Source organism: Heloderma suspectum, chromosome 3, assembly GCF_057233095.1.
Source record: "Heloderma suspectum isolate Gila_16-S chromosome 3, 16-S_ref, whole genome shotgun sequence".
Lineage (NCBI taxonomy): Eukaryota > Metazoa > Chordata > Lepidosauria > Squamata > Helodermatidae > Heloderma > Heloderma suspectum.
In genome coordinates, this window is record NC_139460.1 from 325,292,106 (window position 1) to 325,553,368 (window position 261,263).

The window sequence follows — 261,263 nt, forward strand, 5'->3', positions numbered from 1 at the left end:
TCAGAACTGGACACAGTACTCCAGATGAGGCCTAACCAGTGCTGAGTAGAGGGGAACTAGTACTTCCCGGGATTTGGAAGCTATGCTTCTGTTAATGCAGCCCAAAATAGCATTTACCTTCTTTGCAGCCACATCACATTGTTGGCTCATATTCAGCTTGTGATCGACAACAATTCCAAGATCCTTCTCGCTTGTCGCGTTGTTGAGCCACATATCCCCCATCTTGGAACTGTGCATTTGGTGTCCTTTTCCTAGGTGCAGAACTTGGCATTTATCCCTGTTAAATGTCATTCTGTTGTTTTCTGCCCAGCGCTCCAGTCTATCCAGATCACTTTGAATTTTGTTTCTGTCTTCCAAAGTACTAGCTATCCCACCCAATTTTGTGTCATCTGAAAATGACACATACCTCTTTAGCTCATTTTTGACTGGCCAGGCCCTCATGGCGGCCATTATGTGACTACCCACATTCTTCAAGGGGGGCGTTTTGTGGTGGTGCCCACAGCAGTTTCTCAAATTCCCAAATGTGCCCACAGGTCCAAAAAGGTTGGGGACCCCTGTTCTAGAACACTCCCCAGTTCCCTGCAGAAACAGAGTGCTATGGTGCACCGATGTGCAGAAGTCCCTTGCTAGACAAGAGAACATGAAATGGGTTCCCTGAATGTAGGAAGCTTGAAAACTACTGTATTTTCTGACTATATTTAAATCAGGTAAGAAAACCTACCTGCTTTTATCCAACGTGTAAGGCTATTTCCTCCCACACAGAAAGCAAACGAAAATGCTGCAAGACTCAGCCAAGGTCACACGGTGAATCTGCGGTAAAGCTCATGTGTCAGGGAGAAAACTGGAGGCCTTTCCCATGGATGCTGTGACATATTGCAAGGCATAATTTGTTCACCAGGAAGCTGTGTTATAATCTGTTATGTAAGGTACATGACATATGATTCCTTGGGAGTTTGCTGTTGGCAGTCAGTAAGTGATATATGGCTGTCAGCTGAGCTTCCTTCCAACTGTGCATTTGCTCTCCACCTTAAATTCTGACAGTGTGCGTTGTTATATTCTCTTGCTTGGCTAAGGCCAGCTGAATTCCGTGGCAAACCATCCCAGTGGTTTCATGTAGATGTTGAAAAGCATAGGTGACATGATGGAAACTTGTGGCATGAGGTGGATCAGACATCCCCAAGCACCACCTTCTGAGACCATTCACTAGGGCCCCATCTACCCTGGGATTTTAATCCGGGGTGGGTGGGAGTTGAGGTCCCTCATGATAGATGATGCAGTCGCGACTTCACAGCCATCCGTGGTTTTCGCCCAGAAAAAGCGGAACTCTGAGAAGTCATTTTACTGCGATTTTTGGGTTTTGCTGGGTTGCGGGCCATCTGTTCCTTCTCCGAACCGACTTCGCTTCTTACAGTGGGCGTATTGTAGGCGTGTATAGTGCCTACATCACTCTGTGATGCCTCTTTGCTCCCCCGTCCCTTTGCAGCTGCGCAGTTACAGAGGCACAGAGGGACGTTATCATTTATTTAATCACACTTTTGCACATTTTTGCAGCTTCGTATCTTCACAACGGTTGTGGACTCAGTACCCAAGGGCTGGGGGCGGGGATCTTGGGGGAGGAACAACATCGCTTCAGCCACCATTTCAGAGCGATGGCTAGGCACGTAGCGCTCATGCTTGTGAGTGCGAACCATCGTGAGAGTCTCGGGCTGGGGAACTGACAAACTGATGCTGCGGAAATGAAGGAGCACAAAATACCCAATTTTTACTGAAAACAGGGCCAGAAAGACAGCAGAGTCCCTCAAATATAAAACAGTCACTGAAGTTTCACAGCCCCACACTCATGGGACTGCACAGCTGTGCATTTCAGTATGGTGGCAAAAAAAGGAGGACATGGTGAGTCTCTTAGGGAAGTGCGCAGTACATCGCGAGCGTATCGAAGGGCATGGTGATCCGAAGCCACATTGCTGCGCAGTTGCAATGGGATGCGGGGCCAAAGCGGGGCCATGTAGATGGGGCCTAGGATGAACTGGAACTATTGTAACACCCTTATCCCAACCTGGATAAAAGATCCAGAATAGCCTTCCCCAACTTGGTGACCTCCAGACATTTTGGACTACTACTCCAAGTATTCCTGACCATTGGCCATGCTGGTTGGGGGTGATGAGAGTTGAAGTCCAAACATCTGGATGGCGCCAGATTGGAGAAAGTTGATCCAGAAAGATACCATGGTGAAAGGTATGGATACTTTTATCAGTAAGATGTTCAGTAAATTGGTCACAGGGGGCTTTTGAAAGTTCAGGTTGTTGCTTTTCAGGGCTTACTCCAAGAAGGCCCTTCGTCACCTGTAATAACTCTGGTGGACGACACTGAGCAGGCACAATGGTGGCGGTGAAGTAGGATTTCTTCGGCGCCATCACCACTGCAGAATAAGGTCAAAGATGACTTATGATGGTTGTATTGTATTGTATTGTATTATATTCTTTTAAACATTTGCATTTTATGTTAGATTTTTTAACTATTTGTATTGCATTTTAGTTTTTTTAACTGTTTGTAATCCACCCAGAGAACATTTGTTATTGGGCAGATTACAAATTAAATAAATAAATAAATAAATAAATCTGTGTTTGATCATACTCATTACGAGTCTTTCACCATTTGCACTTTAGTCATCGATCTTGTCATTTCATTGCCCTGACCTCCCAGAATACCAAGGAGTTGATGTAGTTCTACAACTGGGTTGAGGACATTTTGGAATGATTGTACTGAAAGCCCAGATCATCCCGCATTCCAAGTAGATACCAGGGCTTTGGCCAGATGTCAGTGAAATCTGTAGGAAAATCACCAAGTGTCCAGTACAGAAAACCAAATCTAAGAAGTCCTACCACATGTGTTTGGTTAGATATTAAAAAATGAGGTTCTTTGCTAGGAAAAGGCCACTGGTTACCTTGTTAAGGGGATTTGTAGGTTAGGAAGGTTCTTGTTTTTAACACTGCTAACAATACTCTAAAGAAGAAAGGCAAAGAGAAAACCAAGTAATGCGCACTTAGGCAAAAATGAATGGTTTTCATAGGCAAGACATAAAGAAGAGTAATTTTAGGAGTGCTAGAACTAATGACTTGACCGGGATTTTTGATGGAGTTGTATCTCAAGGTTGTTTCTCTCATATTGTGTTTACTGAGCACTCACAGTTCAATATGTGGCACCTCCTTAGACAGCATATGTATAATCGCTGTGATCATGCGTGTAATGTGTTTTCGCAAGGGCACAGCTACCCTTCAAAACTTTAAACTGGTTTGGAACCAGTTTCCCTGCTGCAACTTTCAAAGATTCCTGGAAAGTACAGTTTTGTGATGCTGTGAATTTTGGCTAGAGAATTATAGTTTAGAATCTACCTTTTTGATATTATGGTTTTTGTTGTTGTTGGAGATACTTAATGCTTTCACATAACTACAAGTCCCAGGTCTTGGTTGGGGACCTTGACATGAAACTGGTTTAAAACAGTAGTTTATACATAGGTCTCTCTGCAGCGTGTGTGTGTGTGTGTGTGCATATGTGTGTGTGTCTGAAGTGTGAACCTTTGTGTTCACACTGTGCCTACAGTATCATGTATGACATAGCTGTACACATAGCAGATTTATGCAATCTGTTCCAGAGCATATTTGACAGTAACAGTACTACAACTATTGCATTCTCCTGGTTTTCTGCTGGTTTTCTGCTGTGCTGTAGTGGAATTTTTGTTTAAGATTGCAATTCTAAATCCACTTACTAGGGAAGTCTCACCGAACCTAGTGGGACTGACTTCTGAGTAAACATACAAAAGATTGTGTTGCGCATGAGTTTTAATGTATATGACTGATTTTAAGTAGAATGTTGGCCACCTCGTGGAGTCTACCAAAGGCAAAAAGATAGGGTGTAAATATTTTAATAAAATAAGTAAATGACTTCTTGAAAGGTGCAGCACATTTTTCACCGTGTGGTGGGATCCTGCAAACATTCATGCTCTAGCACCACACCTGCAGAGGAGCTACGTGTGCACTGGGCCTTACCGTTGCATTTTGCCTTAAGCATACCTTGTGATGAGCAACCCATTCCCCCTTCATGTTTGCACCATTTTCTGGATTGGTTTTCGAGGTTGCTTTTTAAAAAACAACAACCTAAAAACCATGGAGGTGGTGTGCTTCTCACAAAATGACAGATTCTGAAATGATTATATTTGTGCCAACTTTATAATGATCCCCCCACCCCTCACCCTACTTACCTGGCTTCCAGGTTTTTCCCTCTATATAATGCCTTTTGAGAGAAAGTGATGGCATTAATCCATACAGTTCTCACTGATGCTGGTCTGGAAATACCCCCAAATCCATATTGATTAAAGGTGTGCAGGAGCTCTCTCAAGAGTCTACTTGAACACACCATTTAGGAATGCCACCCCTCTTCCCCGTGCAATTAAATGGAGTGGTGAGTCCAGCCTAGAGGTCTTCCTCTCACACTTTCTCAGAGCTGTGCAGTTCAGAGGTGCGGTGTTTCAGCTTCCTGACTTCATATGATTTATTCTGTCTCCTATGGGCACCTTTAGCAAGGTGTACCTGGTTTGCTCCAGCTCTTTGTTCGTGACACACTGTAATTTTGTTGGCGTGGGTTGTACATTAATGGGAAGTGAGCATCTTGGAGCGGGGGAGACTCAGATGAAATTCAGTCCCTTCCGGTCCTCTAGTTCTAGCAAGAGGGTGGGAGAAGGGGAGTGGTCATGGTCACGACCCACTTACTTCCCCACATCTCCTATAAATAACTGGAAGCTTGTGAGAGGCCGTCCACGAAGTCCTGCCAAAGGACTGAGCCCACTTTAGCATCCATTTAAGCAAATTCAATTCACTGGCCAATGAGGACACAGAAAGAGATGTTTTGGACCCTCGTAGGTTTCTGGGTATGGCTTCGGTACGGTAAGTTTCCTCTTTGCTTGTTATCCTCTATCATTCTATCCCAATTAGGATCCAAATGTGGACAGGCTCAGCCAGCCTAAGATATTAAGCTGAAGATGCACACAGACACAGACACACACAAAGAGAGCGAGAGAGCGAGAGTGCAGTAATATGCTACAGGTTCTACTTGGATCCCCTTTTCCCTTCCCACCTTCATTTATCAAGCAATAATGTAATGATCTAATTTTAAGCGTATTTACACAGAAGCAAAGACAGTTCTGCACATCAAGACTGCTGGGCAAAACAGCAGTGCCACACCATTCTTTCCCACAACAAAGGCAGAATTTGCGAATGCGACAGATGAGTGTACACATGTTTAAATACCAGTGCACATGCATCTGGGGGAAATCCAATTGGGCTAGCATTCCCAGATAAGTGTAGATGTTTCAAGATGCTTGTACATTTGTATGAGACGTCCAGACATTACATGTTTGCTCCAGGAAACACGAGTGTTTCCCCCCGGACTTGTAATGTGTGGAGCTGCTGAGCGAGTGTGTGTAGGATTGCAGCCATAACTGTAGCATTAATGTACTTTAATTCTATTTTATTGCAATATTTGTATGGAAATGAATACAAGTGCAAGGTGCAATGTGTGTCTGTGGGGGTGTATGGATGTATAATTAATTATTACTGTATCTTTCTGCCATATAGAAATATAGGTTTGAATAAGTAACCTGGAGCTCCTCTTTTGAGCAGCCTATGTATTGCTGGTAGCATCCTGAGAACACCACCTTTCAAAGAGGTGTGTGTGTGTGTGTGTGTGTGTGTGAAGGTGGGAGGAAATGTTGCAAAAGAAGTTCTACTGCTTTAAATCCATTCCCACTTGTAAAGTTATAATACAGCTAGATTGGAACACACATGACTTGGTAGGGTACCAAAAACCCATAATAAAAGTAGTTTGGGGGGAAATGGAATATTGAAGGAGAAACAACATCAGGGCAAAGGGTTGAGGAGTGTGTCATGTGCCTTGTAAGTGAGCTGGATATTGCAGTATCAAGATAAAATGCTAGCATACGTTGGCCCCCTGTTCAGAGACCCTCTTGCTCTGTAAATGTAAGAACATTATCAGTGGACCATAGAGATTCAGAGTCGACTATGCAAGAGTGAAGCCAGCCCACCCTGTTCTACAGTCTGGGTGGAACTCTGAGAAATGCCTTGATTGAATGTTAGCCAAGCTGCCAGAGGTCATACAGAATATAAGTGATCACAGGCTACCAGCTGGCTGTCCCTGGTCTCAGCTCCAGTTTATGCGAAGCCGTTTCTGGTAGTGACATTTATTGCAGCTGCAAGCTATAATTACTTTAATTGGTAGATTAATCAACTAACACTTTAATTGCTTAATTTGTGGGGGAACAGTTTTTATCAGTGGGGACAAACCTTCATCAGTGGAGCTATGGATTAAGACACATGTTGGGAGTCTATTTAGGTCCCTGGATGTTGCTATAGCAGGGGACAAAAAATTAAATATTTTTTCATTTCATTTCATTTAAATATTAAATGAAAATATTAAAGTTGCATCTTCTGCTACCAATGAGCAGTAGCTTTTGTTCATTAAATTATAAGACATTTCACCTTTCCTCCCAAATCTAAAAGAACACATATTGAGGTTTGGGAAGTTTGTCCATCCTGGCTTGTGAAATCTGCCAGAGCTGGGCTGGGACCTCTGAGGTGGTTAACACCTCCTTGAGGCACAGTGACCTTTTGCAGCTTTGAAAGAAGCAGTGATGAGGCCATTGTTGAAGAACCCAAATCCAGATCCTGATTTTGGCTATAAAAATTTGCCATTCTTGGCCAAGGTGCTGGAGTGTGTGGAGGCCTCACAACTCCAAGCAGTGTTGGGTGATATTGATTATTTAGAATCATAGAATAGTAGGGTTGGAAGGGGCCTACAAGACCATCGAGTCCAACCCCCTGCTTGATGCAGGAAGAGCATCCCTGTCAGGTGGCTGTCCAGCCTTGTCTTGAACGCCTCCAGTGTGGGAGAGCCCACCACCTCCCTAGGTAATTGGTTCCCTTGTTGTATTGCTCTAACAGTCAGGAAGTTTTTCCCGATGTTCAGCCGGAATCTGGCTTCCTGTAATTTGAGCCCATGATTCTGTGTCCTGCACTCTGGGATGATCAAGAAGAGATCCTGGCCTTCCTCTCTGTGACAACCTTTCAAGTACTTGAAGAGCGCTATCATAGCTCCCCTCAATCTTCTCTTCTCCAGGATAAACATGCCCATTTATTTCAGTCTCTCCTCATAGGGCTTTGTTTCCAGTCCCCTGATCATCTTTGTTGCCTTCCTCTGAACCCTCTCCAGCTTGTCTGCATCCTTCTTAAAGTGTGGCGCCCACAGTACTCCAGATGAGGCCTAACCAGTGCTGAGTAGAGGGGAACTAGTACTTCTCGGGATTTGGAAGCTATGCTTGTATTAATGCAGCCCAAAATAGCATCTGCCTTTTTTGCAGCCACATCACATTGTTGGTTCATATTCAGTTTGTGATCGACAGCAATTCCAAGATCCTTCTCTCTTGTAGTACTGTTGAGCCAAGTATCCCCCATCTTGTAACTGTGCATTTGGTTTCTTTTTCCTAGGTGCTGAACTTGGCATTTATCCCTATTAAATTTCATTCTGTTGTTTTCTGCCCAGCGCTCCAGTCTATCCAGATCACTTTGAATTTTGTTTCTGTCTTCCAGGGTATTAGCTATCCCGCCCAATTTTGTGTCATCTGCACATTTGATCAGCATGCCCTGCACCTCCTCCTCCAAGTCATTAATAAAAATGTTGAAAAGCACTGGGCCCAGGACTGAGCCCTGCGGTACCCCACTCGTTACCGCTCCCCAGTTGGAGAAGGTCCCATTGATAAGCACTCTGAGCCGAATTCTGTAGCCAACTGTGGATCCACCTGATCATTGTTTCATCTAGCCCGCTTTGAGCTAGTATGCTCATCAGGATATCATGGGGCACTTTGTCAAAAGCTTTGCTGAAGTCGAGGTATATGATGTCCACAGCATTCCCACAGTCCACAAGGGAGGTTACCTGATCAAAAAATGAGATCAGATTAGTCTGCAGAATTTGTTCTTGACAAATCCATGTTGTCTTCGAGTAATCACTGCATTGTTTTCAAGGCGCTTCCAGATGGATTGCTTTATCATCTGCTCCACACTTTTCCCAGGGATTGATGTCAGACTGACTGGTCTGTAGTTCCCAGGTTCCTCCTTCTTACCCTTTTTGAAGATAGGGACAACATTAGCCCTCCTCCAGTCATCTGGCACTTCACCCGTCCTCCATGATTTCTCAAAGATAATAGACAATGGTTCTGAGAGTTCTTCTGCCAGTTCCTTTATTACTCTAGGGTGGAGTTCATCTGGCCCTGGAGATTTGAACTAATTCAAAGTAATTCGGTGTTCCCTCACCATATGCCTATCAATCTTGAGCTGCAATCCTGCCCCTTCAGCCTGTACTTGGCCTTTGCCAATGGGGTCATAGACCCTCTTTCAGGCGAAGACTGAGCCAAAGTAGGAACTGAGCACTTCTACCTTTTCTTTGTCATCTGTTATCATTTTGCCATCCTTATTTAATAGTTGAACCATCATTTCTTCCTCTGTCTTTTACTATGCACATAGCTCAAGAAAGCTTTTTTGTTGCTTTTAGCATCCCTCATTCTCAGCTTTAGCCTCCCTGCAATTCTGTGCTACCTGCCCATACTCTTCCTTTGCAGCTTGGCCTTCCTTCCAGTTCCTATATGTTTCTTTTTTTGTTCTCAGGTAATCTCTAAGCTTTTTGTGAAGCCACATTGGCTTCTTCTGTTGTCTTCTGCCTTTTCTTCTTGTTGGAACTGTTTGTAATGGGGCCTTGAGTATTTCCCGTTTTAAAAACTCCCACCCATCTTGGACTCCTTTTCTCATTAGAGTCACTTGCCATAGGACCTTACTTATAATTGTTCTGAGTTTATTAAAATTTGCTTTCCTAAAATCCAGGGTACGCGTTTGGCTACACTCAGCTTTTGCTTCCCTTAGAACCAAGAATTCAAGTATAACATGATCACTTTCCCCCAGAGTTCCTGTAACTGCTACTTTATCCACTAAGTCATCTCTGTTGGTTAGGATCAAGTCAAGGTTAGCCGATGCTCTAGTTCCTTCCTCTACTTTCTGTAGGAGGAAATCATCCACAAGACAAGTCAGAAATCTGTTGGACGTGCCATGTTTTGCAGAATTTGTCTCCCAACAAATATTGGGGAAATTGAAGTCCTCCATTACTACTACATCATGCTTCCTTGAAACATTGGCTATTTGCTTTTCTAAAGTTCCATCCTCATCTTCTCCTTGATTGGGTGGCCGGTAGTAGACTCCGACCACCAGGTTCCTTTTATTCTTTGCTCCATTTATTTTGATCCAGATGCTCTCGATGGGGCTACCAAGCTCATCTTCCTGTATTTCTGTGCAGAGATATGTGTTTTTAACATATAGTGCAACCCCACCTGCCTTTCTGTTCCTCTTGTTCTTTTTGAACAAGTTATATCCTTCAATTGCTGTATTCCAGTCATGGGAGTCATCCCACCAAGTTTCAGTTACACCTATCAAGTCATAATTTCCATCCTGTATCAAGAGTTCAAGTTTGTTCTGTTTGTTTCCCATACTCTGGGCATTAGTATATAGACATCGAAGACCATGTGCTTTATAGTCTGGCTTTCTTCCTACATGTGTCTGAAGACAATTATTGGGTGCTATTAGAGCTGTTCTCTCCGTTGTGGTGCATCAGCCTTCATCCATTGTTACCCCCACCTTTACATCTCCGTCCCCCGTAGGATTCAGTTTAAAGCCCTCCTGATGAAGTTCTTCATCTGTGTCCAAACACATTCTTCCCAACCTTTGTGAGGTGCAACCCATCCCTTGGCAACAGTCCATCTTCCAGGAAGTATAGCCCGTGGTCCCAGAATCCAAATCTCTTGTGTGGGCACCACCTTCGTAGCCAGTCATTCACCCGGAGTATTTTTCTTTCCCTTTCTATTGCTCTTCTAATTACTGAAAGGATGGATGAGAAAACTATCTGGGCCTCAAAGTTCTTGAGTTTCCTTCTCAAAGCTTCAAAGTCTGATGTGATTTCTTCATAGCTCTGCTTGGCTATGCAGACTTGGGAGTATCATTTGCTCCCGCGTGGATGAGAAGAAAGGGATACCTGTCAGGGGGCTTTATGAGTGTAGGCAACCCTTCAGTCACATCTCCAATCCATCCTCCTGGAAGACAGCATACCTGGCTAGTCCATGGGTCTTCACGACATACTTGGGCTTCGATCCCACGCAGCAAGGAGTCTCCCACTCCTCCTCCTCTTCCCTTCTTATTCTTGTAAGCCTTGGTTTCATCGCCTCTGCTTGACTGACCTTCAGCCACCTGCTCGCTCTCATGCAGGTTTCCCTGTACTTCTTCCACTGCAGACTGTCCTCCAGTCTCATCCTCAAGTACCTGGAAATGGTTCCACAGCTCCACTGCCTCCACTGGTGCCGAGTGGCTTCTAGTTCTTCTGCTCCTGTCACCCTTTTCCAAGGGGTATCCTCTACTTCATTTTCCCTCACCTCAGCAGTTTCCTCTTCTGCCTCAGCTTGCTGTTGCTCTTCTAGCTTCTGTTCTTCACTTTGCTGCTGTAGTTCCCCCATTCTGTCCAAGTACTCTTCATGTCCTCTTATTCCCTGGAGGGTCAACACTCGCCGCTCCAGTCCTCTTACTTTTTCTTCCAACAGCGCGATCAACTTGTACTTGTTGCAGGTGTAGGCCATGTTGTTCTCAGGCAAGAAAACAAACATGGCACACACCTTGCAGGTCACCACCACTGGAGAGTCTTTCCCTTCTATAGTTTCTCTTCCCTTTATGTTTCTAGCTGTCTGATTGTACTGGAATAGTCTGTGCTTTGTCCTCTATTCACTGGAGGTTAACAACAGAGTCCCACGGGTATGGAAGTGTGTGTTACTAGAAAAAGATTTTTTTTTAATGAAAAAAAATGTTAAGGGCCTCCCCCTTGACCTCCCCTGGCCAACTCCTATTTGCCCCCCCCTGTTCGCTCACTCTCTGGGAGCTTGCTTGCTTGTATAGCCCCTAGACCAATTGGAGCAGCTTCCTCTGCTCTGCTCAGCTAGGAGAAAGGAAACCTGGTTATGGGACGGAAGCAGTCTTGGTCGCCCTGGTTGATGACTTACCCTGGGGAATGGATGGGGGGAGTGTAACCCTGTTGGTTCTTCTGAACCTCTCAGCAGCTTTTGATACCATCAATCATGGTATCCTTCTGGATAGTTTATCTGGATTAGGTTTGGGAGGCATGGTTTTAAAGTGGTTCTGGTTCTTCCTGGAGGAGCAGTCTCAGAAGGTGGACTTTGTTCCACCCTTTGGCCATTAGCCTGGGTGGTGCTGGAAGGTCCCATTCTGTCCCCCATGCTTTTTAACATCTACATGAAACTGCTGGGGGAAGTCATCAGGAGGTTTGGAATGAAATGTCATCAGTATGCAGATGATACTCAGCTCTACCTCTCATTTCCATCTACACATCCCAGGGAGGTTGTTGAACTCGTGAATCTGTGTCTGGAGGCTGTTTTGGATGGATGAGGGTGAACAAGCTGAAACTTAGGGCTTCTCCACATGGGGCTTTTATCCTGTGATTGAGTTTGGTTACCCACGGAAGTTTGCAGAATCTTTACACGATGCTGTCAACCTCCAGTGCCTCTCCCATGGTTTCCAACCATTTCTGTGGCTTAATTTGAAATAGAAATAATGAGCTAATAAAAAGAAGTGGTTTGAATTGGTTTGAATTTGTTCATGTAAAGAGGCAGTGGTGCCATAACAACAGCACCATCTAGCAGCTGTATAATGAAACATATAGAACTCACAAATAAAGGGGAAGGGTGGGGAGGGAAACACATGTAAAGGGCTGATCTTAACAATCTGGAAGCAGAAGCCCCAGTAAAATTTCAAAATAAAGAGCCTCTGTGTGGAGAAGCCCAACATCCAGACAAGACAGAGGTACTGTCAGTTGGGAAACCAACTACTCTGGATGGAGGCTTACTACTGGTCTTAGATGGGGTTGCACTCCCCCTGAAAGATGAAGAGTGTGGTCTGGGAGCTCTCCCAGACTCTGTGCTAACTGGGGAAGCCCAGGTGGCTGCGGTATCCAGGAGTGCTTTTTACCTGCTTAGGTTGGCACACCAGTTGCAGCCCTATCTGGAGAGGACGGACCTTGCCTCAGTTACGCATGTGTCAGGGTGGAAACTGAGCCCAGAGAGCCTCAGAGCAGTTTGGATTCTGAGGAGGATCAGCAATCCGTGTGAGAGGAGCCAGCTCATCCCTCACAGGCTCAGCACCTGGCAGAGATTCCTCCTGCCAGCATTCCTAACATAGATAGTGACGCTGGCAGTGAGGGAATGCGGGAGGGGGGCTTCTTAGATGCTTGACGCAGACGCAAAGAGTGACGAGCGATGGAGGGCGCAGAAAGGAGGCATAGCACCTGTTTGGCGCGCAAGCAACGGCCGCCTCCCATGGACCCAAGGGAAAGAGGGAGGATCTCTCTCTAGCCCATAAGTTCTGGGTCTTCAAGTGACTCTCTTTCAAACGGGGATCAACTGCCTACTTGAAGCTTAGGCCACTCTGCTGTTCCTTGCTTTAGTCGCTGGTGATTAGCATCGGAAAGAGTCATTAAGTTGTAAAAGGATTGAAGCTTTGAAAAGAAATCCTTTCGTCTGTGTCTTGAGTTGGCTATTGGAATCTACTGAGAGAGGCCGCCAAGGCGCTCCTGACAGCATGAACTAATGACATCCGGGCTAGACTACTGTAACACACTGTATGTGGGGCTGCCTTTGAAGACGGTTCAGAAACTTCAGCTGGTGCAGAATGTGTCCACTCCAGTATTGGTGGGGATGAGGCAATTCGATCATTTGACACCTACACTGCACAGCTGCGCTGGTTACCAGTGTGTTTCCAAGCGCAATGTAAAGTGCTGATTTTGACCTTTGAAGCCTTGAATGATATGGGGCCAAATTACTTGGAGGATCGCGTACACGCATACCAGCCTGCCTGCACTTTAGGATTGACAAGAGAGGCCCACCTCATTTGCCCACCTGTGAGAGCAGTTAGGTGGGTGACCACACGTAGTGGCCCCACACCTCCAGAATAAGTTGCCATTGGGGGTCGGCCAGGCCCCATCATTGATGGCTTTTAAGAAGGCCCTGAAAACTAATTACTTTATTCTGGCCTTCCTCGCATTATGTTTTATCGGACTGGGTTACAGCTGCAGCTGTCTGTTGTAAGTTTTGTTTTATGTTCATGTTTGTTGTTTTTTAGAATGTTTGCTGCTGTTGCTGCTTCTATTGTGTTTTTAGTGTTTTGTTGTGTTTTTATCGCTCTTAATGTTGGATTGGTTTTATGTGTTTTATGGTTGTACACCGCCTTGGGAGGGCTCCTGCCCTGAAAGGCGGCCAAGAAACATTTAAATAAAGAAAATGAATATGTAATCTTAATCAATTACTTAAAAGACAGATAATTACTCAAGCACAAATACTTTAATTGGTTGATGGCCCCATGTTAGGACCAGTCTATGTGTGAAGCAAAAGGATGTGGTAGGATGGGTTGTACCACTTCAGACTGTTGGTGGAGGATGCCGTTTTTTAATGCTCCCACATGGGGAGGAAAAAACCTCCCTGCAAAAAAACAACAAAGTGTTTTCTGCTTGGAGGGAACTTTTCACAAAATGGAACTTTAAAAAATATGATCACCCTTCTGAAGTCAGATAAATGGTTCAGTCCATTGTACCATCTCATTCTCATCTCAAGCTTCTACATGAATTAACCAGGCATTAGTTTATATTTTATTAGCAAATGGACCCTGCTCCGCATGGGTTGGAACAGCTCTTTGTTACAGTGAAGGCTTCAAGCAAAGTTATGCAGGTGTCAGAGCTGGATACATGGAGTCCAACCACATTTGAGTGAAGCCATACCAGTGGGTGCCCCCAGGCAAAACTCTATGCTCTGCCCCATAGCCCCTAAAAGGAAGGGTCTGTCCACTCCATTTCTCGGAGGGGGCCTGACCCAAAGCAGGGGGGAGGTGACAGCCATATAACTCTGTCCCTCAGATTACACCTCCTGGCTTCAAACTGTTGACAGCAAAACTATATGCTGGTTAGGGAAGTCTGTCCCTCATGGGAAGGGCTGTGGCTCAGAGGTCGAGCCCCTGCTTTGCACACAGAAGGTCCCAGGTTCAATCCCCAGCATCTCCAGGTAGGGCTGGAAAAATTCCTGCCTGAAACCCTGGAGAGCTGCTGCTGCCAGTCATTGTTGACAATATTGGGCTAGATGGACCCATGGTTTGACTCAGTATTCAGCAGCTTCCCTTGTTCCTGAGTTCTTAAGATGCTACTGCAGGTTTCAACCACATGGACACATGGGCCCCTCCTAATTTTTACTCTATTTTTAAAGATCTTTTAAAATCATCATTATTATTTTTAACTGGCCCGGCGTGCTGCCAAGCAAAGCACCAGCCTCCAGTGCCATCTTTATTTCCAAAAATATTTATTTATTTATTTATTTCATTTCTATACCACCCAATAGCCGAAGCTCTCTGGGCGGTTCACAAAAATTAAAACCAAACAACACACAATAAAACAATTTAAAATATATAGAACATTAAAACCACAATAAAATACCTCTGAGCCTAGTGACATTATTGGAATATAAAAATCATGGGTGCCTGTTTTGGTGTGGGGTATGTGTGTCTCTCCAAGTAAGAAAACTGCCAAGTTTCAGAAGGATAGGTGCACCAGTTCATGTGGAAGGGGAGTGCTCCTATTTGGGGGGGGGGATTGATTTGCTTCTCCCCCCCCCATTTGTTTGTTTTTAGGATTTTTAAAATGAAAATAGCACACATCCTAGCGGTGTCCCCAGGCAAGAAACCTGCAAAGTTTCAGAAGGATGGCTACAGACACTGGAGAATTATGATGTCTGAAAATCAGCTTAAGGCTTTTTTTCATAGTGAGGTCTAACAGCATTGGAACAGTGGCCATCTCATGGTCCCATCCTTGCCCTTCCCAAAACCACAGCGATTGGAGCCCCTGGTAAAGGGTGCCCTAAGATTAGAAGGTGGATCTGTCAGTCACAACTGCATGCCCTCCCTCCCCCTCCCCCTGTGGTGTTTAAAGAAATGAAAGTAAAAGACATAAAGTCTGGCTTGCCTCCAAAACACAAGGCACCGATGAAGCTTCTTTCTGGGGCAGCTTCAGTTCTGTTGGTTTCAGAAGGAAGCCTGCTTCACCTCTGAACTGTTCTGGTGCTGTTGGTTCCCGAGATAAAGCGAGCTTCAGACTTTATCTGAATCCAATGCACATCCTTGGTAAAATAGCTTGCTTGCTACTAGCCCAGATAGCCCGTTGATGTTTCAGCAACAGAAACTAATGACAAGACTGAGGAGATAGGAATCTGTCAGCTTTTGAAAGAAGATACCCATCAAACTTGGAGGAGATGAGAGCAAAAAAGCAGCTTGCAATTTGAATAGACTGGAGTGCTGAGAGTTTGGGCCTGGTTCACCCACTGTGACTTATCATAACGTTGGCAGCCATTGGGTAGGTTTGCACGATCACGGAGGGAAAATAAGCCACAGTGGCTTATTTTCTAGGCTGGTGAACTACTCCAGTCCAAACCCCAAATAACAACATGAAGCGGGCTACTTTTAGGTGCCTCGGTGTGATCTGAAGTGGATCCGAACAGCACTGAGGCACCCCAAAGTGAAGCGGCTCACTGCCGAAGCACTTTGGTCCGCCTCGGAGATTTGTAGCTCTTCTGATGCCTTCTGAGCAGCCCAAACAGGCTGGCTCCAAATGTATCAACTTGAGAGACATCTGGGAGGGGGAGAAGAGGAGGAGGAGGGAGGAAGCTTTGGCGAATAGCAACTTGAGTTGCCAAATTAGGGCTGAACGGAACCCAGCAGACTCCAATCAGTGACGGTGGTGGTGGTGGTGGTGGTGAATACTGGAATGGAGAGATCAGCCTGCGTTCGTTCATTGCAAGAGGGAGAGCGGGCTGATTAGGTGGTGGCTGGTTTTGTTAGAGACAGGTCTGCTGTGTGCGTGCAGCTTTGTGTTTCTTCTTTATTAATTCAACTATTCTCTTTCTTTTGTAGATTCTTCATGTTAAAAATCAAACATTTAGTACTTAGGTTTGAGTTTCCTCCCTGGTTCTTAGTCTCCCTCCATCTCACCCTTCTGTAATAGGTTTTACCTTTCATTCTTCTTGTTTATTTATTTTAAAACCAGAAAATTTCACTTTAGTTGCTTTACCTCATTCTTTAGCTTCCACCCTTCTCAGTTCTCTCTCAACCACTAGCCTTCACTTTCATTCTGTCTAATATATATATATATATATATATATATGGAGAGAGAGAGAGAGAGAAAACGTTCTTGTACTTTTTCTTGGCTCCCTTCCACCTCACTTCTCAATTTCTTTATTCCTTCCTGTCCCATTTTTTATCTCTTTTCCCTTAAAAATAAAAATAAAAACCCTTTTCTCATCTGCTAGGATTATCGTTAGACCCCCTTTGCTTGTAGTTCAGTGTTTGCTTTTCTTTTGCTCATGCGTGTGTGTGTGTGTGTGTGCTTGTGCTGTGTGGACAAGCAAACAGTGTGTGGCAAAGCAGTCCACAGTTCACATTCACAAAGCAGTCACAGTCCACAGCAGTCCCAGTGCAGGGTGGGTCGTTGCTGTGGTTAACAAACCTCCCCGAACCCCAAAACAGCTCATGGGTTGTGGGTGGTTTGTTAACCACAGCAACAACCCACTCTTTCCAGGCTTAGATGCCATAATAAGCCGCAGTGAGAGCCCGCAGCACCTTGAATATTCACAATGGCTGCCGGCATGCGCCGCAACCCACTGTGGCAATCGTGCAAACCAGCCCAATAGGTGGTGTTAGCTGGAAGCTGGGGGTGTTGTCTGAGGATCTGCTGCCTGCTGAAGGGGTGTTTCTTTGCTTCCATTATGCACTGCTTGTATATTTGCAAATGAAGCAAATATTAAAAATTTATTATAAATTTCTAGTGCTCTCTCATCCCAAAGCAGCCATACCCAGTAGCGTTGTGCCTGGAACTTGCCATTGTTCCGAGCATATACCAGATGTCGATCCTAGTTCTTACAGAAATAATTCAGTTCAGTATTGTTCTGCATTTCTTGTAAATTTGGGGCATTTGGGGTGGGTTAGGGTATTTTAGAAAATGTTTTTATTGTAGAATTTTATTGTTTTAAACTGTTTTTATTGTATGTTGTACATCGCCCAGAGTGGCTGGGTGACCAGCCAGATGGGTGATTAACAAATTTAATAATAATAATAATAATAATAATAATAATAATAATAATAATAAATTAAACCATTGACTTCTTTCCAAATCAAAGTAAAATGCTAAGCCATTTCTTGATGCAAATGTGTAAACCGCACCTTATTTTATCAACTCCTTGCAGACCCTGGGATGACAGCAGCAATTCCTGCTGCCACCACGTGGCAGGCCATGGATGTAGATGACTTCACCAGCACAGTCCTTCCCTGGGGGACCAGCAGTGACTATTTTGATCCCACAATGCTAATGACTACAGAGGGGGCAATGGAAAGCACAATCGCTCCAGGGACTGAAGAATCATCTCAAGAAAACCCAGGTTCTGATAGTGAGGTGAACCCCGTGGAGAAAGGAACTCTGAATTCTTTGTTGGCCTCCAGTGAAGGCAACGTGGATTCTGTCACTGATGCCCCCAACAAATTAGAAGTCACACCCCCAGGAGAACATAAAGAAGAAACAACAGAGATCCATGTTAAAGAAAAGGAGGTCTTGGCCAAGGCAAATTTTTCAAAGCCTTTTTGGGAAAAAGGGACAACTAAAACAACGGCAGTTCTATCAGAGGAAACTGTCACAACCATCACCTTGCTTTCTAAGGGAGTGCCCTCCACTTTTTCAGATGAACAGCCAGGAGCAGCAGCACTCCTAACAGACATGGATGCCATTGCAACTGATTCACCCTTTCCTGCCGCAGCTACTCATGACATGATATTAGCATCTACCTCTGGGGAAAAGGCACATAATGCCGTTCCCAGCAAATCAACTTTTTTGCCGTCAGGTTTAGAAGGAGAGAAGTCATCGAATGCAGCCACTGGTGAAACAAATGAAAGCAATGAACTGAGCCCCACATCACTGGAAAAAACTGCAGATGCCAGCTCAGGACCAAATGAGGAAACTCCGGAACCTTCTGCAGATGCTGGCAGTGAGGCAGCCGCCCCGTCCTTAGGTCCAGCAGTTCGTAGCAACACAGAAGAGCTGCCTACAGAAGAAATGAAAGCTATTCCTGACAATGGAAGTTCCTCTCCATCACCTCCAGGGGATGGTGCTGTGACAGGAAAACAGGCGCCATCGTCACAATTGCCCCCTTCTGATTTGTTGTCACCCAGCGACACAAACTTCGGGTCCACAGAGTTAAGTGAACTTGCCACAGTTTCTGTTCAACCACCTCCCAATGGCAAAGCTGATCTAGGTGCAGAACTGGCTCCTGTTGGGGGAAGAGGTGATGCAGATAGCTCCGTGCCAGCGATAGAGTCTGACAATGATACAGAGGTGACAGCAATTCCTTCCTCCATAGGCCCAGAGCTCAGCCCAGAAAGCTCAGCCGAGGTCCCCACTGGAGAATCAGAAGCCTTAGCTGATGCAAAAGCATCTAACTCTTCTCCAGTGGATGACAAACCAGATGCCCCATCTGGGTTGGCCTCTGCCAGCGACACTCCTTCTGGGCTTTCGGAGTTGGGCTTTGATCCAACAGCACCTTCTCCAGTTGGGCTTTCCCTCGCTCCAGGTACTTCTTCCCTGTTGCCTGAAGACAGTGAGACAGCAACAGTTTCTGTAACAAAAGAAGAAGCAGAGGAAGGTTCCGGGGGCACAATCAGCAACAAGGAAACACCTTTTGCTTCATCATCTCCAGAGCAAGAACCAGCCATTTCAGGAACAGATACATCTGATGGAGAAAATGTTTTGGCAGACCTCAACAATGGAACAGCGCCCCCCTTGAATCCTGGGGTGGGGGCAGCTAGCTCAGAGTTGGCAGATAACGAGCAACCCACTGTATCTAGCAGTGAAGTTTCCCAGAGCAAAACCCTTCCCTCCTCTTCAGAGTTGCCTAAAGAAATTTTTGGTGGGGTGGCAGAAAAAGAACCAGAGGCTTTGCCTGATACCGAGATGACTTTTCCTTCTACTCTGAAGGATAAGGCAGCAGCTAAGGCTAAAGGAGCTTTTCCTGTGTCTCTCATTGGCACACCTTCTGAGAGAGAGGGAGGAGCGGTCTCTCCCAGCGGAGTCCCTGGAGCTGTTGGATCTTCCCCTGAAGGCAACGAGGCAGTTACAGGACCAGATGTTGCCTCACGACCAGCCACAAATGAGGTAGCTACAGAAATTAGCAGTGAAGGCCAGAGTGGGACTGATGTCCCACCTTCTGATAACAACTTTGTCCCAGCTTATGGAACACAGTTGCCTGGTGGAAGATTAGGGACCTTAGATGATGGAGAATCTTCAAGTCAGTCACCTGTAGAGAATGCAGTGGAATCTGTGACATCTGCTTCTGCAGAAGGAGAATCTGCCTTTTCTTCAGCATCTCCTGGAGAAACACTCCCTGGCCCTTCAGATTCAGAGACTGATGCAACAGGACCTCCACCAAATGGATCACCTGCATCTCCATTTCTCTCAGGAGGAGAACCTGCCTTTCCCTCAGCATCTCCTGAAGAAACACTTCCTGGCTCTTTAGATTCAGAGACGAATGCGATAGGGCTTCCACCAAATGGATCACCTGGCTCTCCAGTTCTCTCAGGAGGAGAACCTGCCTTTCCCTCAGCATCTCCTGAGGAAACACTTCCTGGCCCTTCAGATTCAGAGACGGATGCAACGGGGCTTCCAACAAATGGATCACCTGGGTCTCCAGTTCTCTCAGGAGGAGAACCTGCCTTTCCCTCAACATCTCCTGAAGAAACACTTCCTGGCCCTTCAGATTCAGAGGCTGATGCAACAGGGCTTCCACCAAATGGATCACCTGGCTCTCCAGTTCTCTCAGGAGGAGAACCTGCCTTTCCCTCAGCATCTCCTGAAGAAACACTTCCTGGCTCTTTAGATTCAGAGGCAGATGTGACAGGGCTTCCACCAAATGGATCACCCGGGTCTCCAGTTCTCTCAGGAGGAGAACCTGCCTTTCCCTCAGCATCTCCTGAAGAAACATTTCCTGGCTCCTTAGATTCAGAGATGAATGAGACAGGGCTTCCACCAAATGGATCACCTGTGTCTCACGTTCTCTCAGGAGGAGAACCTGCCTTTCCCTCAGCATCTCCTGAAGAAACACTTCCTGGCTCCTTAGATTCAGAGACGGATGCGACAGGGCTTCCACCAAATGGATCACCTGTGTCTCCAGTTCTCTCAGGAGGAGAACCTGCCTTTCCCTCAGCATTTCCTGAAGACACACTTCCTGGCTCCTTAGATTCAGAGACGGATGCAGCAGGGCTTCCACCAAATGGATCACCTGTGTCTCCAGTTCTCTCAGGAGGAGAACCTGCCTTTCCCTCAACATCTCCTGAAGAAACACTTCCTGGCCCTTCAGATTCAGAGGCTGATGCAACAGGGCTTCCACCAAATGGATCACCTGCATCTCCAGTTCTCTCAGGAGGAGAACCTGCCTTTCCCTCAGCATCTCCTGAAGATACACTTCCTGGCTCTTTAGATTCAGAGGCAGATGTGACAGGGCTTCCACCAAATGTATCACCTGGCTCTCCAGTTCTCTCAGAAGGAGAACCTGCCTTTCCCTCAGCATCTCCTGAGGAAACACTCCCTGGCCCTTCAGATTCAGAGACTGATGCAACAGGACCTCCACCAAATGGATCACCTGACTCTCCAGTACTCTCAGGAGGAGAACCTGCCTTTCCCTCAGCATCTCCTGAAGATACACTTCCTGGCTCCTTAGATTCAGAGACGGATGCAGCAGGGCTTCCACCAAATGGATCACCTGTGTCTCCAGTTCTCTCAGGAGGAGAACCTGCCTTTCCCTCAGCAACTCCTGAAGAAACACTTCCTGGCTCCTTAGATTCAGAGAATGATGTAACAGGACCTCCACCAAATGGATCACCTGACTCTCCAGTTCTCTCAGGAGGAGAACCTGCCTTTCCCTCAGCATCTCCTGAAGATACACTTCCTGGCTCCTTAGATTCAGAGAATGATGTAACAGGACCTCCACCAAATGGATCACCTGGGTCTCCAATTCTCTCAGGACGAGAACCTGCCTTTCCCTCAACATCTCCTGAAGAAACACTTCCTGGCCCTTCAGATTCAGAGGCTGATGCAACAGGGCTTCCACCAAATGGATCACCTGCATCTCCAGTTCTCTCAGGAGGAGAACCTGCCTTTCCCTCAGCATCTCCTGAAGATACACTTCCTGGCTCTTTAGATTCAGAGGCAGATGTGACAGGGCTTCCACCAAATGGATCACCTGGCTCTCCAGTTCTCTCAGAAGGAGAATCTGCCTTTCCCTCAGCATCTCCTGAGGAAACACGTCCTGGCCCTTCAGATTCAGAGACTGATGCAACAGGACCTCCACCAAATGGATCACCTGACTCTCCAGTTCTCTCAGAAGGAGAACCTGCCTTTCTCTCAGCATCTCCTGAGGAAACACTCCCTGGTCCTTCAGATTCAGAGACTGATGCAACAGGTCCTCCACCAAATGGATCACCTGCGTCTCCAGTTCTCTCAGGAGGAGAACCTGCCTTTCCCTCAGCAACTCCTGAAGAAACACTTCCTGGCTCCTTAGATTCAGAGAATGATGTAACAGGACCTCCACCAAATGGATCACCTGGGTCTCCAGTTCTCTCAGGAGGAGAACCTGCCTTTCCCTCAACATCTCCTGAAGAAACACTTCCTGGTCCTTCAGATTCAGAGGCTGATGCAACAGGGCTTCCACCAAATGGATCACCTGGCTCTCCAGTTCTCTCAGGAGGAGAACCTGCCTTTCCCTCAGCATCTCCTGAAGAAACACTTCCTGGCTCTTTAGATTCAGAGGCAGATGTGACAGGGCTTCCACCAAATGGATCACCTGGCTCTCCAGTTCTCTCAGAAGGAGAATCTGCCTTTCCCTCAGCATCTCCTGAGGAAACACTTCCTGGCCCTTCAGATTCAGAGACTGATGCAACGGGACCTCCACCAAATGGATCACCTGACTCTCCAGTTCTCTCAGGAGGAGAACCTGCCTTTCCCTCAGCATCTCCTGAGGAAACACTCCCTGGCCCTTCAGATTCAGAGACTGATGCAATAGGACCTCCACCAAATGGATCACCTGGGTCTCCAGTTCTCTCAGGAGGAGAACCTGCCTTTCCCTCAGCATCTCCTGAGGAAACACTTCCTGGCTCTTTAGATTCAGAGGCCGATTCGGCAGGGCTTCCACCAAATGGATCACCTGCGTCTCCAGTTCTCTCAGGAGGAGAACCTGCCTTTCCCTCAGCATCTCCTGAGGAAACACTTCCTGGCTCTTTAGATTCAGAGGCCGATTCGACAGGGCTTCCACCAAATGGATCACCTGTGTCTCCAGTTCTCTCAGGAGGAGAACCTGCCTTTCCCTCAGCATCTCCTGAGGAAACACTTCCTGGCTCTTTAGATTCAGAGGCCGATTCGACAGGGCTTCCACCAAATGGATCACCTGCGTCTCCAGTTCTCTCAGGAGGAGAACCTGCCTTTCCCTCAGCATCTCCTGAGGAAACACTTCCTGGCTCTTTAGATTCAGAGGCCGATTCGACAGGGCTTCCACCAAATGGATCACCTGCGTCTCCAGTTCTCTCAGGAGGAGAACCTGCCTTTCCCTCAGCATCTCCTGAAGAAACACTTCCTGGCCCTTCAGATTCAGAGACGGATGCAACGGGGCTTCCAACAAATGGATCACCTGACTCTCCAGTACTCTCAGAAGGAGAATCTGCCTTTCCCTCAATGTCTCCTGTGGAAACACTTCCTGGCTCTTTAGATTCAGAGACGGATGCGACAGGGCTTCCACCAAATGGATCACCTGGCTCTCCAGTTCTCTCAGAAGGAGAATCTGCCTTTCCCTCAACGTCTCCTGAAGAAACACTTCCTGGCCCTTCAGATTCAGAGACGGACGCAACAGAAGCTCCACCAAATGGATCACCTGGGTCACCAGGTTCCTCCCAACCACTTCTAAAGAGCAACCTGGTGGCAGGCTCAGACACTTCCATAGGATCAGATATACTAGGGGACTCTGCTACTCTGAATGGAGAGGAAGCCTCTTCTGCCCCATCCACTATAGAGGAAGCATTTTCTGTCGCATCCACCAGAGAGCCTAAATTACCTCTTGGAGGAATCAGCTCTTCACCTCCTCTTGATGGTGAAGTAGCAGAAGGTAGCAGGGATGGAGAACTCAGCACAAGATTGGCTTCAAATAAAATAGCTGTGAAAATGAGCAGTGAGAGCCAGACTGGAGCTGATCTCCCGTCTTCAATAGAACCTGAACCCGGTGAAAGAGCAGATTTGCCTGTGAAACCATCTGGAGCTTTGGCTAGTGGAGAAATTTCAAGTCAGTCACCTGTAGAGGATGGAGAGAAACCCATAACAAACATGGCTCCAGGAGAAGAATCCTCATCTGCTTTCACCTCCCTAGATGAAAAATCTCTCTCCTTTGTTTCAGAGTCATCAAAAACTCAACCTACTGTGTCCTCTAATTCTTCAGGTAACGATCAACCATCTCCAGATGGTGTGTCAAAAACAGCACCTGCAGATTCGGAGGAGGCCCAAGAACTCAAAGACACTTTCAGTGTAACTGAGAAGGAAACATCTTTAACTCCATCACTCACACAGCCACAATCAGCCTCTCTTAAAGGGGTGGAAACTGCCAGCTCAGAGTCAGCAAATAACACAGGATCTCAACCATCTCGAGATGGTGCAGCAACTGCAGGGGCAGAACAACGGGAAGGCTCTTCCAGTGTGAGTGGGACAGAAGGACCTTTGGCTCCATCAGCTGGAGAGTCACAAACAGTCTCTTCTTCCACTGAAGGGGTAGGAATGACCAGCTCAGGGTCAGCAAATAATGCAGGATCTCAACCATCTGCAGGTGGTGCAGCGACTGCAGGGGCTGTGGGTTCTGAGGGGGGTGAAGAATCAGAAGATATTTCCACTATGAGTGGGAAGAAATCATCTTTGGCTCCGTCAGCCACAGGATCACAATTACCTGGAACATCTGCTGGCTCAGAGGTTTCTGGTGGACTTGGGGATGGAGAATTCTCCGTCCCTACTGAAGGAGTGGGAACTGCCAACTTGGGATCAGCGGCTGCCAAAGGCTCCACCTCTTCCACAGAGACCAGCCTGAGTCAAGAAAATGTAGCCAAGCAGCTTGGAGAGAAATCTGGGTCAATAACCGGTGGACAAACTTTCCCTCAACCCTCTTCTGCTGCTGATGGGTCAGTGGCATTGATCCACAAAATGTCAGGAGGCACCTTGCTCCCTGGTTCCAGATCACCTGATGGGAGCTTGGCAACTGAAGGAACATCAAACCAGGCTTCTGGCATTACAGATTCTTCTCAGCCACCTTTAGGGACTGGGAATATGGGTGACAACAACCTGGCAAGTCCTGGCAACACAGGAAGCACAGACAATTCTCTGTTGGCTGGGAACGGACAGGCTGTCCTTTCTAAGAGTGGTTCCATGGGTGGGTTAGATCCTTCCTCTCCAGTGGCAAAAGCAGGGACAGAGATTCTCACAGGAGTCTTGGGAAGCCCTACTGCAGCCTTGGCTAGTGTGGGAGTCTCTCCTCAGTCATATGGGGCTGAAGGCACAAAGATAGCAATAGATCAAGAACCAGGAAAGGCATCGTCTTCTACCATACTGTCCCCCAGTGACCCACTCTCTTTGAGACCCTCTGATTCAGGTCTTGCAAGTACAGGGAATGTAGCCGGTAAGCCATCCAGTGGTCCATCCTTTCAGAAGGTATCAGCTGGCAAAGAAACTGGCAAAATAGACTTGTTCCCCTCTGATTCAGAGACCAAAGTAGCTGTACCTCCACCAAACGCTGGGCTCTCAAGCTCTTCTAAAGAACTGGTCATGGGGAGTGGAAAGGGTTCGTCCCCTGCACTCTCTGAAGGAAGAGGTGATTCTGGCAGCTCCGTTTCAATAGCTACTAAGGGGACATCCACAGCATCTACTGCTGGTGAAACACATTCCTCTCTCTCTGGCACACAGCTAAGTTCAGCAAAGAAACTGCCTGCCGGGAAGTCGGGACCTGAGGTCAAAGTGGAAACACCTCCTCAGTCCTCCAAGGTTCAAGTGACAGGAAGTGCTGAACACATCCTTTCAGGAAAACTGTCCCCTTCTGTCCATGCATCTCCCAGCACCTCTTCAGGTTCAAAGGCTGCAAAGTCAGGACCTTCAAGCAGTTCTAGCAGCTCATCACTGCCCCATTCCTCTGCTGAAAGTAAGCCGGCTGTTGAGGTGAACAAAGGACCATCTGCCAGTGCCAAAGCATCTCTCCCAGGTAAATCGGATGCCCACCTTGCAGACTCAGGAGTTGGCCCCCTGGCTACAAAATCCTTACAAGCCTCCAGCAAGAAATCAGACAAGAAACCTGATTCAAGTTCCCAGAATCCCAAGAATGGGAAAACAGCAACCAGAAATGACAAGTCAGCAAAGTTGGGCCATGGGCCTGCAGTTTCAATTCCTGCACCATCAGGTGGGTTGGCTGGGAACCTAGAAGTGCATTTAATATACTTATAGACATGATAAGAACAAGAACATAAGAGCCGTGGTGGATCAGACCAAGGGTCCATCTAGTCCAGTGTTCGGTTCGCACAGTGGCCAACCAGCTGTCGACCAGGAACCCACAAGCAGGACATGAGTGCAACAGCACCCTCCCACCCATGTTCCCCAGCAACTGGTGTACACAGGCTCACTGCCTCTGGGACTGGAGGTAGGACATAGCCATCAGGACTAGTAGCCATCGACACCCTTCTCCTCCAGGAATTTGTCCAACCCCCTTTTAAAGCCATCCAAATTGGTGGCCATCACTACACCCTGTGTAGTGGTAGCAAATTCCAAAGGTCTTCCTAGTGATAAAATGTTTGGTTCTCTGCCCCCTCCTGGCTATTGTAGCTATGTGTGTACATCCAGTTGTATCATAGTAGCAATATAATTGAAAGGATGGTCAGCAGGGATGCTATGATTTAGAAGACACTTAAGACAAAACACTGAAATTCTACAGATATATAAGTAGCTAAGTAGTGATATTATTGCTATTATTACTTCAACTACCTCCAGACATGGTGCTAGCCACTAGCTTGGATAGCTTTTAAAACTGGTTAGAAAGTTTTAGAAAGTGCATTTCCGTTAGGGCAGCGAGGTGTCCCAGGTTACAGAGCACAGTCCTCTATTTGAAGGTCTGCCAAAGGACAGCTCGCTATTTGAAGATAACCTCTGTTTGAAGGGCTGTCCAGTCCAAGCCCAGTTTAAAGATCAAAAACCATAAGAAGAGAGAGCAGAGCAGGGCCTTGAAGTTGCCCATCTGGGCAGCAGACTGAGCAGCAGACAAACAGGTCACCTGGTCGAAGTCTCCCCCACGATGGTGACAGGGACTGCATTTCTATTTACATTATAGTAATTCCTTCTAAATGTTCATCTACAAATATAAATTAGCATTTGCAGTTTTTGTGCCCTCTTATGTCCCCCTTTCTGGCAACGCATGTTCTCTTGTTCAGTGATGTGTAACTGGCCATCCTAACAGCTATTGAGCATGACAGCTAAATGTTACCTGAGCTTATTCACAGGCAGTGTTCCGCCAAATACCATTTGCTGGGGACCAACAGTGGGGGATCGGTCACTGCCTTCATGGACTGCTTGGGGGTCACCCAGGTGCATCTTGCTGGACACTGTTGGAAACAGGACTCTGGACTAGATGGACCTTTGATCCGATCCAGCAGGACAATTCTTGTGATCCCTACAGTTATCCCATCATGTGCTAGGGGAGTAGGGTACAGAGATGTTTGGTGAGATGCAAAAACTGAGGGCCAGACTAGATGTTCTAAGTCACTGCCTTCAACCTTTTCAGACCCAAGACCCACCATTAGCCCAAACATGCATTTGGAGACCAGCAACTTCATTATTTACTATAGGTTTTAGGGCTGTGCACCACTTCGGTCCAAAGCCCGAATAGCAAGTTGAAGTGGGCTGCTTCAGAGGTGCCTCCACGTGATACAAGGCAGAGTAGAACGGCAATGAGGCACCCCAAAGTGAAGAGGCTTGTATATGAAGCGCCTTATCTGACTCGGTGATTCAGAGCTCTTATGATGCGTTCTGAGCAGCCCAGACAGCCTGGCCCCAAGAGTATCAACCTGAGAAAGTTCAACGAGGGGTTGAGGAGGAGGGAGGGAGGAGGAGGAGGAGGGAGGGAGCTTTGGCAAATGGAAACTCTAGTTGCCAAATCAAGGCTGAACGTAACCCAGCAATCTCCAATCAGTGACAGTGGTGGAGGGAGGGGCGGAAGACTGAATAATTGGAGAAAAACAGCTGCATTTCAGAGACAGAAATTATTCCGGAGGTGTTACTTAAAGATGTGAGAACCCACCCCCGTCTGGACGCCTCCCCAGCCCCTGCTCTGCTCGCTGGTCCCTCCGCCACTGCTGCCATCGCCATGTTTTTAAAAAACATGGTGATTGGAAGTCTATGTGCACATAGACTTATATGCAAAAAGCGCCGGGAATCTTGACTATATGAGTGATTCACAGTACTTTTTGCACATAAGTCTATGTGTGCACATAGATTTGTATAGAAAAAGCGTTGTGAATCACCCAGGTAGGAGGAGGAGAAGGAGACATGGTGCATGCCCCAGGCGCTAGCCATCTCCTCCTCGTAAGCAGGAGACAGCTAGCAGCGGGGGGCATGTGCTGTGCCTCCTCCTCCTCCTCCCTGGTCGGCTTTCAAGGACAGCTGACCAGCAGCATGGCACATGCCCCAGCTGCTAGCTAGCCATCTCCTCCTCGCAAACAGGAGACAGCGACCAGACTTTGACAGCCAAGCAGGCAGGAGGCGGTGGCGGCGCAGGGCTGAGAGGTAGAGCTCTTTGCTTTGAGAGTTTTGTGGAAAAAAATCACATTTCAGCTGCACCTAGCACAAAAAATACTGGGCCAAACAGTCTGAAATTTGGCAGGTGGGATCCCCTCCATGGGGGCAAAGGGGCCCCAGGTTTCATGTATTTATCATGAAAACTGAAAAAGTTATGGCCATTTGTGTTTTCGCATGCAACTTAATGGCAAAACACCCAAACCAAGTGATCCGGATATCTGCATCTTGCTTCGGATTTGGATTCAAGTTGAAGCGGATGGGGTCCAAATTGGTTTGAGTTGATTTGGAGTGGCATCCGAAGCAAAGCAGGGGTGTCCATGCACAGCACTAATAGGTTTATATTGCTTTTGCAACCCATCTCGGGTCAAGCAGCAACCTGGTGTTGGGTCCTCCTGACTTACCAGTTGAAGACCAACAATCTAGGTCAGCCTTGCCCAACCTGGTGCCAATGGCCATGCTGGCCGGGAATGATGGGAGTTGCAGTCCAACACAACTGGAGAACATCAAGTTGAGGAAGCCTGTCCTACAACACAGGGAGCTTCCATTGTTCCATGTGTCTTTGCTCCGTTTTCATTTCCACACCTCTTTCAGCCAGTGATAAGAGGAAAGGGTGGGGAGATACCCAGTGCAATAAAATCATGACATGTATGAGGTTATGAGGAAGAGAGAACAAAGAGACAGACTCTCAGCCCAACCCACCTCACAGGGTTGTTGTCGTGAGGGTAAAATGATCAAGGAGGATTATGTATGCCGCCTTGAGTTCCTTGGAGGAAAAAAGGTGGAAAATAAATGTAATAAATAAAATAAAATTCTATCTTGAAGTCACAGACATGGTTGTAGCAACAGAAAAGGGACAAAATATAGGATGCACGTAGACTATGAAGGGATGGGAAGATAATGGACCACAATATCCATCTCGGCTAATTAATATTCTTGTGTTTTATGTGCAGGGGTGTCACTGTTTCCGTATGGACCAAGTGCAAATGATAAAGAATATGTTGAAAGGAAAGTGGATTTTAACTCACCTCTGTTCAAGCCTGAGATTGGAGTCCCATTGGGAAAAACACTGCGCGACTCCCTCTATGTGAGTCAATGGTTTTAGATTAAATTGAGTTCCCCGCTTACTGGGGAGCCACCATTGTGGGTGCACATGAGCCTGGTGATGGGAAAGGAAGGGAGCCAGCAGGAGCCCAATAGTGCTGAGCCAATCAAAAGGCTGACTGGTTCTGCTGGGGTGGGGCCATGAAGAGGCAAACTGAATGGGAGCAGCTGTGGGCAGTTCCCTCTCTGGTCCGCCTGGTGCACAGAACAGCAGGGCCTCTTGGGTCGGCTGGCACCATTGCTGTTGCTGACTTCCCCACTCACCCACACCTGGTAATAGTTGCAGCTGGTAAACTGCAGATCTTGCAGCTGACAGAAGTTAGTTGCCAGTTAACAGGGCTGGGAAGGATTTTTACCTAGCTTCTAATGGGCAAGAAAGAGGGGCAGGGTTTTCGCCTTCCTCATTGCAAGCTTAGTCCATGTGTAAATAAGCTGAACTATTTATTTGTGGGCCATCGTGGTGGAATTGTATTGTTTATGTCACAACTTTGTGGGGCGTGATAGGCATTGAGCTGGCTCAGTTTGGGAGGGAGAGTGGGATGGGGCTCCCTACTTCCCTGTGGTGGGATCCCCTTAAGGGATCTGGGTGGGTGTGGCACCAAGACCAGGCCAGCACGGTGGCTGCAAGCAGGCCACATCCAAAGTGGAGGCAAAGGGGTTCACATTAGCAGTCTGTGCTATGGTGGGTCTCTGACCCTTCCACCTGCCACCTACACTCCTGGCAGGTGGGCCAGGAAGGAAAATCAGACAGCAGTCAGGCTGCCTGATGGCAGGATCTATGCCCTATGCCTCTGCCAATCCTATTGAAAAGTTGTGGCCAATTGAATAACCCATTTAAGTTGGTGTCTCTGGTTTGTTCCTTTCATCCACAGCATGGACACAATTAGACACTGCGCCACACAATTTCATGATCAGATGCACAAAGCTGGGAAAGGAAAATCCCATCCTGCTGAGAGTTGAGCAGGATAGGAGTTCAGCTTCCCCTGCCCTTTGTTTCTCCTCTGGCCTCCAAAGAGGAAGAGTGCATAGACAGGAGCAGAATGATCCCACATTCATGGGAGGTTCTGGCCGGGGTTTGTTTTCCTCAAGCCCTACCCACGAGTGGGTGGAGCGTGGAATGTATGAGCCGCTGCCAGCATGTTGTCAGTGGGAGCAATGGTAGAGATTCCTTAAATTTCTCACATATTTTACCTGTTTAAACTTTGTACCATGCAGCTTGCTGCACTCAAAGTTTGGATAGACCTGGTCAGTTCTTTGGTAAACCAGATACACAAACAAAACAAAAAATAAAAGGGTGAGGTGCTTCTTGGTATTGCAACTCCCTCTGTATGTGTGTCTCCTGTAGCTCCATACCAGTGTAAGGGTGCAATCCTATGGGGAGAGTCGGCCACACCAGTTGAGGCGTGTTGGAGTGGGGGGGGCAGATGGTGCATCAGAAGTGTCGTAATGGCGTTTCTGCAGTCTCCTCCCACCCCCACCCCCAGGAACACCCCCCTTTTCGCCCGCTTCGCACTGCTCTTACGAGTGCAGAGGTGGGGACAAACTGTGTTGCCTACAAAGAAGCAGGGGAGGGGGCAGGGAGTCGGGTTTCTGGAAACCGAGCTTGGAGTCCTGGCTCCAAGCTCGGTTCCCAGAAACTGAAAAATCCTATGGCGGTCTAGACACTGTCTAGCATCCATAGGATTGTGCCCTAAACCTATGGAAGAAGGACTCCCTTTGTTCCAAGCTCTGGTTGTTGAAATGCTTTGGCTGCATCCACAATATTTGGCTCAAGGAAGCTGTAACCATAGATTCACATTCTAAAAAGTGGAAATCATTAGAAGCTGAAACCAAACTCTAAGTGTGCTTCCAGACAGAGGTCTCCTGCACTCCCAATCAGAAGGCATCATGCAGCTATTCCGTCTTTTCTTTCGTTATGGATTGTCCTGCAGTAAGAGAAAAGATGGAAGAATCAGTGGGAAAACATAGGAGGGCTATGAGCTGAAGATGACGTTGTCTTGAACCTCCATAAAATTATGTGAATGAGGCAGGGCGATGGTGCTATGCCTCACCTGGAAGTACCTGAAATTGTTGCAGAATGTTGCAGTTCTTTTTATTGTTGTTGTTGTTGTTATTGATGATGATGATGATAAATGAAACATCTGGATTGTAAATAAAAGACTTCAGTCTGGATGCCCAAAAGCATTGCTGCTATTATTATTATTATTATTATTATTATTGTCATCATCACCATTGTCCTTAATACAGTGTTGCCAATGTGCATGATGTTTTACAGAGCTTATCATAACATCCCCCCACCCCATGCTGTTTACACTTTCCACAGATTTACAACTACAGTTTGCCAGAAATACATAATTTAGAAAGAAAAAAAACTAAGTCTAGTTTACGCCATCTTCTTATTTACCCCTATCCTTTCACTTACTTAGTTCACAGACAATGGACAAATAGTTTTCGCAGCATCTGGTAAAGATATTGCCAGCTACCCTAACCCACCTCCCAAAGGGTTTAACGGTCGTGAGAAAGTACCAATGATAGCTGTGTTTTGGGACAATGCTGACTTCTCCAGAGGCAGTGGCACCACCTTCTACCAGGTGAGCCTTGATTGGTTTATTATATGTGATGAACAAACAGGTGTTGCACCAGTCAGCTTTGGACTGATCATGGAGTCCTTTCAAAATGGTTAAAATTCGACCTCTCAGCTATTCAGGTGGGGGAGCAGAAGGAGGTTGGATCCAGTCCCCGCACTTACCAGTTTCAAACAACAGATTTTAAAGCTTCTTCAAAGGGCTCTGTGTGTCTTCTTTTGGATCAGGATCACTTTTTAAACATTATTTAATCTTGAATATATTCAAGAGCAAGCTTTGCTGAGAATATTGCCCTCCACTCTGAAATCTGAAGTGGCACCTCTGTTCAAATGTGGCTGTGCATGCTTACTTGGAAGTAAGCCTCGCTGAAGACAACAGGATCCACTCATTTGTAAATGCATTTGGGATTGCAGTCTTAATCTTAGAGGCTTCCAATGATGACATTTTCATTTTGAGTTGTCGAGACAATGTTTTTCAGAGCAAAGTGCTTTGAATACATAAAATGCACACTAGAATGTCGTATTATTGCGTGCTAGAATCAAGCATTCATAGATGGAAAGGTTCTAGACTGAACTTCTGAAATGGTTCTAGAGCTTCCTGTCTTCTCTCCTTTTCCACCGTTTCTCTAATTCTGAGGCTACCATCTGTAATATTATACACTCCTCCATTGTGCACAGGAATATGTTACCCAGAACTCTGCCAAACACCCCCTTGTCCAGGATGTGGAAGCGAAGATTCGCCCATATGTGAAGTCTTCCTATTCAGCCAGATGGACACTCAAGATCACCTGGGTGAAGGCCCAGGCCTACCCGGCACAGAGACGGGACAGCAGAGTGAGTTGTCCTCAAAAAATATAATATTATTAGTTCAGTACATTAAGTAATAGCCAATTATTTTTAATGAAAGGTTTTATTGTAAAGATCCTTGCAAATAAGCTGGTGATACCTTGTTTCATTGTTATATTTTATACTACTAAAATACCCACTTCCTGGTCACATTAGACAGTCATTCTAGTGTGAGAAAGGACATTTGACATTTTCAAGTGTTTTGACAATTTATTTTATTTTATGTATGCTTCCCCATTCCATTTTCAATGGTTTTGATTTTTTGTTTAAATGTAAGGTTTTAATGGAATTGCTCTTTATTGTTTTTAGGATTTATTTAACTTCCATCCTGCCTTTCTGCCAGAAATGGGGCCCCTGACTTGGTTTACATCATAATATTGTAAAAATATAATAACCAACCAATCCAGGAAAAGTTAGATACTCTAAAACAGCCTTCTTCAACCTGGTGCCTTCCTGACATATTAGATTACAATGCTCAAGTTCAAGTATACTTATCTCCAGAGCAGTTTTGCAACTGATTTTGTTTAAAAACAAGGGGAAGGATGTATGTATATACATATCAACGTGTACGACATTAAAAAATAACTAAGCAGCCAACCTGCATAGAGCATGAAGGAGAGGCAAGATTGACAGATCATAGAATCATAGAATATTAGAGTTCAAAGGGGCCTACAAGGCCATCGAGTCCAACCCACTGATCAATGCAGGAATCCAAGTCAAACCATCCCTGACAGATGGCTGTCCAGCCTTGTCTTGAATGCCTGCAGTGTGGGAGAGCCCACCCTAGGTAATTGGTGCCATTGTCATATTGCTCTAACAGTCAGGATGTTTTTCCTTACGTTCAGCCGGAATCTGGCTTCCTGGAACTTGAGCCCATTATTCCATGTCCTGCATTCTGGGATGATTAAGAAGAGATGCTGGCCTTCCTCTCTGTGACAGCCTTTCAAGGACTTGAAGAGTGCTATCCTATCTCCCCTCAGTCTTCTCTTCTCAAGGCTAAACATGCCCGGTTCTTTCAGTCTCTCCTCATAGGGCTTTGTTTCCAGTCCCCTGATCATCTTTGTTGCCCTCCTCTGAACCCTCTCCAGTTTGTCTGCATCCTTCTTAAAGTGTGGTGCCCAGAACTGGACACAGTACTCCAGATGAGGCCTAACCAGTGCTGAGTAGAGGGGAACTAGTACTTCCCGGGATTTGGAAGCTATGCTTGTAATAATGCAGCCCAAAATAGCATTTGCCTTTTTTGCAGCCACATCACATTGTTGGCTCATATTCAGCTTGTGATCGACAACAATTCCAAGATCCTTCTCGCTTGTAGTGTTGTTGAGCCACGTATCCCGCATCTTGTAACTCTGCATTTGGTTTCTTTTTCCTAGGTGCAGAACTTGGCATTTATCCCTGTTAAATGTCATTCTGTTGTTTTCTGCCCAGCACTCCAGTCTATCCAGATCAATTTGAATGTTGTTTCTGTCTTTCAAAGTATTAGCTATCCCGCCCAATTTTGTGTCATCTGCAAATCTGATCAGCATTCCCTGCACCTCCTCCTCCAAGTCATTCATAAAATGTTGAAGAGCACTGGGCCCAGGACTGAGCCCTGCGGTACCCCGCTTGTTACCTCTCCCCAGTTTGAAAAGGTCCCATTGATAAGCACTCTTTGAGTCCGATTCTGTAGCCAACTGTGGATCCACCGGATCGTTGTTTCATCTAGCCCACTTTGAGCTAGTCTGCTCATCAGGATATCATGGGGCACTTCATCGAAAGCTTTGCTGAAGTCAAGGTATATTATGTCTACAGCATTCCCACGGTCTACAAGGGAGGTGACTTGATCAAAAAATGAGATCAGATTAGTCTGCAGAATTTGTTCTTGACAAATCCATGTTGGCTTCGAGTTATCACGGCATTGTTTTCAAGGTGCTTACAGATGGATTGCTTTATCATCTGCTCCAGAATTTTCCCAGGGATTGATGTCGGACTGACTAGTCTGTAGTTCCCAGGTTCCTCCTTTTTGCCCTTTTTGAAGATAGGGACAACATTAGCCCTCTTCCAGTCATCTGGCACTTCCCCCGTCCTCCATGATTGCTCAAAGAGAATAGACAATGGTTCTGAGAGTTCTTTTGCCAGTTCCTTTATTACTCTAGGATGCAGTTCATCTGGCCCTGGAGATTTGAACTCATTCAAAGTAATTCGGTGTTCCTTGACCTTATGTCTATCAATCTCAAGCTGCAATCCTGCCCCTTCAGCCTGTACCTCGCCTTTGCCAGGGGGATCATAGACCCTCTTTTGGGAGAGGACTGAGCCAAAGTAGAAATTGAGCAATTCTGCCTTTTCTTTGTCATCTGTTATCATTTTTCCATCCTTATTTAATAGCTGAGCCACCATTTCTTTCCTCTGCCTTTTACTATGCACGTATCTGAAGAAAGCCTTTTTGATTCTTTTAGCCTGCCCCGCTAACCTCAGCTTGTTCTCAGCTTTAGCTTTCCTGATGCCATCCCTGCAATTCTGTGCTACCTGTCTGTGCTCTTTCTTTGTTGCTTGTCCTTCCTTCCACTTCCTGTTTGTGTCCATTTTTGTTTTCAGGTCATATCTAGGCTTTTTGTGAAGCCACATTGGCTTCTTCTGTTGTCTTAGTTTTATATCCTATAACAGCGGTGCAAACTTCTTTCAGCCCAAGGGGAATTCTGGGGAAACTGTCGGAGGCCGCATTCCAGTGGTGGCTGAGGCCAAAGACAAAAATACCCAAACTACTGGACAGGCCTGGACTGGCCCATCTCCCACCCTGCCACCCTTAAGGGCACCCCAAGCCTGCGGTCTGAGGCATCAGCCTCACCTCGCCTCCTTGCAGGTTATCTCTAAGCTTTTTGTGAAGCCACATTGGCTTCTTCTGTTGTCTTCCACCTTTTCTTCTTGTTGGAATTGTTTGTAATTGTGCCTTGAGAATTTCCTTTCTTAAAAGCTCCCACCCATCTTGGACTCCTTTTCTCGTTAGAGCCGCTTGCCATGGGACCTTACTTATCATTGTTCTGATTTTATTAAAATCAGCTTTCCTAAAATCCAGGGTACGTGTTTGACTACACTCAGCTTTTGCTTCCCTTAGAACCAAGAACTCAAGTGCAACATGGTCGCTTTCCCCCAGAGTTCCTGTAACAGCTACTTTATCCACTAAGTCATCTCTGTCGGTTAGGATCAAGTCAAGGATAGCCGATCCTCTAGTTCCTTCCTCTACTTTCTGTAGGAGGAAGTTATCCGCCACACAAGTCAGGAATTTCCTGGAGGGGCCATGTTTTGCAGAATTTGTCTCCCAACAAATATTGGGGAAATTGAAGTCCTCCATTACTACTACATCATGCTTGCTTGAAACATTGGCTGTTTGCTTTTCAAAAGTTTCATGCTCGTCTTCTCCTTGATTGGGTGGCCGGTAGTAGACTCCGACCACCAGGTTCCTTTTATTCTTTGCTCCATTTATTTTTATCCAGTTGGGGCTACCAAGCTCATCCTCCTGTATTTCTGTGCAGAGATATGTTTTTTTCATATATAGTGCAACCCCACCTCCCTTTCTGTGCCTCCTTTTCTTTTTGAACAAGTTATATCCTTCAATTGTTATATTCCAGTCATGAGAGTCATCCCACCAAGTCTCAGTTACACCTATCAATTTCCCTCTTGTATGAAGAGTTCAAGTTCATTCTGTTTGTCTCCCATACTCTGGGCATGAATCAGTGTTTGACTTATGGCTGCTTAATTTGCACAATCTTTCCCATGCCTTTTTTGTAAAGGAAGACTTTAGTATTGTAACTTCATAAATGATGAAATTTGAGCCTATATATACAGTATATAATTTATTTACAATACTTACATACCACTCTACATCAAAAGATTTCAGAGTGGTGAACAGTAAGGATAAAAGAATAAAACATATATTATTCTTCCAGACTAACACTTACCAAGCCATTCTTACTACTGATGGTTACAGAACATATACCCTTTTCCTTTATCAAGATGGCGGGATGCAATGGGACTACACAAAAATCTCTCCCTCGAATGTGCTGATAGGATACACCAGGTATGTTCATCTTTCTAACCAGAGTGGATCTAAGAACTGGAGGACTTGTGCCTGATTATCCCTGGATAAGGCCCAGCACTGGCTTCCCATCAAAATTTTTGCTATACAGTTCTCCATTAAACACACACACACATATGCACACGTTAGGGAAAAGTACACACAGAAATGCATTATAATAGGTAAAATAGCTTAGGAAAATGCATCCATTGGAGAAAAAAAAGTGCAAACAAAAATGCATATATTAGGAAAAATGTGACTGAAAATGTGCATATATATATATATATATATAATAGAATTGGGCCTAAACAAACATAAGGTTGGAAAAGTGAGAAATGGAGCACAACCAAAATTGACAGATTCGGCCCATCCCTAATACTGAGCTACTTGAGCGGAGATCTGAAAGATTACCTGCCCAGAGTGGCACGCCTGTTGTATATCCTTGGGAAGATGAGGATCAATAACTTTCTTCTTTTTCTTCAGTGGCGACGGATATTTCAGAAATGATGATCTGATGTCTAAAACGCCAGCTGAGAAATACCGACCAGATCAATCCCAGGGCTACAACACAGGTACTGTTGATGCACTGCAAGATAGCAAGGGCACAAAATGTCCTCAGTTGTCTGCTTGGGCAAGCAGGACTCTTGTTTTGCCCCAGGGCAAGCAAGGTGGGGAGGGGTACAAGAACCGGGGGTGGTACTGGGTGGGAGAAGATGATGCAGCTCCTTCCCCACCTTGAGGCAGCAAAATAGTTCAAGAGACAAGCAAGATCTCTGCATTGTGGTTTGGCAGCCATCTCTAAGGCAGGCCCGAGCAACTTGCAACCCACCAAAGCAAACACACCCCACCCCACCAGCTGGATATTATGGCCTGCCAGGTGCTTGACAACCCCTGTGTTTTTGTAGTCACAGCCAGCCAGCCAAATGAGGAGGTATATTCAGCCTCAGCAGGCCATAACGCACGGCAGCTTGTTATTTGTTATTGTTGTTTGGTTTGGTGGGTCACAAAGATGTGGAGGCCTGGCCGAAGGCATTGTAGGGAGGCTTGCTTTCGGTCAGGCTCCAGAAGGAGCAGCAGACATTAGGCTGGGCCTCAGCCTGGACTCTTCCACTCCTATTATGAAATATTGAGTGGGTGGTCTCTCCCTTCAGTAGTTATGGGGGAAGGAGAGGGCAGCAAGGGGTTGGCAACAGAACCAGCAAGAGCAGAGTGGGAGAAGCTGTGGCTTCTGCTTTGCTGGCAACTGTATAAAGGAGCCTCCCCCATCCAGGTGCGCGCCAGCTGTGTTGGACTGCAATTCCCATAATCCCACAGCCAGCTTCCCTAAACTATGCTGGCTGTGGGATTATGGGACTTGTAGTCCAACACATCTGGAGGGGCACCATTGGGGAAGGCAGCTATAAAGGTGCAGGAGCTCTGCCCTCCTTCACCTTTGGTCACCCTAATTCCATTCATTGGGGCTGCAGGCCTCCACTCCCGCAGCCTGCCTGTGCTTCTGCTAGGTCCCAACTCTGGTTGCCTGGCAACAGTTTGCAATTCAGTTGTATCCCCTTTCAGCCCTGGCTGGTTCTTTTGGTGGTATGGGTGGCAAAGTTGAGCAGCTGGCAAGAGTTTGATCTTTGCCAAGGCTCAGCATCTCAGGCACTTGTTTTATGTATGTATCCTCTGTTTATTATATTTACACCCCACCTTGCAGCCAAGATTGGCTTCCCAAAATGGCTTACAGTTCAAATCTATCGAAAGTTACATTATTATTCAGGATATGTTGTCAGGGGTGCGAGGAGAGGAAGCCTCCTCCGGCCCCTTGAGTTCAGAGCTGTGAGGTAAAATTTGAACCAGGAACTTCCTAGTCCGCACTTTGAACAAAGATGTTATACCAGAATAATAGCAAGTGGAGAGGAGTGGGAGACACCGCGGTAACTAGGGCTGAATGTGAACCAATTAAACTCAATCCCTCTGTTGTTTATTTGCATTCCTTTCCAGATGTGCGCGGTCTCTGGATATATAAACTGGACAGCCGCATCCAGGTGAACTACAGGCAAAGGTGCCTTGACTGGATTAGCCATGAGGGACAGCCATCAGCCTGGAACAAGAACCTGCCCCCTTGCCCTTGTTCACTGCAGCAGGGACTGTTGGATGGTCGCTACACACATAGCAAAAAAGGTGCATTACACGGGCGGTACTCTGTCTTGTGGTTTCCACTCAGGTAGATGCATAAAGCAAGTGCTCCAAGGCTAAAATATGTAGTGTGCAGATGATCCTAACTTCCCTGCAGCGCTCCAATCTGGATTGAAACCAGCACACACGTGTAGGGGAGGCTTAAATCTTTCCACCCAGCCACTCCCACCCACCACTAAATTCACCCATCCCCCCTTTACAGGTGCTAAAAAGGGCGGGGGGACCTCCATTGGTGCCAAATGCATTACTTGGCCAAGATATCCGACACCATACATAGTAATTAAAGACCTGCAGACAAAGATTTAGTGGCTACTTCAAATCAAATCCTATCTCCTAAACCCTGTTTACAGTCCTCCTAAACTTTAACAGCACACAATTCACCATGTTGCTACATAAGAAGTTTTTCAACCATCCTTTTGATTCCTTCACAGGAGCAGCAAGGTTTGTCAGCATTCAGTTGCTAACATGTCCATCCTTAGTAGTTAGAATGTTTCTGAACATTCATTTAGGTCATAGCAGCTGATCCAATGTCTGGGATAGTGACTAGAGAGGGGGAAAACTTACACAAACAGGCAGGTGACCGGGGAACAGCCACTTTTCTCACCAGAACTCTGATCTTAACAGGTGACAATTCAGTTCAGGATGTATTTATAAAATACAAATTGTTGCAGAAAATGCTGACATTCCTCTTTCTAGTATCATTTCCCATCGGAGTGAAACTCCCAAGGAGGGATGAAACCACCTAAAACAGAATGTTTACTCAGACAGAATGCTCCAGCAGCCAGTGTAAGAGTAAATGAATCCAGCATATGGCGGTGTATGGCCTTCAGCAATGTGCAATAATGAAGATGGGGGAAGTTTGAAGCAGCGATCCTGGATTTGAGGATAAGAGGGTTATAAGTAGACAAGAGTGTCCCTATTTTTCAATATGTAGGAAGTTGGGGGTGTAAAATGGGCTTTTTGACCCTACACATCCACACCCTGCCCTCAAGGGCCCACCACATGGTACTAACATATTTAATTCTTGCAGGTGTAATGGACTCCCGCTTAACTCTGCTGTATTCCTCTACCCCAAACAAGTATGGCGCTGGGGTCCGGTGTCTATATAACAAAAATAAGCAGCTCGTGGAAGGTCATCAGGAGAAAGTCTGGAAGGGTTCCAGGAGAAGCTCCCTCAACAATGGTACGTAGCACACTTAATGATGCATGAGAGTTCTCTGCAGCCTTTTCCCACTTTTTCTCTTGCTCCTGCAAGGCTGTTAGCTGTTAAGCAAAAGCAAGAAGGTTGCCCAAAGTCAGGCAGCCATGAAGCAGTGCCTTAATAAGAGAAACTGTAAGGAACAAAGGTAGTTTTAGCCCTAGTTCTAGCAAAGTGCAGAGACATCCAACACCCCAGTCCTCTGTCCAACGCAGGCTCTTTGTTGGAAATGTTTCCAAATCATCATCTCATGGTTTCCTTTCCTTCCTTCTCATCATTCCTGTTTGTAGATGAAGAGTTGAAATTCTATGACTGGTGCTGTAATCAAGCTAGAAATCCACAGTTCTGTGATAAGTACAGCCAAAAGAGACCCCAAATTGGCTGTGATGGATACAGACCTCCAGGCCAGGGTGAGTATCCAACCCTTGCGAGAAAGGAGGCCTCTTCTGGGAGCAACCACTGATAGTATTCATTAATTCATTAATTCATTCATTCATCGCTCTATCCACAGGATACAAATTGGGTTACACAGATTAGACATGTTCAATTAAAAAAACAATAATAAAGGGGGGGGGGAGATTGAGAGAGAGAGAGAGAGAGAGAGAGATTGAGAGAGAGAGAATGACTGTTTTAAAGGGGAAGCTGTAAGCACTGAACAATCCTCTGGGTCTTTGGGCAGCTCCCTGTATGTCGGTGGGGCAGGTTGGAGGGGGCAGGTTGGAGATGGCTGGTGTAGGAGATCAAAATTTTGCAGGAAGGTACATCAGCCTTGATGGAGCTTTGGTTCCAACTGCACATCCCGTCTTTCTTCTGGCTAGTGAAGTCTCCCATGTTCCCAATATATGAATCAGGTTGAGGCTAGTGGTATCATGCCATGTTGGCACAAATCACTCTTTGATCTTTCCTTGGAACCAACAGCATCATCATCAGAAGAGACCTTGGACAGCAAAGAAAGAGGTGAGAATATGTGGTGGCAGGAATATGGTTTTGGGATTGCACGTGGATTTTTTCCTACACCATGCTTTAAGTACGATAGGGGCGGGCAACATGTGGCCCTCCAGATGTTGTTGGACTGCAACTCCCATAATCTCTCACTGTTGGCTATGCTGGCTAGGGCTGATGGGCCGTCTATGTTCTGCAAAACACCGCAATTCCTTAGAAGCTTATATGGGGTTCCTCAGTGAAAATGTCGGAAACAGCAGGCAAGCTTCTTTGAAATAGATCTTGCTGATCTCCTCTTGCAAAGTGCAGCCCCTGGAGAGTGTGGCATATTTTCCATGGTCCATTCTTTGTTTGCATGGGCACAATAAAGAAGCCAAGTAGGCCTTTCCAGTATTCTGCATAAACTGACAGTAGAACTCTAGAACATGCACCAGAATCATGACTAACGCACGGCAGCTCAATACCAGCCATGCAGGTCTCCCTTGGCAGACGTCAATATGGAAAGGTTTCTCTAGAGGAATAAAGTTCGAAAACCACAAATATAATCATTCAGTTGAACAACACCCCTTTTATCTGTCACTAGGCAATGACACAAACATTTCTTTGAAGGCGGATACTGACGTTGCTGCTTTCTTCCTTACAGACTGAGACTTCTCCTCCTCCAGACCTTGTTTTGCAACATATCATCCTCAATGATTCTTCTGCTGGAGTTAACAGACTCCTTTAAAACTTTTGCTCCTCTGTTTTATGAAGGAGCTGAACTGGAAAGCTATTACCAACTCCTTAAGGTTGGAATGATTGACTTTGCTGAATAAAAATGTCTTCAACCCCTCATTACGCTCTTTCTGATTTTATTATCCCAGTTGTATTGCTGCAAACAAGCAGGTGTGTCCTTAGGATATATAGAGTCTGGTGTAAGGAGACTGGGTGGGACTCCAATATTGCCAGTTTTCAGGTACCACTGGGTACTCTCAGATGCACCATCTAACTAACAGGGACATGGAGACTTGTGTAGATCCCATAGCAAGCATGATTGCAGAGCTGTGGGCCTCTCTGTCGTCGCTGTCTATCCCCAGGACACCAGAGTTTTTGCTCTCTGGGTGCAAAGGGGTCTGGAGTGGTTTGGAAGTTCCTTAATGGTACAGCCCCGGCTTTGCTTGCAGAAGGTCCCATTTCCAGCCCCGGCATCTCCAGTCAAAAGGATCAGGGAGCAGGTGATGGGAAAAACTGCTGGCTGAGATGCTGGAGAGGCTGCTGTCAGCCACAGGAGAGTAGACAATACATATTGATTGCAAAAAATGCATTTTGGACTGCAAGTCTTTCATAAGTACTGAATGTAGAGAAGCAGAGGAACTCCTTGTTGAACTCATTGGCTGCTTCCTTGCCTGTGCTGGGTCTGCTGCTGCACAACAAACAGCAGGCCCCCTGGCCCCCTTAACCCTCACTTGCATGCAATCAGCTTCCATTGCTCCCAGAGTCCTCACTGTGCAGGCTATACCCAGCAGGAGGAATGGTGCTGTCCTGGGTGCCTGGGGAACAGCATACCACTGGATGCATTAGACTGAAAACTTTCATCCTCTGGTGTTTGCTGAAGGAAGAAGAATGGGCTACTTATGTTGAGTCATACCAGGAATGGGAGGTAGTTTTCTGTAATGCTAATAGATGGATCTGTGTCCCGTATAAACCTGCTAATGATAGCAGCAAGGAACTCTCCCAAAAGATGTGTTGGAGTAATGCACTGGATGCAAGGAAAGGCACAAGTTTTATTACACATGTAATTTATAATAAGACGATGACATCACACAAGTACAGCTTCCTGATTCAAAATGAATGCTTACATTGGGGTTGGGGAGCTTGCAAGCTAAATCTAGCCCGGGGAGACTCCCTCCCAGGCCCTGCCATGATCGGCGATTCCCAGACACCATCTTCCTCTAGAGCCGGGAGAGGGATCCCTGCTGTTATCTCCAATCACTGATTACAAGCGAGGCCCACAAGGTCATGACTCAGTCGGCACTTGGGAGCACCGTGCCTTCAACCGCTGCCTGAGTTCTTTCTCTATAATAAACTAATTGCCTCTTTATTTTTACTCCAGATATAATACAAGGAGACATATTTTAAGACCATGTGATTTTTGAGTTACTAACCCACAAGATCACCAAACATAAGACAGCATGTAGTAATGCATTTAAATACACAGCGGAGCATGGGAATGAGGGGTTGTACCTCTATATGTGAAAGCCTGGGAATAAATGAATGAATAAATGGGAAATGTTTCCCCCCAAATTTTTCAACGCCCCCTGGGGGGAAAACCTGGGAGATTTCTTTTTCCATTCCCCTCCCCTTGGTCCCCCCTTCCCCAATTTTATTCTGTTTTCCCCACAGGACTTCACATCTATAATTGTGCCAAACTCTTCACAAAAAGATGAGTTTTGATGGAAAAGGTGAGATTTGAAGGAAGACAGATGGTGTCACACAGGTGTTCTGGGAGGTGGTTCCAAGCATATGGGACCACAAGGGAGAAAGAGAAGAGTTTTTTTGAGGAGCAGCGAGCAGGAGACCTTCGGACAGTGGGCTGTATCATGAAGGATACAGAAGCAGAGACTGTATTTAGGCTGCATTTCAGTTTTATTCCATCATATCTTCTATGCTGCCTGAAATATGCCCTTGACACAGAAAGGCGGGTACCAATACTGCAATAAATAAAATAACAGAGGGATTCCAAGACAAAACTTCTTCCTTCATTATTACTCCTCATTGGTTGAGAGAGGCCTCCTGAGGACAACGTCCTACACAGGCAATAAAAGAAAATTGGGGAAAGTCCTCAGAAAGGACAACGCCCCACCCTGCCCCTCTGCCTGGGCTAGCTGAACTCAGAAGTGACACCTTGTTGTATAAGTAGAGCAGCCTTTACCCAACCTGGTGCCCTCCAGATAAGTTGGACTACAACTCCAAGCATTCCAGCTGGGGATGCTGGGAGTTGTAGTCCAACACATCTGGCGGGCGCCAGGTTGGGTAAAAGGCTGCAGTAGAGCAAGGTTGGAGAATTTTATGAGGCATCAAGGAGAGGAGCCTGAGGACGATCGAGGGGATTAAAATGTCCGCTAAGGGTTGGAGGAGCAGCAGATCCTTAATCGATATGCAGGCATCCTGAGAACCGTGATTCAGGCCAAACATCCAACCAGGTGATGAGGAACAGTAGGCATGGTCCACGTCCAGGCTAGGGAGATGGAAACAGGGAGGGAGTCAGTCCTGGCAAAGAACAACAACCTTCAGTAGGCCCTTAATCAGCCTTCCCCAACCTAGGCTAGGACCAAAGGCTACTGCAAAAGGGGTAAAAGAGAAAATGGGGGGGGGGGAATAGGTGGCCCCACCCCCTGACCAGGTCACAGAAATAGGCACACCCAGGATTGAATGCGGGAGGATGGGGCACACTGCAGCAGAATCGCACTGGAGCAATTTTTAAGGAAAAAGACGCACTAAAAGGACTTTCCGAAAATGCGCCTTTTCCAGAGGGAAGCTGCAGGGTTGCTGCAGCTTGGTGACAGTGTCATCTGTTGCGAATGACCCTGATGTGCTATCGCTCCACACTAAATCGGCCATGTAGATTGGGCTCTAGTGCCCTCCAACCCATCAGCCCTTGATCCAACTGGTTTCACTCAAGTATCGAGATGAGCAATGCCTGCAAAGAAAACTTCCAAAATGCTTATGTGTGCTAGTCACAAGTGAGGAAAGTCGTCATCATGCTTGACAATCCAAGATGGCGGCCAACTGTTAATCCCGCACTGGGCCTAGGTTTTTTTTTGTCTAAATTTGCTGGGTAAGAGGGTGGGTGGGGGGATAGAAAATAATCCCACTAGGCTTCTCCTTCCCTAATATTTACCTTCCCCCCTCTTCAAAGAAGCAGTTCTCATCTATTGCAGATCATTCTGATTCTGCTGAAGTATCTGTCCAGGAGGTTTTCCGAAGATGGCTCATGCCCCACTGTCTCCATGATCTCAGATGCCACCAGGTAGATGTTGGACGGCTTGGCATTCAGGCTCACAAGATTGAGGACTGAGTAGGGAAGAGAAAGGGAATGCAGAGAACAGCCATGCTGTTGAAGACACCCTACATGAAGTGTGGAAATATGCATAGCCGGCCTGTCCACCCCCCACAGCCAGAAGGAGATAACAGCACCAGGCCCAGGTGGGGAAGGGGTGTCAAGGGGGAGGTAAAATCCAACTTCTACTCACCAGTAGCAATGGCATTGAGTGTTTCTTTGTGCTTTGTCTCCTGAGCAATGGTTTCTGGGGATGGAAACAGCCATAACATTCATGGCCAGAAAGGGCTCCCTCAAATGCCAACAAGGCTTAAGAAATTAATGTTCTAACACACTCGGGGCAAGTCCAGAAAAATGCTTGCTGGGTGCTGTAGGACTTGGACCAGGTGCTGTAGGACTTGGATCAGGAGCCTGCTGCAAGTCTCTCAGACACCAATTCACTGTTCCCTACACTGGCGCCCCTGAGGGAAGGGCCGTGGTTTAATGGCAGAGCACACGCTTGGCACGCAAAAGGTACTGGGTTCAATCCCCAGAATCTCTCTGAGCCCCTGGAGAGCTGCTGCCAGTCGCTGCAGATCAGTCTTCCCCACCCTAGCACCCTCCAAATGTGTTGGACGACAGACAACAATCCTCCAGCCAGCTATGGGAGATGTTGTCCCACACTTCTGCAGGGTGCCAGGTTGGAGAAAGCTGTTATGGGCGGTAGTGAGATAGGTGGCCCAGTGGCCTTGACTTTATCTAAGGCAGCTTCCTACGTTTCTAAGAGGGAACTGAAGGCAGTTCAAGCTGGGGCACTAATGCTATGGCTCAGAATCCCCCTGTTCCTTGGAACCAGGTGATCCCAGCAAGACAATTGGGTGTCACTGGCTGCTATATATTGTTCCAAGATCTGTTGCCCTCCCTCAGTCAGGGCAACAGAACTTGGAGCAGACAGTTCTTGCTGAGAGGAGCCCTATGGCCACAGATAGACAGACTTCAGCCTTGCAGGATCTACTTTGTTTTTTACAAGAACTCTGAGGCCCTCCAACCAGAGCCTGGTGTAATGTTGGTGGGTGGTGGCCAAGGCAGAAACTAGGGATGCTGGAGAAATCTGCTGCGGTCTCAAATGAGGCTGGAGCCCAAAGAATCCAACCTCCAGAGTCCACGGTGGATCGGCTGCACTGACCTCCGGCTCCAGAGGAGTTCCTGCGGGGCGGCTCTCCGGCTTCCTAAAAGACGTGATACACTAACGGCGGCTGCTGTTAGCTTATCGCAGGAAAATTACAGCCGTAAATGGCATATTTTACACCATTTGCGGCTGTAAAGCACCTACCTTTACCTAAATGCAGCCATAAACAGCTGCAATTTAGGTAAAAGTAAGTGCTTTACAGCCACAAATGGCATAAAATACGCCATTTATGGCTGCAATTTTCCCGCGATAGGCTAACGGCAGCTGCCATTAGCGTATCGCATTTTTTAGAAAGCCAGAGAGCCACTCCGCCAACTCTGGCAGAGGCGATGGGCTCCGGAGGATTCCACGGGGCCCCAAGTGGCCCGCACTGCCCCACAGTGGACACATTCTCTTCCCCCCCCCCCCCCCGGACTGGATAGTGGGGGGTTTGTACATCCCTAGCAGAAACTTACTTAGAAGTAATGATCCTGGTTGCTCAGCCCAAGAATTTCTCAGCACCAAGCCATACCACAGTGACCACCAACCCACACACTCCAGTGGTATTAGGAGCAGCCAGAATGATTAGCCTCAACAGAAGCATTCAGAGCTTGGTTCATTTTGCAAACCTCTGGAAAGTGGGCATCTGGCTCGCTTTATTAGCGAGTCAAAATTAAGGGTCTGATCAAGTAGCCCTTGAGGCCTGCCACCAAGAGAGCAAAAGAAAAGTTCTAAATGATTAAGGTGATCTTATTGTTTAACCCTTTAGTCCTCATCCCCGGCTCAACCAAAGTCTAAGTATGTGTCGCTGAATTTGCTCAAATCCGACCCTTGTTCCCTTTTACCTCTCCCTTCTCTCCCTTGTTTCCCCTGTTGAAATGTAGACCTTGTGGAGGCAGAGAACTATCTTTTTTTTTGTTGTTGTTGCTAAAATACTGTGTAAAGTACCAGGTACATTGAGGGGGGCAGATGATGAAGATGATGCTTGCCTAGCAGACTGACTGCTTCATCTCTCAGTGCTTTCTGGGGGTTTTCCAGGTAAGCAAATGCCTGCTCCACAAGGATTCCTTCCCCTTGTCCTCTGTAGCGCTTCACCTAGTGGCAGGAGGACCAAAAGGGGAGAGAGAGGGGGGTGTGAGTCCTTTCCTTTCTTTAAGGCACAATGCAATTTATCCCTCACCAGCGAGCACTGAGCACGGAGGCTTTCTTCACATGGAGCTTTTATCTTGCGATTCAGATGGCTCCTTCACAGAAGTTTACGGGCTCTTTACATGACACCATGATCATTCAAGGCATCTCCTGCACTTAATGCCCTTTGTTCTGTTTTTAAATAGATCACAGCTAAGTGTTCTGCTTGAGTTCCCTCCGTGAAAAGAGGAAAAGCAGCAAGAAGAGGAGTGAGATCAGTGGAAGATAACGGAAGACTCAGCTACGGGAGAGAAGGAGGGGGGAAGGGATGGTGGGGAAGGAAGCACATGAAAATGGGAGTCGTTTTGATCCTGCATTTAAAATGGAAGCAGAAAGCCGCATTTTAAATGAAGGATTTTAGGCTGGTGTAGAGATGCCTGGAGTCTCCCCCTTTCAGCAGTCTCTGCAGAGAAAAGGGCCCCACAGCCCCCTCCCCAGCAAAGGATGCAAACAAGGACCGCTCACAAGGCTTGTGCAGAAGCTCCGGATTTCGCTTTCCTGGATTGAGAATTGGATGCAGGATTTCAGAAACCGGTCGGTTCTTTTCAGAGCAGCCCAGCATGCCTGCAGAAGAGAGGAGAGGGAAATCACGCTTTGTGCAGTTGCTGTTACTAAAAACTCAAATTCCAGATGAGACGACAGACTGAAAGGAAGCAGTTGGGTTCCCACCGGTTACTGGACCGGCCTCCTGTCAGGACAGAGCAAGGCCGGTCCAGTAACTGTGGACTCAGCAAGATCTAGATGCCAATCCTGGACCTGTGAAACCCTTCCTATGTGATCTACCTCAGGGCTGGTCTACTCTCGAAGCTGCCTCATCCACATCCAGCCACTTGCTCACGGTGAATTTCCACCCTCTACGATGCAGAGGCCTGCAGGAGGTCCCCATCCGGCCTGCCAGTTTCCTTGCTGCCTTTATCTCCGATCAGCGATTGGAGAGAAGGGGTTTCCCCTCCTCCCTCCCACACTGCAATGAGGCTTTGAAAGACAGCGTGAGTGCCAGTGGAGACATGTAAAAGCCCAGTTGCAGCGTGTGTGTGTATGGGGCTGTAGGCAATCGCAGTGGAGTCACCCCACAGTGGAGGCTGGTGGCTCCGATGTCAGTGGGGCAGTGAATCTGTCCCAGGTTTCAGTCAGAACCAGTCGGACTTCTAAAGGAGCTGCACACCTGGGATGGCTCCTTTAGAGTATGGACTGGTTCTGACTGAAACCTGGAGCGGATTCATTGCCCCACTGACATTGGAGCCACCAGCATCCACTGCACTCCACCCACGGCTGACACGCACCCACCCCCCAATTGTGCTTACCCAGAACTAATTCAGCTATGGGGCCAAAAATGGATCACCCCTGCATTGCATCAGCCTTCCCCAACCTGCTCAGACTCCCTCACTGCCTTTTACTTGAGTTCTGGGGCAAGTTACTTATTCTTTTAGCCTCCCCAGTTTGCCTTCAGAGAAAGGGGTCTTTTGTGATTGGCCGTGCCCAGCTTGGCAGCCATTTTGTGAGAGTACCCATGACAGTCTCCCCAAGCTCCAAATTTTTTATTATTTATTCAAAACATTTCTTGGCTGCCTTTCAGGGCAGAAGCCCCCCCCCCCCCCTGCAGCTTACAGCAATAAAATACATAAAACCAGTTAAATATTAAAAGCAATAAAAACATAAAAACAATAAAAGCAGCAATAAAATTAATAGAAGTATAGTTTCCAAATCACGTGAAGTACTAGTTCCCCTCTACTCAGCACTGGTTAGGTCTCTTCTTGAGTCCTGAGTATAGTTCTGGGCACCACAATTTAAGAAGGATGCAGACAAGCTGGAGAGGGTTCAGAGGAGGGCAACAGAGATGATCAGGGGACTGGAAACAAAGCCCTGTGAGGACAGAGTGAAAGAAATGGGCATGTTTAGCCTTGAGAAGAGAAGACTGAGGGGAGATAGGATAGCGCTCTTCAAGTACTTGAAAGGTTGTCCCAGAGAGGAAGGCCAGCATCTCTTCTCCATCTTCCCAGAGTGCAAGACAGGGAATAATGGGCTCAAGTTACAGGAAGCCAGATTCCGGCTGAACATCAGGAAAAACTTCCTGACTGTTAGAGCAATACGACAGTGGAACCAATTCCCTAGGGAGGTGGTGGGCACTCCCACCCTGGAGGCATTCAAGAGGAAGCTGGACAGCCACCTGTCGGGGATGCTCTGACTTGGATTCCTGCATTGAGCAGGCGGTTGGACTCGACGGTCTTGTAGGCCCCTCCCAACTCTACTATTCTATGATTCCTTCCTCCTCTACTCTTTCTTCCTTAGATTTTTAAAAACACAGTCCTATCTAGACCGTTAAAAACAAACAAAATAGTTTTTAACAATCAAGGAAAGACAGAATTAGATCGAGACAGTTACAAAACAAACGAGTTGGAATAGAACTCTGCAGAAACTGCCAGAGTCAGAACACAAACACAGGCAGCCCTCTCCCGAGTCCGACCCAACCAACGCAAGCCATGGAACAGTGGAGCGGGGGGAGCGAAGAACAACCGAGCTAACCGATAATCATTGCTACTAACTGTTTGTAACAATGAAGGAAAGACAGAGCTCAATGGAGGAGAAAGAAGAATAAGCTGCAATGAGTGCACACGCACACACCCCAGACTGAAGCAGACAAACCCAGTCCTCTCCCAACCAACCACCTCGCACAATAAACAACCACAGCCAAAGTATATATACCCCCTCCTCCACCACTCTCTCTGATTGGAGACTGCTGGTGTCAGTTCTGGCCGAGAGTTCCTGTGCGCCAAAGCATACTCCCTCCTCCTCCTGCGCTTGCCTTCCCTCCTCCCCCCACCTCCCGCGTCCACTTGCCTTCCCCCTCCCTCCTCCTCCTCCTCCTTATGCCGGTCTGCATGATCTTTGAGAAGTTGATACATTTTAGAGACAGCCTGTCTCCGCTGCTCAGAAGGCATAAAGAGCTACAAATCTCAGAGGCAAACGGAGGTGCCTTGTGGAGGGGGCACTTCGCTTCATGGTGCCTTGGTGCTGGGCTGATCCACTTTGTATCACGCCGAGGAACCTCTAAAACAGCCTGCTTTGCCTCGTTATTCGGGCTTCGTACCGAGGTGGTGCACAGCACTAATGTGAAGCCTGTGTGAGCGTGTAACTTTGGATGCTTTTGAGGAGCAGCTTCCAAAGCACATGGTGACGGTAAGCCCATGGGAACATACACCAGAGTGAATCCTTCCCTTTCTTAAATACAAGCCAGAGGGCTGAGCTGCTTGTATGTACCCTCAAGGCCGATGTCAAGGGCAGGCATGGTTGGGCATCTGCCAAGGGCCCACACCTCAGCAGCGGCCCACCGACAAGAACCCCCTTTGCAACCTACTTATTCACCTGCCTCTCACTCTGGCCCAGGCAACGTTGGTTGTGTTATAGAGGAGCAGGAGATGCCATGGCCTACTTGCTCACTGGCTGCTCACCTGTCAAACAAGCAAGTGGTGGCAATGATGAGAAAGAGGATGAGAAGCAAGAGTAGGGATGTACGAAAGTCACTTACCTTTACGAAATTTGATTCGCGGTGGGGGGGAGGCGCTCCGTCCCTCCCCCCGAAATTCTGCCCGGGGTGGGGAGGCGTTCTGTCCCTCCCCCCCGAAATTCTGGCTGGGGGGGAGGCACCCCGTCCCTCCCCCGCCCCGAAATTCTGGCTGGGGGGGAGGCGCCCCATCCCTCCCGCCGCGAATCCTGGCCGACCGGGTCTGCAAATGGCGGCGGCCGTAGCCGCCGCTGTTTGCGTCCCTGCAGTCAGCCGTGATAGGCTACATAAATGTTTAAGTAGCCTATCACGGCTGAGTTAAAAAACAAACAAATGCGTGTACGCAAATGGCGGCGCCCATGGGCACCGCCATTTGCGTTGCTTATTTTGGCACGTTTAGTCTACGTAAACATTTACGTAGACTATGGCGAAAATAAGGGGAACGCAAATAGCGTAGCATACGCGCGGTTTGTTTTAACTCAGCCATGATAGGCTATGTAAACATTTACGTAGCCTATCATGGTATTTTTTAAAAATCTAGCCATGATAGGCTACGTAAATCTTTATGTAGCCTATCATGTTTTTTTTTTTTTAACTTGGAAATGGCGGCGGCGGCAGCCGGTCAGAAGACCGGCCACTGCAGCTGCCGCCGCCGAACCACCGCCGGAGCCGCCGCCGCCAGGGAGATTCGCCCAAGGTAAGTCCCGTCCCGGGGGGGGGCGGGGGGGCAGACCGTTTCGCCACCGATTTCGGGGGGCCGAATGCGCTGGCATTCGGCCTCCCCGAGATTCGTGGCGAAATTCTCTGACATCCCTAAGCAAGAGCAGCTGGTGACGATGGTAGTGAGAAGGTAGATTTACTGAGGGAGGGGTCCCTTTGCGGATTGCTTGCCCACAGGCCTGCAAAAACCTGCAGCTGGTGTAAACCCAATAGATTGGGTGGTTTAGTCCCTTAGGGGTGGAGTCCTCGCTCAGAGGGAGGACTAAGAGAAAAGTAAACAAAAAGAGTCAGTTTGTTCTGCTAGGAAGCTGAATGCTAAAGAAGTGATGCATGATTTTGTGCTCTTTTCACCTTGTATAAGGTAGACATAGACTCATAGGGTTGGAAGGGGCCTATAAGACCATCGAGTCCAACCCCCTGCTCAGTGCAGGAAGCCTGATTCCCAGGCGGTCTCCCATCCAAGTACTAACCAGGGCCGACCCTAGTTAGCTTCCGAGATCAGACGAAATCGAGTATGATAAACTGAACTGATATTTGTGTACAGCAGAACTGCAAGGGGATGAGGAATAATTTTTGCATTCTTGATATTTGTTATATTTATACTGTTATTGCAGGGCGAATACCTTGAACTACACTATTTAAGCTGCTAATTCTGGATTATCCTGGAGTCTAAAGTTAAGGAATCTACAAAAGGCCCACTGAAGTATCCAGTACCTTGTGAAACTGAAGACACTTTGGGACTGGCCTACTGCAAAGTTGCAAGCAAGAACTCCATATTTTTTTTTGGACTCAGAGAAAGATTAGTTGTTGCGGTTGTACTGGGAAACTGTTGCATGTTTTGTATAATTTTGATTTTTACTAAAGACATGTTTGCTCAGTTATATCTTTGCAAGTTGTATTCTAATTAAGCCCCATAGGACCCACGCTAGTAGAGGTTATACTGGTACTGTGTACCTTGCAGCCTACCTGGGTCACTGGGATGCTGTCATCCTGGAGGTGCACCATCAGGGGCACCAGGCTTTGAAGGGCGAGCTCTTTCATCTGCTCTTTGCCACCCTTTTTGATGATCTCATACAGCTTGTTGAAGGTGCAGATGGCTGCTAGTCTCACTTTGTTGGATGCCTGTGCCGAGAAGAGAGAAGTCCAGTCAAAGTCTGCAAGTGAAGGGCTGGGCCCAAGTTCACATGGATGCAGGATTCCCTGAGATCCAGAAAAATCCTAAAATTCCTCAAATGGGAATGCAATTCTCCCCAGACCCTTGGGATGACAGGATCTGAAGCATGCTGGGCAATTGACTGCTACTCCCTTTTCCCAGTTGCAGTCCCATTTTCCTTGCTCCATCCAAAGGAATGAAACTAAAGTGGCTATAAATCCATGAGGAATAATCGCAATTGTTTCCATCTTGCAGATGACAAGAGGAGGAGGGGAGGACTAATGTTCATCCTGGGCAGCAAAATAGTTTGAGTTGGCGCTGGCCATTCCCATTTTCACCAGATTCAGGACTGAGCCTGTAAATCCCATGTCTGAAAATAACTTGCAGGAATGAATGCAACCAAGGATGGCCTACCGCACGGGCTCCTCCTCTGCAGTGATGGGGATGCTGGAGGAATATTTGGCCACATGACCCAATCTCTTTGTGAGCATTTGCACGCTAGAACCAAGTCAGTGCTAACTAGCCACTTCATAGTTATGTAGTGACATGTGCTTGGGGCTACATACAAATATACACACGCAGTGCTAGATACAAGGTCCAAAGAGAAATGTAACATTACAGTATGGAATCTCTCTACATAAAGCACCCAATCATTGGCAGAGAAGAAGAATAGCTGGAAAAGAGAGTTAGTAAGGAGAATGGACGCTCGATGTGTTTAGAGTGGAGATAATTCAGGGAGTCATGGTACTGTTCAAAATTATAAGTATTGTAAAAAGGATATCTTCCAGTCCTGATTTCAATTTGGTAGGACTGTTGGAGCCAAATAAAGCACTTTTGGGGCTATCTGGCCAAGGGGTTCATAGAATAGTAGGGTTGGAAGGGTTGTCAGTTTCCTGTCTGCACCAGTTTAAACACTAAACCGACCCAAAGGACAACTCAAGTATACAATGCAAGAAGCTACTCTGGGGTTCCATCTACCATTTCCCAAAGTTATTCTTGAACCCTCTGTTTCCTGGCTCCTGCAGCTCTCAGTTTCAGCAACTTTGCAATTGGGGGCAGGATAGAGATGGGTTCAGTTTAGTTTTTTGATAAGAATGTACCAAAATTCACAAACTTCTTTATAAAGGAGATGGAAAGAATTTGAGATTTAAACATCTTAAATGTGGTAGAAACCAACATTCACAGATTTATTGCTCCTTAAAATCTGGCTTTGAATCCCTGTGTATTTAAGCGTGTCTGCGGTGCTGAATTAGGATTGCCACCTCTTTTTTCTGACAGACTCCTCGTCTTTAAGTGCTATAGGGCAGGCACAATATGGCCTCTCCATGCTGGGCCTACTGAATTTGCCATGCAGGTAGGTGAGAATTTTGTCTCGGTTCATTTTTGATAAGTATTTAGCTAAATTCACACATTTCTTCAGATATGGCAGGGATGGGGAACCTTCAGTCCAGGATCCAGATACAGCCCATGGGGATTCCCCAGCCAGCTTCTTCCCCCACCCTTCTTCCAGCGGTGAAAAGCTCTTATCTCTGAGCAGCTGCTGATCAGAGGTAGCCTTTTCCCTGCAGGGGAAAGCAGGTAGAGCCCAGAGAGGAAGCTGCTGATTGATTCATTCCTGCTTACTTCTGCTTTTGAGCCTTTCCTGCTTACTTGCGAGTAGAAATGCTGCTCGTGCTTACTTCTACGTAGACATGCAGAGGCTTGATACTTGGGATGCTATTTGAAACTGCTGCTGAGTGATTCAGTCCTGCTTACACACAATCCTTCATTAACATGCAGAATTTGTGGCCACAAAATGTGGTGATAGCAGCTTAATTGGCTTTAAAAGAGGATTAGACAAATCCATGGATCACAGGCCTATCCCTGGCTATTAACCACAGGAGCTGAATGGAACATCTTTCACTGACAGTATGCCAATGAATAAAGATTGCTGGTGGGCAAGCAATGCTTGTTGGGTTTCCTGGAAGAATCTGGCTAACCTCAGTTGGAGACAGGATTCTGGGCTAGATGACGCATCGGTCTGATCCAGCAGAGCTCTGTCACAGGGTCAGGTCCACTGCTGACTCACAGGCCACTCCAGCTCTTTGGAAGCTTCAGCTTTCCTTTGTAAATCTGTCACCATCTCCTTTTTAGCCTATATCAGTCTTCCCCAATGGCTATGCTGGCTGGGGGTGATGGGATCTGTAGTATGGAGGGCACCAGGTTGGGGAAGGCTGGCCTATGCCCTAAGGCAGAGGGGCACTCCAGACAGCTGATGAGACTACCACGTTCCTCCGTCTCCCCTCCACGGAGCATGTTCATGGCCCATCTCCCGTTTTGCACACCGGTCTTTCCAGTCATGTGAACATACAGCCAGGCTACAGCAGAAAACATGATTCTTGGGCTGTCAAAGTACTCAGGAAATCCCAGTTGGTCCAAGTTTTTTTAAAAAAACTTTATTAAGTTAGGGGAGGGAGAGTAAACATAGGGGGAAGAAGGAAATCAGACAGGCAGCATAAAGGAAATAAAGCAGTTGAAGCCTAAATAACGAAGACTACTGAGCATCCTAGAAGTAATCCATACTTAAATGCATCAGAAGATTACAGTTTTTCATAGCAAAATATGGGATGCTTTGAACCGGGGCAGGGTGGGGCAGGGGAGGTTGGTCCACTGCTCAGGAGTGAAGAGATGTGATGGGGCTTCCAGCTCCTATTTAATGAAAGAGAAACTAGATCAGATTTTTTTTTTTTAATGGAAGAATGGAGAATGTATTCCAGCCCTCCCTAACTGGGAGCCCTCCAGACATGCTAGACTACAAGATCCATCATGGACATGCTGGCTGGGAATAATGGAGGCTGTGTTCCAGCAGATCTGAAGGGCACCACCAGATTGGGGAATGTTGGACTGTGTTGTTTTTTTCGACAAGTTCTTCTTATGTTCTTCTGTCCTTGATGGGGAATGGGTGTGTGTGTGTGCACCGAGGACCAAAGAGGGTTATTGAGTGGGAGTTCCTGACTGTGGGATGCTCGGTATTAAGCTAGAAAAACCCAGGGGAAAAACAGTCATGCACTACCTTAAAAATGGACTGGTAATTCCTGTGCCTTACACAATCCTCCAATTCAAGTGTCAGCAGCGTGGAACAAAGAGGACAACGGGAAGGAAGGAGAGGAAGAGGTTGTACCAGGAAAATCAACAATGAAGTACCATCTGTGGCACTTGAACTTTTAACCACCCCAATCGCCCCCTTTTGCTGCATGTGCCGATGTCCCCCCACCCATGACTGGCCTGACTCACATCATCAAAAAGGGGGATCACCCTGGCAGCCACCTCCACAGTGAGGGAGTTCACTTCCTCGTCCACAAGGCTCTTCAGAAGGCATGGCAGGACTTTGAGTGCCTTGATGTTGATCTCTCTGTTTGACTCCCTCAGCCTGGACAAGATATTCAACAGTGCAGGCTTCAGTTTCGCCATCTGCAGGACACGAAAGGCCCCGTCAGAAATCTCCAGGGCAGAACAGAAGAGGCAGGTAAATCATGGGGCTCGCTTCTTCCTGCTGATCAGCAGGAATAAAAGATGGTGTAGAGCACCTTGGACAGCTCCTTTAGAGTTCTGACTCTTTTAGAGTTCTGACCCGGAGCTGATGCACCGCCCCACTGACATCGGTGCCACCATCCTCCACTGGCATAGAGGGAGGAGGCGTCTGTGAAGCCACAACCTTGCCACTAGCTGCTTCCGTCCTTGCCAGAGCTCAAGGGGACAGGGCTGGCAGTAAAGTCAACTAGGTACTTCTGCTATAGATTGTGCAGCTCTGCAAAGGAGGGGCCTCTTGTCTTGTTTGATACTTTGTAAAGCACCAAGCACCTTGATGGTGCAAAACAGCCAACAAGAAATTGCAACAAAACATCTCATGAACTTTTTATTTATTTATTTATTTATTGCATTTATACCCCTCCTTTCTCCCTCTCGCAAGGAACTCAAGGCGGCTTACATTATCCTCCTCCTCACCGTTGTATCCTCACAACAACAACCCTGTGAGGTAGGTTGGGCTGAGAGTCTGTGACTGGCCCAAAGTCACCCAGTGAGCTTCCATGGCCAAGTGGGGACTAGAACCCGGATCTCCCGGCTCCCAGTCCGTCACTCTCACCACTACACTACACTGGCTCTCACTTGCCCTTAAACTTGCCCTTAAACCCCAGTGACTTAGTTGTCCAGAAGAATGGTAAGGTGTGCCATCTACTGCACATGTTCCATGTTCATAGAAGCATAGAACAGTAGGGTTGGAAGGGGCCAACAAGGCCATCGAGTCCAACCCCCTGCTCAGTGCAGGAATCCAAGTCAGAGCATCCCTGACAGGTGGCTGTCCAGCCTCGTCTTGAACACCTCCAGCGTGGGAGAGCCCACCACCTCCCTAGGGAATTAGCTCCATTGCCGTATTGCTCTAACAGTCAGGAAGTTTCTCCTGATGTTCAGCCGGAATCTGGCTTCCTGCAACTTGAGCCCAGTATTCCGTGTCCTGCGCTCCAGGATGATCGAGGAGAGATCCTGGCCTTCCTCTCTGTGACAACCTTTCAAGGACTTGAAGAGCGCTATCATAGCTCTCCTCAGTCTTCTCATCTCCAGGCTAAACATGCCCAGTTCTTTCAGTCTCTCTTCACAGGGCTTTGTTTCCAGTCCCCTGATCATCTCTGTTGCCCTCCTCTGAACCCTCTCCAGTTTGTCTGCATTCTTCCAAACGTTCTCAGTTTATCACATAACTGCATAAAGTGCACTATAGCTCAGGCATGGGGAATCCCTGGCCTGCAGGGATTCCCCGTCCAGCCCACCAACTTCCTCCCCAGGCCCCGGCTGTCTCCCCATCAAGGAAAAGCTCTTACCTTCAATCAGTAGCTGATCAGAGATCAAAGCTTTTCCCTGCTGATCACTGGAAAAGTCCCCTTTGTCAGTGTTCAGCTCGGGAAAACCCTCATCTCTCCTCAGCTGCAAATCAGAGATGGGATTTTCCTGCTAGGGAAAGGGGACGTGGCCTGGGGAGGAAGTTGCTGAGTGATTCAGTCCTGCTTACTTCCGAGGCTTGTCCTGCTTACTTTTGAGTAGACATGCAGCTGATACTCATGCTTACTTCTGAGTAGACTTTCAGAGGCTTGGTATCTCAGTTGCTATTTGAAACTGCTGCTGAATTATTCATTTCTGCTTACTTCTGAGAAGACATTCAGGGGTTTGTCCTGCTTGCTTCTGCATAGGCTTAAAATTGGGAAGCATCACATTTTGGTGTGGATTGTAGCTCCCAAGACATTTCAGATTGGAACTTGGCACATGGACTGAAAAATATTCCCACTCCTACTACAGCCAATTTTGACAGTTTTAAGAACTCAAGACATGCATTTGATCTACCATCGCATTTCACTCAGTTGTTTTGAAACCTGAAGCTTATGGGTGCTTCCAGATGAGGTTTTTATTCTGCAATCGCCCTGCCTTGTTCATGGAATTTTATGGGGTGGAGGCAGGCAATGTTGTCTTCCACTTATAACCTTCCCATGCTTGCCCATCACTTCTTCCATCTTTTTCTTTCCACAAAACGAACAACAAAAACAACACCAACCTGTTAAGGAAGACAAAATGGAATGGTGGCACAATGCCTTTGGGCTGGTGCACTAGGAGCTGTTCATCTGGAAGCAGCCTAGGATGCTTTCCACTAGATTTTTATTTCATTAGCAGACAAAACATCATTATCATCCAGGGGTAGATCACATGCTTTGCATGCAGGACGTCCCAGGTCCAATCCCTGGCATCTTTAGTTAAAACCAGGGCTGAGAAGACACTGGAGAGCCACTGCCCATCAGAATAAGACGTACTAAAATAGATGGACCAATGGCAAATCGTCATCTTCATTATCCATGCACCTACAAACCCAAGTGCAGCACAGGAGCGGTGAGCAGAAGTTAGATTTACTGGTGGATCTGTCTCACTCACCTTCTCTGGATAAGCGGACAGGTGGAGCATGCCACTGAGCGAAAGGGACCTGAGTTCAGCTCTGCTTGCTTTCAGCTGCCTGCACAGCTGCTGGATGATGAGATCTTCTGCATCATCATCAAAGGTTTTCTGGTGAAGCAGCTGGAATGAGAGAGCAAAAGGCAGAACTGGCAAGTCCCAGAAGCCTCTTTGCTTCCCTGGGTAGCATTTCTTGGAAGAGGAGGGGGCCTGAATGATGTTAAGCCTGCCCCTTCATGTCACTCCCAACTAGGGAATGGGTGATAAATTTGTTCTGTCTGAATTTTTATGCAAGTTTACCACACTTGCACACCAAAATTCACACTTTCCCCCCCAAATTTCGCAATACAGTTCTCCACTAAAAATAATGCCTATAAAAATATGCACAACACTGAATGTTATGCCCAGAAATCCATCATAATAGGAAAAATAACTGCAAAAATGCATACATTAGCAAAATGTATGCCCCAAAATACATATATTGGGGTAAAATATGTGGAAAATACATATTTTAGGAGATCTGTGCATGAAGTGCATATGGCCTTTTATTGTCCTCCAAGCAAGCTAGCTGGACACTAATACAGGCCAAGTGATGGTGTAAAATTGGCTCCCCTTGAGACTGACACTAAGATGGATCAAGTTGGCAGTTATCAGGATCCAGGCCTTTTCAGTGGTGGCCCCACACTTGTAGAATTCCCTCCCCTAAGAATACTCTGCTCACCTCCCTCCTTTGGAGCCTTTATGTGGTTCCTAAAGACTTCTTTTTTTAATTCCACCAAGCTTTTAAACAAAAATCTTATTGTGCTGGGCTCCTATTTATGTTTTTCCTCTGTTGTTTTTATGATATGCTTGTTCATTTGTTTTGTTTTTAACATTTTTATTGGAAGCTGTCTTGTGAAAGCTTGCCCTAAAAGGTGCAAAAGGTGCAGGAAAATAAAATAAAAATAGATAGACAAGATGTCAAAAACTAGAGAGAAGAGCGATCATGGCTAACAGGATTGAACAGGGGCAAGCATGGAGAAGTCCAAACTAGCCCCATACATTGGCCAAAGGAGGAGCTACTGCAGGGAGTTGTATTATGAAATACTGCCCAAGGGAAGAAGGGCCACTGGGAAGTAGAGCCCCTGTCACCCAGGAAAAGCGTTGTGGCAAAAGGAAAACAACCCTGGCCCCATCCATCCTCCAGAGAAGGGAGACACAGAGGAGATATAGGAAACCAGAGGATACAGGAACACACCATGCTCCAGAAAACCTTGGTCCTCAAGCAAGGCTCAACTGGAACAGGAAGCCCTTTTATACTCCTTCCTGTCTGGGAGGATCCAATGGTCAACTTGGGTGGGTAGAGTTAATCCAGGGCCTAAAGGTAGTTCAAGGAGAACTTCCACCTGCAGTTCAGGAGCTCACCCCATGGGGCAGAGAACTACAGATCCCAGCAGTTCTCCATGACAGTTCATCCAACCAAAACATGGCCTCTTCCATTTAACACAATTCTCCTCCTCCTCCTCCTCCTCCTCCTCCTCCTCCTCCTCCTCCTCCTCCTCCTCCTCCAGCAAACACTAAAGAAGGCTCACCTCAACCAAGAAAGTCATCACAGTGATATGTATCAGATCCTCCTTGGTGTCCAAAATGTCCATCAAATAGGGCAACATCTTTTCACACCTCTGGTTTCTGACCAGAGCTCTGTCATTGAAAAATAAAAATATTGCAAGTGAGACCACAACAAGATATCGCAGTATGGAGTGCTCTTGGCCTGCATTTCAGCTAGCCAGCCATGCCTTTTCTCAGATTCTCTATTCCTGCCCCCCACCCCTCCCCTGGCAACACCACTCAACACTGAATGTCTAAATATCTCAGAACCTAAAATGGCATTTTTTTTCTAGGAGAAATCTGGATGTGCTCACTCAACTGGTGGTCAAAGGAAAGCAGATTAGGAGAGAACCTCTGAACATGTATGTAACAGTTCATCCTTTGGTGCCTTGTAAGGATGACCGTACCAAGACTGGAGAGAGATCCAGAAGATGCTTTAATCCCTGAAATACCTTTTGAAAGGGAAGCAGCCCACAGACCTAGTGTGGTGTAGTGGCTAATAGACCGACAACACAATGCTATTCATGTGGGGCTTGCTCCCAGGTAAATGTACATAGGAATGCATCCTGAGTTACCCATCGAGTCCCCAATTGGATTCTCACCTCTGCTGTGGATTCTCTCAACAGCTTTAAGCCAAATTGCTAATCCCCAGCAATTTTTACAAAAGTGACAAGGCCCCAATCATTTTACTAGCTGAAAAAAAAAAGTTGCCTTTCAAAAGTTTTCTTCTGTGGTCGCCAAGAGGGATTTGTGCGTTGCTGCAGGTGACCAGCTGAGTAGCTGCTTATAAACCTGTAAAATGGGTCAGCCTTTTCAAACTCTGGGTCTACAGCTCCTATCAGCCCCAGCCACTCTGATCAATGGTCAGGTATGATGGGGGCTGTAGTCCGAGAACACTTGGGGAAACACGGTTGGGAAAGGCTGCTGTGTATAAACATCATTTATTATTGAGGGTAGAAGACCATGTCCGTTTCTTTGTAGGAAGAAGATCTCCTTGGATGGCTTGCTCCTCCTCTGCCTCACTCTGAGAGGAAGGGCTTTGCTGATTAGGCTGTCGAGTGCCTTCCCGTGTGGAAGAGCATACTCCTTTCCAGTTTTAGAAGATGACATAGCAATCAAAAGCCAAGTAAAAAGTCAATGGCCCCAAACCACCGGGACTAAACATGAGTAATACTGAACTGAGAATGGCAGAGAAAAACGCCAGAAAGCTATAGTAGATACATACCTCATGGCAGCCAACTCCCATCATTCTTGGCCATCATGGCCAATACTGGCTGGGAAAGATGGGAGTTGCAGTCCAACACATCTGGAGGGCACGCGGTTGGGGAACGCTGCCCTAAGGGTAGACCCTGTCCGACAAAATGAGATTCACAATCTCCACCAATCTCTCCAGCAGTGAAAATTGCTCACATCACGGCACGGAAGACATTGAGGAAAGGGACTTACCCCAGTGGTCTGTTTTTTTGCAGTGGAAGAGGATATCCTTGGGTGGGACAGTGAACCGCCACACACTCACCTAGCAAAAAGGGCGAGTCCTTTCTGGTGAGTCACATGATGCAGCAGGAACTCTGAGCCTCTCCTCTGATTCATGATGAGGGCCTCATCGCCTTCACTTGCGCGTTTGACCAGAGCTTTGAAGGTTCTCAGGGCAGACCTGCACACAGAGCCAGGCCTGTGTTAGAGATGAGCCTGGATGCAGCGCCTGCAGATGGCACTGGGACGACGGCTCTGGAATTCTGCCATGGGGTGAACCTCTGAACACTGATTTGAGAGCATCCCCGTCTTCTGGACGTCCCTTGTGCCCGGATTGCTTATGTGGGCAAAGGCTAGCTGGGACTCGCAGAATCCTGGGCCACATCAGATGAGAAGAGGCTGTGGGGAACAGCAGCGACCTGCGCTGAAGGGATTACCTTGCTCTGCATCCCTGGCTACTGGGTGTCTCCTCTGGCCCCAAGCCTCTAAGCATTTCAGGGGAAACGCTCGTGCACTTTTTCAGGCATTCCTTGGCAATCCTAAGCACTAGAAATTTATTTTAAAAATAGCAGAATAGCCTGCCATGATTCTGCGTCAGCTGCTCCTCTGTCTTTGAGGCCCTACCGATGATGGCCTGCACACAGACATTCGCCAAGGGCATATGGACACTTCAAAGCTTAACTGTCATGGATTCCCCCCAAAGACTCCTGGGAACTACAATTCATGGAGGATGCTGATAGTTCTCTCTTAAGGTATCCCTCGCGCCCACCCACAGAATTGCTGAAGGGAAATGTTCATGTGAGAAGATCCATGCAGGATTGGACCTAAGTCCTGTCTAGTCCAGCACTCTGTTTCTGCAGATGCCCCAGTGGGAAGTCCACAAGTAGGACATGAGTGGAATGGCACCCACTAGCTGGGGTTCCCCAGCAACTGGTATCTGATCTGGAAGCGATAACGAGCCATCAGGACTAGTAGCCATGGACAGCCTTCTCCTCCATGCCTTTTCTAATCCCCTTTTAAAGCCTTTCAAACTGGAGGCCATCAGTACATGCTGTGGTAGCAAATTCCACGGTTTAACTATGCCAGCCTTCCCCAGTTCGATGCCCTCCAGATGTGTTGGGGAAGTCATAGTCCAACACTTCTGGAGGGCACCAGTTGAGGAAGGCTGAACTCTGCAAGGTCTGAAGTATGTTGCTTCCAAAAAGGCAGGAGCAACATTTGTGGAGATCCCCCCATGAGAACGGACGAAACCCCTGCTGATTTACATAGCCCTGCCCTCCCAACAGAAACAGGAGAAGCAACCCACTCCTCAATAATCTCCACTGCAATTCCTGGGGTTGCCTGGCAGGGGAAAGAACATTACCATTAAACCAGTTTAAGCCCACAGTGGAGATTTGCCATGGCTGTGATAACAGGAGTCCTTCGACAGGAAAATGGCTGGTGTGAACCAAAAGGAAGGGCACCTCAAAGGAACAGGGGGTGTGGGAACCTTCTGCTGCATGCAGGTCCTCCAATAGATGTCGATATCCTGTGGCGTGAAGTGCACAGTGTGGGAGATCTGGCAGAGCAGAGCGACAGACAGCGTGGGATACATGGCTTTCAGCACCTCTCTGCAAGCTGGGGACGGACATCTCAAGATCTCATAAAGAGCTGCCGTGGCCTGAAAAGAAGGTCGACATCGCTCGTCTTCAGAGGCAGCGCCAGGCAAAATCCCGTCCTCTTTTGCACTCACTCCTGCCTCCTCAGAGGACTACAGTGGTGACTCTGAGGGGGAGGGGGTCAGCAGGAGTCTGCCTCAGGCATCTCCCAGACAGTGGTCGAGTGGTCAGTGTTGGAGTGCAGGCGCTCATCATGAGAGTCCCTGTAGCCACGCCCCCAAGAAGAGCCCCCAGATTCAGGTAGCTGTGTGTGTGTCGATCCATATCAACAAACCCGTTCTAGGAGTTTTCGTCTGCTAGGAGCTGGACCTTTGTCAAGCTAAAGGGTCTTAATTGCCCATTCCAGACCTAGCCGCCACAAAATACTTTGCATCACAACAGGAAACAATATATGATTGCTGGAAAATTCATTTCCCCCAGCTAGAGGGGAAATTGTAGTTAAGCTCAGAGGGAACAGGGAATGCTGATGGAAGTGGCAGATGACATCAGCGTCCCTGCTAATCAAAAGTACCAGTGCTACATCCCTGTGGGCCCATTTGTTTTGGAATCAGTGTAAAATTGAACGGACTTCTCATTTGTTCCAAAATGAATGCCTTGAGGGAGGAATGGGTCCAGTTTTCATTACGCTATTCCTGCCCAGTTGTCACCTCTCTCTGGTGGTGGTAGTAGCAGAGTTGATTTGGGCAGCCGCTCCTGGGGGCCACCATTTATTTTCCCAGAATGCCCTTGGTGTTGTATTGTCCTGGGGCACTGCAGAGAAAGAATGGTGGCCACTATTTTTCTGTGACAGCTACCATGCACCCACACACAGACACAAGCACACACGAATGCCCCTTAATAACAGGAACAGCCAAGAACATCCACTCTGCTGACATTACCAAAGGAGATGATGGTAAGCAAATATTAAAGAATGAAAACAAAGAAAGAAAGAAAGAAAGAAAGAAAGAAAGAAAGAAAGAAAGAAAGAAATGGATGTGAAGTTAACAAAGGAATGACAACAGTAAATGGAGTAACAAAACAAAGATACATTCTTGCACACCCCTAGTTTAGCATCCTCTAGCAAGAACCCAGAATCCACAACTCCACCACCTCACCAACTATACAAGGTGCCTCACTCCCCTGTGAGCTTCTAACAGAGCAGAAAAGAAGGTGCATTTGGAAGCCACGCAGTGCCACTGCAGCACATAGCTCCAAGATAGGGGTCTCCTTACCCCCTTCTTCGCTTAAATTTCGTGAAGAGGTGGAACCACAGCCCTGCTTTGCTATTTAGGAACTCCATATAGCGCAGACCCTCCCCTGCCCCCCATGATACTTACAGCCAAAGGAGTCAAGGTGGCCTTCGTGGCCGGACCATCGACACAGAGCAGTCTCTCCACCAGGGTGGCCTGCAGAATGTTCAGGATCTTTTGCGAATGCTCAGAGAAGCCCATCAAGGCATGCCACATGGCAGCAGCAGTCCTGCAAGTTAGGACAAGCAGGAACCTCACCTGGATGGGACGGCTCTCCCCAGATGGACACATCGCTTCTTGAACTCTGCTTAGCCAGGAGGCTGGTTCACAGCGCCTGCATAAGAATGCACCTCAGGTGTGCCACCGGGGACGCGGGAAACACATGGTGCTTCCAGATGAGGGGCTGCTATCCTGCCATGGTCCCACCTCATTCATGGAATTTTGTGGGGGGTCCAAATGCCATCATCTTCCACTCATGACGCCTCTGCCACTTTTCCCACCATTGCTTTCTTACCACAGATAATGCATTAAGGAAGAAAAGATGGAATACTTCCACAAGGCCTTCTGGTTGGCAGTGCCAGGACCCCTCCATCTCCCATGTGTCACATACAGCATGTCACTTACAGCTGCATCAGAGTAGCTAAGAGGCTGAGCTGTGACCCAGGAAGTCCCGGGTTCAAATCTAGACTGCCATGAACTCACTAGGTGGCTTTAAGGAAGCCTCTCTCTCTCGCTCTGCCTCACACGCCTCCCCCCAGCTGCAACCAAGCTCCCCCAAACTTAGTCTGTGGCCCCCTCCCAAGCCCTGCCCTGGCTTTGCTTCAAGGCTGGAAAAGGAGAATTTTTCTCTGGGGGACATATAAAAATTAAAATAGATTCAAGTCAAGTGCAGATACCAAAACCTCCTGCACTGTGCTGCTCGGATCAAAAGGGAAGTCCCTCAGCAGTCGAAAGAAAAGTGAGATGCTCTGAATACCCCATCTTGGGGCAAGTCATGATGGTGGCAAAGGTGGAGGAGGCATCGGACCCTGGCAGGTGTGAAGGAGGACCCACCCTCCCCACCAGAGGCCCCCCAGCACAGGAAGCCCACCTGCCTCTTCCCTCTTACCAGTCACACTGGAGTGAGCAGCCAAGGAGTGCCTTCACCACCTCTTGTGGGTGGCTGCTTCCCAGCAGGCGGAGGAACCGCAAGGCTTCCTGACGGGCCTGAGCATCGCTGATGTGCTCCAAATAGTAGTACAAGGTGTTGGTGGCCTTTGGTACCTGGAAGGACGATGGAGGGCAAGGTCATCTTGCAAGGGCATGTCCATATTACAAAGGTGACTGGGTTTTACACCAGCTTAAGGCATGCCGGCTTCCAGGTTTTGGAGGGTCCTTGGGCAAAAGACCCTCTGTGGGGCCCCTCCCTCGGTGAGTCTGCCTCCTCACCACCACTGTTACCAGCTGCTCTTGCCCCTCCTCCTCTGTCTCATCATTGCTCCCACTTGCTTGATTGACAGGCAAAGAGCCAGTGAGCATCTCCTGCTCCCCCTTCTCACCACCACCGTTGACTGGGCCGGAGTGAGAGGGAGGTGAACGTGCAGGCTGCAGGGTGAAGAGGAGAAGCAACTCCTGGGGCTCTTGTCAGTGGGCCCCTGCTGGGGTGTGGGCCCTCAGCAGGGGCCCAGCCGTACCTACCCTTGACACGGCCCTGAGTTTAACTGGGAAACTGCTGGAGTGCTGGGAAAAAGACCCCTCCGCTCATGTCAGAGCATGAAGGACTGGTTTGCATTCAGGCACAGCAAATGAACTGTGCACAGTCCCCTTTATAAAAAAAAACCCCAACCTCCCTTCTCTGTCTTCTCTGGCCTAGGTTAAAAACTGCTACAGGCCTGCATTTACAGCCCTGTCAGGAAGCTGTAAATAATAAACCTGTGTGGAGCCTCAATTCAACTGTCACAGTTCAAAAGAAAATGCAAGTGTCAGTTCACCCCCCCCACCCCACCCGCCCCTTGCACAGGGGCAAAGCACAAGAGCTTTTCCTTCTAGTCTTTCAGTAACAGGAGTCTTTTCAGCCAGCCACAGGCAAAAGCCTTGGGTGAATTACAGGAGCTGAGCACCCCCAAGCCTTTTATAGGGATGTCAGAGGAATCCGTCGGGGGGGAGGTCAAGTTTGCCGAACGTTCTGCAGCTTGGTCACCTGGACTCCAGCTCACTGCAGCGAGCTGGGCCAGCTCACAGATTTTGGGGTGTCCCCCCCAATCAGCATTTACACAAATTTCAGCTGTAATTTGCACAAACTGTGGCTGTAATATGCTTAATTTGTGCAAATTGCACCTGCCATTTGCACAAGTTAAGCATATTTATGGTCGCAATTTGTGCAAATGCCAATTTTAGGGGAAGGGGGGAAACCTACGAAAGTTCCCAGATTTCAGGAAAACAGTCCCTGGCTCGGGGCTCTGCGGAAATCCAGCAAGCCCCCAAAGGGCCGGAATTCCCCGTGACCATTTACCTTCACAAAATTGGGCTTGGGATCCCGCAACATGGCTTTCATCATGTGGATGGCAGCTGTTGTACTGTGAATGTTGTCATTCCTCATGCCCTTGACAGCAGTTAAAAGGAAGTCCATCTGGTCATCAGCACGGAGGCATTTTTTGAAGATCTAAAAAACAAGTTAGATGAAAGCCTAACTGTGGCTTGACCAAAGAGGTGGGACTGCCAGTTGCATAATAAGCTCGGTAGCCTAACAGGAGCCTCAATGGACTCGCTATGGGAGCCTCCGCATGTATAAGAGAGGCCATAGTTCAGTGGTAGAGCACATACATGGGACCTGCGACAAAATGTTGCAGCGTGGAGTGCTCTGTTTGGGGGTTCCAGCCAGCCATGCCCTTTTCTAGTGTACTCCATTGCATTTCCTCTCTCCCCAGCTTTCCCTAGGCCAGCCTTTCCCAACCTGGCACCCTCCAGATGTGTCTACGACTCTCATAATCCCCCAGCCGGGGAGTTGTAGTAGACCAACCCCTCTGGAGGGTACCAAGTAGGGAAAGGCTGCACTAGGCATTCTGTGGCCAATGAGCATGTCCAGTTCTCAATGGGTTGTTTTACAGTCCGCACAGCTCAAGGTGTTTCCCCCCCCTAAATATTTTTTGTACTTCTGAAAATCTTTGGGTGCCCTGAAGTCTGCTGATACTTCTTCCCTCTCATGTCTGGATGGTGCCATTTTGACTGCATAAGAAGCAGCGGTTGAAGAACTGAGGTTGCTATTCGCATATAAAAATGGGACCTGAAACAGGTGTGGAGGGCTCCTGCTCAGATTAGCTGGCACTCCATTCCATTCCCCCTCCTGGATTTCCAGGTGACCCCCACCCCTCACCCCCCAACATGCACGTAACAGTTAGTCAACATTTCATGCACACTGGCCCCATTCATCGTTCATCGGTTTGTGCTTGGGTTTCCCCCTTGTGTTCTCCCCTCCCCTACCTAGGGAGGGGAGAACTAGGGAAGTTCGAGCTCGCCAAAATTTTCCAAATGTCTTTCGAAGCTTGGTTCGGCTGGCTCATGTTGTCATTTTGAGAACTGTTTTCGGTTAGTTCAAATGGGGAAAAAGTGCGTATTTTGAACGGGAAAAGTGTGCATTTCTGTGTGCGTTTTTCAAACGTGCCCACTTCCCCCCATTGACTAAAATGTGAAAATGTGTATTTCTTTTATTTAAACATTAGCATTTTAAAGTGCACATTTTTCAAAAATACGATTTTGTTTTTCAATGCAATTGCAAGTTCGGAGATGTGTGGACATTTTCCAAAAACATGCAGTCCCTTTTGCATTTGGGGTTGTGAACAGGGCAAGTTCAGGTGATTTGCAAACTAAAACAAAATTCTGGTGCATCCCTACGGATACCTCCCATGTGTTCATGGATGGTGCTCTGTTGGCTACATACAGAACAGGACACACACTTAGCATGCAGGTTCAGTTCCTGACATTCTGGCTCCAAGAGTGTTCCAGAGGCGCTAGGCCTTTCTATTGCAACTGAAATAGCAGGTTAGCAGGTTTTGCCCCTTCAGCTCCCTGGAGACCACCTGGGAGCAATATGGACATTGTGCAGGAGGAAAAGGGCGGTATAAGTCACAGCTAACCCGAGTTTGCACACCTCCCCTGCTCCTCTGCAAATGTTGCTGACAGATGTTCAGCAACAGCATTGGACATAAGATGATTTTGCGGTGGTGAGATCTGACAAGAAGCAGCCAGGATTTCACAGACAGGTAGTAGTAACCCTTGAAAATGCATTTTTCAAGCTGCGGGTGAGGGAGTGGTTTGGATCAGGGAGCAAAAGGGTTACTCGCTCCTCCTCTTGCTTCTCTGCTCTTGATCACTCTACCAGGAGCAGATTTTCCTGTTCCAAAAGGGCCATCGGGCTACCATGAAGACACCTTGGGCTTCAATGTGTAGTTGGCCAGTAGGGTGCCTCCCACTAAAAAAACCTCCTCCCATATACAAAACAAGCACGTTAGACAGGAAAGTTCTCCTTGTCATTGGACACTATTTCTCAATATGCAGGGAGGTGGGGTTCATTTTCCATCAGGAAACATTCCAAGGTGGAACTTCCTCCCCATGAAATGGTACAGTCCCAAAAGAGCTTTACCACTTGAATTTTCTGATTCCATAAACTAGCTCAAAGCCCAGGTTTGCCATCCCCTGTACGCTCAGACTCAGAACCACAGCCAGTTCTGGCTCTCTGAATGTACCTGCACGCTACAGGCGTTTTCACGTGTAGTCTGTTGGTCACATTCACACTTTGCATCTTTAGATCTAGCCTTGAAACCTCGTAAGCGTCTGCCCAAAGTTGTCACGGGACTGTGCTCAGTGGTGCTACTGATTCAACTTGCTAGTGTCGGCCCCAGGTTTTTGCAGGCCCTTGGGCGAGAGATCCTCCATGGGCCCCTCCCTCCGTGAGTCTACCTTTTCACCGCCAGGCTCTTTCTCATCATTGCCACCATTTGCTTGCTTCTCTGGCGGAGAGTGAGCAAACAGGCCGTGGCATCTGCTTCTCCTCCTTCCCCCCACCATTGACTGGGCCAGAGTGAGAGGCGGGTGAACAAGCAGGTTGCCAGGGTGAAGAGGAGCAGCAGCTCCAGGGGGCTTTTATCAGTGGGCCCCCGCTGGGGTGTGGGCCCTCAGAGGTGCCCCACCATGCTTACCCTTGACCTCTACCAACCTAGGCATTCAAACAGTAGGATAAAGAGTTACCATGGTGGTGGTGCTGACATCAGAGAACCAGGCCAGCCAGAAGATTTTTTCTTCCTCCCACTCCTGCAGAAGCTCCAGATACTCCTGACTGTCCTCCGCCATGGTCATTCCTCAAGAAACATGTGCAAACAGCACTGAGCATCCTCTTGGGGCTGCTGGGGTTATTCTCTCTCTCTTTCAGATGTGCACTGGGACAATCATAGATGGCTGGTGAGACTGCGGTGGTGTATGGGGAGTTTTAAGGAGCAGGCAAAGCAGCCTTCTCCAGTGGGGCTCGGCAATAGAAAACTGAGCAAGCAGAGAGTACTTTGCGTGGCTCAAGGGTTTGGAGTACTGTAAGCAGGGCGAAGCACCAAGTTCCCTTTGTGAACGGAATCCTTACTCTAGAACCCCCTGCAGCGTTGCAGAGGATTCTGGGACAAACCCATACATTGCTTCCAACATGGTGGACATTTGGTTTTTGACATGAGGGGCAGGTTCTTTCCTACTGCCCAGCTAAGGGTTTTTTTTTAAGGGTTACATTGCACATGCTCCCAATCCTAATCCTGGTCCTAATAGTGTACAGTGTACGACAGCTAAGTAGTTCTGTGGCCTGATTCAGCCTTCCATGGCAACACCTGCCCTATTGGGAAAGTACAAGAGTTTCTCTTACTCTTCTGGTGCAGGATCAAGGTGTACAGGTGATGGAGCCCATCGGCGGCCCAGTGACACACTGTCTCACTGGAATCGCTGCAGCAAAGGGTGAGATATCCTGCCACCTGCCCGATCTTGAAGTCTTTCATAACCTAGGGAAGAGAGAGAGAAGAGGTAGCCTTCCCCACTCGGTCCCACTTGCCACTGGCATGCATCCCGCAACAGATGACCCCAAGGGGACACAGCCCTTGGCAAAGAAAAAAAGAACATTCCCCACCTCCGTTACACATAGTCAATTCCCAGTGGTCTGTCACAGCATAATCAAGTGTGAGGCCATGCCAGGGTGAAGCCACGCAGATAAAGTTGGTCCAGCCACAGTATGGCTTTGCCCTGCCCCCTGTAATGGTCTGTGCGCAAGTGTACCCCTTTACTTTCTCCCATAGAGGCGAGACACTTGGTAATCTCCATGATGGCGTACAGAGCTGCACTGGAGGCCACTGACATGGTGGGGCCAGACCTGCAAGGTGGGCCAGTTACACGTCACCAAGAAAAGAGGACGTGCATTGCCCAAAAGGAAGAGGACAGCAGAGGACGCAGGGCTGCACAAAAACAGTATGCACTCATGTGTACGTATAGAATAGATGCCCCTTGAGAAATAATTGTTGTTGTTGTTCAGTCGTTCAGTCGTGTCCATCTCTTCGTGACCCCATGGACCATAGCACGCCAGGCCTTCCTGTCCTGCGCTCTCTCCCGGAGCGTGCTCAAGTTCATATTCATTGCATCCGTGATGCTATCTAGCCATCTCATCCTCTGCCGTCCCCTTCTCCTTTTGCCTTCAGTCTTTCCCAGCATCAGGGTCTTTTCCAGGGAGTTTTCTCTTCGCATTAGGTGGCCAAAATATTGGAGCTTCAGCTTCAGTCTCTGTCCTTCCAATGAGCACTCAGGGTTGATTTCCTTTAGGATGGACTGATTTGACCTCCTTGCAGTCCAGGGCACTCGTAAGAGTCTTCTCCAGCACCACAGTTCGAAAGCATCAATTCTTCGGCGCTCAGCCTTCCTTATAGTCCAGCTCTCACAGCCATACATTACTACTGGGAAAACCATAGCTTTGATTAGACGGACCTTTGTCGGCAAGGTGATGTCTCTGCTTCTTACTATGCTGTCTAGGTTGGCCATAGCTTTCCTCCCCAGGAGCAAGCGTCTTTTAATTTCATGGCTACAGTCACCGTCTGCGGTGATCTTGGAGCCCAAGAAAGTAAAATCTGTCACTGCTTCCATTTCTTCCCCTTCTATATGCCAGGAAGTGATGGGGCCAGATGCCATGATCTTCGTTTTTTTAATGTTGAGTTTCAAACCAGCTTTTGCACTCTCCTCTTTCACCCTCAACAAGAGGCTCTTGAGATCCTCTTCGCTTTCTGCCATTAGGGTGGTATCGTCTGCATATCGGAGGTTGTTGATAATTCTCCCAGCAATCTTAATTCCGACCTCTGATTCATCCAACCCGGTATTTCTCATGATGTACTCTGCATATAAGTTAAATAAGCAGGGTGACAATATGCAGCCTTGTCGTACTCCTTTCCCAATTTTGAACCAATCGGTTGTTCCATGTCTGGTTCTTACTGTTGCTTCTTGACCCTCATACAGGTTTCTCAGGAGACAGGTAAGGTGGTCTGGTACTCCCATCACTTTCAGAATTTGCCACGGTTTGTTGTGATCCACACAATCAAAGGCTTTAGCGTAGTCAATGAAGCAGAAATAGACGTTTTTCTGGAATTCTCTTGCTTTCTCCATGATGCAGCGAATGTTGGCGATTTGATCTCTAGTTCCTCTGCCTCTTCTAAACCCAGCTTGTACTTCCGGTAGTTCTCGGTTCGCATACTGCTGAAGCCTAGCTTGTAGGATTTTGAGCATCACCTTGCTGGCATGTGAAATGAGCGCAATTGTGCGGTAGTTTGAACACTCTTTGGCGCTGCCCTTCTTTGGAATTGGAATGTAAACTGACCTTTTCCAGTCTTGTGGCCACTGTTGAGTGTTCCAGATTTGTTGGCATATTGAATGCAGCACTTTAACAGCATCATCTTTTAGGATTTTAAATAGCTCGACTGGAATACTGTCATCTCTGCTAGCTTTGTTGTTACTAATGCTTCCTAAGGCCCACTTGACTTCACTCTCTACAATGTCCGGCTCAAGTTCAGTGACCGCACTATCATGGCTATCAGGGACATTCAGATCTTTCCTGTATAGTTCTGTGTATTCTTTCCACCTCTTCTTAATCTCATCTGCTTCTGTTAGGTCCCTGCCTTCTTTGTCCTTGATCATGCCCGTCTTTGCACAAAACATTCCCCTGAGATCTCCAATTTTCTTGAAGAGATCTCTAGTCTTTCCCATTCTGTTGTTTTCCTCGATTTCTTTGCATTGTTCATTTAAGAAGGCCTTCTTGTCTCTCCTTGCTATTCTCTGGAACTCTGCATTCAGTTGGGTATATCTTCCCCTTTCTCCCTTGCTTTTCGCTTCCCTTCTTTCCTCAGCTACTTGTAAAGCCTCCTCAGACAGCCACTTTGCTTTCTTGCATTTCTTTTTCTTTGGGATGGATTTCGTTGCTGCCTCCTGAACCATGTTACGGACCTCCGTCCATAGTTCCTCAGGCACTCTGTCTATCAGGTCTAATCCCTTATATCTATTCCTCACCTCCACTGTATATTCATAAGGGATATGATTGAGGTCATACCTGAACGGTTTAGTGGTTTTCCCTACATTCTTCAATTTAAGCCGAAATTTTGCAAGAAGCAGCTCATGATCTGAGCCACAGTCAGCTCCAGGTCTTGTTTTTACTGATTGTATGGAGCTTCTCCATCTTTGGCTGCAAAGGACATAATCAATCTGATTTCGATATTGACCATCTGGTGATGTCCATGTGTAGAGTCGCCTCTTGTGCTGTTGGAAAAGAGTGTTTGCTATGATCAGCATGTTCTCTTGGCAAAACTCTATTAGCTTTTGTCCTGCTTCATTTTGTACACCAAGGCCATGCCTGCCTGTTATCCCGGTGATTTCTTGACTTCCTACTTTAGCATTCCAATCCCCTATGATGAAGAGGACATCTTTTTTTGGTGTTAGTTCTAGAAGGTGTTGTAGGTCTTCATAGAACCCATCAACCTCAGCTTCTTCGGCCTCAGTGGTTGGGGCATAGACTTGAATTACTGTGATGTTGAATGGTTTGCCTTGGATTCGTACTGAGATCATTCTATCATTTTTAAGATTGTACCCCAGTACTGCTTTTCCCACCCTTTTGTTGACTATGAATGCTACTCCATTTCTTCTAAGGGATTCTTGCCCACAATAGTAGATATGATAGTCACCTGAATTAAATTCGCCCATGCCTGTCCATTTTAGTTCGCTGATTCCCAAGATGTCGATGTTCAGTCTTGCCATCTCATGTTTGACCACCTCCAGCTTACCTTGATTCATTGATCTGACATTCCAGGTTCCTAAACAATATTGTTCTTTACAGCATCGGATTTTCTTTTCACCACCAGACACATCCACAGCTGAGTGTCCTTTCGGGTTTGGCCCAGCCACTTCACTCTTTCTGGCGCTACTTGGAAATACCCTCTGCTCTTCCCCAGTAGCATATTGGACACCTTCCGACCTGAGGGGCTCATCTTCCGGCGTCATCTCTTTTAGCCTTGTGATACGTTCCATGGGGTTTTCTTGGCAAGAATACTGGAGTGGGTTGCCATTTCCTTCTCCAGTGGACCACATTTTGTCAGAACTCTCTGCCATGACCTGTCCGTCTTGGGTGGCCCTGCACGGCATAGCTTATGGCTTCATTGAGTTATGCAAGCCCCTTCGCCACAACAAGGCAGTGATCCATGAAGGGTGAGAAATAATTACTGTAAATTAAATGCAAGTGTAATGCATCTCACTCTAGTGGGGTGGAGTGTGGCCAGTCGACCTGTGCGCCTTGTTCAGTCTGCTGTGTGGGGGCAACGCAGGGCCCCTGGGCTCCCTTCTCATGGTTTTGATCTCTGACCTGGACTTGGATTGGGCAGCCCTCCCAAAAGAGGACTGTCCACAGCAGAGGAGGACACCTAGCCACCCTGTGCCCCCCATCAAGACCCCATTGACAGAGATCTCTCGCAGGCGGGATGCAGCCCTGCTCCCCCAGGCGCAGTTCGCACCATGCAAGCCCCACCCACCCACGCCCACACCCACACCCACACCCTGCCAGTCATCACAACTGGCATTCTACTGGTCAGTAGCAACAGCAGGGCGCCATCTGTGCGGAACGGCAACTCACTTTGGCTACACAGTGGCTCGTTATGCAGCAGATCAGCTTGGTGATCCTGGACAATGCCTGTTCTCGGTGCTCGGAGTTTGGGGCAGACATTTCAGGGAGAAGGAACTGGAATGGCAAAGAAAAGTGGGAGCAATGAGGAGAAAGAGGACGAGGCTCAAGAGCAGCTGGTGACCATGGCGGCAGAAGGTAGGCTCACAGCGGGAGGAGGCCCAGTCAGGGAGCCTTGCCCAGGCCCGAAAAACCCGGAGCCAGCCCCCCACGACCTTTGCTCGCTGGACAGGCAGAGAGCCAGCAGGCAGCGGCATCTCCTGCTCCTCCTCCTCCCCACCACGGATCTCTGGACCAGAGTGAGAGGCAGGGGAACAAGCTGGTTGCCATAGTGAAGAAGAGGCGCACGTCCAGGGGGCTCTGGTCAGCGGGCCCCTGCAGGGTGGTGGGTCCTTGGCAGGGGACTGGCCAGGCCTACCCTTGACGCCAGACCTGCACCTCTGGCCCAGCCTTGTGCGCCTTAACAGGCAGCACTTAGCTCTGAAGACCTGGAGAGCCTTTGAACCGGAGACGGCAGGGGTGGAATCTAGGGCTCCCCACATGCAGCACGTGTGCTCTGGCACCGAGCGACTTCCCCCTCCCTGTTTTGGGGAGTTGCTGTAGGTAACGAATGCTGCATCTAGTTTGGCCATAAGTCTACCATGACCAAAGGGAAGAAAACCACCACGTCTCTTGATAGCTCCTTGCTTAGTTGGGCCACGTCGGGCTGTAAACGCAAATGGCTTTGACAGAGAAACTGGTTTCGCTGTAGCGAAACACAGGTACGAATATTACTGAGACAATACAAAGTCCTTCTAAAAGGGCCCAAGGGAGGATCCAAGCACAGCTGTGGGCTTCTGGTGTTGATCTTTCCTTGGCCCACTTCAGAAGGAGCTTCTCAGAGATGTTTGTGTTGTTTACAAGCAGTGGCTGGACCACATGCAGCCGTCCCGGGCTGTCTTTGCAGGGGCCTTCCCCCACTTCTGCCAAATTTGCTGCCCTGGCGGCAAGAAGCTGCCCATTTGGGAAGAAAATAATTAGAAAAATAATTAGAAAATTCGAGAATTATAGAATCATAGAATAGTAGGGCTGGAAGGGGCCTAGAAGACCGTCGAGTCCAACCCCCTGCTCAATGCAGAAATCCCAGTCAGAGCATCCCTGACAGATGGCTCCCTATCCACTCCCTAGGGAATGGGTTCCATTGTCAGAAATAATGTGCACAGAGAGCACATTCCTTTTTTGGAAGCAGAGTCACATTCCTGGAAATTTCCCAGGAGCGCGCAACTCAGCTTGTAAATAGAGAAGATGCTCCCCTCCATGCTGTGTTTCCCTCTAAAATCACTGCTTTTTGGCCACCACGGTGGCAATTTTAGCAGTGGCAGAGAAGGGTGCGCCCCTCGTGGGTTGTGGGGGGGCAATGCAGCCACACACACCCCAGACGTTGCACACACACACATGCATACGCGCACACACTGAGGACCTCGTACTCACCTTGAGGGTTTCTCTCAGCAAGGACGGATTGTAGTGCTGCTCTGTGAATTTCTCTTTCGTCTCACGGTTGAAGCTCGAGCTGATGAGGTCTACACAGTCCAGGAACCTGCCCTTCTCAGGTAAATCCTAATCTCGCCCCCCAGGTTAGATGGATTAGTTCAGTTCAGAAATGAGAAGCATGAACAGTGAGTGATCTTGACTACTGTAACTTATTCTACATGGGGCAGCCTGAGTTTTAACAGGGGTGTGTTGCATGGAACATATTAAAACTTCCATGTTATGTCAACTTTACTGGCTTACTGGTTTTCAGGCCCAGTTCAGTTTTGACCCTTAAAGTCCTAAATGGCCCAAGGTCAGGACCCTTTAAGCCAGACTACCTTCACCCATATAAACAGATCTGCTCTCTTAGGGTCAAACTGGACCGTATGTTCAATGCACGATCACATTTTCATATCTTTAACTGTCTTGTTAAATATAGTAGCTTTTGGACCCAAATCCCGGGCAGGATTAGGGTATAGGAGGAGGAGGTTTCACCATTTCCCCCCATGCCACAGTCCCAACAAAAGTCAACCCCTCCCCCCAAATCCCAAATAAACGTTTTGCACATTTTGTGTAAAATTGCAACTTATCTTAAACCAGGTCTCACATAGTACTTGGTCCTAGGAAATGTGAAGTACCATGCAATGAGAGTGGCTCTGAGTATGTACAAGGTGCATTTTCCTCACAGTCTGTGGCCAGGTGTCCTACTTTACAGAGGGCAGTCCTCTGTGTTGGAGAGCTGGCAGAGGACAGTAGTCTATTGGAAGGTGTCCTTTTTTTGACGAGCTGTCCAGTCCAAGTTTAGTTAAAAGTCAAAAAATCGTAAGAAGGGAGAGCAGAGCAGGGGTCTTGAAGTTGTTCATCAACACTTAGCACCTGGACAGCAGACTGAGCAAGACACAGGGGATACCTGGTCAGTTTTCTCCACTATGGTGAGATGTCTTGTATTTCTATTTAAATAATAGTTATCATTTCTAAATTTTCACCTATTAACATAAATTTGCAGGTGCAAATTGGTGTCCATTGTTGTCCTCTTTTTCGTTGAGTCCTTTCCTCTTTTTTGGCAATATGTAAATGGCCATCCCCAGTCAGACCACGTGACTGAACATGGAGGAGAAGGGGTGTGGGGGTGTAAGGCTTCAAGTTAAAGGGGCTTCCAAGGAGATGCGAGCTCCAGCACCAATTTGTTAAGAAATTAACCCCATCGAAAAAGAACTGAGTTGGTATCCAAGCTTCCTTACAAGACTATGGGGGAATGGGAGGCCTTCTGGGAAGGGAAAGTTGGGGAAATAAATCTCAGAGATGGGTGTGGCACATACCTGGAGAAGGATACCCCTGTTAAAAAGGAAATCACATGGAAACAGAGAGGGGATGTCGATACCTGGGTGTTTTTGTGGAGGAATTTGTGCATGAAGCTCAGAGCCTCTCTCACTTCTGTGTTGGAGCTCCCGGAGCTAAAACTTTCCTGGGAGGACACTGAGGTTGGGGAATCTAGAACAGATATTTGAAGAATTTTTGATCCAGCTTCATTTACACACATTTCTAAGAGGGCTGCAACAAAACCCACATCAAACAAGGCTGAACATCAGGAAAAACTTCTATTAGAGCAATACGACAATGGAACCAATTACCTGGGGAGGTGGTGGGCTCTCCCACACTGGAGGCGTTCAAGACGAGGCTGGACAGCCATCTGTCAGGGATGCTCTGACCTGGATTCCTGCATTGAGCAGGGGGTTGGACTTGATGGCCTTGTAGGCCCCTTCCAACCCTACTATTCTGTGATTCTGTGATTCTATGATTCTATGAGCCCACCCATGAGGCAGAGTGAATCCCCCACTTCAGGTGGTGGATCCAGAAGGGCAGCAGGTCACGTGCACCCACTAGGGATGTCTATCGCCAGGAAATCCAGCCCATTTGGGGCTCACTGGATTTTTGCGGCACCCCCAACTCAACTTGCATTTGCAAACCAAGCTGCAGGTTTCTCCTGAAATCTGGAAACACCAGAGAGGCAGCTGGATCACACCTAGGGATTCTAGTCTCAGGACCTTAGTCAACAACCCTGGAACTGGATGACTGACAAGTTACTCTGCCACTGACTGGAGCCACTGGCTTGGTTTTATAGTCAGACCTGGAGAATCTTTCTGGGAGCTCCACCTCCTCAGGGGATGCATATGGCTGTTAAAGAGCCAGTGGCCTTATCCTGCAGGCTTTGGCTTCTCCTGGGCAGTGAAGGGTGGAGGAGGGAGGAGCCATTTGGGGGCTGCTCCTCAGGACCTCCATGCTTACTAGAGGAGTCCACTCCACAGAGTCAGGGGTCAGCAGCACCTCTTGGGGGGTCATGCGGATAGGATACATGGTCTGAGGCAATGGGCTCCAGTCCAGAAGGACCAGGGACAGGTTCGGGTGCCTCCAAGAGTCACTGTCACTGGAGGCATCAGTCTCTGAGGACTCCTGGCCCTCTGCTGTATGGGCCCCTCTCCGACTGGCCTGCTGAGGTCTGGGCTTTGTGGAGCGACATAGTTTCACCAAGTGGGATGTGTGCAGGTGCCTGGCTGGTTTCCTGGAACATTCCTCAGGTTCATATCCCTTCCATTCCACGTGGTACTGGACCTGGCCCCATCTTAGGCTGTATTCAACAGTGATGAGAGTTGGGATCCTTGGTTACTGGGCTCAAAAGGGATCTATGGAACACCTGGTGGACCTTCATAGTTAGTGGTAGGTGTAGGCAAAAAGCCACCAGATTAATGACCCGGGGAATGATCCTACAAAACAATCTTCTAATTTCTTAGATGGCCAGGTAGCCTTCAACTGTCCAATGGCTAATCAGCCAAGGTCTTCAAATTGCAGGGATGGCCCAGCTTGATGTTTCTGAGGGCCTGGAGGTCTTGCAGGGTATCATTCACTGCTGGCATGTCAGTGTTGGGGACTGGCTTAGGGAAACACCGAGTGTGGTACCCACAGCTGGCGAAAAATGGGGATTGGCCCATGGAGTGTTGAGCATTGTTATAAGCACCCTCCGCTATGGGCAGGAATTCCTCCCAATTGTCTTATTGATAGGACGCATAGCAGCATAAATATTGCTCCAGGGTCTGATTGGTCCTTTCCATTTGCCCATCTGATTGGGTGTGTTATGCTGAAGACAAGTGTACCCTCACCCCTAGGGCTTGGAACAGGGTCTTCCAGAAACAAGCCATAAATTGGGGCCCTTGATCAGAAACCAGTTTTTCTGGGAGGCCATGGAACTGGAATATGTGAAGGAGGAAGAGCTTGGTAGTTTCACGAGCAGATGGGGTCTCCCTGCAAGGAATAAAGCGGGCCAGGTTTGGGAACATATCCATGGGCACCCTAATGGTAGTAGTGTTGTGATGGTGGGAGGCCTGCGATGAAGTCCATGGCAACAGTTTTCCATGGGCTATAGGGAGTAGGCAGTGGGTGCAAGAGGCCTTTGGGCTTGCCACCTCGATTCTCAAAATACCCGCATGTGTTACCGTAAAGCTCTTGCTGCCATTGGTTAGGTGTTAGGAGAGGCATTTCAACCGGGGGGGGGGGGGCCTGCACAAAAGCCAGGAAACCACCAAACAATTGGTGGGGGGGAGGGGCATGGCCATCTGGGGAGCCCCGGAGGGAGGGCCAGATGAGGCCTCGGGCTTGAGGCACTGCACCCCTGTTGCAGAGACTCCTTGGCCTACGTTTCAAGACGGCTGCGGTGAATGGCCAACATCGCTACGGGTCCCAGATGTCTGCTGTGGCATCTTCCCCACTCCTGAGCAAGCGGCCTCCCTTGGGGCCACCGGTCGCAGCAGAGCCTCCAGCAGCACTTCCTGGTGGCAGGGAGGCGTGCCTTGTGCGCTCAGGTGGCCCTAGTCTCAGAGCGCCTCAGCCGCAAGAGGCGTCGGACTTACCTGCATGTCTGGGCAAGGACCCCACGCTGGTCCCCTTTTCGACGTCAGAGCGCCTCAGCTCACTCCAAGAGGGGTCTCCCCAGGACATTCTGTCATCTGCTGTGACGAAGGCACTGCTGAGGGAGTGTTGACATTGGCACAGGAAGGTGAAATATTCCCAAGGCATTTTGTGAAAATGGATTATCTGTCTCCCTCCTTTTTGGACATTCACCTGTGAATGCTGACCATTATCACATTCAGGTGACTCTCAACTTTCTGCACCGAGTCTCTTCAGATTTTGGACTGTCACAAATTTGGCACAAACCCCTTAGTCCTAATGAAACTAAGCTAAAGTAGGTGTAACTGAACTGATCACCTCTTCTGCCCATTTGCCAGCACCTTCCTCTCTTCCTTTTGTAGCTTCCTGTACCAAAGTTTAGATTGTAAGTGCCTCCAGGCAGGGACCTATCTTTTTGTTATTCTGCAAAACACCATGCACATCCAAGGTGCTGAATCAATCAATCAATCAATCAATCAATCAAGTGTGAATGACAATGTAAGCAAGTGTAAAATGATGCACACTGGGGGGAAAAATCCCAACTTCAAGTATAAGCTGATGGGATCTGAGCTAGTGGTGACTGACCAAGAACGAGATCTTGGGGTTGTGGTGGAGAGCGCGAGGAAAATGTTGACCCAGTGTGTGGCTGCTGTGGAAAAGGGCAAATTCCATGTTCAGTATAATTAGAAAGGGAACTGAAAATAAAACTGCCAAGATCATACTCCCCTTAAACAAATCTATGGTGCAACCACACTCGGAATACTGTATACAGTTCTGATCACACCTAAAAAAAGGATATTGTGGAGTTGGAAAAAGTGCAAAAAAGGGCAACTACAGCAGTGTTGTTTTGTTTTGTTATTGTTCAGTTGATTATGTAAATGTGTTCTTAGTATTGTATGCTGCCTAGGGTGGCCAGGTAGCCGGCCAAATGGGTGGCTAATAAATCAAATCAATAAATAAAATGATCAAGGGTCTGGAACATTTCCCCTATGAGGGAAGGTTACAACAGCTGGGATTGTTTAGCTTGGAGAAAATGCGGGTAAGGGGATACATGACAGAGGTGTACAAAATTATGCATGGTGTAGAGAAAGTGGACAGGGACACATTTTTCTCCCTCTCTCATAATACTAGAAGCTGATTGGTGGGAGATTCAGGACAGATAAAAGGACTTCATCACACAGCGCATAGTTAAACTATGGAACTTGCTACCACAGGATGTCGTGATGGCCACCCATTTGGATGGCTTTAAAGGGGGGTTGGACAAATTCCTGGAGGAGAAGGTTATCAGTAGCTTCTAGTCCAGATGTCTAAATGCTCCCTCCAGTCTCAGAGGTGGTATGCCTATGTACATCAGTTGCTGAGCGCAGGAGGATGCTGTTGCACTCATGTCCTGCTTGTGGGTTTCCCAAAGCTGTTCCCACTGCGTGAATAGAACACTGGACTTGATTGACCCTTGGCCTAATCCAGCATCAGGGCTCTTCTTACGTCCTTATGACAATGTTCACAGTGCAAATAGATGAGAATGGAGACTGGTGTCAAGGTCATACACAGTTCATTTAAGTAGGCTGTAACAGGGCTGTTGAATTTCTGGGTGGCCATAGTGTATGGTTGCAGTACACCAAACTGATGCTCTCCATACGTGTTGGACTGCAACCTTCTTGGGCTAGCCCCACAAATCTCCTTGAAACTTGCCTTCATCATCTCTTCCCTTGACCACTGACTTCCTGGATCTCAGATCTTCACCTTAGCAAAAACTGAAGTCACCTTGTCGTAGACACTAAATTAGATCTCCAGCCTGGAGGATCAGGGAGAGACAGAGTCCCAGCCCTTCACTGCTGCTGCCGCAGACCCCCAACTCTCAGCAATAGAGACAAATCCCCACCCTCCATTTTCCATCACTACTTCCCCCACTGAAAAGACCTTGAACTGACAGCACAGTAGCAGGGCCAGTGCCAAGGGTAGGCATAGTTGGGCACCTACCAGGGGCCCACACCCCAGCAGGGGGCGGCGAATAATATTCCCCAGGACTTGCTCCTCCTCTTCCCCATGGCAACCTCCTTGTTCATCTGCCTCTTGCTCTGGCCCAGTCAACAGTGATGGTGAGAGGGAGGAGCAGAAGATGCCACTGCCTATTGGCTCTCAGCCTGTCAAGCAAGGAGGTGGCCGCAATGATGAGAAAGAGGAGGAGGAGCAACAGCAGCTGGTGACAACGGCGGTGAGAAGGCGGGCTCACTGAGGGAAGAGGCCCATTGTGGGTGTCTTGCCCAAGGGCCTGCAAAAACCTGGAGCCGCCACTGTACAATAGCCAAGGAAGCCAGTGTAGTGTAGTGGCGAGAGTGACGGACTGGGAGCCGGGAGATCCGGGTTCTAGTCCCCACTTGGCCATGGAAGCTCACTGGGTGACTTTGGGCCAGTCACAGACTCTCAGCCCAACCTACCTCACAGGGTTGTTGTTGTGAGGATACAACGGTGAGGAGGAGGATAATGTAAGCCGCCTTGAGTTCCTTGCGAGAGGGAGAAAGGCGGGGTATAAATGCAATAAATAAATAAGGAAGGAAGGAAGCAGGACAGCAAATCCATCTTTCCAACAAGGATCACCTTCCATACGATGATTGTCATCTTGACTGTGATTGTCTATTGAAATGCTGTAACTGTTTTGGGTGATGGTAATTTAGCTAGTCCACTTGAGCTGGAAGATGGGAGAGGCAGGGTGGAACCAACCAATAATAGAACTGAAATACTGTCTTGTATCTTTCAAGAAGAAAAGAACACAACGGGAAACATCGTGGTACCTTACCTGCTGCGCAAATTTAGGGAGATATCTCACTCCCAGTATGGCAAGGTAGATCATGAGTGGGTTTTGCCTTTAAGGCTCACTGTTTCAAAGCTAAACTAGTCAACAGGGAAAAGGGAATGAGTCCAGAAGGTTCTTCACCACAATGACTGCCAAGCATTGGTCAAGCCAACTGAAGACGCACCCTGGCCACCCCAGCTTAAGCCAAGGACTAGCGACAAGTGAATCACACAAGGTGGTGGGTGAGATCAAGTCTTCTCGGTGGTTAGTGATGTCATAATGGGAAGGGGATTTACTCAACAAAGCAACCAATGACAAAGGGCTCTCACACTTTCTGCGCCAACCCCCCCCCCCCAGCAACGTGAACTTGCCTCTAGAGAGCTCGATGGACCCATATGAGCCAGACAAATCCAAAATGTTATTGGCACTGATAAAAACCGGTTAAGGAACATCCCACATTGAATGGAATTGTTGCATTTTACAAACACTGCAAGCTGATTTGAGGACTCCAGTCAAAAAGTGGGAGGCAAATCTAATGCATCAATAAATAAAATCTTCCATATGATCTGGTGTACAAAACTGATGCAGAAAATGTAGCTTAGCTTACTGTTTCCATCACTCTAAACCATCTTCACGCATAACTTGGTTGGAGAATTTTAAAAAATTAAAATAAAAGTAATAGTACACTGTTCTTTGTGCCAATGTTTGTAGGGTGAAAATGCAGAGCTCTGGGCTTTTAAAAAACTCATGTTCATAGAATCATAGAACAGTAGGGTTGGAAAGGGGCCTATAAGACCATCGAGTCCAACCCCCTGCTCAATGCAGGAATCCAAGTCACAGCATCCCTGACAGATGGCTGTCCAGCCTCGTCTTGAAGGCCTCCAGTGTGGGAGAGCCCACCACCTCCCTAGGGAATGGGTTCCATTGTCATATTGCTCTAACAGTCAGGATGTTTTTCCTTACGTTCAGCCGGAATCTGGCTTCCTGGAACTTGAGCCCATGATTCCGTGTCCTGCATTCTGGGATGATGGAGAAGAGATCCTGGCCTTCCTCTCTGTGACAGCCTTTCAAGGACTTGAAGAGTGCTATCCTATCTCCCCTCAGTCTTCTCTTCTCAAGGCTAAACATACCCAGTTCTTTCAGTCTCTCCTCATAGGGCTTTGTTTCCAGTCCCCTGATCATCTTTGTTGCCCTCCTCTGAACCCTCTCCAGTTTGTCTGCATCCTTCTTAAAGTGTGGCGCCCCGAACTGGACACGGTACTCCAGATGAGGCCTAACCAGTGCTGAGTAGAGGGGAACTAGTACTTCCCAGGATTTGGAAGCTATGCCTCTATTAATGCAGCCCCAAATAGTATTTGCCTTTTTTGTAGCCACAGCACACTGCTGGCTCATATTCAGCTTGTGATCAACAACAATTCCAAGACCTTCTTGCTTGTCGTGTTGTTGAGCCAAGTATCCCCCATCTTGGAACTGTGCATTTGGTTTCTTTTTCCTAGGTGCAGAACTTGGCATTTATCCCTATTAAATGTCATTCTGTTGTTTTCTGCCCAGCGCTCCAGTCTATCAAGATCACTTTGAAATTTGTTTCTGTCTTCCAGGATATTAGCTATCCTGCCCAATTTTGTGTCATCTGCAAATTTGATCAGCATGCCCTGCACCTCCTCCTCCAAGCCATTAATAAAGATGTTGAAGAGCACTGGGCCCAGGACTGAGCCCTGCGGTACCCCACTCGTTACCTCTCCCCAGTTGGAGAAGATCTAATTGAGAAGCACTCTTTGAGTCCGATTCTGTAGCCAACTGTGGATCCACCGGATCGTTGTTTCATCTAGCCCACTTTGAGCTAGTTTGCTCATCAGGATATCATGGGGCACTTTGTCAAAAGCTTTGCTGAAGTCGAGGTATATTATGTCCACAGCAATCCCACAGTGCACAAGGGAGGTTACCTGATCAAAAACTGAGATCAGATTAGTCTGGCAGGATTTGTTCTTGACAAATCCATGTTGGCTTTGAGTAGTCACTGCATTGTTTTCAAGGTGCTTACAGATGGATTGCTTTTTACCCTTTTTGAAGATAGGGACAACATTAGCTCTCCTCCAGTCATCTGGCTCTTCACCCGTCCTCCATGATTTCTCAAAGAGAATAGACAGTGGTTCTGAGAGTTCTTCTGCCAGTTCCTTTATTACTCTAGGATGCAGTTCATCTGGCCCTGGAGATTTGAACTCATTCAAAGTAATTTGGTGTTCCTTGACCTTATGTCTATCAATCTCAAGCTGCAATCCTGCCCCTTCAGCCTGTACCTCGCCTTTGCCAGGGGGATCATAGACCCTCTTTTGGGAGAGGACTGAGCCAAAGTAGGAATTAAGCACCTCTGCCTTTTCTTTGTCATCTGTTATCACTTTGCCATCCTTATTTAATAGCTGCACCACCATTTATTTCCTGTCTTTTACTATGCACGTAGCTGAAGAAAGCCTTTTGGTTGCTTTTAGCCTCCCTTGCTAACCTCAACTCGTTTTCAGCTTTAGCCTTCCTGACGCCATCCCTGCAATTCTGTGCTACCTGCCTGTACTCTTCCTTTGTTGCTTGGCCTTCTTTCCACTTCCTATATGTATCCTTTTTTGTTTTCAGGTCACCTCTAGGCATTTTGTGAAGCTACACTGGCTTCTTCTGTTGTCTTAGATTTATATCCAGTAACAGCGGTGCAAACTTCTTTCAGCCCAAGGGGAATTCTGGGGAAACTGTCGGAGGCCGCATTCCAGTGGTGGCTGAGGCCAAAGACAAAAATACCCGAACTACTGGACAGGCCTGGACTGGCCCATCTCCCACCCTGCCACCCTTAAGGGCACCCCGAGCCTGCGGTCTGAGGCATCAGCCTCACCTCGCCTCCTTGCAGGGCCATATCCAACGAAGTGATTCCAAACTAGTCTCAGGAACTTTATGGCAGGGGTGTTGAACCTCAGGCCCGCAGGCCAAAACCAGCTTTCCTGGGGTCCCAGTCCAGCCCTCTAGGGGTCCCCAGATAGCCACGCCCCCTGCCCCTGCCCCCACTCCGCCGCAACTGCCAAACATTGGGTGGTTTCCTTGCTTTTGCTCATTTTCTCCCCATTCTAAAAGACTGAATTGTCTCTCCTAAGGCTTAGTTACGGGCAAGTAGAGCTTTAAGCTAAAAGAGGCTGGGAATTGGGGCCTGCCCTGTCTGTCTTTGGTCCCACCCATCGCTAGAATGCAGCCCCCGAAAGCTTCTCCGAAATGGACTTTGGCCCTTGGTCTGAAAGGGGTTCTGCAACCCAGCTCTGGGGGCACCTGATGCAGCCACCTTGCTAAGCTAAGCAAGTCAGCATCCGGCCAGTGCTCGGACGGGAGACTGCCTGGGAAGGAAAGTATCAGGAGCTTCTCAGCCTGTCCCAGCTGCCAAGGCAACCAGTTTCCAGGAAGGTCCCCCGGCGGCCAAAATACCCTCCGCCCAGCACCACCCCTGCACATACTTCCGCGGACTCAGAGGTGCATTTGACAAGGAGTCCGTTCTCTCCAAAATAGAATAGAATATTTATATATTAACGCAACACTTCTCTTTACAAAATAAATCCAACAGCAAGCGATGGGAATAACATTTGGGGGCGGGCACTGGGGGGAGGCACAAGCAGGCTCAGAGCCGCCTGCGTCTGCGTGAGAAGGGGGGGCGCGGTCATCGGCCCGCAAGCCCGCCCCAGCAGTTCACGGCATCCCCGCGACAGTCTTGTTTTCCTCTGCTCCGTCATCCTCCGCCTTGGAACCGACTCCCGGTCCACACGCCTGGAAGAAGAGGGTCCCCAGGGAGCACCGACCACGGGCGCCCACAAGGGGTGGGCTGCTTCCGTTCCAGAGGGCAGCCATCGGTCATCGCCTGTGGGGACAAACAGGACAGGGTGTGACCACGGGGCAAATGTCACGGGCCCATGCGGGGGGCAGGGGGTAGGAAGTCCCCTCTCCCCTTTCCCAGAAACAAAACCACCGGTGTCGGTAGAAGACACCCCAGTTTACCAGTTTAATACGATAAGCATATGATAAGTTTGATCGATTCAGAATGGTCTTATGGTTAGGGTTGTTTGCTTTTGGGATTGTTTGTCTGAAGTTGTTTTAGATATATGCTCTCTTGCGTATATTGCCTGTTCGTGCGTTTTTTATGCAAATGGCTTTTCATCTCTGTATACTGTATCTTTAATGTTTTCAATCTTTGTAAACCACCCAGAGAGCTTTGGCTACTCGGTAGTACAGAAATGTTAATGATGATGAAGATGATGAAGATGCTACGCTTAATGAAAAAGTGCTGCCTTCAGCCGAGAGTCAGCCCGGCCCACTCTTTGCCTGCCTGCCTGCCCGCAGCCCAGCCCTTCCTCTTGCTTCCTGGTGTCGGCCTCACCCTTCCCCAGAAGTTGCCCTCTGTGGAGCCACAGCACGGGTCCAGCTAGCTCAACTCTAACTGGTCTTGGCTCTCAAATTGGGGCGCTGAACATCGTTCAGCCAAATTCCATTTTGGGGAAGCTCTTGGGGGCTGCTTCCCACTGGTGGGCGAGGCCAAGGACAACGAGGGCAGGGCCAACTGTGCCAGCACATTTTAGCTTAAGCGCTTGCGCCAGAAACCAAGCCTTAGGAGAGGCATTCCGACCTTCCAGAACAGGGGCAGAACTGCGCAAAAGCCGGGAATTCAGCAAAGGATCAGTGGTTGGGGGATGTGGCCATCTTGGGGAAACCTGGAGGGCTGGACTGGGACCCCAGCTGGGCTGGATTTGGTCCCCAGGCCTGAGTTTTTACACCCCTCCTCTGAAAGATCTCAGGCACAGTGAGGCTGCTCTGCCCCTTGGAGAGCTCCTTTAGAGTTCTGACTAGTTCGGACTGAAACCCAGAGCGGATTCACCACCCCCCTGACCTCACAGCCACCAGCCTCCAGCACTCAGGTGGGGCGCAACTTTTGCCAGGTCAGCTCCCTGAGTTCCTTTCAGCGGAGATGCCGGGGTGGGCCGTCTGCATGCAGAGCGCGCCCGCCGTCCCTTGAGCTGTGGCCTCTCTTAGCACCAACGTCCCACATGGGCTTGCCTCGCCCTCTCGTTCCCCTGCTCCCTTAACAGCTCCGTCCTTTCTGTGTCCCATATGCATGGAACTGCCTCCCATGGGGTTCCACAGGGCTCTATTTTATCCCCCATGCTGTTTAACATCTGCATGAAACCGCTGGGGGAGGTTATCCGGAGGTGTGGGCTGAGGTGCCATCAATATGCAGATGACACCCAGCTCTACCTCTCTTTCTCATCAAAACCAGGTGAGGCAGTGGCTGTTCTGAATCAGGGCCTGGGCACGGTAATGGACTGGATGAGGGCCAATAAACTGAAACTCAATCCAGACAAGACGGAGGTACTGTTAGTGGGTGGTTCGTCTGCCCGGCTAGGCGATATTCAACCTGTTCTGGAGGGGGTTGCACTCCCCCTAAAGGAGCAGGTTCGTAGTTTGGGGGTGCTCTTGGATCCAGAACTGTCACTTGAGACACAGGTGAACTCAGTGGCACGGAGCACTTTTTATCAGCTTAGGCTGGTATACCAACTACGTCCTTATCTGGACAGAGATAGCCTAGCTACAGTTATCCATGCTCTGATAACGTCTCGTCTGGATTACTGCAATGCGTTATACGTGGGGCTGCCTTGGAAAACGGTCCGGAAACTTCAGCTGGTCCAAAATAGGGCAGCAAGATTGTTAACAGGGACTGGCCTGCGAGCTCATATTACGCCAGTACTTTTCCAGCTGCACTGGCTGCCAGTCCATTTCTGGGCCCGATTCAAACTGCTGGTGTTAACATTCAAAGCCCTTAACGGCTTGGGGCCAGGTTACCTGAAGGATCGCCTCCTCCCGTATGTGCCTTCCCAGACCTTAAGATCATCGTCAGCAGCCCTTCTCCGTGAGCCACTGCCAAAGGAAGTGAGGCGGGTGGCTACTAGGAGGAGGGCTTTTTCTGCTGTGGCACCCCGGCTCTGGAATGAGCTCCCTAGTGAGGTTCGCCTGGCATCTACATTGTATTCCTTTCGGCACCAGGTGAAGACCTTTTTATTTTCCCAGGCATTTTAGCATTTTAGCTTTCTAAATTTTCATCTTTGCTGTTTTAAATCTGTATTTTAAACTCCTGCACTGCTGCTAGGTTTTATTGTGGTTGTATTGTTATATTGCGGTTTTAATGTTCTATGTATTTTAAATTGTTTTATTGTGTGTTGTTTGGTTTTAATTTTTGTGAACTGCCCAGAGAGCTTCGGCTATTGGGCGGTATAGAAATGAAATAAATAAATAAATAAATAAATAAATAAATAAATAAAAAACAAAAAAAACACCGGGGTGAATCTCCGTCTCTCTATCTTCCTTCAAACCTGTATGTTCTGGTGGTTATTGTTACTACCGTTGGTTTGTTTTAAAAATCAGATGCTGCCTTTCCACCTGAGGTGACCCCACAGGGCGACTGATCCTTCCACAGAGATCATAACATATTTGTCTCTCGGCACAAACCCATGCAGGACGGAGGGGCCCGTTTTTGGAGGCCCGCGCTTTGTTGCCCCATCTCGGCTTGCCCAAATTTTGAGTGCTTCTTGAGGAGCCCACAGGGCCTTCTGGTTCCCTGGGCTCCCCAACCCCTCCGGGGCAGGGCGCTAACAGGCCAGGTTGTGCTTGTCACCAAAGCTACGGGCGGCTCTTACTTGAGCCGACAGGCGCTGAATGGATCCAGGAGGTGAGAGCTGGCCTGCTCCAAGTTCCAGTCGAACATCTCCAGAACCTTGTGGCACTCCAGCCGTGTCTTGAGACCCAGGCAGAAGAGCTGCTCCACCTGTGGGAAGAGCGAGGCCAAGGGGTGAGCTGGGCAGGGGACGGGAAGGCGTTAAGCAACAGACACACAACGGATGTGATCCACCATGACGGCGCACTGGCCAGTATACGCATCTAGTGCACAAACAAACACAAAGCCTAGTAAGGGGCTGAGCCAAGAGAAAAGGTGGCAGAGCTCCTCATTTTATTTATTTTTATGCATTTTAACATTTATACCCCGCCTTTTTTCCTCTTGCAAGGAAGCCAAGGTGTCTCTCATGATGCTCCTCCCCCCCATTTTATCCTCACAACATGCCTGTTAGGTTGAGAGTCAGTGGCTGGCCCGAAGTCACCCAGTGAGCTTCGTGGCTGAGTGGGGACGAGAACCCGGCTCTCCCAAGTCCCAGTCCAACACTCTCGCCACTACACCACGCTGGTCTCCATCCTACCCCATTCCCTGGTGTGGAAAGAATGGGAGATTTTCCCTGCTCCCTGAATGGGAAAGCACTGTGCGCATGCACTTGACTATCTACTTTCACAGAAGGGCAGGAGCAGGGAACCTTTTGGGGCCTAGGGGCTGAATTGTCCCCCACTGCAGACTGGACGACATCAGGGGCTGAGACGTCAAGGGCAGGGTCCCACCCCCTTACATTATTAGGTCCCCAGCGGCTAGAGTTATTGGGACTATTTCCCCCACCCATTCCTTAAGTACTTGAAAGACTGGCACAGAGAGGAAGGCCAGGATCTCTTCTCCATCATCCCAGAGTGCAGGAGGCGGAATCATGGGCTCAAGCTACAGGAAGCCAGATTCCAGCTGAACATCAGGAAAAACGTCCTGTTAGAGCAATACGACAATGGAACCACTGACCTGGGGAGGTGGTGGGCTCCCCCACACTGGAGGCGTTCAAGACGAGGCTGGACAGCCATCTGTCAGGGATGCTCTGACTTGGATTCCTGCATTGAGCAGGGGGTTGGACTCGATGGCCTTGTAGGCCCCTTACAACCCTACTATTCTATGATTCTGAGTGCCCTGCCCTACCAGAACAAACGACTGAGTGCACATGAGTAGAAACAGAAGTTCACATTAAGGGCAATCTGTCATCAGGGTCAATATCGGAGAAGCTGTTCAGACAAGGCTGGTGTGAGGGCACAAAGATGGACCGAGCCAGGCAGATGTAACCCAGGCTGAGAGCCCACTGGAAATATGGCAAGCCAGGCTGCGGGAGCGAGGATTCCTGGATGCCCAGGCAAGGGCGAAAGGACTCTTGCCTTCCTTCACTGTCCAGGTGTTGTCTGGATGCAGGAGCCAGGTGCACAATGTCGTAGTGGAGCCGGGCTCGCGGGGTCGACGCCCCACGGGACTTTCCCATGAGCAGAGACGATGACACCGTCTGCCGCACCCCTGAGGTTCGTTTGCCGTAACGCAGAGGCGCCTGGGGTGGTTGGACGTGAATGGGCAATCCAGATCATGAGCTTCAGGAATGACCGGCTCTGGGTGGAGATGGAAACTCCTAGGACTGGTTCCGCATAGCTGCCTGCATGTTTGGACTCACCTGTGGGCAGGCGATGGGGACTGTCTGGACAAGTGCCGGCCCTTCGACATTTGCCCCTAGACCGCTGCACGCCTCTGTGCCGGGGAACGGCATGGTTCCTCCCCATGTCGCCCGGCAAGGGCTGAGTGGTAAGGAATGTTGCCAAGCAGCAGAGGCGGGTGGCTCCGATGTCAGTGGGCCGATGAATCCGCTCTGGGTTTCGGTCAGAACCAGTCAGAACTCTAGAGGAGCTGTCTGAGGTGCGAAGCATAGCTCCTTTAGAGCTCTGCCTGGTTCTGACCGAAACCCAGAGCGGATTCACTGGCCCACTGACATCGGAGCCACCCGCCTCCGCGGGTGCCGAGGACTCTGCCCACACGGTGCCTGGACTCAAGCCCTGCTGAGGCTGCCGAGAACCGATGAATCGACCCTCGAGAGCATTACGACACCTGGCCCAGTCAAACACCAGCCCTGCAACCTCACGATCCCGAGGAACGACAGCCAAGGGCTGACCTTCCGTTGGAGCCAGGCCTGGCAGAAGGGGCCTTCATAGTGCTGGGTGGGGAAAGGATCTGAAGGAGGAAGCCCCCCCGCGCCCCCGGTTGCCATTACCTTCAGATACTGAATGGCCTTTTGCACGTTCCAGCTGTGGTTCTGCAAGGCTGCCTGGCACTCCTCTGTGGTGACCCCATGCACTGTCTCCTGGACCTGCCAGGAAAACGACCAGGGCAAAGAGAAGATTGCTGCATTTATCCACAAGATGAGGCGATGGCCACCCATTTGGGTGGCTTGAAAGGGGACTGGACAAATCCATGGAGGAGAAGGCTATCCGTGGCTACTAGCCCTGATGGCTATGTGCCAGCTCCAACATCAGAGGCAGTGAGCCTATGTACATCAGTTGCTGAGGAACGTGGGTGGGAGGATGGTGTTGCACTCATGTCCTGCTTGTGGGTTTCTTACAGGCATCTGGTTGGCCACTGTGTGAACAGGATGCTGGATGAGATGGACCCTGGGTCTGATCCAGCGGGGCTCTGCTGATGTTCTTATAGAACACCCCTCTGTTGACCATTTGCGCCTTCCAGGGGCTGGGGCGCTGCATTGTCCCCCTGGATCCCACTGGGCGCCATAACCCTGCCTCCACATCAGAGAGCAACCGCCTTTAAAAAGTGAAATCCAGTATTCATTGGAGTGCTGAAATTCAGCAGCACGGCAGGTTATTCGGCTTTAAAATAGCCCTTTTCGTTGCTGCCGTGCCACCAGATTCTGGCAGCACACTGCTGCATTTGGCTTTTAAAAGGAGACAATTTTTCCTCACTGCTGCCACCACGCCACTGGTTTTTGGCTGCAAACTTGGCTGCGTAGGCAGTGTGCACAAAAAAGGCTGGGGGACCGCACGTTTCCCACCCCTGATGTACGCAGTAAAATAAAACCACAGACAAATCCCATTTAAAACCATGCACTTTTAGAAACAGGAAAACGGGAGGGGAAAGAAGACCTTGACGAAAGGGAACCAACAGCTGACCCCCCCTTTCCTACACGTTCCCAAAGAACAGAAAGCCTTCGGGAGCTATTTTAATGCAAGGAAAGAGGAACAGATGGAGACTCGGTGGGGAAGAATTCTGCGCCAAAGGAGGCTGGCCTTAGGAAGGGGCTGAAACCCACAGAATAAAGATGACATGGCAGGACCCCCACACATCAGGTGTCATTTCAGCACTGCTATGCCCCTGGGGATGAAAATCTAGAAGCAAGTCTTGCCTACAGCCATGGCGTGCCATTCAACCCACACTCCCCAAAATGACAAAATCCACACTGGAGTAATATCTTCATTAAGGCCAACCTAAAGCAATAAAAAATGTGCAAACTTTTGAGACATACAGATCTCTTCATTTATTTGTTTGTTTGTTTGTTACATGTAGATCCCACCTTTCTTCCATTGTGGAATTCAAGGTGGCTATATGTGGTTCCTGTGGTTTGCTGGAGGAAAATTCTGAGAGTGCCTTGGACTGCAAGAAGATCAAACCAGTCCATACTCCAGGAAATAAAGCCAGACTGCTCACTTGAGGGAATGATATTAAAGGCAAAACTGAAGTACTTTGGCCACATAATGAGAAGACAGGATACCCTGGAGAAGATGCTGATGCTGGGGAAAGTGGAAGGCAAAAGAAAGAGGGGCCGACCAAGGGCAAGATGGAGGGATGATATTCTGGAGGTGACAGACTTGACCTTGGGGGAGCTGGGGGTGGCAACAGCCGACAGGAAGCTCTGGTGTGGGCTGGTCCATGAAGTCATGAAGAGTCGGAAGCGACTGACCGAATAAACAACAACAACATGTGGTTCCCAGGTGGTCTCCCCTCCAAGCACTGACCAGACCCAGACCTGCTTAGCTTCCGCAAGGGGGCTGCCTCATGTGCCTTCAGACCATGCCCTGGGACCAAGTAGGATGTTACAAAAAGCAGGTGGGTAAATCTGACTTGATTTCACTGTGAAGTCACAGTATCTGCATGTTCAGAAAGCTTGCACATTTTTGTGACATTTTGGTTGGCCTAACAGAAGTCTTACACTTATCTGGATTATGGGATTTCTCTTACAGTCAACACAGCCACATTTGTTTCTCTCCCCCTCCCCCAAAATGAGGGTCAGTGGAGATATTTTTGTCAAGTTTGAACATGTAAAAGGACCGTTGGTCCATCAAGTCTGCTCTGCTTGGTTGAGTGTCTCCAGGGTCTCAGGCAAAGAAGGGTCCCATCACCTTCTACTTGATCCTTCTAACTCAAGAGTGCAGAAGCTCTTTCAGCCCAAGGGCCACATTCCATTTGGGGGAAGCTCTCGGGGGGGCCACATTCCAGGGATGGGTGGGGGGAAAGGGGTGGAGCCAAAACTACAAAAAATCAGTGTATTTTAGCTTTAACCTCTTCCTGCCAGTAGCTGAGCCTTAGGAGAGGCATTTCAACCTTTTAGAAGGAGAAAAAAACCGCATAAAAGCTAGGAAACCACCAAACGATTGGTGGCCAGGGGAAAGGGCCAGGGGATGGGGGAATGACCATTTGGAGGACCCTGGAGGGGGATATGGAAACTCAGAGGGCCAGATTTGTCCACCAAGCCTGAGGTTCTGCACCCCTGTTCTAACTGGAGACACTGGGGATTGCACTTAGAACCTCCTGCGCATAACTCATGCACTCCACCACTGAGCGATGGGCCCTCTCCCAAAAATGCAACTGGCAACTTCTTCCCTTATTACAGGGGTGGGCAACTTGTTGTCCTCCAGCTGTTCTGGCCTACAACTCTCATCATCCCGCACATTAGCTATGCTGGCTAGGGCTGATGGGAGTTGTAGGCCAAACATATGGAGGGGCACCAGTGGCCCACCCCTGCCTGATTAAAACGGAAGGCCGCACCCTGCGATCCGTGCAGTGTGCATCAACCTTCTCTGCCATGTCACAAGGAACTCTGGAGTGCACCCCGACCATGGACACGGCTCTGGGCATGCGGCGTGGCCGCATTCTGCTGGGGGAAATCTGACATGCACCAGGAGTCAGGATCCTGATAATGTCATCTTCATATAAAACATTAATAAATTGCAGAAAGTCAGCAAATATATACACATGGGCTAGCGTAATCTATTCAGTTTGCACAGGGCTGTTTGCCAAGTGGGCCACTGTGGAAACAGGACGCTTGACAAGACAGACAGGCCTTGGCTCTCATCCAACAGAGCTCTTCTTATGCTCTTACATTCTATTGTCCAAGGCAGAGGGAGCCTTGAGTGCCCTGTTCAGTTGCTTAACCCTCCCGTGGCTAAGAGAATCAGAGGAAATGACGCGGAATAAGACATGCATGTTATGCTTAGTCTGTAGAACTCATCCAGGTGGCAGAATTCCGTTGTTCTTGACACATGTAGGGGGTTACGTGGCACAGAATCTGTGTGTGGTGTGTGTGTATGCGGGGGATGTTTCTCTTATCAAAGGTACCCACAGCCATGGGGATAGCCATGCTTTAAACTGGCAAGGTGGGTTTCGACCTGTGCCCACCTCCTCGGGGGGACAGGCCCCCTTCCGCCAGCCCCCGGCACCCCGAGGGAGCCACTCACCAGCCGTATCTTATCCGAGGGCCGGGGGCCGTCTGAGCCCTCATAGATGATCTTCTGGAGGCCGCAGGTGGCCTTGACTGTGACGTTGCTGTTGTTGGACGAGAAGTTGGCTTTGTAGTCCGGCTGCTGCTGGATCATGGGGCGCACGGTGGCCGTGGTGACCACCCTGGGCGGAGGCAGAGCTTCCTCAGGGTTCTTGGCCTCCTTGAAGAACTTCTCATACTTGTCCAGGTAGGGCGGGCGCTCAGGGAGCAGGTAATAGTGAGTGCTGCTAACCTTCCGGCCGTCTTTGACGATGGGCAGGATGCACGGGCCCTTGGCGCTCTCCTTGCCTTGCACCTGGATGACCTTGGGTGTTGCGTACTTGGGGTCCAAAGCAAAGCTCTGGGTGGTGGGCATGGCTGGCTTCCCGGGAGACGTGGACAGAAATGCGCCGAGGGACAGCGGAGAGCAAAGGTTGGCCCTTGGCTGCGGGGAGCTGCCCTGCAGGGCCATTGGGCTGGGAGTCCTGGAGCCGGGCTGGGACAAAGGGTCCCGGGGGGGGATCTGGGGCGGGCGGTCCTCCTCACCCCCGGAGGCTGGCGACAGCTCCCCAGACCAGCGGCCCTGCTCATTGCGCCGGAGCGGTCGGGGCAGAAGGGGCACCCGAGGGGGGATCTGGGGCTTGTCCTCCCCTGGGCTGGGCGTGGAGGCTGCCAAGGGACCCCCCAGGGGCACGTTGAGGTGCTTCATGCACTCCTGCTGCAGCTCTTGGAAGATCTCCGCCGTCTGGGCGGGGCTGGCCTGCTTGGCCCCCTTGGGCGGCAGGAAGAGGTTGTCCTCTAGCGGGAGAGCCATGCAGTCCCCCTCGGCTACGAAGCCACCATTGGTCTCCCCCGTCTCCCAGCTCTTGCGGCCCCCCCGGCGCCCCACCAGGCCTTCCGCGCTGTTGATGGAGCACACCTCGAAGTCGTCCTCGTCCTGGGCGACGTCGTCGTAGGCGGGCGGCGGGGGCAGGGGGCGGGCGTCCCAGTCCACAACGGGAGTCGGGTGGAGGGGCCGGGGCAGGGCTTGGCTGGGGCTCGGAGGCGGGGTCTTGTCCAACAAGGAGAAAGCCTCCATGGCCAGCTCGGCCAGCGACGGGGCACAGGGCTCCCCTACGGGTGACGGGGTGATGGGCACAGGCTCGTCCCCGAAGTCTATTAGCGTCACCTCGTTCCCGGGCAAAACGCCTCCTCTGGTCCGCGGGAGCAGCAGTCGCTCGCCCACCTTGGTGCCTGAGACGAAGGCCGACGGCTTGGCGGGGCGCAGACCCCGGGGCGGCCCCGGCTTCTTCTTCAGGCAGAGGTGCTTGAGGCCTACAGAGAGGGGGTTGTCCTCCTCGCTCACAGGGTCGTAGGAGGGCTCTGTAAGGCAAAGGGAAGCAGGATCAGGACCTGGAGGTGGAGCAGCCTTCCCCAACCTGGTACCCCCCAGATGTGCCAGGACTACAACTCCCAGTCAGAAGATGGAAGAATGGGGATCCCCGGCCCCCATTCATTTGGGTCTTAACTCCTCTCCCCCCACCTCGACTTCTGCAAAGAAGCCAACATATGGGAAAGGTAATAACTGGATGATGGGAGTTATTATTTTTAGAGGTTTTAGTGGGGTGGGAACCACCTTTGGTTATTTAGGCAGACTTGGAAAACTCAGAGAGGGCTTTTTACTGCATTCCACCTTTACCTCCATCCTAAACAAACTTTGTTAGAATCAGAAAGTTGGATGGATCAAGTCTTAAGTCCTGATGGTGAGGCGGGACGCCCCACCTCTGACCCACATGCCAGCCACTGCAATCCAAACCACACTATTCTGCAAGCATACAGAGAGAGACAGAGACAGAGACAGAGAGCGGGCAGACTACACAGAAACCTGCATGGTGCAAAGAGCTCAAGGCAGGGGAACCTGGTGGCTCCAGTGTCAATGGGGGGTGAATCTGCTCCAGGTTTCAGCCAGAACTCTAAAGGAGCTACATATCTACGGAGCTTTGCACCTGGGAGAGCTCCTTGAGAGTTCTGACTGGTTCCGACTGAAGCCTGGAGCGGATTTCTCGCCCCAGACATCGGAGCCACCAGCCTTCACTGGCTCAAGGCAGCTGACGAGGGCAGCCTCCCCCCGATGAGATGTCCTCCAGATGTTCAGTTCAATTCCCATCAGCCCCAGCCGGCATAATAAGGGATGTGTGCTGCAGTCCAAAACATCTGGGGGGCACCAGGGTGGGGAAGGCTGTTCCAGAGACCTGCAAGCCACAAGGACGGGCGCACCGGCAGAGCGGCTTCTCCCCCCACGCCCCCAGCGCAAGGTGCCCCCCGCCTCTCCTGGCTCCCCATGCCGCTACACATCCCGCCCCCGCCAGAGCACACGGCCAGCGCACGTCACGAGGCGCAGCCCAGCTCACTGTGATTAACAATGCTCCCCCTTGCCCAGGAGCGGCGCGTCTCGCCTCGTGAGATACGCATCCAGTGGCGTGGTGGGGCAGGGCTCGCAGGGCCCAGGTGCCAGGGCGTTTTGATGAGCGGGGGCGAGGACATCGTCTCCCCCACACACACTAACCTGTTCCCTCTGAGCTCAGCAGCGATCCTCCGGGGGGGGGGGGGTGTCCCCAGTAACAGTATGTTCTTCCCCACTGTTATGCAAAGCATTTAGGGGCAGCTTGGTCTGGAATTCGGACCCATTCGCTTTACAGAAGACCCGCTCCTAGCGGGCGAGGGCTCCTAGAACAGTTTGCTGGCACAGATCCAGTGGGGCCTGTGGCTCCAAGCCTGGTGGGGCTCCGCATCCATTCTGGGTTTCAGTCACAGCCAGCCAGAACTCTAAGGAAGCTATCCAAGGCACTGCACCTATTTGGGGGATAGGGCTCAGCACCTTGGATAGCTCCTTTAGAGTTCTGGCTGAAACCCAGAATGGAATGGCAGCCCCGCTGAAATCGGAGCCACCAGCCTCTACTGCGTGGCTCAACCGCACTGCCTGAACATTAGGACTCTCCTTGATGCCAGGGGGACCCTCATGTACCTGCACACCGCTGCATATAATGCACGGACCAGAGTGTGGTTGGCGGGGAGCGGGGGGGCTTCGGCACCAGGGACTGGACGTGAACACAAGCAGTGGCCGCACGCCCAGCCAGACTGCTAGCCACCCAGTTTACTGCCGCCTGCTCGGACAGGCTGCTGTTTTCCCAGATCCCTCAGCAGCCTGTCTGCCCCAGGTCTTTGAGCTGGAGGCCTCTGGGATAGAACCTGCGGCCTTCTGTGAGCAAAGCAGGGTGCCACTGCTGAGTTATGGAGCTGAACGTTTGCCAGGGGCCTGGAGAAGCTGACCCGCTGTCAGCATGGGTGCCGCCTTAGGGATATGGCGCCGCTCCTTGCAAAGGCCGGAACGTCTATGCGCAGGTGTGCCTAGAGCCGCTTCCCCTGAGCAGATGTGTTGGCCCGCATCATCCATCCTCAAGGAAATGGTGGCACAGACTGGCAAAGATATTGGCAATATGGGGAGTATCGTGCTGGCCTACCTGGAAGGGCTGTCGTAAGGAGGGTAAAGTGAGGGTCATTAATGCAAGGTGCTTTTAACATCTGAAATGCGCTAGAGAAATGTGAAGTGCAGAAGTGGCCGCTACTGGGGAAAGGGACCATAGACTGGCAGCAGAACAGCTGCCTTGCACACAGAAGGTCCCGGCTTCAACCCCTGCTGGCATCTTCAGTTAGGATCAGGTCGCAGGAGATGGGAAAGACCCTTGCTCTGTCCAAGACCCTGCAGAACCACTGCCAGAGTAGATAATACTGCTCTAGATGAACAAATAGTCTGGCAGCTTTATGTGCTCAACGTGGAGCTGCTACTGAAAACAGCAGCTCTGCGCTGAGGTTTTCACAATCTCCCCATAATGGTTAGGCACATTTATCTTGTTGTCTTGTCCCCACCAGCAGCAGATCATGCTGGGGAAATGCACTCAGGATTATGCCGTGCCAAGGTTGAGGGTGCCATGGGTTGTGAGGAGAAGACCTTGACTCGAGGCTGCTGCTTTTGGTGGCAACCCCGGGTTGACTGTAAGGTCTCGCTCCGCCCCGAGTATAATATGTATCTTGCCTATAATTTGTTGAAAACCAGAGGACTCCGCCAGAGGGCAGCAGAGACGCAGAAATGAGAATACTGGGTGGGTTCCCCATCACAAAGAGGGATCCAGACTCTCAAAGGGATTAGTTCATTGGGAACAGGCAACAAAAACCTGGCTGTACTGTGGAATTTTCTTTAATGGGTGTTACTGCAAAGATGAATGAAAGCCGCCTCCCCCAACCTGGTGCCCTCCAGATGTTTGGACTGCACCTCCCATCAGCCATGCTGGCTGGGGCTGATGGGAGGTGCAGTCCAAACATCTGGAGGGCACCAGGTTGGGAAGGCTGAAATAAAAGATGAAAAGGCACATCACAGATATAGGATGTTAGAAGGGCAACTAAAACTTGGTACAGGGAGGGGGACTGAATGTTAGGCGGCGGGGGGGGGAGACACCCCCCCGCAAGACAAAGACAGCTAGGAGACCGTGGCTTTCTGCCCTCGGAAGAGTGAGGATTTATATTCCTCGGTTTGCACACTCAGCATCACACACCCTCTCTGAGACCCTCATGCAGTCCCGGAATCTCTGTGCGCGAGGCCAGGCAGATTTCGGCAGGTGCAAGGCAGGGCATTCACAGCACACCGGTCCCCACCCCCCACCGGTACCTGTGAAGAGAGGAGCTAAGAGAGAGCAGAGAGGGCAGACGCAGGGGGCACAGCAGCCCAGGAAGCGGCCCCACTTACTCTTTAGAAGGATCGAGGGCTGAGGTGGCCGGGGTGGTGGCTCCCCTGCAGGAAAGACAGAAACAGAGAGACCCCCCACCAATGGAGAGAGACAGAGAGAGGGCTGAGCATTAGTCAGCAGCACCATGCACGGGGCAGAGGCTGTGCGCAAGAGGCAGCAGGCAGCTGGCAAAGAGGCGGGGGGGGGGAGGAATGGCATTCGAGCCAGGGCTGTGTGCCTGCCCGAGCATGTGCATTTGCTGTGCATGTGCAGAGTCAGGAGAGGGATCTAAGTCTAGTGGGGGAATCTAACCCCCTCCCTCCTCAAGGTTCTAATACTCATAGTTGCAGAGCTGGAACCATCCAAAGACCTGGTGAATACTCAACATGTTAGAGCGTGCAAGGCACATTTTCTAGGACCTATCCCTGGGGGGGGGGGGGGGGGGGAGGTCCTCAGGTGCACTCCTTCAGAGTGTCCAGCCCTTGCACTCCACATAGATCCATGTGCAGCTTGCACCAATCTCCTGGCCGTGGGAGAGGCAGATTCAAAAGTCACCAGGTAGAGCAATCGATATGGGAGGCAGGACAGGAGAATTTTTGGGATGCAACCCCTCCACGCGCTGCAGCACTTTTTGCTACTGTTCCTGCCTCCTGCGCTGGAGGCCTAGGAGGCCAGCCTGTCTCTAGGGACTGTGGACTGAATGAGACAAGATCCTGCAGTGGGCTGGGCTGGATCTGACTGGGACTGCACAGCTGGGGAAAGGGGGCATAAATCCTGCCCTTTCAGCTCCACCTTCCAAGCAGCTGTTTGCCCCATGCGACAGAACAGCCAAGAACCATTTGAGTTCCTTGAACAGCAGCAGACTTGGGGACAAATGGCTGCCGAAACTGCTTGGAAGTGTGGAAGCCTGGCTGGTTTTTTTTTCCTCCTGGCAAGTATTTCAGCACCTCCTGAAACAGGAACTTTTGCAGCGAAAGTCAAACTCTTCCAGTATTCAGAGTAGCACTAGTTTACTGCAGCCCAGGCTTTAACAGGCAACTGCCTCGTGCCATCAGATGCCTGGAATGGACTGAGAAGGAGGTAATTATGGATGTTAGGGGGGATTCATTGTGAACTCCAAACCTTGGGTGCACGTGAGCAAACATAGACGAAAACCAAATTCCAATTACTGCCTATTACAAAGAATTGGATATAAATAAATGGACTGCAAAGGTTTGGTGTGATGCTGCTCAAATAACCAAATTGTGTGGAATTGTTACATTTATGGACAGGACAGAAATGTGACCTGTTCTTTCTATCCATTTTTGATATTTGGAAACAAAATTGTCATAAATGAACGGAAGCGATTGTTCAGTATGTTCAACATCAATAGCATTTCTCATTTCATGGAGGGAATGCTTCGTACTTTAGGAATGGAACTTTATTTTGTTTGTTTGTTATATTTCTATCTCGCCTTTCCTCCAAGGAACCCGAGGCGGCTTACATGGCCCTCCTCCTCTCCATTTTATCCTCACAACAACCCTTGACGTAGGAGAGGTTGAGCATCAGTGACTGGACCAAAGTCACCCAAAGAGCATCATGGCTAAGTGGGGACTGGAACCTGGATCTCCTGAGTCCCAGGCCAAAACTCTAACCACTACACCACGCTAGCTCATAATAGATTAATAGATCGGCAGCAGTGCTAGATTTTGGGGGTTGCCTGTGCATTTCTAAAACCGCCCAATCCAAAAGTCGGTTCGCTTCAAGCACCTGAGGATATCGGTTGTTGGCTTGCAAAAGCTCTTGCCACAACCAACTGAATCGTCACTTTGGCATCATGGCGCTTTTTTGTCCTTTGACTACGAACTCACACAACCGCCCTTCTGAAACTGGCTTCTAAAAAGTTGAAGAAACTGGTAACGGAAGCAGGTACTTGGGGTGGGGGAAGAGAAGAAAACGAAAGCTGAAAGCCCAAGAAGCTGCTCCAAAGCCAGCAAAAGCCCCGGAAAAAAAGTGCCGCCTGCTCTCCAGGTGACGCAAGCACCTCCTCCCTCTTCTAGGAACGCGATGCGCCAGAGGAGGAGCCCAAGAGCGGCCCTTTTATGTCCCAGTGGTGTGGTTGCAACACAGGCCCTGGAAATTACAACACCCAACTTACCGCAGCACAGGGAATGATGAAACGGAGGCATGCTGGGGCTTGTAGTTCTCTTGAGTTACAATGCACTCACACACGTCCGTATCTGCAGCTCACCTAGGCTCAGGCTGAGCTGGGTGGCTGGAATAGGGCACTGGCAAGGGGACAGGAGGGGGTGAGGAAGTGGGCTGGGGGAACACCTTACTTTTGTTCCTTCCTGGGAGCTGGGTGGGTCTCGCTGCATTCAAGTCCACTCCTAGGACATCTGGAGGGTCCATGGGATTGCCCAGATACAGTCTGCGGGGAACAACGGGAAGAAGGATAAAATGGGGACCCTTCCAGCATTCTCTCCAAACCATCTACACTTCTGTATTACTGTCGGACAGAAGGAAGGGATTCCCTTGCTAGCCCTGATGTGGGAAACCCCAGGCAGTGCTGCCATGGCACCAGATGCAAGCTGTCCAAATTCCTTGGCTGCATGTGGCCCACGGACTGCACTTTTTGCACCCCTGCTGTAGCTTCTTATGGAACACACATAGCAACATGGACTCTGCCCCCAAAGGATTACAGATGGCCCAGTGATCCCTTGTGACCTCATACGGGTAGCCTCCAGCTCCCTGCAGATGTGTTGGATACAACTCCCATCATCCCCAGCCAGCATGGCCATTGGGGAGGGACTGGCTGGGGTGATAGGAGTTGCAGGGCAACGATTCTGGAGGATGCCAGATTGGGGAAGGCCGGGCTACCCTATGTATCTTGGTGCATGGACCCCAGTTCCTTTTGCATGCTTCTCCCCTGCCCACACAACCCACGGGTCCTTCATCTTTCAGCCAAGCCCAAACAGTGGGGTCTGCATTGCCAGCGTCTCAGTTTCAAGCCTACCAGGACCGTGGGGAGTAGGGCGAACAAGGGAAGGCGTGGCCCCAGCCAACAACAAGGGCGGGATGGGTACACCTCACTGGGCGCATGGGAACAAGCTGGCCTTGCACGGCCTGTGCGCGCCGCCGCCCACGCAGCAGAGAGGAGCTGAGTGACGAAGCCCGTGCTGAACTGAGAAGGTCCCTTGGGAGAGGAGCGCCATGTGTGAACATGAGAAATGCCAAAACGATCGCCTGCGGAACCTGGCTGCGCACATGCCTGTGTGTGCGAGTGAGGCCTGAACTGGCTCAGCCTGTCTCCGAGCTGGGCCTTTGCCTCTGAGCTCTGTGAGGGAACCACCCCTTCCCCACACCCACCCGCAACACATCTCCTAGCTGAAACAGCGAGAGCCACAGCCAAGCGGAGCACAAAATACCAGCCCGCGGGTCAGCTTTGGCAGGGGATGCCAGGTCGAACGCCGGGGAACTTCCCGTGGCTTGCAATGCACAGGCCGCCTAGTGTGACTCCACTGGCCCATGATCTTGGGGAACCACGGGGCAATGGTGCTGGTGGCCCACAACTGCCCTGCACCAAGCAGAGCTGCATCCAGCTTGAGCGACCATACGTCAAAAGGGACTTTGAAAATGCTGAAATGATTCAGTTGCAATGCATCCCCAAATCCAAATTTTGAATGATCAGTGAGGCAACCCAGACACAAATTTTTGACCTTTGCGGGCACGTCCACATAGGAACGTGCACGCCCTCCGCTCTGTGGAGTTGCACTAAACACGGCATGTGGGAACCGGATGATGGAATGAACGATGTGCAACACAGTGGCGGTCTGTGCACTAACACAGCTCCATCCTATATGGACTGTGCCATGTACTACTCATGCGCAGACAAGTGTGCGGCCACCCTGTGGGCACGTGAAATTTGATTTTTGTGCAGAATTCTGCATGGCTTTCGGGAATCTGGCACATTAAATGAGTGCACCTGAGCCCAAAGAAACACACATGCACATGCACACCTTTCTGCCGACATATCCTATGCTTTGACTGTAGAACGCAAGGTGAGAGAAAAGGGCTGTATCACAAAAGGAGAGGCACTCTTAAGAGGGAAACTATACTTACTGGGATGGATGTGGGAAATAATGTACCCTAGCCTTTCCCAACTTGGTGCCCTCCAGATAGGTTGAACTGTAATTCCCATCATTCCGAGCCAGCATGGCTGATGGGGCTTGCAGTCCAACCCATCTGGATGGCACCAGGTTGGAGAAGGCTGGGGTAACCTCTTTGGATGTTGTGGCATACACACCCGTTTTAGGAGCTAAATGACACATCGCTCACAAATGTGGGTGGCAGAACCCCAAAGGTCTTTTTAAAAATGAGAATAAGGAAACAAACAGTCCTTCAGGAGGGAGTGATTTAGGCGCCCTTGCCCCCGCCTCCCACCTCCCTGTTCTAAATAGCCACCCCCAAAAGCAGTTTTAATTCGTACGTTTTTTAATGCACATTTGTGTGTCATGTGCAGTTCGGCCCTTTGCGCGCCACTCTTCCCCGCCTCCGCCCCACCTTGCCCCCAGCGCAGCCAGCTTCTGTGCCCACAATCACAACCTATGGGTGCCCTATGCTCCCATGGAAGCGGGGTGTGCACACAGACCGGCCCATAGCCTACAGGTGCACTAACGCCCTCACGTGACCCTGGCCCTCTCTCGCCCTGAAGCAGCCCTCCCCGTGGGCACAGCCATTTCAGAATGAGAAAGTGGGGAGCTCAGGAGAAAACGGGAGAGACAGAAGCCAAGAGCAGAGCCGGAGGAAGGCCCCGGAGTTCTTACTCGTCAATCTTATCGGGGAAACCCCAGCACTGCTGCGGGTTGGTGTCTCCATGGCCCGTGTGGATGAAGCTGTTCTTGAGTGGCTGGCTGATGTCGTGGGCCGACAGTCCTGCCACCGAGGTCACCGTGTTGCGCGGGAACTGGCCCACTTTCAGGGTCCGTTTGTTCTGGCCCCGCCACCAATAGTTCTCAGCCCTGAGGGGAACAAAGACAGGCCGGGTTAACGCGGGTGGCAGGAGTGGCTTTTGTGCGTCCAGAGAGGGGCTGGGCAAATGAGGGGCTGCTGTCCCCGTGTCTGCAGCCGTCTGTGGGTAGAACCGATGCCAGGCTCTGCCCCGGTTTGCCAGTGGAGCCAGTGAGGCTCTGCTTCTACCAGACATGACAGCTTCTGTGGGCTGTTGGATTAATGCGAACAGCAGGCGAGGGGCTGCACGGATCAGGAGAGCGGTACAGTCCTAGCCCAGAGGGCTTGCAATTCGTGCCGGCTCCAGTTTTGCTTGGGCAAGACACCCTCGATGGCCCCCTTCCTGCAGTGAGCCTGCCCTCTGCGGCCCCAACCTGCTCTTGCCCCTCCTCCTCTCTCGCATCACTGCGACCACTTGTGGCATGACAGGTGGCGGGCGAGTTGGCTGGGGCGTCAGCTGCTGCTCCCCCCCCCGTCGTCTGGGCCGGAGCGAGAGGCGGGTGAGCAAGCAGGTGGCCATGGGGAGAAGGAGGAGCAGGTCCAGGGGGCTCTTGTCCGTCAGCCCTGCTGGGGTGTGGGCCCCTGGCAGGTGCCCGGCCAGGCTGACCCTTGGCACTGGCGCTTCTTGCAGCCCATGTTTTGACAGATGAGGTAGGGCGGGGCGAGATCTTAGCAGTCGACAGAGGAGCTAGCAGGGGATGACAGAGGAAAAGGAGCAAGCATGCGGAGGCTAAGGGGGGATGAGGAGGGGCTTTGGCTGAGGACGGGGCAGGGTGGGGTTGCTCAATGAGCAGAGAGGGAAGGCCGTTCCAGGCCGAAGAGGCAGCCTGGGAGAAGCCACGGAGCCAGGCCTGGTCCAGGAGATGAGAGGGGCTTGAGAGAGCTGGTGGGCATGCAGGAACTTGCTCCAGCGAGTCTGGCAGGAGAAACCGCATCTCTGGAGCAAATGGTCCTATGGGGTTTGGCTAGGGATAAGTGAGAATGTGGTCTCAGTTCGTTCCTTATCAGGATTTACCCCAGTTCGCACCTTCTGAACCGAACATGGACTCAGACGCAATCTGCAGTCGACGTCCGCACATTTCCGTGCTTGCCATGTGATTCGCGAACGAGAAAAAAAGTGTTCTACTGCATGCGTACGTCTGAAAAACGTGCATGGCAAAATGCGTACGTCTGAAAAATGCACACAAGGGAGCAATGGGAGAAGAACGCGTTCATTTCAAAGATGCACACAACTGATGCGTACATTGGGAAAAATATGCATGAAAATGCACATGGATTTTCATGCGAAAAGGAAAAAAGAAAGCGCGCAATCAGACACCGACTAGAGTATCAGAGCTCTGAGAGGGATTTCGGAGACCTTCGGCGGCTCCGGTTCTGCTGATTTGCACATCTCTAGTTTTGGAGGAGGCGGCAGAGTCCAGGCGCCTTCTCTGCTGCCACCCCAACTGCCCAGAGTGGCCTCCAGGAGAGGGGGCTTCCGGGAGCCACATCCCTGCCTCTCCTGCAGACGCCAGCCCAAAGCAGGCACATGTCAGGAGCCCGTTGGGTCATCGTATGAGGAATGTGCCTGGGGGCTCAGGCCTGGGGTGGGCCAGCAGCACTCTCCGCCCTGCCTGGGGCCAGCCTTCCCCACCTGGCGCCCTCCTCCAGATGCGTTGCACTACAACTCCCATCGTCTCCAGCCAGCATGGCCATTGGCCTGAGGTTCTGCGCCCCTGGGTTAGGGAATGCACCCCTGGGTTAGGCACTCACGAGGAGGGGGCAAGAAAACCTCCAGGAGGAAGAAGCCTGTCCTGCACCGCTACATGGTCTGTCGGCGCACAACCCACTGGGAAGTTCTCCCGCACAAGCTCTACTGGAATGGTGGGGTGCTATGCAGGAGCACGACTGTCAGATGCTCCCAGGAAGCCCATAAATAGGGCATGAAGGCAACGGGCCTCCTGGGTTGGTAGCCTCCCGCCCACTGCTGTTCAGTAGATACTCCGCCCCTGAAAGCAGAGATCCCGCTCAGCCACACTAGCCAACCGTCCCTGATGGCTCCCCCCACCCCCCGCAAATGGCCCTACTTCCCCTCCAAAGCCACTTAAGCCCCTGGCCCTCGCCACATCTCCTGCGGCAAATTCCAGACATTCGTTATTGACTGCACAAAGAAGGCCCTTCCTTTGCTCTGCCCCAGTCAATCCACCCGTCCATTTCGTGGGGCAGCCCCACGTATTCCAGTGCAGCCGCCCCAGCCCAGTGCCCTCCAGATGTGTTGGACTGAAGCTCTCATGATTGCCAGCCGGCTGGGAATGACGGGAACTGCAGTCCAACACATCTGGAGGATGCCAGACTGGGGAAGGTGGTTCTAGTGCTCCAAGAGAGGGAGAAAAAAGTCTATCCACATTTGCCAGACCGTGCAGTTTGCCGTGCCTCTGTCATGTCTCTTTATATGCCTCCATCACTTACGTGATCTCTCTATGAGATCACTTATCTAGGTTTAAAAAGGGTCTTGCGCACATACAGATTGTCATGGTTATTTCCAGCAAAACCGTGCTAGGCTGTGTGTGTGTGTGTGTGTGTGTGTGTGCGCGCGCGCGCACATGTTTTCAAGGTTTACAAGTTACAAACGTGTTCAGGGTTTCTACCTCTTCTGGCCCAGTCGATCTGGTGGTGGCCATTCACGACAGAGAGCAACCTCTGGCATCCCCATATGAGAGGTCTAGATCAAGGGTGGGCAAAAAGCAGATCTCCAGGTGTGTTGGACTTCAGCTCCTGGCATGCCTGACCGCTGTCCATGCTGGCAGGGGCTTCTGGGAGCTGAGGTCTATCCATAAGAAACCTACCTTCTGCCCACCCTGGTCTAGATCACCGATCCAACTTGTGGGTTGTGGCCTACAACTGGGCTGCACTCCAACTTAAAGTGGGTCGCAGCAATGCTGCCACCTCCAATTCCCCCTCTCTCTCTCTCGAATGGGAAAAAAATGAGAGAAAAAGAGAGGACAGAAGGAGAAGAGGCAATACATTTTAAAGCAGGTCTGCCGATGCATTTTGAAGTGCTCCTCAGTCCCTGCTACTGCGGGGTGGGCTCACCCATGTCTAGCTCGTGGGGGCTGGTGCCTCGTGAAGCTCCTTTAGAGTTCTGGCTGAAACCCAGAATGCAATCACAGCCCCACTGACATCCCAGCCACCGGCCTCCACTGCGCCTAACCCTTCACCAATCTGAAAATGCGGGAGTACGTTAAGACAGGAGTGAGCAACCTGCAGCCCTTGCACGAGGCCCCAATTTCATGCAGTCCTGGGCCTAATTCCAAAGACCCTCTGCGTGCGACCAGTTTGGACTGATGGCCAGGAGCCACCTGCCACTGCCCTGCCAGACGACGGGGCGGGAAGGAGGAGAGAGAGAAACAGGGGCGGCAGAAGAGAAAAGGAGCAATCTCCCACTGGCCTGCCCACAGCTGGCTTTCGCCCCCCCACCTCCAACCTGTCCGCCCCCCCCCCCCCCCGTGCGGAAGGACCGCGGCCCTGGATACAGGAAAGGTTGCCCAGCCCTGCGCTCAGTGGATGTGCCTCTCGAGATGCATTTTGGACTCTGGACATACACAGGATCAGAGATGTCCCCCCTGCCCATCTCAAAACAGCAGGACTCTCGCTAACACCGCCTCTAGTCCCAGGTCTGAAGAGGCCAAAGATCTCTCGCTGCCGCTCCACCTGCACGGGCCCAGTCCTGGCCACTGCAGATACTGGACGCCCACCTCACCATCTTTGGCCTAGCTGTGAAGAAACTGCCTCGGGAGCCCCGTTCCAGCCCAATCCACTGCCCCCACAACCCACCCCCAACAAAGGCAAGGTTAGCCATCCGCCAGCTGCCCACAAACCAAGCAGGGGTGAGGGGAGCCGTAAAAGGAGCCTAGGGAGTAAAAGCAAAACCAGCCCCCCCCCCCCCGGCCCACCAGCCAAGCCCCGCGCTGCAGTGGGGAGGGGCCGCTCGGCCCTGGCTCTGAGTCACACGCCGGCGTGACCTTGCTGGGGAGGGGGAAATTCCTGCCCGGCTCCAAGCCTGGCAAGCGGCCAACCTGAAGCCATCCCCGAGTCATCATCCTGGCGACATCTGGTTGGCTGCAGCGGCGGGACATCCACACTCCTGCCTCTGAAGGTGGAATTTCCTGATGCCCCAGAGGAAAAACGCAGGGGGCCAGGGGGTGGGGTGGAAGGAGCAAACCCAGATCCTACACAAGGAGGAGGGGAACCCTTTGTGGTCTCTCTGGAAATTCCCCCTGGCTGCCATCCCATGGAAATTCCCCCAACTCACTTTACTGGGGCACATGCCGGACACGTGGCCTTGCAGAGATGCAAAACCCTGGCAGGTTCTGGGGGTGGTAACTGTGACGGCGTGAGGCAGGCCAGCCCTCGGCATGCCTCCCAAGCTTCCAGCCCTTATTTTCTTAATGCTCTCCACCGTTCCGTTCTCAGCACTGCATCGCCCCCATCTCCGCTTGCACCTTTCCTTCTTCGCCTCTTCCACATGAGCTCCTCTCCTGTTGGCTCCCTCAGTCTCCTTCTATCCCCAGTTCTCTGCCTTTGGCTACACCAGCGTTCCCCAGCCTGGTGCCCTCCAGATGGTTTGGACTTCATCTCCCGTCAGCCCCAGCCCCTCCCAGGAATGCTGGGAGGTGTAGTCCAAAACATCCGGAGGAGACCTGGTTGGGACAAGCTGGTCACTATACCTGGCAGAGGCCCTCCCGTGCACTTCCTCAGTCCATTTCCCCCTGCTGTCTAAGCCTGTCCTCAAGACTTTTTCAGCAAACCGCTGTTTCCCCCCAAACCTCCCCCATGAAAGCTCCTCCTCCCTCAACTGTCACCGCCAGCAGACTTTCCAGCAAGCTATACAGAACGAGAGGCGAGCAGGAAACAGGGCCATCCCACCAGCCCTGCGGAAAGACCACTTGTTTTTTTCCTCTTCCCTCCCCATTCCTTCTTCCTTGTGTGTCACGTCTCAAAATTGTAAGCATGCGGGCAGGGACTATCTTGTCTTGATATGCAAGCCTGGAGGCTTTTTGGCTGAGGGGTGGGATGAAAATAAACAAGCAAACCAACCATGCAGGCCACAGCATTATTATTCTTTTGCAAAATCCACAGGCATTCTCAGTTTTGATATCACAACTTCCAAACTGCCTCATGGGGGAGAAACTCTGTTTGGAGAAAATCAAGCCAGGGCAACTTATGACCTACCAGGCCTGTGCGGGGCCCCCTGGGAGCTCCGTGAGCCTCCTGTCTCCTGGGGCCGCCATCCTGGGGCTGCAAAAACAGAGAGGCTCAGCAGTGCCAGGAAGGCCGCAACGGAAGGCTGACAGGCTGTGGCTGGGCTGGTGGGGGGCAAGTCCTGCAGGCCAGCCTCACCCCCTTGAAGCCCGTTCTGTGTGTTCATTTCATCTTGCAATGGAATCTAGCCTCCCAGCCAGCCTTTTAAGGATCTGAAAACCAAATGTGCACAGGCAACGTTTTGAGTGACGGAGGTGAGGGGACTCTTAACCCAGGTCCAATCGCAGGGCACAAAGCTGTTTCCACAAGGGAGGAGGTGCTGGTTCCACCACTCACTGGGGCCCCACGCTCTCTCTCCACACTGAGTAATAAGTTGGCACAGAGAGAAGTCTCATCCAGAAGGTAAACAGGAAAAGGGCAGAGCCAGGCCCGGTGCTGGTGACTCACTGGGGAACTTCAGGGGACGGCCTTCCTCAAGCCGGCACCAGGGCCAGCCAGGACATTTTGCTGCTTGAGGTGGAGCAGTAAACGGCGCCCTCCCCAGCTTCCTCCCACCCGCACAAGTCAAGGTACATAGTAGCCAAGGCTGGCCAAGTTATTTTGCCACCTAAGGCAAAAAAACCCACGCGTGCCTCTCCCCTTGCCTGGCAGCAGAAGTACCATAACCATAAATCGAATGACTAACCATTTAGCCTTTCGCAACCTGGTGCCTTCCAGATGTCTTGGACTTCAATTCCCATCAGCCCCAGCCACTATGGACAATGGTCAGGAACCCTGGGAATTATAGTCCAAAGCATCTGGAGGGCACCAGGTTGGGGAAGGCTGGCCATTTCGTGACAAACCAAATCAGCTGCCCGAGGCAGACATTTTGCTCTGCCTAACAGTAGGGCTGGCCCTGGGCAGGACAGCGCCCAGCCAGAAGGGCCCTGCTTGGAATTCAAATCTCGACAAAGGCACAGTCTGCTGGGGGACTTCTCCTGCAGATGTACTCTTGTGCCATTCCTATGAATTATTTCTACTACAGCCTTTCCAAACCTGGTGCCCTCCAGATGTGTTGGATGACAAACCCCCTCCTGCTGACTGAGGGCAATGGGAGATGTAGTCTAACACATCTGGAGGACACCAGGTTGGGGAAGGCTGCGCTACTGTATCTGTTTAAAAATATTTCTAGGCCACCTTTCAGGACAGAAGCCCTCCCAAGGTGGTGTACATCAGTAAAATGCTTGGAATACAATTCATATAATAAATTGATGGAAGTATTGGGGGGGGGGGTGGATTGGTCATCCCCGCTCCCCATGTACATCAACTCCTATTAATATCTACATCAATACCATGTGAAATTGTAAAGCTGCTACGATGATGATGGTGACGATGATTGTATCCCACTTTTTTTCCTCATGCAAGGAACTCAAGGCGGCTTATGTGGTCCTCCTCTCCACTCCATTTTTTCCCCACAACAACCCTGTGAGGAAGGTTAGGCTGAGAGTCAGTGACTGGCCCAAAGTCACCCAGTGAGCTTCATGGCTGAGCAGGGACGAGAACCCAGGTCTCCCGAGCCCCAGTCCAGTGCCCTACACCACACTGGCTCTCAAACATGGATGATATGCACCAAAAATAAAAGTGGATGCAGCCCCCTTGGAGGAAGTAACTATTAGCCAGTGTAACCCTATTGCCATGCGGCGCCCCACACTGCCGGCAATTCATGCATGTGGGGAGAAGCTGCAAAGTGTGCTGGTGCACATGTGAATTACCGGCAGGAAGAAGGCCCTGTTCACATGGTTGCTCTGGGTCCTCCGTTTCCTGCCCCACACAGCCCCATCGCACGGGTCTGTTCTGCACGGAGGATTCTCGGCATGTGAACCAGCCCACAGTGTAACCTGGAGGAGACCTCAAGGGTCACCAAGTCACATGGCCGGCCAGAGGAGAACTTTGGTAAACTTATTTCACAGACAAGCCTTGATCCATTCTAAGAATCCACAAGTTCCCCAGGGAACTTGATAGGCAACTGAGACATCCTTGGCTTCAGCTCAAGCCCACTGCTCCTCCTCTCAGGATTCCTAAAAATCAGTTGCGCTCCTTCTCATTTGTGGCAGATGGGGGGCTGATTCCAGAAGAACGCTGTGGCAAACGGCATTCTGGCGGGAGTCCTCCTGAACTCTAACTGTGCATCCTCTAGCCCCCAGAAGCAGGGAAGGACAAGACAGATGTGGGATTCCTCATCACAGCAGACATCTCCCACAGCCCCCAATCACCACCTCTGGCACCCGCCTTGCCTATTATGGTCTGCCTGCCTACCTCTCTCTGTGCCACATCTGGCTCACCCTCCACGCCACTTATAGGCGCTTGTTAGTTGGAACAAAGGAAGACAAACAGCACACAGAGATGGCCAGGTGCAATGGAAAATACACCAAGTCCTGAAGAGGGAAGGTTGTTTTTTTGGCTGTTGGTTTTTAAAAGGGGCAGGTATCTGCACCACGTAGTAAATATATAAATATATATTTATTTTATATTTATATTTTATATATATATATATATATAAAAACATGAGCGAAGTTGGGAAGTCCAGTGAAACAGACCAGCCTGGTAGGTTTACCAGGTTGCACAAGTGGGAAAATCCTTGTCAATTTCATCAAAACTTTTTAATACCCCCCACCCCCAGGGTGGCAGCAGGGGACCACCCACCATCACCAGCCGCAGCTGCACCAGGCAGAGACCCTTCCCCAAGCTGGTGCCTGGGGTGGGCATGGTTGGGCACCTGCCGAGGGCCCACACCCCAGCAGGGGCCCACCGACAAAAGCCCCCTGGAGCGGCTCCTTCCCTTCCCCGCAACCTGCTTGTTCACCTGCGTTTCGCTCCGGCCCAGGCAATGGCGGTGATGAGAAAGAAGAGCAATACATGCCATGGCCGCCTTGCTCCCTGGATCTCCGCCTGCAAGTGGGAGCGATGATGAGGAAGAGGAGGAGGCGGAGCAAGAGCAGCTGCTGACCACAGCGGTGAGAAGACAGAGTCACCAAGGGAGGGGCCCATGGAGGGGGTCATAGAATCATAGAACAGTGGGCTGGAAGGGGCCTACAAGGCCATCGAGTCCAACCCCCTGCTCAGTGCAGGGATCCAAGTCAGAGCATCCCTGGCAGATGGCTGTCCAGCCTCGTCTTGAACGCCTCCAGCGTGGGAGAGCCCACCGCCTCCCCAGGCAATTGGTTCCATTGTTGTATCGCTCTAACGGTCAGGACGTTTTTCCTGGTGTCCAGCCAGGGTCTTGCCCAAGGGCCCTCCAAACTCTGGAGCTGGCACTGCTGGCACCCACCAGATGTGTAGAACTACAATGTCCATGCTGGCATGGGATGATGAGTGCTGTAGTCCAACACACCTGCTGTGCATCAGGTGGGTGAAGGCTGCTCTAGCCCTACAGGCTATATAGCCCCATAGGCAGATCAGATTGAGATGGATTCTGCTTTGACTGTGGTGTAAGTTGAAAAGAAATGTGATAAATCAGCAACAACAGAAATGAAAGGCTTGGTGAACGTCATGTGGATTGTCAGTAAAACCAGGTTTGCACATCATGGCAGTAACAGAGAAAGGAAGAAATGCAGATGTGGCTAGAAAGGGCAGCGCGGGCCCTTACCCACCCCTTTAAAATGTAAGAGATTTTGCCTGGGGAAAGAAGAAATCGTCCTATTGCAAATTTCATGTTCCTGGGAAAGAAGGGAGGGAGACAACTTCCCCCCTTCCAAAGAACTCAGAGACGTTCCAAGGGAGAAGAGCAGGAAATAAGGGTGACAAATAATAACTCACAACGATAATAATAGCGCAAAACCAGAGAGAACCAGGCTGATTACTAATACAATTCGGTTTAGTCACCTTGGGTAGACAATGATTTAAATTGCATTATATAATCGAGAACTGATACATGGTGCATTAATCATCTACTCCTGGGCGGCCTTCATTCGTTCCAGAGGCCTGTGCTGTAGCGGTTCCTGGAGGAGATGGCCTTGAGGGTTCCTGTAACACCCTCAGGACTTGCAGTTTAGCCACTGACTGGGCCAAAGGAATGAAAAAAGCGTTTCATTTCCTGAGGCTCCTTTGGTTCAACCCAGGTTCAGCCTCTGGTTAAAGATGCCTTCCCCAACATCCATGTGCTGGACTCCAACTCTCAGCATCTCCCAGCCCCACTTCTGCTTTTCAACAAGCTGGAGTTCCCCCGTTATTTCTGAACTCAAGAGAACTCTGGTTAGTTTAAACAGTGGTTAGTGAACAAGCCAGGATCATAATCTGGCTTGTTTGAACTAAGCACACCTTAAAGCAGGGACATTGAGCCTCAGTCCTGTGGGCCAAATCTGACCTACCTGGGGCCTCAGCCCACCCCTGGGGTCCCCTGGATGGCTCACCCCCTTACCCTTCCCTTGGTCCCACCCCCTTTCCACCAATCACTGATTGTTGGGTTGTTTCCTGACTTTTGCAGTCCTCCTCCCATCCTAAAAAGGCTGAAATGCCCCAAGCTTGACTTACTTGCAACAAAACCTCTGAGCTAAAACATGCAGGTATCTTGGCCCCTTTGGGCTCTGGTTCTGCCCTCCACTGGAATGCAGCCCCCGAGAGCTTCTCCAAAACTGAATTTGGCCCACGGGCTAAAAGAGCTTTGACATCCCTGCTTTCAACTAACCAAAATCTCCTGGACATAATGTGAAACTCTGGTTAGCTTAAAAGAGAAAACAAAAGCTGCCAATCCCCTCCTTGCAGCTGCTCTAGAAGGGTGTGTGGGCGGCGGAGGGGAACACGCAAACCCAAGGTTGCGCAGGACTGCCCATAAAATGTTCAAGCATCGTTTAAAGGAGCCTCATCTATTCCTGTGTGAGGTGGGAATTGGCTGGCCAGGTGCTGGACACACATTTAAGGTTATAGCTGGCCACCAACAAATCAATTGCCCAAATGCTCAACTGCCTGTTTCCAGCCTACAACAAGGTAAAAATTACTGCCCCCCACCTCCACCCCAGCACACTGAAAACCTTGAAGCGCCACAAAGCAACTGGACAGAAAACCACTTGGCTGCATGGCCAAGTATCAGGCACTCCATCACCTGGGTTGATTTTTCGACTGTATGAATCAAACCACATTCCAAATCCTACTTGTGAAAATTCCCTGAACGCCTGCAAGGACTGTTTCTGCTCTTTAGCATACAGTTCAGTATGCAAGAAGCAGAACTCCCAAGGAAAAGGAAAAACATGGCTTAGGATTTTCATTCCTGTCATCATTTCTTTCCAGGGTGAGGGGGGTGCTAGTATGAGGCAATACAAGGACAGACGGGCCAACCGGTCTATTTTGCTTTCTCCTGCATTCAGTTTTTGAAAATCTCAAGTTCTTTCCATCCTGAATAGGATGAACTTTGCAAATTTTGGTAAATGTTTATCAAACTGAACTAAAACAAAATCCTCACCCATCTGCACCAGCCAATGTCAGTAAATACGGCTATTCCCAGCATGGAGAGGGCCATGTTTATCCCTGCCTGCCATTTAGCTGTTGAAGGCGAGGAGCCTGTGGGAGAAAAGAGGGGGCAACTCTTAATTCAGCACCACAGATGTGGCTGAATAGGGAGGGACCCAAACTCAGGCTTTTGAGGGCTAAGCGCTCAAAGCCCCGAGCCTGGGTGACTGTCCTGAGACTGGGTGAATTTGTCAGTTTCTCCCACATTCATTTTTTCCATCCCAGATATGAAGCAACGTGTGGATTCTGGTCAAATCTTATTGAAAACAAGCTGAAATGAAATTCTCACCTAACCCTGAAGATGAATGAGAAAGCTTCTGCCCAGCCATCCAATTTGGGTTGTTTTAAGGACAGTCACGTAGAAGACAGACAGGATCTGACCCACTGGAAACTCGACACAAGGCTCACTGAAATTAACCACTACGCCAGCAAACTTCCCAGTGGATTTTGCCCCGTGTCAATTGGTGGAAGTGAAGCTGCCCTTTATTTTTTCCACCTCACCTTATCAAAACGTCTCACGCCAGCCCATGCGCGGTGCGTTCTTCCCCACATCTGCTGCACAGACCACTGGGGGAAAAGGCCACAACTAAAAAGTCTCAGAGGCTGCCCTGCATAACCCATTTGTTTTCTTCTCTGCCAAAGCAAATCATGTGTGTGATTTTTTTGGTGGGGGGTGATGAACAGATGGCAAAACAGAGGTGCGGCTAAGCTGACACCAACAAAACAGCATGGCAGAATTAGAATCCACAACCCCTGCTTCCAAGAGGGCTATGCACACTGCATAGATCTTCCTTCAGTGACGGAAACAAGGACTGGACAACCAGCAACGGAATGTAGCAAAGGCCTCAGCAGCTTCCCTTGAAATCAGTTCCCTATAAACACCATAAATCAGCCTCCTTCCAACCTGGCGCCCTCCATGTGTCTTGGACTGTGACTCCCATCATCCCCAGCTAGGCCTGGGCAGACTTGTCAGTTTCGGTTTCTGCCTCCATCATTTTTTCCGCCCCAGATACGGAGAAATTTGCGATTTTTGATCCATTCTTATAGAAAACGGGCTGAAACAAAATCCATCCCAACTGGGAATGATGGGAGTTGGAGTTCAACATATCCTGGGAGCAGCAGGTTGGGAGAGGCCGCGCTAAATCAGCCCCTCTCCCCCCCGACCCCCGACCCCCAGGCTGTGCCCATCAGTCACAAGAATCACCTACGTCAGGTCTCCCGGGAAGATCTGCCCTGGGCCCTCCGCTCATCCCACAGCCAGCAGGGGAGACCCAGGCAGGTCCTGCCACCACCTCGGAACGCCTGTGCGAAGGAGGGACGCTCGCAGAGGAGAGCTGTGTATGTGCTCGATCACATCACTCAGCAGGGCGGTGATGTAATGTGGGTGGGGGCGTGCCCACGCGGCTTCGGCATCGAGCTACACCCTCCTCGTTCCGGACTCCGGTTACAAACTGCCTCCCTGCAATTAAGGGTGCCCGGCCCTGAGCAGGAGTCACTGCAGGGCAGGCGGGAGCAAAAGCCGGTCCCTGAAGACACACAATCTCGCCCTGATTCATGGCCTGGCGGTGACTAACAGAGCGTGCCTCACAGAGCAGATGCCATGCTGCTAGAGACGGGAGCAGCCCTTCTTCTCCAACCTGGCGTCCTCCAGATGTGTCAGACTATAACACCTAGCACCCCCAGTCAGCTCAGGTGGCTGGGGGTGCTAGGTGTTGTAGTCTGACACATCTGGAGGGCGCCAGGTTGAGGAGGTGTCCTGGTCCCAGAAGTAGGCCAGGCTTGACCCTCAGCAGGAACCACATCACTCGCTGGTCCGTCTAGTCCAGTTCGTCCTCGTCTGCCCAGCACAGAAGGGCCTTTTCCTTCATCCTCTCTCTGATCCTTCGAAATGGGAGCTGCCAGGGATCGAACATGGGGCCTTCTAGGAACAAAGCACCTGCTCTACCACTGAGCTAGGGTCTCTGCCAACCAGGGGGGGAGGGGGGAGGATGCAATTTGGGACAGGGAAGCCATCGCTTCTCCTTCTCCTGCACTCCTGTCCCTTCGCCAAGCTCCCCAGAGGCTTGCTGGCAGTGCCCGGGGTTGCCCTCGAGACGACCCTGCCCATTCCCCACATTGTCCCCGAGGACTGGCCCTCCCTCCCCGAGCCACCTCTCTCCGGCTTCACGGGGACGGACCCTCCACGCGCACGCAGGACGCTACATGGTCAGTCACAGTGCCAACAAGCCACACGGGCAACTCGCGGAGTAGCCAATGCTCTCCCCTGTGCTTGCCCTCGCAAGGGGGCTGTGATCAGGGCGACAGGACTCAGCAAGGCCCCAAAGCCCAGCTGGCCGCAGAAGAGGCAGCCGTAGGCCACTGCGCCCCTCTTCTCCGGTTCCCGTGTACATGGAACACAGGCGGAAGCTCCCTTATAGCACAGCCAGTGGAGGTTGGTGGCTCCGAGGTCAGTGGGGCAGAGCATCTCCTCCGGCTTCTGGTCGGAAGCAGCCAGAACTCTGAAGGAGCTCTCCGAGGTGCGACGCGTAACCCACCCCCTGCAAAGCACCTTGGAGAGCTCCTTCAGAGTTCTGGCTGCTTCCGACCGAAACCCGGAGCGGACGCTCCGCCCCAACTCACATCGGAGCCACCACCCTTCACTGAGCACAGCTTTCCCCAACTTCGCACCCTCCAGGTGTCTTGGGACTGCGACTCCCATAATTCCCAGCCAGCACGTCCTGGGAATTGTGGGAGTTGCAGTCCCAAGACATCGCGAGGGAGTCAGGTTGGGGAAAGCTGCTGCTGCAGCGGGTCGGACCCTTTGTTCATCTCCGGCCAGCAGCGGCTCCCAGCGTCTCAGGAACAAAAGAGGGCTCCCCCTCGCCTGCTCCCTGACCCTCCTAGCCGGGGACCGAAGCGACGGCCCTCCGCAGGCAAAGCCAGGGATTGTTCCCCCCGTGCTATGGTGGTCCCTCTCCATGACACGAGGGTGTCATCACGCTACACGTTCCTTGGTCCCCAGGGAGGGCGCCGAGGACAGGCCTGGTGGGGCGGCTGCTGTGGGCCCACACCCCAGTGGGAGCCCCCGGGAACTGCTCCTCCCCATCACCCGTGCAGCCTGCCTACCCCTTGTTCTAGCCAAGAGTGCGCAGGAGCAGCAGCAAATGCCCTGGCCTCTGGGCTCCCCACCTGCCTGCCAAGCAAGCGAGCGTCAGAAATGATGAGAATGAGGAGGAGGGGGAGACAGAGCAGCTGCTGCTGACCATGGCGGTGAGGAGGCAGGGCAGACTCACGGAGGGAGGGGCCGTGGAAGGGGCCTGGCCCAAGGGCCCACTGGACCCGGCACTGCTGGTGTCCTCCTCCCAGCTGTGGCCAGTAACCGGGGGGCGGCGGGGAGACGGAAGAGGCACTTTAGCATTGCAGGATCTACTTTGGTGGTTACGTGAACAGCGAGCTCCACTGACCCAGGCTGCCAGGGGGAGAAAATGATGATGTGTGTGTGTGTTGTGTGTGTGTGTGTGTCAGACACACATTCAGAATGCTACTAAGACCGCCTTCCCGAAGCTGGTGCCCTCCAGGTGTATTGGACTACACTTCCCATTGGCCACACTGGCTGGGAATGACGGGGTTGCAGTCCAGCACATCTGGAGGGCCCCAGCTTGGGGAAGGGAGCTCTAAACACATCCTCAGCCCAGGGATTCACACACAGACGCTCACACTGCAGATTTCCCCCTGAGCTTTCTTTGGTTCTGCCACCTAATTTAGAAAAAAAAAGGGGGGGGGATAAAAAGCCTTTTCATTGTTGCTGTTCTTCAACAACTGGGAGTCAGAAATCATTGTGGATCTGCTGCAAATTGCCTGAATTGTACCGCGAGATCAAGATCTACCTTCTGCCAAGCCCCTCACCAAGCCAGTGCAGCCTCTGTGCAGAAAACAAGCGCATCCTAGAGTTGAAAGGGGCCTCAGAGGTCATCTGGTCCAGCCCCCTGCTCAGTGCAGGCTCTGTACTGCAAAATGCAGCCACAGCATCCCTGGCCAAGGGCCATCCAGCCTCTGCTTAAATACCTCCAGCGAAGGAGAACCCACCACCTCCCGAGGCAGCCTGCTCCGCTCCTGCTCCACTGCTGAACAGTTGGCTCCTGCTATCAGGAAGCGCCTCCTAATGTTTAGCCGAAATCTGCTTCCCTGGAATGGCCACCCACTGACTCTAGTCCTGCCCTGAGGAGCAACAGAGGAGAAGTCTGCTCCATCTTCTGCACGGCAGCCTTTCAGATATTTGAAACCGCTATCATGTTTGCGTGCGCTGCTGCCAAGCCAGGTCTTCCCCATCCTATATTCATGCCTTTGGTTGTTTGGTTTTTTGTACCTAAATGCAAGACTTTACATTGACCTGTATGGAATTCCATCTCCTTCGTTTTGGCCCAGTGCTGCAGCCGCCATACAGGGGAGGGGAGGTCAGTGGCAGGCAACCCTCTCGCTTAGAGCGCTACCCCACACACTCACTCGGGTCTATTGCTTATCAATTTCACTGGGCGACCCCCAGTTCCACTATTCTCCCTCTCCTGTAACACCAGAACCTGGGTGGGTGAGGGGGTCACCCAATCAAATTTGGTGGGGGGGGGTGGGGGGGCAGATGCAAGGCAGTAAGAAGAAAGTACTTCTTCACGCAACGTGTAATTAACTTACGGGACTCGCTCCCACACAGACGGCCACTCCCTTACATGCCTTCCAAAGGGGATTAAACAAATCCAGAGGGAAATAGCTCTAGCAGCAGCCATGGGGGAGAAATGGAGCCTCCATATTTCGAGGCATTCCATCCTTCAATACCAGCTCCTCCCTCATGGTCACCAGCAGAAGCTATCCCAGCAGGCTGCAGCGGAGGGAGATGAGAAGGGAGAGCAGGGCTGTTCCACCTGCCCTGCTGAAAGTCTGTTTTCCTCTTCCCTCCCCTCCCCTTTCTCCTTGTGTGTCGGGTCTTTTTAGATCACAAGCCTGCAGGGCAGGGCCTGCCTTGTTTTTACTAATTGTATGTAAGCCGCTCTGGGAGTGTTTTTGGCCGAGGAGTGGGACAAATATGTGTTAAATAAAAAATATAAATAAATACTGAGGAGCAGTGACTTGAGAAGGCCGTTGGCTTGTGCTCGTGGGCTTCCTAGGGGGGGCATCTGGCTGGCTACTGTGGGAAACAGGATGCTAGGCTAGATGGAACTTGGGTCTGATCCAGCAGAGCTCTTTGTATGGCCTTAGCTCAATGAGGCAAATATTCTTCGCATTTTGCAGATGGGGAACTGAGGCAGAGAGACCCTGGCCTGCCTAAAGCCACTGAGTGACTTTGTTGCTAAGGCAAGGTTTGAACCAGGGAGTCCCTTGAACAGCACGCTGCTCTGCTCTGGACATGTAATACAAAACACAAAGCTTGCTGTGCTGGTCCATGAGAAAAGCAATCCAAGATCCACCGTTGGGCCATCCGTTTATTAGCACCAACCAATCATGGCCACATCTAACCAAATGCTGGGACTTTACTGTTTCTTCCCCCATCCCCTCCTTTTTGTGCCACTGATGAAGAGTCCTTGAGAACTTGAAAGCTCACACATGCCTGTGGAATTTAGGCAGGCCCGAATCAAGGTATTGTGCAACGGTGGATCTTGGTCTGAAGATGAACTTTCAGCAATGACAGCAAGCTGCCCGAGCGCTTCAGGAAACAGGCTGGCCAAGTGTACAGCAGGAATGCCCCGTTTCAGGTCTGAGCAGAGGGCAGAGGGCCTGTACCTCCCCCCCACTCCCCGCGATTCTCCTAAGCTTGGCCAGGACAGGGTGATTGCCTTAGCAGGCAGCCTTTCTGCTCTTGCTGGCTTTCCTGGCAAAGCAATCCCAAACCAGCCAGCCCGCTCCCTCGCTGGCAGAGAGGGAGTTCAGCGTGGGTGGCAGGGAGCGGCAGCTGGGGCGGGGGCGTGCAAGTGCGCGGCTGAGAGCACTGGAGGGTACACAAGCCAGGGCAAAAATCACCGCCCAGGGAAGGGACTCAGGGGAGGGAGGGTCGAGGGTCCCCAGAAAGGAAGCCTGGAATGGGCACGGGGAGCACCGATTCTGCATGGCACATGGACAGGCAGGGGACAGGGGCACCTCCTCACTCGCGGCACTCAGGCTCTGAGTTAGGATCCCTAGCCCTGGTTGTTGGGGAGAGCCGAGAGCAGAATATTTCAAAGCAGAACTCAGGGGAGCTGGATGCTCTGCATGGGATATTCGCCTTTGCTGCCCCCTAAAGAACAGTCTCCGTAGATTCCTGGGGCACTCCTTGGTATTTTAGACTCTTATTTCTTTAACATCCTGTGTTTCATCAGAGGAGCGCTGTACGATCTTCACTGCGTTTCTCTTCATGTAAGCCTATTTTGCCCATGGGGCACTAAATCAAAGAAGCAAAGGGACTGGCCATGCCTACACGGCCACCGAAGGAGAATGGAGCTTAGGACCCCCAGATTCTGCCCAAACGCTCTGTGTGGTGGCGTCTTTTGGCAGGTGGAGACACTGCAACTTCTTAGGGTGGGTTTGTAACCTGGCTTGTGTTCCTCTTTTACAGACGGAAAGGAGGGGAAACTGAGGAGAGAGAGGTGTGCAAGGGTAGCCAGTCCTATGCTATGGGCTGAAGTCAGGTAGCCCTTTTTCTTTCTTACGCTCTTCACGTGCCAGGGGGTGGGGGGTGGTATTTATGATTTATTATTACATTTCTTTCCCACCTTTTTTCCTTTCGCAAGGAACCCGAGGCGGCTTATATTATCCTCCTCCTCTCCATCTAACCCCTCACAACAACCCTGTGAGGTAGGTGAGGCAGAGAGTCAGTGGCTGGCCCAAAGTCACCCAGTGAGCTTCCACGGCTGAGTGGGGACGAGAACCCGGAACTCCCAGCTCCCAGTCCAACACTCTCACCACTACATCACACTGGCCCTCCCCACACTGGGATGAATGTAAAGAAAAAGGAGTGGCTGGGGAGGAAGGTTTAACCCCCCACTACCTGCAGCTGGATCCAGATCAGGGCCCTGCATGCTTACACAAAAGTAAAAGAGAGAGTTATGATCACCTAAATGTGATGCATCTACACCCACAGCAGGTTCGCAGGCTGCAACAGGGGGGCCATTTCAAAGTATGCTGTGTGGCAACAGTCCCGATACGATGACCCATTCAGTTACTGCACGGCTCACTGCATGGACTAGATCCCCACCCCTCCACATCGAAAGCCTGCAGTCTACAACGAGCACAACTGAAAGAAGCTGAAACGTACGTACAGTAAATCTCTATGGCAGGCCACCCCAACCTGGCACCCACAAATATTTTGGACTGGAACTCCCATTCCAGTTGTGCAATAAGAGGAGAGGTCCTCTTGCGGATCAGTAACTACTTAAAGAACAAGAAGCAGAGAGTAGGAATAAGTGGACAGTTCTCCCAATGGAGGGACGTAATCAGGGCGGTCCCCCAAAGATCTGTATTGGGGCCAATGCTTTCCAACTTGTTCCGAAATGATCTAGAATTAGAAACGAACAGTGAAGTTGCCAAGTTTGCTGATGATACCAAGTCATTTAGGGTGGTTAAAACTGTGAAGAGCTCCAAAAGAATCTCTCCAAACTGGGAGAATGGGCATCAAAATGGCAAATGCGGTTCAGTGTAAGCAAGTGTAAAACGGTGCATGAGACAGCAAAAGATCTCAGCTTCACATAGATGCTGTCAGGATCTGAGCTAGTGGTGACTGACCAAGAAAGAGATCTTGGGGTTGTGATGGACAACACAATGAAAATGTCAACCCAGTGTGTGGGTTCTGTGAAAGAGGCAAACTCTATGTTGGGGATCATTAGGAAAGAAATAGAAAATTAAACTGCTTTTCAACAAATCTATTGAGCAACAAGAGCTGGAATACTGTGTACAGTTCTGGTCACCATGGCCCCATCCACACAGAGACACTTTCTGAGACGATTCTATGTAAAACTGGATTTTCATCATTTTGGATTTCCTTCTTCCATGGCACATGTTGCCAGCTAATGCGGTTTATACTGGGGGTGGGGGGGAAACACTGTCTCGGGGCAAACATCAGCAGTAGAAAACACACTATTTTGTGCATATGTGGGTGGAGTCCCGCAAGCGAACGACACGTGATCAACAAATTTCCTTCCTTTCATTTTTCAAAACTTTATTCAGCTTGGTGAGGAAGAGTGGCGGGGGGGGGGGGGTTTCAACCCAAAAGCAACCTGCCGACTTTCTCGGGAGTAAGCCTCATTGAAAAAAATGTGATTTACTTCTGAGTAGACATGGTTATCCATGCCAGCTTCTTGTCCTTTGAGGCAAAAAAATTCTAAAGGAGAAAGGAGCGAACCAGCCCCATTCATATTTGAAGGTGTGAGATGCCATTTCCAAATCCGTCCAAACCCCTGATGGTCAGCAGAGGGAGAGGCCAAAGGTTAACTCTTTCCATTCCTTTGCTCTCCCCTAAGAGTGGAGGTTTAAAACACCAGCCTTGCACCTCGCCTCCTTCCCTGCTCCCGTGCTCTGCGAAATGCAATGGAAGACACCCCGCCAAGCACTACAAGGAGGCAACGGTGCAGAAAAGCAACCAGAGCTCCACCAGCAGGGAGGTGGCGGGGAGGGCAGGCAGCAGAACAGTGCCTCCTTACGGCATCCCTTCACCACCCCCTTTGCCTGCTTTCTCGCCTCTGCTCCTTACACCTGAGTATGTTTACAAAGCAGCGATCACAACTTTCCCTTCCTCCTTACAAGGCTCTTCCATCCCTTCTCTCTGCTTGTTGCTGTAATGGAAAAGGGCTCCCACCCCTTGTCTCTGCTCCTTACATCTGAGAAGACATGGTTACAAAGCCCCTAGCCATTCGCTCCTGTGCACGCCTGGAAAAGCGTTTATGAATGCAGCTTCCCTTCCTTCCCTCTGATCTTTTCAGCTGAAAGCCTGGAAGAACAGCTTCCTACCCCTTCTCTCTGCTTCTTACATCCGAGTAGACATGTTTCACCAACACCTCTTTCTCAGCGATTAGCCAGTTAGCAGCTTGCTACCCAACCCAATCTCCCTTGCTGTGGATGGATGCAGCGGGAAAAGAAACAAAAGAAAAGGGGCAGCCCCCCTACAGCGACACAACATCAAAACGCCATCCCTCCAAACACACGTAGTAAGCTGCATTCAATTCGGGGATATGGGACACACTCCACTGGAACCACGTGGGAGCCAGGTTATAGGGAAAATGCGGCACAAAACGCCTTTGCGAAAAATGCGGGGTTTTCAGCTGGGAAGAACGGGTTTGCTGCAGAGTGGCAACAACGACATGTGTCATGGACCACTGTGAGTGACATAAGCACCAGGGTAAATCTCCTGTGTAGAGGGGCCCCATATCTCAACAATGATATTGTAGAACTGGGAAAGGTACAGAAACGTGCAACCAAAATAACCCATGGGCTCGAGCCAATTCCCTATAAGGAAAGGTTACAACGTTTGGGGCTTTTTAGAGGTTTATAAAATTATGCATAGCGTGGAGAAGGTGGCCAGCGGGAGGTTCCTCTCCCATAGTGCCAGAACCCAGGGTCATCCCATGGTGGGGGATTCAGGAAAGACATGAAGCAGTTTTCAGGAAGCAGTTTTCCACAAAGCACAGAGTTAAACTATGAAATTTGCTACCACAAGATGTGGTGATGGCCATGAACTTAGATGGCTTTAAAAGGGGATTGGGATAAAACATGGAAGATAAGGCTATGGGCAGCTGGTTGGCCACTGTGTGAACAGGATCCTGGACTAGAGAAGCCAGAGGTGGGCAACCTGCGGTGCTCACCACCTCCTGGTGTGGCCCCTGACATACACACACATCCCCCCCACTGCAGAAATTCACAGTGGTGGCAGCCGAAACAAACTGCTAAGAAAGGCTAAAAGGGCCAATTCTCACTTGTTTTAAAACTGGCGAATTTTTCCCTAGTGGTCCAAGGGGTGTGGCGAAGGGGGAGGGGGATGAAAATGGCCCTTATGAACATAAGAAGAGCCCTGCTGGATCAGACCAAGGGTCCATCTAGTCCAGCATTCTGTTCACACAGTGGCCAACCAGCTGCCCACGGGAAACCCACCAGCAGGACATGAGCGCAACAGCACCCTCCTGCCCATGTTCCCCAGCAACTGGTCCTCTGATACTGGAGGGAGCCTATGGCCACCAGGACTAGTAGCCATTTATTGCCTTCTCCAGGAATTTGTCCAATCCCCTTTTAAAGCCATCCAAATTGGTCTCCATCACTACTAGTGCTGTGCTGAATCCTGCTCCCTATTTTCGGTATTTTTTTCTCTCCCTGCAAAAAAGGCATTGTTTCTTCTGCCTCTTGTGCAGGGTGGGGGAGAATTTCAAATAATTTTCTCCTTGGGTAGGGGGAAATGGTTTCCACATACCTTTTTAAGTTTGGGAGGTGGTTGAAGGATCTTCTAGTTTTTGATTTAACTTGGAAAATTAAGCCCTTGCATCCCCCTAAGCAGTCTAGCCCTGAGACAGGCCTTTGGTGTGATCCAGATATATTCTTAATGGGGGGGAGCTGCTAAAGAGGAGGTGGAGGAGAAAGAAACAGGAACCTGTCCTGTGTACAGGGCTGTGTGTCCTGCTGCCTGCCCCACAGCAAGCCGCGAGATGTCCACGTCCCAGCCCAGCCCAGCCCAGCCCAGCCCTCCCCACACGATACCTGCCCTCGATGACCGTGATGATGTCATTCATCTGGATAAGAAGTTTGTCTGGCTCTTCAAAGTCCTGCAGGGCCCGCATATCCGTGGGCTGCGCCTGATGGAGGAAAGAGGAGGAAAAGTGACAGGAAAGTTTAACCAAGGTGTGACTCAGCTATTTATTTTATTTATTTATTTATTAAATTTATTAATCGCCCATCTGACTGGTCACCCAGCCACTCTGGGCGATGTACAACCCACCATAAAACAATTTAAAACAATAAAATTTTACCATAATTTTTTTTTTTTAAATACCCTAGCCCACCCCAAATGCCTGCCTGAACAACCACGTTTTTAATGCACGACGGAAGCTCATTAAAGAGGGGGCATAGTGGAGTTCCCTAGGGAGGGAGTTCCACAGAGTGGGGGCCACCACAGAGAAGGCCCTCTCCCTCGTCCCCACCAGTCTAGCTGTCCTGGCTGATGGGACAGAGAGAAGGCCATCCGAGGCTGATCTTGTTAAGCGGCCTGTCTGGTGTTGCTGGAGGCGCTCCTTAAGATAGGCTGGGCCGGAACCATATAGGGTTTTAAAGGTCAAAACCAACACCTTGAATTTGACCCGGAAAACAACTGGTAACCAGTGCAACTCCTTCAGCACTGGAGTGATGTGATCTCGCCGGCGGCTGCCTTTAATCAGGCGAGCCGCCGCGTTCTGTACCAGCTGCAGTTTCCGAACCGTCTTCGAGGGTAACCCCACGTAGAGCGCATTACAGTAGTCCAAACGAGAGGAGACCAGGGCATGTACTACCGATGGGAGCAGATGGTCGGGAAGGAAGGGGCGCAGCCGCCATATCAGAAGGAGTTGATACAGCGCTGTCCGGCTCACAGCTGACACCTGAGCCTCCATGGACAGCTGGGAGTCCAAAATGACCCCCAGGCTGTGGACCTGGTCTTTCAAGGGTAGCCGTACCCCATTCAACACCAGGTCAACATCCCCCAGCCTCCTCTTGTCTCCCACCAAAAGTACCTCGGTCTTGTCAGGGTTGAGCTTCAGCTTATTCCTCCCCATCCAGCCACTCACCGTCTCCAGACATTTGGACAGGGATTCTACGGCCAACCTTGGTGAAGATTTGAATGAGAGGTAGAGCTGCGTGTCATCCGCATACTGATGACACTGCACCCCAAACCTCCTGATGATAGCTCCCAGCAGCTTCACATAGATGTTAAATAGCATCGGGGAGAGGATGGAACCCTGTGGCACCCCACAAGTAAGTGGCCACCGGTCCGAAACCTCCTCTCCCAGTGCTACCCTCTGGTACATGCCGGAGAGGAAGGACCGGAACCACCGCAATACAGTGTCTCCAATGCCCAACCCCTCCAGGCGGTCCAGGAGGATACCGTGGTCAACGGTATCAAAAGCCGCTGAGAGGTCGAGGAGAACAAGGAAGGAGCATTCACCCCTATCCAGAGCCCTCCTCATATCATCCACCAAGGCGACCAAGGCCGTTTCTGTCCCATGCCCAGGCCTGAAGCCCGACTGAAATGGGTCTAGATAATCAGTTTCTTCCAAGTGTGCCTTCAACTGCACCGCCACCACCCGCTCAATCACCTTGCCCAAAAATGGCAGATTTGAGACTGGGCGAAAGTTGTTCAGAACTTGAGGATCCAAGGAGGGCTTCTTTAAGAGCGGTCTTATCACTGCCTCCTTGAGGGCTGATGGCATCACTCCCTCCTCAAGGGAGGCGTTCACCACCGCCTTGATCCCCTCACCCAGTCTCTCTCTGCAGCTCATAATGAGCCAAGATGGGCAAGGATCAAGTAAGCAGGTGGTCAGCCTTACAGATGAAAGCACCTTGTCCACTTCATCAGGAGGAAGAAGCTGGAACCGATCCCACAAAACCGGTTTGCCACAGGCCGCCTCTTGCTCACTAACTGTATCCACAGTGTGCAGAGTAACACACCTAATCTGATCAATTTTATCTGCAAAGTGCCTTGCCAAAGCCTCACAGGAGGCCTTAGAATGCTCCAGTGGTTCCGGAGCCACAGGACCGACCAGGCTCCGGACCACTTGGAACAGCCTCCTGGGGCAGCACTCTGCAGACGCAATGGAGGCAGCATAATATTCCTTTTTTGCTGCCTTCACCGCCACGTGATAGGCTGAAAATATAGCTCTAGCCCGTGTCTGATCGTCTTTGGAGCGAGACTTCCGCCACCGGCGCTCTAGCCGTCTCACCTCCTGTTTCAGAGCTCGTAACCGCGGATTGAACCATGGTGCAGTCCGAGCCCTGTTCAGGGGGAAAGGGCGTTTCGGAGCCACCCGATCTAATGCCCCAGTAATTGCGGCATTCCAGCTACCCACCAGGGTCTCGACCGAGTGGCCGTTGGCATGCCCCAGAGAATCCCCAAGCGCGTTCAGGAATCCATTTGGATCCATAAGACGCCTGGGGCGGACCATTTTAATGGGTCCTCCACCCCTGCGGAGGGGTTGTGGAACCGAGAAGTCCAACATCACCAGATAGTGATCTGACCATGACAAGGGGGTGGTGGATATACCCCCGACTTCCAGATCACTCCCCGCTTCTTCAGAAACAAACACAAGGTCTAGTGCATGACCGGCTACATGAGTGGGCCCAGTTAGAATATGGTGCAGCTCCCAGGAGGCCATGGTCTCCATGAAGTCCCGAGGTGCTCCTGTGAGGATGGCCTCCGAATGTACGTTGAAGTCCCCCAACACCAGTAAGTTAGGGGACTGTACACGCACATCAGAGACCACCTCAAGCACCTCGGCCAGGGAGTCAGCCGTGCAGCGGGGTGGACAGTACACGAGCAGAATCCCCAGACAGCTAAACCTTGCAGAGGCATCAAGATGGAGGCATTTCTCCCTCTCCCATAAAACTAGAACCCAGAGGGGTCTTCTCACGAAGCAGAATGGTGGGAGGTTCAGGACAGACAAAAGGAAGTCCTTCTTCCCACAGTGCCTCGTTAAACTATAGAATTTGCTACTACAAGATGCAGTGATGGCCACCAACGTGGATCGCATTAAAAGGGGATTAGACAAACTGGAAAGGCTACTAATCATGACGGCTATATATTACGTCCAGTATTGGAGGGCCAGTATTTATGTATTACATTTATATCCTGCCTTTTTTCCTCTTACAAGGAACCCAAGGAGGCTTACATGATCCTCTCCATTTTATCCTCACAACAATCTTGTGAGGTAGTTTAGGCAGAGAGTCAGTGACCGGCCCTCAGTCTCCCAGGGAGCTTCATGGCTGAGTGGGGACTAGAACCTGGATCTCCTGAGTCCCAGAGCAATGCTCTAACCAATACACCACACTGGATCTGTGTATGCCAGTTGCTGGGGGAGACAAGCCAGAGGGTGCTGTTGCACTCATGTCCTATTTGTAGGCTTGCCGTTGGGGCAGCTGTCTGGTCGCTGTGGGAACAGATGCTGGACTAGATGGACCTTGGTCTGATCCAGCACTGCTCTTCCTAGTTCCTCTTCCCTTCCTCTCCCCAAGAAAATGACCCTGTGTGCTCTGAAAAAGGTCTGGCCTTACTGGGTCTGGCCTTACTGGGATGGGTGACAACTTGTGGGCCTGATCCAGATCCTGTCCTTTCCAGGCACTCAAATAATGCCAATAGCAGAGTGGGCCGCCCTTGGCCTTGGACTTCATATCCCACCATGCTATGGGGCATGGCTGCCACCATCATCAGGCAGTATGAGTGCCTTATGGGTTCCAGAATTCTAGCTAAGATATAACCCATCATATCCAGGGCTACGTGAATGCCTCAACACCATGACAACCTCCACAGAAAAAGTACTGGATGTGGTCTGGGGCTCTATTTCTTTAGAATCTCAGATAATTATTTTTAATTCAAGTTCCTAGGCCTTATGGTTGCAAAGATATTAGTGAAGGTTGGTCAGCAATGTCTGCTGAAAATATCAAAAGCGGGGGGGAGGGACCAAATAAGGTTTCCAGTGGTTGGGGGCGGAAGGGCGGTTAAGTGTCCTTGCCCCTCCTTACGACAAGCACAATAAATTTGGCAGAATCAGAGGAATTGAAATAATTGTGCATAACTCATACAGGGTCATGGAAATTAAGCTTTTCTTGGCCCAGGTTTTGGAGCAAAGAATTCTGGTTACTGCCTACGTGAAATACATGCAATAGTTATTGATTGACTGATTGATTGATTGATTGATTGATTGTATTTCTAATCCGCCCGATAACTAATGTTCTCTGGGCAGATTACAAACAGTTAGAAAACTAAAATGCCATAGAACAGTCAAACATGCAAATATTTAAAAGAATAAAAGACGATATAATGCAAAACAATAAACAGCACAGGGCTCGATCAAACAGCCACAGTAACCCAGAACTAGGACTCTGAAATACCTGGGAGAAAAGAAAGGTCTTTGCCTGGTGCCCAAAAGAGAACGACGTCAGTGCCAGGAGAACCTCTTGGGAGAGTTTCTTCCATACAACCGCGCCAAGCAACTTCCTGTGGGAGTCCCATCCCTCCCTCACTAGGTGGCAGCATGCCGGACATCCAAATAAGGGGTTACGAGCATGTAAAAACAGCCAACCTTGACGTGAGGTTTTCGAGGCTCAGATCCACAAAGACCAATTGCAGATCTTCAGAAACCCGTTTTTAGGGCTAGGGTTAGGGCCACACGTTGCCCACCTGTGTTTTACGACAACAGAGTAAATGGCTGTGGCCTAGAAAGGGGCATTTATCAGACTGTTCTCCTCAGGTGAACATTGGGGAGTAACGCCGGTTTCACAGTTCTCTGGCTCCCCTCTCTCCAAGGCACCCCGCTCCTCCACACCTGACTTTGCTTGGGCACATAGTGAGCACCTTTCCTCCTGGCTGCCATGGTTTTGCTCCCCCTGCCCAGCCGTTACCTCCAGCAGGAAGTCACGCAGGGCCACAAAGGTGGGCCGGTCTTCCGGCTTGTGCGCCCAGCACTGCAGCATGACGTTGTAGATGTCCTGGGGGCAGTCCTCTGGCCGGGCCAACCGCTCACCTTCCTTGTCGATCTTGTGCAAAATCTAGGCAAAGAAAGCAGGACTCAGGAGGACAAGCCTCAGCGGCAAGCTTCTGCCATGAGGACTAGAAGCTTGATAACAAGGCAGGGTCGGCACATCTCATTCAAATGGACAAAAAATCCACGCGGGAACTCCCAATCTGTTCTGGCACACTGCACTATAGACCCTGCTGCTGTGATTATACCTGACTGCCGTTAAGGCCAACCCACGGCTCCTGTCCATATGTGAACATCTCCCACAGCGTGACTCCAAACATCCAAGTGTCACTGGCGTGTGAGAAGGTGCGGGTCTTCAGGCTCTCGGGGGCACACCTGATCAGTGGCAATGTGCGGGCCAGTGGGAGGAAGGGGGGGAGAGAAAAGAGAAAGAGATGCGGTCATCATTGAGGAGCCCGAGCTGAGTCACTGTTCAAAACACCGCTAGGCAGGGAGGGTGCATCCACGGGCAGCCACATCAACAGAGGCCGTTGTGGTCCTCACTCCTGAGAGGGCCCTGCAGTGGACCACCTCCGACTGGCCCTCCAAAGCTCTGCCTCTTCCTTCCAACCACCGCTGCCCCCGTGGCTTGGTCTGCCGCATGGACAGGCTGCCGGAACCCCTCTCTCAACCGTGCTTGCAATATTGCCCATGGCAGCCAGGAGGTGTCCGGAGGCAGCCGGAACAAGCTGCAGGTGGGCAGCGCCAGTAAAAGCTGCCAGGGCAGCAGGGCCCATGATGAGACGTGCCTAGTGCTGGCTCCAGGTTTTAGGGAGCCCTGGGGCAAGGTGCCCCCAGCGCCCTCCACCCGGCTCCATGGACGCTGTTCCATCCCTTGGCTCTTGCCACTGCTTGCACGGTCAGAGAGAGCAGGTGAACACGCAGCAACGGCAAAGAGGAGTGGGGGAGGACCAGGAGACCCAAGGGAGTGGCAGTTGGCCCCCTACTCAGGTGGGCACCTCAGCACATGCCCAATGGTGGCTCCTCTTGGCGCTGGCCAGGACATGCCAGTCCACCTCTGGAGGGCCAAGCTAGGCATGCCTGTGGCAGCCACGTTCCTTTGATCACATGTGAAGTGTGCGCATGATCTGAGCACCGGAAGAGCCTGACCAAGAACTCTGCACCACTTGCGGGGACCCTTTGGACCGCCCCTTCCCCACCCGACGCCAACATGATACACCTGCCTCAGCGCCGACTGCTCTTACAAAGGTAGCGAAGGCAATCTTATTTCGGCAGGCTTTTCCAAAGCTGAACTAAGTTTTGCTGATCTGTTTTTTTCATCTGCTGCTTTAATCTGTCATTTTAGGCCAGTCTACCTTTTCTTACTGGTTTGGGGCATATCTGGCAGCACAGGGGTGGGCAACACATGGCCCTCCAGACACTGCTGAACTCCCATCAGTAGGGATGGGCGAACGAGCAGCGTTCAAGATCGCCAGGATTAGCAGAGCATCGTCTTGTGCACGATTCCTGTCTGCAATTGCCGCGCCTTCTGCGTGAACAAGAAACGTGCGCAAATAGCACAGCGAGCGAACGGGAGATTTGCGCAGGTTTACCCACATCTGCGCCAGTTTCCCAATTTGCACAACTTTCTTCCATAGGCTAAAGTGGGCCCGATTCTGGCTACAGAAGAAATTCGCTCAAATTAGGAAATTTGGGCAAATCCACTTGGGAAACAGGAACAAGATGAACATGAGCACGAGTTCGACGATTTACAAATATTTTCAGCAGACACGTGCTCGAGCTTTGAACGGGGTGTGCTTGCATGTTTTGCTAGCAAAAATGACACTCTCATACATCCGCATCCCTCAGCCCTAGTCAGCGATGGCAATAGCAGCGGAGGCTGGTGGCTCCAGTGTCAGTGTGTGGTGAATCCACTCTGGGTTTCAGTCAGAACCAGCCAGAACTCTGAAGGATAGCTCCTTCAGAGTTCTGGCTGGTTCTGACTGAAACCCGGAGCGGATTCACCACCCCGCTGACATCGGAGCCACAGCCTCCACTCCATCCCACTGCTCTCAGCTTATTTGTATGGGGTTGCTTTTCCCCTCTGCCGTAAGCCCCCCTTGGGCACCCCAGCAGCGGCTCACCAAGCAAAAGGGACCTTGCGGTGCTCCTGCATGACGTAGTGGTCGTCGTTCTTGGGCAAGGCTCGCATGAGGCCGAAGTCGCCAATCTTGACCAGGTCGTTGGCGGCCAGCAGGATGTTGCGGGCGGCCAGGTCGCGGTGGATGAAGCGCTTCGACTCCAGGTAGGCCATGCCTCTGGCGATCTGGATGGCGTACTGGCAGAGCGTGGCGATCAGGAAATGCCCCTGGTTCTTGCGCAGCCGGTCCAGCAGGGAGCCAAGCGGGGCCAGTTCCGTGACCTGGGGGGGCGGAAGAGGAGGGGACGCCGCCACACGTGGCGAGGTCAGGGGTGGTTCCAGGGTGGTTGCCCAGTGAAAGAACCCATGGCCAATTAACCAAACGGGTTTTTACCAATCAATAAATGAATCAATTAATTAAATCTGCATGCATTTGCATATGGCTTAAACCAGGGCCATTGAACCTCTTTCAGCTGGAGGGCCCGATTCAATTTCAGAGACTGTCTTGGGGGCCACATTCCAGTGGTGGGCGGGGCCGAATGCAAAACAGGTGGGGCCGAAAATGTAAAAGATACCAGCATATTTTACCTTAAAGCTCCTCCTGCCAGTAACTAAGCCTAAGGGGAGGCATTTCAACCTGTGAGAATGGGGAAGAAATCATGAGCAAGCTGGAAAACCACCAAACAATGTGGAGGTTTTCTGGCTCTCTCCCAGGGGTGGGGGGATCCAGGAAGCCACTGGTGACATGAGGAAGGAGGCACTGGATGGGGACCCCAGGTGGGCCAGATTGGGGCCATGGTTCTGAGGTTCAACACCTCTGGTTTAAACAATAGTTTTGAATGAAAAAAACATTGGGTTGGGCCCAGGCGAAGTTAGTTGAACTCTATTCCCATTGAAATGAATGGGACTTAACTCAGCCCTGCCTAACTTACCACAATAGGACCCAAGTTCAACTAACTTAAGTCTAGGTCCAGCCCATTTTCTTTAGTTTTACATGGTTAAGTGTTTATGCATGAAAGTAAAGCATGTGTTTATGCATAGAGGAGGATGCCTTTTCTAAGATGGTGCCTGCCGTTTGCAGATTTATAAATACTGGTGTTGAGATTTCCCCCCCCAAAAAACATGCTCCCTGATTAATTGAAACGCCAATTAGCTATCTATATTTTTTAACCAGCTACAGTAAATCGATTAAGGGTGCAATCCTATGCATGTTTAGACTGAAAAAAGTCCTACAGCTCCCAGCTGGCTGGGGAATACTGGGAGTTGTAGGACATTTTTCGGTCTAAACATGCATAGGAGCACGCCCTCAAGGCTGCAGCCTTACCTGCTTCCCATCACAAGACTTCTTTTACATTGTGATGGTCTAAACTGATACCAAAATGGATACAGATGTGTTGGCTTGGACAGCCTTCTCCAATGCAATGTCTCCAGAATTGTTGGACTACAATCCCCATGTTGGCTGGGGTGATAGGGAGTTGTAATCCAGCACATCCGGAAGGTACCATATCGAGGAATGCTGGGCTAGGAACTAGGAATGAGGAAAATTGCCAGCTAGGGAGAGAGTGGCCAGGTGGTTTCCTGGTGCTCTGGAGGAGGCAGACGGATAAGGGAGTGAGCTTCCCCAAGCCCCTGTGTTCTGGGGGCCTGGGGAAACTGGGTGTCACCCCCCACCCCACTTTCTCCCCGTGGCTTCAGCCCGGATGTGGTGCCTTTCTGGAACTGAGCTGCCCCCTCACCATCTTCATGGGATTGGAGAGCACCACTCCGTAGAGACGGATGAGGTTCATGTGGTCCAAGGAGTGCATGGCGTTGACCTCGCGGATGAAGTCGTCCAGGGCTTCAGGCTGGCTCAGCACGTCCGTCTTGAGACACTTGACAGCCACGTTGAGCTGGTGGAGAAAGCAAGCGGGCTCAGTACGAGAATGCGGTGGATTAAATTTTTCACAACACCTAGCATTTCTTTAGTATTATTATTTTTTTACAACATTTACAAAAATTTGAGATACAAAATCAAAACAAGCCTGAAGACATTTTTCCCCTAAGTGGAATCTTGAACTGACGTGTAGAATCGCCCTCCCACAGAAGCCCAAGCCAGATCAGAAATACAGCTCTTCCTTATACACAGCATACATGAATACTCAGGAGTCAACCCCAATGAATCCATGGGGCTTACTCTCAGGGAAGTGGGCACAGGATTGCAGTCTGGAATTTTACATAGCTCAGAGTTTTAGGGTAAAGATTTATTGGGTCAGTGCTGTTTACACCAGCCTTCCCCAAACTGGTGCCCTCCTGTTGGGAGTTGGACCTCAACGCCAATCATTCACAGCCCGGGGTGCAGTGGTGGGAGTTCTCACTGGGACGAGAACCCGGGACTTCTTTTGGAGCTGGGTCCCTCCCACTCCCAGCCTATTGCTATTGCTGTGGGGCAGGCGGCTGGAAGAGCCAGAGATGCTGTTGTGAGCGGGCGCTGCTGCTGCTGGCAATGGCAGCTGGGGGCACCAGGTTAGCAGAAGGCAACGAGGCGAGGGAGCCATCATTGCTGTGGGAAGGAGAAAGGGAGCTGGGGGCTTGCGGGCTGCGTTTCCCTCCTTCGTCTGGCTGTCTGCATGGAGAGCGGCCCAACTTTGTACACCCCCTTCCTCCGTTCCCTTCCTTCCCCGCCTCTTGATCCTGCCTTTCTCTCTCCCCACCTCCAGAGGAAATAGCTGGGAAGAAAAACAAAAGCTCCAGCCAGGAGGAGGAGGAGGAGGCTGGATCTAAGAAAGCTCCTGCAGCCTTTCTGTGTTTTTCTTTCTGCTTTTCCCTGTGTGCTTAGTGGGAGGGAAACTGGGGAAGGTGGAGTCTGTGTTGTGCCACTGTGTGTACATGGTCTTGAGGAGGTTACATTTAAAAAAAAGGCAGGTGCAGGCCCCTAGAAGTTAATGGGGTATAAACACTCATGGATTCCTGACCGGCCTCTTTGATTTCTTTGTAATAGCAAAACAGCCTCTTTGGCTGTTGCATCTGAAAGAGGCAGTGAGTCAGTTTATGTCGCTTTCTTGAGTGTGTGTGCACGTGTGTGTGTGTATGAGAGAGTGCATCAATGTGTGTTTATGTTTTCTGTGTCTGTGCACTGTATTTTGTAAAAGGAGAAGCTTGTGTTTGTCTCTGAATTTTCTACCATGGAAGGGATATAAGTCTTTTGCTTCCAGGAAAGCATGGAAGATAATTTCCACTCAAGTATGTAGAGAAAAATGTTTCTGCATTATTATGATACATTGTTGACTCTCCCTTTCTCTCTGTGTGTATGTATAGTCAGGGCCAGAAATATTGGAACAAAGATAACTGTTTTGGCAGTTGGTCTCTGTACACCACCACATTGAAGTTGAAAGGAAACACACCCAGATGGGAGCAAAGTCGGGACTTCCTGCTGTAATTCAAGGGGTTTGACAAAAGTGGGGCACTACCCATTCAGGTTGTACAGCCAGCGGCATACACCCCCCCCCCCAACATTGGTGGCTTATAAGTAATGGAACAAGCCAACATCATTTCGAACTTAAGGATCGCCTTTAATACCTGGATGAAAATCCTTTGCAGTCAATGACTGCCCGGTGTCTGGAACCCATGGACATGACCAAATGCTGAGTTTCCTCCCTCGAGATGCTTTGCCAGGCCTTTACTGCAGCTGCCTTCAGCTGCTGCTTGTTTGTGGGTCTTTCTGCCTTCAGTCTGGTCTTCAGTAAGTGAAAAGCATGCTCTATTGGGTTCCGATCAGGTGACTGACTGGGCCATTGAAGAACATCCTACTTCTTTGCCTTCAGAAACTCTGGGGTAGCTTTTGCTGTATGTTTTGGGTCATTATCCATCTGCAATATGAAGCGGCGTCCTATCAGTTTGGCAGCATTCGGCTGAATCTGAGCAGAAAGTATAGCCCTATACACTTCAGAATTCATTCGGCTGCTTTGATCAGCAGTCAGGTCAACAATAAACACCAGTGACCTGGTTCCATTGGCAGCCATACACACCCATGCCATAACACTGCCTCCACCATGTTTGACAGATGATGTGGCATGCTTTGGATCATGAGCTGTTCCTTTCCTTCTCCATACTTTTCTCTTCCCATCATTCTGGTACAAGTTAATCTTGGTTTCATCAGTCCAAAGAATCTTATTCCAGAACTGGGCAGGCTTTTTTAGGTGTTTGCTGGCAAAGGCTAATCTGGCCTGTCTGTTCTTGAGCGTTACCAGTGGTTTGCACCTTGTTGTGAAGCCTCTGTATTTACATTCATAAAGCCGTCTCTTGACTGTAGATGTTGACAATTACATGCCTACCTCCGCAAGAGTGTTCTTGACCTGGCTAGATGTTGTGAAAGGGTTCCTCTTCACCATGAGCAGCATTCTGCGGTCATCCACTTTAGATGTCTTCCATGGTCTTCCAGGCCTTTTGCTGTTGCTGAGCTTGCCAGTTAATTCCTTCTGTTTCAGGATGTTCCAAACTGTCGTACTGGCCACTCCCACTGTTTTTGCTATCTCTCTGATGGGTTTATGTTGTTTCCTCAGCCTAATGATGGCCTCCTTCACTTGCATGGACACCTCTTTGGACCTCATGTTGGGAGTTGCAGTGAACAGCTACCAAATGCAAATGTAACACTCAGAACCACCTCCAGGCCTTTTCTCTGCCTGATTGGTCATGGGGTACCCAGGAAACAGGCCACACCTGGCCATGCAGCTGCTTCTCAGCCATTCGTTCCATTACTTATGAGCCATCAATGATGGGTGTGTGTGTATGCCACTGGTCGTACTTCCTGAATGGTTCGTGCCCCACTTTTGTCAAACCCCTTGAATTACAGCTGGAAGTCCCGACTTTGCTCCTATCTGGGTGTGTTTCCTTTCAACTTCAATGTGGTGGTGTACAGAGCCCAACTGCCAAAACAGTTATCCTTGTTCCAATATTTCTGGCCCTGACTGTATGGGTGTACACTGCATATGAGTTCAGTAGTGGGGGCAGAGTAGGAGGCTCACTAGGGACAGCTACTCTGGGGCCCATCATGGTCTTGAGCAAGCCCTTGCTGTGTGGCTTTGAGGACATCATCATTAGCAGTGGCAGTAGCCGTTGTTTCTCGAACAAGAGAATGTGGGTCCAGAGGAGTGCTTTTGTGTACTGTGATTTCCCCAAGGTTGAGACAAGGCCACATAAAGGGTTGGATCCAGACTTAGTCTTGCTTAGAGTAGACTCACTGAAATCAATGGGAAAAGTTAGTCACAACTTATGACTATCTTAAGGTCCTCTGATTTCAGTGAGTCTGCTCTAAGCATGACTAAGTCTGGATCCAACTAAAACCCTATAAGAGGTGACTGAACTATGGATTCTGGACTCAGGAAAAAAAACACCCTGCGAAGTCAGTGGCGCAGAGGCCACAGAACGTTGAAAGAAACCAAAACAGTGATCAACAATCCAGACTGCTGCTCTAGGGAGAATATGGCAAGATGTGTTTCTGGCACTGTGGGTGATCAATTGGAACTTCTGGAAGCTATTATTGCCTTCTTCTTGCTGACTCTCAAAAAGACATGCCCTCCTGCATTCATCGCTCAACAGAACTCCAAAATGACTGAAAGCTCACTGATATTGTATAACCTTACAATGCTGTATAATCTTAGAAGGGGGTGTGGCTGTGAGGGGACGTGGCTGTGACTATCATGAAGGGACCTGTACTTCTGAATTTGCCATGACACTAGGGTTCACAGCCAGTATGGTCAGTGGTCAGGAACGCTGGGAGTTGTACACCGAAACACATCTAGGGCACCAGGTTGGAGAGGGTGGGTCTACGCTGACTGGCAGTGGTTTTCCATGATCTCAGGGACAGTGGGATCTTTCTAGCTGAGATCCTTTTGAATCTCAGGTCAACCCAGGACCATCTCCATGCTCAGCATGTGCTCTACCAGGGAGCTATAGGTAGTACCCAACAGTGCCCCAGCGCTAGTGCTGAGGACGCTGAGCTAGCATAAACCAATGCTTGTGCAACATAACTAGCATTTGTTAGTGCAATGGGAAAAACCAGTGATTTGCCAATAGAGAAAAGCAGGGATTTGCCTCCTTGCGCTAGCAAGCGCTAGTTACGTCGCACAAGTGTTGATGGCTTACGCTACTACAACATCATTCGTGCTAATGCTGGGACACTGTTGGATGCTCCCCTATTTTTTGAATATCACAGCCCAGACCTTTAACCCTTCCTCCAACTGTTATAGGGGTAGGAAGCCCAGGCTCAGAAAAGGTGAGCAGACGCCTTACCAACTTGCTGGAGGGTGCGCACCACTCCCCACGCCGCACCACCCCAAAGGAGCCGTCCCCCAGCTTCTCAAAGAGCATCAGGTCCTTCTCGCTGATCAGGCAGGTCAGGGCCTGCTGCTGACCCTCCTCCAGGGGCGGCGGGGTGGGCCTTTTCCCCGGCATGCTCTGGGGTTGGGGCTGGAACTCCGAGTCGGGCCGCTTCCCGCTGAAGACCTGGACGGATGGAGAAGAACATGAGATGTGGAAGCTGAAGAGCAGAGATGTGAGCCTAAGGGGAAGGACGCTGAGAAGGGCACACACTCCTCATGATCACTACTACATATATATGTAGTATATTCATACACACAGGCACAAATATTTTCCACCTTGGTATGATTTTATATCTTTTTTATAGCGAACCTTGATGGGTTTAGACATTTTCCGCTGTGCTGTTTTATTCTATGATGTTTAATGTCTTATTGGAAACTTCCCCAACCTGACGCCCTCCAGATGTGTTGGATTGCAACTCCCATCATTCCCAGCCAGCATTGGCCACGCTGGCTGGAAATGATGGGAGTAGCAGCCAATACATCTGGAGGCGTCAAGTTGGGGAAAGCCGTCTTACTGTATATTTGTATTTGTTGTCGTTTCTGGATTTTAAATTGTCTTGTAAACTTCTCTGGGATGCATTTTTTATGAAATGAAGTATTTATAACATAAATAACACACAAATGCTCTTTTCAGCTGTTAAGTTAATTTTTACATGAGCTGGCCTTTGGAAAAAAAAATTAACAGCTGTATTAATATCATTGCAATTTACGTATTTATTTAAGGACATTTGTAGGATGCCTATGGGATGAGAGACCTCTCTCATGGCAGCCTACAAAAATTCATAAAGCATCCATAATGTACAATTCAAATCTAATTAACTACTTGATAACTAATACAAGCCAAACAGTAGGGCTCAAACTAACCCAATGCAAACCTTAAAACCATTCTCATCAAGAGGCCCGATAAAGCCCTAGGAGAAGGCCACAGAGAATAATTTTATTGGGATTACATTTTAATTCTTTTATGTAAGCCACCTCGAGAAGACCTGGCCCAGAAAGACAGCCTATAAATACTGAGAATGAAGAAAGAAAACTACTATAGATAAGGCTGACAGCAGCTGCCTATCTACAAACGCTTCCCACTTGTAGGCCAGGTTGCAGAGACATCACAAAATATTACTGGACATTGTAACGGGCCATCCCAAACCCCACAAAATCCCCCAGGGTTTAGTGAGGGGAGCTGGCCAGCCACTTGCCTCTGAACAAGAGAGAAAGCTGCTGACGGAGCAGTGTGGGGGAAGGGCATTTTCACTGTGGGCTGCCGTGAGTCATGTTCTATTAAAAGTGCATTATCATACAACTTCCCTCTACCCCTAAGCATGTACAAACTAACTCACATGGAGAGGGAAGGGAGCAGGACTGCTGCAGGGAATTCATCGGCATGGGGGTGCCGCAGAGAAGGGGGCCCAAAGGGCTGAGAGACACCTCCCAAAAAAGGGCACGGCTCATTCAGAAAGGAACGACCCGTCAACTGCCGTTACCCCTGAGAGCTGAACAGAATCCACGTCTTCAGAAGAGCTATATGTGAGGAGGAGGGGGGTGCCTTGCTTGGGGCTTTCTAGAAGCATATGTCTAGCACAGCCTTCCACAACCAGGCACCCTCCAGATGCATTGGACTACAGTGCCCATGCTGGCTGGGGGTGATGGGAGTTGTAGTGTTCTGAACCCAGAGGGTGCCAGATTGAGGAAGGCTGGGCTTGCCACTGTAGCAAGCAGGGGCCTGAATTAGAAGGACCTTTGGCTCCTGACCCAGAATGCTGGATTAGAAAGACCTTTGGCTCCTCACCCAGGATGCTGGATTAGAAAGACCTTTGGCTCCTCACCCAGGATGCTAGACTAGAAGGATCTTTGGCCTCCTCACCCAGGCTTCTTACATTCTTAAAGCTACTCAGGGGAAACAGCTCCAGACCACTTCCCAGGGACTGCATTCATTGGGTCAAGGTATCCGTCCACAGCTACCTGCTCTTCCTGTGGCTGCAGCACCAGAAACCCTTGCCAAATTGTGTTTTCTGTACAACGAAGAGGGAGGATTATTCTGCTCACAATGATCTGCCGTAGATTAACAGGTTGGGCTGCAAGCCGGCGATGAAAGTTAATGTAATGCTTTCCTGATAATTACGGGGAATTGAATTTGGCTGAGTTCAAAGAGATCATAAGCAATTGTATCTATTTATCATGGATGGTACTTACGCTTTCATTCTGGATACAGGTTCATTTGTATGAGTGTCGGCAGGGGGGATGCTTTTCTGACTGCAATGTCTTATGCAAACAGATGCTTCTTTCGATAAGGATTTGGCCAATCCATAGTTTGCTTTCAAAATGTAATAGGAAATATCCAATCTCCTGATTTCTAAGTCTGAAAATGGATCTCTTCCCCTGGCCACCTTTGCATTTTGGGCCGCTGCTCTTTGTTGCTTCCTCAGCCTTCACACAGGGAGGGAAGGAGACAACTTCATCCAATTAAGGGCGCACTCCTATGCACACTTAGACAGAAAGAAGTCCTACAACTCTCAGCGCTCCCCAGCCAGTTCTGCTTTCTAAACGTGCACAGGATTGAGCCCTAAATGGCTTTAAAACAGGGGTGGGCAGATTTCAGCTTGTGGGATCTATGTTATTTTTTGTTTTGTTTTTACCATAACTCCAAGGTCCCGCTACAGCCAGACGCAAAATACTGGTGCAGGCGTGGGTGGCAGCAGACGGACGCTTAGAATTAAGGAACAGGGGACCTCTGACCACACGTGTCGGCCAGGAACTTGTTCTTTAGTACCAGATCACACTCCCTTCATGCAAACTCCATTCCATCCCTCCCAAGCTTCCTTTGTTTCAGCAGCCTAATTTAGGAGACCCCCCCACACACACACACACACTAAAATAAAGCCGTTCTATTGTTGAGATCACAAAATGATTGCGAGTCATAAAACCTGGGCTGCTGTACTGCAAATCACCCAGAGACCTACCAATAGATCTTGACCAGCCTGCTGCCCTGCCCCTGCATTAGAAGGGGGTTAGACCCAGTGGGTTGGATCCAGATTTAGGCTGGATCAACCGTGCTGGCAGAAGTGGCCTTCCCTGCCCCCTCCTTCCCACAGCAGCCCCTCCAGCCCCCTGAAAATGCTACACAGAGAGTCAGAAGGGCCTGCTGAAACTCTCAAATGTCCGGGAAGGAATGAGTTCCTACCACCAGGGATTCTGGCTGGGGCTGATGGAAGTTGCACCCCAACACACCCGGAGGGCACCAGGTAGGGGAAAGGTGTGTCAGAGATTGCACTGTACGAGCAACCGAGAAAGGAGGAAGGTGGAGGCAAGGAGTCCCGCAGGCGCTGCAGTCACAGGGAGGAACAGCCAGTCCGCCAGTGGGAGCCCATCGCTGTGCCTGGAAAGAGCTTCACAAACCCCAGAGGCTGCTGGCTGCAGAAACTCCTCCCGGAACGGCTCCACCAGAAGAGGGGGCCAGCAGGACAGAAAACCAACCGGCTGAGTCAGAGCTCCCCGGACGGGAGGGCGGTTCAGTGTGTGGAGCGGGGAAGGGCAGGGCGGGGCAGCACGAGCAATTAGCCCAAGCACCACATCCGCTGCGATCATCCATTTATAGCAGGTGACTGGGAACCAAACCTCGGAGGCTGGGGGAAAGTCCATTTTTAGAGGTCTGTTTGGCCTGGGCTCCCCCTCTGCATGGCCACAGTGGCTACTCGGAGGGGTCCGTTTGTTTCACCTGATCTTTACCAAGTGAGGCTTTTGTTCTTTGACTGCTTTTCTGGATCATGCTTTTAGACTTTTTTTTCTTTTTTTTTTAAGACAAGAAAAGCGGAGTATACATGTTAAAAAATCAGTTCTTGGTGCCCCTGTTCACTTTCTCCATGGATTGGGAAGGTGGGGCGGGGGGGACACTGCCCTGACCACAGTCATCGCCACCAAACCCAGTCAGCCAGGACAGCTCTGGTGCCGGCACCCCTGGGATGTCTCTCTGCATCGTCTCCATGAAAGTGGCTCTCCAAGGGGCAAAAGGAGGGGAGCGAAAGGAAGAAACGCAGCTCTCCGGCTCCCTGTGTCCTTCTCCTCTCCACCTACCACAAATTATTGCTCGAATTCATTTATTATCTGTTCAACACTACTTCACGTCTTATTGTTTCCAACATGGCGACTGATAACTATACTGATGATTTCTAAAATGCTTTCAAATCAAAGCACTGTACAATAGAAAAATATGGATCATAGATAAATATGGATTAGATCCAGTGTGGTGTAGTGGTGAGAGTGCTGGACTGGGACCCAGGAGATCTGGGTTCTAGTCTCTCCTCAGCCATGAAGCTCAATTGGCTGACTTTGAGCCAGTCACTGACTCTCAGTCTCACCTACCTCACAGGGTTGTTGTGAGGACAAAATGGAGGGGAGGAGGACCATATAAGCCACCTTGGGTTCCTTGCAAGTGGAAAAAGGTGGGATATAAATGTAGTATTAATAATAGTAATAACAATGATGATGCTGGTGTCGCATTAGGAAAAACGCAGCCCTTATTTTACCCACTTCTGATGTCAGGTGAGCAGTCATCAGGGGAGTGGCTTCCCTATCTTGGTGCGCCAAACATATTTGCCCAGTGCCCTGCTATTTATTAGGTGCCGAGCAAAAGCCATCCTGTTCTGCCAAGCCTTGGGCAAGATACAATTGCTCACAGTTTCCCCTGCTACTAATGCAGTTGCTGGCTTTTTGTTGACACTTTAAGTCTGTTTTATTTTATATTTTATTCTTCTGTCATTTCAGTTTTGTAGGAATGCCCTACCAAGAGACCACTGGTGGAAAGGCAGGATATGCAACTTAGAGTGATAAACAAACAAATTACTAAACTGTGCTGCAAAGGAGGGAATGCGACTTCTAATAAGGCCAAGCCAGGCAAGATGCAGGGGAGAAGCGTGATCAATCTCTTTAAAAATGGAACATGAAGCTGTTGGGAGTGAGGGAGGGGTCGTGATTTTGATCAGAGCGAGGCTTAAGCACTTTTCCCTTCCACCCGCTACCCTGATCAAATTCACAGCAATTCACAGCTGCATTTCGGGTGTGTTTGTTTGTTTGTTTGTTTCAAAGAGCAACAAGAGGCCAGTAACATGCCTCTGACACTTTGTATACTTGGGCCCAAGGAAAGAACTGCCTGATGGGATCCTGAGAATTTGTAAGACTCCATTTTAAAAACCTCAACATGTTTCTAGCCCTCATGCGCACATCTCTCACCTTGCTCATCCAGGATTTCCGCTTGCAAACGGCCTTCCTCCGCTTCACCGCCTCCCAGAGGCGCCTCTGACCTGTGAAGGCAAAGAATGGTAGTCTCTGAGCAGGGAGGAAACTGCCCATTCCCCAAGACTCCCCCCACCCCATTATATGCAGAGCCTGGCAAGGAAACAACCTCCAGACTGGATGCTTCATCGTGGCAGATAATTAATTTCTACCAATGTTACAGAAGATTAAAACACATCTTACGCCATGGCAATGAAGCCGTGTTAGCTTTGCTTAAATGGAAACCAGCGTTGGGAGGCTGCAGTCGGAATGGAGGAGCAGCCAAGCTGGAGCGGGTGTGTTTTGCCCTTTCCCGGCGTGCCATTTTTCCGCTCAACACCGCTCTACGTCCATGTTGGTTTCCAGAGCCAACAGGATTCCAGATCCTGGTAGACACAAATCTAGAATCTCATTGGGGGTGGGGGGTGCTCCTGCCATTCTGAGCAGGAAAATGGCTGAAAGAGAAACAGCTAAGCGCCTCCGTCACCCATTTAAACTTGCAGCCTCCAACACACGCCCCTCCCACAACTTGGGAGGGGTTCACTGCACACATCCATGAGCCATCTCTGGTTTTTCCCTTGAAGCCCTGCTAGCAGAGTTTAGCAATGTTCTAAACGCAGGTGATTTGTTCAGGGGCCACGGGCAAAAGAGCAGATGGGGGCCACCGCTCATGACTGGCTCTTTCAAAATAATTCACTTTTCCTTATGTAACCTCAAATCTAAATAGGTGCAATAACACATGTATTTCTAAAAATCATAATGATCTATCATAATGAAAGGGGATGTGTGTGTGTCTGTCTGTCCATCCATGCCACAGAGCCAAGACCGTAAAACCTAGGTACCTGAAGCTTGGCATGCGTACTACAGGGCCCCTAGGGGTGTGCTCCTTGGGGTTATTTTGTTTTTAAAACACATTAATTAATTTCATTAATTTAAAAGTGTTCATAGGGTTGAAGCCTGCAGCAACACCTTCAGCCACTAGGGGGAGGCTTCCCTAACCAGCTCCTAGCTTTGCAGTCATAGGAACACAGGAATCTGCCTTATACTGAATCAGACCTTTGGTCCATCTGGCCTGGTATTGCCGACACTGACTGGCAGCAGGGGTTCTCCAGGGTTTCAGGCAAGAGATTTTCCTGCCTATCACCGAGCGGGCCCTTCTCAAACAGTCCCTACAATCTGAAGCCAGGGGAGATTAGTAGGCCGCAGACAGTTACAGGCCTGCCCCCTCCCCCCTGCTGTGGGGCAGCCCCCCTTCAGGAAAATAGAGTGGACAGACCCGTCCCACAGGGGGCTATAAGGGTACACCATGGCAGGGGCCATGCCTAGGGGTGCCAGCAGGCAGGTCTTCACCGAGATGGGTGGGCACAATGCGTTCAGCTCTCACAGCTGCCTACATTTGCTTCAACGCTATCAAACAAGGGCTATTCCAACCTGTGTGAATGGGAGTCTGTTCAGGAGTAATGCAGAATGCGCTTCCTATTTACGTAGCAAAGTGCAATACTCTACATGTCTACTGAGAAATAACTCCCATGGAGTGCAGTGAGACTTACTCCCAGGTAAGTCAGTATAGGATTGCGGCCTCAGTGGGTTCAAAGCACTTTACATTCGTCAGGAGGAGGTAGAAAGTAGACCCAGACCACTGGTAAAACCTTGGCCAACATCCAGTGAACTGCCTACTGGCAAAGGCACTTCCTGTGTTCTTAAACAGCAGACAGGGGATAATGGGAACTGCAGCCCTACACATCACATATGGAGGGCCAGAAGTTGGCGGAGCCCTGCCGATCTCACGTAGGCATTCCTGCTTTGTAAATTCAGAACACATTATTGCACCATGGGGATTCTAGTAAAAAGTAGACCACCCAAGGCTGAAGTTAGTCCACCTCTAATTATCTCAATAATAGTTCCAACAGCCCTGCGAAGTAGTTCAGTATATTATCCCCAGAGTTCAGATGGGAAGGATGAGGAAATACAGTCTTGCCGAAAGCCACCCAGTGAGTTCACAGGGGAGGTGGAATTTGAACAAGGAATTCCCAGTTCACATCCTTTACCACTCCATTCACCATGAAAGCTTCTTTCTCTTTCTTTTCCTTTTTGAAAACCATAAATCTCCAAGAAGCCCAATGTAAGATGAATGGAATTTACCCCCGATAGGATTTATAGAAGCAGTATTTGCAGATGCTGGAAGCATGGATCCTATGGGAATAATGCACATTTTATGCCTTTATGATGGGAAAGCCCTCCTCAAGTGGCGAAATATTGGCAGGAAATCCCATGAACAAGGACAAGGTACAAAGTACCAGATCTTGAAGCCCCCTACTGAGTTATCTGAAGGAGGTGACCAGCCCAAAAGATGTGAGCCTGATTGTAAATCTATTCACTCCTGGAAAAATAATGTGGGAGAAACTCAGGCAGTCACCTAAGCCGCTAAAGATTTTAGAATGTCTACCTTACAGGGCTGTTGTAAGGATTATTGCCATAACATCCATTTGTAAGGCATTCTGGATGATGAAATTTCAGTATATAAATACTAAAATCCAAACTGGAGAAACTGCCCCAAACAGGCAAAATGCTGACACACAATTTGCTTTCTTCAATCATGGTTGAGCACTCAGTATGAGCACTTACAATCACTGCAGTTAAGGACTGTCTACCAACCAAAATGTGAAACTGTGGTTTGAAGCGGTTTTGCAAAGCAGGGTTTGCATTAAATATACTTAAGCATTACATCTGCACCAATTACACATGGTCAAGTTAGTTTCCCTACCTCTCCAGTCTCTTGGCTTTCAAGGTGACAAGTTGGACTTGCTAGTGTCTCCCTCCATATGCCCTCTACAAGCTAAACCATGGTTTCACAAGTCTGGTGCCTTCACCAGGGTTAATGTTGAAAAACATGGTTACTGCCACCCATAGGTATGCTTGCAAAAGGCAACCAAGATAAAATAATTTTAGTAGTGAGAACTTCTTGTCAAAATAGTCATACATTATCTTATATAGGAATCAATATTGTAAAGATTGGATTGTATCCATTTGCAGCAATTTTTTAAAAAGAATTTGCTTTCATTTGTGGGTGGGGCTAAAAGCAAAGGGGGTGGGGCTACTCAAAGTGGGTGGAAGCAGAAGGGGCAAGCCTTTTTCTTTTCTTTTTTTACAGTCTACTTTTTTTTACAATCTACAGCCTTAGTCCTGTGCCTTTAAGAGCAACTGAAGCTTTTCCTTTGGCTTCCTACCTCCGCACCAGAAAGGCCTCAATTTCTGTAGGTCGAGCGATTGGTAATAGCACTGGAGCAGAGATAACGGCCCAGTTTGCACACAGTGGTAACCTAGGGTTTTTTAAAAACCCTACACTCCCGTTTAGCTTCTCCTGCCAGTGGAAGCGGCTAAATGGGTTTGTTGGGGGAGAGACAACTCAGAATTCCGGGGTCAGTCATCATGCTAAATGACATGAGTTCCATATTCAGACACAGAATAATAGAATCATAGAACAGTAGGGTTGGAAGGGGCCTACAAGGCCATCAAGTCCAACCCCCTGCTCAGTGCAGGAATCCAAGTCAGAGCATCCCTGACAGATGGCTGTCCAGCCTCGTCTTGAACGCCTCCAGTGTGGGAGAGCCCACCACCTCCCAAGGTCATTGGTTCCATTGTCGTATTGCTCTAACAGTCAGGACGTTTTCCCTGATGTTCAGCCAGAACCTGGCTTCCTGTAACTTGAGCCCATAATTCCGTGTCCTGCACTCTGGGATGATGGAGAAGAGATCCTGGCCTTCCTCTCTGGGACAACCTTTCAAGTACTGGACAAGCGCTATCCTGTCTCCCCTCAGTCTTCTCTTCTCAAGGCTAAACATGCCCAGGTCTTTCAGCCTCTCTTTACAGGGCTTTGTTTCCAGTCCCCTGATCACCTCTGCTGCCCTCCTCTGAACCCTCTCCAGTTTGTCTGCATCCTCATTAAAGTGTGGTGCCCAGAACTGGACATAGTACTCAAGACGAGGCCTAACCAGTGCTAGGTAGAGGGGAGCTAGTACTTCGTGGGATTTGGAAGCTATACTTCTATTAATGCATTCTGTTGTTTTCTGCCCAGTGCTCCAGCCTATCAAGATCACTTTGAATTTTGTTTCTGTCTTCCAGGGTATTCACTATCCTGCCCAATTTTGTGTCATCCGCAAATTTGATCAGCATTCCCTGCACCTCCTCATCCATGTCATTAATGCTAAGCAATGTGGGTTCTGGGTTCAGGTTTGTACATCACGCAAAACAATGTGATTTCTGGATTCGGACATCACACTAAGCAACATGAGTTCCAGTTCATACATCATGCTAAGCAACGTGGGTTCTGGGTTTAGATGTCATACTAAACAACCCAGGGACAGAACATCCCTAGGTTGTTTAGCTGCTGCTGGTGGCAGAAGAAGCTAAGTGAGAGTGAACCAGCCACTTGAACTCGCATGCTGGCTTGCTCACAGTAACCCAGGGTTTATAAAAAATCCCTGGGTTGCCACTGCATTTGAACTCTCCTTCCTTGGGTTTTTTTTTTTTAAATGGGGGGGGGCATCCCTTACAGATGCTCAGGCATGTAGGAGATGTTCCTCCATGCATGCAATAGGACTACATCATGGGTGAGCAGAAGGCAGATTATGAACTACTGGTGGACCACTGGCTAATTTACAGTGGATCATTTAGCACCTGCTGGTTCCTGGGATTCTTGCAAAGAATGCTGGACAAAGTGGCCCTTGGTATGATCCAGCAAGGCACTTCGGCGCCTGTGCATGCTGAGGATCACTTTGCACCGATTAGTTACACCTGAACATAGGCGTGAATCTATGCGCTTTTGTTTGATACATTTAACACACGCTGGAGGACCATGGGATTGTAATAAAAATAATAAATACTATGTCAGCTATGAAAGATTAAAATTCTGGGGGAAGGGCTGAGGCTCAGTGGCAGAGTACAGGCTTTGCACACAAAAGGTCCCAGGTTCCATGACCGGCATCTGCAGTCCGGGCTGGGAAAGGCCCCTCTCTGCTTAAGGAACTGGACAGCACTGCCGAGGTCAGTGGGGCAGTGAATCCGCTCCAGGTTTCAGTCCGAACCAGTCAGAACTCTAAAGGAGCTCTGAAACCCGGAGCAGATGCACTGCCCCACTGACCTCGGAGCCACCAGCCTCCACTGGCTGCCAGTCAGTGTAGGCCGACGGTGGGCAAGAGGCAGCCTGCCGGCCACATGCGGCCCTCCCTGGCCATTTCTGCGCCCCCCCGCACCACTGTCCAACTTGCCGCTGAAATGCAGTAGCGCAGCAGCAAAAAAGGGAGGAGAAAACTCAGCCCTGTTTGGCTGCTGCGTCTCCACACCGCCAAATTTCAGCAGCAAATTCAGCAGCGCAGCAGCGGGAAATGGGCCCGCGGGCGTTGCCCGCCCCTGGTGCGGACAAGCCAGATGGACCCATGGTCTGGCTTGACATGAGACAGCTTCGCATGTTCTAAGGCAAGGGCGGGGAGCCTCAGGCCCAGGACCAAATCTGGCCCTCCCGAGGTCTCGATCTGGCCCTCCAGGGTTTCCCAGATGGCCCCACCTCCTTCTCCTAGCCCCCCCTTTCTCCCCAACCACCGATTGTCTGGGGGCTTCCCGTGTCTGTGCAGTTTTTTCCTCATTCTACAAAGTTGAAAGGCCTCTCCCCAGGCTTAGTTACTGGCAGGAGGAGCTGAAGCTACAAGACGCTGGGATTTTTTTCTATTTGGAGCCCCACCCCTTTTGCCTTTAACCCCACCCCCTTTGCCTTCAGCCCCGCCTACCGCTGGTACACGGCCCCTGAGAGCTTCCCCGAAATTAAATTCGGCCCTCAAGCCGGAAGAGGTTTCTCACCTCTGTTGGAAGACTAAATGACACACACACCCCCTGCCCCAGTCCCAGACCCACTCACCGGGCCGCCCCATGCCGATCTTCTCCAAATCCTCGTTCTTGACATATTCAAAGTGCGACAGGCGCGTGACATTGAGGTCGTCGCGGATTCGCAAGAAGTACTGCTGGAGCTGGACCTCGGTTAGCAGCTCCAGGAGCCAGTCCGTGCCTTCGTCCGCCTGCATGCCGCAGCTCAGCTTCTGCAAAGGGCCAGAGGAAAGGGAAATCAGGCTGGCTAGCTGCCGGCTGAGTCTTGGGCAAGGCTGCATGGGACAAGCTGACACAGGGGAAATCTGCTCCCCCAAAACTCTCTGCTCAGTAGGTACATCAGCAGGGAACCGGGGCAGTCCTCAGTCCAGAGAGCCACTCAAAAATCTGACACTGGGGAAACCGAGGAAGGGAATGCCGGGGTAAACTCAGAAGGAATGTGTGATTAGTTCAGGCGCCCATGCCTAGACTTAGCCTTCCCCAAAGCGGCACTTTCCAGATGTGTTGGACTGCAGTGCCCTTCATTTCCAGACAGCACAGAATGATGGGAGTTGTAGTCCAACACACATGGAAGGCGGTCAGGGAAAGCCCCAGTAGGGTGTGGGACCTATGCTTTGCCAAAGATTTCGTGGAAAAGGTGGGTTGAAGGAAGGAGCAGCTGGACGTCACAAAGACAGAACAGGGGGTGATGGTGGGGGGGGGGGGCTGGAGGGGTGATGATCTCAGGCAGGGATAAAATGGGAGGGGGGAAAGGCCATGGGGAAGCTGAAGTCAAGGGCAAGGAGGGGTATCCCAAGATCAGAGCAACTCAAAAAGTAAATTATTTGGGGGCAGGTGTGTCCCCCTCATTGACGTACACAGATACTTGGTGAGCTGACTAAAGGAACTCCACTTTGACTCCTGTTTAGAGCAGGTTTACGCTCTTGTTTTTAAGAAGCAAGGGGTGCCACAAGGTTACCAACGCACCCTCTTGTGCTATTCCCACAGTAACTTCAGTGCTATTTCACTTCTGCACCATCCACACAAATTGTGCGGTCGAGAGTTCACTACCTCAGATTTCCCCCCATTCCCTACCAACGCAGGCCACCTTTGTGCTAAGGACAGGGCTGTGGGGGCATCTGTCCGTCTACCTAGGGCGCAATCCTATGCATGTTTAGACAGAAAAAAGCCCTACAACTCCCAGCGTGCAGGACTTTTTTCTGTCTAAACATGCATAGGATTGCGCCCTTAAAGTATTTTTTATCCCGCTCCTCAGCCAAAAAAAATCCCAGGGGGGCTTACACACAATCAGTAAAACAAGACAGTTCCTGCCCACAGGCTTACAATCTAAAAAGAGGCGTGAGGAAAAAGGAACAGGGACGGCGGTGGGGGGGGGGTACTGGGGAGTCTTTCAGCAGGGCTGGGGGAATGTGCTGCCAAACCCTGGTAAAACAGTGGCTGCAGAGAGGAGGGGAGGGGAGGCAGAAGACGGAGACACCAATGAGACGTATTACGCCCATCTTCCCACACCTAGCACCCCCCAGATGGGTTGGGCTGCAACTCCCATCATTCCCGGCCAGCATGGCCAAAGGCCATGCTGGCCGAGAATGATGGGAGTTGCAGCCCAACCCATCTGGGGGGCTCCAGGTTGAAGAAGGCCATAGCCAGCCATCCATTTCCCCTCCACAGATCCTTTCCATTGAGTTTTCAACTGTCAGAAAATTGAGCACGCCTCCCCTGCTCCCCAGCCCAGCCCCACTCGCTGCTTCCTAAATGATATTGTATCAGCCTTCCCGCCATGCTGGCTGGGGACGATGGGAGTTCTAGTCCAACACATCTGGAGCGCGCCAGGTTGGGAGAAGGCCCTGTTACACACTTGCTTACAGACGCGCACGGTGCTTTTTACGGAATTACATAAGCAAAAAAAGAGACGGGCCTCTGCCCTGTGGCGGAGTCAGTTCAAGGAGTTATAGCTTCTGGCTCCCCAGAGAACCCTTGAATGCCCATGGACTGGGCCAGACTAAAGATGCTGTTGGCTGGAAAGCATCGATGGTGGTTGGGCACATAGAGCCTCCTTATATACTGGTATGCTGTTAGACCACCAAGACCAGTACTGTCTACTCGGACCAGCGACGGCTTTTCGGGGTCTTGGGCAAAGATGGGTCTTTTCTGTCACCTGCTCCCTGCGGCCTTTTTAGCTGGAGATGCTGCAGTGTGAACCCTCCCCTATAACTCATGTATGTAGAATTGCTACATTTGTGTAGCAATTCTAGCATTCAGAGCAATTCCCAGACATTATCGTGTCACCCCTTACAACAACTCTGCAAAGGAGATCACTATTGTCCCCGTTTTACAGAGAAGGAGTGAGACCAGCTTCCTACGACCACCTAATGGATCCATGGTGGAGGTGGGATCTGAATTCAGGACTCCTCGATCCGCAGCTCAGTCTCTTTGCCCCTCCACCACACCCGCTCTCTGCAGCGTGAGCCGTATGCTCTACCGCAGGGCCAGGGGACCATTTTTCTGTCAAGGGGCTCCTCATTCCTGCGGGGTCACTGTGGCTTTTGAGAGAGAGGCTGCAGGTTGCCTGCATCTGTGCTACAGGCTTGCGTGACACAGCAAAACAGCGGGGAAAGTCTACCACGCACCCACAGCTGGGATCCGAAGGCAATCTGCAATCGCGAACACCCGTTTGTCTGTGTGTTTGTGTGTGTGTGTGTGTGTGTGTGTGTGTGTAAGTAAATCACTTAAACAGCATTGCAGTTCTGTCAGGATTGGGAAGGCCGGAAGGATCGGCCGTGCCTGCTGTAGTGGACGGGCAATAAGGATGGGCCACAACCGCTTTGATGCGATGCTTCGTTGGGGTTGCTCAAACAACTGCTGATATTCGCCGCTTCTCCCCCGCCCCCGTCTCCGCATCCCCTTTCCCCCCGCAGCGGCTGGGTTTGTGTGACACAGGCGCTGGAGCAGAATGGGCTGAGCAGAGAGGGGGCCGCCGGCCCGCACTTTTTTCCCAGAAGGCAGCTGAACCTTCGCTCGCCCCCAGCTCCATCTAACTGACAGTAATGGGTCTCCTGGCCTGGTTCCCAGCATCCCCAGAGGCACGTGGGGGTGACAGAGAGGCTTCTGTTCTCCCTCTGAACGATTCCACATTCGTGGCGTGGTCACCCGGAGGCTGCCAAGCAAGGTCGGGGGCTGGGAACAGCGGAGCCGTCTGGATTCTGCATCGGCGGGACCCAAACGCCGGACTCTGGAGGGCGGGGGATGGGCGGGAACGGGAGGAAACCGCCATAGCGGGTCTTTGGAGACTGTCTGGGTGGACAAGAGGTGGCAGAGGGCAGACGAAAAATACAGACACGGATCGGGGGGGTTGTGGGGGTGGAGGCAGGGGAGACAGAGGGAAACAGGAGAATGGACGGAAAGGGCTGCACAGGAACTGCAGTCAGATTAGCCTGTCTCTGGAAAACCAGTATCGGTCCTTGCTCCGAACCCCCTGGGGAAACCAGAGTAGTACCATGTCATTCAATAATCATTTTATTTAAGAACTCCTCCCCCCGCCCCAGTCAATTCATAGCGCGCAGGGCACGTTATGTGAAGTGTAATGGAACACGACCCCAGCATTTAAAAACCTACTTTGTATTTACACTGAGAGCCACACTGAGAGCCAGTGTGGTGTAGTGGCAAGAGTGTTGGACTGGGAGAAAGGAGATCCGGGTTCTAGTCCCCACTCGGCCGTGGAATCCCACTGGGTAAGATTGAGCCAGTCACAGACTCTCAGCCCAACCTACCTCACAGGGTTGTTGTTGTGAGGATAAAATGGAGAGGAGGTGGAAGAGTATGTATGCCACCTTGGGTTCTTTAAGGAGGAAAAAAGGTGGGATATAAATGCAATAAATAAATAAATACACTGAGCCATCAAGAGTTCAAAGCATTTCACAAGCTTTATCCTGTAATCCTTAGTACAACCCTGTAAGGGAGGTTGCCATTATTGGCCTGTTATTGCAAATGGACTGAGCCCAATTGCGGCTTGCCTGATAGCACAAGCCTATACATGTTTTACTCAGACAGAAGTCCCATTGAATTCAGTGGGCTTACTCCTAGGTAAGTGGATACAGGAGGCAGCCTAGCGAGTTCATGGGAGAGGCAAGATTACTGTGTTCTAGCCCAATCACTTCAGCATGATACAGTTCACAAACGAGAGCCAGGGTGGCATAATGGTTGGAGTAACGGACTGGGACTTTGGAGATCCGGGTTCTATGTCCTGCTTGTCCATGAAGCTCACTGGGTGACTTTGGGCCAGTCACTGGCTCTCAGCCTAACCTACATCACAGGGTAGTTGTGAGGATAAAATGGAGAGGAGGATAATGTGCGCCACCTTGGGCTCCTACAACAATAACAACAATAATAGAGCTTCCCCCAACCTGGTGCCCTCCAGATGAGTTGGACTGCATCACCCATCATTGCCAGCCAGCATGATGGGAGGTACAGTCCAACACATCTGGAGGGTACCAGGTTGAAGTAACACCCTGCTATGTAACGTCCTGTCTTAAAAGTGATTTTTAAAAACTATTAAAAAATTAAAGTGGTGGTGGTGGTCTGTGTGTGTGTGTGTGTGTGTGTGTGTGTGGTAAATAACACATCACAGCAGAACATCATGGTGAGGGGGAGACCAACCTGGCCCCATCCACCGGCCAGTGACAGCTGAGGGAAGTTGCCTCCCCCTCCCTGCCAGAAGGAACATTCAGCTCCAACTGCCAGTTGCCCTTGGACTATGGAGCAGAAGGGACGCGCAGTCAGGTCCATCTGTCAGCCAAGGGACTAAGAGCTTCTCAGCTGTGTGGGCTTGGGACTGGTGTATCTCCATGTGTGTGTGTTTTACAATCTATCGTTAAGCTGCCTTGAGGATCATTTGATCAAATGGCGGGGTAGAAATCCTATAAATAAATAGATAATTGGTGGCATCAGTCAAATAAGAACCCAAAGAATGTCCTTCCCATGCAAGTATGGGAAGATCTTCTGTAGAGGCCTCGCTCAAAGTGTCCTCAACATTGGAGTTGAAGGGGCTGCCACAACGAGGAGCAAGGCCTTTTCGGTTGTGGCCTGTCATCTCTGGAACGCCCTCCCTCTGCTCATTCACTAGGCACTGCTTTGTTGACCTTTAGGAGATGGCTGAAAAGACTGCTCCTCCCTCCCTCCACCTGAGCTTTTAACGGGGCTTGAAAATTGCTGCTGCTGGTAAATGGAGTACATTCGTTTCTTTCATCTGTTTTGAGCTTATGTTAATTTTGTCAATGGTTTTGCACTGGGATGTTGAACCTCTTTCAGCCTGAGGGCCAAATTCCATTTCAGAGAAGCTCTCGGGGGCCACTTCAAAAGCCCAGAGGTTCAACACCCCAGCGTAAAACCATCGACAAAATTAATTTACGCTCAAAACAGATGAAAGAAACGGATGCATCCTGTTTACTACCAGCAGCAACCTTCAAGCCCCATTCAAAGCTCAGGTGGAGGGAAGGAAAAGTGGTTCCAGTGGAGGGCAAAGCCAAAGGCAAAAGGGTTGGGACCAAAAATACAAGCTAAGAACATAAGAAGAGCCCTAATACTGGATCAGACCAAGGGTCCATCTAGTCCAGCATTCTGGGCACTCAGTGGCCAACCAGCTGCCCACGAGAAATCCACATGCAGGGCCTGAGTGCAATAGCACCCTCCCACTCATGTTCCCCAGCAACTGGTGTACACAGGCTCACAGCCTCTGGTACTGGAGGTAGCACATAGCCATCAAGACTAGTAGCCATGGATAGCCTTCTCCTCCAGGAATTTGTCCAGCCCCCTTTCAAAGCCATCCAAATTGGTGGCCATCACTACGTCCTGTGGTAGCAAATTCCATAGTTTAACTCTGTGCTGTGGGAAGAAGTCCCACAGACACCTTTTATCTGTCCTGCATCTCCCACCAATCAGCTTCATGGGATGACCCCACTGGGTTCTAGTATCTTGAGAGAGGGAGAAAAATGTCTCCCTACCCACATTCTCCACACCATAATTTTGTGGACCTCTATCTTGTCTCCCCTTGCCCACCTTTTTTCCAAGCTAAACAATCCCAGCTGTTGTACAACCTTCTCTCGTAGGGGAGATGCTCCAGCCCCTTGATCATTTCAGTTGCCCTTTTCTGCACTTCTTGCAGTTCTACAATATCTCTTTTTCGGTGTGGTGACCAGAAAGCTCTTCCTGCCAGTAACCTAGCCTTAGGAGAGGCATTTTCGCCTTTTAGGATGGGGCAGGAAACACACACACAAAAAAGCCGGGAAGCCACCCAAGGATGGGTGGTGGGGAAGGGATGTGGGGCCAGGGGAAAGGGGCGGGCCATCTGGGGAATCTCAGAGGCCCAGATGGGGAATACAGGTGGGCCACATTTTGGCCCACAGGCCTGAGGCTCAACAGCTGTCTTTTCTCTTGATGGTTTTTGGCATTACTGTTTATTTTTATTTATTTATTTATTTACTTCTATACCGCCCAATAGCCGAAGCTGTCTGGGCGGTTCACAAAAATTAAAACCAAACACACAATAAAACAATTTAAAATATATAGAACATTAAAACCACAATATAACAATACAACCACAATAAAACCTAGCAGCAGTGCAGGAGTTTAAAATACAGATTTAAAACAGCAAAGATAAAATGTTAGAAAGCTAAAATGCCTGGGAAAATAAAAAGGTCTTCACCTGGCGCCGAAAGGAATACAATGTAGGCGCCAGGCGAACCTCACTAGGGAGCTCATTCCAGAGCCGGGGTGCCACAGCAGAAAAAGCCCTCCTCCTAGTAGCCACCCGCCTCACTTCCTTTGGCAGGGGCTCAAGGAGAAGGGCCGCTGACGATGATCTTAAGGTCCGGGCAGGCACATATGGGAGGAGGCGATCCTTCAGGTAACCTGGCCCCAAGCCGTTAAGGGCTTTAAATGTTAATACCAGCACTCTGAATCGGGCCCGGAAATGGACTGGCAGCCAGTGCAGCTGGAAAAGTACTGGCGTAATATGAGCTCACAGGCCAGTCCCTGTTAACAATCTTGCTGCCCTATTTTGGACCAGCTGAAGTTTCCGGACCGTTTTCCAAGGCAGCCCCACATATAACGCATTGCAGTAATCCAGACGAGAAGTTATCAGAGCATGGAGAACTGTAGCTAGGCTATCTCTGTCCAGATAAGGGCGTAGTTGGTATACCAGCCTAAGCTGATAAAAAGTGCTCCGTGCCACTGAGTTCACCTGTGCCTCAAGTGACAGTTCTGGATCCAAGAGCACCCCCAAACTACGAACCTGATCCTTTAGGGGGAGTGCAACCCCCTCCAGAACAGGTTGAATACCACCTAGCCGGGCAGACGAATCACCCACTAACAGTACCTCCGTCTTGTCTGGATTGAGCTTCAGTTTATTAGCCCTCATCCAGTCCATTACCATGCCCAGGCACTGATTCAGAACAGCCACTGCCTCACCTGGTTTTGATGAGAAAGAGAGGTAGAGCTGGGTGTCATCTGCATATTCATGGCACCTCAGCCCACACCTCCGGATAACCTCCCCCAGCGGTTTCATGTAGATGTTAAACAGCATGGGGGATAAAATAGAGCCCTGTGGAACCCCATGGCACAATTGCCATGGCACAGAGCAATAATCCCCCAGCACCACCTTCTGAATTCGGCCATCCAAGTAGGAGCGGAACCACTGTAATGCAGTGCCTCCAACTCCTAACCCAGACAACCTATCCAGAAGGATACCATGGTCGATGGTATCGAAAGCCGCTGAGAGGTCCAGGAGAATCAACAGGGTCGTACTCCCCCTGTCCCTCTCCCAGCAGAGGTCATCCCACAGGGCGACCAAGGCAGTTTCCGTTCCAAAACCAGGCCTGAAGCCCGATTGAAATGGATCTAGATAATCCGCTTCATTCAACAGTGCCTGGAGCTGTCCTACAACCACCCGCTCAAGCACCTTGCCCAGGAAGGGGATGTTGGCCACTGGCCTATAATTGTTAACATCCTCTGGGTCCAGGTTAGGCTTTTTCAGGAGTGGTCTAATTACTGCCTCTTTTAAAACAGCAGGCACCACTCCCTCTCTCAAGGAGGAATTTACAACCTCCTGGACCCAGCCGGACAACCCCTCCTTGTTTGATTTAATAAGCCATGAAGGGCAAGGGTCAAGCACACAAGTGGTCGATCGGACTTGGCCAAGCACCTTGTCCGCATCCTCAGGCCTCAGTAACTGAAACTCATCCAATAAAACTGGACCAGACAGTGCTCTGAACGCCTCTACCAATGGAACTGCATTAATGGTGGTGTCCAATTCATGACGAATCTGAGCGACTTTATCCTCAAAGTGCCATGCAAACTTGTCACAGCATGCTACCGAGGGTTCCACCGTCTCTCTCCCTGGCCCAGAATGTAACAGGCTGCGAACCACTCGGAAAAGCTCCGCTGGACGACACTGAGAAGATGCAATGCTGGTGGAAAAGAACTGTCTCTTTGCCACCCTCACCGCCACAGAGTAGGCTCGATAGTGGGCTCTTACCTGTGTTCGGTCAGACTCAGCACGAGTTTTCCTCCACCTGCGTTCTAGCCGTCTCCCCTCTTGCTTCATTGCCCTCAGCTCAGGTGTATACCAAGGAGCTGGCCGGGCTCTGCTCAGAGGGAGAGGGCGCTTGGGTGCGATCGTGTCAACCGCCCGAGTCATCTCTGCATTCCACAGAGCGACCTGGGCTTCGACAGGAGCACCAGCCATACCAGCAGGAAAATCCCCCAGAGCCCTCTGGAATCCATCGGAATCCATTAATCTCCAGGGGCAGACCATTTTAATAGGTCCTCCACCCTTGCAGAGGGGAAAGGCCGCCAGGAGTCTAAACCTCAGCAGGAAGTGATCTGACCATGACAAAGGGACAGATGTTAATTCCTCCACTTTCAGATCACCATCCTCCTGCCCAGCCGAGAAAACCAGATCAAGCGTGTGTCCTTTTATATGCGTTGGGCCGATGACATGTTGGGACAGCCCCATGGCGGCCATGAAGTCCTGAGCCGCCCCGGATACAGCGGCCTCGGCATGGAAGTTGAGATCCCCCAGGACCATCATCCTGGGGGTCCTCAACACCAAGTCCGAGACCACCTCCGTCAGCTCAGGCAGGGAGTCCGATGGGCAGCAGGGTGGGCGGTACACCAACAGAATCCCTAATCTGTCCCGGGTACCCAACACAAGGTACAAACACTCAAGATCTGCACTCGAATGAGCAGGAAGCCTGAAGAGGGAGATTGAATTCCTATAGACCACGGCAACCCCCCCTCCCCGACCCTCAAGTCGGTGTTGGTGCTGCACCGAGTACCCAGGAGGGCACAGCTGGGAGAGAGTGACCCCTCCCAGTTCCCCCACCCAGGTCTCAGTAATACATGCCAGGTCAGCCCCCTCATCCACAATCAAATCATGGATGAGGGAGGTCTTATTTTGGGCCGACCTGGCATTCAGCAGCAGCACCACCAGACCCGAGGGCAGACTGGTAAGGCTGTCAGGAACCATCAGGTTGGGGGAAGAACCAGAAGAGGGGACAGCTGTGAGGTGTCTAGCCCCTCTTCTCCTCAGCTGGCCTGTTAATCCCCCAACGCCATACCTCCCCCTGCCCGTGACCACAGTTATGGTGGCACCTCCCCCACCCCCTGAGTTGTCCAATAGTCCTCCCAGGCACATATTAAAATATTAAGATATAAAATATACAACAGTTTAAAAGAATATAAAAGAGATAAAAGAGAACAGCAGCTAAGAAGGAGCAGATAGTCCACGTTTGCCCCTTCCCCAGGTCTTTAAAGCTGCTGCCCTCTGCTGCTGCTGCTATTTGCTGCTGGTGTTGTGGCTGCTGGTATCTCTGGAGAGGCAGGCGGGTAGGTCTTCAGATCCTACGCGACTCCAAGTGAGACGCTGTTTTGCTAGCTGCCTCTGGAATCCTTGCAATTAATGGGCAGGGCTACCAATAAATCAGTCAGAAAGCCATTGGGGTTTTCTTTCTTCCTTTTCAAAGAGGAAGAACGAATATCTGGCGCAAATAAGCTGCATACAGCAGACACCCTCATCCCCCAGCAAAGGCTCTCTTAACCATTGAAAGGAGAATGCCACAAACCGCAGGCAGCAAACGGCATCTCGGTAGGAAGCCACCGGAGTAACGGTATTCCAGCATGTGTAGACAGTCGGAGCCTAAAATGAAAGCTGCAGCGGGGTGGTGGGGAGAGAAGGCTTGAAACACACCTTCTTCCTTCCTGCCTGCCTGTGCATCAAAATAAGCGAGCCCTTGGATGATATCATGTCCGGGGGGGGGGGGGGGTAGCTATATGGCCTGCCAAATCTCCCCTCAATGTCTAAGGCAGCCTTCCTCAACCTGGGGCTTTCCAGATGTGTTGGACTACAACTCCCAGCAGTTGTTGGAGTTGTAGTCCAACACATCTGGAAGGCCTCAGGTTGTCTAAGATGATCCCATCTGTTCCGCCGGCTTCCTTCTGAAGCTTCAGATGTTTTTAAATGAAAACCGTTCCTTTATTAAAATAAACCCTGCAAGCAATTTATCCTTCTTACTTCATGCTGATGTCGATGGCTACACTGGTGGGGACAGGGGCAGTGGTGGGGGGGTGGGGTGGGGACTAATTTTCTGGCATTTGCAAAGAATGAATTTGAGCCAGAGAGCTCACTGCACTTAACTGTAGAATCTGATTTTCAATCCTAGGGCTCTGTCTTGTGAAAGAACGGTGCCTCTGAGCATGGGGAGAGTCCTTCACTACCGGGGAATCACAGTAGCTCCCCCCCTGCCCCCCGTAGAGGTCTACGATTCAGGAAAGGATCGTTTCTAGGCAGAGATCGAGAACTCCAGACAGGCCTGAGGCCTGGCACTTAAGAAAAAGAAGAAATTAAGTGTGGATATTTCACTTTAGAATGAATCAGCCAGAGGTGGACAAAGGTTTGATTCAAGGCTGGGTTTGCATTTGTGTACCTTCCATAGGAAGTTGCCTAGGGCTGGCATAAGCCCTCGGTGTTTCCTATAAAACCCAGAAGGCCTGCAGGAGCTGACACTGGTTGCTGGCACCCCTTCATTTATGTGTTGTGTTTTATCCTATTACTAGGGTGGCAGGCATGCTGCGACGCAAAGCACCAGCCGCTCTCCAACTTACATTTCCCCAGAATGCATCTGGGCCCCACGGCAGCCTCAGCTGTCGCTTTGCGATGCGCCTGGCGCCCTAGTAAAAATGTACAGAAAAAGAAGGAAAAGGGACCCGTGCCCACTGCTACCTGGTCAGCTTATGGAAAGGGGTCACCAGGGTGGTATGAGGGGGGTGGGCGGAGGGCACATAAGGACGTAAGAAGAGACGGCCATACTGGATCAGACAAGGGTCCATCTAATCCCGCATTCTGTTCACACAGTGGCCAACCAGATGCTCCAATGGGAAGCCTATAAGCAATATTTGAGTGCAACATCACCCTCCCACCCGTGTTCCCCAGCAACTGGTGTACGTAGGCATACTGCCTCCAATATTAGACATAGCATATAGCCAGCAAAATTAGTAGCCCTTGATAGCTGCCTCCTCCAGGAATGTGTCTAATCCCTTTTTAAAGCCATCCAAATAGGTGGCCATCATTACACCTTGTGGTCGCAAATTCCAGAATTTAACCATGCCCTCTGTCGACGACTCCTTCCTTTCATCTGTCCTGCATCTCCTGCCATTCAGCTTCATGGGATGACCCACTGGGTTTTGGTACTATGGCAGAGGGAAAAAAACCTCTCCCCATCCACTTTCTCCGCACTCTGCATAATTTTGTACACCTCTGCCTTGCCCAGAGCCCCCTGAAACCCGGTGCCAGCCCCAAAGCTGTCTTTTGCCAGGTTAGACTACTATCCATTCCCTGTTCGGACTGGCAGTGGCTCTCCGGGCCTCTGGCTGAGGGGGCTGTTCCCTCACCTGCTACCTGATTCAGCTTGGGACCCTACCATCACAAAGCATGCGCTCTACCACCAAGCGACACTGCGAGCCACAAAAAAAATCCACCCCTCTTCTAACAGTTTGCAAAGGAAAAGAGGGAGGCTCTTGTGCGTCTGTTGCGTCCCCGTTTTCACTGTAAGGATCACAGGCCAAGCACCCCATCGCGTTCTAGTCCACATCGCCAAACCTGCTTCTCCGCCTGTGGTGCTTACGTACTCAGCAAGCGCAAGGCTGCCTCTAGCTTCTGGCTCCGCAGAAGGGCTTTCTATGTGGTGATGCCCCAGGTCTAGGATGCTCTCCCCCACTCCTTACGAGAGGGTTGCCCTATTAACTCTTTGGCACAAGGCAAAGATTCTGTTTCCCAAGCTGCTTGGCTGCAGCTTTATCTTGCTAACTGTTTTGTGCTGTTTTTATAAGCCTTTATTTTATTAGTGTGTGCAAACCGCTGTGGGAATATGATTGAAGGGCAGTCTAGAAATACTGATAAGAACTAAACGAATAAATAAGCAAACAAGCAGTCTGCGTTGGTCAACAGACCATAAGAGCTTCCTTAAAAAACCCTCAAGCATAATAGTCTGTTTAGCTTGTGCACCTGGGAACACACTAACAAGTTCTTTTTTAAAAGGCACCCGAAAAAGGCAGAAGAGCAGGGACTTCCCAGAGACAGATATGAAAATATGGAGCTGCCCACGTTTCCACAAGAATAAATAGGAGAGCAGTGAAGGGGCTGGGGGAACTTTGAAAAGAACATGAAACTCTGCAGTACCCCCCCCCCCATGATAAGATACACGCAAAACAATTTTAAAAGTGAAAGCTTCAGTGATCAGCAGGCACTGTCAGTTTTCATCACTTTTGTTTACAATTGTAAACATTTGTTTTTAGATGAAATGCTGGGGCGGGGGGGAGGGAGGGGGTGTTATCAGGAATCTGGAACTGACAAGGGATCCCTAAAGTGAAGTGCATAAATGGAATATGCATGAGGTCCTGGCCTTATTTCTGAAACATCCATGATATTTTTCTGGTTAACCACAATGCTCCAAAGCTCTGAGGTTCCCAGCCATAAGGACTAGTAACTTGATGTTAACCAAAACCTGAGATTCTTCACTTTTACACATGCCTGACTCAGTGGAAAGAGTAGTGCTGTGCCAAACCCTGTGCCAAACCCTACTTTTGCAAAATTCTTCCCTCTCTGCAAAAGGGGTATGTTTGGGGGGGGGGAATTTTGAAGAATTTTTGAGTGGGAGTGGGGACGCAGGGGTTCCTTCTGTCTACCTCATATAGCATATGAGGTGGTTCTAGAGACTTCTACTTATCTTCTTAACTTTTAAAGCCAGTGTGGTGTAGTGGCTAGGGTGTTGCACTGGGAGCCGGGAGATCCAGGTTCTAGTCCCCACTCAGCCATGGAAGCTCACTGGGTGACTTTGGGCCAATCACAGACTCTCAGCCCAACCCACCTCACAGGGTTGTTGTTGTGAGGATAAAATGGAGAAGAGGAGGAGGACTATGTACGCTGCCTTGGGTTTCTTAAGGAGGAAAAGAGGCAGAATATACGTGTAAAAAATAATAAATAAAATGTCTCCCCTGCACTCACAGCATAATGGCTCTTCACAGTCAGCTTTCAGCTCAGTAGCAGTCCCTGGAATAGCAAATGTCACATGGCCATTCCAGGAACTGTTGCTGCAAGCAGAAACGGGGCTCATTTTAAAATTCTTTGCAAGCAGGAATGGTACAGTGAAAAGGGGCTTGTTTGCAATGGGACTCCTTTGCAATGGGACTCGTTTTGTTCAGTCGTTAAGTCGTGTCCGACTCTTTGTGACCCCATAGACCATAGCATGCCAGGCCTGCCTGTCCTCCACTCTCTCCCGGAGTGTGCTCAAGTCCATATTCATTGCATCGGTGATGCTGTCTGGCCATCTCATCCTCTGCCGTCCCCTTCTCCTTTTGCCTTCAGTCTTTCCCAGCATCAGGGTCTTTTCCAGGGACTTTTCTCTTCGCATTAGGTGGCCAAAATATTTCAGCTTCAGCTTCAGGATCTGTCCTTTCAATGAGCACTCAGGGTTGATTTCCTTTAGGATGGACTGATTTGACCTCCTTGCAGTCCAGGGGACTCGTAAGAATCTTCTCCAGCACCAGAGTTCAAAGGCATCAATTCTTTGGTGCTCAGACTTCCTTATAGTCCAGCTCTCACAGCCACACATTGCTACGGGGAAAACCATAGTTTTGATTATACGAATCTTTGTTGGCAAGATGATGTCTCTGCTTCTTACTATGCTGTCTAGGTGTGCCATAGCTTTCCTCCCAAGGAGCAAGCGTCTTTTAATTTCATGGCTACAGTCACCGTCTGCGGTGATCTTGGAGCCCAAGAAAATAAATTCTGTCACTGCTTCCATTTCTTCCCCTTCCATATGCCAGGAAGTGATGGGGCCAGATGCCATGATCTTCGTTTTTTTAATGTTGAGTTTCAAACCAGCTTTTGCACTCTCCTCTTTCACCCTCAACAAGAGGCTCTTGAGATCCTCTTCACTTTCTGCCATTAGGGTGGTATCGTCTGCATATCTGAGGTTGTTGATCATTCCCCCAGCAATCTTAATTCCGACCTGTGATTCATTCAACCCGGCGTTTCTCATGATGTACTCTGCATATAAATTAAATAAGCAGGGCGACAGAATGCAGCTTTGTCGTACTCCTTTCCCAATTTTGAACCAATTGGTTGTTCCATGTCCGGTTCTTACTGTTGCTTCTTGACCCTCGTACAGGTTTCTCAGGAGACAGGTAAGGTGGTCTGGTACTCCCATCTCTTAAAGAATTTCCCACAGTCTGCTGTGATCCACACAGTCAAAGGCTTTAGCGTAGTCAATGAAGCAGAAATAGACATTTTCCTGGAATGCTCTTGCTTTCTCCATGATCCAGCGAATGTTGGCGATTGGATCTCTAGTTCCTCTGCCTCTTCGAAACCCAGCTTGTACTTCCGGTAGTTCTTGGTTCACATGCTGCTGAAGCCTAGCTTGTAGGATTTTGAGCATAACCTTGCTGGCGTGTGAAATGAGCGCAATTGCATGGTAGTTTGAAGACTCTTTGGCATTGCCCTTCTTTGGCATTTCCAGTCTTGTGGCCACTGTTGAGTGTTCCAAATTTGTTGGCATATTGAGTGCAGCACTTTAACAGCATCATCTTTTAGGATTTTAAATAGCTCAGCTGGAATAATGTAATCTCTGCTAGCTTTGTTGTTAGTAATGCTTCCTAAGGCCCACTTGACTTCACTCTCTAGGATGTCTGGTTCAAGTTCAGTGACCGCACTATCATGGCTATCAGGGACATTCAGATCTTTCCTGTATAGTTCTTCTGTGTATTCTTGCCACCTCTTCTTAATCTCATCTGCTTCTGTTAGGTCCCTGCCTTCTTTGTACTTTATCATGCCTGTCTTTGCACAAAACGTTCCCTTGAGATCTCCGATTTTCTTGAAAAGATCTCTAGTCTTTCCCATTCTACTGTTTTCCTCAATTTCTTTGCATTGTTCATTTAAGAAGGCCTTCTTGTCTCTCCTTGCTATTCTCTGGAACTCTGCATTCACTTGGATATATCTTCCCCTTTCTCCCTTGCTTTTCGCTTCCCTTCCTTCCTCAGCTACTTGTAAAGCCTCATCACACAGCCACTTGGCTTTCTTGCATTTCTTTTTCTTTGGGATGGATTGAGTTGCTGCCTCCTGAACAATGTTACGGACCTCCGTCCATAGTTCCTCAGGCACTCTGTCTATCAGGTCTAATCCCTGAAATCTATTCCTCACCTCCACTGTATATTCATAAGGGATATGATTGAGGTCATACCTGAACGGTTTATTGGTTTTCCCTACGTTCTTCAATTTCAGCCGGAATTTTGCAAGAAGCAGCTCATGATCTGAGCCACAATCAGCTCCAGGTCTTGTTTTTACTGACTGTATGGAGCTTCTCCATCTTTGGCTGCAAAGGACATAATCAATCTGATTTCGATATTGACCATCTTGTGATGTCCATGTGTAGAGTCGCCTCTTGTGCTGTTAGAAAAGAGTGTTTGCTATGATCAGCGTGTTCTCTTGGCAAAACTCTATTAGCCTTTGTCCTGCTTCATTTTGTACACCAAGGCCATGCTTGCCCGTTATCCCGGCGATTTCTTGACTTCCTACTTTAGCATTCCAATCCCCTATGATGAAGAGGACATCTTTTTTTGGTGTTAGTTCTAGAAGGTGTGGTAGGTCTTCATAAAACCGATCAACCTCAGCTTCTTCGGCTTCAGTGGTTGGGGCACAGACTTGAATTACTGTGATGTTGAATGGTTTGCCTTGGATTCGTACTGAGATCACTCTATTGTTTTTGAGATTGTACCCCAGTACTGCTCTTCCCACTCTTTTGTTGGCTACTAGTGCTACTCCATTTCTTCTAAGGGAAGAAATTAAGGGATTTCTTGCCCACAGTAGTAGATATAATGGTCACCTGAATTAAATTCGTCCAAGCTTGTCCATTTTAGTTCGCTGATTCCCAAGATGTCGATGTTCAATCTTGCCATCTCATGTTTGTCCACCACCAGCTTACCTTGATTCACTGATCTTACATTCCAGGTTCCTAAACAATATTGTTCTTTACAGCATCGGACTTTCTTTTCACCACCAGACACATCCACAGCTGAGTGTCCTTTCGGCTTTGGCCCAGCCGCTTTACTCTTTCTGGCGCTACTTGGAAATACCCTCTGCTCTTCCCCAGTAGCATATTGGACACCTTCCGACCTGGGGGGCTCATCTTCCGGTGTCATCTCTTTTAGCCTTGTGATACGTTCCATGGGGTTTTCTTGGCAAGAATACTGGAGTGGGTTGCCATTTCCTTCTCCAGTGGATCACATTTTGTCAGAACTCTCCGCCATGACCTGTCCGTCTTGGGTGGCCCTGCACGGCATAGCTTATGGCTTCACCGAGTTATGCAAGCCCCTTCACCACAACAAGGCAGTGATCCATGAAGGGGGGGACTCGTTTGCAAGCTCTTAAAACTTTAGACATCTCCCTTTCCGGCTCACAACATTGGAAACTCTTGTTTGCAGCAAGTTTCCCTTTCAACTATTTTTGCCTGTCTGGCAAGGCTGCTAACAGAGGGTATGACAGAGAGCATTTAAAAAATAAAATAAAATCGAGTTATCCCTCATTTCAAGAACCTCATGCGAAGACTCTTACACATACACACACACACACAGACTGCACCCCCCCGCCTCCCAACTCAAGTCACAAGCTACCCAAAGTACACTCCCAGCTCAGGAGGGAAGCGGCGGCAGCTACCTCCCTGCCAAAGTAGGGAGAGCAAGGTGAGCAGCCCTAGCCCCCTACAGCCAATGTGATTTGAGCTAGCAAAACCCTCTCCCCACCCAAGCAGCGAGGTGGCTGCAGCCGCTTTCTTCCCCAGCAGAGAGAGGCGCGCTTTTGTGAGCACAGGGGCACCCACTGATCGCCAGCACCCCCTGCGTGTGCTGGCAAAATACTCTTCTGACTCAGGAGGAAAGTGGCAGCAACCATCTCCTTGCCTGTGAAGGGAGAGAGGACACCCTGTGCTTCCACAGCACTTTGCACTATTCCTGTTTGGAAAGAAGCAGCAGGAGACACCTCCCTGCACCAAGGGGGAGAGAAGAGCAATACAACAGATTTCTCCTGATGTTCAGATTCCAGCTGAACATCAGGAGAAACTTCCTGACCAATTCCCTGGGGAGGTGGTGGGCTCTCCCACACTGGAGGCGTTCAAGATGAGGCTGGACAGCCACCTGTCAGGGATGCTCTGATCTCAATTCCTGCATTGAGCAGGGGGTTGGACTCGATGGTCTTGTAGGCTCCTTCCAACCCTACTATTCTATGATTCTATGAGCCTTTGCAAACGCCGGGGCGCTGGTCAATAGCCCACGCTTCCCACGCTGGCAAACTACTCTTCCCCACTGGAAGGGAAGCGGCAGCAAACCTGCACGCCAGGGGAGAGAAGAGCACACAGGGTATATGGCATGTGGAATGCAAAAGGAAGAAACACACACACAGACGGGGTAGGCAAAACCTATTTGGGGAGCACATTGGCACATAAACTTCAGTTCCTTCCTGCAGCTACTCCACAAGTTAAGTCAGTTTATTATTGACATTTTACTGACCACACACACACACACACAGAGCTGGTCGAGAAGCATGTCAAACACCCACACTGCCGAAAATTTCTCCGAAAATTCTCATTTCCCCCACAATTTTTGTATGTGATTTCTTTTGGACCCCCCCCCAATGGTTGGGGGGGGGGGAAAGATCAAAACTTTTGGCACAGCACTAGGTAAGCGCACCGGCTTAGGTAGGGCTAGGAAAGGATCCTGCCTGAAACCCTGGAAGAGCTGCTGCCAGTCAGTGTCCACAATACTGGGCCAGATGGACCACAGGTCTGACTCAGTGAGAAGGCAGCTTCTTCCTGTGTTTTCTTCTCCTGCTGCCCTACACAGCAGAACCCTCATATCACGGCCTTTTCTCCAGCCTACCTAACATAGGACTTGTGGCGTTCCCAGGTTGATTTTTGGGCAGGCGCTGCGGCAGCTGGCATCGTTGTGTCTGACTGCGTTCCCAGCCACTGCCTGACGGTGCTGTGGCCAGACAGCAGTGCTCTTCCTGTCCAGCCCACACGGTTCTTTTGGAACCAAGAGGTGCCTCCAGCACATTCAGAGAAAGTGCCATTCCTGAATGCAGGTTAGGCTCAGGGTCACAGCTACGAGTGTGCATAGCTTAGTCACCCTAAGCTACGCACACTTAGAGTGGAGACAATAATATGCTGAAGGAAGCTAGAAAGAGGGAACGCTGCTGCTCATGCTGTGGGCACTCAACCCACTTTCTCCTCTGGTAAACAGGTGTCACAGATTTTGGCATCACTGCAAAATCCTGCAAAACCTGTTTGACTAGAGAAAGGGGCATGTGCGAGGCAGAGACAGAAAGAAAGTGTGTGTACCATAGGAACCAATGCCTCAAACCACTTTATTTATTTATTTATTGCATTTATATCCCGCCTTTTTTCCTCTTGCAAGGAACCCAAGGCGGCTTACATTATCCTCCTCCTCTCCATTTTATCCTCACAACAACCCTGTGAGTTAGGTTGGGCTGAGAGTCTGTGACTGGCCCAAAGTCACCCAGTTAGCTTCCATGGCTGAATGGGGACTAGAACCCGGATCTCCCGGCTCCCTGTCCAACACTCTAGCCACTACACCACACTGGCTCTCTTGTTACTCTCTTGCTCTCTAGTTACACCACTTGTAACTAACTATTGTCTGTGTCCAGCCTTATTTACTTGGGAGTAAAACTCACTGAATTTAGTAGGGCTTGCTTCCAAGTAAACATGCACAGGACATGTTAAAATGATCCACTGGCACACAGAAAACTAACTCTTCAGGAAGAAGACTAGGTGAAACTCCCCCTTGCCATGTCAATTTCCATTGACAGAGATTCTACACAAATTCCTTTTGCATGCCTTATTGAGAAGAGGTCTATAATACACAAGGCTCACCCAAAAACAGGGTCAGCTTCTTTGGAATTGCCTGGGGTGAGGGGTAGCAAAGTGAGGTTGCCAGATCCTGGCTGCTGGAAGTGATAGGTAGCCCACACTTGGAGGTAAGGGTAGGGGAAAGCAGCAGTGCGCTCATAGGAAGTGAGCTCGGGAGAAGAGATGCGAGGGTGAGCTGGTTTTCCAAATGAAACTTCTGATGTGGAAGGGGCTGTAAAAGAGCTAATCGGTTTAGAAGACGGCCAGGATCCTATAAAATATGAGACATGCTAGGACACACCATTTGAAATAATGCTGAGTGACCCACTGCAGAAGCATGCCATAGATCTAAGACACAGAAATGCACTTTTGCTGTTGGATAATACCTTGTTTTTGTGGGAACCCTCCCCCCTTCATCTGGTCTTGATCTGCAAGATGAGCAGTGAAGAACCTCCCTCCATTCTTGGCTCACTGTTCCATCACTTGTTGACTGCCCTCCCGCCCTGTGATTTTGAAACGGCATCTGTTTGGCTTTAAATCCCAGCTGTTCTTTCTTGGCCTGCGGGAGCAAAGAGCCCTTCCTACCGACACTTGCTCCCCAAGATCAAGGGCTCACTGACACAATGAGGATCCAGACCTTTTTCTCTCAAGTGATGCTACATTCACATAAATGCCAGAGGCCAACAGCACAATCCTTACACAGAAGTAATTGTGTTCCATGGGGACTCCCTGCTAAGCATGCACACTATTGCAGCCTGCATCTGTTACAGCACCAAATAGTGTCAGGGCCCCTAAGAGACTAACCAGTTATTTTGGCATCAGTTTATGTGGCTTACAAAAGCTTACGCCACAATAAACCTGCTTGCTAGTCTTAAAAATGCTACAAGACTCTTAATTTGGGGGTGCCTGGTGTTTCAAGGTTGCTCTTCAGCCCTTCACAGCTGTCTGCATTTTTTTCTAGGAGGCCAGAAACAACCCCCCCCCCCACCTCCAGATATCAACTCCTGCTTGTTGCTTGGATCAGTGGCTCCCAAACTTCAGAAATTGCAGGGAAGCAGATTTCTCCTCAACATTAGGAGAAACGTCTTAAGGGTGAGAGCTGCCTGGCAGGGGAGCAGACTGCCTCAGGAGGCTGCTGAGTCCACTGGACAGAGCAAGTTGCAACTCATAAGTAAACGTGGTTACCTTTTTGAGCATTGGGGCTAGCTCATATAAAACGACGGACGTTTCTGCCCATAGGTTTCAGGTCTGGAAGGGAAACAGGTTTTGTGGGATTCCCATTTCTGAGATTAAGGGCAATTCACGCATGCATCTTGAGCATGGAGAAGTTCAGCATCAAGTTCAGCCAGTGTGTGTGTAGTGTGCAGTGGCTAGAGTGTTAGGCTGGGAGCCGGGCGATCCGGGTTCTAGTCCCCACTCGGCCATGGAAGCTCACTGGGTGACTCTGGGCCAGTCACAGACTCTCAGCCCAACACACCTCACAGGGTCGTTGTTGTGAGGATAAAATGGAGAGGAGGAGGATAATGTAAGCCGTCTTGGGTTCCTTAAGGAGGAAAATGTAATTTTTTTTTAAAAGGGAGGACTTGCATGTGCAAACGGAGCTTGCAAAGTGCTTTGCATCACGGCAAGCCCAATTTGTTTCGGGAGAGTCCATTCCGGCAAGGTACTTTGCTTGCACCATATCCATGGTTGTTTTTTCTCTCTGTGCTACACAACCTCAACCTTCAGGAAGGGCTGAGCTCAAAATCTAATCTAAAGGACACTACCCTCTCTTACTTAATGGTATGAAGTACTCCTAAACATGAAAAGCGGCTTCTCTGTCCACCCCACTGGAACAAGGTCAGCCCCACCCCGCCAAATTCAGAGCTCAGACCACTCAGACCACAATTCCCTCCATCTCTGACTTCGGCCAGATAGTGAGCAGAGGCAGAATTCCAGCCAGAGAGACAAAAATATTCCTCTTTGGACCCTTAACTAGTCTAGGAAGTTGGAGTCAAGTCCCAGCTCTTGCTGCAGTACCTTGGGAGAGGCACCCACCAATTTTACCTCTGCCACAGACCTTGTGTGGTGGCCTTGGCCAAGTCAGTTAGGCTGCAGTCTCATGCACACCTAACTTGGGAGTTATAAGTTCTACTGTCCTCACAACTGGGCTGCACATTTTACAAGCAGCATAGGCCTTGACGGGGCTCTGAACACAGCAAGTTCATGGAATATAGGACAGAACAGGGGAAGGCACACTTCAAAAGAAATGCCTCATGTGTTTGCAATATCCGTGCCTTCCTACAGCCACACTAATGAGGCCTCCAGCCGCGCCCCCAAACCAACCCACTTTCTTTCGCTCTCCTGCCTCCACAGGCGGAGAGAGTCCAGGAACACTGTGTGGGGTGGGGGAGTCTGTCTTGGGATTCTTGGGTTAGAGCCACCTTAAGCTGCAACGCGACAATAGAGATTCTTTGCGATGCAGCTTGGGCTAAAAATATAAGAGGGCTGCACGAGTGAGCGAGGGCAGGGGGGACGACATGACAGAAAGAGGTCCCACTTCTGTCAAGCAATGTTCAAGTGGGGATGCTATTTGGCTATCTTAAAAGTGAACAAATGTTCCTTGGATTCTTTATTTCTGGGTAATTATTCCCACACAAGATAGCACTGTTCACATGAAGCATAGTTATTGCTTTGGGATGAAATCCTCCTCTCTCTCTCTCTCTCTCTCTCTCTGACAGGCTGTTTTCATAAGAAGATCCATGCTGGATCAGACCAAGGGTCTATCTAGTCCAGCATTCTGTTCACACAGTGGCCAACCAGCTTCCAAGCAGGACATGAGTGCAAGAGCACCCTCCGCCCATGTTCCCCAGCAAGTGGAGTACATAGGCCTACTGCCTCCAATGCTGAAGGTAATCTATAGCCATGAGGACTAGTAACCATTGATAACCTAATGCTCCATGAGAGGACGCCATGCCAGATGAGGCAGCAGTGCTTAAGAGACAGTGCAATCCTACACGTGACTATTTAAAACAGGGGTGGATAACACACAGGCTCCCGTGGCTGTTTTTACACCCCTTGCGCCGCTCCTGCTTCCTGGGAGCATGACTGTGCTTGTGGACAAGCCACCCTGTGCACCTTGGGTCCTTGCAGAATCGGTGCCCTTTTTGCCACCACAACCACTCTGGCAGCAGATTCAGCAGGAATTTCAGTGGCGGAGGCCATTCAGGCAGGGTGGGGTATGGCCCACAGACCACCAGACATTGTCTACCCTTGCCTCAGAAATAGACTTACTCCCACTTAAGCGTGTATAGGATTACAGCCTGAGGCTCATGCTGGCTGGGAATAATGGGATTTGTAGTCCAACACATATGGAAGGCATCAAGTTGGAGAAAACTGCACTAGATAGATGTTAAGCTTTATTAAGAAGCATCTTCCTTTAGCTTGTGTTCATATGGGCCATCTGTACAGTGGCTTCTTTCTTTCCATTTTAACATCCTATTTCTTCAGGGGCTGCAGTTTTGATATTTACAGCGCAAACAACCCTGTGTGTAGCAAAATGCCACATTTTGCAAATAATATTCAGGAGAGTGGAAGGCCGGGGCTTGAAAAGGACGTATACAACGAGCAACCGTTTCAGTGTTGTTTCTGCATGAAGTAGGCTGGGTCAGGTCACAGTTATTCCCATGGCATAGATGGAAACCTGAGGGTGACAGTCAGCAACGTGCAAGAAGCTATCTAGCGCGTTTACAGCTGACCAAAGATTTGGACCCAGGCTTTTAAATGCAATTTCTAACTCCCTATCTACTGAACCATACTGCTGCAGTGTGCATGTAAGTGTGTCAAGGCACATGGTTGTGCCAGTTGCATGTGGGGATACACAGGATTCAGGCTGCTTCTGCCCCCACCTTGCCTGCATCTCAGGTAGCCCCACCAGCCTCATACAAGAGTCTCTGCCAATGACCCTATCTAGGCGATGTTTTCCCATGACCCCCTCTCTAGACCAGAGGTAGGCAACCTGGTGCCTTCCAGATGTTTGGGACTACAAATCCCATATGCCCCAGTGGCCAAGGGCAATGGTCAGAGATTATGGCAGTATCTGGAGGGCACCAGGTCACCTGCCCCGGTCTAGACCAGCCTGCTTCAATCCAGTGGCCTCCAGATATGTTGGACTACAATTCCCAGCTCCCCAGCCAGCATGGCAGTTGTAGTCCAGCACACCTGGAAGGCCCCAGACTGAAGAAGGCTGATCTGGACTTACTAGAGATGAAATCTCACAGTCCAGACCACAGTAGCACAGCACAGGCAGAGCACATGATGCTCACAGAGCAAACGGCTGGAGGTGACTCTAGGAAGCTGGCCAAACAGCACGCTCAAGAGAAGCAGCCTGGAGAGAACCACACGGAAAGGACAGGGGAGAAGCAGGGCAGTTCCTTGATGCAAATGGGCATGTGAAGTGCTGCTCCCTTACCGTGTAAACGCGGAAACGGGCCAGAAACGGGAAAGAGCGGCGCAAAGCCTCGAAACGCCGCATCTCTGCTACCCAGGGAAGAAGTCGTCTGCCTGTCTTGATCCTTTCAGGAAAGGGACCCGACAACATGGAAGAGAGGCTTCATGGAAACTGTAGCAGGATCTTTGGGTGATCAACGGCTACCAAAAGTCCCATAAACCACCGGAGTTCCAGGGATGGAGAATTTGACCACAGCCGATTCCCATGGAAACAATCCCTCCAGAAATCCAGGCTCCAAAACCCCTTCAGGAAACATCATGTACAGCCAGAGATGTGGGTCCCGGAGGGATCTGCGTGAACGCCATCCTAGTCAATGGGTCTTGCGTAACCCCAGGCAGCCGACCGCCGACCCATCCAACCGCTTGACAGTTGCTGTGTGCTGTGCTGTGCTGCCCGGCCCCCACCCTCACCAGAACTAGATCCAGCCCCCACCAAGAGGTACTGACGGCAAACTTGTAGCAGCCAGTCTGAAATCTCAATTTGCTACTCTGAAGGCAAGCAAAAGAAAGCACGCTGGTCTGAGCCCAAGACTCTCCGACCTTCTGGTGTCCAAAAAAGTAGGATCATCTTGCCAGGACTGAGGGTTCTCGCTGCAGACAGGACCAAGAGAGGAGCTGCTGTGCTTCCTCCTGCAACAGGACACTGGCCAGACTGATGCAGGAGCGTGCCTGGGTGTTTTCTTTATCCTCTCCTCCCCTTTCCCCTCCTCCGGTCGGTCCCCAGGGAATCTCTCCCTCGCCTGCCCGCTAGCCTGGAACAGAGACTCGATGGTATTTCGCCGGGAACACTGTTTTGACCAGCTGCCAAGAGGTCAGATTTAACTGCGGGCTGGAGAGGCAATTTCCTGTGGGCCTCTGACTGGGATTTCAAATAACTTCTCAGGCTCCTCCGCCCCCTGCGCTCAGGCCCTGGTGGCCAGAGAGCTGCCTCGGGGACCCAGGCTTGCTTCACCTCGGCCACTTGCACGTCATGTGTGCCAGAAGGGACACGCCGGTTGCTATCCGCGCACCGAAGCATCAGCAGAACACCCAGTGGGTTTCATTTTAGTGCATGTTCTTCCCCAGGCAGTCAACACAATGCAAGCAGAACAAACTCCATGGCTCCTCCTTGCGCAGTGGAGGGGTGGCAGAAGCCGGAGTCGGTGCCCCTGGATTCTGTGCCTAGGCTGCTGCTGACGGAGCCTCCATTGCCAATGTTCCAAGGGGCAAACAGTTTAGGTGGGTCAGCAGGAAGGATGCCGAATCCACCTTCAGAAGCTGCAGAGCAAGATGGGCATGTAAGGAGAACAGGCAGAGGAACAGGAAGGCTTTCACTGCAGGCAGAACAAGTGTAAAATGGTCCAGCCCAGAGCAGTCTCCGGGACCATTTCATAGTCCAGAACTCTTCCGTTCCAGGCTATCTGCCAGCCAATGCACACGCACCTTCCACCTTCTCAGGACACACCTTGCATCGCATGTGTCAGAGGAGGCTATGCCCAGATAAGCTCACATCCTTTGTGGGAGGGAGGGATTCATGGCTCGGTGGTGGAACACACGCTTTGGATGCAGAAGGCCCCAGATTCCATCTCTGACGTTGCCCGTTCAAAAAAGGACCAGGGAGCAGATCACGTGACAGTTCTCTGCCCCAAATCCTGGAGCGTTACTGCCAGTCGGAACAGATAAAAGTGGGCTAGATGCACCTATAGGGTTCATAGAATCATAGAACAGTAGGGCTGGAAGGGGCCTACAAGGCCATCGAGTCCAACCCCCTGCTCAGTGCAGGAATCCAAGTCAGAGCATCCCTGACCGGTGGCTGCCCAGCCTCGTCTTGAACGCCTCCAGTGTGGGAGAGCCCAGGGTTGTATCCAATGGTAGTCCTACTTGAAGAAGACCCATCAAAATGGTAGCACCTTGGAGAGCTCCTTTAGAGTTCTGACTGAAACCTGGGACACATTCACCGCCCCACTGACATCAGAGCCACCAGCCTCCACTAGGTTCAACACCCCTGACCTATCCAATAAACCACTTTGGGCACCCCACTTGGGCCTTCACCATTAAACACTCGACTACTGGATTCTGCTTGAGTACCAGATGCTGCACAGAATTTGCAAAGGAGTTCCATTTTTATTTGTGTTTCTTTTTTTTAAGAAAAGAAAGGGTTCAAAGGGTGAGGACACATAGCCTGATGAAACCTGGACAGCTCAAGGAAAGTGGAGGAAGATTTCCGGGAATCAAGGCTTCTGTCCCCTGTATAACTTTGCACCTCTGCTCTCATTAGCAACAGCAGAATGAAGTGCGGAAAGCAAGCAAATATGCAGAAGCACAGGTAATTTGCATGGTTTATACCCTTAATGGTATTCAGCTTTTCTTGGTGTAGAAGTTCATTTACGTTAGTGGAAAATTTCAATGCTGTTTTTCTTCTAGGAAAGCATGCTCACTACCCTAAGTTTCACTTGGGGGATAAGGTTATGTCAAATTCTATATATGTGGCATGTTGTGTGGCAATCCCACCACCTAATTTAAACTGCTGATTTACTTTTATTTATTTGACACATTTCTAATTGCGCCTTTGTCCAAAAAGGAGCTGAGGGCAGCATACATAAAATTCAAAACTCAAATACAACAAGAATACAAATTAAAAACATTGATGCAATAAGACCAAGAGATGTACAAGTGTTCAGTTTAAGGGCTTGAAAGGTCAGCATCAGCACCTTGCCTTGGGCTCAGAAGCAACCCGCAGCCAATGTAATGCCTCCCGAACTGGCGTAACATGGCTCCATCTGGATCAGGAGTGCACAACCCGTGGGCCTTCGTCCGCTCCCTGTCTGGCCCACCAACCAGCAGTGCCCCACCCACTTTCTCCCACAGCCCGGCTAATCAGCGCATGCACACACATGCTCATCCCCTGGCCTCCCTAGCCAACACTAGAGGTGGCCTTCGGGGCTGAAAAGGTTGTGCACTTTGCCCTGATCTAGATAAACCAGCCAAAGTTCTAGCGGCCAGATGCTGTACTAGTTGAAGCTTCCGGACTGTTTTCAAGGGCAGCCCCCTGCGTAATGTGTTATAGCAATCCAGCCTGGAGCTTCCCAGAGCATGGATCACCATAGCCAGAGCTGGCAAACATGAACAACCACAAAAGGGATCAAAAACAGCTGTAAAAGCCTAAACAAAGATTAAAAAGACAGCTGCGCCCATGGCACTTGACATGTTTCGAGAGTGTGGCTTTATCAAGGGCAACTGGGAAACATATCATACAAATAATAGTTAAAAACTAATTTACAAGACTTAAAAATCAACAGCTTAAATACATATTAAATTAAAAACATACCAACAATTAGAAAGTATTACTCTCACGGACCGTTATGCGAGACCACCAATGTTTCACATGCCATAAAACTGAAAACTCAAAAATGTATTTTTTATTAACTTCCAAACAATGGTAAAAATTCCTGGCTTCGAACTCGCACATTGAAGACTTAGCAGCGCAATCCTACTCAGGAGTAAGTCAACCAAGTTCAATTACACTTACCCCTGGAAAAGTGTGTACAGGACTGTAAACTAAAGCCTGGCTGGCTGGGAAGTGCTGGGAGCTGTAGGACTTTTTTAGGTCTAAAGATGCATAAGATTGCGCCTTAAATGCATTTAAACTGTTCAGGCGCTATGCATCATAAAATCTGCCACAGCGGCATTTTTGTCTTTGCCACAGCTGGCAAACCAAAGGAGGCCGATAAAAGGTGCTCCAAGCCACCAGGGCCACTTGGGCCTGGAGCGACAATGTTGGATCAAGGAGCATCCCCACTCTGTGCCCCTGCTCCTTCAGCGGGAGTGCAGCCCTAACGGGTTGCACACCATCTTCCTGGACCCAGGAACCACCAACCCACCAGTGCCTCTGTCTTGTCAGGATTCAGCTTCAGTTTATTGGCTCTCATCCATCCCATTACCAAGTCCAGACAGCAGGTTAGCATCTCTACAGCCTCACCCAATTCAGAGGCCACAGAGAAATAGAGCTGGGTGTCATCAGCATCTTGGTGACACCATGCTCCAAATCCTCAGAAGATCTCACCAAGCGGCTTTGCAGAGACAGGGACGGGGTCATGGGCAGGCCTGGTGGCCGACACCCCAGCAGGGCTCACTGACCACAGCCCCCTGGACTTGCTCCTCGTCTTCACTGTGGCAACCTGATGGTTCACCTGCCTCTTGCTCTGGCCCAGAGAACCATGGCGGGGAGGAGGAGGAGGAGCAGGAGACGCCCCAGCCTGCCTGCTCCCTGGCTCTGTCTATCAAGCAGGCGGGTGGTAGCAAGGATGAAAAAGAGGAAGAGAAGCAAGAGCAACTGGTTGCAATGGTGGTGAGAAGACAGACTCCCTGAGGGAGGGGGTCCACTGGGGGTCCCTTGCCCAAGGGCCTGCAAAGCCCTGCAGCTGGCACTGCATATAGATGTCAAAAAGTAGGGGGGTACTGGGGACACTTGCAGGACCCTGCAGCTCAAATGCCATGGAGTTGCGAGGAAATTCCCCAAGACTACTTTCTGAATGCGGCCCTGTGGGCAAGCATGGAACCACCATATCAACTCCAGCCCACAACTGGTCCAGCCCTGATGGCAGATCTAGAAAAAATATTGACCTAATTTTCATGGGGCAGTACTGCTGCGGTCGGCCCAAATCTTTCTCTTGGCCATGTGGAAGCCTCGGACTGAGACGCAAACAAGCCAGCAGAAAAGAAGCGCGGCCAGCAACAGTCCTTCGCTCGCAGGGACCAAACCAAGCTGCTCTCCTCTGCTTTTAACTAAGCACAGGAACATCTTTCGAGCCTGGCTGCTGGGAACTGTGTGGGAAGGGTCTCATCTTGCTCCGTAGGCCACTCAGGCCTGCTGGGAATGGGGCAGAGCACTTCCCAGATCGCTCTCCGGTCTGTGCACCTGACAGATGGCTGGTGGGGGGAGGGTGGGAGGGAGGAGGCAGCTTCCGTCCGTGCGACGGGCTCGGGGAAAACAGTACGACCTTAGTGATGCCCTGGCTCCTTCACACTGCTTTCTTGTCTTCCAGCGCGTCCCCAGGGATAACAGCTGGCTGGATCTGGAGCTAAACGCTTCTGTAGAGGGATGCTGAAGGCGGAGGGAGGGAGCAAAGCGCCCATCTGGGAGTAGCCAGATCTAGGGGCCTGACCTGCCTTTCCTGTTTACCAAGCCACCTGGCAGAGTTCCGACCACTTTCAAGGCTGCACTCGTGTGCAGAAAGAGGCAGGCGACCTGTTCAAATCATCCCCAAAGCGTGGATTTTGCTGCGTGCGTGCCCAGCCATGCCTTTTCGGCAAAATGCATGCCTGTTGCCCATTCCTACGACAAGCCCAAATGGGGATTTCCCCGTTGCCTTTGAGAAGGTGCAACACAAGCCATGGCGTGGCCCACGCAGACAGCAGGTGCAAGCAGATGCCTGCAAAGCAAACCGTTCCAGATGACTCAAGACAGTGAGCCAAGCCACAAGCAGCTGCGGGTGGCAATCCCCTGACCCTCCCGTGTTTCCTAGCCAATGTGAGGAGCAAGGGATTCCTGATTAACCCAAAATGCGTAAGAAAAGCGCAAAAGGAACACCCTTCTGGATCAGACCAAGAAGGTCCATCTAGCCTCGCAACCTGTTTCCAACAGTGATCAGCCAGATGCTTCTGGGAGGACAAGGAGAATAAAAACTGCCAGAAACTTCCCCTGCACTTGTCTGTAGCTCGCTGGAAAAGCACAGGCTTTGCATGCAGGGGGTCTCCGGTTCAATTCCCAGCATCCGGCACCAAAAAAAGGGAACTTAGGGTAGCAGAGCTAGGAAAGCCATCTGTCTGCATTCTTGGAATGGAGACTGGCTGTCAGCCAGAACATACAATAGCAGGCTACACAGATCAGTGGCTTAACTCAGTATGCAGACTGAATCTTGACTTATTTATTAAATGCAGAAGTTGCACCCTCCGCCTACATGAGGGCTCAGTACAGTTAATAGCTCTTGACAGACCCATCTCCCACCACAACTTGGTCTCATTAGTGGTGCAGTGTTAAACTGGAAAGTGCAAGTGCTCATCATGGCAGCCCCCATAGCCACACCCCCAAGGAGAGTCCAAAAATGCAGGCAGCTGGGTTGATCTATATCCGTAGAAATGTGAGTGTCACACAGACACACACCAAAGAGCAGCCATATATAGTGTAACACCCAATTCTCAAGGATGAGTTGACAGTCATAGAAGAGTGAGCTGGCACAGGGCAGCATGACGTGAGCATGTTGGACTTTGGCTGGAGAGACCCGAGACTGCAAGAGAATTGGGAAGAGAGGGATGCTGCAGCACATCCCCAAACAGTGTAAGACCACCAGGTCAAGATTTTTCTGGAGTTTCTTTTGCCAGCACCAGGAGAAACAGTTCTAGCCATTCTCATCTCCACCAGGAGCAGGTCTCTTGTAAAGCTAATGGGTCTTAATGGCCCATTCAAGACCAAGCCCTCCCAAAATACTTTGCATTGTAACAGGGATCGCTCAGAACAATACACTGATACTGGAAAAAAACACACACCCCTTCCCCAGCTACTGTGAGGACTGCAGCTAAGCTCAGAGGGAGCAGAGGAGGGTGGGGGGAGATTACATCACCGTCCCTCCTAATCCCAAAGTCCCACCATTTCCACTCTGTGAGTCTGGACTCCATTCCACCACTGGGTCTGATGCCATTTTTAAGCCAGCGGCTATCACCACACCTTCGGGCAGCAAATGCCAGAAGTTCATCTTCTACTTCTTTGTGTCTGCCCTGAATGCCCACTGCTCAATTTCCACTCTACAATCCCTGCAGCCTCCAGTACCCCAGGAGTGGAATATTGGGGAAAGGATTCTTCCAGGGGGGCTTAATGTCAGCCAGGTTTTACCAGAGCTCAGCCCCCAAACCTGTTCTTCTGAATAAGGCTGGCTAACTGAACCACCACCACTCAACTGGGCAGGGTAGGCCCCGGCTCCAACCTATCATTTGGCCCCATTTTCCCTAAATATGAAGCTCTCTTTTGTGGGCATCCTGATAAAACAGTGCTTATATATAGAGCAGAGGCACTGCTAACTTAAAAGCATCTGGCTCCCACCAGGAATGAAAGGGGAGGCTGACGGGGTGGGATGGGGAGAGGAGTCTGTTTACCATCAGCCTTGTGAGACACTCAAGATTCTCCACCAGAAATGGATGAGTTGTCGCTGGGAAGAATTAATCAGAACTAAGAGACAGATGGGGCTGCAGTTGCATACTCTGCACATTAAAAAAAATAAGAGCAGCCTGTTACAATCTACGCTCAGTTTCCTTTTTCAGAGCGGCCCCTCCATTCAGAATTGGTAATGGATTCTTTATATTACGGAGAAAGCTACCAAAACAAGTTTAAAATGTATTAGGGATGGGGTTTCTTTGTTTGCGAAAGCAGGGAGAGGACAGGCCCAGAGATGTCTCCCATTCTTCCATAGTTACCCCATTGAGGGCTAGAAACTTGCTCTAAAAGAAAGCTGAAATCTGATGCTGGCACAACGATGACCTTTCTTGCAGGTAGATTCTGTAGTCATGCACATGTTATTAGCCCACCCACCGAGGTTCTCAGACCAAACAAGTGTCTTCTGTACCCAATTCTGTAAAGATAAGGCCTGCTAAATGGCACATGCAACTACAATTAACTGCGATGTGATTTGCATTCATTGCATGCCTAAAGGGGGGCGGTGTTCCTTGTCAGGCACTGCCAGGCACAGCCGAAGGCTCTCAGGGAGGGTCCAGTGATGAGGCTGAAAGGCACTGGGGTTTCCAACATTTTTTTACACCTTGCATAATTCATCCTGGCCCTTCTAGTCATTAATTATGATATTATTATTATTGTATTTTTTTAATCGTTTGAGCTGCCTTGAGAGGGTTTTGATGTTTCATTAATTCTGATGTTTATTATTGTCTTGTTTTTATCCTGTGAGCTTTCTTGATAGGTGGATTTTTTTAACCCTAAAAGGAGGCCTAAAAATATTTAAAATAAATAAAATAAACAAACAGAGAAGTGCAAGAAAGAATCTGTCACTGAAGCCCCAAGCCCTGGAACATCTCCTCTTCCCCTATTTTTTTTCCCTGAGATTTCAGCAGGAATTGCCCGCACACTTCCAAGCCTGTCTTTGCAATCATGAGGTTTGCAATCATGAGGCTAGAAACCAGTGTGGTTTTTAAAGATGAAAGCTCTCATTTTCACCGTGCTGAATTATGTGCCACCGAATAAACGCATGGCCCTGTTTATGGATTCCTCCTTCCCAAAGCTTTCCTAATCTAGTATTGGGACACAACTTCTCCTAAACTGTAGAATCACAAGACCAAGAGGCCATCTGGTCTGCTACCCATCCCACCCAAGGACAGATCCCCTGCCCATATTCCAGCCCCACAGATCTCATCAGCAGCCCACAAGAGGGTACAACAGCAGCAGCAAGCAGATGTGTCACAAAAAAGAGGTGCTTATAGAACAAACATCCCTCCAGGTGACTCGTGCAAGTGAGACAAACCGCATCCTGAGTGGGAAGGGGGGGCACCCATCCACCAGCGCTTGCCCCAGTTTCTTGGCCAACAGGGGAAAAGCACAACAGCATCCTCCTTCCCTCTGACTAACACAGGGCACAATCCACCAGGATATTCTCCCACTGAAATGAACAGCAGCTGTGCCAGAACTCGTGGATTGTGCCCCATGGGCCAGATCCGTCCATTTCCCGTCTGTCCACCAGCTCCGGACCCTGAGAAAGGTTGAGAAACAGGCGCTGGACAGCAAAGGGGGATAGAAGGGCCCCTGAAGCACCAGAGAAAACAGGGCTCCCATTTACGTGAATGTGTTACCTTACCTGCATCTGGCACCTCCAAAAACACTTTCTCTCTGGGTTGCCCTGCTCAGCATCTTCCCTCCCTCTCCAATTATTAACCTGGAAAGAATCTGGACCATCTCGTTCACCCCTCCTGGTCTGTTTACACTTTTCAAAAAAAGACAATCAGGACTAACCAGCCCTCCTGTCCACTTCGGTTCTGTGTTCTTCCGCAGGTCAGCTGGGATCGCCAGAGGTATGTGCCCTGCACCAACCCTCGGATCGAGCATATGACGGAGGCAGATCATTCGTTCGTGCAGAGTCCAGTAGGGCAACTCCCATCAGACCAGCCAGCATGGCCAGTACAGCCTTAAAAACATCTGGCCAATGGTCAAGCTGGCTGGGAATGATGGGGGTTGCAATCCAGCACACTTGGAAGGTGCCAGGTTGGAAAAGGTGGGTCTACCATATCAGAGGTGGTCTGCCTATGTATACCGGTTGCTGGGAGCATGAGTAGGAGGGTGCTGTTGTGCTCATGGGATGGGCGGGAGGGTGCTGATGCACTCGTGTCTGGCTTGTGGGTTCCTGGACAACAGCTGGCTGGCCACTGTGTGAGCAGATTGCTGGACTAGATGGACCCTGGGTCTGCTCCAACATTAGGGCTCTTCTTATGTTCTTATGTGGACTGGCAGCAGCTCTCCAGGGTTTTAAGCAGAAGACTCTTCCACCTCTAGTACTCCAGACCCTTGTAAGTGGAGATTGCCAGGGTTTGACCCTGAGGCATTATGAATTAAAAGCATCCACTCTTACCCCTGTGCTGTGGACTCACCCCATTGCCCTGGAACAAGACCAACTATGCAGCCTGGAGCTCAGAACCGGAGGGGAAACATCGCACACGTATGAGCTTTCCCAGGCCCCGAGATCCTCTCAAGTTTGCATCTGGATCCAATCCTTTTCAGAAAGGAGATCTAGCATTGCCTAGAGCAGGGTCTTCCTGTTAGCAGCACCACAATACTGGAACACCTTCCTGAGAAAGACCTGCCAGGCCAACCCACTACTCAGCTTTAGGTGCCTTGGGAAAACCTTTGCATTCACGCCAGCATTCTGAAATGAGTGCAGTAATGGATTCATAATGGATGCCTCACCGTTGCCATCATGTTCTTTTATGATTTCAGCCATTACAGTTCATGTAAAAAACATTTTTAAAAAAATCAGCCTTCCCCAACCCAGTACCCTCCAGATGTGTTGGACTACAACTCCCATCAGATGAAGTCACGGTGGCAGTCTTAGTTCTAACACATCTGGAGGGCACCAGGTTGCAGAAGGCTGTCCTAGCGAAGCCCTCAGTGTCCTCTTTGACAACTCTTCAGCCCATCACATTGTAAAAGGCACCAGGTTGGGCAAGTTTTAAATATTTTAAATTATTTTCACACCTCACCTTGAGTATTTTTTTTAGAGACGATACATACATTAAAAAACACACCATAAAATGCCACCCGTTTCCCCATCCTAATGAAAACACAACTTTAGGGCCAATGGAGGCAAAGGCGGAAGAGGTGTGTGGGTGCATGCCCAGGGGAGCAGACACATGAAATGAAATCGGCTCAATGCAGCCTCGCGCAATGTATCAGAGATCACTCTGCGTGGTACGTAGCTGGGGGTTTCCTTGGCACAGCCCTAGCTAAACGGCACAGCTCGGGAGCAACAAGCAAGACATCCCCAAAATAAACATCCCACGAGGGCACTGTCCAGAAAGCTCCCTCTGTCCCATCAGACCTAGGATGTGAAGGGTATCAATGCCAGGTGAAGACCTCTTTATTTTCCCAACATTTTAGCACTTTAGTCTTTTAACTCTGCTGTTTTAAATCTGTATTTTAAATCTCTGCATTGCTGCTAGGTTTTACTCTGATTGTATGTTTATACTGTAGTTTTATGCTTTCATATTTTATATTGTTTTATGTTGTACGTTATGGTTTTGATTTTGGGGAACCGCCCAGAGAGCTTCGGCTATTGGGCGGTACAGAAATGAAATAAATAAATGCACAAATGCCTACTTTTCATGGAGAGTAAGGCTATCAATGGCTACTAGTCACAATGGGTGTATATGACCTCCAGTATCAGAGGAGGTCATATACCTCCTCCGATACTGGAGGTATCAGTATCATACTGATACTCAATACCCGTTGCTGGGGAACAGGAGCAGGAGGGGGGGTGCTGTTGCCCTCATGTCCTGCTTGTGGGGTTCCCACGGGCATCTAGCTGGCTACTCTGGGAGCAGAATGCTGGACTAGAGAGGCTTTTGGGGTGATCCAGAAGGGAGCTTCTTACGTTCTTCTGTGTCTGGCAATGGCAATCTCATCTTCAGCTGTTACAGCAGGGGCGGGGAACCTCCGGCCCTCAGGCCTAACCCACCCCGTGGAGGTTCCCCATCCAGCTTGCGTAGGCTTGGGCTCCCTCCATGGGCCCCTCATCTTGAGGCTACTGGGGGCTTGGGGAGGAGGCCGGGAGAGGAATCCCTGATCCGTGATGCTAATGCGGGAAGCCCGTGTGCAGCGATGCCAATTCCTGGGCAACGTGCTGGCTGGAACATCCCCCTGGTGGGCCAGCTGGGGACCCAATGACATTAGTGGGCATGGACCCACCCTCCGACATCATTTGGCCCGCAGAGGGCTGGGTGAGGGGTCTTCCAGCCCCCATGCAATTTCAGTTCCCCACCCCTGGGTTACGGGAAGCCAAATCCATGTGAGGAAGCTCTGGAACCACCAGGGATTGGGGCCATACCAGAGATAACCAAACAAAGCAGGAAATGTATCCCGACCCTGAATGTCAGAGATAACCTGCTTGTTCCCCTCCCAGAAATTTAGCCAGGAATGATTCCTCACCACAGCCACCAGGATGCGACCAGTTTAGACGCCTCTCTGTGCCTCTGTAACCACACAGCTGCGAAGGGGCGGGGGGAGTAAGGGGGCATGACAGAGTGACGCAAGCACTACGCACGCCTACAACATGCCCACTGCAAAATGTGACGTCGGTTTGGGGAAGGGACAGACAGCTCGCAACCGCAGGGAAACCCACAGCAAACGAAAAACATCGCAGCTAAACGCCTCCTTGGAAATCCATAATTTCCAGGAGAAAACCACGGATGGCTGCAAAGTGGCGACTGTGTCATCTGTCCCGAGGGGCCTCGACTTGCAGCTGCCCCGGAGTAAAAGGCTTGTGTAGATGGGGCCCAGGAGGCCATTGGCTTCCTTGTCTTCCACTCCTTGCAAGAGAGGCAGAATCGAGATCACAAGACATGCTGCAAACGCCAATCTGTTTCAGCATGAGGTACGCCAAGTATTATACCCTTCCTATCTTCAATCCAAGCGAGGCATCGTGTGAATATTTAAGGACCACAATCCAATTATAAATGCAATTCTAGGCAAAAGCAAAAGGAACATTACATGGCAGGCGAGAGCAACTGGTGCAGCAAAGCGGCCAGCTGGCCGCAGATAAGGAGGCCCCGCCTCCATCACGGACTCACCCAGGGACTGCAGGCCAGCCACCATTCCCGCAATTCCCCACCACCATCTGCACTAAGAGGCAAACGCTACTGACCTGCCTCACAGGGTTGCTGCACGGATTACAAGATGATGCATGTGACGTCTATGCACACTCTGAAAGTGCTGAGCAAGTAAGTGTCGAGGGTTAGTCCTATTGCTCAACTCCTCTGCCACTGTTGCATCTGCAGAGTGCAGCCAGCGGAACTTTTTCAAGTGGTGAGAAACCCTGGCACCAGTGGAGGCTGGTGGGGCAGCAAATCTGCCCCAAGGTGCAGCTCCTTTAGAGTTCTGACTGGTTCCGACTGAAACCCGGAGCAGATAGCTCCTTTAGAGTTCCGACTGAAACCCAGGGCGGATAGCTCCTTTAGAGTTCTGACTGGTTCTGACTGAAACCCAGAGAAGAAAGCTCCTTTAGAGTTCTGACTGAAACCTGGGGCGGATAGCTCCTTTGGCGCTCTGGCTGGCTCTGACTGAAACCTGGAGCGGATCCACCACCCCATTGACATTGGAGCCACCAGCCAATGTGGTTGCCCCCCACCTAAAACAGGTTTGGTACTCTGGGCATCGAGGCGCAAGGGCTCAGCTGGGAGCTCCCTCAATGGCCCGCTGTGACCAGTCTGCATCACAGCTCACATCCGCACCGATTTGAGGAGCCCTGGTGTGGCAGAGCCAGAGAGGAAAGCTGTCTGGTCAGGTTATTCTGGGCATGTTTCAACTTGTGCGACCTGAGGGTATGGACGAGCTGTTTGGCGCCCGAGGCCTGCTTGCCTGCCACCTGTTCTCCAGAATCGTACCTTTCCTGGATATTAGAAACTGTCAGGACCAGGCTTAGTGTTTGGGCCTCAGAAGTGGTCAATGCTTCTTTGAGGGAAGGGGTCATTCCTCCTGCAGTGGCAAGGGCACTATTGGGGGAAAAGAAGCAAATCTGGGCCCTATGGCCTTCGATCAGGGGTACTGAACCTCTTTCAGCCTGAGGGCCACATGCCATTTCAGGGAAGCTCTTGGGGGCCACATTCCAGTGGTGGGCGGGGCCAAAGGCAAAAGGGGTGGGGCCAGAAACACCAGCATATTTTAGCTTAAAGCTCTTCCTGCCAGTAGCTAAACCTCAGGAGAGGCATTTCAACCTTGTAGAAGCGGAAAAAATCTGCACAAAAACCAGGAAACCACCAAACAATGGGTGGCTGGGGAAAAGGGGTGGGGCCAGGGGATGGGGGCGTGGCCATCCAGGGAAACCTGGTGGGCCAGATTAGGGCCCCAGGAGGGCCAGATCTGGCTCATGGACTGGAGGTTCCCTACCACTGCCCTAAACAGTTTGGGACCAGGTTATTTGATGGACTGCTTGTACCTATATGAACTTGCCCAAGCCTTGAGATTGGCCACAGAGGCCCAGCTCACAAACCAACCAGTACTTACAATTAAGGTGTTGTTTCATGCTACAGAGCCTTTTTTGTGGTAGCCCCACCTTTGTAAGTTCGTCCACCGAAAGAGAAGCTCAGCACTTTCCCTATTTTCTTTTAGGAGGGCCAAGAAGACAATTTTATTTCAATCCACCTTTGGGTAGGATGCGAGGTTGGCTCTTGTTTGGGATTGAACCAGCCCGCCTCCTCAACAAGGGCACTCAGATGAGGCAGCAGGGGGGGCAATCTCCTGAAAACAGGAGGAGGATTTGTCCAGAGTGCTCTGAAATGGACTGGTAGTTCCTTGTTTGCCACAGGGAAACCCTGACCAAGGAATCTGGCAAACACCTTTAAGTGACCCTTAAAGCCTGTCACCATCATAAACAAACAAACAACGCTGTTGCTCTTGTTGCATTTGTCTTGGAGCATTTTATGACTGCGTGACGTTACGCTGGTCTCCATTATGCTGCAGTTTTATGCTGCTCTTTTCATCTTTACATTTCAGAACAATTTTTTCAATTACTACAGTTTTACCAAACGGATGTTATAATGCTGTTGTTCTATTGAATTATTTCTGATGTTAAAAACTTTGTGCACTGCTCTGGGAAGTTTTGAAAAAGCAGCATAAAAGTATCGTAAATAAATAAACAAAATCAAAACAGCAGGAGTGCCACAGAAAAGATACATAGATATTAATACAATATCAAGTACAATATTTACCCATCCATCCATCCATCCATCCATCCACACGCACGCACGCACCAATATAGAAGCTAGTGCTTTACAGTCAAGAAAGAGGTCCTGTGCTGAGGAATGATTTAATGCATTTACACATTCTTCGTTTCAGTTGGGGGGTGGGGGGCGCAAACTCACAGATGAGTTTTGAAGAAGGATGCAGAAAGAGAGAGAGATGGAGGGGAGAGGTGGGGTGGGGTGGGGTGGGGAGGCATCGCGTGGGTGTTCTAAGAGGGAGTTCTAGGCATAAGGGGTAGCAAGGGAGAAAGGGAAAGCTCAGCTTCAAACACTGATGTGTGGGTGAGTCCTCACTGGAATCCCAGATCAGAAGGACCTTTTCAGTGCTGGCAGGGTCTGGCCGCCTGGGTCCTAAGTGGGAACCCCTTTCACTCCAAAAAGAAGCAGTTGGCACAAGGCACTGGAGTCTCTTGGATGAGGAAGCAGCAACCCACCCACCCACGTCCAGCCTGAGCCCTGCAAGGCCTCCCTTCTCCCTCCAAAGTTCCCTTTCTTGCCAATGCCATACTGACCCTCTGGCCGGGCACTGCCACCATATCTGGCCTGGGCGCTTGAGGCAGGGAGTCTGCGAAGCCGGAGGACAGCGTGCCCCCAAGTCCTTTTGTCTCCTCCTCTTCCCCACTGGCCAGACGCTGATAATCGGACTTCTCCCCCATGGTACTCAGTGAGGACGGACTGCTGAAGTGGAAGGCTGGATCCCAGATTCCAGAGATGAGTTATGCCGCGGCACCAAACTAGACCAAGAGCATGCCAAGTCACACAGGATCTCACCTGGAAGAGGCGTCGGGGGCCATCTTTGCCCCGGCACCAGTCAGGAATGACTCAGCCCTTCCTGGTTGCTCCCAAGGCTCTCTTCCCCGCCCCCCGGCCTTTGAGTCAGAGGTGATGGAAAAGAGAATCTTCGCTGCGTTGTCAGGCTTTCCTACATCCCGTCGCCATGGCGAGAGGGGAGGCCTCTCCGTGGATGCTGTGATGCTCACTGCCAGAGGTAATCCTATGCGAGCGTGGGTGGGAGGGAGCTTCCCCAAGAAAGAGGCAGGCAGGCAGGCAGGCAGGCAGGGAGGTGAGAGAAACGCAGTGCTTCCGCCCAGCAGCCCAAATGCAGGAGTTGGATGAGGAGAAGGGGAGGGGGTGGCAGCCACTGCAAACCGCCCTTTTCCCTGGCAACCAAAGAGGAGCGGAGGCAGGAGACGTCAAAAAGCGATCCAGGGCATGGGCTGTTCAACATCCCCTGCCCAAAGCTCGTGCAGCAGAAGGAGCATGGAAACGGGGGGACGAGGATGCTCAGCAATGCGGCTTGGAACAGGGGAAAGCGGTCCGTCTGCCTTTGTCCATCGCCCACCGCCATGCAGTCCCTCCCCTTCTCTGCATCCATGCCCCCCTTCCCCCACCCCAATGCCAATCCAATGAACGTGTCCACAGAAGGGGAGGGGGCTTCTCCCCCTTGCCCAACCTGGACCAGCCCTCCTCGTCACGCATGCTGGCAGGGGGTGGGGAGTGCAGAGGGCTCTCCTGAGCATGCTTAGAAAAGGGTGGGGCAGCCATCCCCCTAATCGATGGCTAATCGATGCCCACTACATCCCCAAACACCAACCCTTTAGAGACCAGACAGGAACTACCAAAGGTGAAAATAAGGAAGAGTCCATATCGGAAAGAGCCCAGTGTAGAACGAAAACACACCTCAATCCATTAACAACAGGCACTTCAGCCAGCCGCCCCTCTGTGGGTGCTGGGCTCTGGATAGATGAGATTAGTCCAGGACTTGAAGCATATGATTTGTTCGTCACATGAGGACGTGCACAGCGGAGAGGAAATCTAGTTAGGTTAATAAAGACTAATAGAGGTGAGAGGCAATGCTATCAATTGGCCATTAACAACCATTGGTTGCTGGAGGTGGAAGCCGGGCGAGATGGGCCTTGGGTCCGATTCAGCAAGGCACTCCGCATGATCTTCCAAGCGCCTCATCCTTGCAAATTTCCCAAGAACGTTAGGGAGGTTCTGCTCCAAAAGAATGCTACAGGGACATTTGCTTCCACACAGGAAATGTGCCTGCGGGCCAAGGTCGATTATATTTACCGCCGTCGGTTTGTTAGGTTGTGAGCACAATTTTGTGGAAAAGCTGCAGACAAGTAAGTAGATGCTGATGCTGCTGACAATCTTGTGTGGCAAACGCATACGTTTATTGCGAGACATGTTGGACTCACATCTGGGAAGGCATGATCGATCACAGCTCGCAATGAAGTAAGACACATCTCACCAAAAGAAGACACATCTGTGGGCAGATCCGTGACACAGAGGGTTGTGGGAGCCACGCAGACGTGGCTGGACCTCATGCCACCATGGCAATGTGTAGATGAGTAGCCTTCAGCCCTTTTTTAAACAGAGAACCTCCTTGTTTAGGCGCAGTATACCACTGGATGCCAGTAGCTGGGGAGCCACAGTGGAGAAAAAGCTATTCCCATCAAGCGCCGATCATGGGCGTCCCTCTGGCATCCGGTTGGCCGATGTGGGAAGACAAATGTTGGACCAGCCTCTGTTATCTTCCAGGATCAGAGAGTGGCCTAATTCAAATGTTCCTGCCACAGCACAAAAGCCACCGCCCGAGGACTGCCTTTCCATGTCGCTCTGGTAATGTCCCAACACAGGAGCCGTGAGAACCAGCTAAAGAATGAGACTCTTTTGCACACCCGAAGTGCAATGGTGCCACAGGAAGGAATTACAGCCTTTCACCAGCCTGAGGCCCCTGCGGCCAGGCAGGTGGCTTTCACCTGGTGGAGCAGACTCTACAATCAGTCCAAAGCCGGCTTGCACCAGTGCCATTTTGCCTTCCTTTCTTTTTTAAAGGGTGCTTTGTTCAGAGAGAGCAAAAGGAGAAAGGCAGGAATGGGGCCCCAAAGAACAAACACGGGATCTAGGCCAGAGTTTCCCAGCCTAATGCCCTCCATATGTGTTGGACCACAGCTCCCATCATTCCCAGCCCAACACATCTGGAGGGCACCAGGTTGGGGAAGGGTGATCTAGGCAATTCCATGGTGTATGTGCAGAGTTGGGGGGAGGGCGGAGGAATTCCTACAGCTCTGTTTCCCTCCCTGAAAGTTTAATGGGAGGTTTGTCCTTCCTGGAGTGTTCTGGTGCTACCTGGTCATGTCAGTAAAGCTTTAGTGAATGAGAGAGAGCGAGAGCGCACACGTGTGTCTCTGTCTCTTTGTGTTGGCCCCACACAAGGTCTCCCCAAAGGTCCCAGACCAGAGGCAGCCTCCTCCACCTCTCTCCATGGAACTCAGCTCATCCACCAAGGCGGGCCGAGCCTGGCGGCACCGGACATGTGAAGAGCTGCCCTGCCGACACACGCCGGTCACTGCACCAGCACGGCAGGAATCCAGGAAGCGCGCCAGGCTGCGGCAGGCGGAAGTGACGGAGGCCCAGGCGAGCTGCCAGGTTTGGTCTCCCAAGCGCCGTAGGGACGCAGGGTAGACAGATGTGTGAATAAAATAAATGAAAGCTATGCAGTGGGGGAGGAGGGAGGGGTGCATCTTTCCCCAGGGAGTTCTGCTGTGTGCTTTAGGAGGGAAGGAGGGCTTTGGCCAAAACCACTCTGGCTTATTTGATATTTCTGAATGGGGAATAAATGCCCCTCATTGCACAGGCAGCGCAGTCGGAAACCATGACTCCAGAATTTAGCTTACATTCTCAGGATCGCTTTACAAGGGTTGGTTACCCGGAGCTTGCCAAAACCAGCACCTCTCTTTTCAGAGCAAAATGTGAGTGGAGCGGGGGACAGGCGGGAAGGAGACAAGGCGCTCTCTAGGGGAGTTCTATGCTCGTTCGTCCAGGGAACGCTTCACAGGGGAGTCTCATCATCTTAGGAGCAGAACAGGCGAAAAACTGGCTGCCCTCGGTCAGCCCCTCACGCCCTTCGCAAACACCGGTGGATGTTTGGGAGCTGCTGAGGGGAAAGAGCCCGCGCTCAGAGTGCCGATAGCGAGTGCTGCTGCCATGTGGCAAGTGGACGGTTGGTTTGACCGAGAGGGGAGAAAACTTGATATAATGCTCAGTTAAAGGGAGAGGCGTCGTAGCCAAGGAAACCCAACAGCCTTCTGCTTAGTTACTAGCAGTCCATCACAAGAACATTAGAAGAGCCCGGCTGGATCAGCCCAAAGGCCTCTCTAATCCAGCACTGCGTTCACACAGCCACCCGTGGGAAACCCACAAGTAGGACATGAGTGCAACAGCACCCTCCCGCTCGTGTCCCCCGACTGGTACTGCTCTGCAGCCTCCGATACTGAAGGCAACGTATAACCATCATGACAAGCAGCCACTGACAGCCATTCATGCTCTTCCAGCATCCCTCCTTATCATGAGATACCATCACCATGACCAGCTGCTAATGCTTTTTCCTCTGTGCTAATGGCAGGTGAAGGGACTCTATTGTCCTGACCTTTGCTATTCTACCTCCCTCCTTTTCACGTCCTCATATTTGGCACTTTGCTCAGTACAGAGTTGCGACTCACCTCCTAACCCTGCTGAAATGAGCATCCCCAGGAGAGAGATTAAAATATGCAACAAACGCTGCTTCTCTGATTAGCAATCACACCTTCCTGGAGCTGGACAGATGTTTCCAAGTTTAGCTGCTCCTTAACTTGGACTACAAAACCCATGCCCTAAGATCTGTAATGACGTCACCATAAAATGTCAGGACATGTCATCCTAGCAACCTCTCTGGAGCAAGGGTGGAACTACAACCTAGAAGAAAAACAGAGCTGCTGTAGAAAACATAAGCCTGATCCATAATGCGTAACATGACGCAACCAGTGCGCTGACAGCCGTGTGCTGAGCATTTCCCTGCCTCGGCTTCACACTATTGGCTGCCCCTGGCAAGAGGGCAGGAAAATATGAATCCAATATCTAAGGATAGCTCCAGACAGGACAAAACTCCTACACAGAAGGCTCTTCTATATAGAAAATCACATGAAACCCACAGGTAGAAACATAAGCTGCTGCTTTATACTGAGTCCGACCTCCGATCCATCTAGCCCAGTATTGTCGACACGGACTGGCAGCAAGGACTCTCCAGGGATTCAGGCAGGAGTTTTTCCAGCCCTTCCTGGAGATGCTGCCGGAGAGCGAACCTGAGACCTTCTTCATGCAAAGCAGGAGCTAAACCACTGAGCTCCAGCCCCTCCCAGTGTATGGCGGCTGCCATGTGTGATGACTGCACGATTATGTATTTCATTAGAACATAAGAAGAGCTGTGCTGGATCAGGCGGAAGGCCTGTCTAGTCCGGCATTCTGTTCCTAGAAACCCACGAACAGGACACAGGTGCAACAGCGCCCTCCTGCACGTGTTCCCCCGCAACTGGTGCACCGAGGCCTACTGCTCCTGATACTGGAGGTAATATTCGTCCACCATGACTAGTAGCCATTGATAGCCTTCTCCTCCACAACATTGTCTAATCCCCTTTTAAAGCTGCCAAGTCGGTGGCACATACCATGTTGAAACACATGTGTGAAATCAATACACATGACGATCTACATGGGGGAACCACAAAATTTCCTACACGAAATATTGCAACGGAATCTGTCATGGTTACTATGACTGGACACACAGAAAGAGTCTTTCACATTTTTCACATCATCGTGCTGTTGTCACACTGACCGGCACTGCCTGCATTCAAACATTCCCATGTGGGGGCTTGCACATCTACCACCAACACTGTCTTCTGGCGTGAGAGAGGCTGTGCCCCACAACGAGAGCTGTGAGAGGCAGCAGGCTTTGCTTCTCCATGGCAGCAGTGATGTTCAGGCAATCAATCATCTTGAAGGCTTGGCATCACTTCCCACCTGAAATTAATCTGATGTAAGAAATGATACATGGATCCTGTGAGTATAACGTCACAGGTGATGAGCACACAGAGCCCTGTTTCAGCCCGTCTTCACGCTGTGGGAAACAGCTGCCTATTTGGACACGGCTGTCCACTCACAGCCATTGCAAAACTGGCAATTATGCAGCCATCACACATGTGACTACATGCAGTTTCCTGCGTGGAAGCAACTGTGATGTAGGACCTACAACGTGTGCAATGCGACCTATGAACAATAAGATAATAAATCCTGCTTGGCATGTATACAGGACATTTCAACCATTCAAAGCACTAAGCTCACAGACATCATTTCATTAATTCTTACAACAGCCTTGTAAGGTAAGCCAATATCATTATCACCATATTGCAGATTGGGGAGGGGGGCTGAGGCCAAAGGACACATTGCGAGTTAATGGGGGAAGGAATGTTTGAGGTAGCCGCTTCCCAGCTGATGCGCACAGCTGCTATACCACCCCCACACACATACACACACCTCTCAGTGCAGTGACATCTGCATTCACGTGTGACAATAGGAGCAGGGGGGAACCTGCAATTTCCCGCACTGAAGTTGACACCTGTGTAGGAAATTCATTAAATGCAAAGCAACCACATACAGTGACTATTCACAGGAAGAATAATGCAGCTGATGATCCAGATTAATTAGGGAAACCGCTGTTCCCAAACACACTAGATTGTCCCCGACAGGCCCCCCCCCGCCCACCCCCCAGCATTTCGCTTGCAGTCTCTGAGCCGTTGGCAGTCAGTTTCAGCTTGCGTTTAGTCAGTTTCAGTCTCGTAGGAAGTTAGGAAACAGCCTGGGGCCCACCAGAGGGCTGGAAAAAACAAAGTTGTTGTGCCCCAGCCTGTGAGACTGGTTTGAAATCACAGTCCAAACAATGCTAGACATTGTCACCCTCCCGCCGAGGGATGGAAGGAGGGCAGCTTCCGGATGGCAGGGCAGCTTCCGCATCGGTACTCACCTCCTGCATCTCTTCCGGAGGGATGTCTCCAGGCTCAGGTGGCTGCTTGCCTGTCACACATGCACACACACATCTGGCCAGGAGTTCTGCTCCCCAGCTCTCTCCCTCTCTCCCAGCCAGGCTGCCTCTCTCCCCATTGGCCAGTCAGTCACATGACAATGACTTCACCCATCCTGGCATGCGAGGAGGAAGGTGACCATTCAACTCATTACCAACGGCAAGGCAGGCAGGCAGGCATGGGGGTGGCGTCAGAGTTTCAGTGACACGCTCCGCTCACCAGGGAGCTGCACCGGTTGGGTTGGTTTCCCTGGAAAGGCATGCATGTGCTCACAGCAAAAGCAACACATACACCACACAGAGTCACTCCCAGGAGGCTCCTATAAATCCTGGAGAGCAGCTGAGAGCCTGACCTATACGCCCATGTTAATCCAGCACAGCATCTATCCCTTAGCGCTCAGCATCACTGTCCAGGAAGATCCTCTGATCAGGATCGCCAACTCCAGGCTTTTGAAAGCCCATTCTGCATCAGACATATAAGACCCTGCAAGTTCTTTTGAGGGGAGTATGACAGACTAACTATTGCCAGATTTTGCTGATGGGGAAGGAACCCTACTAACGAAGTCAAGAGTCTGGAGAAGGGGGGCTGTAGCTCAGTGGCAGAGCCCCTGCTTTGCATGCAGGAGGTCCCCGGTTTGATCCCCAGCATCTGCAGGTAGGGCTAAGAAAGGAGCCTGCTTGAAACCCTGGAGAGACTCTGCCAGTCAGTGTCGACAATACTGGGCTAGATGGACCAAGAGTCTGAGTTTGCCACCTTTCTGCCCCCGTCCCAGGTTCTGTGACTTTAATGGCTGCATGAAAAACATTCTATAGACAAAGCTTCTCCCATCATGGCACCACCATGCTGGGGAAGCACCACACCTGTTGAATTTCTGCCCATCACACTACTCTGTCAGGAATAAAGGGGACAACTCCATCCAGAGCCCAGTGATGAGAACATGACCTGGTCTGGCCCACCTACAGAACTCACCAGCGGGTCTCAGGTTGGCCCTGTCCCACAAGTGAAGCGACGGGCTAAGGGGACCAAGCCTCTGGTGAAAATGGCACTCCTCTAGAGCACTTCCCAGGGTCGGGTGCCATCCTGAGACCTGATCAGCGAAGTGAGAGAGTTCAAAGACAGACCTTTGGGAGCAAAGAGGCTTCCCTCCTCCTTTCGGGTTTGGCAAAGCCATGGCAGCTTTCCCAAGCTGTCACCAGTAGCAGCCTGAATTCTCTTTCACTCACATTTCTGCTCGTGACGATTTCCAGAGGGTAGCTGTGTTTGTCTATAGCAGCAAAAACAGCGAAGAGTCTCGTGGCACCTTCAGGATGAACACGCTTACTCTGGCATAGGCTTTCATGGACTCTTGTCTGCGCGTTAATTGCCTTACCTGGTGCCAGAATGTTTGTATTATCAGCAGCAACTCTACTGTGAAGAACTACGGTTAATAATGCGATTGTCTCAGAATGCTGTATCCTGGCCCTCTTCCCCACCTCTTAAAAAAATGGAAAAATAAGAAAAAATAGGAGATGGTACTAGCATACAAAGCTCTAAACAGCTTGGGACCAAGATACCTGAGCAAGCACCTCCTCTCTTACCAACCTGCCTGGTCACTGAGGTCATCGGGGGGCTTGCTCCTGGTGGTTCTAAATGGACAGATGGTCCGATTGGAGTCCACCTAGAGAAGAGCCTTCAGTGTGGTGGCCCTCTTCCTATGGAACTCCTTGCCCCTGGAGGTCAAGCAGGCGCCTACACTGTGCTGTTTCTGCCTCCTCCTCCTGAAAACAGTTCTGTTCCAAGAAGCCTTCCTTAAATGACCAGCCATGGTTTCTATTGGCATTCTGTTTTTAATAATTTTGATATGGTGTTTTAATCTTGTATCTTTTAATTATTGTATTTCTTGTGTTCACCATTCTGGAATCTGTTTTAGATGGGGAGCGGTATGCAACTGTTATAAATAAATAAGTAAATAAACCCCCCAGAAACTTCTAGACGCTATTGTTGCTGAGATAAAAAGCCAAAATGAGGAAGGACAATTTCTAGGAACAGAAATCCTACACCCATAATCCTCTCCCCTAGTTCTGTGGAAAGCCTTCTAAGCTGCTTTCCCTCCCCACCCTTGTCAAATCCTTCCAATATGACTAATACAATATGTCATCCCTCCTCCCCTCCATGAGCTAGAGGATTTCATCAGATAAGCAGAGGAAGTGGCTCCTAGGAGTACGGCCTGAGTTGAACACCCAAACCGCACTCGTAGCTTGCAAACCTAGGGTACTTCCAGAGGAGGCTATCAACGTGACGCTGCACATTCTCTACCATGCTTTCTTTCTTTCATTCATTCTTGCTTTCCATATTTATCCACCACCTTTCAGGGCTAACCCTCCTGAGGTGGCTTACGGTATATTAAAAACCACAGCGCTCAGTGATTATAACATCACTGCAATCTATAAAACCACCATCTAAAAATATTATCCCAGCAGAAGTTAAAATAATATCAACAGTTTAAAACAGAATATATGGAAGACCAGGCAGCATTGATGACTGCAACCTCTAAGACTCTCAGTTATTCAAAGTGGAGAGGATCTGACTGATTCAGGATCCTCTGCCCCCATTGCCAGCAGACAGGGTACAACCCTTCGGAGTATTTTCTCCGTCGTTCCCCCTGCAGCACTGTCTCGGCACTGCGGCTCCAGTTGTGCAGACCTTCTGCTTGCAGTCCCTCCACTTTGCGTACTTGTAAGGAACAGAGGAAACGCAATCCTCCCCACCCTGGGCCAAAGTATCTGTTTGCCTAGGGCAGCGAAGCGGCTCCAGACCACCCCAATACCATCCACATGCCAAAAACAGTTTGAAGTGGCCCAGGAATCCTACCCGCCTGCAGACGGTTCAAGCAAGTGAGCCAAACCTCATATTGCATGTGAAGGCAGAGAGAATCCAAACTGTAAAAAGCAACATTGGGTAATCAAGCAGTACCAATTCCATCAGGGTGCAGGGCAGAGAGGGAGCAGGGCTATTTCATCAACTCTGCCTTTGGCTCTCCCTCACCTATCCCCTAAGGGCAGCCATTCCATCAGGCTACCTCAGCTGTTTCCAACTCAGCAGGTCATTATAAGAGCTGTAACTTTCGGAGCTGGTGCCAGAGTTTGCTTTTTTCCCTCTTCCCTCCCCGTCGCTTTTTCTTTTTGAGTTGTGTCTTTCTTATTAATCTGTAAGCAGCTCTGCAAACAAAGCAGCTTCAAACATACATAACAAATTACTGTCTCACCCCAGATATGGTGACGAATTAGACTCTAAGGAACCCAATGGATCATTCATAGGATCAAAGAATCATAGGGTTGGAAGGGGCCTACAAGCCCATCGAGTCCAACCCCCTGCCCAATGCAGGAAGCCTGATCCCCAGGTGGTCTCCCATCCAAGTACCAACCAGGGCTGACCCTGCTTAGCTTCCGAGATCAGACGAGATCAGGCACATCCAGCCCAATGCACACACGTGTAGACACAATTTCCTCTCCACAGCAGGAGAGAGTGGAGACGAATTCCTGACGATCTGACACTACGAGAACTGGGGGACTTGAACGGGGGACTGTGGAAGAGGACTCTGGACTCAGGACTGGGCTCCCTGCTACCCTGGCCCGGTCTTGGCTTGGGAGCAGCGCCACCTACCGCAGAAGGTGGTATTGCAGCTACCAGCTCAGCAGGGATCAGGTGACACAGGACTGGCGTCGGGGAAGGCATGGTTGGGCAGCTGCGGAGGCCACACCCTGAGAGGGGCCCGCGGCTGACCATCGGCACCCCTGGCCATGCTGCTGTTCCTTTTTCATCGCTGCCCAACTTCTTCCTCTGGTTTAGGAGACCATGAGCAAGTGATGCAAGGGAGGGAGAAGGAGCCAAAACCGCCCCTGCCAGCTCATCTGCCTGCCCTTTCCTTTGACAGCAGTGGGGACTGGGCCCAGCAGCAGCAGGAGAGTGGGCGAGGTAAATGGGCGAGGAGAAGGAAGGGCACTCAGTGAGGACAGCTTGCCCCGAGCTCCCCAAAATCTGGAACCAGCACTGAGTTCACACCAGCCATCTCCAGCCTCGTGTGCTCCAGATGTTTTGGACTTCAACTCCTGGCAGCCCTAGCCAGGGTGGCCAGTGGTCAAGGATGCTGGGTGTTGTAGTCCAAAACATCGGCAGGACACCAGCTTGGAGAAGACTGGCTTATACATCTTTTAACGCAAGATGAGATTCTCCCGAAGTCCCAATCCCATGCGGGAAGGCACTCGTGGGCTCCTTGCAGCACTAAAGCCATGGAGGAGAGGTGCGCTGGCAGGAGCCGATCACAAGAACTGACACCTGGCCAGCAGGGCCAGGCTCCCAAACAGAAAGAGGCTCTTGCAAAAGGGAAGGTGGGCGGTGCAAGGCGTTTCGTGCAAAACACGGAGCTTCCAGGAGGGACCAGAGGCCCGGCTGCTCTCCATTCCCCACTGGAGATTCTTCTTCCAGCAAGGGACTGGCAGGAGATGCGGCTTGGTGGTGGGTGCAAGGGTTGGGAAATAGGTTTCAGATTCCTAGGCATCCAAGAAAGTACGTTCTTCTTTGGGGCAAGCGCTGCATTTTGCACCATCAGGTCACTATCTCATAAGATCCAGCATTTGCATGGCTTTTATATTGCCATACTGGCCAGCCTTGCAGGGCCGTTGCAAGGATCGCAGAGATGGATGTGTGGGAAGCACTTTGATGCACCACGCCAACGCGGAGTCTTAACGATTACGGCCACTGCGGATGCCCCTCCCTCGGCTGCCATACTTGTTCTTGTTCACTAGTGCCACATAGCGCCAAGGCAGCACCTCCTCCACAAATTCTCCACCTGAGCTTCACAGGCGGGGCGGCATCACATCTAGCTGCACAGGTGAGACCTGCTTCTGCAGACAGAGGAGGAGGAGGACGACGGGAAACCAGGAGAGCTATTTATATCATCCATTTTTTATTATGCATTCTGGAAAAACCACCACTGATCAGGGTAGCCAATCCTTGGCCAGATGGCCTAAGGCAGCTTTATTTTATTTTATTTTTTTATTTATTTTATTTATATCCCACCTTTCTTTCATCATGGAACTCAAGGTGGCTACATATGGCTCCCAGGTGGTCTCCCCTCCAAGCACTGACCAGACCCAGACCTGCTTGGCTTCAGCAATGTAGCTGCCTCATGTGCCTTCAGACTATGCCCTGGGACCCTGCAACATAGTGCCCTCTGGGGGGGTGTTGGGGGTCAGACTACAGCTTCCATCATCCACAGCCATCTGCCCAGGGTGATGGGAGTTGTAGTGCAACAGCTCCTATGGGATGCCAGACTGGGGGACACTGACCGAGGTTTGCAGTCTTGTGCGAAGTTACTTGGGAGTCCCACGGAACTCAGTGGGGCTTACTTCTGAGTAATCCAGGATCAGGCTTACTCACACAGGATCAGGGCTGCAAGAGAGGTCCTTGCCGCAACTTTGACTTCAACACAGATGATTGATTCGCGGCCTGCATGTTTCCCTACCTGAGGCTGTGTTGCTTGGGTCATCTTCGACGTTTCTGGTCCCAGCATTTGCTTTCTGCCCAGGAGCCAGTGCAGGAGGAGGGTGGCCGGCCCTTTCGTCCTACTTCCCCACTTCAGCTTTCCAGGGTTTCTTGTCCCAGAACACGAGATCACTGATCTAAGCACCCAGCTACTTCAGACTATTATGGTCTAGCTCAGGCAGAGGATTGAGAGGCCACAAAGGGTTTCATCACAGCACGGTCCATGGAGGCGAGTCACGCAGAGCCTGCAAGAGGGTGAACAAGAGAGATTTCAGTGGCCCAAGAACTCTGGCCAGCTTAATCGTGGTGAGCGATGGCTGCTAGGATTTGATACAGAACAGGAGGGGGGCCTGGAAAATATGGGCTTTGACAGAAAACACTGGATCCATAGGCCTGGCTGCCTGGCATGCTCCATGACATTAATGTTTCTAGTCCTCAGTTTTATATCTCTCAACCCCTATTTTCTGGCTTTCTTGCCTTGCCTCTCTTTACATCCCACTCTTGCTTTTGACTTCCTGCACAAATTCATCTATTGTCAAACCCCTTTTCCACCTCCCATGCCCATTTCCTTGCCTTCTGCCATGCAGTTTGCTATGCCCTGAACAGCCATGCCCACCATCTCCCAAGCCACATACTGTCCTTCTTGAAATAATTTCTGGGGGGTGAGACCCACTTCTTTAGCAAAGCCTCCCTTGAACTACTGTAGATGGCTTACTCCCATCATTCGGTGTCCAACACATCTACAGCGCATCAGGCTGGGGAAGTCTACCGTAAATGCACAATCTCTCTTTGTTTTGCCAGCCCAATAACGATAATAGTACTAAATGGTGCACACATATGTAATCTCCATGAACTTCACAATAACCCCATAAGGCAGGCCAGTAGTATCACCTCTGTACTGTGGGGAGGGGGTTGAGCCTGAGAGAGCAGCGGCTTGCCCAAGGTTTCCTAGCAAGTTCATGGTGAGGAAGGGGTTTGGTCACATCCCAGTTCAAAACTCAAGTATTTCAGCCACCCTGAACATCAAGCTTCTAGTCCTTAATGTTATGCCTCTAACTCTCCCCTGCACGTTTGTCTGCTGCTTCTGGTGCCAGCTGCCACCACCCCCACTCCCCATCCTAGATGCTATTTTTTCTTATTGCACTGATAAGCTTGGACAGAGTCACCAGCTGGCCCTGGGTGCAAGTGAATGGTTGGGGAGATACAGGTTTTATGCATTAGCCAAGATTCCCCCACCAGCACATGAAGAACTGAAGGTGGAGGATGAAATACCTCACTTCCGTGTATCTGCCCCTACCATGACACCCTTGGCTGGCAGGCATAAGTTGCAAGGGTGTGAATGATTCACAATTATTTGAGTTCTTACCCTGCACCCCTCATCTCCTTGCTTTCCCCACCACCCTTCCGCTGGGGACCTCAAGGCAGCCTGCATGGTCTCCCATCTCCCCCACCCAATTTCATCCTCACAACAACCCTGTGAGGTAGATGCAGCAGAGAGAAACAGGATCAAGTGAGAATCTTGGCTAAGTAATTTGGCAAAAAGAAACTCTCTACATCAACTTCTGTAAATCCATGATCTTAGTTTTGCCTGACTAATAACGAGAACAGTCCGTAATAGTCTGCACCTATGTTATCCCTATGAATCGAACAAAAAACCCATAAGGCAGGCCAGTATGATCATGACTGGGTTTTGTTTTGTTTTCGTTTTTTTGCCCAAGTGAACAGAAACTGACCTGGCACATTTTGCTCCCTGGAGAGCTTCCGCTGGAATGGAAACCAGCTGCCACCCTTCCTCTCCCCGTGCAAGTCGCTCATGCCCAAAGCTTCTGCCCAAACTCCACACACACCCCGGCCTCGGGCGACCCCACCTTCTTCAGGAGGTGAAAATATAAACATTGGCTCAGAGGTTGAGAGACAGAGGATGACACGGGGCTAAGACCAACAGGAAAGATGGCCAGGCCGGGCTCTGGGGCGGCACAGAAAAAGGGCTAGCGGCCAGCAGGGGTGGAACAGAAAAGGAAACAGCCCTGGTGTTAGAGGTTCACAGAGAAAACGGAGGTCTGAGTTGGGAGAACGGGCCCTAGCCTAGCGGTGGGCAGAAGGAAGGCCTGGATCTGCTGGTAGATCTCTGGGCAATTTGCAGTAGATCCGCGAGGATTTCTCACTCCTGGTTGTTTAATGACAGCAGCAACAAAACAACTCCCCTCCAGCCCTACATGATACAGCTGGAATAAGGGGATCTGGCAGGGTACCCAGGCGTGGATTTTCCTGTGGACAGACTGTAAGCTCCGTTCAGGTTTGGGACTCACGCAAGACAAATTCCTGGGCTCAGAATTCTTTTGTTCTAACAGTGTGTCTTTTGCACACCCAGATCCGGCTGGTGTAATCGCAGGGTTCTAGTAAAAAACAAAGTAGACCCCACCAGCCTGAAGTCTGCCCACTCCTGCCCCAGCTCAATGGCCGAACGCGCCGCTCGCATGGAGAATGCCTCGTGTTCATGGGCTGCTGTCCCCAGCTTTCTGGAAGGGCCAGGAACCCCCCCCCCCTGCCAGTTAACGCCCTGGTGAGCCCCTGCCAGTTAAGAGCACACAATGACCGGGATCACACAATCACCGCAGCCCAGCGCAGCTCAAGGTGGGTTGTAGCACTTGCTGGCAGCCCTTCTGAATGTTCAAGCCACGGCGGGCAGGCACTGTGGCTTGACGTGTTGTGCAAACCCAGTGAGGGCTGATTTAGGGTAATGCGAGGGTTGTTTAACTGATGCACAAGCCACCCTCGCCAGATTCACACCACACAATAAGCCACGGCGATTGCCTGTCACGGCTTGAATATTCAAAATGGCTGCTGGCAAGCACCACACCCCACCATGATTTAAATAAGCCACGGTGGGCTACGGCAGTCATGCAAACTGGCCTGCTAGCAGGCTTGCTGGGCTGAACGTCTGACTCAGTACCCGGCAGTGTCCTACATTCCTGTGGGGCTCACTCCAGGTAATCTAACACAGATTAGTTATCCTTTAACTCCCAATCCGGTGCCCTCCAGGTGCTTTGGACTTCAATTCCCATCAGCCCCAGCAAGCATTCTGGGAGTTGTCATCCAAAACATCTGGAGGGGACCAGGTTGGGGAAGGCTGGTGTAGAGCCTCAGGCCCAGGACTAAATCCTGCCCTCCTGGGTTTCCCAGATGACCATGCCCCCTTGGCCACACCCCTTTTGTTTTTGGCCCCACCCACCTCTAGAAAAGAATACAACCACAAATAAATGAATAGAGTGCGGCCCCCGAGAGCTTCTCTTATTCGGCGTTGGCCTGAAAGAGGTCCAACACCCCTGCTGTAATTACTCTATTGTGCTGCCAAATCCAGGTCAATAAAAGGGTGCGCCTTACTCCTGCCCTTTCAACACATGTGGGGATTCTGATCCAGGACTGCAAATAAGCAAGTTGGGGGCAATGCTCCAGATTCATTAACCTTGGATAAAAGGTCTTGTGCACAGGGTGGGGATGCATGTCCCCTTCCTGCATCTGCCTCTTCTCTGCTGGGCACCAGGACCAAAGGGGGTAGCACAGCCTTGCAAACAAGTTACTAGTCACACACACACACACACACACACACACACCCTAACCCCTGGCTTGTTTGCCCATATTAGCCATTTCTGGCATACTCAAGAGAAAGGGAGCCAAATCTCTTTCCGTTTTCTTGCCTGGGTTTCCCAGGAGACAATTCTCACCTCCCCAGAGGCGACGTGTGGAATGGCCTCAAAAAGCAACGAAGCCCAGCATGACAGGGCATCCACATGTTTGGGAGAGAGGGAAACGGCTCCTTTGAGTCAGGGTAACCAAACGAGAAGCAGGTGACACAACAAGAGATGCAGGATGGGGCATCAGGACGGGGCAAGCACAGCCTAACCAAAAGAGGGCCGGTCCCGTCTGTAAGTGGTCAAGACGCAGAGCACGGGGGTTCCACCTCTTGCAGCCCAAGGTCCCAATTCCATTTTGGAGAAGCTCTTGGGGGCACATTCCAGTGGTGGGTGGGGCTGAAGGTAATTAGGGTGGGGGCACCAAAAATGCCAGCATATTGTAGCTTCAAGCTCTCACTGCCCATAACAAAGCCTTAGTTCAACCTTTCAGGATGGAGAAAGTGCACAAAAGCCACAAAACAATCGGTGATCGGGGAAAGGGAGCGCAGCTTGCTGGGAAATGGCAGAAGGCTGGGTGATCTGCACCCCTGATGCAAAGAAGGAGTCGCCTTGGTGCACAGCCCAGCCTCTCAATGGGCCCAGCCTCTGCCCCTACCATCACCACGGCTGCCACCCTTTGCTGCTTGTGACAGCAGCTGCCGCCCCAGTCCTGACAGTCACGTTTGCTCATGGCGCTCTGCAAGCACACATCTGCACACTTGTGCAGGATCATAAGCAAATATGGCACAAGCAATAGGTGCACAAAGGCTGGGCGAGTGGTGGCAGGATAAGGCTCCCTGCCACCTCTCTCTTCCTTCCAATCCATAGCCATCTTTTCCTCTGGGCCTTTGGCTTTTACCCCTCGGTCCTTGCTTGAAATGGTATCCAAGCGTGGTATCCAAGCATCAGTCAGTGCAACTGCATTTCTACACATTCATCTCTCCCTATGCTTCTGCCATCGCCCCCACTGCCAATTGTTAGAGTGTAAGTTCCCTGGGGGCAGAGACCTGTCTGGTTTCGCTTATGAGGTGCTGCAAAGTGCCAAATGGAGTTACAGCATTATTTAAGTAGTAAATAAGAATTCTAAACAAACAGACAACCAGATCTCAACAGCAGAGACGTCCCCTCCCTGGGAAATACAGCCTATCAGGACTCACCAGTTCTGATGTCCCCCGGCTGGCATGTGATGCTGCATGCCCCAGTTAACTGTGGTAGAAGCCTGCCCATCCCCAGCCTGCAAGAAACAGGTTTGTTGCTGCTAAGAGGGATACAGCATCCCCCGGCCTGCTCCCTCAGGAGCAGAGGATGCCTTGGAGCAACCAGGACCCGTGGGAGGGTAGGTTTCCCACGGCCAGCTGGCCCTATCGCCCTTCTTTGCCAGGCAGCCAGGCCAGCTGCTTGGGAACATTTTAGGACAGCCTGTCCCTGGAAGCGGAGGAAGTGGAGAAAACACTCAGGACAGCTGACGACATCCATCGCAAACACCTCCTGCCTGAACCCAGCGGTTCTGGCCAGATGCCTCCCTCTCCTCCTCCTCCTCCGCACCCTCACCCATTCGAGTTTCTAATCAGGGATGAACTCCCAAAACTGAGACACAGAAAAAGAAAGCGAGGCCGGAAGACTGGGCTGCTAACCAGCCAGGAGCTCTCTAACCCGCTCCAGATCTTACCTCAAGAAGTCCGTTGCCAGAAAGCGAAAAAGGAAAACACTGAGGTGGAGCCGTGCGTTCATTTACATGGCTATTTCGTTACGATCTGTATCACCCTTCCCCAACCTGGTGCCCTCCGGGTGTGTTGGACTACAGCACCCATCATTCTCAGCCAGCATGGCCAATGGCCATGCTGGCTGGAAATGATGGGTGCTGTAGTCCAACACACCCGGAGGGCACCAGGTTGGGAACGGCCTTTTTACATGATGTTTTTGATGATCAACCCGGCGCCCTCCAGATGTTTTGGACTACAAGTCCAACCGCCCCCAGCCAGCATGGCCAGTGGCCAAGGATTCTGGGAATTGTCATTTGAAACATCTGGAGGGCACTGGGTGGCCGACCCCTGCCCGGAATAAAGCAACCCCAAGAGGTACCTTTCGGAGTGGGGCTGGGAAAGGCCTCCTTGCCTGAAATCAGCTGCCAGTCAGAAGCGGAGAGCAGCGGGCTTGTTGCGCCCATGGCCTGTATACAGCTGGATATTGCCCTGGGGAGGGACTAGAGCACGGGGGCAGGGCACCTGAAGGCCTCAGGTTCAGTCACTGGTATGTCCAAGAGGAAGGATCAGCTCAGGCTGCCAAGCAAGGCTGGATTCGAACTCAGCCCTGCCTAATGTGAGACTGGCAGCGACATGCCAGAGGACCTTTTCCTTTGTCACCCCTCAGCCGTGGAACGACCTGCCAGTTGAAATGCACCTGCTGACCTCACTGAAGGTCTTTAAGCAGGAATTAACGACACTGTTATTCCGGCAGGCCTTCCCTTTCGAGAACTCTCCTTCCTTTTCGTTGACTCTTATATACTGTTAATTAACGACACTGTTATTCCGGCAGGCCTTCCCTTTCGAGAACTCTCCTTCCTTTTCGTTGACTCTTATATACTGTTTTTATGCTGTGTTGTTTTTATTGTTGCTTTTTTGTTAAACTGTTTTTAACTTTGTACCCACCTAGAGTATTTGTATTTAGGCAGGTTATACATTGAATGAATGAATGAATGAATGAATGAATTCAGAGTGGACAGCACAGTGCTGGGCAAGGAGGGCCAACTGACTCACTCAGTCCAGGACAGGTCAGTATGTCTCTGTGTTTGTATGAAGGTGAAGGTGAAGGTGTCCCCAACCAGTCGTGTCCGACTCCAGGGTGCGGTGCTCATCCCCGTTTCTAAGCCGAAGAGCCAGCGCTGTCCGAAGACGCTTCCGTGGTCACGTGGCCGGCATGACTGAACACCGAGGTGCACGGAACGCTGTCACCTTTCCCGCCGAGGCGGTACCTATTTATCTACTTGCAATTTCTTGCTTTCGAACTGCTAGGTTGGCAGAAGCTGGGACTGAAGACGGGAGCTCACTCCGTCACGCAGCACTCGGGTCTCGAACTGCTGACCTGCCAACCTTCCAGTCTGCAGTTCAGCGTCTTAACCACTAAGCCACCGCGGCCCACTATGTTTGTATAGTGATCCATTATTTTTTCGATTCGCCCCATAACAAACGGCTCTCTGGGTGGATTACAAAGCAAAGTTCACGTGAGTGCGGTCTATCTGTTCAGATCCATCCGCACCCAATAAGATTCCACTCCTACTCTGTAGGGCAGCCTACCCTCTAGACAGTGCCCTCCAGAGGCTTAGGACTACAACTCCCATCACCTGGCCCGCATGGCTGGGGAATTATGGGACCTGTAGCCAGTAGTGTGGTGGCAAATCCAGAAGTGCAGGGCCTCTTCATGACGGTCACAGCCACGCCCCCTTCTAAGATTGTAGGAGCATGTAAGATATACAGCCTTCAACTGGGATCCAAAAACAGCGCAGCTGAGAGTGAGGCAGGGGTATTTCAACTGGACATCTGAGAAAAAATGTGGGTGAAAAGTGCTAAAATCTCTTTCACCCAATCGCTCCCTCAAACACAAACATTTTAGGTTTTCAAAATATGATATTCAAGGGAAGCTTCAACCTCCCAATTCAGCCCTCATGGACAGATTCCTTCTCATTTAAACAGCCCCCTGGCACACTCCCTTAGCACCCCAACAGTACCCATTAGTGTTCCCTAAGCTCCTTCATTGTATCTCCCCCCCTCCCCCTCCAACAGAGACATCCACACACCCAGCTGGACTGAACCACACACACACACACACTGGTGTCGTGGTAAATTTGGAAATGCAGGAGCTCATTGTGACAGTCTCCAAGGGCAGTCCAAAAATTTCAGGCCGCTGTGTCAATCCATACCAACAAACCAGTTCTAGGAGTTTTCATCTCCACCAGGAGCCTGTCTTTGGTAAAGCGAATAGGTCTCAATTGCCCATTCCAGACCAAGTCATCCCAAATACTTTGCATTCCAACATGGAACAATATATTATCGCTTGGAAAATTCATTCCCCCCACAGCTACAGTGAGGATTGCAGATAAGCTCGGAGGGAACAGGGAATTCTGAGGGGGTGGTAGATGACATCAGAGTCCCTGCCAATGACAAAGTGCCGGGGCCGCGTCCCTGCAAGCCCTGCCTCCACTACACCACTGCCTGTAGCCCTACGCCTCTGGAGGGCGCTGACTAGTGGGGAGGCTGTTCTGTTCTTTCACTAATTACAACTGTGAATTTGGTTCCTGACATTGCTCCGGGCCCATTCAAATTCCCTCGGGGCACAGCCCTGTTCCTCGGCAGATGACCTGTTGGCTCCCCCAGCCCGGGCCTCTTCCCTCCCCATCACCCCTGCCTCCATATTTTGCCGCTCATGACACCAGCCCATGCCTCAGTCTGCAGCCCAGGCTTGGATCAGTAACATAGGTTAAGCAGCGCAGGCGCAAATCCAGCCGATGCAGGCAGCAGCTGTCATTATATCTCCATATCAGGAAAGGCTTCTCCAGCTGAATGTCTGCCCCATTCAAAGAACAGTGCCTCCAGCAGGCAAAAGGGGGCAATGCTCCACCCACCCTCTCCAGCCTGGCCTGGCTGCTTGCAAACTTGCTTATCACCAGGGAGCGATTAGCAATAGAACAGCCCAGCCTTAACACAACTGAATCCAATTATCTCCACGGCTAATAAATGAGCCCTTTCCTCCCTCACCGATTGTTTCTTTTTTAAGGCATCCAGGCCAGGCAGGGAACACGGCTTATCTCAGCCAGCTGTGGCCAGGAACAGAGCCTTGAGAAGCCAAGCCAGGCCAGGGCTGGCCGAGCACAGCTTTCAGGCAGGCTGGGGGAGCAGCTCAGACGCGTACCAGCAACTCATCGACAGATGGGTGGCAAGTTCCCTGGAAAGGCAGTCAGCACAACACTGCTGATACCGTGCATATAATAAGAGCCTTGCTCAAGGCCCAGCTAATCCAACCCTCCCCAAGCTGGTGCACTCCAGATGTATTGGGCTACAACTCCCATCATCCCCAGCCAGCAACTGATCTACTTGAACATCCTGCTTTACTGATCACCGGATTCCCCTATTGTGGGAGGCCAGTATGTTGAGCTGGATTTGCTCCCCCTCCCCCCCAATGGAATCCCCTTGTTATCTCCAATCACAGATTGGAGATAACAAGGGTTTCCTCTGCCTGCATCCTCCCAAGCCCCCAGGCCCAAGGAAGAGGCTTGGGAAGAGGGAGGAGCCTGCAACAGGGCCCCAAGCCTCCGCAGGCTGCATGGTTAGCTTCTGCAGGCCAGATTAGGGCCGGAGGTTCCCTACCCGGTCTTACGGTGCCCAGCCCAGTCTCCAGGAAGCCCACATGGAGAGCTTGAAGGCAGTCAGGCCTCTCTTGCTCCTCCACCAACCCCAGCAAATGGTGTTCAGAGATACGCTGTCTCTCCGGACACGGAGGTTCGCTTGAGTCATCAAGGCAAATAGCCACTGACTTCTCCGCCATAAGAGCCCCTGCTTGATCAGGCAGACGGTCTCCTGCTCTAGCGCCCCAGTTCCCACGCTGACTAGCCAGGTGCTTTCAGAACACCAGCAGGACACAAAGACTGTCAGAGGGGAATGCTGGGGCATTGGCAGGCGCTCAAAAGATGTGGGGCCCAGGCCCGTAAGACAAAAATCTGCATAAAATGTTCATATGCTAATTTAAATTTATGTATGCAAATTTAGAAATAATTACTAGGATCTATTTACATTTACACACAAGGCAAAGCCAGCCAATTAATTTCTCATCCCAATCACGCCCCCGAAAAGCTTCCTTTGGCATCAACAGATGTCCGTCCCCCCAAGTTTAATTGCCACATGGGGGTGATTTGGGGGGGGGGTCACAGGGCACTTGAGGGGAGAGTTAACCCTTCCCTCCCAAATTGCAACTCCATCCCCTATATGGAAATGAAACTTAGGAAACAACTTAGCTGGCAGCCAAGAAAGTGTTTATCCTCAGCTTCATTGCCACTCCCTGGAGTGGGGGCGGGGCGGGGCGGGGCGGGGAGGGGAGTCTGATCTTCTGCGGGGGGTTGCAATACATGGGGAGGGGAGGATTAACCCTTCCCTCCTCAGCTGGGGTCCCCCTGAAAATCTGACCCACCTACCCAACCCGTGGCAATTGAGTTTAGAAAAAACTTGGTGGTTCCCGAGTCCAGGAATTGGGTAAGCAACCTGTCCCGGAAGGGGTTGCACTCCCCCTGAAGGAGCAGGTGCGTCGCTTGGGAGTACTCCTAGATCCACCCCTGTCACTGGAGCCCCAGGTGGACTCCGTGGCGTGGAGTACTTGGGCCCAGCTTCGGCTGATCCGCCAGCTACGGCCTTTCCTGGACAGGGATGACTTAGCTACAGTGGTACATGCACTGGTGACTTCCCGATTAGACTACTGCAATGCTCTTTACGTGGGGCTGCCCTTGAAGACGACTTGGAAGTTGCGGCTAGTGCAAAATGCAGCAGCTAGACTACTGACTGGAACACCTCATAAAAACCATATAACATCAGTTTTAAAGGAATTGCACTGGCTGCCAATACACTCCCAGTCAGAATTCAAGGTTTTGGTGATGACATTTAAAGCCTTAAGCGGCTTGGGACCTCGATATTTGAGGGAGTGCCTCCCCCTATATATGCCTGCCCGAGGATTGAGATCTGTTGGAGGGGCCCTCCTCTGCGTCCCACCAGTGCGAGACACACTATGGTGGGACGTGGAAGAGGGCCTTCTCTGCTGTGGCATCCCGGTTGTGGAATGCCCTCCCCTTGGAGGCCCGATTGGCGCAGACATTGGTTTCATTTCAACACCAAGTAAAAACATGGCTTTTTACCAAAGCCTTTGAGGGCTAAAATGCATTCCCTAAAGTAGCACACTGTTTTAACTATTTTACTGTTTAAGATTTTCACTGGTATTAACTTGTTTAATGGTTTAATATGTTTTTAGTGGTTTAAATTATTTATGGTTTTATACTACTTAAATTGGTTTTATCTGTACACCGCCCTGAATGATATAGGGTGGGATACAAAGGTTATAAATAATTAAATAAACAAACAAACACTATGTAATAAGAAGACTTTAATAGAAAGACTAGAGATATAAAATGTCTGGAAATAACGAAGCCATGAGGAAAAATGTTTTTTAATCCTCTCTGTAAGATTTTCAGCATAGTTATTTCTTCCATTTCTTATTAAAATTATTGATCCAATGTATCTATTACCGATAAACATTTTGGGATGTTCCAAGTCATGCTCAGTTCCCCAACATGTGAACAGAGTCACCATATCATAATATGGAAGAAAATATACATTCTTGACAGTTTGGATTTTGTTCTACAGAGTCCTGTGTTACCGGACTTACCTTCCTCTGCGGACTACTTGCTGAAGTTCCTTCTTGTCAGACATAAACTAGAAACCTAAAATATGTATAACTTGGTTTGCTCATAAAATTAATCATGTTGGGCATATTAAAATTTTAAAGTATAGTTTATTCAGACAATAATTACAAATTTACTGAGTTCACTTTTTAAAGTTCTGAAATATAATGATAACTTTATAAGCAAACTATGTTATACATAATATAACTTCAAGAACATAAAGGCTGCTTTACATTTCTAAAGAGGCCTTCCTCAACGTCATGCCCTCTGGATGTTTTGGACTACAGTGCCCAGCATTCCTGACCATTGACCATGCTGTCTGAGGCTGATAGAAGCCGAGGTCCAAAATATCTGGAGGGCACCAGGTTGGGGAAGGCTGTCCTGAAGGAACAAAGAGACTTTAGATCTGGAAAGAGTGCTAAAAAAAGTATTGCTTATTTTTCCATTTCCCCCCAGATTTCCATTTTTTCCAGAAAAAAACAGGAAAAATGTTTCTCTCCCCATGGCTTCAAAATTTCTGGAAATGTTACATCTCTATCCAAGACTACATTTGTGGTAGTGAATCCCAAAGTTTAACTATGTGCCAGGACTTCCTTTCATCTGTCCTGAATCTCCCACCAATCTGCTTAATGGGATGACCCTGGTTTCTAGTATTATGAGAGAGGGAGAAAAAGTTTCCCTATCCACTCTCTTCACATTATGCATAACTTGACAAGCATCTCTCATGCCTCTCCTTACTCACCGTTTTCCAAGCTGAAGTGCCCCAAACGTTGTAACCTTTCCTCCTAGGGGAGTTACTCCAGCCTCTTGACCATTTTGGTTGCCCTTTTCTGCAACAATATCTTTTTGGAGGTGCAGGGATCAGAACTGCACACAGTATTCTAAGTGCAGTTGCACCATAGATTTGTATAAGGGCAGGATGATATTAGCAGGTTTCTTGTCAATTCCTTGCCTTAATGATCCCCACACCATGGAATTTACCTTTTTTTCACAGCAACTGCATAGTAGGTTGACACAACATCAGGATGCTTTCCCTAGTCAGTCCCTGCCAGCTCAGATCATAGAATAGTAGGGTTGGAAGGGGCCTACAAGGCCATCGAGTCCAACCCCCTGCTCAATGCAGGAATCCAAGTCAGAGCATCCCTGACAGGTGGCTGTCCAGCCTTGTTTTGAATGCCTCCAGTGTGTGAGCCCACCACCTCCCTAGGGAATGGGTCCCATTGGCGTATTGCTCCGACTATTCCGCGTCCTCCACTCTGGGATGATAGAGAAGAGATCCTGGCCTTCCTCTCTGTGACAACCTTTCAAGTACTTGAAGAGCGCTATCCTGTCTCCCCTCAGTTTTCTCTTCTCAAGATCCCATCAATGTATATGGAAGTTGGGATTTTTTGCTGCAACGGGAATCACGTTACTTTTGTTTACACTGAACTACATTTACTATTTTGATGCCCATTCTCCCAGTTTGGAGAGATCCTTTCAGAGCTCTTTGCAATCCCTTCATGTTTTATCCACCCTAAATGATTCGGTGTCATCAACAAACTTGGCTACCTCACTGCGCACCCCTAACTCCAGGTCATTTCGGGATGAGTAGAAAATCACTGCTCCCAATTGCCTATACAGTCAGGGCCAGAAATATTGGAACAAGAATAACTGTTTGGGCAGTTGGCCTCTGTACACCACCACAGAAGAAGGCCTTCTTAAATGAACAATGCAAAGAAATCGAGGAAAACAATAAAGTGGGAAAGACTAGAGATCTTTTCAAGAAAATCGGAGATCTCAAGGGAACGTTTTGTGCAAAGATGGGCATGATAAAAGACCAAGAACGCAGGGACCTAACAGAAGCAAATGAGATTAAGAAGAGGTGGAAAGAATACACAGAAGAACTATACAGGAAAGATCTGAATGTCCCTGATAGCCATGATAGTGCGGTCACTGAACTTGAGCCGGACATCCTCGAGAGTGAAGTCAAGTGGGCCTTAGGAAGCATTACTAACAACAAAGCTAGTGGAGATGACAGTATTCCAGCTGAGCTATTTAAAATCCTAAAAGATGATGCTGTTAAAGTGCTGCACTCAATATGCCAACAAATTTGGAACACTCAACAGTGGCCGCAAGACTGGAAAAGGTCAGTTTACATTCCAATGCCAAAGAAGGGCAACGCCAAAGAGTGTTCAAACTACCGCACAATTGCGCTCATTTCACATGCCAGCAAGGTGATGCTCAAAATCCTACAACCTAGGCTTCAGCAGTATGCGAACCGAGAACTACCGGAAGTACAAGCTGGGTTTCGAAGAGGCAGAGGAACTAGAGATCCAATCGCCAACATTTGCTGGATCATGGAGAAAACAAGAGAATTCCAGAAAAATGTCTATTTCTGCTTCATTGACTACGCTAAAGCCTTTGATTGTGTGGATCACAACAAACTGTGGCAAACTCTTAAAGTGATGGGAGTACCAGACCACCTTACCTGTCTCCTGAGAAACCTGTACGAGGGTCAAGAAGCAACAGTAAGAACCGGACATGGAACAACCGACTGGTTCAAAATTGGGAAAGGAGTACTGCATACTGTCGCCCTGCTTATTTAACTTATATGCAGAGTACTTCATGAGAAACGCCAGGTTGGATGAATCACAGGTCGGAATTAAGATTGCCGGGAGAAATATCAACAACCTCCAACATGCAGACGATACCACCTTAATGGCAGAAAGTGAAGAGGATCTCAAGAGCCTCTTGTTGAGGGTGAAAGAGGAGAGTGCAGAAGCTGGTTTGAAACTCAACATTAAAAAAACGAAGATCATGGCATCTGGCCCCATCACTTCCTGGAGTATAGACGGGGAAGAAATGGAAGCTGTGACAGATTTTATTTTCTTGGGCTCCAAGATCACCGCAGACGGTGACTGTAGCCATGAAATTAAAAGACGCTTGCTCCTTGGGAGGAAAGCTGTGGCACACCTAGACAGCATAGTAAAAAGCAGAGACATCACCTTGCCAACAAAGGTCCGTCTAATCAAAGCTATGGTTTTCCCAGTAGTAACGTATGGCTGTGAGAGCTGGACTATAAGGAAGGCTGAGCGCCGAAGAATTGATGCTTTCGAACTGTGGTGCTGGAGAAGACTCTTACGAGTCCCCTGGACTGCAAGGAGGACAAATCAGTCCATCCTAAAGGAAATCAACCCTGAGTGCTCATTGGAAGGACAGATCGTGAAGCTGAAGCTCAAATATTTTGGCCACCTAATGTGAAGAGAAAACTCTCTGGAAAAGACCCTGATGCTGGGAAAGACTGAAGGCAAAAGGAGAAGGGGACGGCAGAGGATGAGATGGCTAGATAGCATCACCAATGCAATGAATATGAACTTGAGCACGCTCCAGGAGAGACCGCAGGACAGGAAGGCCTGGCGTGCTGTGGTCCATGGGGTCACGAAGAGTCGGACACGACTGAATGACTGAACAACAACACACCACCACATTGACGTTGAAAGGAAACACACCCAGATGGGAGCGAAGTCGGGACTTCCAGCTGTAATTCAAGGGGTTTGACAAAAGTGGGGCATGAACCATGCAGAAAGTACAGCCAGTGGCTTACACACACACCCATGGTTGGTAGCGCATATGTAATGGAACGAATGGCTGACAAGCAGCTGCATGGCCAGGTGTGGCCTGTTTCCTGGGTACCCCATGACCAATCAAGCAGAGAAAAGGCCTGGAGGTGGTTCTGAGTGTTACATTTGCATTTGGTAGCTGTTCACTGGAACGCCCAACATGAGGTCCAAAGAGGCATCCATGCGAGTGAAGGAGGCCATCATTAGGCTGAGGAAACAACATAAACCCATCAGAGAGATAGCAAAAACAGTGGGAGTGGCCAACACAACAGTTTGGAACATCCTGAAAAAGAAGGAATTAACTGGCAAGCTCAGCAACACCAAAAGGCCTGGCAGACCACGGAAGACAACTAAAGTGGATGACCGCAGAACGCTGCTCATGGTGAAGAGGAACCCTTTCACAACATCTAGCCAGTTCAAGAATGCTCTTGCGGAGGTAGGCATGTCATTGTCAACATCTACAGTCAAGAGACGGCTTTATGAATGTAAATACAGAGGCTTCACAACAAGGTGCAAACCACTGGTAACGCTCAAGAACAGACAGGCCAGATTAGCCTTTGCCAGCAAACACCTAAAAAAGCCTGCCCAGTTCTGGAATAAGATAAAAGTATGGAGAAGGAAAGGAACAGCTCATGATCCAAAGCATACCACATCATCTGTCAAACATGGTGGAGGCAGTGTTATGGCATGGGCGTGTATGGCTGCCAGTGGAACCGGATCACTGGCGTTTGAAGACCTGACTGCTGATAAAAGCAGCAGAATGAATTCTGAAGTGTGTAGGGCTATACTTTCTGCTCAGATTCAGCCGAATGCTGCCAAACTGATAGGACGCCGCTTCATATTGCAGATGGATAATGACCCAAAACAAACAGCAAAAGCGACCCAGAGTTTTTGAAGGCAAAGAAGTGGGGTGTTCTTCAATGGCCCAGTCAGTCACCTGATCGGAACCCAATAGAGCATGCTTTTCACTTACTGAAGACCAGACTGAAGGCAGAAAGACCCACAAACAAGCAGCAGCTGAAGGCAGCTGCAGTAAAGGCCTGGCAAAGCATCTCGAGGGAGGAAATGCAGCATTGGTCATGTCCATGGGTTCCAGACACCAGGCAGTCATTGACTGCAAAGGATTTCCATCCAGGTGTTAAAGGCCATCCTTAAGTTTGAAATGATGTTGGTTTGTTCCATTACATATGAGCCACCAACGATGGGGGGGGGGGTGTGTGTGTATGCCACTGGCTGTACTTCCTGAATGGTTAGTCCCCACTTCTGTCAAACCCCTTGAATTACAGCAGGAAGTCCTGACTTCACTCCCATCTGGGTGTGTTTCCTTTCAACTTCAATGTGGTGGTGTACAGAGGCCAACTGCCAAAACAGTTATCCTTGTTCCAATATTCCTGGCTCTAACTGTATATCCAAAGTATGCCCCAGGTTATGGATTCTAATCCTCCCTTATCCCTTTCCACCAAGGACATGAGCCAGCTAAAGAGGCTGGCAGCTGGATCAATCTGCGAGCTAAATACAGACATGTCATCTGTTCCACAGCCCCATGCGAAGACTGACGGATGGGCCATGAGTCTCAGAAACACCACCAAGCCACGTAAAAAGAGTCCAGCAGCTTAGAAGGGCACAGGCATGCTCCCTCTTTCCCTCCCCATGACAGCCATTACAGAAAAAACACACACACACCCCTATGCAGAAAAACCGGACAAGCTACATGGGGGGTTGTGCAAATACAATGCAATTGATGTCCACAATAAGTAAACACGGGTGTTCAAATCTCAAGATTGCCTCCAAATCGCAAGAGTCCAAATGTGTTGATTTTCTTGCCTTCTCTAGCAGGGTTTGGGCCAAGCTAGATATGACAGGGCACCCATGTTTGCTTATTCACATGTTTGCACTGTTCAAATTTAAGCTGGAGAGTGAGGAGTTTGGGTTTTACATCAGAAGGAGAGCAGGGATGAAGGGAATCAAACCTTCCTCACATTCTGTCATCACAGGCACTTTTCTCCTATCTGGGATGAGAGAGCACAAGGGGAGGTGAATGGGGAAGGCAAGCGAATAACAAATGTGGCTGACCCATCACACCTAATTTGGTCCTGTGTTTTGGCTCACTCACTCGAGCCCTCCAGAATGATTAGCCACCCATTTCCAGAGGGGCAGCTATCCAGGAATCTTCCTTTGGTATAGAGCAGAGCTGGTGTAATCACACAGCAGTCAGGAAAAGGATCTATAAGATTAGTTAGTGGATGATCCCACCATATAGGCAAGATATTTGTAAAAGGCACGTCCCAAATCTAGGATTATTAAAAACAACAAAAACAACCCTGCATCGAAGATACCAAAATTCTCCACCGTTAGCACTGCAACCATTTTTTTTAATTGTACATGCAACAAGGAGGGCTAACTTGCTTTTTTGTTTCTGATTTTAAATCGAAACTCATGCCAAAATCCAGATTCTGCAGGGGCAAGCTGATCCTTTATCATCCTGAGATGCAGGTTTACACAGGTCTTGTCAGGTCTAAAGAAAGTCAGAGACGCATCAGCCACCACTGAAGTTTTGGAACTTCTCTATTTTTTCTCTGTTAGTTGAAGATTTCCCTTGCCCTGACTGCTTGGGGGATATGAGGAGATCTGGTCTCCCCCACCCCTTCCAACAGAAACACACACACAGCTTATTTTTATAATGAATGGTTAATGTGGAATGTTTTACTGTACTGATATAATTTATGGATGTTTGGAACTTTTTCATATTCTGGTTTGATTTACACAGTGTGCGTTTGAGAGCACACTGCAGTTCTGTTTTTGAAAAGACTGTGGAGGCAACATTTCATCAAATATAATTGTTAAGAACACCAGTTCACGACCACAGACCTGGCTTCATCCCTAAACCAAGTCTGGGAATGGATTCCATCAACCTAATCTGACCAACAACCTCCGGACAAGAGCATGGTGAGCGTCACAAGTTGTCTAAGCTCCTCTAACAGGAATGAACAAGGCAAGAAACTTGATACAGTGGGGGATGCATTCACCAGCACCACCCCAGCCCAAGCTCCTTACCTGCTGGCCCCATGCTTCCTTTCTTGCCCTCGGTCACTGTGTTCTGTCTGTCGCAGGGCTCCCACGTCGCCTCTCAAGAGAAGAGGAGGGATAAACTCCAGAATTACAGTGTGTGGGTACCAAGGCTGTATTATTTTTCTCGCTCGCTGTTGATCTTATATGCCAGGAGGGCCAAGCGTTGTTCACACACACACACACACACACACACAGCCTCTCACTGCATCCCCGGCTTTGGCTGCTGCGCACCGGCAGACCCGATGTGCACTCTTGTGGCTACACAATGCCAAGACAGCTACTTGGGGAAGGTTGCCGTTTTAATCTCAAAGAACCAGGCAGACAGAGACGGAACATTGCTGTGGTTTGCAGAGTAGCAACGTGCATGCAACTGTGGCCCAGAGCAACAGGTATGCAGCCAAGTTCACTGTCTCTGATTAGATGTGGCACAGATCTCCACGCAAGGAAGACATCGCATCTGCTGTAATAATCCAAAGGGCCAGGCAGGGATACTTAGCACAAGACAGTGTGAAGAGTCCAGTTGCAAGGCCTCCCGGCATGCAGGTGGAGACGCACAAGGTAAGACAACATTTCAGCTCGGAGCACACCGCAGGCCCTTCATACTGCATGCAACAGTTAGGGTTGTGATTGGATTCAGTGCAGAGGGAAGGAAGCTGTTGTTGCAGTCCAGACAGAAGCAGGCGGAAACACGCAAGACGAGGTGACACTGCAGCTTGTATTGCAGTGCGTGCAGCTTCTAGGGCTTTGAGTGGAAACTCTGCACGCTGGCACAGGAAGAACAAGGCTTGGCAAGACTAAACCACGAAGCTTGCAGAATGGAGAAAGGTGTTAACAACATGGTTAAGTCACTCCAAAGGAACCAGGTGCGAACAGACATCGCTGCACAGCACTGGTGAAACAGCCCAAGCCCGCTCACTGGGCACGGTTGCCTTGGCATGATGCGTGGGGAACAGAGACGGCTACAAAGCTCCGGAATGCTCAAGCAGGTACAGCCAAGGCCCACACGCCTTTAGGCCCACGGACACAAGAGCCCAGGCAGCATCCCAGACGTCCAGCAAACAGTGCCGAGGCACTGCCCGGAGGCTGCCTTTCCAGGTTCACCTGTACAGAACCCCCAGCAGTCCCTGCTGCAAAGGGAAGCGGTGACGGCCACACAGCACGCCAGAGCCACACAGCACACCGGATCCTTGTTGCCAGGGCAGCCGTGGATCTCCCAGTCCGCCAGCCAGCTGCCACAGCGTGCCACGTTCCACTGCCGGGGAATCTTCGGGGTGCCCACGGATCCACTCCCCCCGTGTTCCTCTACCCCTGCTGTGGCTGAAGCCTGCTGGAGTTGCCCACCCCTTCTTGCACCCCGCAGCCTAAGCCCTCACGCTCCTGCCGCCCCTCCTGCACTCCCCGGCTCAGCCCCCCCTCCTCCTGCACCCCCTGGCCCACCCCGCCCTCCTGAAAGGCTGAGTGCTGCACTGCCTGCCTGACCCCCCAGCTGGGCTCAAGGGGGGCCCCCGGGCTCACATCCCGTTCGCCCTGAGGCTGGTGCTGGGCGCGCAGGCCCACCTCCTGCGCCGGCCCCCCAGCCCTCCCCTCTCCCTCCTGGCGGCCCCCCAGGCTCAAGCCTTGCTCCTGCCACCCCCCCTGGCCGAGCCCCTGCTCCTCCAGCAAGCCGGGGCCAACCGGGCCCCCGGCGGGCTGCTCTTCCTCCGGAGGCACCCCCTCCCCGCGGGCCGGCGCCCCCTCCTGGCCCCCGGGGGGCTGCTCCTCTTCGACCCCGCAGCGCTCCGGCCCCCGCCGGCCGGCCCGCTCCTGCACGCCGGCGCCCCTTGCCGGCCGCCCTGCCCCTGCCCACTGCACCTGGCCCGCCGGCGCCCGGGCGGCCCTCGCCCGCCGCTCGCCCTCTGCCCAGCCCCGCCGCCGCTCCTCCGCCGGCTGCTGCTGCTGCGCCGGGGCCCCGGCCGCCGGGCCGTCCTCCGCTCCCGCAGGCGGCGGCCGGCTGCCCTCCTGCACGCCCCAGCGCAGGGCCTCCTCCTGCACGCCGGCGCCCCAGCCCCGCTCCTGGACCGCGACGGCCAAGCCCCCCGCCTCCTCGACGCCCCGCCCGAGCCCCAGCGCCTCCTGGCAGCAGAGCGCCCCGCGGGCCCGCACCGCCGCCGCCGCCCGGCTCAGGCGCCCCGCGCGCCCCGCGCCAAACCGCCTCCGCCGCGGCGGTCGGAGCCCGGGCCGCCTTCCTCTTCCGACGGCTGGGCCCCGAGCGGCCCCCTGGATGCCCCTGCTCCGCCCCGACTTCTCCCTGCACCCCCCTTCGCCGGAGCGCCCCCTTCCCCGAGTCCGCGCTCCTTCGGCCCTTCTCTTCACCGGGGCACCTTCGCCAACTTGCAGCCCGCCGAACGCCCCCCCCAATTCTCCCGGGACCCTCCCGCCCAACAGCCAACTCCCTACCCAGCTGCGCTCGCTGCTTCCTACTTCCCCCCAACACCCCTGTTTCCTCTCCCCCCTCCCAAAAAACTTTTCCGCGGTCGCCTTCTTCGGCTGCCCGGCCCCCCCTCACTGTCCCCGCCCCCCCGCCTTCTCGCGGCCGGATCGCGGCCCCTCCCGCAGCCCTTCTCCGCCCGGCGGCCCCCGGCCCCCCCAGCCTCTGCGCCACTCGGCCCGGCTCTGCTCGCGCGGAGGCGCCCGGCGCGTGGCTCGGTTTGTTCCCTTCTCGCCTCGCTCCGCCCCCGTCGCCCGCCTGCCTTAAAGGAGCCCCGGCGGAGCCGGCCAGATCGCGGCCGGGAGGGAGACCGGGCGGTAGGGCCGGAGCGGAAGGAGGCGGCTCCGGCGGGGCGGCGGACAGGTGGGGCTCCCCGCCCCTCCACCGAAGCGGCCGGACCAGGGCAACGAGGAGTTAGCGCGGAGCGCGGACGGAGTTTGTGCCTAGAAAGGGAGCGGATGGGGCGGGGGGGGGTTCGCCCATTCATTACTTCAGTGCCCGGGTTATGTAACAGGCGGCGATGACTGCGCAGCTTCGGGAGGCGGCAGTCATCCCAGCGCCCCGTGACAGGCGAGCGGCGCGGGACAAGCCGCCCCTGGGAGGATGCGCCAGGGCGGAGTGGTCCAGCCGTTCCTGCATCCCCGCTTCTTCCGTTCCCAGAGAGCTGCGCACTTGGCGTAACTCGCAGCAGGCCGGCCCTGGCGGGGCGCTGCTGCTGGGGCGAAGCGAGCGCCTTGCCGGTGAGGTGGAGCGGCAGGGCCGGCTGCTTGTTTGCTTTTGATCCGGGGAGGTGCAGCTTTCACAGCTTTGGGCAACCCTCAGGTTGATGGGATGGTGGGCCAGATTCTGAAGGGCGCCTGCTGCTGGTAATGTACTCCCACCAGGCTTGGAGTGGCAGCCACCAGCTAAGAGCAGTATGCACAAGTATGAACTTAAGCCTGTACAATGCCCATCATCCCCAGCCAGCATGCCCACTGATGGTGATGGGAGTTGTAGTCCAAGCACATCTGGAGACTGCCAGATTGGGGAAGGTTAAGTTAAGTCTTGCAAGAGAAAATCCAGCAGAATTGTCTTTCTGGTGTATGTTTTGCTTCCATTGCTGAATCGGGAATTGTTTACAAGGCAGGAGATGGGGTGGTCTTAGGGAAAGGAGAGTCACCATTACACACAAACACATCCCAGATGATGGTTGAGAACATAAGAAGAGCCATGCTGGATCAGATCAAAGGTCCACCTAGTCCAACAGTCTCTTTACACAGCGGTCAACCAGCTGCCTGTGGGAAGCCCACACGTAGGACATGAGTGCAACAGCACCCTCCCACCCAAGTTCCCCAGCAACTGGTGTACACAGGCATACCACTTCCAATAGCCGCCAACAGCCTTATCCTCCATGAATTTGTCTAACCCCCTTGTAAAGCCATCCAGATTGGTGGCCATCACCGCATCATGTGGTAGTGAATTCCATAGGTTAACCATGATTGATTATTCTGGAAGAATACCGTTCCCTGCAGTGATCTCAGGACGCAGTCAGATACCAAAGGTACGCTGGCTGAGCAGCCAAGGATTTGGCAGAAGTTCTTCTATACTGGCAGAGCAGCTCAGGGACTCTAGGGAATGGCTGAGAAGGGGTGGAGTTGTGGGTGGGGCATGGGCAGCACAGGGGAGGAGCCATGGGCATGTCCCCATCGATGGCATGGGGCTTTACGGAAGCCCCAGACCGGACACAAAAGATTTCCTTCCCACTGACTTCCCATTGACTTTCCTTCACTGACTTCAGTAAAAAGGCAAAGGTGTCCCCAACCACTCGTGTCCGACTCTAGGGTGCGGTGCTCATCCCCGTTTCTAAGCCGAAGAGCCAGCGCTGTCCGAAGACGCTTCCGTGGTCATGTGGCCGGCATGACTGAACACCGAGGTGCACGGAGCGCTGTTACCTTTCCCGCCGAGGCGGCACCTATTTCTCTACTTGCAGTTTCTTGCTTTCGAACTGCTAGGTTGGCAGAAGCTGGGACTGAAGACGGGAGCTCACTCCGTCACGCAGCACTCGGCTCTCGAACTGCTGACCTACCGACCTTCCAGTCTGCAGTTCAGCATCTTAACTGCCCTCACGTTGATGGCCCTGCCCACATGGCCCTAACAAAGTATAGGACATGGCAGAAATCAAAATCCAATTCACAGCACGCCTCCATTGGTATCTAACGCCCACACAGGGAGACCATCACTTGGGTGTCAGGGTGCACGGGGTGCGTATGGAGCTGTATCTGTCTGGCCCCATGTCATGTACACTTAGAGCTCAAAAAGGGGAGCTTTGGTGATGGGGGAATTGCATGCATGGAGCCCTTTGCACAAAACAGTGTGGCCTCACAACATACATAGGGGGTTAAGCATTAAAACACAACCCCACTGCAATCTGAGAACTGGGGGTACCAGGACAGAGCACTGCAAAGGGAGAACGCATTCTGCAAAGTATAACTGCTAAAACTATTCCCCATGTCTCCCCACTCCCTTTGATATATGTGAATACTGTGTCTTGTCTTAAGTGTGTTGCTCTCACACTCTCCCCCGTCCCCTGCCCAAACAGCAGGGTGCAGTGCAGATGTGTTCTGGGGGGAGAATATGGGGGAGAAGAGTTCCAGGATTTTTGGGGAGCAGGAGGGTGATGTCATCTGCTGGAGTGCCAGGATAATTGACAGACCCGCTTTGCTCTGCCAAATGGATGAGGTGATAATGAGGCTTTCAAGTTTTACTGTTGTTTGTGAAAGATTAGCACTGGCTATAGGGTAGGGGTGGGAAACACTTGGCCTGAAGATCACATGTGGTTCCTGCCCCCAGTGCAGCCCTCACCACCCTCCAGTTTTTTTTAACCAAAAAACAATGACTTCTGTAGCAGCTATGGAGCACCCAGAGGGCGAGATTTGGCTTCACTGCTGCTGCTGCTTCCGCTTTCAAGTCCAAGAGGTTGCCGGCATGGTTAACGAGCAGTGCCAAGGGAGCTAGTAGAGAGAAGAGCGCTTCCTTCAGAAAATGGAGGTCTTGCCCAAGTGAGGAAAGCAAAAGGGAGCACAAGCTTGCAAGCAGACAATAAAAGATGGGGAAAAAAACATTTTGAAGAGCCTATCGCTAACAACATCAAGGCCAACAGTAAAGATTTCCTTAAATATATCAGAAGCAGAAAACGAGCTAGGGAGGCAGTTGGACCACTGGATGACAACGGAGTTACAGGAATACTGAAGGGGGACAAGGAGATTGCAGAGAAGCTGAATGAATTCTTTTCATCAGTCTTCACTGCAGAAGATATAGGACAGTTACCTGTGCCTGAACTGATGATGTTTTCAGGAAGGCAGTCTGAGGAACTGAGGCAAATAGTGGTGACAAAAGATGAAGTCTCAACCTTATTGATAAATTGAAAGCAAATAAATCACCAGGCCTAGATGGCATCCATCCTAGAGTTCTCAAATAACTCAAATATGAAATTGCTGACCTTCTAACCAAAATATGCAACATGTCCCTAAGATCAGCCTCTGTACCAGAGGACTGGAAGATGGCCAGTGTAACACCAGTTTTCAAAAAGGGAACCAGGGGGATCCAGGAAATTACAGGTTGGTCAGCTTAACGTCTGTTCCAGGTATTTATTTATTTATTTATTGCATTTATACCCCGCCTTTCTTCCTCTCGCAAGGAACCCAAGGCGGCTTACATTATCCTCCTCCACCTCTCCATTTTATCCTCACAACAACAACCCTGTGAGGTGGGTTGGGCTGAGAGTCTGTGACTGGCCCAAAGTCACCCAGTGAGCTTCCATGGCCGAGTGGGGACTAGAACCCGGATCTCCCGGCTCCTAGTCCAACACTCTTGCCACTACACCACACTGGCTCTCCCAATTGGTTGAAGGCATTAATAAAAATAAAATTAGTAAGCACATAGAAGGACAAGCCCTGCTGAAAAAGAATCAACACAGCTTCCGCAAAGGTAAGTCCGGTCTCACTAACTTTTTAGAGTTCTTTGAGAGTGTCAGTAAACATGTAGAGAGGGGTGACCTGATAGACATGGTTTACTTGGACCTCCAAAAGGCTTTTGACAATGTCCCTCACCAAAGACTCCTGAGCAAACTTAGCAGTCATGGAATAAGAGGAGAGGTCCCCTTATGGATCAGTAACTGGTTAAAGAACAGAAAGCAGAGAGTAGGAATACATGGTAAATTCTCCCAATGGAGGGAAGTAAATAGTTGGGTCCCACAGGGATCTGTATTAGGACCAATGCTTTTCAACCTGTTCATAAATGATCTGGAATGAGGAGTGAGCAGTGAAGTGGCCAAGTTTGCGGATGACACCAAATTATTTAGGGTGGTTAAAACAAAAAGGGATTGTGAGGAGCTCCAAAAGGATCTCTCCAAACTGTGAGAATGGGCATCTAAATGGCAAATGTGGATCAATGTAAACAAATGTGAAGTGATGCACGTTGGGGCAAAAAATCCCAACTTCAAGTATAGCCTGATGGGATCTGAGCTAGCGATGACCGACCAGGAAAGAGATCTTGGGCTTGTGGTGGACAGCTCAAGGAAGATGTCAACCCAGTGTGCGGCTACTGTAAAAAAGGCAAACTCCATGTTAGGCATAAGAAGAAAAGGAATTGAGAACAAAACTGCCAATGTCATACTGCCCTTATACAAATCTATGGTGCGACCACACTTGGAATACTGTGTGCAGTTCTGGTCACCACACCTAAAAAAAGATATTCTAGAGCTGGAAAAGGTGCAGAAAAGGGCAACTAAAATGGTCAAGCAGCTGGAGCATCTCCCCTACAAGAGAAGGCATGGTGTGGAGAATGTGGATAGGGTGACATTTTTCTCCCTCTCTCAAAATACTAGAACCCAATGGGGTCATCCTATGAAGCTGACTGGTGGGAGATTCAGGACAGATAAAAGGAAGGGCTTCTTCACACAGCGCCTGGTTAAACAATGGAATTTGCTACCACAGGAAGTAGTGATGGCCACCGATTTGGATGGCTTTAAAAGGGGGTTGGACAAATTCCTGGAGGAAAAGGCTATCCATGGCTACTAGTCTTGATGACTATGTGCTACCTCCAGTAGCAGAGGCACTGAGCCTATGTACACCAGTTGCTGGGGAACATGGGTGGGAGGGTGCTGTTGTGCTCATGCCCTGCTTGAGGGTCCCTGGCTGACAGCTGGTTGCCCACTGTGGGAACAGAATGCTGGACTAGATGGACCCTTGGCCTGATCCAGCATGGCTGTTCTCTTCTTCTTCCTCTTCTTGCTTTTGCAGGGGAGACTCTGTGGAGTGTGAGGTACTCAGTGGACTGTATCCCACAGGGGGGCAAAAATGGCCCCCAGACCTCCCAAAGTTGACCACCCCTGACACAGAGGAAGTCAGAGCCAGGTCCGCACGATCAGCAGGGGAAAAGAAACCACAGTGGCTTCTTTTCCCCTGCCCCTGCACATGCCGCTTGGATGCCTGCCATTTGCCTAATTGCCTGCACTGTATTGTCCAAACCCGGCACAGCGCGCGGTGGGGGTGGCTTCTAAACCACCCCACAACCCCTACAACAAGCCATGGGTTGTGGGGTGGTTTAGAAGCCACAGTGGCTTCTTTTCCCCCACTGAGTGGCCAATGAGGAAAATAATCAAGCAGAGGTTAGCTACTTCTTTCCTTTTCTTTGACAGGGCTCCTGACTGCACTCCAGCAGATTAAATGGGTGCCTGTCCTTGTGAGATTGTTTGCCTTTCTAATTAAAAGCTCATGGTTGCATTTCAGCTGGCTGAAGATCGTTTGTTAAGGTTCAGCGTGTTTTACAAGTTGAAACTATGAAGGCAGGAGCAAGCAGCACTGGGTTCAGCAGCGCCTGCACCTGGATAACTGTGCCTTGGGTTGCAGTAACACTGATCCTAATAAACTGAGTATTATGCTGTGTGTGTGTGTGGCCACACACACCAGCCTTCCCCAACCTGGTACCCTCCAAATGTGTTAGACTGCAAGTCCCATCATTCCCAGCCAGCGTGGCCATTGGGAAGGGTGGTACGTGGTCATGATGAGCACTCAGTGCCAGTCAGCGCATTGCCTGCAAATGTGCTTCTTCAGCTTCAGGTTGCTTGATTCAGATCCCATATTGATTGTCAATGAACATGACCTTTGAAATGTTGCATTCTTTGGGAGGAGGATACAGTAGTTGTGGTGGAATGAAACATCTGGCCAAGTGAAGGAACGTAGTGGGTTGTTATGAGAAAGGGACGTGGCTTACAAGACCCTATTCCATAACACCAGCCTTTTCAGCCAATTCCCTGTGTGTTTCCAAAAATATCTACAGACATACATGAGGACTAGAAGCTTTAGTTAGGCTCAGTCCATCAGACATTATCCTGTCCTGATTGTAATGAAGGAGAATTGCACAATGTAACATTCATTCATTCATTCATTCATTTCATTTACATCCTGCCTTGTTTCCTCTTGCAAGGAACCCAAGGTGGCTTACTTGGTCTTCCTCCTCTCCATTTAATCCTCACAACAACCCTGTGAGGTAGGTTAGGCTGAGAGTCAGTGACTGGCACAAAGCCTCCCGGTGAGCTTCCTGGCTGAGCGGGGACTAGTCCCGGTCTAACACTCTAACTGCTACACCACACTGGCTCTTTTGCAGCTCCCATACATCGCAATGAGCTTGCTTGTCCTTCCCGGTGGAGTGTGCCCATTAACTTTTTTTTTAATGATCCAAACTGCACTAAGTGATATGCAGGAACTTCATGTATGGAACTATGGGAGACAAAAGAGCTGTGAAGTATTGCACTCCGCCTCTGTTAAGGACAGGAAAGTTCACACAACGGATAAGAATTTCTTTCAACAGCCTCTGACTACTGAGGAGGAAAACAGATCTCCTTTCCATGCCCAGACTCGCATCTGTTGTATGGATGGAACCTGAGCGGCACGCTCAATAACTTAATCTGGCATTGCTGCTGCTCCAAGAGCTTAGCTGCAAATCAGCCAAAATTCCTGGAAAATAACCCCATGCAGTGAGTGGTGGGGCTGCTAAACTGGCATAACAGGCATTCTTCAGATTTTAAAATCCTCCCTCTGCTCTTAATCCTCACACATTGCAAATCAGGGTATCAGTTTCCCCCACTCCTCTCTGTTGTGATTTCACCGAACTGCCTTTGCACAATTGTCTAGGCTGGCACACAACTGTCCTTGGCACTGCTCCATTCACAAAGAGAAAATGGCACACGAGCATGACGCACATACGTTTGCCAGTACAGTTAAATTCGTAAATGATCTGTATGATATACTACTTCCATTCATCCGTTCTGTTCCTATTGCTGCTAAATTTCATTAGGTTACCCCAAGTTCAATATTTGTTTGTTTATTATTAAGCTTTATACCCCATCTTTAAAAAAAATGATCAGGGCAGCTTACAATAAGATATTTTTAAAAACACGATAAAATAACTAGTACAGAAAAATAAACTAAAAGCAGCAAATCTGTAAATGTGCTGTAAAAGCGGCATAAATATAAGAGCCAGAATAAAAGAGATAAACAAAAATGTCAAACTCTGGGGCAATTAAACATCAGAGTGGGTGCCAAGCAAGTCTCTCTAGGGAGATTGTTCCTTATCCAAGGGGCCACCACTGAAAAGGCCATCATGCTTGTAGCCACCTGCTGTACACCAGACAGTGGGAAAACCTGGAGGAGAATCTCAGATGATGATATCAAAGTACAGGCAGGTACATGTGGAGACACATGAAGGTCATCCTTCAGGAATCTTTGCCCCAAGTCACGATGGTCTCTCTAAAGCTCAAGCCCAGCGCTTTGAATTGGGCCTGGAAATGGACTGGGGAGGCCAAGCCAGAGCAATGGTAGGGGTCCTTATGATACCACCATTCATTTGCATGGTGCCTAACAGAGTAACCAGCAAGAAAACAGATGCCTGCCCTGAGGAGTTTACAATCTACATTTCCCTACAAGAATGCCTGTGCAGTTCAGTTACGCGGATCGAAACTTAATTTCACCGATGAGGGCAAAAGGGTTAAGCCAAAGCCTTAAAAGACGGCAGTTGTCCAGAAAGGCAGACTTTCCCCATAGAAGCCTTTTGCTACCTTGGTGGCAAAGGCGCCATTAGCAGACTCAGCCACGGAGAATTTGTTTCTCCCCTAAAAAGGAGGCTGCGAAAGGATTCTCCAGCTGCAAATGTATTTACTTTTTACTATGTGTGGGAGAAAACAACATGCCAACCAGTAGTATTATAGTGCCATCTGCAGGCCAAGCATGTCAAACCATCGTTTTCAACAATTGCCGGCAATTTTCTGTTTTCATCTATTTCTTGAGACTTAGGGCGCAATCCTATGCATGTTTACAGAGAAAAGGTACAGCTCCCAGCATTCCCCAGCCAGCAAAGCTCTGCATGGGCTGGAATAGCCCTTGATATGGTGAAACCAGGGCCAACTCAAGACCTCCGGCCGCCTGAGGTGGGAGGACAGGCTGCCGCAGGGGCGGCGAGCGCAAGCCACTGCCGCGGGAGGAGCGCCACCCCGTCTTCTGCTGCTAGGCGGGGAGGAGCAGGAGCCTCTGCAGCCCCCCTCCCCCCTGCCTTCCCCCAATACCGCGCTCAGTGGAGTCCTCGCTCTGGGGGATGCTACAGCACTGGCGGTCCCCAGGACCACCTCCCCGCCAAGGCTTTGCTCTCAGGAAGGGCCCCGCCAAGCAAGGCGGCTGGGCTCTATAGAGAGCCATGATAGGAAGCTGCCGGTGTAGCTCCCAGAGAGCCTGGCCCCCCGCTCGCGCCACTCTAAGGGGGGGGGGTCTCAGAACAAGGCGTCTGGTAGGCAGCACTCCAGGGAGCTGCACCAGGTCCGCTCTTGCTGCAGCAAAGGGGAGCGGTTGTTGCAGCCTTTTCTCTGTCTAAACATGCATAGGATTGCGCCCTTAAACATGTATTTAACCACATGCTGTCAGGGGTAGTTGAAGAGGTTATGAAGGGATACAGAGCAGAGGGGGGCAGATGGACTCTGATGTGTTTATACAGCATGCATTTAATAATCCCTTCCCCCTTGAGTCAGAGTGTAAACATGTTGCGTTTGACAAGTTGAGTCTCACATCCCAGGGCAAGTCTTGCAAGATGAACCAACTCGCCTCGGGCTTCAGGAGCTGAGAAAGGCTCACATCATTTCTAAGGAATCCAGTTAACACCCCCACCCTGCGATCAAGTCTGCCAGCAAGGCTGAGATTCAGAGCTGTACCCACGCAAGCACAGAAGAGCAATCTCTAACGCCGATGGCTTGACACTGTGCAACAGCTACCCTAAGTCACCCAGAAGGGGCTCTGTGTGGCTGAAGACAGTTCTGGGCTTTGCCATCTGTTGGGTGGCTGCGAAGTCCAAACGCAGGCCGTACATGCCGTCTGTGCTGTTTTCTCTATGCGAGACACAGCCGACACAGGACAGGGTCACAGCTTGTATTAGAGCAGAATGCGTCAAGCTCCCTCCACGTTGCAGCGCCTCTGTGAGCGGACCTGTGGGTTGCATGCTGCCGACCCCCAAGCTGGATGCAAAAGAACCTTGGCCTAAGATCGCATGAGATGTTGGTGCGCAATTGATGAGAGGAGGGGAGTGACAGTGGTGGAAAGCGCACATCCTCAAGAAAATCTGTTCGTTGCACCAACCAGCCTTGTGTTCCATAAGCGCAAGACCAGGCCTGTTCTTCTCTGCCTTCTTACGACAATACCGGGAGACATATGGGCATGCCAAACCCCCCACTTGCCAGGAGCCTGTTCCTAGTCTGCTTAGGCACTCTCTGCCCACATGCAGCCTGAAAACATTTGGCTGCTAAGCATGTGGGCCTTGTTCAAATGAAAGCCTGAGTAATTACCTGAGAGGGCTGCCACTCCTGTGGGATGGAGCATTTAACGAGCTGTGTAGGCGCATTGCAACATGGCTTTGCAAATGAAGACTGCATCCCCTCCACTTGTGGACCTGTAACAGCCCTCTTCTTGCACAGGGGATAAATTGCCCCAGCCCTCTGCTATTCCTGCAGGTCAGCCTTCCCCAACCCAGCACCCTCCTAGTAGCTTGGACTACAACTCCCATCACCCCCAGCCAGCATGGCCACCGCTTGATGCATTGGTTAGGCTAGCACACTGAAAGGAGCATTAACATACATCTGAATTCATTTCAGGACATTCTGGTGTGTTTTGAATTGCTCTCTGTCAGGGATCAAGAAACTCTTTCAGCCCAAGGGCCAAATGCCATTTTGGAGAAGCTCTCAGGGGCCGCATTCCAGTGGTGGACAGGGCCAAATGCAAAAGGAGCAGGGCCAAGAATCCCAGCATATGTTAGTGCAAAGCTCTTCCAGCCAGTAACAAAGCCTTTGGAGAGGCGTTTCAGCCTTTTAGGATGGGGAAAAAACTGCACAAAAGCCGGGAAACCACCAAATGACTGGTGGTTGGGGGAAAGGGGTGGAGCCAGGAGAAGGAGGGGTGGCCATTGGCGGAACCCCGAAAAACCAGACTGAGATCCCCAGAGGGCCGGATTTAGCCCATGGGCCTAAGGTTACCTACCCACGCTCAAAGTTTTAGTCTGGTTATCTGAAGATGCTCTGAAGGGCTAAGGCAGGGATGGACAGCCTATGTCAAGTGCCCCTTACCTCATTTCAAAAGCCTTCTGCAAACAACAACTCCAGACCTCTGGCAAGAATGAACTCTCCCTTCCTAAGAAGCCTGCTCAGTGGGGACGGGGAGGAAGAGGAGAAAGAAAGGGGTGGCAAGAAGAGAGAGGGAACAGAGGGTGGGCCCATATACATTTGGACCCAGCACCTCCAGCATGTGGCCTCCAACAGGTTATTCCTGAAGGAATATGGCCCTCAGCAGAAAAATGGTTGCTCACCCCTTGGTAAAGGGGACCTTGCTGTGTGCTTTTGCTTGAGGAGGAAGGGTTCCCTGTTGCTGAACCTCAGATTAAGTGCCCTACTTCTTCAGAATTCATTGTCTATGTTCCAGATGTCCCCAGAGAGGGCGTTAGCAGCACCCTGGATTGTCCAGGTTGCCAGGGCGAGCTGGTTCCTGAACAGAGTTTCATTGAAAGCGTTTGGTTCGTCCTTCCGGAGACGGAGGTGGTCCACCAATGCCTGCAGAGTATGGGAGCCGGAGCCAAAGAAGATGTGCCGGAGAGGAGCCTCTTTCGGAGAGACGTAGGGGGAGAGAAAGTGGTACTCCACCTGGAGAAGAGAGACACACACACAGACACCGTTGAAAAGCGCCCTTGGACAAGGAAACACTGGCAGAGGAAATACAGGACTGGGTTTAAAGAGCAACTAGAACTCTACAGACAGGAGAAGCAAGCAAAGCTTGAGAACTCTCAGGACTTTTCAGGTGAGGTCCTGGCATTTTCAGGGGGCTGTAGAGAGCTTTCCAGCCACAGGTGGGGTTTCTTGGAGGTTGCAGATTGGCCTGAGAGCAACGTGGCTTTACTCCAATGAACGTCTCCTCCCGTACCGACCTTCTCACGCACCGGGACCTACTTCAGACGCCTTTCTCCGGGTGCGCTCACCGTTGCGGCGAGGAGGGGGCAACTGAAGTGAAAACGCTCTGTGCTGTGGCACCCCGTTTGTGGAATTATCTCCACCAGGAGGCTCGCCTGGCAACTATGCTATGGGGGGGGGGGCGCACTGGGCAAAGACATTTAATGTTTGGTTTTTATCCCTGCTGAACTGTCCTAATACATTGCCAGGTAATAGCTGAGGTGCAGTCACACTTCCCTGAAGAGAGATTTAGCAGAAGGGTGGGATAAAAGTTTAAATATAAAGACTGAAATGTCTGGTTTGCTCAAAACAGCAAGTTTGCATTAACATGCAGTTATACTCCAATGAAAAGCTTTAAGTGGAAAGCCCTTCTAATCTCTGTGGCGTGCTCTGGGCCCGTCAGACACTCACGCAGCCCCACATCTGCTACGGGCAATTGCCATTTCACTCACACACACACACACACACACACACAACACCCCGACTGGATAACAGAAATGAACCTGCAGGGGATCAGTACCAATGGCCAAGCACCGCAACTTTGGCTGCCTTGGTTTCATGCAGATACCTGGACCTCGGCCTGAAGCCACTAAGGAACCAGAACCACACCATGGCGTTTAGGCCAGAGTCGGCCTGCTCCCACTACACAGGTTAATCCTGGTCCTTTATAACTATTATTGAGTTTCACTCCTAAAGACAAGGGATTTGAAGCAGGGATTTAGACTTGAGGAATCTTTGGGGACTGCATGTAGTTCTGTAGTGATGCTCAACCATTTGTGTTCTCCATCACTGCAAAGCCTTTACCGCTAGCTGGCACCAGTGAGTCTGGCCTTTCACCAAGAGATCCGTTTGTGGTAATACCCCTTTGGCCCTTGGCTTCCTGGCCGGAGACTAGAGGGACCACATGAGAACACAGATGCTGGCCATCCTGGTTTATGGTACCTGGAGATTGCAGCTACGAAGCTGCAATCTCCAAGCGCCATCATGAACTCTCTAGTAGGAATCAATAGGTTCCAACTGGAATCGGTGAGGTTCCTCCATTACCAGCTCCATTTGGACAGGTTCACATCAGCTCAGAGAGTGCTCCCTTGTTCACTCTGCACAAGGTGGGGTGGGGGGAAAGAGGCAGAAAGAAGAATGAAGACTCACTTTCATGATCCGGTCATTCAAGACACGACATGCAATCTTGTTGTTCAGGTCAGTGTTTCTGAAATCGTCCATCAAGGCAGTTGTAGCTCGAGTGAAATCTCCACGGGCCACAAACAGCCACTGAAGGTCTAAGCCCATGCTCTGCAGGAGAGATGATGGTGCCTCAGCATTAGTCGCAAGTAGGGACAGGACCTGACTATCGGTGACAGTCATCAACCATCATCAACAATCGGACGTCAGATTTCAGGGACCCAGGGACCTTGAATCTTCACTCACACATTGAACCATGACAGTGTGCAAAGGAGTCAGGGATGGTGAGTCGCTCGACTCCAACAGAAGCTCGACCTTTGTAGGTCTTGCCAGAAGAACATGCCGCACAACCTATACTGAATTCACGCTTGTGTTTTGAAGACACTCAAGCCAAATCACAAATACATCCCGATATTTTATCCTTGATTGCTTCGCTACACATGAGAAAACAAGTGGCATGGACAAGGGCAAGAATGGAGCCTTCAATTCAGCACCAAGATAATAAAAAAGTCAAGTTACTCGTTAAACTGAAGGTTTATGTAGAATTGTCTCTCGGTACCTCCAGGTCTTCACTCTGGCGGCCTGATATAACCCAAAGAACAGCCCGCTGCAAACCTCCTTTGGAACCAGTAACTGGGCCACATGCTGTCAGGCGTCACCAAGAGAGGTAATATCTTGAGCATGCGCCGGAAGGGGCAGGGCTCTGAGAACACCTCAGATGGGTGGGACAGTAAATCACTAACTCAGGCATACAACAGCAGGAGTTCTCAAACGGGTGGGAGATCAGCAAGTTCTTTCTCCTCCTCCTCCAATCCCCCCAACCCATCCTGAGCAATACAAGCCTCCCCTTCCAGGCCGGCTGGAGCTCTGACGAGGAGCGCTCCTGTCCGAGGCTGAGGACACACTGGGATGTTTTGCTGCTGGCCCCTACTCCGCTACTAGACATGAAGACCTATTCCTATGGAACTTTCCGCTGTTCAAGATGCTACACCTTCCCTGTGTCAGAGGAGTTAACGTAAGAAACTGCTGCAGGCGCTACAAGACCAGATCCCTAACAGAAAGCTTGCAGCCAAAGGTCTCCCCTCCGCTCCAGCACTCTCAGCCATTTCACATTACCAAAAGCTCTTTCCGGTATGAAACTAGATCCCCATTGAAGTTACGCAGGTGGTTATCATAGCTCTTGTAGTCCAGGTACAGCTCGTGGTCATGCGTCATCCGCAGAGCCATCCGACCAGCAATTTCAGCAGCTGTACGCATCATGTTGTCCAGCTGAGCACGTGAGGAGTCGAAAGCCCTGAGCAGGTTGTCCAGGTTATCTGCTTTTGTGCCCAGGTAGGGATACACTTTCCCGCCCTGCAAAAGGGAGAGCAAACCTGAAACATCCATGCACAGTGCTGTGTGTTTCCTACGCCTCATCTCAGTTTCTCAGCCATGACGAATGCTTCACACTTCCTTGACCGCTGAATCGTCTGAGATCAGAAAAGCGGATTCTTATGATGAGTGGTAAGAAAAACCAAAAAAACATCAAAGGCAACAGTAGGGCCATCTCATGACTAGGACCAACCAAAGTGCACAGAAAGCAATGAACAAGCTTTCAGGTTCTTCTGAAAGGGGCGGGGGAGGATAAAACAGTAGGCATGATGCTGCAGCCCCAGAGCCTGCAATCTGAAAATCCTACATTCAGTAAAGAGCTTACGTCATTGAAGCCGAACGAAATGGCTGGGATCCCCGAATACGCTAGGAAAGGAAAGCCTGCATCATCCATACGGAATGGGACCCTGCAAAAGAAACGGGTTTCAGCCATTACTTTTGGCATTTCAGTGTCAGATGTTCCAGCAGTGCCCCGAATAGCTAAATATTCATCCAGACTCACTACAGGTTAGGCAGGGATACTTCTCTAATGTGACGGAGGGAGCACACAGACTCTATGGAATTGGCTGCAGTTCCACTCATTTTTAAGCAGTTCATGTTTCTAGCTGTTAGGGTAGCAACCATCTCAGAGGCCTGAACCATCTCAGAACCCACGATTGCAGAATGGTATTTCTAGCCGGTAGAAGTCTCAGCTTCTCATCACTAGCAAGAACAGCAAGAATCACTCCGAATTTACACATTCTGCAGAAAAGTCTTCTTTTTGATCCGGAATAGGCATTTATCTCTGGTCAGAGGAAAGGGTCTATAGCACAAAGAGTAGAACACAGGTTTTGCAGCTTGGAGGGCCAACCCCTGGCATCTCCCTGTTGCCCAGGAAAGACCCTTCGGCTGAGGCCAGGGGCAACCAAAGACCGTAATAGTGGACTACACATTCCAGTGCCCTGACTCCATCGAAGGCAGCAGCATCTTCCTCTTCCGATATAGGAACGTGGAAGACTTGAAGATGGCCTCTTTGCGGGCCAAGGTGCTATGGAGATTGGCTCCCGACACCTTCACCTAGAAGAGGAAAATGTGCATTTCATCAGAAGCTCGTCCAGGCTACGTACAGTCTTCCAGACCGTTCTATAGATGACCCCTGCGTATTGCCCAATGCCAAAGCCTGCTCCCTTGCAAGAAGTCATCTCCGGGGCGGTGCTCAACGTATGGCAGTGGGGAACGTCTTCAGCTCCAGCTCATCACAAGAGCACAGAGGACCCCAAGGAAGCTACACAATGCCTTGCCTGTTGTGTTGCTGCAGGAGAACAGAAACGGGTCCAGAGGATGGCCGCTGCACTACCCTGCCCCCAGTTTTGCTGTTCCTTATTACTTCCCGCAAGTCCGTTCACAAGTGCTACTCACTCCTGTGACAGCTTCTTCCAGCAGCTTTTTCAACATGGGGCTGGCAGAGAACCTGAAGTCCCGCGATCCTGTGGGGTGCAATGTTGAAGCGTCCATTCAAGTGGCTATGAAGTCAAAGGAGCCATGCAGCACAGGCCCCCTCGAGCTACAGACCAAAGACCCGATTTGGAGAGGCTGCCTTAAATGCTAGCTCCATTGTGGTTTAAAACCCAACAACCTACTTTCCCATCTGGGGGATGCTGTTCAGCTCCAGGCATCCATTCGACTCCCTTGGTCCCCTTACGGACTTTCTCCGCAGTGGCATTCAGGCTGTGGCACGATCTCCCCTCTCTGTCGTGTGTCAGGCAACAACGCTGCACGGTTCTGAAAACGTATGGCTTTGTTTGGGCTTTCGCCCAGCAATGAGCTACCTTTGCGCAACCTCATGCTACTTGAGAGAGCACGAACGTGGGTGGGGTGGGGTGGAGGTGTTTGTTTTTATTCTTTTGTAAATGGCTTTGTGATTTGTTTCAAATAGGAAGTGGTATACAATATTGCTAATAAATGAATACATAATATGGGAATATTTCCCAACTGGGAAAATCTCAGATGCGACTGCGAGGGGAGTTAATAGTTCCCAAGTAATTCCTTAGGAGCAAGTGAGTTGGAGGTCTTCAGTGACTACTCGGGCCAAACTGCATGTGAACATAGGAGATCTGCGACGTGGGGCTGTGGCAATCTGGTTACAGCAGCAGCACTTGGAGGGGGTCCAATCCTTAAGCATCCACCCATCGTCCCCAACCGCGTTTTCCCACCAGGAGGGAATTAGGACAGAGAAAAGGGGTTAACAGCCCCTCCGCTGTGCCCTTGCTTCAAGTAAACTGGCACCCACAATGGCTTCATTTCAGTAAAGCCATCCAGGTGACTCTCAGAGACCTCCCACGTGAAGTGTAGTTTGCCCTCTAGGCACCCTTCAGTCCAGCTGCTCAAGGGCAGCAAGCGTTTTCTGCATCTCCTCCTGTGCCCAGCTCAGGGTTGATTGTAAGCCATCAAGACCTTTTCTACTATGCATTGCGCACAAGACAAACACGCATGGGTCCTAGGACTGAGCTGTAAGCATTTCTCAAGTTTATATCCCCAACCGATACAAATTACGTTCCCAGTATTTCAAGTAATAGCAACATCTTCTCAAAGACAATCACCAACGACCATTACCTGCAACTGCCGAATCCAAGTTGATATAAGCAAACGCCTTCAAGTGGAGAGAGGAGCTGTAGCCCTGAAGAGGGTGAGGAAACGGGGACAGTGAGCAATCCCCCTGGCCTGGCAATCCCAAGCCCATCCCCACCCCAGCGCCATACTTACCTCCAGCCATTCTGTGGCACCAACCGCTCCGAATTCTCCAGCACTCCAGCTGGCAAAGACGATGCTCCGGCGGGGCTTGTAGCCATCTGCAACGATCAGAGGGGAGAGCCGCTCTATCAAGCTCTGCAGGAAAGCCTCGAGAACAGTTCTGGGCAGATGCTCAGCGTCAGCAGCCTTACCAAGTTTCACCATGTCGGAGAGGGCACGGGCGAGCTCTAGCAGCAGGGCTGTTCCAACGCCGGCCTTCACCACTCCATCTCCCCAGGAGTCACGCTGGGCCCCGATCACAATATACCGATCTGCAAGACAAGCAGCAGCTTGGGCTTGCTCACCATCTAGTCATTCTGAGAGCAGGGAGGCCGGGCTTAAAACAGGAAGTCCAGGCTTAAAACACCTGGGGGTGGATCCAGACCTTTCTCCTCTCCCAGGCACTTGGCAGCACAGGGTGAGTTTTAATGAGTTCTGGATTTGTCTCATCGTTACAGCTGATTGCTTGAAGTTGTGTTTAGATATATGTTGTCTTTCTGTAAATTGTCTGTTCGTGTGTTTTCTTATGTAAAGGCCTTCTAACCTCTGTTTATTTTGTTTGTAATGTTTTTAACTTTCGTTAACCGCCCAGAGAGCTTTGGGGTGGTAGAGAAATGTAACAAATAATGACAACACTGTAGATAGGGGCGGCCGAAGTCACAAAGGCCCTCCTCACATGCCGCTCGACGGATCCCCGCCAGCCGCCTGACCCTGTAATTTTGTGTAAATGGCCCCTTTACAGTCGGTATTTTAGTAACAAGCGCCTTTACATAAAAAGAACAAGCTGCTGTTTTGTACAAAATGGCAGCCCGGCGAGTGAGCAGAGACGGCTGCATTTGCCCAACTTGAATACGTTCTGCAGACAACTGAAGGTATAGGGAATACCGTTGACCTGGTATATTTGTACAAGGTCTTAATTCAACTCTTTCATCAGAGCACCAAACTGCAACGTCTGCATCCATTCCTCTATTCCCTGCGAAGTAATTTCTCCCATAAATAGGGTCAACGCACTCTGTGCAGTCAATACAGCTGCGGAGAGCAGAGTTTTAATTTGTCACTCTGTTCACTGTGAACTACCAGTCAAAAGCCACCTAGAACATAGCATAATGGAGTGGTAAACATTTTAATAAACTTCAGGACACAGACTGGGTGGTGGGTCAAGGACCTGGTGGAACGCTTTCCTAACAACAAAAGACTCCTGGGATGTAGAAAAGCTACATCTTGAGAAGGCTACCCCTCTTCCCAACTTGCTACTACGTATAGCGAGAGTCTCCAACCTGGTGCCCACGGGGACCTCTTGGTAGCCACCACTCACTCTTCACCTCCCCAATATTTATTTTAAGGGCTCTTGTAATTAAACTTTAATGTCACCTGAGATGCTGGAATGCTGCAAAGCAAAGTGCCAGCCTCCAGCACAACCTTTATATACAAGAGTGCCAAAAGTGGACATCCTGATTATGGGATGCTCTGCCCAAGGACGTTTGCCTGGTGCCAACATTGCTACTCTTGATGTGCCAGATGAAACATTTTATTTATGCAGGTGTTTTCACTAACTGTGTGACTCTATTAATCCAACCTTCAACTATTTTAAAATGCTGCCTTTGTCTTCTTTGTTTTTTGTACCTGTTTTATGCAATATACTGCCCTGCAGCATGATAGAGAGAAGGGTGCTATAAAATGATCGAATTAGTGAAATCCTTACATTCTCTCGATAAGAGCTGGTATCGGGTCTGCCCATTGTAAGCTTCACTTTAGAAAAACAATAGAGAAAGATTACCTAAGCAGTCTTTCTGCAGCCGAACTAGAAATGGTTTGAACAGGAATGTCGGGAAGTCCTGAAGATCTGACTGGGGGAAACTGAGTATGGTTGAAAGAAGGAAATCCAGGGGTGAAAGGGTCACCTGTTCCAAGGTGAGCCTGCAGAGACAAGAGACAAGGGTGACATGAAAAAGAGAGACCAGAGACACCAGACGAAGAATACGTGGCGCAGGATAGGGAGTCCCCTTTCTAGGCATTCACACAAGCACAACGCAAGGCCCATCACAGCCCTCTTTCCTCCCGTGGAAGTTCCACGTTTGGCTTGATGATCACGCTCACGCGCTGGGCTAGGCAGGCTCAAGGACTCAGCTTGGGAGGCAGCCACATTCATCCATGGCGGTGCACCAGATACGCACATGTCCAAACAAGGCAGTGTTTTCTCCCAGATTCCGGTATTCAGCAGGATCCGGGTATATCAAGACTCCTACGGCACCCCACTTCTTGGTATTGGCCACCTAGGAGGACACAGGGAGAGCTTTCAGGGGCAGAGTTGGTGGGAAAGCGAGCTAGGCAGCAGCTGGAGGTCAAGCAGAACACACAACTTGTGGAGCAGAGATCTAGCAACAATTGCCCAGCACCTACTGAACTCTACAGCTCACTGTGCAGCCAGGGTTCCCCATCCCTGGGGCTGCGCACTGCCATCCCCACCACAGGCAGCTTTTTGCTGGCCCAGGCAGGTGAGAACAGGGACCTGGGATGCACCAGGGAGCCATAAAGCCCAAATTGCCATGGGGGACTATCCCTGTTGCAAGCTTATTCTGGAGCCATTACATTTCATAGAACTCTACAGGGAAGCTTTGAGCACACAAAACTGGCAGGTGGAATTCTTTGAGAGGGAGCAGGAAGGATCCCAGGAATCTTCATGGGTTCCTTTCAAGTTCCTTGGACATGCTGTAATGTAGAAAACTCTTACCTTTTGAGCAAAAGTGATTTCTCCAGCTCTGACAAGGATCACAGTTCCACTTAAGTTGAAATTTCTCTTTAGCAGTTCACTGAAGTCTTAATCGCGGCCATAATTGGCATAAACTGGTTTGCCCTGGAAGAGAGAACAACTCAATGATCCTCCATGGATCTTGCTGCGTCTCACTCCAAGTAGATCAAGCAGGAGACTGAACTTTGATGTCACTAACCAGTGCTTCAGGGCCATCTTTAGGAGTATGCATGCAGATGGGCACAGGGGCAAGCCTCGGCATTTCTAGGTAAAGGATCTCAGGTGCGAGGCTGGGACAGACTGGACAAACCAAGAACATAGCCTAGGCAGCTTCATCTACTCAAGCTCTGCCTCAGCTGGAAGGGTAGCACTGTGGCTAGGAGATCTGACGTGACCCTGAAACCCTTTCTTGATTGTGCCCAGCCCTGGCAAGGCGGAAGGCCATTAAGACCACACCATTACAAGCTATGAGTGTCTTTTGAGATCCGTTGGCGGGACCACAGCGGAAGTTCAATGCCTGAACATTTCCCTTGCTGCTTCAGGTTAGCCCACTTGGCAAGCCCAGCCATCAGAACCATAGAGTTGGAAAGGGCCATTTTGTCCAATGCCCTGCTCAGTGCAGGAACCCAGTTTACAGCACCCCTGACTGAAGGCTGTCCAGTCTTTTCCTGAATGCCTCCAGCACCAGAGGTCCCAATGGCCCACCCCCTCCCAGCACAGTTGGTTCCACTGTCTGACTGCTCTGACCATGAGGAAGATTTCCCTGATGTCCAGATGAAGTCTGCCTTCTTGTATCCAAACACCACTGTTTCATATCCTAGAGTCTTGGAGGATAGAGAACAGGTTGCTGTCCTCTGGTGTGACAACCCTTTACATACTTGGAAAGTGCTATTGCCCCCCCAAAAAACCATCCTGTTAGCCAAAGAAAATTCTTTGTTGCCATAAGACTCCCATGTTCTCGTCTTAAAAGTAGTGTTTCAGGTAGCAATACAAGCCAAGCCAACGTACAGAAACGTCTGCGCTTTTACTGTATGCTACATAGGCATTGGGCATCTCCAAAGCTTCACTTGGACCTTCCAGGGAAACCACGTTTCTAGAAAGAAGGATATGCTAGTCACTCAAAGCTTTAACACAGTATGTTGAATGTGATTAGTCCCACTTCCACAAGTAAGAGCTAGACACACAGTCGGAGCTCTTAGGAGTTGGCCTTTCAGACCTTTGACCTCCCAGGACGAAGCAGAAGTCATGAGTATTTCCAGCCTTTTGGATGACACCATGAAGCTTAGTTTTGAGGCTGACCAAAGCAGCCCTGCTCTTCGAGGACTGGAGGAAAAGCACCCACCTTCCTGGGCTCTGCAGCCTAACGTAATGTTCATCATTCCAGACCTTGTCCAGCTTGTATTTGTTAAATAGGTCACGAATGTCATTGGCCACATTCTCGTCTCCTGTACTGCCAGCCTCATGGAAGGCACTGGAGACTTTCCTGGAAACAGAGGCAGAGGCATTCCAGTCAAGACATAATATGCCAAGGTGCCTGCCATTGGAGGCAGACTCCATTTTGTCTCTACTGAACTACTCTTTTATAAAAGTGCTTACTGGAAAGTGTTACCTGATATTATCTTGGAAGCCTACTACACTGAACCTTTCTGACAGTTTCTGTTTGAGGTCACCCCAGTAGAGCACAGGCTCCGGTGCTGGTTCCTCAGACTCAGGAATGTCTTCCATGAGCTCAGCTGTAGATTGGTCGTTTGAACTGACAGCACCGTCACAACTTGCTGCTGCCTGTATCCGTCCACGGAAACTCAGGTAGCCAATCAAAAATCCTGTTTGTGAATATCAGTTAAAAGGATGCCAGCTTTTACATAAGCAAATATAATATACTGAAAATACTTGCAAAAATTGTTTTTAATTTACGATTACATTTCTATCTTGCCTGTCCTGTCATCCCAAGAATCCTGTGAGATTGCTGAGAGGTTGCTGAGAAATTGTCACAGGCCAAAGGACAAGCCATAAGCTCCGTGGCTCAGTGAGGACTTGAATCGGGGGTCTCTCCGGTCCCCTAGTTCAGCACACCACTCTGGTTCATACGTTTTCAGATGAACTAACATGGAAGACAGTGAGGTCTGCAGTGTGTGGTTGTCGAACCTCTTTCAGTCTGAGGGCTGCATCCCATTTTGGAAAAGCCCTTGGGGGCACATTCCAGAGGTGGGGGGGCAAAGGCAAAGGAGGTGTAGGCAAAATCCCAAAAATATCCAAAATGCCAGCATACTTGACCTTAAAGCTCTAAAAAAGGGTACTGTAGAGCTGGAAAAAGTGCAGAAAAGGGCAACTAAAATGATCAAGGGGCTGGAGCATCTCCCCTATGAGGGAAGCTTACAACAGCTGGGATTGTTCAGCTTGGAGAAAAGGAGAGTAAGGGGAGACATGATAGAGGTCTACAAAATTATGTATGGTGTGGAGAATGTGGATAGGGAGACATTTTTCTCCCTCTCTCAAGATACTAGAACCCAGTGGGGTCATCCCATGAAGCTGATTGGTGGGAGATGCAGGACAGATAAAAGGACGTCCTTCTTCACACAGCGCATAGCTAAACTGTGGAATTTTCTACCATAGGATGTAGTGATGGCCACCAATTCGGATGGCTTTAAAAGGGGGTTGGACAACTTCCTGGAGGAAAGGGCTATCCATGGCTACTTGGCTTGATGGCTATGTGCTACCTCCGGTCCCAGAGGCAGTGAGCCTGTGTACACCAGTTGCTGGGGAACATGGGTCAAAGGGTGCTGTTGCTCTAATGTCCTGCGTGTGGGTCCCTGGTCGACAGCTGGTTGGCCACTGTGTGAACAGAATGCTGGACTAGATGGACCCTGGTCTGATCCAGCAGGGCTCTTATGTTCTTACTGACTGTAACTAGGAGAGGCTTTTCAACCTGTTAGAACTGGGCGCAAAAGAGGGGAAACCGCCAAAATAGTGGCAGTCACCTGAACGAGGGCAGGGGCAGGGACAGGGGCGTGGCCATCTAAGGAACCTGGAAATGCTGGGTTAGGTCCCTCGGTCAGGCTGGATTTGGCCCTCAGGCCTGAGTTCAATACCAGCACTGTGGCATTCTGGCCCGCCTGGCTTCTCATGCCAGGAAGTGCCCGAGTCGGCTTTCAGGCTCTGTGTTTTCCATTGCTGTTCAGCCTGCAGAAATATGCTGCATGGACTGTTCTCAGTAAGCTGTGTTTATTAGTGTTTTTAGCTTTGCACCCTCTGTGTGGTCTACTCTTCATGATACACTTCAAAGACTGACCAAAAAACCCTGAATCCAATATCAAATCATCTCATCATTCCATTATCCATGAAAGAAAATCCAATTCCTCACATCCAAATGAAAGAAAATCCAGTTCCTCGCATCACCTTGACAAGCACCCTAAAGACTGGAGGAAATCCAGGTTCCTTGCAGGCTGCCCAAAGCCCTCCCCTGCTGAATACTGGCAAGAGCTGGTAGCTCTTTAAGGACAGAAAGGAAGCAAGCCCTGTATGAACGTGCATTACAGCAGCTGGAAGCATAGCTCTGTCTTAACACATCTGGCAATTTAACTCATCCCAGACAACCTGGCTAGGAATTTAGTCCAAACCTGTTTGGAAGTGCTCCAGTGAAGTATATTTTTCTTAGTGGGCATTACTCCTCCTGCAGTGATATTAAAAGTTTTTTACACCTTAACTCGATCCCCTTTAATCTTAGCAAATACTGCTGAAGATGTAGGCACAGGAGGCATTGCATTACCTAGAAAGAGCAGGGCTGCTGCCCCAGAAACCATGCAGCAGAGGTACCATTTAGCAACCCTTGGTTTTATTGCTGAGGCCAGGGGGTGGCCAATCACTCCATCTGCACTTCTCACGTCCTGTTCCTCAGAAAGTTGCATTTCCTCATGACCTTTGTCTCCATCCAGCAGCTGAGCCATAGTGAAGCAGATCTATGTGAAGGGCTCTCTTGCAGACTAGGTAGAAAAGATTTGATCAGCGTTGAATGGAAAATGCCATATGTGTGCTGTATATCCAACTGAAGCCAGCTTATGATTGCTGGGCAGGTGAAGTGAGGCCTTAAATTTAACTGGCTGGTCTATTAGGACTCTGTTGCACATTGAGGTATCAAAATAAAATGTGGTCACGTGTTCAGGACACAAGTCGGCAGTTGAAATTAGAATATCTGCTCACTACCCCAGTTTTTAAGGAGGCAAGGAAATACGCAGAACAGGCTCTGATGTGATCTGTAATCTGAAATGAGACATCCCAAATGTTCTGTGGGGTGGATATCATTTATTCTTTATTTAAAAGATTGGTCATTGTCCCAACTTTAACAGAAATCATCATCTTTTCACTTGTTCAGAAAATGGCTGGGGGAAAGCCAGTCTCCAATATTGCATTGTTGTGTATTTATTATATCCTTCTGTTGTTTTATGGTGATGTGAACTGCTTCAGGATTTGTGCAAATGAGAAGCGGTATAGAAATGATTGTGATGATGAGGAAGGTGATGATAAAAATGAAGAGCAAGGAACTGTATTGGCCTGACTCTGACACTCCAGCATTTTCCATGTACCTTTGTACTGTTTTAAGCCTGGTCACAAATCTGACCTGACAATCTGGAACTATACACAAGATTTGTATGGAGACAATTCAGTTGTTTTGACCTTGAGAAACAGAAGTATGCTGGCCTTTCTCACCATCCCCAGAAACTATCGGCCAGTGACTTGGAGGGATTCTCAGAATTGAAAGAGGAATCGAGTCCCACGAAAAAGACTATAAAAAACAGGGGACAGACAGAAAGTGGGGAGGACTTGAAATGATGTGGCTGTCATGTAAGGATGGAGTTGACAGGGAAAGAGGAGAGAAAGGAGACAAATTATTCTATATAGGACCACATTTTTAAGGGTGAAAGAAATGTCCTGCTTTAGGATTTTAAATATTCTCAGTAAGAGAGTGAGAATAAACAAAGAAGTGGGGAATTGGTATGATCTTATTACCTTTAATATAAAAAAATAGAGTATTCATGATGTAAATGTGTATTTATCTGTATATATAATGAGACTTTCATTTTTGCTCCTGAATCCACAACCTAGGTTTGCCAAGTGACCTTATTATTAAGGCCGTGGTCCTCCGTACTGGGGAAAATTATTCATCGAATCCAGATTTTGGTGGATTCCTAGTTGCCCCCACATTCTGGTTGATGAGAAAAATCTGTTCTGGACTTCCAGTCAGAGCCAATGTCGCCCTGGCAGCATTCTGCGGACGCTATCTCAGACAGCTTTTAAAACGTTGAAAACCCTTTTTTATCTTCCCCTGGAACTAAAAGGGGAAGCAAGAGTACCATCTGGATGAAATCTTGGAAGAGTAGCTCATTTTGCAGAGCAGCAGAAGGGCTGGGCTCCAAGGTTAATTTTCCGGAGCAAAACAGCGACTCAACGCTGTTTTGAAACTCCTATCTAATTAGGAGAACACAGGGCTGATGAGTTCCAAATGTAGATTTTTAGTGTTTATGGATTAGAGAATACCAACAATACTTGAGGACCTGCAAAATTTGTTTAAGGAGAAGGATGGCAACATCAAAGGGAAGGAAAAAAGGAACAGGACCACCGCCGACCCCCCTCCCCACACCTCCCTTTGCAAATTCTTCTAGAAGTGATGGAAATATAGAGGAGCTGCTTGCTTTGATAAAAACTTTGTCTCTTCAACTGTCAGAACAGACTAAGAGATTGGATACAATCCCAGATTCCATTACTGCCCTTCAGGGGGATGTGGACCTAATTAATACTTCTCTGCAAAGGATGGAGGCAAAAGTTAATGACCTGCAAGATCGCGTATCAGCTCAAGAGATTACAATGAAAGCTTCTTACAATATCCTATCTACTAGAATCTCACAACTGAAAGCATTTACACAAAGAGCAAACCTACGCATTATTGGCATCAAAGAATTACCCACTGATGTAAGCCTGTCTAAATTCTTGGATAAATTCCTGCATGAACTACTTGCTTTGCCATCTGATTATTTACTTGACATTGAGCATGCATTCTGTGTTCTAAGTCCGGTGCATAGTGTTAAAGAGACTGCTGTTACTGTTATAGTTCAGTTCGCAAGAGTTTCTACAAAAAAATTACATCTTGCACTTGGCAAGAGGGAGGGGAGGTCTTCTTTGGGGGCCAAAACAAGATAAAGTTATGCTATTTCCGGATTACACTAAAGAAATCACTGATAAAAGAAGGCAATTCACTAAGGCGAGAAATCAGACCAGACAAATGAATTTACAGTATCACAATATTACCCTGCCACATTTTGCATTCTCATTGAAGGCCAGATGAAAAAGTTTTTAAATGGCGGAAGCTTGGCCTGTTGGTAAAGCACGGAAGACATCTTCTTCAGTCCCATGAGCTGGGAATCTATAAACAATTATGGCTTGTCGGTTTGTTTGGGTTATAAGATCCGGGCAGTATGCCAGAGATGATTGTTTACATATATCCCTTTTTTTCCCCTTCCATTTTCTCTTAACTCCTTTTTTTATTTTTTATATATATATATATATATATATATATATATATATTAGACACGATATACTGTATATAAAACTCTGGTTTGTGTGTGTATAGAAATGTACACACTCATATATATATTTAGAAATTATACTATCTAAAATATAGATGGTATAAAATATACTAGTGATTGATTTTTTTTCTTTTATCCTTAATAATTTTCTTCTTTTTCTTTTAGTTATTATGAGTATTATTATTACTACTATTATTTTGAGACTATGATTAGTAACATTCCTGGTTGGTTGATTTTAGCTTTTATCATTATATGTTAGCTGAAAAGCATTTTATGGTTAGGGGAAAATTTATAGCCTGTTTCTTTGCTATAAATCTGAGGATATGTTACTGAAATAAGATGGATTAACTAGGCTGTACTGAATTGTAATATTGGCAATGGTATAATCTTTTAAGTGAGTTATACTTGAAGTTTATGTGCAATATGTAACTTTTTTTCTCCTTTCTTTTCTCTTAATACTTTTTCTTGTTCCCTTTGTTTTCCTGTTCATTCATCTTTTGCCTTCTCTTTCCTTTTTAGCTTTTCTGCTTTTTGCTGTGTCCTCAAGAATACTGTAATGTTGGAAACTGTAGGTGGTGATTATGTTGTTAGTATTCTTTATTTCATTTATAAAGATAAAAAGTAGAATAAAAATTAAGTCAAAAAAAGAAAAATCTGTTCTGAGGTGTTGGAAATCACAGCCTCTGCTTTACTCGGATAGCTGAAAGCAACAGCTCCAGTCGCAAAGTCAGATGCAGGAGAACGGCAAACTGTTTGGGCATATGGCCCTTAATTTACACAGGATATGTGAGTTTTAAGGCCCACCTCTGATTTAACTGCATGCAATTTCACTTCACAGAGTCCCGTAAGCAAATGGGGAGTGGGGGGAGGAAGGAAGGAAGGCCCAGCCACAATAAGCTTTACAATACATTTTAACAAGGGGAAGGAAGACAGAGGCACAGTTAAAAAGGAGATGAATATGCATAAATACAGTTCCATGGCCTTAAGCTTAGTTTCTGGGGTGGGGGGGATGTTACCTCAAAGGCCTGATGGTGGGTGTTCTGACTTCAAGTATCAGCACTCTAGTCACTTAAAGCACTCTAGTCCCATCACCAGTGGGAGTCGGCATCTCTGATTTTAGTCCAGAAAATGATTTTGTAAAATCTGTTGTCTGTGTTTCACAGATTGTCAGGCACCTTTCGATCCGTTGCCCACTCATTGATGCAATTGCATTTTTTAACCAGAATTTCATGCTACTTGTGCATTAGCTATTGCAAATTAGTGCCAATGTGCACTTGCGCTCATGTGGATTAGCACCTCCCCCCCACACACCCATGTGAAAAAAATGGTCCGCAAGTCTGCAGAATCCGCGTGACTCAGAAAAAGCAGGTGCTGGATTCATAGAAATTCAGACTCAGCTGAATCCATTGCGGATTTCTCTGACATCCCTAATAAATTCCCTATCCTATCCACAAGCAGGCAGGGTGTCCACATAGTTACCCTACCCAGGCACAGAGGCTCTGGGCAAGGACATCCAGTCCTGTCGCCAGGTGTTCATGGAACGTCTGTGTAGCACAGCCTTGCGTCTGGTCTTTAAGATGCAGAGCTCAAGGATGGACCATGTTCAGAGTCTTCTTTTTACTCTTGGGTGCCTCCTGCACTGGTCTGCACCGACTCTGATCTGTGGTAAAAGGGGCGAAAGGCCCCTCAGTTCGTTGGCTAGCTGATGGTCCAACGAATCAACTAGACACAGGTAAGCTTCTGGATCAGACACGCGTTTATTTGCTCCAGCAAAGGCAGAAGTCTCAAAGAGAAGTCAGTCTCGACTATGAGGCAGTTTACACTTTTATACTGTGCAGTAAACAAGTCACTTTAGAGTGGAAGATAACAGTTTTTAGGCAGTTTGTAGAGGTTTTCTCACAAGCTTCAGGCTGTGGTTAGCAGGTCACTTCAGCATAACACTTCTTGGAAAAACCTTTAGCTGCTGTGGCACTTTCAAGCATGTACACATACCTATCATGCTTTGTGCAGTTGTACAGTGAATAAACATGGGGCCAGTCATGTCAACCTTTTAAGTAGATTATATGTTGTTTTTCTCAGATCTGATCATTACTGTAAAGAGTTAGTTCTGCTAATCACTTGCTGGCCCTCCCCCTTAACACGATTAAGCAATTTGTTTTCCCCTCATATTGCCTAGTAGGCATTTTATCTGCACTCGACACCAGAAAGTGAACCATGGCCTGTTTATCCGGTGACAAGCAAGACCGAGAATGGCGCAGTTTGAAAGAGCAAATTAAAAATGAAACTTTATTTACACGATGTAAGATGTTTCAATGCAGTTTGAGTTTTATGTGGTCAAATTCTTGTTCTGAGCTTTTATTAATGCCTTACCTATGCTACCCTTTCTAATAATAAGGCATCAACATAATAACTATACCTCCCAGGGGAATCTAACCACCCCCAAATCTGGAGCCCAGGGCCCCAGTCCCACCCCTCAGAAAGCCCATCCCCATCTCCCCGGCTAAAGAAAGCCAAGTGCCTGGGATTCCCTCCCTCGCCCAACTGGAAAAGCCACAGCCAGTCAGGAGATGCCATTTGCGTCTCAACTTCTCGCTCCCCCCTCCTTGCCATAGCCTTTAGGAGAAAGGACATGTTAGAACACATCAAGCAAGCAAACATTAAAATACACAATTAAACAACAAGGCAAAATACCCTTTCGTCACAGTCAGTCTGTCTAGGGCATAGAAAAATGGCTGGGAAACAGGTTTTGCGGTTGGCTAAATGCTTACATTCCCCCCCTAAAAAATAAATAAGTAAGAGACTGCTGATAGTCTTAAGTTTTTCTTTTGGTTAGAGCACAGGAGTAGGGGAACTTTTTTGATCCAAGGGCCACATTGGCTCTGGCCAAGCATGCCGGGGACTGCACGCCAGCAGTGAGTGGGGCCACAGCCCCAAATGGACACTTCTGTGTACACAATTTCTAGAGTGGTGGAGTGGTTAAAGTGTTGAACTTGGACTCAGGAGACCCAGATTCAAGTCCCCGCTCTGTCATGAAACTCACTGGGTGACTGTGGCGTTCCTGCCAATTCTCAGTGAGAATTCCCCTTCTCTAAGGCTTTTCTCACCCAAGCAGGAAACACCTTCCCACACCCAATCACGCTGCCACCAGGACCTTTAAGGCTCAGGTCCGACCCACACTCAGTCCTCTATCCATGTGGACACACTTGTTTATAATAACACCTGCATTGTTTCTTTTATTACCTTCCCCTTACATAGCCAAGATTAGAAGGCATAAGATTTGGTTCAACAAATAAACTTTATTAATTACAGTAATAGGTTGTGGAATAATAAACAAGTAATTCTTAATAGCTCTATCAATATACGTTATCTCATACACAGTACTCTAGATCACACTCTCAAACCATCATTTCTCAATTCGTCACAGACCGCCCTCCCTCTCTCAGTTCTCAGTCCTAAAATCCTATCTATATCCCTATCTCAAATCATATCCCTGTCTGACTCACACAAGCACAGCACACAGTTTATATAGCGCATGCATTTCACTCCCCCCTTCACTCACTCTGTCGATCATCACACATAGGCAGATCCACCATTCTTCCTGTGACCCATCCCACTCTCACCGTAGAGATACTTAGAGAGAGAGAGAGAGAGAGAGAGAGAGAGAGGTGTAACTTCACAGTGACTTTGAGCCAGTCACTGACTCTCAGCTTAACCTACCTCACAGGGTTGTTGTAAGGATAAAGATGGAGAGGAGGAGGGCCATGTAAGCCACCCTGGGTTCCTTGGAGGAAAAAAGGTGAGATATAAATGTAATAAATACATAATTCCGATCAATCTATTCATACATATACATCCAGTTCACACCCACACAACACATATGGAAAGGGAGCAAATGGCCCATGGAGGGAAAGACCAATCCCTCCCTTATTTATTTATTTATTTATTTATTTATTTATTTCCTATACCGCCCAATAGCCGAAGCTCTCTGGGCGGTTCACAAAAATTAAAACTAAACAGCACACAATAAAACAATATAAAATATATAGAACATTAAAACCACACTATAACAATATCCCTTATGAATATACAGTGGAGGTGAGGAATAGATTTCAGGGATTAGACCTGATAGACAGAGTGCCTGAGGAACTATGGACGGAGGTCCGTAACATGGTTCAGGAGGCAGCAACGAATTCCATCCCAAAGAAAAATAAATGCAAGAAAGCAAAGTGGCTGTCTGAGGAGGCTTTACAAGTAGCTGAGGAAAGAAGGGAAGCGAAAAGCAAGGGAGAAAGGGGAAGATATATCCAACTGAATGCAGAGTTCCAGAGAATAGCAAGGAGAGACAAGAAGGCCTTCTTAAATGAACAATGCAAAGAAATCGAGGAAAACAACAGAATGGGAAACACTAGAGATCTCTTCAAGAAAATCGGAGATCTCAAGGGAACGTTTTGTGCAAAGACGGGCATGATAAAGGACAAAGAAGGCAGGGACCTAGCAGAAGCAGATGAGATTAAGAAGAGGTGGAAAGAATACACAGAAGAACTATACAGGAAAGGTCTTAATGTCCCTGATAGCCATGATAGTGCGATCACTGAACTTGAGCCGGACATCCTCGAGAGTGAAGTCAAGTGGGCCTTAGGAAGCATTACTAACAACAAAGCTAGAGGAGATGACAGTCTTCCATCTGAGCTATTTAAAATCCTAAAAGATGATGCTGTTAAAGTGCTACACTCAATATGCCAACAAATTTGGAACACTCAACAGTGGCCACAAGACTGGAAAAGGTCAGTTTACATTCCAATTCCAAAGAAGGGCAATGCCAAAGAGTGTTCAAACTACCGTACAATTGTGCTCATTTCACATGCCAGCAAGGTTATGCTCAAGATCCTACAAGCTAGGCTTCAGCAGCATGTGAACTGAGAACTACTGGAAGTACAAGCTGGGTTTCGAAGAGGCAGAGGAACTAGAGATCAAATCGCCAACATTTGCTGGATCATGGAGAAAGCAAGAGAATTCCAGAAAAACGTCTATTTCTGCTTCATTGACTACGCTAAAGCCTTTGATTGTGTGGATCACAAAAACTGTGGCAAATTCTTAAAGTGATGGGAGTACCAGACCACCTTACCTGTCTCCTGAGAAACCTGTACGAGGGTCAAGAAACAACAGTAAGAACCAGACATGGAACAACCGATTGGTTCAAAATTGGGAAAGGAGTACAACAAGGCTGCATACTGTCATCCTGCTTATTTAACTTATATGCAGAGTACATCATGAGAAACGCCGGGTTGGATGAATCACAGGTCGGAATTAAGATTGCCGGGAGAATGATCAACAACCTCAGATACGCAGATGATACCACCCTAATGGCAGAAAGTGAAGAGGATCTAAAGAGCTTCTTGTTGAGGGTGAAAGAGGAGAGTGCAAAAGCTGGTTTGAAATTCAACATTAAAAAAACTAAGATCATGGCATCTGGCCCCATCACTTCCTGGCATATAGAAGGGGAAGAAATGGAAGCAGTGACAGATTTTATTTTCTTGGGCTCCAAGATCACCGCAGATGGTGACTGCAGCCATGAAATTAAAAGACGCTTGCTCCTTGGGAGGAAAGCTATGGCAAACCTAGACAGCATAGTAAGAAGCAGAGACATCACCTTGCCGACAAAGGTCCGTCTAATTAAAGCTATGGTTTTCCCAGTAGTAATGTCTGGCTGTGAGAGCTGGACTATAAGGAAGGCTGAGCGCCGATGAATTGATGCTTTCGAACTGTGGTGCTGGAGAAGACTCTTACGTGTCCCCTGGACTGCAAGGAGGACAAATCAGTCAATCCGAAAGGAAATGAACCCTGAGTGCTCATTGGAAGGACAGATCGTGAAGCTGAAGCTCAAATATTTTGGCCACCTAATGCGAAGAGAAAACTCTCTGGAAAAGACCCTGATGCTGGGAAAGACTGAAGGCAAAAGGAGAAGGGGACGGCAGAGGATGAGATGGCTAGATAGTATCACCGATGCAATGAATATGGACTTGAGCATGCTCCGGGAGAGAGCGCAGGACAGGAAGGCCTGGCGTGCTATGGTCCATGGGGTCACGAAGAGTCGGACACGACTGAACAACTGAACAACAACAACAAATAACAATACAACCACAATAAAACCTAGCAGCAGTGCAGGAATTTAAAATACAGATTTAAAACAGCAAAGCTAAAAGTCTAGAAAGCTAAAATGCTAAAATGCCTGGGAAAATAAAACGGTCTTCACCTGGCGCCGAAAGGAATACAATGGAGGTGCCAGGCAAACCTCACTAGGGAGCTCATTCCACAGCTGGGGTGCCACAGCAGAGAAGGTCCTCCTCCTAGTAGTCACCCGCCTCATTTCCTTTGGCAGGGGCTCATGGAGGAGGGCTGCTGAGGATGATCTTAAGGTCCGGGCAGGTACATATGGGAGGAGGCGATCCTTCAGATAACCTGGCCCCAAGCCATTAAGGGCTTTGAATGTTAATACCAGCACTTTGAATCAGGCCCGGAAATGGACTGGCAGCCAGTGCAGCTGGAAAAGTACTGGCGTAATATGAGTCCCTGTTAACAATCTTGCTGCCCTATTTTGGACCAGCTAAAGTTTCCGGACCATTTTCAAAGGCATTATTGTATTCATGTATCTATTTAAAAATTATTTTAAGGCCACCTTTAAGGGTAGAACTCTTGCAAGATAGTGTACAAGATAAAATGCTATACAAAATAGATACAGTAAAAATTCAACAAACACACATTCAGTAAAAGTTTAATAAAAACAGAGATTACCAATAAAAGTTCAACGAAACCAGACATTATGGATAAACAGCAGCCTAAGAACTATGGAAATGCCCACTTCCATAATTGTAATCTGGGGTCACCACACATTAAAGAGTACTGAAAACTTCCTACCCCACAATTATTTTGACTGAAGAGAATTGTTGTGGATTCCAAAGGAGCCCTCCCTCAGTCATGCATATATGAGATATGTCTATATCTATATCATACAGGCATGACTGAGGGCACTCTCCCTTGAGATTCTCAACAATTCTCTTCTCTCTCTCTCTCTCTCTCTCTACACACACACACACACACACACACGGGGTAGGCAAAACATATTTGGGAGTACACTGGCACATAAACTTCAGTTCCTTCCCGCAGCTACTCCACAAGTTAGTCAGTTTATTATTTACATTTTACTGACCGCAGACTTGCAGAATAAAAATAAAATACATATTGAAAAATCAAGTACATAGAAATTTAAGAACAGTATCATGAAACAATCATAAAGGATCTGATCTGTAAACTTAGGTTTCAAAATTTGCAGCTTGCAGCTGCCCATTCAGATCTCTTTTGAGCTTTTTTGTGGGAATAAGGAAGTGGGAACAAGGAACCATCTTCAGCCCTGTGCATCAGAGATAGTGCAAGGAGCTGCAGCCAGGTTAGGAGAGAAAGTCGAAGAAATCCTGGGCTTCTGAGTACTGCGAACCTGCAAGGCAGTGCCTGCCACATACACACCATGCTCTTAATCCCACGTCAGCAGAATCTATAACTGCCGCTCTGCCGGAGTCTCCTTAAAGACGACATCTTTGGCAGAGCTTGCACGGCGCTTGGATCCACTAGTATAACAATCGTCAACTTCTAGAAGTGAGTTGGGCAGAGATATTGGTGTTCTGAGGAGGGTGTGTGTGTGTGTGTGTGTGTGTAAAATGACTCCCCCCACACACACGCCTGAAACACCTTGGAAACTTTTTCCTGTTCGGGTGAACTGAAATATGCACACATCGCCACCAGCCTTGTTAAAAATCCAGCACGCATTGTGAACCTGAACCCTGCCTGACATGTTGAAATGTCTTCTGTTCCACTGGCTTCGAAAACACATAAAACGATAAAGAAAGACAATTGGCCTTGCGGTTTGATTGGCAAGCGAGCACCTCCCAATCAGCACCAGGCTAGAGCACAGCTTGGGCAGAGGATGTGGGGATGCAGTAATGGCTGGACCACTCCAGTCTGGCACATCCTGTCCAGGGAGGTGCTCTAAATTCTCCTGCCTCCCAAAGCAGTGCAGTCATCAGCCTGGCAGTTAATTAATGAATGAGTGGGGGGAAAAACAATCTTTTTTTTTCCTTTCTGGGTGTGAACTCTGTCCAGGTTCTGCATTAATTCATTGTTGCTCACCCCTACACCCACGGCTTTGGTGCACCCTGGACACAATGGAGAGGGGGAGAGATCTGTGGCCCCACTGAGGCCACCCCCTAATATATCTCAGTCTCTGCCACCTGTTCTTGTGCACTCGTGCACACATGCACTAACATCCAATCTTAGTCGAACTTGAATCCCATTTCAATAGGTCTACTCTAAGTAGGACTAACATTGAATACAAGCCACACACCCCAGGATGCTCCCTCTACTAAGGCAGACAGAGGATGAGAAGCGAAGCAAGAAGAGAAGAAACACACCCCATCCTCCTGGCAGCTTTGTTGAGCAGAGCTGGACCAAGTAGCGAAGAAGGGGGGGAAGACCTGTGATGCAGGGAGTACACAGGGAGGAAGAAGCTGGCAAAGCAACGGGGTCAGTGCACCCTCATGTACTAATTGCTGGGGGTGAAGGGGAAGGGCTGTTGATGTCATTCCCTGCTTGTAAGCATCCCATAATAACCCTCAGTGTTGGAGATAGGATGCTGTGAGCCACAAGGCATGACTCTCTGACCTGGAGTCCCACTTGCCAATTAGAATTGCAGGGGGGATGGATGGGAATAGAATCATAGAATTGTAGAATAGTGGGGCCTACAAGGGCCATCAAGTCCAACCCCCTGCTCAGTGCAGGAATCCAAGTCAGAGCATCCCTGAAAGGTGGCTATCCAGCCTCGTCTTGAATGCCTCCAGTGTGGGAGAGCCCACCACCTCCCTAGGGAATTGGTTCCAGTGTCGTATTGCTCTAACAGTCAGGACGTTTTTCCTGATGTTCAGCCGGAATCTGGCTTCCTGGAACTTGAGCCCATGATTCCATGTCCTCCACTCTGGGATGGATGATTATGTTTCCTCAGTGGTGAGGAAATCCATTCTGCACATGCTCAAAAGCACAGCATTCTCTCAGACTTAAGTGCCTGCAGTGCCCTAGAATGCACACTATTCTCTTACATTTCGGTGCAATTCTGCATGGTGTGGAGAAAGTGGACAGGGAGACATTTTTCTCCCTCTCCCATAATACTAGAACTGAACAGGGTCATCCCATGAAGCTGATTGGTGGGGGATGCAGATAAAAGGGAGTACGTCTTCACCCCATGCATAGTTATACTATGGAAATCACTTCCACAACATGGAGTGACGGTCAACACTTTGGATGACTTTAAAAGGGGATTGGACAAATTCCTGGAGGAGAAGGCAATCAGCGGCTACTGTATGCTGCCTCCGGTATCGGAAGCAGGATGCCTATGTACGTCGGTTGCTGGGGAACATGGGTGGGAGGGTGCTGTTGCACTCATGTCCTACTTGTGGGCTTCCCACAGGCATCTGATTGGCCACTGTGTGAACAGAATGCTGGACTAGATGGGCCCTCCGTCTGATCCAGCATGGCTCTTCTTAGGTTAATTTGCCACAAAACACAGGAGCCAAAGGGAGCTGCCACAAAATATGAACGTAACATGTTTTGTTGGTAAAAAATCCATTGTATTTCACAAGAGTGGCATTCATAATAATCTGTGTATGCTATCTGAAAGTACAGAATGATTAGCTATGTATGCTATAAGATAGCTTTAAGCGCAAAAATGTGTTCTTGGAACTGGAGCAAAGAAGCTTGCCACAGTTCATTCCTGGAAGTCAAAAAGCTCATTACCTCATGAGGAGATGAAACTTCACGAGGCTGCTTCTGAAGTAAACTATAGCCTGGCTGCTTTCTGGAGAGGCCCTCCTGAGGTCATGAGCAGGAGCTATGACTGAGTCCAAAATGTCCAGGTGCACAGGTGAGATTAGCGCATGCACCTGCTTTGCACGGGCTGAATCAGCTTGTAGTTTGATACGGCGAAGCCTCCCAGCAAATTTACGCAGCTGCCAGAGTTGGACACACTGCCTGACAGCCCCTGCCATGGTGACCCCCATAACCTCTTGAGGGACGGGTCTGTCTTCATTCGGGGGGGGGCTGCCCAGCAGAAGAGGGGAGGGGGCAGCCACATAACTCTGCCCCTCAGACAACTTCTTCCTGGCTCCAGACTGTCCGAACTGCAAAACTATCTCCTGGTGAAGAAAGTCTGCCATGTTGTGACTGAATATGGCACTGCAGGCTTCAACCTCAGAGACACATTTAGGGCGCGGTCCTATCGAGATAGGCGGCCGCCTATCCTAAGCAGGGCAGGAAAAGCACGGAGGGGATCCTTCCTTCCTTCCCCTGCCCTGCTTTTTTGGCTAGACAGCCGATTGCGGCTGTCTAGCTGCGGGAGCTCGGAGCGGGGAAGGAGGCTGCTGCACGACACAATGGCTGTGTTGTACACACGGCTACACTCTCCCCACACCAGAACGCCCCAGCCACGCCCCGCTTTGGCCCCTCCGTGCCCCTCTTGCGAGCGTGGAGGATGGGGCTGTTCCACGGTTACTTCGAGGCAGTGCGGAAGTGGAGGGAGGTTGGTTTTCCGGGAACCAACTCAGAGCGCAGGGTCTAAGGCCGGTCCCTGGAAAACGGTATATCCTATGGCCATCTAGCCACTGTCTAGCAGCCGTAGGATTGCTCCCCACAAGTAATTATACATAATGTGTTTTCTTCTTCCTCTCCTGAAGACTGTCTTGAGCCTCCCTCTCGGTCAGCCATGACTCCCTCCTTTCTGCTCTTCCTCTTTCCCCCTCCCACCACATCAACTGCCAGTATTCTTCTTCCAGTACCTGGGCAACTCGCTCCTTTCCCCGTCCCCTGCTGTTGCATCTGATAATTTCAGCTCCTTCTACATTACCCCTCCCCACCTTATTGGGATGCCTAAAACCATCCCAGATATAGAACAAATCCTGAAAGTTTCATAACAATCGGATGTGTGTTTTTTTAGTCCGTCAAGGATGCACAAACACTTCCTTTTATATATATGTACGATAAGAGAAGAAGAGAGAATTAAGATTACTAAAATAAAGAACTAAAGCTATTGCTAAATGGGATGTTATAAAAAGTGGGATTTTGACATGTTTGACCAGAGAAATCCTGGGAGAATGTGACAGAGTTTAGGATCACCTAAGCTCTGTCAACCGTGTCTGCCAGACAGGTCACTATAAGATCTTAATGAAGACTGCTTTGCTGGTTGAGATGGATCGAGCTTTAATTTTGCTAAGAAATATGCCAGCCACGATTTCGATTATGCTTCCAGTCATCCTTATTGTGTTGTATGCAGTAATGTGTTCTGCTGGTTTCATCATTACAAAGTTTTGTTATTCTTTCATTCTGTTTGAGTAATAAATATATATTTCGTGGTGCCGCTTTGTGTGATTTGGCGTGAAGGGTGTTTCAGGGGCCACCAGCCGTATCAATTAATCCTCGAAGCTCAGAACACCCCGCGGGGCTTTCCACGTCTGTTGCTGAGTGGGGTCTGGCCGCTCTTTACTCTCTTGGCCAGGTGAGCCACAGACACACCTGTTCAGCTAGGAGAAACAAGCTAGGCGGATGGGATGTGAGCGGGTCTCCCGCCCCAGGGCCTTTTAAAGTAGTTTCGTCCAACAGGTGGAATGTTGGTGGAGGTGATGGTGCGGAGGGGGAAGCGTTCCCTGCCCCAGCACCATGGCCCAAAGCTCCCTGCCCGTTGGTCCGCTGGGCAAAATTTTAAAGAGACGGAAGATCCAATCGCAGATCTCTGTCGTCTACTTTGGCCCTCAGTGAGAATAAGGAGTAAAAGGTTAAGGCAACAGCTTCACTGACGAGGAAGGAATCATGCCGAAAAATGGGCTCTCTCCACAGAAGCTTTCCCTGCCAACATCAGGTCAAACCCGCCAGGAGCAACCCAGTCACCGAGTTCTCACGTTCACCGGCAAGAAACGAGTCACCTGCGTCTCCTGCTGTACACGTGGTTTTAACTCGAGGAACAAGAGCTCGAGGAATCAGTAGCGCTGCGGTGCCACCTGCAGGACAAAGGGCGTAAAAACAACGTTGCTTTAGCTATTGACCACGGCTACGCATCGTTTACGTTTGGGATCCACAACTAAACCCCTCTGGGCTAAATCTGTTTCACAGGCATTTAGGGTGCGATTCTATGGATGTTTAGAGAGAAAAAAGTCCTTTTTAGTCTAAAAGGACTTTCTCTCTCTCTAAACATGCATAGGATTGTGCCCCAATTGTATCCAGAAATTTTGTCTCTTAGGAATAGAACCAGTCAATGCACAGGCAGTTGAAGTCACCCATCATCACATAACGTGAAAGAGACAGTTTTTCTGACAGTCTTAAAGGTTATGATAGGATATAGAGCAGAGGGGGGCAGACAGACTTCGGTGGTGTGTTCATATAGCATTTTGACCTGTCTTTTCCCTGAACTGCTTCCATTCCGCCTGGTCATTATAAGAACTGGGTTCTATGAAGACCTACAACACCTTCTAGAACTAACACCAAAAAAAGATGTCCTCTTCATCATAGGGGATTGGAATGCTAAAGTAGGAAGTCGAGAAATCACCGGGGATAACAGGCAAGCATGGCCTTGGTGTACAAAATGAAGCAGGACAAGGGCTAATAGAGTTTTGGCCAGAGAACACGCTGATCATAGCAAACACTCTTTT

The 261,263-nt window shown here is 49.8% G+C and overlaps 5 protein-coding genes across 14 annotated transcripts; 1 reads left to right on the forward strand and 4 right to left on the reverse strand.

The window, feature by feature from the left end:
• Positions 1-15,462: 15,462 nt before the first annotated feature.
• MUC4 (mucin 4, cell surface associated) lies at positions 15,463-41,826 on the forward strand. Its single transcript, XM_084845717.1, has 12 exons — positions 15,463-15,552; positions 17,438-25,705; positions 29,040-29,173; positions 31,617-31,781; positions 32,453-32,608; positions 36,544-36,674; positions 37,155-37,243; positions 38,655-38,834; positions 39,880-40,032; positions 40,338-40,457; positions 40,966-41,004; positions 41,633-41,826. The coding sequence occupies exons 2-12, from the start codon at positions 17,446-17,448 to the stop codon at positions 41,635-41,637; spliced, it is 9,432 nt and encodes a 3,143-aa protein (XP_084701843.1). The 5' UTR covers positions 15,463-15,552; positions 17,438-17,445; the 3' UTR covers positions 41,638-41,826.
• A 907-nt stretch (positions 41,827-42,733) lies between these two features.
• Positions 42,734-80,083, reverse strand: LOC146351763 (maestro heat-like repeat-containing protein family member 7). The gene is made up of 23 exons (XM_084845718.1): positions 80,052-80,083; positions 79,512-79,659; positions 78,649-78,972; positions 78,441-78,537; positions 77,744-77,853; positions 76,324-76,449; positions 74,806-74,910; positions 70,528-70,660; positions 69,876-69,985; positions 67,144-67,293; positions 65,761-65,915; positions 64,740-64,881; positions 63,229-63,425; positions 61,809-61,946; positions 60,277-60,385; positions 58,688-58,828; positions 56,012-56,188; positions 52,552-52,707; positions 47,829-47,927; positions 47,165-47,270; positions 45,222-45,275; positions 44,870-45,042; positions 42,734-44,206 (listed from the first exon to the last, which is right to left on the reverse strand). Exons 1-22 carry the CDS (start codon positions 80,081-80,083, stop codon positions 44,897-44,899), a joined length of 2,955 nt encoding a protein of 984 aa, XP_084701844.1. The 3' UTR covers positions 42,734-44,206; positions 44,870-44,896.
• A 6,513-nt stretch (positions 80,084-86,596) lies between these two features.
• Positions 86,597-221,537, reverse strand: TNK2 (tyrosine kinase non receptor 2). Of its 7 annotated transcripts, XM_084847751.1 has the most exons (17): positions 219,890-221,537; positions 202,108-202,372; positions 151,308-151,485; positions 145,355-145,425; positions 140,043-140,255; positions 135,512-135,664; positions 133,780-134,057; positions 131,905-132,031; positions 131,577-131,723; positions 126,693-126,787; positions 105,110-105,304; positions 102,623-102,714; positions 100,325-100,369; positions 95,522-96,906; positions 92,050-92,145; positions 89,800-89,927; positions 86,597-86,975 (listed from the first exon to the last, which is right to left on the reverse strand). In XM_084847751.1, the coding sequence occupies exons 2-17, from the start codon at positions 202,153-202,155 to the stop codon at positions 86,969-86,971; spliced, it is 3,258 nt and encodes a 1,085-aa protein (XP_084703877.1). In that variant the 5' UTR covers positions 202,156-202,372; positions 219,890-221,537; the 3' UTR covers positions 86,597-86,968. The 7 variants fall into 7 exon arrangements, with proteins under 7 accessions (XP_084703877.1, XP_084703879.1, XP_084703880.1 ...); XM_084847753.1 differs by lacking the exon at positions 100,325-100,369 and having other exon boundaries at positions 219,890-220,156; XM_084847754.1 differs by lacking the exons at positions 100,325-100,369; positions 202,108-202,372; positions 219,890-221,537 and adding an exon at positions 196,547-196,652.
• A 10,880-nt stretch (positions 221,538-232,417) lies between these two features.
• LOC146351765 (transferrin receptor protein 1-like) lies at positions 232,418-241,637 on the reverse strand. Its single transcript, XM_084845719.1, has 13 exons — positions 241,617-241,637; positions 241,363-241,472; positions 240,977-241,116; positions 239,352-239,507; positions 239,173-239,258; positions 239,023-239,086; positions 237,829-237,896; positions 237,361-237,486; positions 237,281-237,293; positions 236,756-236,931; positions 236,176-236,412; positions 235,030-235,170; positions 232,418-233,577 (listed from the first exon to the last, which is right to left on the reverse strand). The coding sequence occupies exons 1-13, from the start codon at positions 241,635-241,637 to the stop codon at positions 233,335-233,337; spliced, it is 1,581 nt and encodes a 526-aa protein (XP_084701845.1). The 3' UTR covers positions 232,418-233,334.
• LOC146351766 (transferrin receptor protein 1-like) lies at positions 240,511-250,319 on the reverse strand. 4 transcript variants are annotated; one of them, XR_014789653.1, is made up of 6 exons: positions 245,715-246,489; positions 243,558-243,771; positions 243,291-243,431; positions 241,931-242,053; positions 241,374-241,472; positions 240,511-241,116 (listed from the first exon to the last, which is right to left on the reverse strand). XR_014789653.1 is itself a non-coding variant. In XM_084847763.1 (5 exons), exons 2-5 carry the CDS (start codon positions 245,890-245,892, stop codon positions 242,912-242,914), a joined length of 663 nt encoding a protein of 220 aa, XP_084703889.1. In that variant the 5' UTR covers positions 245,893-245,928; positions 249,543-250,319; the 3' UTR covers positions 242,695-242,911. The 4 variants fall into 4 exon arrangements, 1 of the variants encoding a protein (XP_084703889.1); XR_014789652.1 differs by having other exon boundaries at positions 241,297-241,472; XR_014789651.1 differs by lacking the exon at positions 240,511-241,116 and having other exon boundaries at positions 241,162-241,472.
• Positions 250,320-261,263: the final 10,944 nt, after the last annotated feature.

Bases quoted from the DNA above. Each gene is read 5' to 3' on its own strand.
- LOC146351765 (XM_084845719.1), bottom strand. From the start codon at position 241,637: ATGGGGAACCCTGGCTGCACA. The intron at 241,473-241,616 runs GTGAGCTGTAGA...GTGTCCTCCTAG, and splicing joins TGGGGAACCCTGGCTGCACA to GTGGCCAATACCAAGAAGTG. The intron at 239,259-239,351 runs GTAAGGCTGCTG...TGATCGTTGCAG, and splicing joins CTCCGACATGGTGAAACTTG to ATGGCTACAAGCCCCGCCGG.
- LOC146351766 (XM_084847763.1), bottom strand. From the start codon at position 245,892: ATGGCTCAGCTGCTGGATGGAGACAAAGGTCATGAGGAAATGCAACTT. The intron at 243,432-243,557 runs GTAACACTTTCC...CTCTGTTTCCAG, and splicing joins GGCTTCCAAGATAATATCAG to GAAAGTCTCCAGTGCCTTCC. The intron at 243,042-243,290 runs GTGGGTGCTTTT...CCTTCTTTCTAG, and splicing joins AGGCTGCAGAGCCCAGGAAG to AAACGTGGTTTCCCTGGAAG.
- TNK2 (XM_084847749.1), bottom strand. From the start codon at position 175,315: ATGTTGTCGGGTCCCTTTCCTGAAAGGATCAAGACAGGCAGACGACTT. The intron at 135,665-140,042 runs GTAAGGCGTCTG...TTTCTCCACCAG, and splicing joins GCGCACCCTCCAGCAAGTTG to CTCAACGTGGCTGTCAAGTG. The intron at 126,788-131,576 runs GTAACGGCTGGG...TTCCTCCATCAG, and splicing joins TGCGTGACTTCCTGCTGGAG to GCGCAGCCCACGGATATGCG.
- MUC4 (XM_084845717.1), top strand. From the start codon at position 17,446: ATGACAGCAGCAATTCCTGCTGCCACCACGTGGCAGGCCATGGATGTA. The intron at 38,835-39,879 runs GTGCATTACACG...TAATTCTTGCAG, and splicing joins CTACACACATAGCAAAAAAG to GTGTAATGGACTCCCGCTTA. The intron at 40,033-40,337 runs GTACGTAGCACA...TCCTGTTTGTAG, and splicing joins GAGAAGCTCCCTCAACAATG to ATGAAGAGTTGAAATTCTAT.
- LOC146351763 (XM_084845718.1), bottom strand. From the start codon at position 80,083: ATGTTGGCCATTCACCGCAGCCGTCTTGAAAC. The intron at 76,450-77,743 runs GTATCGACATCC...GGGCGAGATTAG, and splicing joins TCCTCCACAAAAACACCCAG to GATTTACCTGAGAAGGGCAG. The intron at 45,276-47,164 runs GCAAGCATCATC...TTCCATCCCCAG, and splicing joins TGAAGCAGTCAGTCTGCTAG to AAACCATTGCTCAGGAGACA.